The 288,358-nt window shown below is 50.3% G+C and overlaps 1 protein-coding gene and 2 long non-coding RNA genes across 15 annotated transcripts; 1 reads left to right on the forward strand and 2 right to left on the reverse strand.

Moving 5' to 3' along the window:
• Positions 1–13,227: 13,227 nt before the first annotated feature.
• Prkag2 (protein kinase AMP-activated non-catalytic subunit gamma 2) lies at positions 13,228–176,252 on the reverse strand. Of its 13 annotated transcripts, none has more exons than XM_032907154.1 (14): positions 147,315–147,408; positions 98,330–98,544; positions 58,614–58,683; positions 35,868–35,974; positions 30,449–30,530; positions 28,188–28,246; positions 26,419–26,464; positions 24,558–24,612; positions 23,271–23,397; positions 20,949–21,114; positions 20,711–20,748; positions 19,238–19,384; positions 16,194–16,287; positions 13,228–14,406 (listed from the first exon to the last, which is right to left on the reverse strand). In XM_032907154.1, exons 1-14 carry the CDS (start codon positions 147,406–147,408, stop codon positions 14,375–14,377), a joined length of 1,332 nt encoding a protein of 443 aa, XP_032763045.1. In that variant the 3' UTR covers positions 13,228–14,374. The 13 variants fall into 13 exon arrangements, with proteins under 13 accessions (XP_032763045.1, XP_032763043.1, XP_032763044.1 ...); XM_032907155.1 differs by having other exon boundaries at positions 13,244–14,406; positions 35,868–35,971; positions 147,315–147,423; XM_032907156.1 differs by lacking the exons at positions 13,228–14,406; positions 147,315–147,408 and adding an exon at positions 176,228–176,252 and having other exon boundaries at positions 15,981–16,287.
• Positions 176,253–176,302: 50 nt separating this feature from the next.
• LOC116904221 lies at positions 176,303–212,193 on the reverse strand. Its single transcript, XR_004388336.1, has 3 exons — positions 211,605–212,193; positions 182,217–182,288; positions 176,303–176,386 (listed from the first exon to the last, which is right to left on the reverse strand). It is a non-coding gene; the product is annotated as an uncharacterized LOC116904221 (long non-coding RNA).
• A 38,965-nt stretch (positions 212,194–251,158) lies between these two features.
• On the forward strand, positions 251,159–254,838 carry LOC116904220. Its single transcript, XR_004388335.1, has 2 exons — positions 251,159–251,329; positions 251,915–254,838. It is a non-coding gene; the product is annotated as an uncharacterized LOC116904220 (long non-coding RNA).
• The last annotated feature ends 33,520 nt before the right edge of the window (positions 254,839–288,358 follow it).

The raw sequence follows: 288,358 nt of genomic DNA on the forward strand, positions 1-288,358 counted from the left end.
AACAGTGTCTGTTAAGACTGAATGTATCCTTGCTTCCTATATTAAATTTAACTCCTGGGTGATAGTATTTGAAGGTAGAGCCTTTGCCAAGTCATCAGGTCATAAAAGTGGATCCTTGTTAAGTGAGATTAGCCAGGGGAGGGGAGAAAACTGGAATTTGCTGTCTTTCCCTCATGTAAGGATAAATGCAGTTGTCTCCAGTTTTAGCTGGACCAGGGAGCCCACCAAAACCAGGCACGCTGTATCCTGTTCTTGAATGTTTAGAAGAGACCATATATCTCAGCTGGGTGTGATGTGCATGTATCTGATTACACAATGAGTTCCAGAGCTTCAGAGACCCCATCTCAAAACAAACCAAAACCAACCAACCAACTGACCAAACAAACAAACAAACAAACAAAAAATACCTACAAGCCAACCAAAATCCAAAAACCAAACAAGAACAACAACCAGAGAGAGAGACCATACCTCTTTAAACTTCTGTTGTTTATAAGTGATCTAATCCATGCTGCTAGTGCCAGAAGTTAGTATCGCTAAAGTAGTTCTTTATTGATAGTGATAAAATACCATAACCAAAAGCAACTTAAGGAAGAAAATTTATTTTGGCTTCTGATTCTGTTGGAATCCATCATGGCAGGCACAGTGGCAGAACCAGGAAGCTGGGTTATCACATTTTCACCTACACACAGGAAGCAGAGCAAGGGAACAGGAAGTGGGCTGAGGCTATAAATCCTCAAACCCCACCCCAGTGAAATATTCCCTTTAGGTAGAAGGCCATGATTCTAAAGGTTCTATAACCACTCCATGTGGGGCAGATCCAAATATTCAAATACATAAGCCCCTGGGAGACATTTCTCATTGCAACCACAACAGAAGGTTTGAGACCTCTGGCTTTTCCCTGCCTGCCTTTGACTTCAGCTCAGCGTGATTTTGACATTTAGCAGAGTGACAAAGTAACAAAGTAGCAACAGCTCGTGGAGGCAAAGCAGCCTGAATGTAATGTACGAACTGTGGCTGAAACCAGGAGCATCACTTCTCACTCAACACAAAACTTGGTTGCCGGGAGGGGTAGTGCACACTTAGATCCTAGCACTTGGAGGCCGAGGCAGGAAGATGCTTCTCTTTCAAGGGCAGCTCTGGCTATCCTTGAGTTCCAGGCTAGCCTGTGGAGGGTTTTATTTGTTACAAGGCTAAAAAGCACAATCTGCTTAGTCTCATACTTTTGAAAAACAGGGCTGTGCCTTAATAATTATTCAAAGTTGACTGACAAGCCAGTTTATGGCAGAAATGGCCCGTCACCAAAGCAAGGAGGCTCAGAGGCTGCAGGCGCTTGCAGTGGATCTATCCGGGTGAGCTCCATTCCTGGAACCCACAGAGGACAGAGAAAACTGCCTCCCAAAAGTTGTCCATGACCTTCATTCAAACACACACACACACACACACACGCACACACACACACACACACGCCATATACAATATAATAAATGAAAAACATTAAGTTCCTTCTCTGTCACTAAAAGTTTGTACACTCTTGCACAAGCTTCTTCAATTTTCTCCATCTCAAAGGCTGCCCTGAGAACTTTCTGTCTCCCTTTCTCCTTTTCTGCCTTCTGCATGAAATGCTGGCCGTGTCCTCAGAGCGGCGCACAGCATATGACATAGTGCCACAGATGAGGTTTCTTCTGCACGCTCCCCTCAGCCTGTTCTGATGTTCATTCCCACCTCGCCCCCAACCTTTCACTTATTCTTCAACATGGCTTCAGCTGAAGCTTTCGTTCCTAGGGAGAGACCAACTTTCCTTTGATGGCACTGGGGTAGAGTAAGCCACCTCAGCCTTCCCACGGGAAAGAAAATGGAACAAGGCAATCTTGAAAGTCGCCAGTGCTACCCTGAATTAAAGGCTGACCTAGCCAGTGCCTACAAAGCTTGACCTTCAGGGAGGTGGCTCAAAAGAGGAGAGAACTAACTATAGTAAAGAGCCAAGAGAGAAATAGCCAACTGGAGGGGACCCAGTGGCAGCCATCAGAGCAGCTCTTGGCTGCGGGAAGAAGTTCAGTGGACTGCATGAAGTCTAGCAAAATTTGTGCAAACCTGGCTGCTTCATATTTCCATTGTTAGCTGGATGTGAGTATGACCCAGCCAGGGTCAAACAAAGATGTGTGTGTGTGTGTGTGTGTGTGTGTGTGTGTGTATTACTTTTTTTTTTTCAGAAAAGATCTCCCTGTGTAGTTGGAGGAAGTCTGGTACTCACTTTAGAGCCTAAACTGGTCTGGAATTTATGGTGACCTTCCTGCTTCTGCTTCCAGAGTGATAGGGTCACCACACCCTGTAAGGATAGCCAATTTCTAAGGTGACCTGTGGCCTACTCAACTCTGTTTCAGATGAGCTGTGTTGGCTGGTCCAGGCTCTCAGAGGAATTGAATGGTAGGAGTGAATCGTCAGCCATGGAAGCAGGGTGGGGGCTGGAGGACACCCAGGGAGATAGAAGCCAGGAGGTGCCAGCAGCCATTCAATAGAGACCATGGGGCCCTGCAATGAGTTGCAGAGGAGCAAAATTATGGGGTACACTGGCTACTTGCTGCTGTTCTGGGGGATCCAAGAACAAGGTAGAAGCACTGCGTGAAGGTTTTCAGCAACCTCCCTAGTCTATGTCCAAGGGACAAGTGTCTATTGCTAAAGATACCATGTCCGAGACAACTCTTGCAGAAGAAAGCATATAATTGGGGTTGACTTACAGTTTCAGAGGTTAGTCCATTATTATCATGGCAGGGAACAGAGCAGCTTGCTGGTAGGTGCTAGAGCAGTAACTGAGAGCTTTACATTCTGCTCTGCAAGCGGGGGGCGGGGGGGAGGGAGGGGGGAGGGAGGGAGAGAGAGAGCGAGAGAGAGAGCGAGAGAGAGAGAGAGAGAGAGAGAGAGAGAGAGCGCGCGCATCTGACATGCTCACCTCAAAGCCCACTCCCAGTGACATACTTCTTCCAGCAAGTCCACACCTCCTGATCCTTCTAATCCTTTCCAACAGTTCCACTCCCTGGTGAGTGAACATTTAAATCTATGAGCCTACAGGAGCCATTCTTAATCCCATCTGCACATCAGGCCAGTGCTGCAAAATGGGGCCTTTCGCTTCCTCGAGTTGCTGCTTCCTCTGGGTACAGACCTGCCACTAAGGCCACCAGCCTGCAGCTACCTCTTAGGAGTTAGGAGACCAGGTCTCCCTCTGCTTTCAAGATGGTTGGTTCCATTAGTCACTCTTGGAGTCCCTGATCAAGTGCTGGCCTTTGTCAGTGCTAGTGCTTTATCAGAGTCCATGCTGGGTGACAGGTGTGCAGGCCAGCTTGTAACAACCAGCACTGCTATGGGTGGGTAATTGTGTATATGACATTGGAGATGTCCTAGGAGCTATACGGATCCGTTAACTTTTGCACTTTTTCTAGTGTTGGGGGTGGAACCCAGGACCTCTCGTGTGCTGAGCTATACCTCCAGTCTTCTTACTACTTTTAAAATTTTGGATTGTAGAAGTTCATTGCTTGATTATGACAACTGCCAACATTTTTGCAACTTTTTTTTTTTTTTTTAAACTCACGAACCCTCCTCTTGCATTAAGTCATTTGGTTGCAAAAAGGGTGAAGTGTGAGGAAAGGCTGGTGCTGACTCATGGTCACAGGAGGCCTCTTCAAGCAAGGGCTGACCTCAGAGTTGGGCTTTCTCAAGGCGTTTACTGAAAAAAACATTTTTGAAAAATCGGTTTTTACCTATTTGTGCTAAAACATGGATTAAAAAACCTACCAAAAGCTTCTAAAATTCCAATACACAGCACTTTTATATTATTAGTGCTTTTGTCTAATGTATTTCTAGAATTTTTCTGTTGAGACAGGCTCTTGGGTAGCCTCGAACTCACTATTTCCCTGCTTCAGACCCCTAGTGTTGTGATTTCATGAGTGCACTGCACTTTTAATAACTTCTTTCATGATCATAACTGAGAACTCCATGGCTTCCAGAAGGTCAAATGCCAATCACTATTTTGTTGTATTTTGGAGGAAAGGTATCATGTACTTTAAGGTCAGCTGAGGCGTCTAGATTTTACGGAAAAAATTTGAGACGGTGATGGCGCAAGCTTTTAAACTCAGCACGGAGGAGGCAGAGGCAGGTGGATCTCTCTGTGAGTTTGAGGCCAGTTGACAGCAAATTCCAGGGCTTCACAGAGAAACCGTATCTCAAACAAAACAAAACAAAACAGTAACAAAGAAAAAAACAAACAAACGAACAAAAGCCCAAAACAAGAGCTTGAGAGTAAAGGGACAATAAAATCTACAGCCTCAGGCTGGAGAGAGGATGCCCAGCAGTTCAGAGCACAGGCTACTCTTTCAAAGGACCTGAGTTCTATTCCCAGCACCCACTCGCAACTGCCTATCCCATTCCAAGGGAACCAGCACACATACATGTGGGCAAAACACTAATGCACATAAGATAAAACAATTCCTCCTGCTATCACTTTAATAAACTTAACAGACAACTCCCATATATACTCTCCTGGGAGACGTCCGGTGAGAACGATGTCAGTCACACACACAGCTAGGAACCCTCCAAGGTCAAACTCTACCAAGCTAAGAGGTGATTTTTGGAATATCCATTGGAGTCCCTCACCTGTTGGCCCAGCCTGAAGGCAGAAAGGATTCAGGTCCTTGCCTGTCCTCTCTCCTTGCCCCCATCTTGTCCTAGGATTTCTGCCCACCCTCCCCACACAGTTTGGGAAGCCAGGACTTAATGAACATCTCTCCTTATTGCACACTCGTGAGGAATGCATCCACTTCCCACTCGCAGAAGAGTTCATCTTCTTGCTTAACAAAGGCTGTTTCTGGAAAACTCTCCCGAGCTGTAACTTGAACCAGTTACCATGCCTGTCCTGTGGAGAGTGGGCTTGGTAGAGGACCGGCCTTTGACACGGCTGGACCGCGATGATTCTGCAGATGTTTCCCAGTGTGATTACATCACTTCTGAAGAGCACTCATTTTACGCTGCATTTCCCAGGGTGCTGCTCCCCCAGGAAGGGTTGAACTGAAACTGCCTACTCCCCCGTAGTAGCCGTAAGACGCTAGACAGGACCAGTCTTCACGTGGTAACACCGGAGCCCCAAGGAGTGCGCAGAGGCATTCCAGCAGCGCAATGATGGAAAGACTCGACTTCTAGGTTTCCAGTTACCCGAATCTGTTCGCTCTGTCCTGGATGGTCCCACCTGGAAGTTCCCAAGTTTACTCTAGCTCTTTTCTCACCTTAGGAAGCATAGCAGATTTCTTCATAGCCTCTACATCCTCTCAGAGGTTACATTTTGTTCTGGGAGCGGAAAACTCCAAGCACCACCAGGAAGCTTGATTGACGGGAGTTGAACAGACCCTAGTGTTTCTGGGCTCTCCCTTTCTGTCCTCCTTTCTATCCACAGTTGAGTAAGCTTCAAGCCTAAGGGTGGGAACGAGCCTGCTCAGAGACTCCCCAACACTGAGTCTGGTCACCAGACTTTTTCAGAGCAGTAATTTTAACCTACATTCAGTTTTGAGAGAGAGTTCCACAGGAGCAAAGCCAAGAGAGTATTGGTAAGAAATTCTGGGCGGGGAGGTGGGGTGGGTGGTGGGTGGGGTGGGGTGGGGGCTGGAGAGATGGCTCAGCGGTTAAGAGCACTGACTGCTCTTCCAGAAATTCAATTCCCAGCAACCACATGGTGGCCCACAACCATCTGTAATGGGCATCCAATGCCCTCTTCTGTTGTGTCTGAAGTCAGTGACAGTGTACCCACATACACAAAATAAATTAATAAATCTTAAAAAAGAAACTTTGTACAGAAGACCTACTATCAGAACAGGTAACTATTAATTGAATGATGGTTTTAAAATTTACTTATTATTTTTAATTTTTATTTTTTTATGTGTATTGGTGTTTTAGCCTGTATATCTGTGTGAGGGTGTCAGAGCCTGGGGTCACAGGCAGTTGTGAGCTGCCATGTGGGTGCTTGGATTTGAACCTCGGTTCTCTAGAAGAGCAGTGAGTGCTCTTAACCACTGAGCCACCTTTCCAGCCGCAGACTGAATAGTGTTTAAAAATCGATAGGTGTAGGAAAGACACGAACAGTAAAGGTAAAACACAAAAGCAATTTTGCCTAATGGCCACCTAGAGAGGGCTGAACTCAACAAGTGATGGTGCATAGTCAAGTAGATATTAAAAATGCATGAAAATTGATATCATTCCGGGCCAGAAAGCAGGCCTCAGCAGATTTCCAAGAGTTCCTGCCATTGACTGTGTTCTCCACCACATGCAATTAAGTTAGAAACCAATAACAAAAGCAGAACGAGAAGCCTGACTTGTAGGAAGTAGAAGCTGTCTACATAATTCATGGGTGAAAAGGAATCATAAAGGAAGGGTAGGTTAGGGCTGGCCATGCTGCAGATGACCATGGGAAGTCAAAGCTGGTGAGGCACACTGAAAGGGAACGTCTGAACCTCAAGGCTAAAGGGTAGTGAGTTTCTTTAAGAGGTCAGCATGGACACAGACATACTCTGGGAAGAGGATGGGGAGGGAAAGAAGCTGAAATTACAAAGGCAGAGAAAAACCCATGCCAATAGTAGGTGTTTGCTCCTGTGGAGTTAGGGTCTTTGTGGTTATAGCTGAGGCCTGTCGTGAATTTGCAGTCCTTAGGCTCAGCTTGCTAGGTGTTAAGTTACAGGCCTACACCGCTATGCTGGCTTTAGTATTATTAATAAAGCATGATGCTAGTTTTGGCTTTTGTTTTGAAACCGAGATTCACGTTGACTTGGGTGGCCTAGAACTTGCTATATAGCTAAAGCTAGTCTTGGCTTAATCCTTCTGACAAGTACGTGGATTATGGGTGTACAGTGGTGGCTTTGGACCTCCTCAGTGAATAAGGCAAGGAGACACTGATGAAAATTCTTGACGTCAGCTTGAGGTCTCCATACACGAAAACCTATAGACACATGGGATAGTGTACATACACACATGTACACACAATACACACATGTACACATAATACACACATACACACAATATGCACATGTACATACAATGCACACATGTACAAACATGTACACATAATACACACATGTACACATGATACACACATGTATACATGATACACATGTAACAACACACACATGTATATACGATACACACATGTACACACAATACATGTACATTATAAAAAGAGAAGGAAGAAGATGACAGTTGCTTGATATTGAAATGGATATGAAGAGATTTGTCTCTTTTCTGTTTAGTTTTTATATTTGTTTTTGTTTTCAAGACAGGGTTTTCCTAGGTAGCCCTGGCTGCTCTGGAACTTGCTTTGTAGACCAGACTGGCCTCGGACTCATAGAAATCCACCTGTCTCTTCCTTCCAAGGGCTGGGATTAAAGGTGTGCATCACACTACCTGTCTCATGCCTCGTTTTACCGTTCACCTGTGCTTTTAAAACCAGATACATCTTAAATATAGTCCATTTATAAGAACAGAAAATTGTTTATTTTGATAAGGTTTTTTTTTGTAAATATTTTTGGGAGTTATCAAACATTTTAAAGGTATCCTAAGAGGGTGTGGCCCTTGGAGGTCCACCATGCTCAGGTGGCTGACTCCATCCCCACAGGGATATGGACAGCACAAACCAGACTTGGGTTACTTAAAAGAAAGAGGATGTGCATGTGGAATAGGGAGGGCCTGGGAGGAGTCTTAAAGAATAAATAACAATATTACACTTTTAATAAAGCATTCTTGGCACCTAGGGTGCTAGGCTAAAGGTGGGCCAATCTTCTTAAGCCTGTGACCTCTGTCATTCCCCAAGCCCTCCCTTCCTTAATCCTCCAGGTCCTGTTTGTATTTTTTGAGACAAGTTCTTCCTATGTTCCCAGGCAGACCTCAACAATTCTCCTGCCTCAGCCTCTTGAGTAACTAGGCCTTCCAGTGCATGCCAGTACATTCTATATCCACTTGAGGGACTGCAAAAGCAGCCCCAAGCATTTTGCTTCTTCTTTGATAAAAACTGCAGCATACTCAGTTATAAATGAAGGACACTATGAACAAAAACTTATCAGATGCTACCTTGAAGCATGGCCCTAGCTCAGTATGCAGCATTCTGTGATGTTTGCCCTGGTGATCACTAGCCTGGGAACAGATCTAGACTCGTAACTGTAAGTGTGGTTTGTAAGCATGGCTTATTCTAAGAGGGTAGGGCTCTTGTCTTAGATGTGTTCTATTGCTGTGAAGAGACACCATGACCACAGCAACTCTTATAAAAAGAAAGCATTTAATTGGCTGGCTTATAGGTTTAGTCCTTTATTATCATGGCAGGAAACATGGCAGCACTCAGACAGACATGCTGTTGGAAAAGTAGCTGAGAGATCTATATCCAGATCTGCTGCAGCAGGAAGAGGGGCACTGGGCCTGGCTTGGGCTACTAAACACTCAAAACCCAACCCCAGTTGTAGGGATGGATCTGATGCTAAGGTCCTGTTGTCCAATTGGTTCTTGATCTATCAGTAAAGATGCCATGGGCCAATTGCTGGGCAGAAGGAATAGGTGGGATTTCCGGGTCCTTGCAAGCAAGCTAGCAGATGCGGGGGAGAAGGGAGTTTTCACCAATGCTTTGGAAGGACAAAAGGTGACCAGCCATGTATGTTCACAGGAGAAGTGGCCATAGGCTGCTTTTCCAGGGGGGAGGATGGGGAGTTGAGCTGGGACTAAAGGTAACTGAAGAACTAAAGTTGAGAACAGTGATTTAGGGTGCTAAGTTAAGAGAATTGAGGAGGCATGCTAGCCATGGAAGATTAACAATGCTCAGCAATTAATTGAGCCAATAACACAAGTTGAAATTGAGCAGCATGTGCACATATGAGCATGTGCATGTGTGCATCTGTGCTTTTCATCCATGGATCCAATATTCTCTGGGCGGTGACTGGTAGCAAGGCCCATTCAAGAGTTAGGATGGGGTACCAAAAGCCAACACCCAGTGACACATTTCCTCCAACAAGGCTACACCTGCCCCAACAAAGTCACACCTCCTAATTCTTCTCAAGTAGTGCTACTGCCTGATTTCAATACATAAGCCCACGGGGCCATTCTTATTCAATCACCACAGCTTGTTTTTCACTTTGAGACAGAGTCTCCCTGGGTAGCCCTGGTTAGCCTGGAACTCTAGTAGTCCAGGCTGGCCTTGAACTCACAGAGATCTGCCTGCCTCTGCCTCCCAAGTGCTGAGACTTAAGGTATGCACCAGCACACCTGTTGGATTCCTTCCTTTCTTCCTTCCTTCTCTCTCTCTCTCTCTCTCTCTCTCTCTCTCTCTCTCTCTCTCTCTCTAGGTTAAGACAATTTGTAGGAGTCAGTTCTCGCCTTCTACCATGTGGGTGGGTCCTAGAGATCAAAACTGAGGTTGTCATATTTGGTGGGAAGTACTTTTGCCTGCTGAATCATGAAGTTTTTTTTTTTTTTGAACCATAAAAATAGTTAAAAATTAAAAAAAAATCACAAGTCAGGGGCTATCTGTACACAACCCTAGCAGATGAACATTTCGCTTTGACCCAAACCTTACCTACATACTATCAGATTATGTAAATCTCCTACATATTTCTTTAATGTCAGCCAGCCAGTCTGTATCTGTGAATTATTAAACCATTTGAAGGGTCTCAGTGAATTTGACTAATGTAATTTCACCGCCTGCCCCCGTACCCCCAGCTGTCGTTCACTTTGTTGAGGAGTGGGGTTGGCCTGTAATCAGTTCTCGGTCTTACTCAGAGTTACTATTACTGTGATGAAACACCATGACCGAAAGCAAGTTGGGAAGAAAAGGTTTATTTGACTTACATGTCCACATGTTCAACACTGTTCGTCTTGAAGGAGGCAAGGACAGGAACTCTAACAGGGCAGGAGCCTGGAGGCAGTATCTGATGCAGAAGCCATGGAAGAGTGCTGCTTACTGGCTTGGTTCCCATGCTTTGTTCAGCCAGCTATCTCAGAACCCAGGCCCACCAGCTCAGGGATGGCCCTACCCACAACGGCTGAGCCCTTCCCCACAACCACTAATAAAGAAGATGCCCTGCTGGCAGATCTTGCTGAGTCATTTAATTGAGGCTCCGTTCTTTCAGAAAGCTCTAGCTTGTGTCAAGTTGATAAGACTAGCTAGCTGTCTTCCTACTGGTTGGGTTCTTTCGCATCTCCTATAGTTATATCTAATGGCTTGATCAGATTCAGAATAGATGACAGATTTGATCATATTTTACCTAAGGTCTTCCTTCTTCCTTTAAAAAGGTAGGAGGGGCTGGGGATTAGCTCAGAGGTAGAGCGTTGCCTGAGGGAGGCCCTGGGTTAGATCCCAGCTCGAAAAAAAAAAAAAGAAACCAAAAAAAAAAAAAATTAAGGTAGGGGTTGGGGATTTGCTCAGTGGTAGGAGGCTTGCCTAGGGGAAGGCCCTGGGTTCGTCCCCAGCTCAAAAAAGAAACCAAAAAAAAAAAAAAAAATTAAGGTAGGGCATGGGTGAGGACTGTGTCATGGGACAAAGAAAGGAAGGAAGGAAGGAGGAAGAAAGGTGAGCATGCTTGTCAACTTTGCACTGCAGAAAAGAAAAGCAGCTAGTAGGCTATGGGAGATGTCTGTGTCAGCTTCGTGGGTTGCAGGGTGTGTGTGTGTGTGTGTGTGTGTGTGTGTGTGTGTGTGTGTGTGTGTCTCTGTGTCAGCTTCATGGATTGTGGATGTGTGTGTCAGCTTTGTGGGTTGTGGGGGGTCTCTGTGTTAGCTTTGTGGGTTGTGGGGTGTGTCTTTGTCAGCTTCCTGGGTTGCAGGGTGTGTGTGTTTGTGTCAGCTTTGTGGGTTGTGGGGGGTGTCTGTGTCAGTTTCGTGGGTTGCAGGGTTTGTGTGTCTGTGTCAGCTTTGTGGGTTGCAGGGTTTGTGTGTCTGTGTCAGCTTCGTGGGTAGTGGGGGGTGTCTGTGTCAGCTTCGTGGGTTGCAGGGTTTGTGTGTCTGTGTCAGCTTTGTGGGTTGTGAAGGATGTCTGTGTCAGTTTTGTGGGTTGTGGGGGGTGTGTCAGCTTCGTGGGTTGCAGGAGGTATCTGTGTCAGCTTTGTGGGTCTCAGGGTGTGTGTGTCTGTGTCACCTTCGTGGGTTGCTGCAATGCTGTAGCACAAGCTAGGAGACTCCCAGCAACAAAGCATCCTTACTCTGGAGGCTGCAGGCTGAACCCAGTGTCTGCAGATTCTTGGGGGGTGGGGTGGGGTGGGTGGATTCTGTCTTTCAAGCTTCTGGTACTGCCAAGGATCTGTGACTTTCCTTGGCACACTGGCTGCGTCACTCTGTTCTCTGTCAACTTCATCATTCCCTGCTTTCTCCCTGCATGTCAGTATCCAGATTTCCCTCTTACAACAAGGACATCAGTCCCATTGGACCAGTGCCACCGGCATGACCTCATCTTAACTTGATTCCTCCACAAAGACCCAGTTTCCAAATCAGGTCAGTGTTGCCAGGTAAGTCAGGTATGAGGATATCAGAGAGTCTTTGTGGGAGACAGTTCAACCCACTACAGCCATTTAAAAGGACAGGATGGCATGAACTCTACCAAACCATTATCATGCTATACAGTAAAGATGGCAGCAAGGACTACTTCAGGCAAACGTGGGGTGCAGCTCGGTATTAGGGCTACCCAGTATGTGTGAAGCCCTGGGCTTGGCTCCTGCACTGAAACAAAACAAAACAAAACAAAACAAAACCAAGAGGGGCTGGCATGTGTAGAAGACTGCTCACCTAGTATATTCAGAGTGAGCTCTGGGTTCAGTCCCAGGAGTGGCATGACCTGGGAGTTGTGGCATGTACCTTTTATCCCAGCACTCAGGTGTTAAGAGACAGGAGGATCAGGAGTTCGGTTATCTTGGGCTACATGAGTTTGAGGTCAACTTGGGCTACCCAAGAGCCTGTCTCAAGCAACAGAAAAGAAACAATGTACCCGTTAAGCTCTCCCCCAGGTGAGACTCACAGAGCTAGCAGAGTTATGAGGCCAGGATGGCATCACTCCCTTAGCCTCCTGCCCTGATCTGCTGGCTGCAATACTTCTAGAAACTCTTGTCATTTACTGTTTTACCAGCAGCTCTTGGGGGTGATTCCTAATCAAGTGCAAACAGGATCTGAGGGTCGAGGCAGCAGAGAGGGCAGGGAGGAAAAGGAGCAAAAAGCAGCAGCCCTTATGAAGTAGCTGCTGGTCCTGGGTGGCCAGGTGTTGCTTGACAAGCCGAGCCCAGGGCTGGGCCTAGGAGGAGGAGAACCACACCAACCCCAAGGGTGGCAGTCTAAGAGGAATCAGAAGCCTGGAGGTTTAGGTGTTTAGGTGTTTAGGCAAACAGCCTACGAACCAGCTCACCTAGGAGCTAGACACGTGTGAATGTTCATGAGTGTTTATTCCAGGACTCACGTTCATTTGCCTGCCATTCCAAAGCAGATGTACTGGACACAAGAGGCTCTGCCTCTGGCTGGATGCCTGTGTGGACATACACCCCTGAGGGGGGCGTGTCCTGGCACAAAGGATGAGTGTGGGGGTGGGGAGGGGCCCTGAAATGGGGGTGATGGACGGCTGGGCTTGGAGCTTTCCGATGTGTCTTATGGAGAGGGTCAGGTGAATTCTTGACAGTGCCAAGTAGGGACAAAGTTGGAGTACTGTCTTCCCTATAAAACTACATGGAAAAGTGATGTGGGGCGGGGCGGGCGGGGCGGGCGGGGCGGTGTCTTCCAGATGCCCACGCCCAGGGCCGGACTCTGAAGGAGTGAACTAGGTTAATGTACTGCAGGCTTGCAGTGTTTTGTAGCTTTCTCTGAGTATTAACTTCAGCCACCGCTGGTTCCGAGGACGGTGGGGGTAGGCTACATGTGTCCATTTATTTGTGCATCTTGTTGACAGGGCCTTGTTCTGCAGCCCAGGCTGGCCTTGCATTGAACGCAGGGGTTGGGGGAGGTCCTGAACTGGGAAGGTCTGCATTGTCAGGACTGTGCTGCTGCCCCTAGCCCATGTGACAGATCTCTTTATAAAATACTTATTTTTTGGGCTGGAGAGATGGCTCAGCGGTTAAGAGCACTGACTTTCAGAGGTCCTGAGTTCAATTCCCAGCAACCACATGGTGGCTCGCAATCATCTGTAATGGGATCTGATGCCCTCCTCTGGTGTGTCTGAAGACAGCTACAGTGACTCATATGCATAAAAACTTTAGCAAACTGGTAGATAGGATTTATTTTAATTTTCGATCTGGAAAACAAAACAAAACCCCCCAAACAAACCCCCAAACTCTGCTCATATATACACACAGATATAGTGTCAACATTTTCAGAGCACTGACACGAGGGGACAGTTTCCCTTCAATTGCATGACAATACTGCTTTATGTGTCACAATAAAAGTTACAAGCGTCTTGTCAGCGGTCACACAAACATCATGAGTTTACATTTCAACACACAATAAAAAAAAAACAACAACACACAGACGTCTTCTGGTACTTCATCCCTGCGACCTCGGCCTGTTTCCATAAACGTTTAAAAGACCCAACAGTGGCTGTTTCGTGTGAGCCTAGCCTTTAATGGCTGAGCCATCTCTCCAGCCCCAGTAGCTTGTTTTGGAAGGCATAGCCTTTCCAGATCCAAACTAAAATCTCTCGAGAGAGATTTTCCACTTAGGAGAATGATCAAGATTTTATTCGTAGGTATGGTGAAGTCCACTCACCAAAAGATGTGTAGAAAACCTGCATGAGAGAAAAAAATAAATAAAGCGCGGTTGCCAAGCCAGCCTCGCTGACACGGTAGCCAGAACAGGACACGTAGCACTTAGAAGCAGCACTTGGCGTTTTCGGTTGCCTCTGCTCAAATGAAAACTTTTCAACCCACTGGGTGCAAAGGAGGAGGCTGGGTAAAGGTTTGAAGATGCTCACACTTGGGCCGGGCGTCTCTTCAGCAGCACTTTGGGGCGTGCGGCAGCGGCGGTGACATATTGCGTTTGGACATAAGGCACCGTGATCTGGACGTGCCGTTCACTCACTTTCTGTCACCTGTTCCATCCCAATGACTTCTTTGAAATGAAAAGTAGTACTATTTCAGGACACAGTGCACTTTAATGACATACAGCATTGGAAATCCTTCAGACGGGTCTGAGGACAGTCTTTGAACGCAAGCCTGAATCTTCAAGCACATAAAATCTTTTCCTATACTTACAAATCACTGGAAAAATACCCATCGCTAAACCCTGATATACATTCTTAGCCATTTTATTCTCTTTCTATTGCAGCCAGTGTTCATGAGGCAAAACGTGACCCCGAGACTTTGTTCAAGTTCTCCTGTGAGGGCGTCTACACTTGCGGTGGTCATTCGGTCTCTGTCTCCTTCTGTTTGGCACCTGCCAGGGAGACGGAAAGTGGAAGTCTCAGAGCTTATGTCCACGGTAGGGTTCTGTGCACCGGCTGATCCCACCCAGAGAGAGGTAGGAGGAATAAGTGGTCACAAGAGCCCCGCCCCCTCCCATCACCACTTTGGCTTCGATAGCACATCTTCCCATTCTAAGTGTCAATTCTACTGCTAACGTAGTAAAAACAGGCAGAGTTCTTTCAGCTGCCATACTTAGAAGACTATTCCTTTCTTTTTTTTAAACAAAGCATTACAACATGTCTAAAGACGACTGTGTATAGCAGCTATGAGTACCCACTGGGTCTCCACAGGAGACGGCAGGCAAGCTACCATACTACCCAAGGCACCTCTCTCGCTTTCATCTGAATGAACCCTTTTTAAAAACAAATTCGTGTGAATGGGTGCTTTGCCTACACGCATCTCTGCACCAGGTAGGTGCAATGCCCAGGGGCGCCAGAGAGGGCGTCGATTCTCTGGGACCAGAGTTGCAGGAAGTTGTGAGCCACCAAGTGGGTGCTGGGAATCAAACCTGAGACCTCTGGAAGAGCAGCCAGTGCTCTTACCTTCTGAGCCATCTCTCCAGCCCCTGGCCTTTGTTTTCTGAGGCAGGATCTTGCTATGTAGCTCAGCCTGGCCTCTACCTTCTGAGGGCACACTGTGTCAGACATTAATAACATACTAGAGCAAAGGGCTGTCCTACAATCTACTCTAAAAACCAGGCTGGTCTTGTGAACTCACAGAGATCTGCCTGCCCCTGCCTCCCGAGTGCTGGGATTAAAGGCGTGTGCCACCACCATTGGACTCTTCTCTCATAATTTCTGCATGCTGCTGCCAGGATCCCTGTGAAGGTACCTTTCATGGGGTTGGCTCTGTGGATTCTGCATCTGAGGCAGGACTGTGGCAATGGCTGGGGACTCTTACGGTGAGCCAATGTAGGGATGAGGCTAATTACAACAGCCAGTCTCAGGGAGTCTGCTCACTGAACTAAAGAGATGTACCACCACCACAGTGTGCACATAATTTAATGATTAGCTACTGGAGTTCAGCACCTGTTGTCACCTCTGTCTTGGGTCTGTGACCCTGTGAAAAAAGGAGCTGGTTTCTGTGATGCCAATGGAGAGGTGGGGGAGGGGATGCAAAGAGAATGTAAAGGAGGGTGTGACAGTGTTCTAAGACCCATCAAACCACCGCTTACTGACACTCAGCCCGCTCCCACGGGCTCTCTACCCCTGCTCACCCAAGCAGACCATCAGAACTTCAAAGTGAGAAGGAAAGTCAGAAAAGTCTGCAGAGCAACGCGCACAAAGCGTGGGTGGTGGTGGGGAAGACTTCAGCACCTCAGGGCTTGTCCTGGAAATCTATGTATGTATGTATGTATGTATGTATGTATGTATGTATGTATGTATGTATGTATGTATCCATCCATTTATGTATCTATGTACCTATGTATCTATATATGTATGTATCTATGTATCCATCCATCCATCCATCCATCCATCCATCCATCCATCTTACCCACCCAGCCACCTCTCTATCTTTTTTTCTTTTTCTTTTTCTTTTTTTTCGGAGCTGGGGACCGAACCCAGGGCCTTGCGTTTGCTAGGCAAGCGCTCTACCACTGAGCTAAATCCCCAACCCCATCTCTCTATCTTTTAAGATAGGTTTTCTTTATGTACCCTGGCTGAACTGTAGCTCACAGAGATGTACCTGTCTCTGCTCCCCAAGTGCTAGGATCAAGCACATATGCTATTATGCTGGCCTGAAATCTCCATTTTTTACCTGCTGGTGTGAGGATCAGGGCTTGCAGGATGTCTGACAGGGAGATAATACCCACAATACTATCTGCTTCATTCACTACCACCAACCGATGGACCTGCAAGAAAAAAAAAAGTCCAAGTGTGAGTTTACTGTGTGTGTGTGTGTGTGTGTGTGTGTGTGTGTGTGTGTGTGTGTGTGTGGGGGTACATTTGCCCATGTACAGTACACAGGGGCCAGAGGGTTGTTTTAATTGCTCGTTTATTTTATTTATATTTTCTGTGTATGAGTATTTTGCCTGCATACATGTCTGTATACTACATGCATGCAGTGCCTGTGGAGGCCCGAAGAGGCCCTGGAGTTACAGATGGTTTTGAGCAGCCATGTGGGTGCTGGGAATCCAACTTGTGTCCACTGGAAGAGCAGTCAGTTTTGTTAGCTTCTGAACCATGTCTCCAGCCCCACTGAACAGAAATCTCCCACTGAACCCACAGCTTGCCACTTCTCTAGACTGGCTGGCCAGTGAGTCTAGGGGCCACCAACCTTTGCCCACCAGGGCTGGGGTTACAGGACCCAACTGCTGCCCTGTCTTAGGTGGGTGCTGGGATCCAAACTCAGGCCCTTAGGCTTGGACAGCAGGCAAGTTATCCACTCAGCCATCCTCCTAGCCCACATTTGAAAACTTTAAATTAAAAGATTTTGAAATGCATGTTGGGAAAAAAATGGCACTCGTGTGACCATAAGATGGATACAACTACGGAGCTGCGCAGTGGGCACTCTGCAGAAAGATCTGGAAAATGTAATAGCCAGAGCTTGACCACAGCAAGTGAAAACAGCCAGTTCTGCCTGCTGAGCTTTCAAACTTCAAAATATCTATAAAGAAATGACACAGACTCCAAATTAATAACCCCTCCGCTCTGTGCGCGCGAGCGCATGTGGTGGGCATGGAGGCCAAGAATTCTTCTCTAAGACTGGAGGTCACCCACTCAGCTACACGGAGGCTGGCAGGCCTCACATGTGCTCTTGGCTTTTACTGTAGATGGAATTTGGGGATTATCAACAGAGCTATTCCCTCACTCCACTACGGCCACAATTTTTAATATTCCGTCTCAGTTTCTTGTAGCCAGTAGGCAGCTGGTTTAGATGGCAAAGAAGTCTGGAGGGCTGTGGGAGATAATGGGGGGCTCTCTGCTCTTCTCCTCTCCCGCTGAGGCTTTTTTGTGACATCCAGGTATGTATCAGTGTTAATTTTCAGGATATGCTGTGGCAGAGCGAGGCAAGTACGGTCACCTCTGGTGCTCTTGTCTGGAAGGTGGAGCTCACAGTGTGGAGTAGTGTGCGATGGTTCGATGTCATAACTGGCTTTAGGGTTAAACACTGGGTGCTCTGGGAAGCTGGCTCCCTGTGGCCCTGGGAAGAGTCATCTAGTGAAGCAATTTTAATTAAGAGATGTGTAACTTGAGAGAACGACTTATTTACATTCCAATGGCTTCTTTCAAACTACAGAATTGCAAGAGTGCAGGCATTCTCCAGTTTCCTGCCCTTGGCGTGAACACCATATCCAGCAAGATTGCTGTTAGTTCTACTGTGTCCATGTGGTCCCTTCTCTATGCAAACACATGAGCAGCACCTCCCAGAATCCTACTGGCCTCAGTATCTGGCCTTTTCCCATCTGTAGCTCTCACAGTGGATTCCACTCACCACATAATGTCCACTGTCATCAAAGGGAAGGATACCTTTCCTGCTGCTTATGACCTATGGAGGGTGTATGATTCTAAGGACATTCATGAGACACTAGGATGCATTCGTAAATATGTGAGAACCTTCTAGAAAACAAGATGGATATAAAACAGCTTTTAAAAGGGAAAGATTCTCCATTAAAATGCTGTGCTAAAGAGCAATGGAAACAGCCGGGGAGAGGAAACACCGAGACAATGAACTCGGAAGCCACGTGGAGGTCAGACCCTGTAGGATGGAGCCCGGCTCTACAGGAAGGCAGCTGGAGTCTCTAGGGCAGACGCTGGACTCAACAGGACAGAGGCTGGACTGACTGCACGAGGCTCAGGGGAATTGTAACAGCAATGGCTCTCAAGGCAGCACAGGACTTGACGTGTACAGCTTTCACCGTGGAAGTTTATGGACGCTTCTTAGTGGTCTCAAAAGTCGTCAGGCACTTTGCCTCTTAGTTTGCATGTTTATATTTATAATGCCAAGACAGCCTTGCTATTGGGGGCTCGTTTTACATGGTAGGGAATGTTCTGGAGGGAATGAAACTGCATCCTTCAGACCTTGAGAGTGACTCTTGAGGGGAGGGCTGGAGGAGGGATAAGGGCACACAGGAGGCCACTCCCAGCCCTGTCTGAGAAGGAAGGAATGCTGTGGGATGAGAAGGTGTGCGGCAGGCACTACTGTGGCCCTCTCCTCCTTCCTGGGAACCTGTGCAGGTACACTTGAACATCCCACAAGCCCTGCAGTGCAGGGAGTTCAGGGCTCATCAAACAAACCCGAAGACAGGTGTTCAAACCCTGGAGCCCACATAAAGGGGGAAAGAGAGAAACGACCTACGTGGACACATGGGCAAACCCTCGAGAGTGCATGTGTGCATATGCAAGCTTGCGCGCGCGCGTGCACACACACACACACACACACACACACACACACACACACACAGAGTTTCGCTTTACCTTGTTACCATTCACTTTGTTAAAATAACCTTATATATATATTTTTTCTTTAAATTCACAGATATTCTGACAAGGTGTACTGACTAAAAGCTCCTGGGCAACTTTTGTTTTCTCAAGTGTTCATTTTGTTTTCATTCTATGAAAGTATCTTGCCAATATTTTCCACTCACAAAAATGCATCAAATTCACTCAACTCAGCAGGCCTTCCCATCGGAGTGTACTGAACACTGTTCTGGGGCTTAGAACGCCATGAACCCACGCTACAGAAACCTGTGGCCTGCCTCCCAGGGCAGGTCTCAGCCTCCCAAGGAGTCTACTCATTACTTGCTGTGTATGTGCTCAGCAGACACGAGGGAAGATGTGTGGCGGGCTTCGGTCCCTCACCTCGGCTCTCACTATTCTGTCCACAATGGTCTCCAGTGTTTCCAGCTTACTGCACTTGACCACACCCTCAAAATACTGTGAGCGGTGCTGCAGGGCCTGGGTCACCGTGATGTCTAGGTTATTGTACGTTTTCTCAGCAGCAAGATTCTGTAAGAGTCATAAGAAAAAAAAAATACATCCTTCATTTCCACTTGGATGAACGAGCAAGTTGATTCTTAAAAGACACTGACATGGGATCTGGCACAGGAGCTCTCTTCTCAGCTAGTGTCACACCGCCAGCATGGTTCCCTCGCTGAGCTCAGTCACACTCCTAGGCGTGCCTTGACTATGGAAATGTTCATTTGCTGTTGTGTTGTTAAAGTGGGGGTTCAATCTAGCACCTTGTGCAAACTAAGCAGGTGCTCTACCACTGAGCTACCCCTAGGCCTCTCCCCGCTCCCTTTCTAAATTCTCAGTCGTGTTTTCCTAAGTTTTTCAGGCTGGTCCTGAACTTACTCTGCAACCCAGGCATGTCTTAGGCTCCTTCAGAGCTGGAACAACAGGCTTGGGAGACAGACGCTGTGTGGTTCCCTTACAGAGATTTTCCTTATTTATGTGTGTGGCAATGCCTTCTGACAGTGTCCTCTGCCAGGCTCTCCCCACTCATGTCCACCAAGGCTCTACACCCCACATGAGCAGTGGGACCAACACGGGCCAACAGTGAGACGCCTCAGAGGGAGGGGTCTGCATCAGTGTCTCCCAGTGGGTTCTTAGGGAAGTGTGGGGCCCGTCAAGATCAAGAAGAGACTCAAGAAGCCCAGAAAGCCAGAGTCTCCCATGACTCCCACCGATTTTAGTGGGGCCGTTCATCCAAGGTTCTAAGGAAAAGATTTCTGGTTTAACGAGATGATTTTTGGTTGAACCAAAAGACAGCTGCAAAACCATAATTAGTGGCAGGGTCAAAACTGTAGCAAAATGTGTGTCTGGTTCAGCTGTCAAACCTGTTTCCCTTTCTTAGACACAGTGTGAAACTCAAAAATTACATTAAAGATGAGTGGGAAAGACTTGGCCAGCGTCACAGACGTGCTTTGCTTGAAGAACCCCAGGAAACTAGGCCCTAGATCTGTTTCGTGGCTGTTTCCTTAGAACAGTGTCTCCCAACCTGAGTGGGAGTTGCACTGACAGCTACCCAGCTCGTGTGAGCATTGAGTACCCCCAAAAGAAACACGGCCAGGTAAGGCTCGTGGGCTGTAGGGACGGAGGCAATGAGTTCCCATCAAATGGCCAAGGTCAGCAAAAGGTCAGCACACACTTAACACACAGCTCATTGGTAAAGCAACGGCTCTCTGAAATACCCCCCTCGGGAGGAGACTTTCACTCAAGAGGTCAGGAATTATTACATCATGGAATAAACGACTTAGTGCACTTTTAGTTTTCATTTGTTTTAAAATGCATGCTGAACGACAGGCTTAAAAAACATGAAAAAGTACTTACAATTACATCAAACTTGGAATAAATATCTACAACTTTTCCTAAAAACGAAAACATATGTTAGAAGAACATTTTAGGAACGGTAACTCATTTAAAAAAAAAAAGTCCTGATTGATAACTACGGGGCGCATTCTCGTCTTCCTGCCGGCTAACTACGGGAGCTGGAGCCTGGCATGCGTTTCTCTGCTGTCTGCCCACTTCCCACTCATCCTGGCCCAGGAGCAGGGATGGCCTCACAGACCTGACTCATCCACCACAGGCAGCGCAGATATCCGTCTCTCCACAAAGATGTTCAAGGCTTTGATGATGGGGGTATCCGGGTGAATGAAGGCAATATTGTGATATGTCCCTATTCCGAGCTCATCCAGGTTCTGCTTCATGAAGGCGGGCTTTGGCATGTCAGACATCTGAGCAAGGAGAGACATGAGAATGTTCTAGAACCCTAGCAGGCCCTTTCAGTGTACATACATCCAGATCTGAATGAAAAGCTATGTGCAACACATTAAAGGCGAGTCTTTCCTATCAGTCAGAACTGTTTCTCTCAAACCAGCTAACGGTTCCACATGTTATCTTTGTACAGAAAAACCAATTCTACATATTCATGGTTTCCCTTCTCTTCACACCAAAACAGTAGGAAGAAGATGAGATCGCTGGTCTGTCTAGGAAATTAAGGCCTGAGAGCAGCACCGATGGAACCCTGCATTCTTAGGCGATCTATATTCAGCCCTGGGATCTGAGGGGACACTGAGCTCTGTGTGTTTGCACATCCTGGGCCTGACTGGCTGCAACTAAGCTATTGCTGTCCCCACCTCCACTGACCGCTCGCTCCCCAGATGAATCCAGTGTCTCACTATTAACAACAAAGAATAAGCCAGCTGAACAAGGTAGGAAGAGCCTTTACAATTAGCTCTCCTTTTCTGACTGTTTCAGAGGAGGAGGGATAAACTGGAAGAAAGTCTAGGATCAGGCTGGACTACAACAGAGTAAGGTCTATGGTTTCAAAGATCCACCTTTTATAAAGGGCAGAGTTGACGCCATCTTCCTGGTGTACCTTATAATTATCAGGAAAAGATGAACAATTAGAAGAAACAAAATGTTCAAGTCAAAGAGTTCATCAATATTCAAATCATGAGACTCCTAGAAATTTAGAGAAAAAAAAAAAAGAGAGAGAGAAAGACCTATTAGGTCACCTAGTCCATCTCAGCACAGAATTCCTGCCTCACTGCCTACTTTTTGCATGCCTGGGAGGGTATCACTACCCTTCCCCAGAATGATCCTGATAACCAGTAGAAACTAGGCCCTGGTGTGGCTTTATTTGAAATATGTAGTTTTTTTAATCTGAGAACCCTTGGCTGAATAGTCTGGCTACAAGGCTCTATCTACCATATTTGTCCAAACTAAGGTAACTCCCTTCTTCTCTTCAGACTAGATGGGTGACGTCATGAATAGCTGTAACAGCACCAACCGGACAGGGCTGCGTAAAGACACCTCGTGCAAGGCTCCCAACATAGTGTCTGCCAGCGGCCAGCGTCACACACGGGCTCCAGTGGCTGAGCCTTGAGCACCTGCTCCTCTGCCCCAGCCCTGGGTTCCTATGCTATCTCAACAAGGAAGGTTTCCACACTCCCCATCACTGGCTGACGGACAGCACCCCCTGCTTGCTCTTCTTCAGCTGCCCAGGAAATGCCACAAACGCCATTTCAGCAAATGATTCTTCTCCCAAGTTAGTCAGGAAATGCGATTTGTCCTGGATGCTCTATTAAGCTATGTGACTAGTTGGACCACACAACACGTCTCCATCACTGAGCCCTGGACACCTCTGTAAAACCCTGGCCCTGCAAGGCTGCATCCGAAAGATCAACTCGGGCCCTTTTGTAGACTTGCATGCTCCCTTGGTCCCTGATGGGAAGCTGCAGACGCGAGCCTGGAAAAGCCCCTTGGAAGCAGCTTTCAAAAGTTTATTTCCTTTAGGAAGATCACTTCAGACGGCCTTTCTGAACGGTCCACACCTCGCTGCTCCTCCTGGCGATGACTCCATGTTTACACAGGGGAGGGGTGTGGATGAGGCCCTCCCAGCACACTCCTGCTCCACCATGGTGTAACCCTTGCTCACGTCTGTTCTGCCTTGGCAGTCTCTGGCCATTGCAGTTGAGAATGAGGTGACCCCTGGATGGTCCTTTTTTTTCTGCTCATGTTTCTAAAACCATGACCTCAGCAAACATACCACAAGCAACTTTTGCCCTAAATCCTGGCTCCCTCCATGGATGCCATAGGCCTCGGTGAGACTGACGTACAAACTGCTCAGGATCCCCCTGCACAAGACGGACACAATGCCGGCCTTTGGGGGGCATTCCCTGGTTTTACTATCTTAATACTAGGACTAAAAGATTTAGGACCAAAAGCATTTGAGCTGGCGTCAGCGTGGAGGGCACACAGTGCACACAGTAGTGAGTTGGGAAACGGAGACCTTGGAACTAACGGTTTCTTCTACTGCGAGCAACGGGAGCCCGTTTACTTGACGTAAGTGACAGTCAACGCAACTACATCTTTAGGGACTACTTACAAAAAGCTGGAGGAACTTGAGGATTCTTTTGTGGGTAAGTATATAAAGTGCATTCCCACTGATAGGGTCAATAACTGGCAATCTGTGGATTTTATTTTTGATCAACGAGTATACAGCATCGAAGAGGCTGCGGGAAAAGCCATTAGAGTCATTAGGAGGCTTTCAAGGAAAATCAGAAAACCTTCGGACCACCCCAGCTACAGTACTCTCACTGCTTTTACATTACCACAACAAGAGGTTCATTAGTTTAAAACAGTCACAGCAAAGTTTTACATGGGAGCTGTCCACTCATCTGCTGGCTCATCCCAGACTCAAGGGGGAAACACGGATCTCCAGTCCGGGGGGTGTTTAACAGTGCATCCGGGGATTTGTTTGAAGGAGGTGAGCTGTAAGCCTTCAGGAAGACCAGCAGTGACCTCAGCACTGAGGCCGGATGCCACACTCCCAGGGTGCCCGCCTGCCCTGCCAGCCCACCCTGGGGAACTGTCCTTCTGTGTTCTTTTTGCCTTCTGCCACCATTGCCAAGGAGCCTGTTGGGTATACCTTCTCCATCCATCTGGAAATGAGGTAACAAAACCAAGTGTCTTCTCTCTCTAGAGCTCTTGGGCTTAGACTGCCTCCTACTCTGTCCATCTTGTGCCGAGAGCCAGAGGCTGTGCCCAGCACCTGCTCTACCCCCAGGCTGTGCCTGGGTCCCGCTTCGCCCTTCCAGCTCCCTCAAGGCTGCCTTTGGTCTGGACTGCAATCACTGGGGATGTGTTTCACCGCTCTTCCCAGAGTCCAGCCACTGAATGTTGGGGTCAAGAGTGAAGCCCTGAGGATCAATAACTCTAACAGGATCCCTCTACTAATGTTGCCACAGGTGAGCTGGGTGTTCAAAACTGACCTGGATGACCAACCTCATGGCCAGTCACTTGGGTCCACATTAGTTGTTCCACCCCTTACTCTACTCCCCCTCCCTGTCTCAGGACTTGCTAAGTTGCCCAGGCTAGCCTTATAATTGCTAGGTATATAGCCCAGGTTGGCCTTGAAACTTGCAATCCTCTATGTCAGTCTTCCCCAAGGTTTAGGAGTCCAACTATGCGCCACCTATGTGCCTGGTGTCGCTGGGATTTCCAACATCTCTCGACTTCTGGCATACTATTTGGATTAAGGAAGCTGGCCCTAACTAGACTGGTCCTAACTAGTAGTACACTGTCTGCCTACTTCTACTTATCCATCACAGCAATCGAATATCTAAATTGCACAGAGTGTTTTCAAATGGGGGAGAAGAAGCTTCACGTTTACCTCGCATCTGGAGAGATATTCACCAAAGGCTTGAAGGTTTCATGTAAGTACAGTTCTGCATTTGGAGAAGGAAAACACAGGCAGTTACAGACTGGCTGTGTGCAATGCTACTATATATGCCAATACCCTCAGCTGACGGGAACAACTAGACAAACCAGAAACCCAAATAAAAGGTCATTTAATTTACCCCAAATACTGTTATAGTCACAATTCTTTAATGTGGCCTCGATTGTTTTCGGGACATTGTACTTGTAGAAAAAAAAAATCACATGTAGTGGGGAAAATCCCTCTATCTCCATAGATGCTGGCAGCATCAGGAAAAGCTCTGACGCAGAGCAAAGGCAGCGGAAGCCACTGGGTCCTATCAAGTTCACATTACTCTCAAGAAACGTTTACAGAATCCCTTAGAGCAGGTTTTCATAATGTGGGAGACAGCATCGCTCTAACCAGCGTTCTCCAAACGATCTCGCTGCATTTCACTACACTGACGCTCAGAACCCAGGGCATGTTCGGATCCTTGCCAGCCTATACTCGTTTCCTTTGTAAGGAAATCAACTGCACTTAATTTGGTTTGCTGAGGACTGGATGCAGAAGGACATCCTGACACTGTCAAACACCCTGTAGTGGAGGTGCAAGAACACCTAAACCACGGCCAATGGGATGCACACAGCACAGCTGGGTGAGACGTGCCTGTCTTGGTATTGACCATCATGTCACTGACAGGCCATCTGGATGACATGCTGACCTGATTCATTCAGTCTGCCTTGATAAAGCATGCTCAGTAAAACATCCCTTGACAAGCTCTCAAAATCACATGAAATTAAAAGGGCCCGCAGAGGCCAGGAGCATTCCATTTGAGGTTCTGACTTTTCAGCTACCTTGAAAGTTGGCCATCTGCCAAAGCACACGATGAGAGTCTAGCTAATGCCTAGCTAGAAAGTTTCCTGTGGGCGGCCCCTCCCTTTCCACTCAGGCTCTTCCCTGAGCACTGGGACAGGGTTCTTATGCTCTGATCAGTGGGGGGCGGCGGGGGGGGGTCCTCTACCATACCCCATGGGAGTCTGTCCTGCCCGCTGTTGAGTCTTCCAGATGACAACTTTCCCATAATGGAACAAGAGTTTAAAATCTGACCCCAGTGTAGGTAAAAACAACATGACTGCAAAGGGTAAATTCTGGCATGGCAAACAGTTCTTTTGTATGATTTATGTACTCTATCTGCGTGTGTGCACATCTGTTTGTGTGTGTACACCAGAGGACACTGCAAGCACTCTCCAGCCCGTGAGACAGTCTGTCACTCGCTCTGGCTGGCTAACCGGTGAGCCCCAGAGACTCGCCTGTCACTGCGTCTCCATTGCAGGACTGAGTGCACCCTGCCATACTTGGCTTCTTTACGGAGGGTTCCGGGGGCTGAGCTTCAGTTCCACGGCTTGCACAGCTATCTCCCTAGCCCGAGAGTTCCTGAGATGATTTCTTATTCTATCCGAACTGTCCAGTTAGAGCTTTTCTTGTCTCAGTTTTGCTGTATTTGTAGAAGAATAATTTATCTTAATCGCAGCTTGGTCTGCCCTAAACTTAGGCCATGGAGATCAATATCTGGGGGTGACGCTCTGCGGTCGGCTCCCTCAGGTCTACAGCTCCAGGTTTAGTGGAAGGCCACACACATGTGGCTACAGTCAACACGGTCTACCACAGAGGGACAGTGTGCACATTATATGGAAGTCCCTCAAGATGGAGAAGAAGCAAGCAGAGTGTTGTAGCCGATGAGCTGTAATTCAGTACAGGAAATGATCTGGGAGTAAATCACACTTTCACACAGCATCCTCCCCGTGTGCTGAAGAGGCCAAGACCTGGTAGAGCTTACCCCTCCACGTTTCAATCTTATGTTCCTCCAATTCATAAATCTGTACCTGCAAATAAGAAAAATTTGTGTCTACACATGTCACCTTCACACGGGCAAACAGCTCCCGTCTGTCACTCTCCTTGTAATTAGAAAATTAGGGGATACAAGGAGAACGTGATTTCGAAAGTACTAAAAAATGGCATTAGCCTTGCACGATACTTCCATTTCATTGATTTTCCCCCAATTTTTTTTTTTTTGGTTCTTTTTTTCAGAGCTGGGGACCGAACCCAGGGCCTTGCGCTTCCTAGGCAAGCGCCTACCGCTGAGAGCTAAATCCCCACCCCTTCCCCCAATTTTTAATTTACTAAATGACCACAGAGATTTGCTGTATGGTATCTGCTGTCCTTTATATAATACAGAGTATTCAAAGTCCGGTAAAACGTACTTAATTTTTCTCTAAGTAAGATATTTTTTAGTTAAATATTTTAAAGTAAGCAGATGAAAGTAACAGGTTTTATGGCGGCCCTTCTTGTTTTGTACGTATGCATCAGATACATCACCTTAGTCCCCTTTCATGTGCACCCCTCCCTGCAGCTCTTTCCTTCCTTCCCACAAGCTGCCCTTCCTCCTGTTCTGATGGCACACCCAGGCCTCTGCCATCTGACTCCTCATTCCTCCCCTGAGGTCCCCCACCCCTGTGCCCTCTCCCTTCTCAGGCTACTTTCTACCTTCCTGTCCTACATACAAAGATCTTCCTTCTGCAGGTTTCCTCATGAAGAAACACACTTTTGTATGTTATTTGGGAATTACAGGCATGTACCACCTGGTGACAGTTTGATCAAAGTCATAGGTTGCAACCGTGACTGCGAGAACCTGCCCAGGTTGTGGCCATCTCAGCCTGAGTAAAAACATTTTGCTGTGTTTCCTCGATGGGATCAACTGATGCCACGCTTCTTAGAACAAGCTTCCCCGTTAACAAATGCACATTAGCGGATAACTGACTGCCGCTTAGAAACTCGTAGAACTAGTTAAATAAAGCAGACAAGTGACCTCCCCACCACAGCAGACAAAATTAGAACTGAGCTGTGTTTAATACAGGGTAGACTGGCTTTCAGTTGAAATTGCCCTTCTAGAACATGCTGGGGTGCCTGCCAACAATGGCATCCAGAAGAGTCTCTTCTATTAGCAAGAAAGGGTCAGCACTGAATTCTTCCGTTTGGATTTCTATGTCCTCTTTCCTAGTTTCCTATAGCAGACATAAAGCCACGAACAAGGGGTCGGGGTGTAGTTCATGGTGGACGACTGCCTAGCAAGCCCAGTGCACCAGCTCCACCCCCACCCCCGGAACTGAGATAAATAAGATAACTAAATCCTGGATGGGTGCCCAGTGACTATCAAATGCCACTCAGAAGAGGCCTGCAAAAAAAAAAAGCCCTCGGCCACTTTATCTCCAGGCCCCCAGGCCAAGCACTAAGAGGAAGTGGGGAGGCAGCACCCTTCCTGTACACACCACCATGCTGCTGGTCATCAAGCAGCGGAACGTACACGCATCAGGGCAGTAAATTAGAAAGCGTAATTCTGCAAGCTGAAGAAAGCAGTTGTTACTTTGAAAAATTTTTTTTTAATTTTTTACTTTTGCTGGTGCCTTCTCCAGGCTTCAGATAAATGACGTAAGCCTGGGCTCACTGCTTACTTGGGCTGGAAGTCTCGTACTGAACTTCCCTATGTTATACGCACTGGAAAACCCATCCCACCCCGACCACATACACCGTGAGGTCCATGCCACTCACCATGGGGGATTTATAGTATCTGTGTAGTATGTTTATGAAATCTGTAATTGTGAGCATTCCTGAAACAGAGAATCAACAGTTAAAAACAAACTCAGGGGTGGGGAGATAGCTCAGTGGTTAAAGCACTTGCCACAGAAGCGTCAGGACAGGAGTCTGGATCCTCAGGAACACTGGTGGGGGTGGTGGCACATTGTAATCCCAGCCTTAGATGGCAGAGTCAAGGGATCCCCTGAATAACCTGGCTGTTTACTAGGCATATTGGCAAACTCTGGGTTTGATTGAGAGAGCCTGCCTCAAAGTTAGTAAAGTGAACAAGTGATGGAGGATGGCTCCCGATAATTAAGTCTAGGCCTCCATGTGCACGCAAACATGTGTGAGTGCACACACGCATACACCACACGCATACACCACACACCCACACACCCACACACACACACACACGACTATACATACACCTTCACTACACACACACACAAATGTGCATATTAACACACATACATACACGACTACATACACCTTCATATACACACAAGTGCACAACACATACACACCACACACGACTCCACACATTTACACACATACACATAGCCCACACACGTGTGTATATATGTTGATGCCTGTGCCATCATGATACTGAGAACTGGGTGTAGGCCTTCGAGGTTTAAGAACAAAAAATACAGACTTGGGTCACTCCTATTGAGAAAATGAATGCAGAAGCTTTTACTAGGTTCACAGGATCACAATAGAGAAACAAGTTTACATTCTCAGCAGGGAAACAGAAACTAAAACTAAAGCTGACACTAGGTGTTACCCCCCCATGGCCAAACAGAAAGGCCAGGATGTTCCTTCAGGAGAACAAAGGCTTTCACATGCAACCCGGAGGCTCAGCAGGGGGCAAACGCTGGGGGGGGCAGCGCCAGGGGGTCTGACACACATACATGACTACACGCTTGCAAGTGTGCATACACATGTACATATATACTACACACATATACACACACAGGTGAAAATGTGCACACACATATAAACGACTACACACACATTACAAACACGATTGCACATGCACACGTGCACAACACACACACACACACACACACCTATGGAAAGAGATAGATGAAAAGACATGCAGAAGCGAAGCTTCCAGTGGCTAGTGAACCTGCAACAATTACTAGAAAATATTAAAGAAAGAGCATACATTCCCTGCACTAACCTAAAAGTGCAAACTGAATCTAACAGGCGGTTAGATGGACGCGGAGTGTCTGCAGGTTAAGAGGGAAGAACCAGGCAGCACTCAAGGACTGCAAAGATCTGCAGCTGCATCTGAGTAGAGTGAACGCCTCACAGAGATACTGAGGTCCCCTAAGTGACATGGGACACCTGGAGAAACATTCTGAACACAATGGGGTTAGAAAACTCATTCATTGTGGACCTACTATGTGTTGGAAACTAGGATTATGAGGGTGAAAAAAAAAAGGATGTTTTCTGTAAGAGCATTATAGTCTAGAGGGAGAACAGATTTAAGTCGTTAATTTCAAACTAATGTCCTGAGAGCAGACCAACAGCACCCTTTGGCCACTGACTTTGACCAAATGTGACAGAGTCAACATAGTCGTAAGGCACACATTTTTTCCTCTTTCGGTACCAAGGTCCGAGTCAGGGCCCCGCACATCCTAAGTAAGCCCCACAACACTGAACCCCTAGTTTTTGTCTATACAAGAACTTGGCACCCCAAGGTCTTGCTATAGCTTAGGTGGGAACTTGAGATCCTCCTGCCTCTGCACCCCAAGTGCTGGGATTACAGGTATGTACCACCATATCAGGGCTCACCCAGCGTTCTGGCAGCTTAACGATTCAGCGGGCATTGATTACATTCCCATCCTGACGCTTGCTGTCACTGACAAGGTGACGAACAGAGCCAGCACACACGAGCAAGTGCCTTGAGCTCGCTTGACCACATCTGTAGCCATTCTGCTCTCTGAGTTGATAGAGACACAAAAGCTTCCTCAGTGAACTCAGAGACTAAGTTCAAAAAGCGACGTCCCCTCCCCAACCCCCTTGAAAAGCAGAAAAGACCGCAATAAGGCTCACAACGTTGTCTTAAATTCACTAGTGGTTTGGTCTGGTCCAGTATGCAAAAGACAGAAAGTTCTTCAGCTCTAAGAATGTCTATCAGGCTGACCCTGCAGGGACGGAATCCTGGAGCCCTCTGCTCTGCGGGAAAGGACCCTTCCCAGACAGCCTTCCCCAGCCACGGTACTCACCTACGAAGCTCTGCTTTTTACTTTCCCACAGCGGCGCTGCACGGACTCCGTTGGCTACCAAGGCAAAGAAGGCCTTTTTAACCTGAAAGAAACAAGAAATAAAACATCCTTTTAAAGCATACATTTCAAGAGGAAAATACTCTCAACTAAGGTTTCAACAGAATCTTAACCAGTAATTAGTGATGGGAGTGTTGCCATGTTTCCTGCACAGACATCATGACCAAGAAGCAAGTTGGGGAGGAAAGGGTTTATTCAGCTTACACTTCCACATTGCTGTTCATCAAAAGGAAGTCAGGACTGGAACTCAAGCAGGGCAGGAAGCAGAAGCTGATGCAGAGGCCATGGAGGGATGCTGCTTACTGGATTGCTTTCCCTGGCTTGCTCAGCTTGCTTTTTTATAGAACCAGACCAGGGATGGTACCACTCACAATGGGTCCCCCCCCCCCACTTGACCACTAGTTGAGAAAATGCCTTACAGCTGGGTCTCATGGAGGCATTTCCTCAAAGGAGGCGCCTTTCTCTGTGATGAGTCCAGCTTGTGTCAAGTTGACACACAAGAGCAGCCAGTACAATAGGCTACAAATAATATGTGTTAGCAAAATATTTTTGTGTAGCTTACTTAAAGATATTTAGATGTGTCTAACTTTGACATTGTAACATGACACTGTCATCTTTGGAAAGCTCAATCGAATTACAAAAAACCCACAAAAACCTCAAAATTATATTTTCCCTTTGCATGTGTGTGTGTGTAGGTATGCACGTATGTGGGCACATGTGTGGAGGTTACAGGACAACTTCAGGTGCTGGTCCCTGTCTTCTGCCTTGGTTTGGGACAGGGAGGTCTTTGTTGCTGGATGCTGTGTACACCCGGTTAGCTTGCTGACAGGTTTCCACAGACCCTCCTGTCTGCGCCTCCCACCATTACAGGAGCAACAGATTACAGACACATGCTATCAAGGTCAGCTTTTTACATGGGTCCTGGGGATTTAGGTCCTCACATTTGTGGCAAATGGTTTGAGCATGGGGACATCTCCCCAGTCCTCAAAAGACTTGAAGTAAGTTTACGATTTTGTGTTCAGCCACATTCAAAGCGACAGAACTATGAGTTGCATGTGGCCTATGGGCTACAGGTTGGCCACAGCTGGTAGAGAGAGTGGGGATTATATTTTTGAAACTGAAAGGTAATAATTAACTTCACTTTTCTCTTAACTGTAACTAAATATTCTTGTATATTCAAATAATTAAAATCATACAAAATAATTAAATAGCCTAATTTCCCCACGTGTGATGGGTAATTCAGATGAAACAGTTATAATGAATTATTTGCAATGATATGGATTGTTGTATTAAAAACCACAACAAATAATGCTTCCTCGTCCCCCACAAAGATGAGGAAGGCAAGCATACAGTTGTACTGGTACTTCTCAGCACTGCAGACAAACATGAGCTCTGGGGCTGTGACAGCACAGGCGCTGTTCAGTGTTAACACACAGCACTTTGTTCAACTGTAAGACACACCCTTAGGGATACTGTCAGGTGTCACACTTGATTTACTAAGGGCCAAAAGCTCAGGGCTGAAAGCAATCCTCTAAACAGCAAGTGCAAACAAGGAAAACACTCTGTAATCATTAATAATTCAAGATATGCAAATGAACATTAAAACATTATTCAGAGCTGCTGTAGTGTGGACCTGAGGATGGCGCTCAGATGCCTGTGTGGGAGGAAGTGAGGACGGTGGTGATGCCTGTGTGGGAGGAAGTGAGGACGGTGGTGATGCCTGTGTGGGAGGAAGTGAGGACGGTGGTCGGATGCCTGTGTGGGAGGAAGTGAGGATGGCGCTCGGATGCCTGTGTGGGAGGAAGTGAGGACTGCGCTCAGATGCCTGTGTGGGGAGGAAGTGAGGGACGGTGGTGATCCCTGTGTGGGAGGAAGTGAGGGGACGGTGGTCGGATGCCTGGGTGTGGGAGGCGCCAGAGTGGGGACGGTGGTGGTGGTGATGCCTGTGTGGGAGGAAGTGAGGACGGGGCTCGGATGACAGTGGGGGAGGCGGTGAGGGCGGTGACCGGAACACTGTGTGGGAGGAAGTGAGGAGGGTGGTCGGATGCCTGTGTGGGAGGAAGTGAGGGGCGGTGGTCAGATGCCTGTGTGGGAGGAAGTGAGGACGGTGCTCGGATGCCTCAGAGGAAGTGAGGTCTTTTTTTTCTTTTTTTTCGGAGCTGGGGACCGAACCCAGGGCCTTGCGCTTCCTAGGCAATCGCTCTACCACTGAGCTAAATCCCCAACCCCGTGAGGTCTTTTTTGAAATAGGGTCTCCCTCTGCAGCCTAAGCTGGTCTGGAACTTGTGATCCTTCTGCCTCAGCCTTTTCTGGGTTTTAGGGTTCTGGGTAATTCACCCCTCCTGGTGCTTCCATTTATTTTCTGTCTCTTTGCTCCCACCACCATGGGTGACTAGGCCTCCTCAGTCACCTGTTCTCACCAGCAAGTACCTAACTTCTGCCCTAACTCCTGCCTCCCGGTCCGGCCCCATGTGAATTCCTGCCCTCACTGCTTTCAGTGATGAGTGGTGACTATGGAACTGTGAGCATAACCAATCAACCCCGTCCTCCCAAGTTGCTTCTGGTCACGGTGTTTCATTGCAGCAATAGTGACCCTGATCCCTGCTTGGATTATTTTTGGGAATGGGATTCGTGTGTGTGTGTGAGTGTGTGTGTGTGTGTGTGTGTGTGCGCTGTGAATGCACAGGAAGCTCCATTTATGTTGCTGCAGGTCTGCCCTCCTTTTCCTTTCTTGGATGTCAGATTTGTCCCCCACAGCTCCTCTGCCACCACAGACAGCCGGGTAACGTCTACCATCTCCTACTGTATCAGGAGGTGATCCACTTGAGACATCGGACTTGGTTTTGTTCAGAGAGACAATATTCCATAATCTCTAAATGATCTTCTAATCATTAATTACTTCGCCCTTTCCAGCTCCTGACCATCGTCCTTGGCAATGAAAGCAGCACAGGGGAAGGGCTCCAGTTTCTCTGGCAATACCAGGGGACCACTCATGAGCAAGGGGACCAGCTCTTCCTTTCTTTTTTCTTTCTTGCCTTGAGACTAATGGATACCCAATCTTCCTTGAGCATCTTAATTCCCATCTCAGAGGAAGATGATAATAAACAGCTCTCTTCTCATTTTAGTCTTCTAGTTTACTTTTGATGATATGCACATATACATGTGTATGTATCTATTTAACTTTTTTTTTTCAGAGCTGGGGACCAAACCCAGGGCCTTGCGCTTGTTAGGCAAGCGCTCTACGGCTGAGCTAAATCCCCAACCCCGTGGCTTTGAACTCTTAATCCTCCTGCCTGTCTCACAAGTGCTAGGACTGCAGGCATGTAGTGCTACACCTATCTCTCTCTCTCTGTCTTTCTCTCTGTCTCTGTCCTGGAACTTGCTCTGTAGACCAGGCTCAAAGGTCAGACACAGAGATCTGCCTGCCTCTGCCTACCAAGTGCCAGGACCAAAGCTGTGCCCTGGCTTCTTTCCTTCTCAATGGCCGCATCAGGGTATTCTGTGATGTGTCCACTGCACAGGCTCTGGGTTCAGGCCTCCAGGTGGTCCTGTCCTTTTTGGTTCCTGCCTGCTGCTCTCTTAGCTCTCAGTGCCCAGGAGCAACAAGGCAGTTAATCTTCAAAGCTTCAAGCACATCTTTCCCTCTGCTCTACCCAAAGCCAACATGCCCTCTTTCCTTGTGCATAAATCAACTCCCTCCAAGCTCAGACTCACGGGATCCATGATTCTGGGATGGGCCGTGCACATGGCTTTGATTAAGTGTACAAGTGACAGAACGTGGTTGACCTTGGGCACCCGGAAAACACTGCATTCTTCACATATTACTCAGCCTGGCTAAATTCTTAATTCCAAAGAGAGTCAACCCCAGGACACAATAATATCTAGATAAACGGAGGATTGGTACTTGTGGCTGTTTACTTAAATGTGAAGGGTCAAGAGCAGCTGACTGCTTCTGAGAGGACTGGGGGAGGCAGGGTGAGGGTGCAGTTTATTTTGGGGACTCAGAATGTCTAGTTATTTACTGGAATTGGGAGCAACTGCTGTAGAGACATTTAGAATGACTTTCTAAGATCACCTTCCCTGCAGTAGTAGCCATGCATTTGCTCTCCGTCCTGTCCTATGTCAAAGGATCAGAGTCTTAGGGGCCTAATAGCACCCTGAGGGCTCCCTGTGGATCACCTGAGGGCCACCTGAAGGTTCCCTGGTTCAGGGAGCTCACAGGTCTTAAAGTCCATTAACAAAATCAACCGAATTTCCATAAATTTACAAAAAAAACCTGTTGGAAATGAAATTAAGCAAAAGCAAAAAACGACTTCCGTCTTCCTGTTGGTCTCTGGTGCCGGGGCCAAAAGGCAGGAAGAAGAGCTCCAAGGAGGGCCTGGTGTTTCCTCCAAAGTGGAGCAAAGGCAGTGGTGGGAGGTGGACAGCAGCGGGGTAGAGCTGGGGGAGCCTGGGAGGCCTCTCCCTGGTCAGCTCTGTATGAAGAACACAGGAGGCTGGGATGAATTTTTCTGGGTGCCCAGAGTCCCATTAGGGCTTAGGGTGAGGCTGCCCTCCACAGGCTGTTGTGGAAATCACACCCTTGCTGGCTTCTGGGGTCCTGTCTCTCTTCTTAAACCTTTTGGGGTCTCCACCCACTCCCAGAATCCAGCCTTCACAAGCCATGTGCCCACAGGTTCTTAGCTTAGTATCTACCCATTGGAGCACAAGTGAAGGCCATCTTATCTGGCGAGGTGGGATGTTGGTGTGCGCTCATTATTTGTACATAGAGATCTTACACACTGGATATAACTTGATTATTAAACTGAACACATAATTTAGAATTTTTCACATGCAATTATAAGTCATATTGATAAAATAAACTCCAACAAATACAATTTTAATAGCGAAATGATCAGGTTCAAATTTCCTGATTGGAAAAAAGAAACCAATAAAGTTCTTTTTCTAGAAATTACCCACCTTAATTTTTTTTCTAATATTTACCATATATTCACGGAATAACCAAGAGAGTAACCAAGTCAGGTCCCAGTGAGGGAGGCAGGGCAGTTTAGTACACTTAGGCTTAGGCTCCAACCCAAGCAGACAGACCTGGGTTCAACTTCCACACCTCACCGTACTAGTTGGAGGATGAGGAGTCTGTGGATTAAGCTTTGATTTATGTTAAACTAGAATCCAGTGTCTGTGTCGTAGAATTCACTCAGCAATAGTGAGTTCCTTATGAGGTTACCATGGGGATGTAGATAAAACCTTAGCCCAGGCCTGACTCACAGAAGAGCTCGGGAAAGGCCTGCTGTCATTGCTGGATTGAATTACCATGCACAAGGCCACCAGCAACAAGCTATCGGAAGCTAGGCATACTCACTTGCAACGTAGTGTCGAAGACAACGAGCTTTGAGCTGGTTGGAACGATGTCATAACACTTGTGTGACCTCATGAATCGCATATAAACGCCACTCTCTGAGTCTTCTGCTAAAAAGAAAAGGCAATGGGTTATGACAAACTGCTCTCACCTCAGTGGGCAGAAACTGGGTTCCAAAGACCCACTGCTTACTTGATAGGAAGAGGGCAGTCACTCCTGACAATTCAGGATTGTTCCGGAAGTCCTAGCTGGCATATCAGGAGAGGAGGTGGAGGTGTGGGAGAAAGGCCTACAAGTGGAAAAGGACCCGCCCCTCCCCGCAGACTATTTGCGTATGATATGCTTGACTACCAAATGCTGGTGGACAGGCAGGAAGTCTCATGCCGTCCTCTGAAGGCACTGGGCCTATTTTTCTTATCAACTTTCACTTTCTATCTTGTTATCACTGATTCTGCTTTCATTCTCAACTCTTATTTCCTTCCTGGGCAGTTTCTCTGAATGATCAGACACTTCCTCAAGTAATTAATCAGTTCAGCTGACAAATACCGACTGCATCCGGCTTAGTGTAGGTCCTTCCCAAAGCTACGCTTGAGACCAAGGGGTGAGCGAGGCAAGAGAACAGAGAAAACAAAACAAAACACCTCAAGATAAGGCTGCCCCGTAAGCAGGTTACAGTCTCATCTAAGTGGAGGCAAAGGAGTATGGGAGGGTGCTCCGACATCTTGGGTACAGAACTGTCTTCCAGCAGGAGACAGCACCCCTGCCCTCGGGGTCAGGGGTTATTCCTGGGGGTTACCTGTAGTTTTTCTGCCCTGAAGCATAACTACCAAATCCCCATGGGCAGAGATGGTGGGATGAGAGATCAGGGGGAAGACAACCCCCCTGCCATTTGTCCCTCACAGCTCCCAGTGAGTCAGGGGAGGAGACTGTGACACTTCACAGGAAACAATACAGACTGTGACTGCAGCGCTCACACTATCAAGCACACTGCCGAGGACAAGGTGTCGAGTATGAGGGCTGGGACCTGCTGACGGCTCGGGGTGAGTGTGGATAAGCGGGTGAAACTGAAGTCGGTATGCTGCTATCTTTTCTCGAACTATTTATCTACCAGAGAAACGGGGTCCTGCCCAGGAAGAACAGCAACTCTGAACGTGCTAGAATAGAAGCCAGGGAGGTTCTGATCCAATTCTGCCATCACCGATAGCGCTGGGTTCCTCATAAGCTGTTCTGTGGGCAACATCAGTTCAATTTACTATAGTTATCCAATACCCACGTTACCAGTCGCTTGCTCAATCAGAATTCAGATGAATGAACTCAAGACAGACACTAGCAACAATGGAATATGACCCCCGTGCACACTTTACAAGACATTCTGATTTAACTGAAATCAAGCCTTGTGGGTTAGAGTGTAAATCAGGACTGCAGTGTTTGCTTCGCACGCATTTGAGTGCCGGCATCCTCACCAGAGCCAAGCACACAAAACGGGCTTCTCATAAGACTGTGCACACTGTAGATGTCTGTATTTCTATCGATGTCTAAGATAACGATCTGAAAAAAACCTATGTAGTGGGATTATTCAAACTTGAGTCTTTTAAAAATATCTGTAAATTTTGTGTTAAACATATTTTGAGTGTACCCGTCTTATTTCCCTTTGATTAAAAGTATTTATGTGTGTGCGTGTTTACAGTGAGTGTGCCACACAAACGCAGGTGCTCACAGAAGTCAGAAGAGGGCATCAGATCTCCTAGAGTTGGGTACAAGCAGTTGTGAACACTAGTGCCTGAACTGGGGTCCCCTGGAAAAGCAGTCAGCACTAACCACTGGACCATCTGTCCGCCGGCCCTTCTTTCCTTCTTTATTCCACTGGCTTTTACACTCAGAATACGTCTATCCTCTTGGTTAATCCTCTGTAGAAATGCTCACACAGACACACTCAGAGGTGTGCTGCATTAATTTAGGTGCTTCACGGCCAGTGACGTGGACAAGATTAACAGTCATAGGGCCTGTGAGGGGGCTCAACAGGCAGGGATTTTTCACCAAAGCCCGGTGACCTGGGTTTAATGCCTGGAACCAACATAAAGACTGAAGAAGAGAACCAAATGCACATATGCAAACGTTACATGGTCCTCGCTCTACCTCATGCCCACACAATAAATAAAAATTACACTAAGAAAAATTATCCCAAGTCCATCTCTTGAGAACTTAACAGCTAAACACCCCTCTGGGTGCGATGTATAGAATCTCTCGTGTGTGACGTATAGAATCCTCGGCTGTCAATAAAATGCTGTTGGCCGATTAGCTTAGGCAGGAAACAGGGAGGTGGGAGTTCTGGTACAGAGAGAGATTTCTGGGATAGAGTCAGGAGACGGGGAGGAACTCGGAGGAAGACGGTTGCGTAAAACTTATGGAGAGGTAACCAGCTACATGGCATGGCTTAGACTAGTTTAAATGGGATCACTGAGTTATGAACCAAACTGGCCTACACATTTATCCATGTACAAGAAGTCGCGGGTTAAAAACAGCGAGCGGTCCCTGTGCCACAGATGAACACGGAACATGAATGGTCTTGAATCCAGTTCCGGCTGGCATTCTGAGCGCCTAGCACAATGGCCTAGTAAGCTCCAGTTTCCCAGCCTGCATCATCAAGATGTACATATTCCCTACACCTCTGTCCCGAAGCCTCATGAACCAGAGTCAGCAGCAGCAGCCCAGCTTCTCTGGTGCTGCCCTCAACGCTTATCCTTCCGTGAATGTGCGTATGTGTACAGTGCACTGCCTTCAGGCGAGGGTGGAACCCACTGCAGCTGAGTTACAGGTAATTGTGTGTGGCCTTGTGTGGGTGCAGGGGACTGAACCATGACCCTCTAGAGGAGTGGCCAGAGCTCATTACTTCCAAGGCAACTCTCCAGCCTCGGGTACTGGACAGACTGAATAACGGAGAGGACCAAGCGTGCATCCTAGCTTGGTTTGGGAGCTCAGGGTCCAGGGAAGGCTGCTGTGTGTTCTGTGATGCTGTGTACCTGTACCAAGGACAGCACTTTAGCAGGCAGAGAGCAAGCCTGTGCTACAGGCCACAACACTCAGGGCAATTTTTTTCTCCTCAATTAATTCTCTTCAGAAGTGACCTTGGACAAACCTGGATTGCTTTACCAATCTCCTAGGTGCCTCCCCAGACACAGGAGTAGGCAGCTGAGATCACATCCAGCTGCTTCATCACATGTCACAATAATAAACCAACTGTGATACCAGATAGTAGCTTCCACTTACTGGGGGGAGGGTCCTCATTAGCTCTAACTGCCCACGTGACCCAGCCTAGAGTCCCCGGACAGGAAAGTCTCAGTCAGGAACTGCCTAGCGAGACCGGCGTATGGACAGCCTGAGAAAGGTTGTCTTGATTGTTGATTGATGTAGGAGGACCCCATCCACTGTGGGCGGCCTGTGAATGCACCAGGAAGCAGTTTTCCTCCGTGGTTCCTGCTGAGTTTCTCTCCAGACTTTCCTCAATGACAGACTGTGGTCTGGAGGTGTAAGGCAAACAAACCCTTTACAGCCTCCCCATGCTGATCTGGTCATGGTGTTTGTCACAGAAATGGAAAGGAAAGGAGAACGTTAGGATTTCTGTATTTTTTCCCATGTGCTTTTTTTCTTGTTTAGGAGCCCAGCTACGACAGCCCATAATCATCATGCCTGCTTGCGGTCCTCCACTCGGACTTCCCTTCTGCTGGGCAACCTTGGTAGTTCTAAGGAGAGCAGGTAGATGATCTGGGGGTTCTGTCGACCTTGACTTGGTCGACGTCTCACACCAAGGGCATAACGGTGATGCTGCTGAATCATCAATCTTGTCGCCTGGCTGGGGATGTCCTCCTCAGGGTCCTTACTCCTCTTTCTGCGTTGTGGTCTCCTGAGCCCACACCCAGTAGGTGAAGGGTTGGGTTTATCTTCCTCAGGGCAGGGCATCTATGTAATCTGGCATAATTCTCTTGGGGACAGTTATTTATGTGTGTTCATGTATGAATGGACCAACATCAATCTGGACTCACAGGTATCTGTTCTCCTGAGTCGTGGCTGTCATATGTAGTGTTGTTCAGAGGCTTGCTTTAGCCACTCAGACACTCACTCTCTGTTTATACACCTGGGGGAGCCATGGAGCTCATGTCTGGCCTCACACAGCCCTGAGCTTGCTCTGGTTCTGCCTCCCAGGAATGTCCTTTTACTGCAGCCTTTACTCAGCCTGATGGGGAATGAGACCCTGTTAGAACTCTGTGCTTCCTGGATCAAAAGCAGGCGTGGGGAGCCTGATTCCCCCTGAAAAGACATCTTATGCAGCCTCTGGGCCACAGGGAGCCATGTTGCCCACTGTTAACATCTTCTATTAGTATGACACACTGCTTACACAATGAACCCAGAGTGAGCATGAACCAGCTACTAACCAAGGTCCACACTGCTCACACTGCCGTAGTTTCTGTCACGTCCTGTTGCCGTCACAGGCTCTTACCCAGGATTCTGCACTGCACTCAGGTGCCTCTGGCTGTGACAGCTCGCAAGGGCTTTTGGAATATGCCCCACAACTACGGTAAGTCTGAAGCTTTCTCATGAACAGACTGACTGTTGAGGAAGATCTATAACGTTTTTAAAAATGAAAAAAAAATTGCCTAAATTAAGCGAAACGGTAAACAGGTAAGGCAAATGCTGAATGTCAGTGGCGTGGATGGAGGAGAGATTTCCACTGGTACAGAGCACAGTCCACAACCAAATCAGGCAAAGTTTATCCCACTTTCTCATCCTCTGAGAAGCTACTTCCTTCATTTACATCATTGTTAAATTCAAAGTTGCATTTGAAAGCAGAGAAAAACAGGTTAATTTGGGGTTAAAGAGGAAAAGCAAAAACAAAGAACCCACCCCACCCAAAGCAGCTTGTTCAGGGAGGGACAAAGAGGTCTAGACTGAGGTCCTTCTGGGTCTGAGCCCCCAGGTCTCTCCTGTCCCTTGGACCAACACTGTCCCTTTTCACTTCCGCCTCTTGTGCATCACTGCAGGGACACTGACTGGTCCCTGAGGACCTGGCCCACCAGGTGGAGAGAGGTTACCTACTCTGAACTGTGTTAGCCCAGAACTGCTGTTCAAGGGAGCAGCCAAAAAGCACACTAGAAGGCAGCGAGTTCCCTACAGTGTGGTGTAAAATGAAGGTTAATAAGTCTGCAAGATGTAACATTTAAGCTTAAATAAAAACCATGGTATGGGGCTGGAGAGATGGCTCAGTGGTTAGGAGCACTGACTGCTCTCCCAGAGGTCCTGAGTTCAATTCCCAGCACCCACATGGTGGCTCACAACCATGTGTAATGGGACCCAATGCCCTCTTCTGGTGTGTCTGAAGATGGCTACAATGTTCTCATTAAATTAATTAAAAACAACAACATGGTAAACACTAAATGGAATATATGCAAATGAGATTTCTCTTTCTAAAATTGGATTTGATGACCTAACAACATGGACTCAATGACTGATGTCCTCCCCACTGCCCCCCATCTAGCCCCATGCAGCCAGAGTGGACTCAATTTAATTCAAGTTTCAGGAGTCTGGCTGGAACCCATCTGTCTGCCTGTGTGTGACACCCCCTGCACCCCTATAAATGCATCGGAATCATACTAGAATGTGCTTTGGGGAGTTGGCTTTGGGAAGGTGCTCCCAAGGAGACTCACTGTGCCTTTGCACACACTGGGTGCTCTTGTCTGTGGTCTACTGGGTCCTTTCAGTGTGGGCTGAACAGTGACACCCTGCACCCAGAATGGCCACTTAAAACATCTGGAGGCAAATGGTTTGTAGTCAGGGATTTTCAGATGTCAGACAAGGAGTCTGGGACCAGACCATCCTGGACTCAGGACAAATGTCTTCATACAAGAGAGAAGGGTTGAAAGAGATCCAGAGAGGAACATGGAGACAGTGTTGGATGACAAGGACTGCCAGCAATGAGCAGAAGCATAGAGAGGGGGAGGGGCGGGGACAGAAAAAGAAGAGGGGGCACAAACAGACAAAGAGCTAGACAGAGAGGGGTGCGCCTGGGAAACATTCTCCTCCAGCCTCTAGGGCTGCTGATAGCTTACATCAGACTTGTGGCCTTCAAAACTGTGGGAGAATAAATTTCTGTTGTTCACTAAAGATTGGTTACAGAGGCCTCAGGACACTAACATACCTTCAAAGATCAGTTCAAAGAGCACTTCCTCCCGCAACATCTTGCAATGGACTAAATTGCTACCGTTCTGACACGTCCATTAGTGCTTTATGAGCAGTTGCCTGGGAGCCCTCGCAAGCCCACTGATTTACAGGCCTGGGTCTTCCAAAGCCTGGAGACTGAAGGCAAGCAGGGCTCACACTTCTTTACATCCCGCACTCAGTGAGTTCCCGTATGTGTTGGACACAAGTCACCACTGGCCACTGAAAACACATAGATCACGTGTGACAGGGGCAAGAGGAGATCTGCCCACTCTGTCAGACACAGGCAAAAGCTTCCAGTACCCAAAAGGGGAGGCACAGGTGGACCCTGCCACAGGGGTCGACGGGGAAGCTAGACACAGTGGGAAATACACTTTCTTCACAGTATATGCCTCTAAAAATTAGGTTATGAGAGAGAGAGAGAGAGAGAGAGAGAGAGAGAGAGAGAGAGAGAGATTGATTGATTGATTGATTTTGAGAGATTGAGATGGGGGAGGTCACTGAAATAATGACCAAATGGAAATAGCCCTGTGATTTTTTTTTTTTAAAAAAAACAAACAACACTTTAATGTTCCAAAGCTTAATAAGTTGTAAGTATAGTTTATACTAAACCTATTTTCTAATTCTGGTAGGAAACATGGAATTAAGATTGCAGAAATAATTTAAATGGTCATCCTATCTATCTAATTATCATGTGTGTGTGTGTGTGTGTGTGTGTGTGTGTGTGTGTGTGTTCAGTGGTGTGCAAATGGAAGCCACATGAGGATGTGGAGTGTTTTCTCTTATGACTCTGCTTATCTGCCTCACTGCCTTGACGTGGGGAATCTTACTGAACCCAAAGCTCGCCATAACGGCTAGGCTAGACCTGCCTGTCTCCACCTCCTAGTCTGGGGTTACAAGCATGTACACTCAGTCATACCTGGCTTGTTGTGTGGGCGCTGGGGATTTGAACTCAGGCCCTCATGTTTGGACAGCAAGCCCTCTTACCTGCCGAGCTGTCTCCCCTGCACACTCACTATGTATTCTAAATATTCTAAAACCTCTGAATACAGCAGACTAGACAAATCCAAGCCTCAGTGGCACTCACTGTATCATATATTATTAATATTTTCCCCAAATCCACTTCCGTGGAACTTTAATTTAGAAAGCAATTGCAAAAATGTGTACACTGCTTCATCTTTTTGTTCTCATAAGATGAAGACGAGAACAAAAAGTGTTAAGTCAAGCAGAGGCATGAAGAGACGATCAGAACAGCAGACACCAGAGTGAGGGCTAACGGAATAATAGCTTCCTAGTGAGTGTTAATCAAACTTAAATGCAGGACGGCCGAGGAGACATGAGTCAGAAATGGGCTCCAGCATGTCTTCGCTGGAGATAATGCCTACTGATTAATTCACTACTGTGAGGGGTAACTCTGCCAGTGGACAGGATCTAGAATGTCATCGTAGACCAACATCTGGACATGTCCTCAGGGATTAGCTAGATCAGGTTAACTGGGGAGGGGGCACCCACCCTGCATGTGGGCAGCAGCAGTTTCTCTGCATCCTGACCCAGGATGCAACAGGACCATCTTCCTCACTCCCAACGCCACAATGGACTGTGTCTCTTTAAACTATGAACCCAGCAACCCTTTCCTCTGCTAATCTGCCCCTGTCAGGGTGGTGAGGAAATGAATACAGCTAATGACTACCAATTGGGCAGCACCATCAGGTAACACTGCTCTCAAGTCCGGGTGGCCATGACAGGCTGTGGTTCCAGGAAGCCTGTTCGGGTCCTGGCTGCCCTGCCCCAAATCCCACCAGGACAGTTCTAGGTCCCTCCCTGAAACTCCTGCATGGTCTAGGAGGGCTATCCTGTCACTCTTGGGAACAGGCACACATTGACTGTTACATGGTTGATCTCGACCCAAACGGGGAAATAAAAGATGGCCTAAGGCCACACCTGGCCTCCCCTCTGTAAGCTCCTCCAGGTCTCCAAGACGCAGACCACAGGACGGGTGAAGCACCAGGCAGCACATGCTGCTGTCCAGTTTCCCTTTCTGGGCAGGCTGTCGTATGACATCACCACGGGTGTGAATTACCCCAGCCTCACCCTTGAACAAAGTGCCAGTCAGAGGGACGGCTGCTCACGCCCTATCTGTGGACGCCTTAGCGCACTGCATCTCTGTTTCTGTGGCTGTCTGTCTGTTCTCTGTGTTTCAACTCAGTTCTCAGCCTGGCCACCGACACCCCTAGGAACTGATCGCTGACCGCTGACCAGTTGCTTTGTCTTGTCACCACCGGGGAGGGAACCCAGAGGCTCAAATGAGTGCTCTCTAACTGAGCCACACCAGCCCCGACACCCTCTGCTTTTATCCTTAAGATGTAAGACGGAGCTGAGAAAAGGGTGTCTAGAGGGTGGAGGCTACAGTGTGACAGGAAGTGAGGTCAGAGTCCTGGGGGTGGGAGGGACAGGGGCAGGAAGAAGGGAAGGGGAATGTGTAGATATCTGGAGGCTCAATTGGTTCCAGTTCTTAGGATGAGAAAGGTTTCCTGCAGTATCTTCCACATAATCTACATTTGCTGCGGGACATTACTATTTGAAACAGCAATGAGAAGCATGAGGATGTCTCCAGGAATAGCAGCACAGAGTAGCTAAATACCACAGTGTAAGTGACGACACTGGCACACTCTGCTGTCAGCACCAGCAGCGTTAAACCTCAAGCTGAGACTAAGTCCATAAGGAAGGGAAAGTTACCACCCAGCTCCTCAGATGAAGACACTGAGGCCCGGGGCTCGGATAACATCCTCCAGAGTAACATGACATTACTACTGTGAAGCCAGCTTTTCAGAAGTTCTAGACGGGACCAGAGCATGGCGACTGAGTATGGGTGACATCAATTCGACATTACACAGATTCAAGGCAGGAAAGAGAACAGAAAATCAGAGTGTATATGCCTGGTAGTCCTTGCAGTATGGGGCAAGGGAAGAAAGGACCTCAGGTGGGCCCCACAATTAAAAGGAATACAGGGGCACACAGACGAGCAGGTTATCTGTGGAGGAAGCCCATGGAGAACAGGGGCTCCAGCTTCCTCTCAGCCATAGCCTGTGCTTGTCCCCAGGGGGATGTTTGGTGAAACCTGAGCGGCTTTTGCTGCAGGCTGGGGTACAGCTTGCAGGCGCTCCTGGCATCTGGTGAGTAGAGGCTGTGTGTGCTCGCACACAGGGCAGCACTAGCCCAAGATGTCAGTGGAAGCCCTGCAGCAGCCTGGCTGGCTTTTTTAGCTCTTTTATCTGACTGCCTGCCTCTCCCATTGGCCTCTACTCCAGGAGTGCCCCCCAGCGCTGGCCTCATCCTCTGCGGGCGGGCATGGGGACATGCTGGGGGTCAGGCTGTCACAGAGCAAGGAGAAGTCAGTGCAGTGATGGCCTTACAAAATTTTCTAATGTGCTTTGATAGAATCGTGATTTTTTTCCCCCCTGTCTAAGCTTGGGTAACTGAGAAAATGCCCCTATCAGGCTGGTCCGTAGGGCACTTTCCTGATTAGTGATTTGATGTGGGAGATGTCATCTGCTGTGGGGGTTGCTTCCCCTGGGCAGGTGGCAAACTGAGCAAGCCATGAGGAGCAAGCCAGAAAGCAGCACTCACTCCTCCATGGCCTCTGCTTCAGTTCCTGCCTCCAGGTTCCTGCCATGCATGAGTTCCTGCCTTTGCTTCCCTTGAGAATAGACTGTGGTGTGGAAGTGGAAGCCAAAAAAAATCCTTTCTCCCCAAGTTGCTTTGGGTCATGGTGCGAAATACAGTAATAGGAAGCAAACAAAGCTAAACATTAATATAACCCCAGGGCTTAAAATTAGGATGAATCCCACTGGCATTTTATTCTCTTGCAAGTTTTTGGTTTTGCAAGCATGCATGTGTGCGTGCGTGCGTGTGCATGAGTATGTGCATTCTGTATATGCATGTAGGTGCTCTGCTCACGCATCTGTGTTCATACCCTTGTAGAAGTCTGAGGACAACTTTAAATGTCATTCCTCAGATGCTATGCATCTTGTTTACTGAGGCCCCTCCTCCCCCCAGCAACACCCACTCCTTCCCAGGACACAGAACCCAGACACTGAACTAAAGCAAGTGAGGGCCACAGTCATGGTCACAGTAAGCAGCAGTCGACACGGGGACCAGGGCATTAGCACAGCTTCCTCCAATCTCTACTGTATTGGGGATCTTGAAAGGGGATCCTGGTCAGCTCTCTCGGCATTTCTTGAGATGAAGGGAGACTCCTGTGTTGTCATGGACTTGTGTACGTCTTGGTAAACTGAGGGATTCTTACCTGTGCCTGGCTGGAGCACATGGGGCTTCTGATAGCTGACATTTCTTATGCTTGCAGAGTTCTGCCCGTGCCTTATGTGTAAGCTCGATTCTCTGCTGTCCTCTTAACTGCTGCCTTCTCTGGCCCTGACTTACGGATAAAGCAGGCCTCATAGAATGCCACTCTTCCTTTCCTGTGCCCAGGGCTGAGTACCAAGCTTCTATTGTTCAGGGAAAGTGGTAGAACGACTCACGGAGATTGGCCTGCCTCTGCCTCCCCAGCACTGGGATTCAAGATATGCATCACCACGCCTGGTCATATTTAAAAACAAAACAAACATGGCTTCTGGGGACCATTGTGTGACAAATACTTTACAAACTAAAGAATCTCCACAGCTTCTGCAGTTTCTTTCTTCGTTTTTGTTTTGGATGGGGTCTCATGTATCGAGGATCAGACTGGATATATATTAAAGATAATCGTAAACCTCTGATCCTCCTGCCTCCACCTCCCAGTTGCTGCGATTACAGGTTTGTGCCACCGTGCATGGATCATGTGGTGCTGGGAACAGAGCCATGGGTTTGTGCATGTGCGGCCATCCCTCTATCAACTGAGCTACACCCCCAGCCACAGACAGGCCACCGATTTCCATACGATTCAACTCAATTACTTTTTCTCTTGTGGTAATTGGCAGGAAACAAACCAGGGAAATACACGTTAGTGATAATTACTCAGGTAATAACGGAACAGTCTTAAAACTCATCAGTGCAGTCTCTGTCTTGGTTACTCTTCTATTGCTTTGATGAGACACCCCAACCAACCTATAAAAGAAAGCCTTTAATCTGGGGCTCATGGCTTCAGGGGGAGCATGGGAGCAGGCCTGGTGCTGAGAGCTTACATCTGACCCACAAGCCTAGCTAGGCATGACGGGGGGAGTCCTAACTGGAAATGATGAAAACTCAAACTCTACTCCAGTGACACGCCTCCTGTAACAAGTCCACACCTCCTGTCCTTCCCAAAAAGTTCCACCAGCTGGGGCCTATATATATGAGCCTCTGGGGACTGTTCTCATTAAAACCATCATGGTCCCATTTCTCTTTTTAAAAAATGTTTCTTACGCATACAAGAGTTTTGCCTGAATGTTTGTCTGTATACCACATGTGGGCAGTGCCTGTGGAGCCCCTGGATCTGAAGTTACAGATGGTTGTGAGCCACCATGTGGATTCTGAGAACCTAACTCTAGCACTCTGCAAAAGCCTCAAGCACTCTTTTTTTTTTTTTTAAATAATTATTTATTTACTTTTTATGAGTACACTGTTGTTGTCTTCAGACATGGTTGTCTTCAGAAGGTTGTGTCCTGGGAATTGAACTCAGGACCTCTGGAAGAGCAGTCAGTGCTCTTAACCACTGAGTCAACCCTCCAGCCCCCAGCCTCAAGCACTCTTAACTCCAGCTCTGTCCAGCTTCCTTTCCTGTATATTACTTTGAGAATCTGTTGACGGTTAAGAAGGCTCTCTAATTTCTGACACTTTGTGGTTTCACGCTCCTCTTGAACAGACCTGACAAAGGTCTGCTATCCATGCTACTGCTTTCCCCAGGAACACGCCTTCGTCTTTACCAAGCAGGGCTCCTTTTCTATGAGATCTCATTTCAGCAGATTGTAGATGGGAAGAAAAGATGAAAGGATCAATTCAGCAAACCACCAGAGGGTGAGAGATCAATTCTGTCAACCAGTGAAGGTGAATTCAAGATGACGAGAAAACACTATGAGCATTCTGCAGTTAGACGCTGATGAAAGGCTACCTCATTCTGGAAGCAGTACCATTCTCCCGAATCCCAGTGTTGGTCCACAATTACGTACACTGTTAGGGGCTAGCACTGAAGCTCCCATTGCAGATCCACAGGCTATCTCCATCGTGGCATGCCACCGTTCTAACGGCCAGAGGCACTCTGTCAGGAGTTGCCATTCCAAGCCATGATATATAAAAGCCATGCACAGAACCACAGCAAGGCACTGGCCACGGACACTGCTATCAGTTCACAGGCCTGGGATGACACCTTCCAGTCTGTTTAGGGACTCAGGTTGAGTGGGAGACATAGTAGAGGGGAGGGCAGGGCCCTCGGGGACTGAACCTATTGGGGGAACTGCAGCTACCTTTCCTGTGGCCTTCCATAGAGGAGAAGCTACTTTTCTTACTGCCCCTTTCTCTTTTCCTCTCCTCTCCTCTCCCCTCCACAGAATTCTGAGACCATGTGTATGGAATTCTGTGCCCACTGAACCCGATGCCCACAGGACCCCATTGCTGGATTCTCTCAGTTCTGATTCTCCACCTGGGGGGCCATGGGATCCATAGGTGTAGGGCTCAGACCAGGTCTGCCCACATCCCTGCCGTCCTGGGTGCAAATCCTCGTGCAAACCCCGTGGCTGATTGATTGACTATAAATGAAGGTCCCTGCGCCTCTCTCCCTGGGACCCATCAATTTTCTCGAGGGCAACAGTTAACGGTTTATCGAGACATACACGGGAATATTGTAAGGGGTGTGGGCAGATGCCCTGAGCTTTCACAGACCTCATGTATTCAGCTGTCTCGACGCTCTCTGGACTCTGTCTTTCACGGTTTTAATGGAAGTCTATTTAGTATGCATGACAATTAAAACGCAGGTCACTGCTGATCAACTTTAGAGCACTTTTTCTGCCCAGAGGCTAGAAATGGTTCTCAAAGTCCCAACCTTCAACCGTCTAACTCTGCCCTACTGTTTCCAGTCACTAACCTCCTCCAAGAGATGGCCCGACAGCAATCAATATTAGCAGACAAAAAAATGACTTTGAAGACTGAGAATTTTAGATGCTGTATACACCGGGAAACCAGCCATACCACCACTGGTTTGACCATATCAGAGCTTAAGCCTGAACTGTTATCATTATTACGTCTTCTTCTTCTTTTGCTTTTTACTTCTTTGAGATACAGGCTTCTCACCCAGGCTGCCTGAAACTCACTAGCTAGCTCAGACTGGATCTGAAATGTGGGACTCTCACTGCCTCCATCCACGAGTTCAGGGTTGCAGGCATACGCAGCCGCATCTGGCTCTTTATCTGGGGACGACAATGTCATCATTCTGCAGGGTACTCCAAGTAAAGAAGGTAAACACAATTGTGCTCACCATGGCTGCAAAGGGGCAGAGACATCCACCAGGCACCTGCTTTGCGACAGTCATTACAGCTACTGTGTATGGAAACGACCACACCCTCACGTTTGGCTGAACGCTGCCTGTGGTCATGTGACTCGATGCACATTTACTCACAGGAGCTCGGTGCTGGTATGGCCAAGCTACCTGTGAAAAACAAAGCTTTAAGTACTTTGCTTAAAGTCCCAGAACTACTGACCAGGGGGAATAGGTCCCTGATCTGGGTGTGACTCTTAGTTACTATGGCACTAATTATAGAGGCATTTAGAAACGGGTGGGTCATCTGTTTAGACTTCAAAGCTAGGATCACCAGTAAGACCAATGGCCACACAGCCAAGACACCGTGTGTGTGTGTGTGTGTGTGTGTGTCTGTCTGTCTGTCTGTCTGTCTGTCTGTATCTTGAGGTGGTCACAATGGATGGGAGAACATCCTACGACAGGAATGGCAGCAGCAGCAGCAGGATCTCCTCCACCTCCTCTTCTTTCCTTTCTCCTTTCTGAGGCAGGGTTGAGTAGCTTAGGCTGACCGACCTGGACACAGGGCCTGGACACACTATGTTTTGGAGGGGGATCTGAACTTGCAACGTACCTGCCTCCAACCCTGAGCTGGGACGACAGGCCTGCTTCAGCTCCACTCTGCCCGGCTTATGCAGCACTGGGGGATTAGGCCCAGGGTCTCCTGCGGGCTCTGCTTTCTCACCAGCCTCAAATATTCCATCCCAGCAAGTTCTTGTTAGCAGCTTATCTGTAAATGGCCAAAGTATCAGTCTGAAACTAAACTAAAAACGGGGTGGCTTGAGGCAAAGTGATGTGATGTTAAGTTCAGATCTACAGGAACTAGCTCCGGTGGGAGACAACAGCAGCACCCCTGGACAGATGGACAATAACTACAACTCAACCCAAAGGACCCCAAATTAGCTGCCTCCCCATGGATTTTTCCTTAACTATGGAAGACAAGTCAGACTCTTCTCTACCCTTAGCAGAACGCACCTTGTTCCCACAAAGTGAAAATCTGGAAGACCCTCCCTCACACAGATTTGGCGAGTAAACTGCCCATCCTTCCTGCTGGATTACCAATGACTCGCCCCATCGGCAGACACCGCACGCTTGGCCGGCATGGGTGGGTGGAGATGTGTCCTCATCGCAGAGAGACTCGGTACCTTCCACTGTCCTCCACCTCTCCACCTCATCCGCATTACCAAAGTCAGCTCTTCCTCACCTGCACGGTGCTTTCAACACAAATAGCTCTTTTTTTCCCATAGGAATCAACCGGCTGAAGTACTCCAGGCTCTGTGAGTGTGAGGGCTAAAGTTCCACTCCACGTGACAAATATTTATAGGAAATGAAGGCCCTTGGAGCCTGAGGTTTACTAACAAAGAAATGCAGTGACCCCATTAGGGCACTGAGATACTCAGTGACGTCCTGCCTGGCTCAGACTTGCAGGCCTGTCCTTTTCACTTTCTTCCTCCATGCAATGGAAACGATGAGGCTAACTGCTTCTTACAGCCATTTTAAAGATTAGGTTAGGTGTGCAGGGCTCAGCGAGAGGAGAGGGAAGAACCATCCAGAGAGAGGAGGGTGGGGTGGGGGGAGAGAATGAATAGTCCCTGAGAAGACAGAGGCCTGGTGGAGTTGGTGTGTGTGTGCTCCAGGCAGCAAAAGCTGGAAGTGCCGGAGGGAGGGAGGGAGGGAGGGAGGGAGGGAGGGGCGGACACCAAGGACAGGGAGGAAAGCTAGGCAGGACTGAAGGAGGCAGGGCGAGCTGTAGAGATCAGCTCCTAGTTCAACGGACGGATGGATGGAGAGGGCTGGGCTGGCAGGAAGAGAGGCGGTGCTTAGAAAGCAATCCTCAGGTGGGTGAGACAGTGGGGGATATCATCAAACCAAGCCGGCAGAGTGAAAGAAGGGGGTGGGGAAGAGGAAGAAGGAGAAAATGTGCTGGCTAGGGCTCCGGTTTGTCAATTTGACACAAGTTGACTCATGTGGGAAAAGGGAACCTTCAACTGAGAAAATGCCTCCATTAAGCCGGCCTATACGCAAGACTGCGAAACATTTTCTTGATTAATGACTGATGTGGGAGGGCCCAGTGCACTGTGGGTGATACCAATCTTGGGTGGGTGATCCTGGGTTGTCTAAAACGCAGGCTGGGTGAACCATGAGGAGCAAGGTCATTCCTCTATGGCCTCTGCCTTTAGGTTCCTTCCCTGACTTCGCTCAGTGGTGACATACTACCTTTTATTGTAAGATAAAATAAACCCTTTCCTCCACAGGCTGGCTTTTGGTCCCCAGAGAAGCTGATCTCTGCAGCTTGTTTTGCCTCCTTCGATCCCTCATAAGCTTCCATGACCAACTTCGCCTGTTCTTGGGGTCCGCTCCTGCTTCTTTCCATCCCTTCCTTCTTTATCAAATTAGGACAGAGGGGGGGAGGGAAGGGGAGGGAGGGAAAAACAGATCAGGAAATCGAGAAGACTATGGGGATCATGGCTGCTTTTGCTAGCTAGGCACCCGTGAAGGACAGAGGCCTGGCTGGAGAGGTGTACTGGACATTCTTAGACACTAAGTTTCATGGCAATGAAACCAAATGCTGGGCAGCATGAATACTGGTCAGAGCCAGGAGTGAGTGCTCTCTCAGGTGAGGACCAGTGTGAGGGTGAGTAGGCCTCAGATGGAGCCTCAGGAGCACTTGGCTTCTTCCCCTCGGTAAGAAGGGTGGCTGCATGGAGCTGTGAGTCACACCATGTTATACTGGCTGCAAAGGGAAGAGGAAGAACCACAGAGGGAATCACCAGCCAGCCATAGTGAGGAGCCCACCAGGCACCAAGCTGCTGCTCCAGCTGTGTGGTAGACATTAAGGATGAGCTCAGCGACGAGGACACAGGGCGACTGTGTGGACTGCAGGTCGAGAGGGGGTGAGGGCTGACTGCTGCCCACTGGATCTGGGGACGGTAAGCTTCTGCTGACCTTGGCAAGTTTGGATGCAGGGCAGAATTGGGGTAAAGAATAAAGAGGCAGCAACCATGGTAAGGGGGCTTCCTGAAAGGAAGATGGCCTCACATTGGCCTCCAACACGGGCTTGACTCTAGGTGAGTACCACACGTCTCCCGAATGTGCTGGGCCTGCCGTCTCAGAGAGGGCACTTCACCTCTTCCCTTCTTAGTTCCCTCTTCTGTGACTCGGGGGTGGGGCTGGGGTGGGGGTGGTAATGCTGGGTGCCTTGGGGTTATTTGAGATTCAGCATAGTGCTACAATACATGCCAGTGGTTATCAAAAGATCTCAGAGAAGAGGACATTAAAACATGCTTCCGATTTTTCTGGTGCTGCTGCTGCTGCTGCTGCACAGCGGACGCTGTTCCTGTTTATATCTGACTGGTGAAGGTGGAAGCCACTGAGGTCAAACCGCAGGCCCAGGACTCTGGTGAGTGGGGTGGAGTTCCACTTGGACAGTGATGGGATCTGGACCACCAGGCCCATACGATAGCAAGACAGTCTTCTGGAGGGAAGTTCACAAGTCCCTAGCAAAGTGACGGGAGGTGCTACCTTGGTTCCTGATGAGTTTCTAGTTGGTTCCATGCACTTGCGAAGCCTAGTGATAAGTCACATTTTTTGCTATCCAAACACTCGATGTTTAAACCAGTCAGGGATTTCCCCACCCCCCTTTTCGGCAGCATAACCTTTGCCTATCTGTCTGTCTTAGCCTGCTTTTTGCTACTTGGACAGAATACCATGCTCTGAGCAAAGTACAGATATTTACGTGGCTTATGATTTTGGTGACGGGAGAACCTAAGTAGCGTGGTGTTCGTGTGCACTGAGTTTCCTACGCGCTGCGTCGTAACGGGGAGAGTATCACAAGGCGGCTGGTACAAGAGGCTCTAAGGACAGAGAGAGGCCAGAGACTGCTGAGGCTAGCTTGATCCTTTCCAACCTGCCTTGGAAGAACCAACGTATACCTGGGAGACCAACGTTACTCCCTTCTAAGGGCGTGCTCATCTCTTAAAGACCCATCACCTTTCCAGGTTACATAAGGACTCAAATTTCATCCCAGAAACTTCTGGTGGGGGCAGACTCCCTCCCAAAGCACAGTCTACATGACGACCCCTGTACCTTCTTAAGCCTAGGATACCATTAAGATACATTAGACCCTGACTTTGGATGTCCTAAAACATGTGGCGATATGTGAATACGGCTAAAGCTAGGCAGGAAAATGTCTACTACAGATATTTCACACAACCTTAATTATTCTTGTGGTCAAGAATCAATATATCCCTTGCTTATAAGCCAAGCCTGCAAGAGAAGGTAAGAGCTGAGAGAGCGCAGAGAGACCTTCAGAACCTGTCGCTTTGACATGTCTACCACCAGAGGTCAGCACCCTTCTCATCGCAGGCAACAAACCTGCAGGCTGACTGCAGAGCCTGCTCTAAAAAGCTCTGAGTGCCTGGTGAGGAGGAAGGCTTCCTAGGTTGCCCCCCTACCAGCAGACGCAACCGGAGCCATTTATATTTTCCCTGAATTTCCTATCCTAGTGAAAATTTAATACCACATGGAAACTGTGTACTTGTTCATGTATGGTGACCCCATGGCTGCAATATCTGAGGTGTGCTGTCTCCAGAGAGAGCCCCCATCTTTGCTTACTTTAGGTCATTACATCCCATGAGGTAAGAACCGTGGGTTAGTGGGCAAGTTTTTTGTTAGTTCTCCCCCTCCTCCCCCCGCCTGTGTGTGTGTGTGTGTGTGTGTGTGTGTGTGTGTGTGTGTGTGTGTGTACACACTGGTTATTGGACGCCCTGCAGTCTGACTTCCAGGCAGGAATGGAAAGCAAGCAAGCAGTCACCAAGTGCCAGGCCTGTGTCTGCCAGACACAGCCCATAATAATAACAATGCTCAAACAAAGCTTCAGGAGGCTCTGTGGATTACCCCAGGAAAGATGGCCAAGTCCCTCACATGACAGGGCCTTAACTCTGAGGTGTTTTACTGGGAAATGAGGCTTACTCTCCCACAAAGTGGTCCCTGTTCTTTCTCGTGCCTGTGTGTCTGCGTGCATGCATTCATGTGTGCATGCGTGTATCTAAGTGTTTGGGTGCACGAGCGGGTAAGGGCCAGAGGTGGCTACTCGATGTCTTTTTCCATTGCTCTCCACTTTGGTTTTTGAGATAGGGTCTCACACTGAACCTGGACCTTGCCAATTCGCCTAGTCCGGTTGGCCAGCAGACTCCAGAGATCTGCCTGTCCGTACTTCCCCAGTGCGCAGGGATTACAAGCTGGTGTTATCGCGCCTTGCTTTTTCATATGTGGGTGCTGGGGATTGAGTTTAGGTCCTTGTATTTGCTGTTTAGCTTTCCTGTTTACCCGACACCAGCTAGAGTTACCTGGGAAGAACCTCGATTGTGAAAATGCCTCTATCTTGCTGGCCTTTCGGCATGTCTGTAGGGTACCTGTCAGTCAGTGATTGATGTGGGAGGGCCAGCCTACTCAGGGTGGTGCCTTCTCTGGGCACCTGTGTCCTTGTATCTTGGGTGACACAAAGAGTCATGGGTAGCAAGCCAGTAAACGACATCGTTCCATGGCCTCTGCTTCAGCTCCTGCATCATCCAGGTTCCTGCCCTGACTTTCCTTCGGGATGAACTACAAGCGATGGGGTAATAAATCCTTTCTTCCCTAAGTTGGTTTTGGTCATGGGGTTTGTCACAGCAGCAGAAGCAAACGACCACACCACAATGGAGCTATCGCCCAGCCCCTTCCTTATTTCTCATCACTCTGGACTCAATTAGCCTGGCTTCCCACAGCAAGACTGTGTGAGTGAGGTCTGGACCTGCCTGGTGAAGAACTGAGAGGTGGGATGGACAGACGATCAAGGTGAGGAGAAACCGATCAGCAAGGGCAGGCGGAGAACACCACTGCCGCAAGCCACCTCAAACCTGTCACTCTACAAGCCCCTAGACTGTGGGGACAACAAGACGGAAGCCAGGGATGGACCTAAAGTCTACGAGAATGGCCGAGCTGGTAAATAGGGCCAGGATTCTGGCCGACTGAACTGTGGGGCATGCAATATATGATCTTTAGAGCAGTCCAGGCTATGTTCAGGTTCAGACTTAGTCAGGAAATAAATTTAAAGCAGTTGGGATAGATAAACACAATGCTGAAATGAAGTGACAAGTCCCAGAGCTTAAAGAATTAAAAAAAAGCAAACCCATAAAGCGATGGCTCTGGAGACGTTCTGGTCTCAGGGTTTTGCAAGCATCAGATCAATGAATTCTCCCAGCATCACAAAGCAAGTGCAGACATTTCAGGTGGCTACTGGGATCCTTATGGCAGATACCAGCAGAGCGGAACAGGGGGACAAGGGAAAGGCACACAGATGGGCAGCTTCAGAGAGATGCGATTTGGGGTGCACCCCGGAGCTGTGGTAAGATAGGTGGCAGGCAGAAAGGGTGAGGGACGTGCTGAGTGCCAAGAGGAGCATGGCTTGCTGTGCTACATCTAGAAGCCAACACTGGCCCGTTTCATAAATCAATCTTCTTGGACCCCAGCCCTACTGTGTTTGGCCTTGGGCTGCAAAGGGGACAGACTGGGTGAATAACGCAAAGTCTGAGATGAGATAGCCCCTTCTGCTGTACCCGAAGGCCCATGACCTGGAGCCTCACTCTTTAAAGGGAAGCCTGTGAAACAACCGAGAGAAGGCAGACACACCAGGGCTGGGTAGCAGGAAGCGCCCGAGCCCAGCTGACGCATACAGGAGAGCAGTGAGCAGGACTACCTCCCTAATCAGAGCTTGGGCCTAGTCCCCTAGCTCAGACTAACAACGTCCCCAGCCTTGCTGTGCTGTCTGCCTTCCACCTCTTCTTTCCTCCAGCTTTACTAATACTTTAAACGCCTTCTGTCGGCTGCAACAGAGTTGACATTTATTAGGAAATAGAAAAACGGCTTTGGCACAACCCTTCCAGTTACCGTGTACCTGCCCGTATAACGAATGTGTCGTCAGGCCTCCAAATGCGTAACTGAGGACACTCACGGGGAAATGAGGAAGGCAGAAGAGTGAACGGGCAGATTCAGTCGGGACCCGCTCTGCGGACGGCTAGCATGGGTTCCCGGGATACTTAAAGGTGTGATGCCTCCCTGTTGCACCTCCTTTCTCCCCTTCAAACAAGCGGCTTTTCTGAATTTCAGATGAACGAACAATTTAAAGTTCCAGGGAAACGCTGGACTATTCCGCCAACACCATTCCCCATTCCAGCTCAGCCTCACAGCAATTGTTTGATAGTCTGCCTAAAATCTAGGAACATTTGACACGGTTATTTGTGGGGTTCAGCTTAAAAGCAACGACGGTGACACGGATAAAAATAGATGGGTGGAGAGGGGGCGCTCCTGTTTTTAATTTTAATTTTAATTTTTAACCCGCTTGCTTTCACACTGTACATTCACGACCCAGGCAATCCAGAGGCGAAAGCGTACACAGCTAACTGTGAGAAAGGCGCATAAAATAAATCTTGAGGAAAGAGAAAAGCCACGAAACCTATACTAAGCAGAACCCCCATGTTGAGATTCACTAATAAAGTCTGTGGGTTTTGGATAATGGCACTTAGCAAAAGTAACATTTACAAAGCACTGACCATGGGTTCTCACTGAACGCCACAGAGCGGATGATCTCACGGAACCCTCGAAGCGTTTCACCACTGGCTCTCTTACAGACAAGAGGAAACCAAGGCACGGAGAACGCAACACCACTTGCATGTGAGTCTGGGTCCTCCCACATAGAGCTCCACTCCGGCAAGCCTCACTTCAATCTCTACAGGCTTAGACATCCCAGACCACAAACCTGGCAGCCACTGGTCACTACCTGCTGTGCAGCATAGGAACACCAAGGGATCAGGAGGTGCGTCCAAATGAAGACACGGGCTTCTCTTTTGATAGGACAAAACACAAGCAAAGCTCAGGAAAATTCTGAAATGTACCGTTTGTTAATAACGAAGACATTTCTATAGAGACACATTATCTTTAGGCCAACATATTTTTTTTTGTGAAGTGCTACAGTGAAGCTACAACAGGCACTGGCCTAATGCTATCAGGATAGCACTCCCCAGCTGGTTGAGCATGCTTATTTAAGTAATTGTCTGAACATAAATGAACAGGGGTATTAAAGTAAAGTTGGCACAAGGGACAGCATCCACACAGCACATTCTTTGTTCCAGGCCCTTCATTTTGTCAGTACTCTCGGAAAAAGGAGCAGCCCCTAAATAAATCATGGAAGTACACGAGACTGCATAAGGCCTTTTATAGTCTGCAAATGGTCATGCATCTTATATAAAGTTCATTTTCGACTTCCCCGTTTAAATGTTAGCAGCCTCAAAATAAGAGCCAGGCTATTTACCTGTAAGAAGCTAGTATTTAAAAATAGGGCAGGAAGAATAACCAGGCGGCAGGAGAGGAGACAGGATGGTCAAGTGTGAGGGGGTCGACTGGTCTCAAACCAGATCTACGAAGCCACTTCGGGTTTGTCGATTCAACTTTACCCATTTGAGGGGGAGGAGGGGAGGCAGACACACCCTACTGGAGGTATTTCCACAAATACAGATAAGGGAACCGGTTTGTTATTTGAAGGTATGGGCTGTCCATATGATTCCGGGGGTGTCCTCGGGGCGCGCGGTGACATGCACAATTAGGGCTGCATGACACCTGGCTCTCTCTTGAGTTCGGGTGCGGAGGACAAAAGGGCCGTCCCTTGGAGCGCGCGGGCGGCCGCTCCCGGGATCGGGGCTGCGTCCCCCAGAACCCGGCTGCGTCCCTTGGAGCAGAGCTGCATTCCCGGGAGCCAGACTGATTCCCTGAGAACCGGACTGCATCCCCGGAGCAAGGCTGTGTCCCCGGGAACCGAGCTCCATCCCCGGAACCAGGCGCAACCCCAGAACAGGGCTGCATCCCCAGGAACCCGGCTGCTTCCCCGAGGCCGGGTGCTTTCCTCAGAGCCGGACTGCGTCCCCAGGAACCGGGCTGCATCCCGGGAGCCCGGTGCTTCCCCGGAGTGGGCTGCAGTCCCGGTGCTCGCCGCCGGCAGCGCAGGGCGCGGGTCGCGCACTCACCTTCCTCCTGGAACTCCAGCTTCTCCAGCATGCCGGCTTCCGCGGGTCCCGGGGCCGCCGCCAGCGCCGCCTGAGGGGGAGGAGGAGGAGGACACGGATCAGCATGGGCCGCGGCGCTCCGGCTTCTCTCGCATCGGGGGGGAGGGGCCTGCAGCGGCGGCGGGCGCGCGCCCCGGGCGCGCGCGGCAGGCCAGGGTGGAGCGCGTCCCCGCCCAGGCCCCGCAGCCGCAGGTGGGCCGCGATGGCTCGCTCCGCTCCCCCCTGCGCCTTTGGTACGGCCCGCGAGCAAGCGTGGGAAGGGGGAGCGGCGGCCCCAGCGCTTCGCCCGCCGCGCGCGCCTGCGGACACGCGCGTTCTCGCGCAGGTGTGGGCCCATGGGCATCCGCCGCACCCTAGGCGGGTGCGCGCCTCCCTCTCGGGGCCCCGCGCTGGCGGCGTACCGCTCCCTTAAAAGGCGAGGCCGCCTTCGGGGCCGCGCGTCGCCCGCGCTTTCGCGTGCTCTCCATCCCACCCCCTCTCCCCGCGGCGGATCTCTTAACTGGCTTCCTCCGCTCGCAGCTCGCTCTTTCCTCACCGCCGCAGCTTGCGGCCAAAAGTTCACACAATTTAAATCTGGCCCCGGGCACGCCCGTCACCCTGGACTTGGGTATCTGAGACTTCCCTATCGCCAACTCTGGTTGGCAGGCAGGCGAGGCTGGCAGCCGTCTGCTGCGGGTTAGGGCCCGAGGCTGCCGACGGCCAGCACCTGCCGGGCCACCGACCTGGGAGGGAACTTGTCAATTTTACAAGCCCAGAAGCAGGAAGTAGAGACCTCTTTTAACCTTAGATGGGTCAATTCCTAAATCTAAAGTGTCCCCTCTCAAAACAAAAACAAAAAAAAACAAAAACAAAAAAAAAAAAAAAAAAACAAAACAACCACAATAAAAACCCAAAACTGTTTTGTTAAGCTGTTTTGCGATTAAAAAAAAAAAAAGCAGTTTGTCTTGCTTTGTAGTGAAAAAACTGAACACTTCTTAAGTTCCGGAGCAGTTTCAGAGCTCTGTCTCATTTAGCCAAGTACCAGGAATAAAAGGCAAATTGGAAAAGGGGGTCTGAGGTTGGGAGGAGAAGGTGAGGAGGGGGCTGGAGGAGGAGTTGGAGCGGGAGAGGGAGGAATATGATCAAAGGACATTGTAAATTGGGGGTAGAGAGGTGGTTCAGTGGTTAGGAGCACTTGCTACCGACATGGCAGCCCACAACTGTAACTCCAGTTCCAGGGATCTGGTACCCTTTCTGGCTTTCGGAGGCACTGCGTGCAGATGTGCACACAGGCAAACACCCATAGACATACAATTTTTAAAAAGTCTTTAAAATATATTGTATGCATGTATGAAGTTCTCAAAGAAAAAAATTAAAAATATTAAAACACACTACGTAGGAAGAAAGAAATGAAACCATCCGAATTGTAGGCTGTCTGTGTATAAAACCCCAGACTCTGGAAACAAACCACACTTCTACAATCAGGAAGATGAGGGAGAGCGGAGGATCAACACACCGCATCTGGTATAATAAAAACAACTATGTGGGAGCTGGTATCAAATGCTGTTTACAGTCTCTGCTACGAAAGTTAATACGTAAAATAAACACAGGAACCACATACAGAGTTTCTATCTAAAGTGTGCACAGTAGGTGAGGTGGACACAGAGGTAACAGGCGGGGGGCGGGGGACACCCCACATTCAGGAAGACCCAGGATAAAAATGTCAGCCACCAAGGTCATCTCTGGGTTTCTTTCACTTCCTGTCAAAATCCCAGGAACTCTGTTTTGTAGACACAAATAAGCCGATTTTATACCTCACACAGGAAGGTGCAAGCTTTGGAACACCTAGACTGAAGTGGGAGGGGTCACGTTTCCCATTATTAAACCCTGCAGTGAGGACCGGAGAGAGGGCGCAGGGGCTGAGGACCCACCACTCTCCTTCAGCACCCACATCCATGGCCTACATCTGTCTGCAACACCAGGTCCAGGGGCTTCTGTGCACTCGCCTTCATTGCTCAAACCCACAGAGAGATACATAATGCACAGACATTACAAACCAATAAAAGCAGGCTGGGTGGGGTGGCCTTTAATCCCAGCACTAGGGATGCAGGGGCAGGCCAACCTCTGAGTTCAAGGGCAGCCTGGTCTATGGAGCTAGTTCCAGACAGTCAGTCTCAACCCTGTCTCAACACCCCCGCCCCCACCCCCGCCCCCAGAATAAGAAAAGGCGTTTGTCTCAGAAACCCAACAGACCAAAGCGAATCTCTTTTTAAAAAGCTTACAGTATAGCGGCAGTAATCGGGACTATGTGATATTAGAGAGAAACAGATAACTGCCAACAGCACACCAGCAATGCATCCAAGCTAATATGTGAACCATGCTTTGACAACTGCAGGAAGGCACACTCCTAACTACCAGTGGGCACTGGTTATCAATTGTCAGAACAAACGAACGAGGACAACCCAAACTATCCCAATGTTATCTGCAAGTTAGCGCAAATTGGGTCATGGTCCTAACATGTGAACCTTTGAGGAAAACAATTGAGAAAATCTCAGATGGAAAACATTCTCCATAAAAGGGAAAATTTGATAACTTAAATCTACAAAGTGGGAGAAAATATTTGCAAACCACACAGTTAACCAATGACTGGTGTCTCAAATATAAAAGGATGCTGAAAACTCAGAGAAAAGCAGACAGAAAGAATGGAGAGACAATTCACCAGGAGCGGGTGGGACAGAACCGGCGACAAGCACATCGAGGAGAGTCGTGTAAATCCAAGGCACGAGCTGTCGACACACACCCATCAGGATGAAGCGCACACTGATTGCATCCAGTGCAGGTGAGGACAGAACTAAACAGAACTGGTTTGCACTCTGGGATGGCTAGAAACAGAGAGTGGTGGAGACATGGCTTAGCAGTTAGGAATGCCTGCTGTTCTTCTCCAGAAGACCTGAGTTCCCCGCACTCTCAGGCAGCTTATGATTGCCTGTAATTCCAGCTCCAGGGGATCTGACACCTCTGGCCTGGGAGGGCTCCTGCACTCATGTGGGCAGACACAGAGAGACCTGCATACACATGCACATAATTAAATATAAATCTGAAAAGAAAAACCAGAATGAAAGAATGCCCTGAAAACACCTTGCCAGTTTCCTTTGAAGCTGTGCACAGTTACAAATCACACATCAGGTGTTTTCCTGAGTATTAATCACAGGGCGACAATGGACACATTGACAGGATACAAGGATGTTCCCAGCAGCTGCCTTCCTAAGAGCCTTAACTGGGAATTACAGATGCCATTCGATGGCTGATGGTTACAACATACAAATCATCTATGCCACCGCACATCACACCAAAACTTCTAAAGGTCCACCAATTATCTGTTCAAAAACTTGGAAAAACTGGGCATGGTAGTGCACATCTTTGATCTCAACATTCAGGAGGCAAAGGTAAGTGGATCTCTGTGAGTTCTAGACCAGCCTGGTCTATGGAGTGAGTCCCATGCCAGCCAGAGCTACATGGTGAGACCCTGTCTCAAATAAAATTTGGACAAGTCTCACAGGAATTACTCCGAGTCAAACTAAAGCCAGTTCTTTCTCTTTTTTTCCTTCTTTTTTCTTTTTTTCGGAGCTGGGGACCGAACCCAGGGCCTTGTGCTTGCTAGGCAAGCACTCTACCACTGAGCTAAATCCCCAACCCCTAAAGTAAAGCCATTTCTAAGGGTCATACATTGCTTTCACGTTACTAAAATGACACAATTATAGAAACCGGGGTCAAGTTAGTGTATGCCAGGGGTCAGAATGCAGGGGTGGACAAAAGTGACCATGACTTTTATGAAAGGTCACCTTGAGGGACCTTGATGGTGGGGGACCTGCTCTGAATCTTGCCTGTGCCGGAATCCACATCCTGCTTAAGATAGCACACTGCCTTCCCCCCAATGAGTCAAGCCAATTTTGTGGAAGAAATGACAATTGGGACTCATGAATGTATTTACTGGAAAAAATAGCTTACCCTGTAGTGCAGTGGCTTTCAGTGGATTAAGAGTCAGGCAACCAAGTTGACAATCTTTTCACTGTCCCAAAGGGAAACTGTGCACCCACTATCTTATTTCCTGCTGGCTGCTCACCCCCACCGTGGGGCTAATCCACTTTTGTCTCTATTGGTTCCAGATGTCATACACAAGGGGTCATCGTCCTGGTGTGGCCCTCCCTCAGCTGGTGAACATTTCATCTAGGAGGTTTCTACCTTTCGGCTGTTACAAACATTCATGTCCGTGTGGACATGCATTTCCATTTTGGGGGGTTAAATACCGAGGAGTAGAGTTGCTGGGTCATATTCTACTGGCTACTTCATGGCTAACATTTGAGGAACAGCCCCTCTGGGTTGCACCACCACGGTGTGGCACTTGCCAGCAGTACGTGAGGATCCAGCCTCCATTAAAGCCACGTGGCCACTCCACAGTGTGTCTGGCAAGTGTACCTACACCTTGTTATCTCGAAAGATCAAGGTTGGTGATGAATGCATAAGTGTTGCCCGCGTCTCACACCTCAGATTTTACCTTCTTGTCCTTGTGGTAATGTTGGTGATGTTTTTGAAAATCTCTTACTCTTTTTTAAAGCTTATTTTTATTTTATGAGTTTTGCCTTAAAATGTGTATGCTTAAAATGTGTATGCCTAAAGTGTATATGCCTAAAATGTGTATGCTAAAGTGTATATGCTTAAAATGAGTGGGCCTGGTGCCCATATCTGCAGGGGCCAGAAGACGGCTCTGGGTTTCTCAGAAAAGGATTTAAGGAAGGTTGTCAGCAACCACATGTGTGCTGGGAACTGAACCAGGGTCCTCTGAAAGAACAGTACACCCTTTTATCTTCTGAGCCACTTCCCCAGTCCCCCCTTTCCTGGGTCCTTCCTGGTTAGGAGCCCATCAATGTCACCTTACAAACTGAAGAGATGGTCTTGGAGACTAACATGGGCAGGAAACAGGCAGGGGCTGTGTTCTCTACAAAGTGGTCCTCAATAAGAGAATGGAAACCACACTTATCCAGCTCCCGGGCCCACTCCTCCCTCAACACTGGATGTACAGCAGCAGCCTGAAATGGAAGTATTTCTATGTAATAAGCTGGTGAAATCAAATTTATGTCATGGATTTTTTACTTGGCAAGAAAACACATTTCTCAGAAAGACAGCTATGGAGCAATAGGAAAGGGCGGATGAAATATTGTTCTATCATACGGCCCTTTGCAAGAAGTCAAGGGCCTTCAAAGCTCTTAGATACCTGCGTGAATACCTACAGGGTCCAAAGAAGGTCAATTCATGGGCAGGAACTATTTAAAGTTGGTGGTCCTCAGTTGCCCTTCTATGGCAATATTTTCTTAAGGTCTCGGCAGACTTTTTGTCAGACTTAATTTTAGCTGCTCTGGGCAGGGGGGAGGGGGAGCCAGGGCAAGGAAGAGGGGGAAGGAAGGGCTTGGTATTATCCCCATACAGAAGGAGGGGTGTGAGCTCATCCATCACAGTCGGTCAGGACCTGGGTTTGGAATTAGAAAAACCAGATAAACCGTGCACCTCAAATTTCCTGACAGCCCATCTGAGGCCAATCCCCCCAGGGGACCTGCATGGTTCTTCTGGCAACAGAGAGGCATGGTGGGTGTTCCCCTTGCTTCTGTGTGACCACAGGGCACCTTTCTACCTGTATGCCTTTGCCTCTTCAGCCAATCTGAGGCTCCAGGGCTCTAGTGTGGTGAGAGGAACAATTTGCTCTAAAGTGATGCCTGCAAAAAACGGAGCCCTTACAAACGTGGCGTCCTGGCTGGTGAGAAGTGCTGAATTATTAAGATCTGTTACATAACCGGCCTGGAGAATGAGAAATACAGTATTCTGAATAGCTTGGAAGGAAAAGCTTCACCCGGATGCACAATCACAAAACAACTGCCAAAAAGTACCCTTAATGCACCAAGGTTCTGCGAGGTTGCTCTGCCTTAAGAAACAAAGAGACATTAAATAGCTACTTATTGCCAAGAAAAAATTGACCGTAAATACAGGAAAAGGAGCCCCTCAATTATTTAGCGCACTGACCCGAAGTCATTGCTCGTCTCTGACTGTCTCTGAGTGACTCTGGCTGCCATGGCAGCCTCCCTGGGTGTAAAACGTGCTAGCATGGAGCTACCCTGGGCTACACCTGTTCCTGAAGCTGTGAATGCTGCCTAACACAAAACCCCAATCTACTTCAAACAGTACAAGATTTGTTGTTCTTGGAGAGAGACAGGGGATCAATACGTATCCCTGGCTGGCCTGGATTTGACATGTAGACCTTGAACTCATACAGATCTACCTGCCTCTGCCTCCTGCACAGTGGAATTAAAGATGTGCCACCAAGTGTGGCTTGCTTGTTTGTTTTGTACTCAATTGCTGGTAGATGATGGCATCTGATTCACTGGCAAGGTCGGACACTCCTGCTTGTTCCTTGGGTAGACCACTGCTCAGGCAGGGTAGCAATGACACAGGATTTGCTCCTCTTCCCCATTACTGGGGATGGGGCCCCCTCTGTCTTTACCAGGAATCCTCTTCTGAGTCTCCCCTCTTACCTTCCTGTGGCGATCTAAATGAGAATACCCAGAGGCTCATATGTTTGAATGCTGGTTTCTGGTTAGAGGAACTGTTTGAAAAGGATTAAGAGGCGTGGCCTGTTGGAGCAGGTGTGACCTGGTTGGAGGAAGTATGTCACTGGGCTTTGACGTTTCAAACACCCACATTAGGCCCAGCCCCTCCCACTCCCTCTCCCCTGCTGCCTACAGATCAGGATGTAAAGCCCCCGGCTACCACTTCAGCACCATGCCTGCTGCGATGACCATGGACTAACCCTCTAAAACTGCAAGGAAGTCCCTAATTCAACGAGTTCTTGTATCAGAGTTGCCCTGGTCATGGTGTCTTTTCACAGCAACAGAACAGTGACTATGACACTTCTCTTCTTCACAGTTTATCTGGTTGGTGGCTTCTTTTTGGTAATTTCTTTGTTTGCCTACAATCAAATGCCTTTGTTTCCAGTGCAGTATTTAAGAATTCTATATGAAGAGGACATGGCTCTGTCATCAAGAGCACTTTACTGCTTGTCTTAGTCAGTATCCTATTGCTGTGAACAGACACCACGACCATGGCAACTATTAAAAGGAAAACATTTAATTGGGGCTGGCTTACAGTTTCAGAGGTTCAGTCCACTATCACCATGGTAGGAAGCATGGCAGTATCCGGGCAGACATGGTGCTGGAGGAGCTGAGAGTTCTACCTTCAGATCTGCAGGCAGCAGAAAGCAAACTGGCTTGAGCTTCTGAGACCTCAAAGTCCACCCCTTAGTGACACACTTCCTCCAGCAAGGCCGCACCTGCTCCAAGATGGCGCAGGAGCAGCTAGAACTCCAGCTCCAGGGGATCTGACAGCTCTGGCCTCTGCAGGCATTGCACTCACATGTATAAACCCACACATAGACACGTAATGAAAATAATGAAATAAGATTAGAAATAACTCTACAGAGGCAGGCAGACAGCCAGGACTAGATAGAGAGACCTTGAGAGAGAGAGAGAGAGAGAGAGAGAGAGAGAGAGAGAGAGAGAGAGAGAATTCTATATAAATTACTGTACTTACATATATAGTCTCTCAAATTCAAGATATATAAAACCTAAAACGTTTCCCCTTTAGTGTGTGTGTGTGTGTGTGTGTGTGTGTGTGTGTGTGTGTGTGTGTGTTGTTTGTTTGTTTGTTTTGAGACAGGATTTCTCTGCGTAGCCCTGGTTGAACCCAAACTCACCCTGTAGACTAGGCTGACTTCCAACCTGTTTGCCTCTGTGTCTCAAGTGCTGAGATTAAAGATGTGCACCACCACCGCCTGGCTTTCCACCGTAGTGTTTGATACAATGAACCCAGACTAGCTGTCCAGTAAGCGCCAGGGACCTCCTGTCTCCAATTCTTCACCACGAGGATTACAGGAGCCACGTCCCACTATGCCCACCCGTTTATGGGAATTGGACTCAGGTCCTCATGAATGTGTAGCGAACACTTTACCAACGAGGCCATCTCCTCAGTCCCCTACGTTAAAGCTGGGCACCAAGGTGTGCACCTGCCATCTCTGCTTCTGGAGCTGGAGAAAGAGGATTAATTGCGTAGGCCCAGGAGTTTGAGGCCAGCCTGAACAACACAGTGTTCAACAAAACAAAGGATAAACTTGCATTCAGGATATAATCATCTGCCAGACACCTGGTTGGTGAATGCTTTCTCCGTTCTGTAGGCTACCTTTTCATGGTTCCCTAATCACGAGAGAGCAACCGTCTTCAGTTTGGATGAGGTTCGAGTGAACTTTTGTGATGAGCAATGCTGATTGTCACCTAACTGGGCTGAGAAGCACTGGGCTAGTGACGCACCTTGGCTATGCCACCACCTCTCTGTGAGAGCCGCCCCGCCCTCAGTGTGGGTGGCGCCATCCTATAGGCAGGGCCAGAAGGAATAAACTGGGCAAAGAGAAAACTGCCAGTAAGCTCAGCACCCCCACCCCCATATGATATGCTTCCACCATGTTCTCTGGCTTACCATGCTCTCAGAAACCAGACACCATTATTCAAACTAAGCCTTTCCTGTTTCAAACTGTTTCTCCCCGGCCAACACACCCTCTTATGGTTTGTGTTTTCTGTGTCTTTTCCTTCTCCCTCTCAGGGTGTGAAGATTTACTTCAGCAGCCTTCTAGAAGTTTAGTTTCTTTCTCTGTAGCTTCAATCCAGTTCTATGTCATCACACAAGCTTCCCCCACAGGACTGGAAGTTCTGGGAGGGGGAGACGGGTTTCCTTTTAACCACAGTATTACCAGGACTCTAGCATCTTCTGGCGGTAGGCGTTCCATACCTGCTGTTAGGCCTTCTGACAACTTGATAGAAGCTAGAGTTATCTGGGAAGAGAAAACGTCAATGGAGAAAATGCCACCATCAGATTGCCCGTAGATAAGTCTACAAGGCATTTTCTTGACTGAATGATGGATATGGGTGGGGCTAGCCCACTGTAGCTCACTGAAGAAGGACTTTCCTTCTCCATGGTCTTGTACTCTTTCCCTTTTCTTCCATTTATGATAGCTAGCACTGTCAGCCAACTTGAGAGTCTAGAATCAGCCAGCGGACAAACCTCTGGGCACATCTATGAGGAAGTTTCTAGACTGGATAAAGATTGGGATACCCACCCCAAAGTGGGCAGCACTATCCTGAGGGGAGAGATGCCGAGCCAAATCAAAAGGAGAAAGTGAGTTGAGCATTTACTCATTGCTTTCTACTTGATGGTGGATGCAATGTGACCACACGTTCCTGCCGCTAACACATACCCATTATGATGGACTGCACCCTCCAACCGTGAGCCCCTCCAACCGTGAGCCCCTCCAACCGTGAGCCCTTCCAACTGTGAGCCCTTCCAACCGTGAGCCCCTCCAACTGTGAACCAAAGCAAACCCTTCCATCCTCAGGTGGCCTTTGTCAGGCACTTGGCCACAGCAATGAGTAAAGCAATTAGTACACTGGTTTTCCCTTCTTCTTCCTTGGCTCCCCTTTCCCTGGGGCTTCTTTGTGTGGCTTTGTGTCCTGTACCATCCTGGAGCTCTAGTTTGCAAAGGCTAAGCAAGGGGAGAGTGCTCCTGAGTTCAGAGTGCATGCTGTAATTTGGCCATGGGTCCTCAGCCTCCTTCCCCTTGGCCTTGTGCTGTTTGCTTTCATATATTTGGATCGGTAGCCTGGCTACTCCACTAGAGAGCTAAGCACTCACAGTGCGTATTCTGAAAGCTCAGGACGCTCTCTGAATACAAAGGAGCAAGGTTTCTGGCCCTGGCTTTCCTCACCTGTGTCCCTGTCCCCAACCTCCTAGAAGTCTTAACTTTGGCTAGTCTATTTATCGCCGTGACCTGTTTTGATTCAGTTTTTTACTGTGACACATGATGACACACGGTTGCTGGGAGAAGTTTACTCTCCCTGTCAAGGTGACTTACCTTCTTTACTCACACTCAGTGGACTGAAGTGGGGCTCTACTTCTGAGCACCTTGCTTTGTTCGCTGATCTAAATGTATGATTTCATCACAACCACCCTGTGAGGCTGGAGCTCTAGGCTGTTGGACTCAAGCCTCGAGCCTCCGGGAGCCTTCCAACCCCACCTCCATCCCCACCCCTGGTTGTCTTTCTCTTTCTTACCTTTTTCCTTCCGCCCCCTCCTCCTTTCTCCTTCTTCTCTTTTAAAACAACTTTAAACATTTGTTTCGTATGTATGGGTGTTTTGCCTACATGCACCATGCACAAGCAAGAAGCTAGCAAAGGGCACAGGACAGCGCACAGGACAGAGTTACAGTTGTCGGCCATCCATGTGGGTGTTCTGACGTACACTTGGGCTCTCTGCAAGAATAACAAGTGCTCTTAACTGCTGAGCCCCCTTTCCTGCCTCTTCTCACTTCCCCTCTTCTTTCCTCCTCCTCCTCTCTTCTTCTTCCTGCTCTTCCTCCTTTCCCTCCCCCTCTACCCTACCCCACCATCTCCCTCTCTCTCTTTTTCTGAGTCAAGGGTCTTGCTATGTAACCCAGCCAGGCTAGCCTGAAACTCTCTGTGTAGCCCAGGCTTGCCTCATGCCCATAATCCTCTCGCCTCTGTCTCCCAAGCACTGAATTACAGGACAGCTTTGAAAAGTGTTTGTTAGCCAGGCAGTGATAGCCCATATTACGAGGCACAGGCAGGTGGATCTCTGTGGGTTTGAGACCAGCCTGGTCTATAGAGCTGGTTCCAGGACAGCCAGGGATGCATAGAAAAATCCAGTCTCAAACAAACAACAACAACAACAACAACAACAACAACAACAACAACACCACAAACAAGGAGTGTCTGATTATAGAGTCTTTGGGTTTTTCTACATGAGAAATGACAACCCTCACTGCCTTGTACCTGTAAGTCTTCAGTTTATAGTTCCTTGCTAACTGAATAAATTTACAAATTCTATGTGTTTAAAATGTGCATGTACATATTTATTCTGATTACAACACAACATAGTATTTGTACTTTATTCACACACACACACACACACACACACACACACAAGTGTATTACATTATCATATACCATACAGAACAGGAAAGAAAATGTCTTTCCTATTTTAAACTCAGTGCTATACAAGGTGATTTGCACACTGTACTGGGAGGTGGCCCCCCTGGATTCACACTGCTCTGTTGCAGAGGGACTCTCTTGGCTGCCTGCCCAGCATCCATTCCCTTCTGCTTCCCTTTCAGAATGTTGGGGTTCACATCCTCCCCACGCATGTGTTACATTGGCTTCCGTCGCTCTGGAGCGGCCCGGAGCGTCAGCTCCACATTACATGTTCATGACTCCGCCTATCAGTTCTTGTCAGGTAGGCATGCACTGAGAGCTTTGGGTGGCCAGCCGGGTGCCTTCAGATGAAACCACAGCAGACAGGGCTTGGGTGATGTCACTGAGCAGGCCTACCCATGTCTCACTTTGCCTGGGGCCTATTCTATCCCTGGACCTGCACACATGAGAAAATAGTGACTTTATCCTTGAGCCTGTTTGAGGAGATTCTGATGCCCTCCAGTTCAAACCATGCCAGGCAGGGTGCTGTGACAGAGACAGGCCACACCTTCAGGTGGCCAGGGTCTACCTAGGTGGAGATAACATTTAAAGTCTGGAAGCCAGAGTCCCCATGTGCTGAAGTACACGTCACCAAGAAGTTGAAATAAAAGAAGGTCCATCTGCTGAGAAGGTGCAGATGCTTAAGAACTCTCTCGAATGGGGCTTCCTTCAAAGTTGTATTGAGGTAGCTTTAAAAATCATATCTATTTATTTATTCTCCCTGTGTGCGTGCTTGGGGTACCCACGCATGTAGATAACTTGCAGGAGTCAATTCTCTCCTTTTACCATTACTCTGGGGACTGAATCCAGTTATCTTGGTAGCAAGATCCAGTACCGCTGAGCCGCGGGCCTGGGTGGGGTCTGAAGGAAGTCAAAGGGAGGACAAGCTTCAGATCTCCCTATAGGCAGAGAGCTCATGGTTGAGAGAGGAGTATGCTCAGAAAAGCCTCGGGCCTGCATACACATACACACAATAAATACATACGCAGGAGGAGTGAAGGAAAATAAAGTGTGGGCTCCATGACGTCGATGGCAACAGCAGAGGCTGGGCAGTAAGAAATCAAAGCCTGGTTTTAAAACTCTAAAGTATAACCTACTCATGGACCATGAAAGCCGCTTAATGTGCCAACCACGGTAAAACAATAGTTTATTTACTTTAAAAGAGAATGGTTTGCATCGCAGATGGCTAAGGATAAGGCTTGCACAGAGAAGCCACACACACACACACACGCACACGCACACGCACACGAATAGCAGACCAAGATTTCCCCTCACTCATTCCTTCTTTGGATCCCTGACACACGCTAAAGAAGGAAATGCATGTGTTGTGGCCTCTGCTTCCATAGACTGTTGTGTACACACAGGATGTGTTTTGGTGAGCTTGCTGCTAACTGTGTTCTCTTTCTTTCTTTACAATACACAGTAGCTTCTATAACAGAGAGCAATATGAAGCCCGGAGGTGGCGGGGGTTGGAGGGGAGAAAAATTTAAACTAGTTCCTTCTTAGTTGCAAGTCAGCAAGTAACCAGGTGAAATTAGTCCTCCACTTGTGAGTTTTTTAAGGACAAGATCTTATGTAGCTCAGGCTAGCTTTGAACTTTGTAGCTGGAGATGACTTTGAACTCCTGGTCTTCCTGCCTCTGCCTCCCAAGTATTGAGATGACAGGGCTGTACCACCATGTCCAGCTTGGCCAGTGCTTTTAGAGGCATCTGCTGGTGTAGAATTCTATCTCCCCTGGGGCGGGGCTGGGAAAACCCATGTATGCACACATGCACACATAATCATAGGAGTGGCAGAGAACAGTTAGTTGTATTTCCCCTGCTGAGAAGTGGCTGGTTACCAGATCTGTACCCTTGAGGGAATGTTCAAGAGAGGGACCATGGCAGGAGACAGGGTCACAGCCATAGTTGTGCTCCCTTTGTCCTTTGTACCCTGAAGATCTGTAGGTGACAGACACTTTACAGAGTGTGGTGGCTAATGTCAGCTGTCAACCTCACCCATCTGGGAAGAGAGAACCTCATTTCGATAATTGCTTCCATTTCCTTAATTGCTTATTGATGAGAGAGGGCTCAGCTCACAGTGCCATCCCTAGGTAGGTGGGCATGGGCTACATAAGTAAGGGAGCTTGAGTGTTTTCCTGTGGTCTCTGCTTCGGTTCCTGCCTCAGCTGCTCTTGATGATGGGCTGTAACCTGTATGCCAAATAAACGTTTTCCTCCTGGAACTGGTTTTGGTCAATGTTTTATCACAGAAACCGAGAAAGGAGCTAGAACACAACGGTAGTATGCACCTACAGACTGTGTGAGGAGATCTGAAGGTAGGGTCAGGACTCCTGCATGTCTTGGACATATTTGCAGGACACCAAGGTTCTGTGATGGTCAGTGGTAATTTCAACTTGGCGGAGTCTACAATCACTTGAGGGAAAGGCTTTTAGGCATGCCTAGGGAGAGAGGACTTGATTGTGTTAATTGAGATGGTAAGACTTGCTCACCGTGGGCGGCGCCATTCCCTGTGCAAAGGATGCTGGACTATATAAAATGGAGAAAGTGAGCTGAGTACGAGGAAGTGTTCATTACTTTCTTACGGACATACCAGTTGGTTCAAGATCCTGATACCTTGACTTCACCACAACAATTGCCTGCAGCCTGAATTGTGAGCTGAAACTAAACCCTTACGTTGCTTTTGTTTGAGCAACAAGAAACTAATACAGAAATTGGTATTAGGAGTGTGGCAACGTTGGTATTTTCTCCTCCATTGAAATTGTTTCATGGCTGGAGTGTAGAAAAGTTTAATTTGCAGTTAGAAAGAACAGTGCTAGCAGCAGAGCTCAACGAGGCACTCAAGTGGGAACTTAGAAGGGAAGGCTGAGAGGAACACAGTGGAGGCTCGGCTCATGAGGTGCCAGAGGGGCATAAAGACTCAGTCAGGGTTTGTGATAGAAGCTATTTCTATGATGCTTTAGCCAGGGACCTGGAGTCATTATTCTTGCACCCTGAGAGCACGAGAGACTTTGAATTTAAGAATGATGGATTCATTCGTTCTGCAGAAGACATTTCAGTCAGGAGAGCACTAAAGCTGGCAAAGAAAGACGCTCTAAGTGTTCAAGAGATCAGTCCTGCTGGAGAGAAGCCTCCCGAGCTGTATTGGGATGGTAGGGAAGGTGTGAAGAGGGGAAGAAGGACACTAGTAAAGGCTCCATCCCAGAAGGCAAAAAAAAAAACCCCACCCTTGAAGACTACATCTTGTTCTTACGGAATGAGAGCACAGGCTGAGGGGCTCACATCACAGACCATAGAAACTTCATCAGTGAGATTCAGACTCCAAACTCACAGAACGTTGAGCTGGGCTCACCCAGTGTACCGTGAGTGATACTGGCCCACGTGAAATAAGCCGTGGACATAGAGAGACAAAGCACTACAAAATTTCATGTCTGTGTGGATCTTACAAAGTCTAGCCTCTAGGACCAGTGTGTAGGACCACGGTCACCACACGCCGAGTGTGGAGCTGCGGGGTAGATGGCGTCTGTCCCTTAGGAGCAATAACTTCTAGTGGCCCATTCTACCACGTGGCGACTATCGTCAAGAGTAATGTGGAGTTCAAAAATTCTGGCAAAGATATAATGTTCTTACCACAAGAGACAATAAGAATTTGAGCTTGCGTGTGTGCTCACTGGGGGGATTTAATCACCCCACAGCGCAGGCAGGGATCACACTGGAGCTCATCGAGTATATACGCTTAGTTGTCAGTTGTTAATTAAAAGTTACAAAAACCCCGGAAACAAAACTGTCCTTTGTCAAGAAGGTGATCCACATTTATCGAACAAGGCTGCAGAATATAGTCCTCCCTTCTCCCAGGGCCTGTCTGTGTGAGGCTGGATTTCCTCACAAACTTCAACCACGGCATATGGAAACAGGTTTCAGTGGCAGTCCTGAGAACCGCACTGTATTCTCGTAACTAGACACTTCAAAAATTAACACCGATGTAAGAACGCGCCATTCTGTGATGGCTCACGGGGTAGAGATACTCGCTGCCAAGTCTGTTGACTCAAGTTTGAGTCCATCTGGAGAAGACGACCGGTTCCTCTAAGTTCCTCTGGTCTCTACACACATGGCATAGCCCACATGCATGCAGTTTTTTAAAAAGACAATTTATCTTTTATAGAACATATTTACCATTACGTATATGGGTGTATTCCTGGATTTAAGTTGATTTAACGGCTTTATATTGAAGCATATAGACATCCCTTCCCAGTTTTATTGACACTACTCTGACAATGAGCTGAGAAAGCTTTAGTCCGCGCACAGAGCCCAGCACGACTGCGCCCAGGCCCACACTGCTCCCACAGACCAAGCTCTGCTACCTTGCCTCACAGCACTGGTCTTTCTTAATGAGAAAAAAAAAATGACTGAAATTTGGCTGTTCAGAGAGAAGTTAATGTTTTGTGCTCACGTGCTTTTAAATTTAAATGTGAGAGGCGTTTAAAGCTATTCTAAGGCCAATGACAGACCTTGAATTGCTTTCAGTTCAAAGACAGGATGAAACTTGTTCCTCTAACGGGAGTTCTGGGTCGCACACATAATTAATTATCCCACTCAATGGCAGGACAGCCCTGCAGATCCTTGACCCACCAGATCTTGATCGCAGCTAGGGAGGTGTGATGTGTGGGCGGCAGGAGTGATCTGGTCATTCTTGTTACCTTTTTAAAAAACAGACCTGCTTTACTTTTATTCATGCATGGAGGTGTCCATGGAGGCCAGGGGAAAAAGGCGGGTCCTTTGTAGGAACAGCCGCACTCAGACCACGGAGCAATCTCTCCAGTAACATGGACTCACTATGTGGTGCTGCCTGGTCTGCAACTCACTCTGTCGACCAGGCTGGCCTGTCTCTGTCTCCCAAGTGCTGGGATTAAAGGTGTGCGCTATCTTGTCGGGCTCCCATCTTTCTTAAAGATTTAAATTTATAGGTGTATATGCGTCCCAGTATAGTTGAGTCCAGTCAGATCCTTTCAGCCACCAAATGACAGAAATCTGTTACTCTGAGAGGGAAAGAGAGGGAGAGGGAGAGAGAGGGAGAGAGAGGGAGAGAGAGGGAGAGAGAGGGAGAGAGAGAGGGAGAGAGGAAGTCTTTGATGGATGCCTTCATTATGTTTATCAGTTTGAAAGCTATTATTTTATCATTATTATTTTATCATCATTATTATTTTATCATCATCATTTTATTACTATTATATTAAACACTACCATGCTTCTGAAATGAGAACTTATTGGTATTTTATAAATCCTGGGGTTTTCTCTGTTTCTGGACAAACAAGCCAATTCTGCTGAAATAGTCACCCCTTGGCCACCAAGTGAAAACAGACACATCAGCCAAAGGCCTCCCTGTTTATCACCATCTTCAAAGCAAAGCTTCCCCATGGATATGAGGTTACAACAGTGAAGGTTACAGACAGCAGGGCTTACAGCAGAACTGTCCAAGGCCCCCTCTTCACCGTAGAACTGCTCATCATGTGACTCATTCTCCCTCTGATGTGGCTACACCACAGTGTTTCAGTTTCTTCCCACTTAGAGGTTTTTGGTCATTACTGTTTATAGTTTAGCTCTTCCTCAGAAAGTCAAGACTGACACTTTCTTTTTAAGATATGCACGTGTGTGTGTGTGTATGTGTGTGTGCAGGTATGTGTGCTGTGTACAAGTGTGTGTGTCGTGTGCAGGTATGTGTGATATGTGCAGATGTATGTGCAATGTGTGTGTGCATGCACATGTGCAGGAGTGTGTGGTATGTACGTGTGTGTGGTGTGCAAGTATATGTATTGTGTGCAGGTGTGTGTGGTGTGTGACATGTGCAAGCGTATGTAGTATGTGTGTGCAGGCACGTGTGTGTGTGTGTGTATGTGTGCAGGCCTCTGTGTGTGTGTGTGTTGTGTGAAGGTGTGTGTGGTGTGTGCAGACCTGGGTGGTGTATGTGGTGTGTGGTATGTACAGGTATGTGTGTTGTATGTGGTGTGTGCAGGTGTATGTGGTATGTGTGTGCAGGCACATGTGTGTGTGTGTGTGTGTGTGTATGTGTGTGTGCAGGCCTCTGTGTGTGTGTGTGTTGTGTGCAGGCCTGGGTGGTGTGTGCAGGCCTGGGTGGTGTATGTGGTGTGTGGTGTGTGCAGGTGTATGTGGTATGTGTGTTGTGTGCAGGTATGTGTGTGCTGTGTGCAGGTATGTGTGTGTGTGTGTGTGTGTGTGCAGGCCTGGGTGGTGTATGTGGTGTGTGGTGTGTGCAGGTGTGTGTGTGTTGTGTGCAGGTGTGTGTGTTGTGTGTAGGTGTGTGTGTGTTGTGTGCAGGTGTGTGTGTTGTGTGTGTGTGCAGGCCTGGGTGGTGTATGTGGTATGTGGTGTGTGCTGGTGTATGTGGTATGTGTGTTGTGTGCAGGTGTGTTGTGTGTGTGTGTGCAGGCCTGGGTGGTGTATGTGGTGTGTGGTGTGTGCTGGTGTATGTGGTATGTGTGTTGTGTGCAGGTGTGTGTGTGTTGTGTGCAGGTATGTGTGTGTTGTGTGCAGGTGTGTGTGTTGTGTGTGTGTGCAGGCCTGGGTGGTGTATGTGGTATGTGGTGTGTGCTGGTGTATGTGGTATGTGTGTTGTGTGCAGGTGTGTGTGTGTTGTGTGCAGGTGTGTGTGTTGTGTGTGTGTGCAGGCCTGGGTGGTGTATGTGGTGTGTGGTGTGTGCAGGTGGCCTATAGTTAATTCCGGTGTCCCCTTTCATTGTTTTCTCTTTCCTTTACACTGTCAGGGTCTTGCTGAACTCAGAGCCCACAGAGCCGGGCCTGTGTCTAGGCAGCTTGACCTGGGGATCTCCTGGCTCTGGCTCTGGAGTACTGGGCCTCACAATTGATGCTTTTCATGTGGCTTCTTCAAGCTCATTTTAAAAATCCCTCCTATTTAAACTTCTATGAGGCTGCTTCAGTATTGATCTTTCTTCTTTTCCTTTTCTTCTTGTTTTGCTCTGATTTGAGCTGTGATGGGAGATGCCTTCATTCCCCACCACCCCCGTCCCCCTCTCACCTTTGCTCATGACCCTCCTTGCTGGACTCATGGTAGTTTGATCTTCTCCCTTTCTTTTTAATTAAGTGTGTGCTTGTGCATGTGAAGGCTCACATGTGTGTGTGCATGCAGAGGTATGTATGTGCATGTGGAGGTGCACAAGTTGCACGTGCATGCGGAGGTGTGTATGTGCATGTGAAGGTGCACATGTGTGTATGTGCATGTGGAGATACACATGTTGCATGTGCATGTGGAGGCCAGAGGACAACCTCTAGTATCATCCTCAACAATGCCATCTGTCTCCTTTGACGCAGGGTCTCTCTTTGGCCTGGAGCTCACCAATTAGCCTAGACCAACTGTGTCAGCCTATGCAGGAATCCTGTGTCTCTGCCTTTCCTAGGCTGTGATGACAAACACATACCATCAAACTCAGTTTATGTTGAGCCCAGACTTGGGTCCCCATACCTGCACGGCAAGTGCTTTCCCTGCAGCGCCTCCCTGTCCTCAACTCCTTAGCTGATTGTTGCTATCTTTGTCTCTGGGATCTACTTTCCAGACGGCGTGCTCAGCTTCGCCTAACAATCTGATTTGGCTGCGTCCTGCTCTTGTCTCACAGAGGCAGTACCTCTTCACTACTGCTTTCTGTAATGGCGGCTTTCCTTCAATTCTTGATTCTTTAGCTTCATTTGATGGAGTGCCCTAGAGGAGGCTGGAGTTCTTCAGCAGGTAAACCATTGAGGGGTGGGCTTCACTCTAGTGTAATAAAGGTCAATTAATTCAGAACTTCGCCTCTAAAGGGAAACTAACTCCCCACTCTCTTTCACCAGAAGAGGGCATCAGATCCCATTACAGATGGTTGTGAGCCACCATGTGGTTGCTGGGAATTGAACTCAGGACCTCTGGAAGACCAGCCAGTGCTCTTAACTGCCGAGCCATCTCTCCAGCCCCACAAATGGTTTTTTACTTAATCTTTCATTTTATAGAAGATATTATTCCTTAAATTTTACGTTACTGACATGTTTAAAACAGTATGCAGTAATTTGACATATAACAGGGCACATGGGACTTTCCCTTTTTTGTGTGTGGCACTAGGGACTGAGCCCAGGGCCTTGTGTATGCAAGGAACCCAACTCTTAATCTTTGCTTTGGGAAGCGTCTTTCTGTATAGCCATTCAGACATCAAGTGCCAGGGTTTATTAACTGCCCCTTGCCTTCAAGGTAGCTGCTGCCTTCCAGCCTGAGTCACTATGGCCCCTTTCCATGGAGAGGGACGTTTACACGTATGAACAGCCAGGATTGTCACAGGAAGCCTCTAGATGCAGCAGTGAAGCCTTCATGAGGCAAAGGCAAGTGGTCAGGGTCACAGACAACCACAGAGAGAAGCTCCCACAAGTAGTCCATTACTGGGTCATTCTTTACCCGAGGTCTTTGGCCAATACATTCTTGTTTTCTTGGGCCCAAACACTGTGGCTCCATTTCGTAATTGTATTCCGTTTCATCACTATCCCAGTGAAAGTGCAACCTGCAATTTAAGTTTTGAGTAGTATTGTTTTCTTGCTGTTATCTCAAACAGTGGTTAAAACCCCCACCCCCACCCCATGTAGTCCCCAAATGAAATACAAGACATTGTGGAGGCAGAGCCAGGATTGGGGGTTGAGTCTGGACTGTCACGGGCTAAGCGAGCAGAGCTGTATCTCCAGCTCTATCTTAATTAAAAATTAAAAAAAAAAAAAAAGCCTGATACAGGCTCTCCTCAGGGTGCTCGGAACACGCATGACTCCACTCTGTAGCATAAGCTGCCTTCAACTAACACGCACTGTTTCTGTCTCGCAACGTAAGCTACGCCAATCAGGCCAGTCACAGTTTTCTTGAAAAACTTTACTGCCCCAGGCGATTTGGTTCTCTTTTCCTTTGCCTCTCCCCTCGACACGGTCAGCTCCCCAGCACTGTGTCAGGCTGTGAGCCTATGGGCGCTGGGTGCTGCACCAGGAGGCCTATGGCTCGGGAATTCTGGGGCAGCCGGGTCAACCAAGAGCACAGGAACATTTCCTAGAAATCCTGAGCTCTGCAGGTGCCAGATCACAAGTTCCAAGCAGATCAGAGACAAAGGGGTTCACTCGGGGGGATCCTCAGCCTGGACACAGATGCTGGTGCCTTATCGCGTCCCCCCAACTCTTTCTGTTCTCAGTCTGATAGGAGGAGAAAGGGCCAGAGGCAGGAGGCTGTGGCCAGATAAGAGAGGAGGAGACAAAGCAGCTTGGCACCCGACAGGGCCGAGTTTGGTCTTGAAAACGTGAGCTCCCCAGGCTCAACCCGAGGAGAGGCACTGTGTTGGCCGTCTGTGGACATAATTATGTCCTTACTTTTCCATGCATGTGTCTTTCATTTCCTGACATCCTTCTGAAGAGAGCAGCAGTAATTTATTTTATGCCTTTAAAGGACACCGAGTGAAACCCCAATGCCCCAGTCTGCATCTTAGGCCGGACCATCTTGAGCCTACTACATGTACGTTATAATATATCCACTTGCTAATCTGAGTTACGGAAACAGACGATGTCAAGCTCACCTTTATCATTTGACACGTCCCATAATGAGCTGCTCTTTAAACCCTGGCATTTTCATAGTGACCGAAAACTAAATCTGATTTTTTTTTTAAACCTGAACTTTTAGTAGGACACTACAGTGCTAATTGCTATTAAGATTTGTGCTGGGCAGATTTGGTGAACTTGACATAAACCTAGGCACATCTGGGAAGGCAGGGACCTCACCTGAGGAACTGCCCCCATCAGAGTGAGCTGTAGGGAGGTCTGTGTGGCATTTTCATTGATTAATGATTGATGGGGGGGGGGCGGATCTCTGTTGGCAATGTTACTCCTGGCCAAGGGGGTACTAGGGTCTGTAGGACGGAGCAAGCTCTGGAGAGGGAGCCAGCAAGCAACATTCCTCCATGGTCTCTGCTTCAGTTCTTGCCTTGAGGGCCTGCCCTGACTTCCCTTCATGATGGAATGCAAACTGAGAGATAAGCCTTTCCTTCCTGAGTTGTTTTTGGTTATGGTGTTCAGCACAGGGGCAGAAACCTAAAGAGGACAAGATCAAAACAAAACAGCCCTTATGAGACTCGGGAGATGATGTAGCAGTTAAGAACGCTTGTTACTCTTCCAGAGGACCTGGGTTTACTTCCCAAAGCCCACATGGTGGCTCACGGTCCCAGGGGATCCCATGCCGTCTTGTGACCTCCATGGCTCCTTGGCAGGCACGCGAAATCCAAACATGCATGCAAGCAAAACACTCCTCTCCATAAAATAAACGTAAGGAACATCTTTTTCTGAAGGGTTTAAACTTCTGAAAGTCCTTTATCACTACATAGGTGTGTGTGTGAATGTTGTCAGTGTGAGAGCAGGCACACGCTTGCCACCGCGTGTGGTCATGGAGGCCAGAGGGCAACTTCTGGCAGCTTTCCCTCCCATGATGTAGGCCCCAGGAACTGAATTCAGGTTGTCAGGCTTGAGTGGCAAGCACCTGTAAGGCACCCGACATCTTACTGGTCCTACCGTAAGATTTAAAAATGAATATGTGTATCATTTTTATTAGAATAGAGAGATACAGATGTGGAACCCGATGTGTTATCAAAAGACTGGATGCAATGTAACTAAAAACTGGTGAGGACAATATGAAGCAGGCTTCCTGGAGCTCGAGAGATGGCTCAGTGGTTAAGAGCGCTTGCCGGTCCTGCAGAGTAGTCCTAACACTCACACGGAGGCTCACTGTTACCTGTAACTCCAATCCCAGGGCCTCTGACCTCTGGCCTCTGAGAGCATCGCAAGCCTGTGGTTCACAGACACACATATAGACAAAAACACCGGCACACACACAATATAGCTTAATCCCATGTTACGTTTAGCCAAGTGTAAGTCTCTGAAGGATGGCTACTCTTGGGTAGCGTGGACAAAGTGAAAATTCTCAATGCCATTTCCTGCTGTAGGAGTCAGGCAGGGCTTACACGGGGCCTGCAGCTTCATTCAAGTAACAACACGGGACCTAAAGTGCAAAAGTTACCTCTCAAGAGGGCGATTACCCCACCCCCACAGCCCACTGCCGCTCTTAGTGAAGGTGAACGGAAGCAGGCAGATCGAATGGAGGCCTCTGTTTCCTCTGAACCCTAGTCATACACAGCCTTGGCAGCGATGGTGCCTGCAGCCACCTTGGCCCGGCACACAGATGGGTTGCATTCCTGGCAGAGTCCTCAGGGAGGCTCAGTTTGGCAAAATGGAAGGAATGTGGGTTTCATAGGTGGCTCTCTGCTCGCGTCAGGTCTCTGCCACTCGCTGCTCAGAAAACTGGGAGTGGATTCTGTTTTTCTGAAGTTTGGTTCTTTACCTGTCAGAGTAGAAATAATACTACCTTCCTGGCATCCCGGGATTAAAAGGAAGCAAAGGGACGATGCAGGCCTGGCTGCTGGCTCGAATGGACAGTTCTCATTCCATATCTAGAAGCCATGCAGGAGGGACCGGCTGCAGTGGCCTGCGGTGGGGATTGTGGAGGGAAGAAACTCAACGAGAGGAAAACGGACGAGAAGAAACTGGCACACAGGTCCTGATGCTGCACTGAGCCCCCCAGGACCCGTGGCTCTCTTAACTGGTAGGGATTTGTGTAGAATCTCCTCTCTCCACCTTTACTAGTGATGCTGCTTTACATCAACCCCGATCTAGTGAACTTGCTTAGATTTGATGTTTTCTTAATGAACTCGACAAAACAGAAATCTTTTAAAGACAAGGTCTCTCGCATCCCTGGCTGACTCTGAACTCCGCGTACAGCGGACAATGACCTTGGTCCTTTTCTAATATTTTACTTTTTGAGACAGGGTCTCACCATGCAGCTCTGGCTGTTTGGAACTCACCATGTAGACCACGCTGGCCTTGAACTCATGGGTATGCCACTGCCTCTGCCTCCCAAGTGTTGGGATTAAAGGCGTGCACCCCACATCTGTCGTGAACTTCAACTCCTGCCTCTACCCCAGCATTTTGGGGCAAGGATTACAGGTGCACATGGCCGTGCCCAGTTTACTGGTGCTGGGGACTCAAACCCAGAGCTTGTGCATGTCAGACAAGCACTCTGCCAACGGAGCTACGTGGCACATGCACTCTCGCAAATAAGAAATAAACGTAAAAAAGTATGCTCTTCAGCGTTTTAGGGAAAGATGGTGTCTCATTGCCCGCCCCCTCCCAATAACACATTCCCTGTTCACTGCAGTTTCTAGATCCTGCCTCTTCTTAGAAAAAAAAAAAAAAAAAAAAACAACAACAAACAAAAAAACTGAGAATGGACTTTGCCTCCTTCCGGGGAATCCATGGCCTGAACTCTCCCTCCCTCCCTTTCAGCCTGTCTCACCCACAAGCTACCTGCTGACTGGGCTCACACTCGCCCATGCTCACGGAGACTGAGCTCCGAGAGACACAAGTGCCAAAAGCCTTTTCTGTGTGCATTCCCGCCTCAGAGGAGGGCAGTGGATGGGGGGGGGGTTCTGCTGGTGCTTTTCTCCCACATCACGGATGTCCTCACACATGGGGCCTTTGCCTGGTCACATCGGCTGCCCTCGGACATTAATACATGGGTTGAACACGCTGCGTTTCACACCTGGTGGGAAACAACCCCTTTTCAGTTGCCCGTTTGAAAGGTTGAATAGGTAGGCGGGTGCTGTGCAAACAATCGCATCTACAGCCACGTGCCCAGGGAGTTAGGAGTGTGGTTTTCTTCAGCTACTGAGGCCAAGCCTCTACACTGGAGCTGACATTTCTGCTTGCTTCACTCTGGAGTGCCAGACGCGGCCTCCTGGGGTTACCACGGCTGTGCTCAAGCACATCAACACGGCTAATAAAGTTATTTCTGTGGGTCATGCTTCTGTTTTTAACAGGTAAGTTACACTAATACTTTGTGTCCCAACTGAGAATTGTGAGATACTGGCAGTGCCCCGAGCCAATATGGTTTGTTCCTTCCAGAGCTCACACTGGAGTTTGTGAGGTATTAAAAGGGCAGAGACTTAATCTAACTTCTAGTGGTGGGGCCTGGATTAGATAACCACGGGTGGAACCCCCTGATTAAATCCTGGTGGCTTTATATGACAGAAAGGCTCGGGCCAGGGATGTGCTACTGCTGGCACAGTGCTTGCCTAGCATGCACGAAGCCCAAGTTTTACGACCAGACATGGTGCGGGATTTATGTCCAACACTGCAGAGAAAGGGTGCGGTGGAATGCTTGGGTAACTCCAGCATTTGGATGGCGAAGGCAGGGGGATCCAGGCTATTTTTTTTTTAGCATTAGCTTGGAAAAATGAGACTGTAGGGAGAGAGAGAGAAATATAAAGATGAGAAAGGGAAAGAGAGGCAGCAGAGAGCACACCTGTGTCCTGTGGTTTGCCATGTGCCCTGCGCCTCCCCAAGGACTCCTGCAGTAAGAAGGCCACCATCGGATAGATGCAGTCCTAACCGTTCTGTACAACTCACCTGGTCTGTGGTATTGTGTCAGTAGCAACAGAAAAACACACTAGTAGGTGCTACAGTTCCTCAGACTGTGTCCGGGCCTTCCCAAGCTGAACTTTGATTGCTAGACACTAAGAAGGGGAGTGGTTGAATTCAGCTCTAGGAATTAGAGCGGGTAAGGAAACCCCATCTTCCTTCTGTCCTCCCTGACCCCTGAGCCTGGAGAAAACTGCCTTCCATGGCCCTCAGGTGCGGAACCGTCACATCCTCAGCCCTGCATCTGAATCCCATGGCTACTGTGCAACTCTAGGGAAGCGCATGCTCTCACACGAACAGCAGCTGGATCTCTGGGACGCCCTGCAGTGTGACGGTCAGGTTCCCCAAGTCAGCCTCACTGCTGGCTATACATACCTGTATATCCAAATCTCATTCTATCATCCACCCACCCATCCACCTACCCATCCACCCACCCATCCACCCACCCACCCACTACCCACCCACCTACCCACCCACTCATCCATCCACCTACCCATCCACCCACCCACCAATCCATCCACTGACCCACCCACCCACTTACCCACTCATCCATCCACTCACCGATCCAACCAATGACCCACCCTCCACCCACCCACCGATCCACTTACCCACCCACCCATCCACCAACTTACCCACCTATCCATCCACCCACTGATCCAACCAACGACCCACCCACCAATCCACCCACTGACCCACCCACCCATCCACCCATCTAATCTATTTATCTATCTCTATCTAATCTCTACCTACCTACCTACCCACCTACCTACCTACCTTTCTTACTATAAAAGAAAGTGAGGCTTTTAACAAAAACGTTTTCCCAACAACCAAGGAAGAATGGCTGCCTGACTAGAGTATTCGGTGTATGTAGCCTGGTTTGGTAACGACACACACCTGTTAACCGACACGTGGAGGCTGGGATGTGGGACTGTGAACCTGGAGCACACAGTAAACCTTTGCCTATCCATAAGTAAGTAGATAAGCATTGAGCATAAAGGAGATATGCCAGTGTCTAGGAGGCTGAACACCGCTATCTGTCTCTGTATCTGTGAGGAAGGGACAGTGTGGGCCGGGTGGCAGGACACCACGGCACAGCTTTGGACCTGTTTAGATGTTCTGGTTTTATTCTTTAAGCTCTCCTCTCTGCCAGCAAGGAGAATTGAAGCTTTTAAAAGCCGTGGTAAAATAGAGAATTAGATTTGCCATTAACCATTTCAAGGGCACAGCCAGTGGTGGTCACACTGTGTGTCAGTACCACCAGAGGAAAGAGGGATGCTAACACTGAAATGAGCCTCAAAGTACAGTCTGTACAAGAATGAGACTTTTATTTTATTTATGTAAGTTTTCTTGTTTGCTTGCTTTTTATTTATTTTGGTGTATATGAATGTTTGCCTGCATATGTCTGTGTGCCATGTGTGTGCAATGCTTGTGGAAGCCACTAGAGGGCACTGGATCCCCTGGAACTGGAGATAAAGATGGTTGTGAGCGGCCATGTGGGTGCTGGGACTAGAACCCAGCGTCCTCAGGGGCTTTTAACCATGGAGCCATCTCACCTCTCCAGTCCTCCTGTTTGTTTCCTCTCAAGGCAGAATCTTGCTCTGTAGCACAGGCTAACCTTGAACTCTTGATCCTCCTGTGTTAGCCACATAGTGCTGAGATTTTCAGGTGTGGGTTATTATGCTTTTTTTATTTTTAGTTCATTATACTTTTTAAAACATTTATCGTGTGGGTGTGTGCTTACGTGTGTATGTGCCATGGCATGCCTATGGCAGTCGAAGATAACTTGTGGGAGTTATTTCTCTCCTTCCACCATGTGGGCACAGGGATTGAACTCTGGTCATCTGGATCAGTGACAAGCACTTTTACCCACTGAAGCCCCCACCCTTGGACTACTATTTTTCATTATCTATCTGCCTGCCTGCCTGTCTGTCTGTCTATCTATCCCTTTCTCTCTATATCTAATCTATGTATCTGTTTAGATCTATTTATATCTGTCTGTCTGTCTGCCTGTCTGTCTATCTACCTATCTATCTCTAAGCTACATATCTATTTAGATATCTATCTATCTACCTATCAATTTGGGTGTTTGTCTGTTTGTTTGTTTGTTTGGTTTTGTGTTTTTTGAGACAGGGTTTCTCTGTGTAGCAGCCCTAGTTGTCCTGGAACCCACTCTGGAGTCCAGGCTGGCCCCTGATTTACAGAGCTCTGCCTGCCTCTGCCTCCCAAGTGCTGGGATTAAAGGCACGTGCTACCATGCCCAGCTCAGAATGTTATTTTTAAGAGAAATGAAACGTCTTTACAGAGGCTTGTGGTGTAAGGACGATTAAACAGAAAGAAAGCAAAGAAACAACTTCATCAGATCCAACCACGAGAACCGAGAAACCTCTCCAGTCTGTGAAAGAGCAAATGTGTGCACCGGGCTAATGCTACGCTGTGTGTCTAGGAAGCTGGAGAAGAGAAATCCCAGGTGGAGACATTCCTCAAGAGGCTCCCATAGAGCCCCCTGCATTCATTTTCGGTCTGCACAACTCTCTCTCCTGCAGGTATGCCTAAGGCAGTCCTGAGAACCTCACATGGCGATGTGGGGGTCCCCTGCCCAGGGCCAGAAAGAGGAAAATGTGGGTTACAGGGCCGTCTCTTGTAGCTGAGGAGAGGGGAGTGGGTGGCCACTCATTAACCAGGCATGCCCCAGTGCTCAGGGGACTGCAGAGAAGGCTTGTCCCAAACTTTTCCATCAGTGCCGTGGCTCATTTCCATAGCATCATTAAGGCAACACTATTAATACTGCTGTTATGGTTTGTGCCACTGTAGTACCAACGACAATTCGCCAGCTCCTGTTAATGCTTTCCTAAGTGCTGGGAGGGAGGCAAAAGACCTGCTTCTGAGCTGAAGGAATTCTCATCTAGATGCAAATTGAGGCAAGCCGGCTGTGGTGCATGAACGGTGCATGAGTACACGGCGGCAATTTTTCCACCGTTCAATGTTCAGTCCCAGCTCTCAACCCCAACCCGGTGCATTCTCACACAAATACGTTGGCAAAGCAGCCTCCCTTCTTAGCATTTAACTGTTTTCTTATCCATACCTGATATTTTGAGTCTTGATCCCTTTGATTTAATCTGAGGTAAATGCTTCTGGTTCCCCCCACTTCAGACTGAAAGATGTTAGCACCAGATATCTCAGATGTTCCAAAGGAATAATGATAACGACAACAACAACAACAACAACAACAACCACCACCACCATCACCAAACAGACCATTTCCTCCTCCAGTGAAAACATTCTGTTCTAGAGAGAGAAGAAAGGCTCTGGAACCTAGGAAAACCTACAAGGTTTAAGAAGTTCCTGAAAGTTACAAGATTCACAGAACCAGCTCCTAAGGTTATGTAAGAGGTAAAATTGCTTCTTCAGTTGCCTGTCCAGGGGTGCAGTTTTCTTGAGTCATTCTTGTGCTAGTGACCTTCCAGTGATGTGACTCCTTGAGTCACCCATGCTCCTATGCGTACCCTCAATAAACTCAATAGCTTACTAAGCTAGATGTGGGTGGAGTGGTTTCTTTGGTCTTTGATTGTTGCTGTCTGTGGTGAAGAAACGCTTGTTAATATTTCCTCAGGAAAAATCACTCAACAGCATCTAGTGGAGCTTGCCTTTCACCTACCGTACTGTCCTAGATAACCGAATGGCAGTGTTCCTCACTCTTTGATGCCTCAGACATGCAGCATCACCCCTCCCCCACATGACACATAACTGGGAAACACCTAGCCCAGACGACTTTACCACACAATGATTTTTAAGTCAGTACTTTCCTGTAAGGAGCTGTCGCCCTGCGGCCTCAGTGCCGTGTGGCTGTCTCATGGCTGTTGCTTTATTTGTTGGTTCCTTCCCCAGTTTCCTTCATGAACTCCACCCAACAGTCTGCTGCTAACGAAATCTTTTTAGAAAATTACTTTAATCTCTGCTGCATATGCCAGGGTGTATGGTATGCATGTGCATACATAGGTGTGTAAATGTGTGGACATGTGTGTGCATGTGTGGAGATCCAAGGCTGCTGACCCAGAGTCCTCTTAAATTGCTTCCCATGTTCTTTGAGGCAGGGTCTACCCACTGAACTCAAAGCTCGCCCACACAAGTAGTCTGGCTAGCCAGCTTGGCGTGGGGGACCCACCTCTGCCTTCTGAGTGCTGGGATTACCTGTGGCTCCCCACACCTATGAAGCATCTGTGTGGGTTCTGGGGATCCCAGTCTTGTCCTTACGTCTGCCTTTCAAGTGCTTCCCCACTGAATCGCATTCCCTGCCCCTAAAGGATCCTCTTTCTCTAGACGCAAGTGAGGCACACGCACTTGTGTTGGCCAGCTTTCTAGCCCTTCCAAAAAAAAAAAAAAATGCCTGAGATCATTAACTTCTGGCCGTTTTGGCTCACAGTTTGGGAGATTTCCGTGGCATTGCTTGGCTCGCGGCTCTGAGTCCCTGACAGCGTTTTAGACAGGAGAACGTGGCAAGTTGCACCATTCGCTCCCATTACGAGCCATGGGGAGAAGACAGAGGAACAGGCTGGGCCTGCTGTCTTCTTCATCCTCCCAGTGACCTGAGCACCTTCCCACAGGCCTTCGTCTCTTCGAGGATGTACCACCTACCAGCAGCACTATTCTGGGCGCCAAGCCTCTTACCACAGAGGCCCCTGAGTGACGCTCTCTCTCTAGACAGTAACATTTCTCTAAAAACCACAAGGGGAAGATAGTGACAAGCCTGTGATAACCTCTGCGACCCTGCCTCAGATGCAGCCCATGCTTACCCAAGGACACGCAGATCACTGCCATCGTCTCTAACCTTGTTGCCAAACCTCCTCTATCAGTTTTGAAGCGGTCTGCGTCATTTAATTAATCCTCTGAGGGGAGAAGAGTCACAGGCATCCAATCCTAATTGCACAGACTGTGCTGGGCCTGGTCTCACAGTCTCAGGGTAAAGCTCTCCTACTTGTCTCCTGTCCCTCTGGAGACCAGGTTCACTGTGCCCGCTGGACTTTCTCACAGTTAATTGCTCACTGGTAAAGGGAAGCTCTGACGCGGATTTGCCAGGGATTCGTAAACTTCTGAAGAAAAGCCACATGGGAATCCCTTGGGCTTCGCTGGGCTGTGACTCTAGCATGGGCTAACACAGGGAAGAGACGAGAGGATAAGCATGTGCCAATCAAACTTCATAAAATGAAGCAATAGGCTGGATGGGACTCTGGGGACAGGGCTGGCCAAGCCTGGAATTAGGCATCCGAACTAAGAGGCTGAGTCACCATGGGTGGAGAGTCAGGATTCCAGCACTTGTTTTCAGAGAGTGCAATACCGTGCTGCGAACATGGCTGGGGAGTCCAGCTGTCATGCTCACCTCTTGGCTTCCACACTTGCTAGCCGCTAACCCTTCAGTGAGCAATTGTGCACAGTTATCTTACTGGGTCCTCGTCACAGCCCGAGACAAGCTCTCTGTCTCCATCTTGCAGAAGCACAGGGTGAGGGGGTGAGGTACAGGATCGTTAAAACATTTCCTCAGCTCGTTAACAGGTCCAGCCACTCTCATCACTGCAGAAATATCCTTCCTCGCCGCCCTCCGGCATCCCTCACTTCTCTCTATACCAAACCTGGCAAGACAACAGCCCACATTCTCGGCCCAGGCTTAGCTATCCCACTCTCCCAGTGACCCTGCCACCTGGCTTCCACCCTGGCTGGGCCTGTGAGCCAGCCTGCCTGCCTTCCTGCCTGCCTGCCTGCCTGCCTGCCTGCCTTCCTGCCTGCCTGCCTGCCTGCCTGCCTGCCTTCCTTCCTTCCTTCCTTCCTTCCTTCCTTCCCTCCTTCCTTCTTCCTTCCTGTCTCCTTTCCTTTTCCTTCCCCTTCTCTTCCATTCCTTCCCATCTTCCCTCCACCCCTTTCTTCTTTCTTTCCTGTAATTAAAAAAAGTTAGTGCACAAGTAATGGGCTTCGTTATGGTATTTTCATACATATTTCTCCCTGACTCCCCAGGCTCTGTGTTTGCCTCCTGCTGGTCCCCATTCTCCTCCCTCTCTCACATCCCTTGAAGAGTCCTTTTTCCCCCTCTCCTGATTGTTCCATCCCCTACATACCACACATGTGCACACTCACACAGACACACAAACAATCACACACGTACACAAACACATGCACACACAACCAGCACACATCCATACACACAGACACACTCACAAATGCACAAAACACACACTTTATGCACACACCTACACACAGACATATACACAAAGACACATACACATGCATACACATACTCACATGCACACACAGAGACATATACAAACACACATTCACACACACACAAGAACATGTGCACAGACACACACACACACACACACACACACACACACACACACACACACACACACACACAAACACTCCAGGATCTGTACAGTAGAGTGAGTGGAGTTTTGTCTTTCTGAGTCTGCCTTATTCATTAGCACGTAACTCCCCATTCAGTCCATCTTCCTGCAAACACCGTGATTTCGTTTGTCTTCATGGCTGGATAAAATCCCACCGTGTTTACTTATAACACATTTCCTTATCCTTTTATCTATTGTGGAGACCCAGGTTGGTTCCACTCCCTTGCTATGGCGAACAATACAGCAAACACGGATGTAAAGTAGAAACGCATGCAGTTGAGATCTGAAGCAGAGGCAGGGGATACCAGCCCGAGACAGGGCAGGTAGCCATTCTCACTCTGCCCCACAGCAGTGAGAATGTTGGAAGATGGCTATAGGAAGCTGCAGGGAACACCCCATCATCTGCATCACCCCAATGTCCTAAACGTGGTCTCTCAGCCATGGGCAGGGCTGCTCAGTTATGATGAAAAATCTAAGGGAGACCCTAAAGTAGCTGTTGTCATGGTTAGAGGACATGGCTGAGACGGAGTTAACCATGAGCGTGTTGGTGCGTGGTGCCATAGAAGAGTAAAGTCATCCTCTTCAGAAGCCCCTCCCCCACCTGTGAGCTCTGTCATAAAGAGGAAAGGAGGAATACTCCTTAACTGACTTAGCTCTGGGGTTGGTTTCCTGGGAGACCCCTTCTTCCTGCTGGGGAGACTTTCAGGGCAGGGATTATCAAAATCACCTTTGAGTACTCAGTGCCTGGGACAGTGCCCCACAGGAAAGAGGGTTTTAGGGAAAAACAGCTGAGCAAATCATTTCCCTTGTGGGTTCCTAGTGACATAGGAGAAGCAGGCGGGAGGAAGCAGATGTCCAGGTGGTAGTGTGCTCATCTGTCACATACATGGTGCTGACTCAAGGAAGCTGGGGCAAGGGCACACACCTGTAATCCCACCATTCCCGGAGGGGGAGGGGGAGGGGGAGAAGGAAAAAGAGGAGGGGAAAGGGGGGAAAGGAGGGAAGGAGTGAGAGGGGAGGGAAAGAGAAGGGAGATAGAGAGAGAGGGAGGGAGGGAGGGGAGAGAGAGGGAGAGAGAGATCTAAGGTCTAGCACATCCTTGGCACTCAGCTACCCTGGAGACAGGAGCACACAGGATTCTTGAAGACCCGTTGTCGCTCAGAGAAATGTGTGGGCTCTGCCTTCTTTTCTGTTCCAGGACTGAGGACCCCACCATGCAGGGCCCATGGAGAGTGCAGCCTAAAGTGCTGGTAGCTATGAGAGCAGCTGCCCTCTGGCTGTCTTTTCTTGGTGACACGGTGACAGGAACGCTCCAGCTCTGTGGCCCTCATACCAACAAGCCCTCTTCGCAGCTCCTGCTCTGACACAATGTCAGTCCCCCCCCCCCCAGAGTCCCCCACAGACACAGACACAGTGTCAGTCCCCCCCACACAATGTCAGACCCCCCCACAGACACAAGTGTCAGTCCCTCCCCCAGACACACACAGACAAACACACAATGTCAGTCCCCCCCACACACAATGTCAGCCCCCCCCAGACACAAACACAATGTCAGCCCCCCCACACACACAATGTCAGACCCCCCCAGACACACACACAATGTCAGTCCCCCCACATACAATGTCAGACCCCCCAGACACACACAATGTCAGTCCCCCCCAGACACACACACAATGTCAGTCCCCCCCACACAGACAATGTCAGTCCCCCCAGACACACACACAATGTCAGTCCCCCCACACAGACAATGTCAGTCCCCCCAGACACACACACAATGTCAGTCCCCCCCAGACACAGACACAATGTCAGTCCCCCCCAGACACACGCACAATGTCAGTCCCCCCCCCCACACACACACACACACAATGTCAGTTCCCCCCAGACACACACACACAATGTCAGCCCCCCCAGACACACACACACACTATTTTTAAAATATCTAATCTGTAGTGAGCAGCACAGATAGAAACGTTAGCTTGCCATCTCTGGACAGGCACATTCCAAGGCAAATCCTTATTAGGCTGTCACTGGGTACTCGAAGTGGTGGACAGGAAGGTAAAACCAAGGTACTATACGCAAAAACTTCCTAATGCAATGTAATTTGAAATATTTATAGACTTCTAGAGTGCTCTTCCTTTAAAGCTAAAAAATGATGTCAGGTTGGGGATGTAGCTCGTTGGGTGGTGTATGTAGCATGCACAAAGCCTTGGGTTTCTCCTTAAGCACCACACAAAGCAGGCAGAGTGGTGTAGACCCCCGGCCCCAGCACTGCGGTAGTGACAGGAGGATCTGACGTCCAGGGTCAGCCTCAGCTACACAGTACGAGACCAGCCTAGGATATATGAGGCTTTGTCTGAAAAACATTTGTAATTGGTACATTCGCAGGTGTTTACAGGGACAGGATGATGGCTTCCCACAGGTATGTAGTATGTGACGAGCATAGAAGAGTAAAGAGCTTTTCTATCTCAAGAAGATTTACACAAAATACAAGTCTGTGCTGAGGAGACGGCACAGCCCATAATGTGCTAGTTATTAGCAAGAGGACTCAAGTTCAACCCCCAGCACCCACATAAAATACAGGCACTTTTTTTTTTTCTTTTTTTCGTAGCTGGGGACCGAACCCAGGGCCTTGCGCTTGCTAGGCAAGCGCTCTACCACTGAGCTAAATCCCCAACCCAGATACAGGCGCTTGTAATCCCAATGCTAGGGAACTAGAGCCAGGAGGGTTGTCAGGGAGTGGCCATCCACTGTAGTTGAATCAGTCAGCTGCAGATTTGGTGAGAAACCCTGTCTCAAAATACAAGGTGGAGAGTGATTGAGAAAGTACCTTCAGTCAGCCTCTGCCCCCACATGTATGCATACACACATGCACTAACACACATATATGTATACACACACACAGACTAGACACACAGAGACACAGACAAACAGACACACAGAGACACACACAGACGGACACAGACAGACAGACAGACACAGACACAGACACAGACACAGACACAGACACACACACACACACACACACACACACACTATTCATCTCAGTAACCCTGAAAAGCCGACTGACCAGAGATTCCCCCAGGATTCAGGTCACATAAACAAGAGATCTCGCCAATGCAGTCGGTTGACACAGTTTTTTAAAAGATTAACTTTTGCTCGGGTCACTTTCCCACAAGGAAACAAATGTGAGCTATCTATTATCACGTGGCAATTGCCCTGGTATCTCAGTGGCTTAAGACGGTAATTAATTATCCGGACTGAATTGTCTTTCTCTCACATTCACGTCGAAGCCTTTACCCTCCATTCCTGTGTTCTGTGAAGACAGAACCTTTAAAGTGGTGATTACAGCTAAGGAGGGACCAGGGGTGTAGTAGAATGATGTCATAGGGTAGTCCCAAAGCACTGGATCCTCACAAGGAGGGGAGGGGAAATCAGAGAACACAGAGAAGCACAGAGAGAAGGCTACAAGAGAACACAGTGAGAGCTCTGCAGGTCAACGGGCGAGGCCTCCAAGAGACCAAACTCCAGACGTTGGGCTGCATTAATCAGCGTTGTAGTATTACAACGGAACACGGGGCACACGCTATGTCTGAGGTAAAGAGAAGTTTATTTTGACTCACAGCTACGGAGATCCAAGTTCATGGGGGCAGAGCTTGATTTCTGCTAGGACTGTATCATGGCTTGGGGCCTTCCCTTGCCTCAGTCATTCTGGGATTGCTCCTGTAATGGTACTCAAGTACCAAGTCCCCCAGGAGACAATGACTCAAGACTATGTCAACCCTGAAATCCCAAGACCAGGGTGTATTTCAGTGATAGAGTGCTTGCTTAGCAGGAGCTGTGTGTGTGTGTGTGTGTGTGTGTGTGTGTGTGTGTGTGTGTGTGTACATGCACGCGTGTGTGAGCATGTGTGTACATGCACGCGTGTGTGAGCATGTGTGCACATGCGACACACACACATAGACTCACCTATATGTGACTCTATGCTAGTACGTATGGGCACATTTTAATGGTCAACTTAACATAACCTAGAGTCACCTGGGAAGAGAGTCTCATTAAGGAGTCTCATTAAGAAACCATCTACATTGGGTTGGCCTGGGCACATGTCTTTGCGGAATTGTCTTAATTAAGTTAATTGATGTGGGAAATGTACCCCATGGGGCGGCACCATTCCCTAGACAGTAAATCCGGATCTGTTTGAGTTGAGAAGTTGAGCTGACTACAAGGAAGCACATGAGCATCCCTGCAGCCCTTACACCAAACCTCTCGAAAGAGGCCATACTAGCTTTCACCTCTCCGGTGTGTGTCTTTGGCCCTTGGCCGTGCAGGGGTCCAAAGGCAGTCTTGCCGAGTTATGGTGAAACAGGGTGACATCATCCTTTGGCTTCGGTGTGGTCCCTGCCTTTCTGCCTGAACCCAGGCAGTTCGGAATCCCTTCCCCGTGTGTCCCTTAGCTGCCCACTCTCCTTGAGCCTCTCTTCACCAGCCCCATGCTTTCCACATCATTTCCTGCACCATCGCTGCCCCGATCAATGCTTTATGTTTACAATGATGCTTCGGTTCTGGGCTCACGTGCTCAATTCTATTTACACGCTTCCCCTGCAACACAGGAGCCACAGTGCCTTACTGTCCCGGGAACAGCTGACTCCCACTCACGGACATAGACCTCCACAGCCCTTTGGTCTCCCAATGCAACGAACCCACTCCATCTGGTCAAGGCAGTTTTTAGAATCATCCTTGACTCTTCTTTTCCTCCTCGAATTACTTATTCACCAGAAGCCAGCTGCATTCTGCTTCTTCCCGCTCAGAGCTCTCTGAGTTCCAGTGTACTCTCTCTTTTGCCAAGCCCAGGCCACTTCCCACTGTCTCTAGCATGGGCCTTTGCTCCTGCACATCCTACCTGATCTCGTACACCCTGAAATGCAAAGCTCAGTCACTGCTCCTCCTTACTGAGAAAGAGGTTGGGTCTGTCAGTCGCCAAGATAGATTATGCTCTCCCACAACAATGAAACAGGTTCTAGCAAGTTCTATTGTTCTCCCACCCCTATTTGCAGGCAAAGTGCCTTCCTTTGTTCAATTAGGGGATATTGTCCCATACACAGATGAGTGTTGCTCATGGCTCTCTCACCTCTCACCCAAGCTAGCACCGGATCCCGCACTTGTTCGTTTAAAGCAGGGTCTCAGGTATCACACAGCTTAGAGCATCTTTAGGTTACTAGGTAGTGGGATGACCTTGAACCTCTGATCCTCTTGTCTCCATCTTTCAAGTACTAGGATTATAAGAACCCTGTACCAGGCCTGTTTATGTGGTGCTGGAGACGCGCCCACCACTGGACTCCACGCTCTCTGGACGAGCACTGTACCAATCGAGTCATGTCGCCAGCCTGCGTTTATTTACTGAATAAATAAAGGGTCTCAGTAAGTGCTGTCACTACAGACTAATTATTCACCCCGTCCCTTTCCAACTTTAGAACAAAATTCATGGGAGCTGACTTTAGGAAAAATTATCTTCATGGTCCCCGTTTATGGAAAGAGTCTCTATTCTAAAGAGCAGAGATAAATTATGTTGAAATATTTCTAGGGCTCCAGAAATCTTCAAGCAGCTCATATCTCTCCATGAAGATTATGCCAGCAGCAAAGTTAACAAAATCAGCCAAGCTCTTAAGGAGCAGCACATAAATTAAAACATCCAACAAAATCCAATTACAAAGGGACACACTCTGTATGAACGTCAAATACCACCCCCTCCACTGTGGCTGCAGAGGCTGCAGACAGTGCCAGGGTGAGGGCAGCCCTCCCTGGATGACATTTACAGACGGTTAGGTCTGCTAACGGCAAGTGCCCAGCAGAAACATCCTTTTGTGATTCTTTTTGCGTGTGTGATATATGTATGCGTGTATATGGGTGTTATGATGTGTGTGTGTGTGTGTGTGTGTGTGTGTGTGCATGCACGTGGAGGCCAGAGTTGGACATCAGATGTATTCTTCTCTGACTTTCCACCTCCTTTTTTGGAACAGAGTCATCTCACGGACCTTGAGGCTTACCTCGAGTTGATTAATTCAGCTAGGTTTGAGGACAGCCATCTCCAAGAACCTATTCATCCCCTCTCTCCCCTCCCCAGAACTGAGGTTACAGATTCCTGCCACTGCACCAGCGTTTGTCTAGGTGCTGGGGATCCGAATCCAAGCCCTCAAGTTTGTGTGGCAGGCACTTAACCTGCTACACCTCCTTAGCTCTCTTTTCCAACTCCTTTCGAAGGAATTGGAACACGTCCTTTCGGAAGCGGGAAGCCCTGGTGGTCACCCTGGTTCCCTGCAGCTTTAGGTAGAGAAGCACCATGGAGAAGCTCATGGCTTTGCCATTGGGAGGCACACACGGTGCAGGTCTCAGCAGAGTGCCATTGTAAGCATGCAGTTCTGTGACCAATGTATCCACACTGTCATGGAGCCCTCAGACCCTCCACCTCCAAGGCCACCTCATCTTCCCAAAGGGAAGCACCCATCAAAACTCTCACCCAGGGCTGGTGGGATTGGCTCAGTGGGAAATGGCTATTGCTGCTAAATCGGAGGACCTGATTTTGATCCTCATTGTCACCTGACCTCTGCACAAGTGCTGTGACACACAAACCACACCCCACCCTCTGAATGAACAAAAGCCACTCTCTCCCCTTAGCCCCTGAGAAAGCATCACTCCACTCTCTGCTTCTACGGAGAGTGTGGGGACCTTATGTAAAGGAAGCCCTGGTGTGTGGCTTGTCTCCCTCAGCATGACAGCCTGGCACCCAGTTCCAGCCAGTCACAGTTCTCTTCTGTATCTCTGCTTAAACTCACGCCACTCGTGCAGGTTCAGCTCAGCTGGTACTGTGTCCAGTCTCTCTCTAATGCAGCCGCCAGCTTACCGCTCTGACTTAGCTTTTTGCCCAAGTACTACTTAATATATCGCCAGCAAGGAGGTGAGCTCTGGAGGACAGAGCAATGCTGGGCAGTTTAACCCTTGCCAGCAAATGACCACTGCCAAGCTTCCTTGAATGAAAAGAAGAGCAATCATGGTATGTTCTCTGCTTGGCAAATACATTTTCCCCCCTGAGATAGCCACTGCTATGGGTTGGATGGTGTCCCCCACAGAAGATATGCTGGCGTTTAACGGTAGTATCCTCCAGTGGCACTGTTAGAAATAAGGTCTTTGTGGATGTCACCAGGTTAAAATGAAGCCACTGAGGTGGACTCTGAACTAGGATGATTAGTGTCTTAAGAAAGGGGACATGGGGACACTAGCAGACATAGGCGGAAGGTGGCTTAGAAGGTGGAGTTCGGATCTAGAAAAACCCAGGCTGCTAGATGCTGGGCAGGAGAAGCTTGGAGCCCTGGAGAAACGCTCACTTTGGCTTTTTAGCTTCAGAACTGTGTGGAAATTCAGCGTGCTGGCTTAAGCCCGTGGTGTTTGGGGTGCTCGCCCTTCTTTTCCGCAGGAACAGAACCTGTTGGTTTCATAGACTGCAGGAAATATATGGAACAAGACTGCCTCTGATTGGACATGTGTGTCTCGTTTGGACTGTCTGAAGACATGACGGACCAGTGTTACACAGCGCTTACTTTGGGTTATCGATTGTGCTCTCCAAAGATGGTTTAACAGTCTACGGAGGAATGTGCCTAGGCACCGTGTCTACATCATGCCATTTTATAAAAGGGATGGAGAACACAGGGATCTCAGCGCTGTGACGGTCCTGGAACCAATTACTAGTGAGCCTGTGCTTTGTTCTCACGGCCCCAGGAAAAGAAGCCACCACGGCTGAATGACAGGGTTCCATCTCTGCTGGTGTGTCCTCGCTGGGCCCAGGATCACTCTGCGTCTCTGATAGCACTTAACTCAAAACCAAACAGGCTACTGCTTAGGGTCTCCATGCTCGGACAATGTTCAGGTGTAGGGGGAATCTGGCCCTTCCACCAACAACCCCAGACCTTCTCAGTTAATCCTCTGGCAGCCATGAAGACATGTTGTCCCACATCCTACCAAGTGACTAACTTTCCAAGGACCTACGTCAAGTCAGGTGATGTCAGACCTTAAAACTCTAGAACATAACCCCTTTCTTTCCCTCTCTCTTTCCTTTTCTTTCTTTTATAATTTTTATTTATATGAATACACAGTAGCTGTCATCAGATCTCATTACAGATGGTCGTGAGCCACCATGTCGTTGCTGGGATTTGAACTCAGGACCTCTGGAAGAACAGCCAGTGCTCTTAACCGCTGAGCCATCTCTCCAGCTCTTTCCCTTTCTTATCTCCCTCCCTCCCTCCCTCCCTCCCTCCCTCCCTCCGTCCCTCCCAGCTTACTCTGCTGTGTTGGTGATAGTTTAGCAGCCCAGTCAAGGCAAATCCAAATGGTGCTTCTAAAGCACGGGTTTAAGAAGTGGAGGGAACAGACTTTCTCCTGGCCATGCTCCAGGACGGCTTCTCTTTGATCCCTACAGTGTCACTCAGACCTGCTTGCTGCTCTCAGCCTGTGACTTCAGACAGCCCAATTTACAAATGCTAACCCTGGGCAGCCCTGGGCAGCCGAAGCTGGTGTGGGGAAGCATCCTCCTCCCTCCCAGAGTCTGGCCCAGCCCCACCCTGGGAGAAAGTGCAGACTTACGGTTCTCAAAGGAGCATGGTGTGTGGGGGATGCCAGAGGAGGCCGAACCGGGCTCTGGAAGGCCAGGCAGAAGCGCTGGCCGGTGTCCGGTGGGGATGAGGAAGCATAGATGCGGCTTTCTAGGCGTTCAGGCTCCTGCTTGTAGGACTCCAGGGGAAATGGGTGCTGTTTGGTCACTTGGGTGGGTGTTGATGGAGAGGAGGAGACGCTGGAGGCTGCAGGGAAGTGACAGAGCTCATTAGGGGTGTGGCCTTGGCAGAGAAGAGGGCTCTGCGCTTCTAAGAGCCCATCCTTTCCTCTGACCAACCCAACGAGCAAACACAAAAACCAACCCTGAAACAGTAAAGGTCGAAATCAAGGCAGAGTTTAATACACACGTGCATTCACAGCCTCTTTCGAGTTCAGAGTTCAGAAGTGCCCTCACCGTCCATGCTGAGGCATGAGCAGTGTTGGGGGCGTCGTACAGTCCTGACTGTTCATATAGTCAAGCCTGCCCTCCACATGGTCTCACTCTCCCCTTGGCCAATACTGCTTGCTTCCTCTCCCTCCCCATCGTGCGCGCCCACAGCAAACACTGTGGAGCCATATTGGTGGAGGTTGCTTATAGGGAGATGCAGAGAGAGTCCAGCAGAACCAAGATCTCTGCTGCAGAACACAAAGAGACAAGGATGGGCGCCAACACCAGAGGCCAGAAGAGAAGGGACAGACCCTGCCCTGCACACTATGGAGGAAAGGTGGCACTGCCCATGCCTCAATTTGGGACTTTTGTTTTTTTCCTTCAGTTAGGGTCTCATATACCCCAGGCTGGCCTTGAACCCACTCTGTAGCTGACCAAGTCTTCAGCAGGGTGTCAGCCTACCCCTCATAGTGAGGTCAGTCAGAGCAGGCTAGCTCCACTTGTATGTATCAAACAGTCTTACAGTCACCCTTACAGTTTCTGCCAGACGGAGTCCTGCCTTGGTGCTTCCCTTGTAGGCTCGCCTAACCCGCCGTGGGTATGGCATGGAGGCTGATGAGGTGTAACACAGCAGGGTAGGCCAGGTCAGTCAGGGGTTTCCATGTGTTCAGATAGGGGACAGTCCCCAGTGATTTCCAACTCCTCCTTGTCCCCCTTGACCCGCTATGACAGAAAGCACTGATATCCAGTGCCCACGGAGCATAGTCAAACTTCCCTTGGACTGTAACTCCATTTACATTAGGCTTTCTGGTCAAACCCACGTACACATTTTCAAGGACACAGAACCCTCTGTGTAGGTCATTTTTGCTGATCAAAATCACAGATGTGGAGTTCGGGAGTTGTCTCAGTCAGCAAAGTGTTTGATTTGCAAGAATTAAGATCAGAATTTGATCTCCAGAAACCACTTAAACGCAAAAACAATCAAACCCAGGCACGGTGGTGTGGGTTTGTGATCCCAGTTTTGGGAGGTAGAGACAGGGGGATTCCAGTGGCTCACCTAGCTTCCTTGGAAAATTCCAGGCCAAGGGCAAGACCTTATCTCAACAAACAAACATGCAACAAACTAACCCAAGAAGGATACCACCTGAGGAGTAAACCCCAGGGTGTCCTGTGAGCACACACGTGTGCACCTGCACACGCCTGCAGCCCTTTGAGCACGCACATGTGCACTCCACACATGCTTGCAGCTCCCTAGATGAACACACACCCAGGCTCACACAGGCAGGAATGTTAGTTTATTTCTCAGAGCTGCTTCCCCTCACCGAGTGTCTGGGGTTATTACAGTGCAGATTTTGAAGGCAGAGCTCACACACCCGACTGCTTATGGAGCGGTGGAGTGAGTCACAGCAGCAGAGTGCCTGACAGGAAGGAGTCGGCCTTGCCACCCTCCTCTCCATGTGAGGAAGCTGTAAGCAGAAGAGGCAGAGAACCCTTGGCATGGGTGGTGCCATCTGGAGTTCTTGAGAAGGGGGAAAGGGTTTGCTATGTGCAGTGTTCACAGCCTGCGATCTGCATGCGTCCGCAGCATCCCCGGAAGGATCCCCGGAAGGGAACAACAGAGGGAAAGCTGCTCAGCGACAGTTTTTCCTACTCCCAAGCTTTCTATGGTGGGTATAGTGATGTTTAACCTCCACTGTCAATTTGACTGCATTTAGAATCACCATGGGAACCTATCTCTGGGTGTGTCTATTAGGGTGTTTTCCAGAGAGGTTTAACTGTGGGTAGCATCATCCCAAGGGCTGGGTGTTGCAGACTGAATGACGGAGAAAGCTGTGCATCAACGTTCGTTCTATTCCCAGACTGCAGAAGCAATGTGACCGGCTGCCTTCCCCGCTGCTGCTCTGCCTTGCCCGTGAGCTGAGAGACCCTTCCTTCCAATTGTTCTTGTCAGGCATATTGTCATAGCAGCGAGAGAAGGAATTCTACAGGTATGTATTATGTACTTTGAAATTTACCCTTTTCTATCCATTGTTCTTTTATGAGCAGCTGGCCAGGTGTGTGTGTGAGCCCACACCCTGGGCTTCCCTCTAGTTCTGGGCAGGAGTGTGAGTAAGCACTCTGCCCTGGCCTTCCCTCTAGCTCTGGGCAGGAGTGTGAGTAAGCACATGCCCACCCTGCTTCCCTCTAGCTCTGGGCAGGAGTGTGAGTAAGCACATGCCCACCCTGCCCTGGCCTTCCCTCTAGCTCTGGGCAGCCTCTGCCAGAGCTGGAGACAGCCTTGTCATCCCGAGCTGCCGCAGAGTCAGGCTCCTTCCTTTCCTCTCTGTTTCCACACCTCAGTCTGTCTGCCCATCTTCACAGGAAGCTATCTACGCTCACCATTCTCCTGGAAGAGGTCCAGTCACCACTGGGTGAATGACCTCGCTGACAGGGCAAACTCCCGGCTGGTTCTTTGATTAGCTAACGATCACCATCCCAGTGCAAACCCCTGGAAGAGGAAGGCAGCTTACTTGAGAGGACTCACAGAGGCCTCAAGCTTCTTCTCCTGGACCCTGACTCTTGATCGGTTGTTTGTGCAAATGCTGGACGATCCTAACCACGGCCGAGGCCAGGAGAGAAGGCTGGAGGCCGAGGAGCACCGGGCCACAGCTCATGCTGGCTCAGCCTGCCTTTTCTGCTGGAATGGATACCGTCTGTGGCTGCACAACTCTCCAGTTGCCTCAAGAAAACTCTCTGCCCTCAGGTCATGGGGTGTTTCCATTTCCACCCAGCCTGCCTCACCTCTCTCCTGCTCTCCATCCTCAGTCAGGGCCTCCCATGGGGCCCAGGGACTGCACAGGCTTCGTCAAGCCGCTCTCTGTGACTGCAGTGTACACCCAGGACAAGCGACTTAATGAGAGAAGAGGGTCACGCTGGCTCGTCGTTTCAGTTCACGACAGGTCACAGGTCATCCTGCTGCACAGCAGGACAAAAGTGTGTGGCGACTGTCCACCTCAGGGCCAGCTCACAGGAGAGAAGGACGAGGATACTGAGACCCACGATTTCCTCCAAGGAAGCATCTCCAGTGACTGAAGAAGCCCCATCGGGCTCCACTGCTGAAACTTTCCACCAGCACCAAGTCGGGGACCCAGTCTTTAAAACGTGGGTCACTGGGGAATAGTCCAGATACAGACCATGGCAGAAGGGGAAGGGAATGTGGGCGGCGAAGGCGCAGGTGACACAGGGCAAGGCTCACAAGCAAATACAGAGCATGTGGTCAATGTAGGGGCACAGGGAGGACCTCACTAGAATAAAATAAATGCCCCTCTTCTCCCCGATGGGAGATCCGTTTCCCGGTGCCCTGCAGCACTTCCTGTTGCTTGCAGAGTCCTGCTTCACACTCTAATGAGTCCGCCAGCTCCTCAAGTACCTACACCTCAGATGGAGGGACGGGTGGTCAGAGGACGGTTAATTACTCACGCACCCCTTTGTGTCAAGTACACAGAACGAGTTCATATACCCCGACTTCAGCTTCCAGACTCCTTCATCTAAATCGAGATGTCACCAAGGGATAGGATCAAGGATGCAAAACCACAAAACGCCATGTGAACTTTCTCAGAAAGAGGGGCTCCACAGCACGCCTACGGGAAGAGAGTCTGGAGGTGTCAGGTGCCTGGAAAGGGCAGGAAGAGGAGCTGAGGAACAGTGAAGGGTGCGCAGAGGGGCACTGGGTCTGGTCTATATTGGGTGGCCTTGGGCAGGCAGCTTTTGACCCAAGCTGGCAGAAAGAGAGGGACAAAGATCAATTGTCACCACGTGGGTGCTGGCGTCTCAGTGGTTATTTGGGATGGCTGTTAGGCTGGTGAGGACATTCCTGGGTGATTTTCTGTTTGAATATTGGTGTCACCATTTGTAAATCAAGGGGCAAGAGGGACAGCATTGCTTCACGTCTCCATTTTACAACTCAAAGGCGCGGCGGGTCCAGCCTTTTGATGTTGGGACAGCACTGTCGTTTGTAAAGCTCCTGTTCAGTAACCACACCGTCAAAGTCACAAAATAAAATCATAAAAGAGTCCTGCAGTGTTTTAGGTGAGTTTATGACTGCGCTAAGCCACATTCATAGCTACCCCGGGGCGTGCGCTGTTTACTTAGATCCTTACTGCTTTCTTTCTGGACAGACTACAATTTGGCCATCTACATATGCAGGTGTCTGCTCTGCACATCAGTGTAGAGCTCCTGGACGCTTCTGGGACCCAGTTTGGCGCAGGGGGAAGGGGAAGCCAGAGGCCCACTTCAGATATGGTGGGGGAAAAGGGACAAAACCAAAGGGAAAAGCAAAACTGAGAGCATGCCCAGCACCCCTGAACCATCCTGTGTTAAGTGCATGTTCCCGAGGCAGGCGGGGCTCAGAGAGGAGCAGCCAGCCCATAGCCAGAGGTGGGCAGGTCCTCTTGTCGAAGACTGAGCCTTGACCTAGAGAGCAACGAGGATGGTCTCCAGGGCAGGTAACTTTCACACTGGGTGGGCAATGCCCATGGTAACCCCAGAAGGGGCCCAGATGGTTCCCTTGTTAGGTTTTCTCTGAGAAGGCGTCCCTCCCCTGCTTCTGAAGGTTTTTGCTGTGGGCAGTTGACAGCTCTGAGGGTGAACAATGGCTCTGATTTTTTCCTGGCTGGTGCCAAGCCCATGAATAAGCCCAGTGAGTGAACAGACACGGACCCTGGCAGCCACACAGAATGCCAGGCAAGTGTCTCCAGACACCAGGGAGCCATGAGCTGGTGACTTCACAGGGCCTGGCTGGCCATGCTGGTGGAACCGTGGCTGTGAGAGGGAGAGGGCAGGACAGAGACATCAATAAAGAGCACCAGCCTTTGAGACTGTTGGACAAGGCTGAAACAGAGGCCCGGACTTCAGAAGCTCTGGGCCTGGATTTACCCCCCAACTCATCAGAAATGCCCAACGAGTGCACTGGAAAGCCAGCAGGCGCCATTAATACAAGCTCCCAGAAAAGGAGCAGCCTGTCAGGAACCCAGGTCTGCCCAGCCGTCTCTGACCACCTGCCTGGCTCTGGCAGGGGTGCGACAGCCGAACTTTAAAGGAGCTCGCTTCTAGTCACCCTCAGACCTGGGCTCCCTCTGCCATGGCACCATGAGGGCAGCAGCCTTTCCTTCTTAACAGACAGGGGCCTTCCTTTTGGAAGTCCAGGTCACAGCCACTGCTCAGTACCCCTTAAGGCAGGGTCAGCCAAGACACAGTTGGGAAGCCCTTCTAAGGGGTACCAGGACAACGTGGCATTCCATCCACGGCAGATTAAGAAAGCCACAGATCATAAGCACTGCTTCCAAGCACCACACTTCTGAGATCTGGCTGTGCGGCTCAGTTGGTAGAATGCTTTCTAATGCACACGAGGTGATGATGGTTTTCATCTCCAGCACCCCGTAAACCTGGCATGGTGGTGCAGGCCTGTAGTCTCAGCATTGGAGAGGTGGAGGCAGGAGAATCAGAGGTTCAAGGTTGTCTTCAAATACAAAACCAGGTTTGAGGGCAGGTTGAGATACAGGAAACCGACGGACCAGCAACCTAACATAAAAACACAAGCCCACGCCTACACACTAGACCGCTCAGTCCCACGCGCTGGCAAGCCCTAGGCATTGGATCGCCCAGTTACATTGTCCCAAGGTGTTACGCCAAGGTGACTTTTGGGCTAGCAGATCCTCTTTTCTCCAGCGGTATTTTCTATGTGACGGTCCCACCCGTGGACTTCAGTCATTTTTCCCCTTTCTGTCTAACCCACAATTTGAGTTGCTAAGTCACTCTTCTAGGCCACTTCTCCATCACACCTGCCTCAGTGGACACATTCCAGAGGGATCTCAGCCCACTCCACCTGTCCTCGTCCTGCTCCAGACTCTGGGAGGAGCCTGAGCCTGTGCCTGCTACTTAAGGAAAACACATTGGTTTTCAGGATCCTTTACATTCTCTAGAAAGACGCCATGTACTTCAACAGTATTTTTGTCGTTTGTAAATGGATCGGTATTTCACAGGCCCTCAGGTTTAATTTTTAGATAATGGATAGAGATACTTATGACCACATAAACAAAAGTTCCTCAGCCCTCAGTCTTTAGAACTACAGATATTAACATTTTCTCACTAATAAGTATTTAAAATAAAACAAAAAGGGAATGGAATGGGATGTATTTTATGACATAAATATTCTTAATATATGGGCCAAGGAAAGATGCTAGATTCAAAAGTATCTGCTTTTCACTCAGCCTAATTAAACAGTAATAATATATCAGTAATAATATAATACATATAACATGGTATGAATCCATACTACTATATAATATGTATGTGCACTCCATATAAGATATGTTATATATATATTATAGATAATATGTAGCCCATCAGAATCTGTGAATTATCCTCAGTGACTGCAAGGGTCCGTGGACCTCATTATCAGGACCAGGGTTCTTCTATCCTGACTCTGCTGTGCCTTTTCTCCCTTGATGATGCTCATAGGCTGCCCTGTCCTTGTGAGAGTTCAAGTCCCTCATCTGGAACCACACAGTGAAACCCAGACCATACTATATGTATTTCATGGAATTCCCTCCTTCCCTTCGCTAACCACATCCCAACACTAGGAAGGACAAGGTCTATGGCTTGGATCTGGCTCCCTTTTGACATAGATTATCTGTGCATAATTGCTGTTCACTGCTCTATCCTGCCCCCTGGAGGTGTTCAAATGAAAACACAAGCCCAACGGCAGATGGCAGAATAGAACTCGCAGCTGCTTCAGGTGGGAATTTAAGACCTGGAACCCTGATAGATGGGTAGGCAGGCTTGAGAGGGCACTTTCAGAGTAGCAATCCCTGCACAGTAAAGGCCCCTGGTAGATGAGAAGCCCAAGGCAAGAGGCAAGAGAACTCACAGAGGTTGCCTAATGGGCTTTGCTCTTTAGGTCCATTTGCTGGCTACCACCGGTGACTTTCTCAGTGATATTAAAGGATGCTGGAGGCACCAGAACACTCTGGCACAGTGATTCATGGCTGTTGTGATGCCTGTGTCCTGTCAGCCCCCTTCAAGGGTTCCTCCAGGGCTCAAGATATGGCTCTCCATTGGTAGACTGTCTGCCCAGCACACATAGCATCCAGCAATGTTAAAGCTAGCTCTGCCAGTCAAGTGTCTACCATGTGAGCGTTAGGGCCTGAGTATGATCCCAGATCCCATGTCTAAAACTGGATGGACCTGGAAGTGCATGCTTGTGAACTTATCACTGCGAGACAGACTGGTCCTTGGAGCGAGCTTCCTTAGCCAGCCTGGTAACTCCCAGGACAGATAAAGAGATACTATCTCAAAACACATGTGTATGCGTGCTCGTGCACACGTACACTCACACACACACAGACACACACAGACACATACACTCACACACACACACACATACACACACACTACACACACACACTCACACAGACACATACACACACACATACACACACACACACACACACACACATACACACACTCACACAGACACACACACACATATACACACACACATACACACACACAAACACACACACACACACACACACACACACTCACACACACACACACACACACACACACACACACACACACACTCACACACTCACACACACACACACACACACACAGACACACACACATACACACACACACACTCACACACACAGACACACACATACACACTCACACACACTCAGACACATACATACACACAGACACACACACACACTCACACAGACACAGACACACACACACACTCACTCACACAGACACACACACACACACACACACACACACACAGACACAGACACACACACACACACACACACACACACACACACACACATCGTTACATATGAAATCCCCCAAGGCAGCCTGAGAGGTAAACCAGCTGTTGCGATGTGCACAATGTCCTGATGTGAAGAGTGGAGAGGAAAACTTAAGGCCTGGAGGGACAGGGCTAGAACCAAATCAGAAGGAAATGCTATCCAGAGTCTCTACCGTCTGCCCTGGAGTCAACTGTCCTTAACCTTGCTTTGTGTCTTCAGATGTGTTAGTAGCATTTGATGATTTATGATCTGAGTGAGGCTTGTTTATTAAATCTCAAAGACCCCCACTTGCATCCAACCTTGTGTGTTGCTGCTTTCAGAGAGCCTGGCTAGCACCTCGTTGACACCAACTCTCTGTCTGTTGTATATGTGTTTTGGAATAGATCAACTCCGACTGTACCACATCTTCTGTAACTTTTTTCTGACTAGTCAAATTGTGCTATGGGCAAAGGTACCCAAGTTGAAGACAATTTCTAGGGAACACAGGAAGCTCACAGAAGACTCATCCTGTCAGGCAAACAGGGTCCCATACTCTGCTGCATTGTAATAATGTACTGGAATAACTGTATTTATATCCTCCATCCCTGTCTTAGCTAGGTTTCTACTGCTGTGATAAAAACCACATCCCCATGGGATGGGTCTATCCTCATCAATCATGGAAATGTACCACAGGTTTGCCCACAGGTCAATCTGGTGGAGGCATTTTCTCAATCAAGGTTCCCTCTTCCTAAAAGATTCTAGCCTGTGTCAGGTTGACACAAAACTCAACCACACATGAAGTCTGTGGATCTTGGGCCCTTGAAGGGTCCATCCCGTTCAGCCCAATGCAGATATGTCCCCCCCCTGCTAAGTCCCTGAACAATACACTCTGCTCGCTTCCCAATGGAAGCCAGTGTCCCAGTGCTCTGAGCCCAGGTCAGTGAGCACAAAGGCTCAGACCTGGCATCCTAGGGCCCATCAGCAGACACCCGCTATGCGGCAGAGCTCTTCCCCATCTCCACCAGTTCGGGCGCATTTAGCAGGGAGGTGGCTGGACTGCAGCTAGGCTGTGTCCAGGTGACAAGCCTCAGATACACTTGTGCCTGGCACACTGACCGTCTGTCAGTGCTGGCCGAAGAGAAACTTCCCAGGGCCATGGGCAGGTTCAGTAGGGTGGATAATTCAAATGGAAATCCTGGAGGGAAACCCTTGCTTTCTTTCCTCCACTGCCCTCCAGAGGAGGTCAAGGTGGCCAGGAGCTCTAAGGTGGCCTTAGAGAATGGAAGCTCCATCATTAGGTCTGTGGGAAGACCCTGAGGCCCTGGTGGTGCCAGGCACAGGCCTGACCTTGAGGTCTGAGCTTTGCTAGTGGCTTTAAGTCTTCTCGATGTCTCCTAGATTAAACTCTCTTGGCCCTTATCTCAACTGGGGTAGAGTGAGGGTCCGTGGTCTCAGTGGTCAGAGATGTCACTGGGAGGGAACAGGATGCTCTTCTGCTCCTGAGGAAGGTCCGGCTGATCCGGCTCTGGCATGTGTGTGATCTAGGAGCACCCCAGGCTGGAGCTGATCTGTCTGTATGAGGGGAGCTCTAGGTCACAGACCTCTGATAAGCATTTGTGAGTTTCCCCACCGACCTTGGAAATTCTGCCTGTCTCCCATGGGAAGGCTTCACAAAAAAGTCATTGGTCTGGGCAGGCCTTGATGTCTGCCCTTGAGGAGTTCAATTTGATACACCGGGCAGAGGGTATTGTGGCTACCGGGACAGTTGAGATGTGTCCGTGTCTCTCCAGCACTGAGATCACAAGCACGAAGCATCGCACCTTGCTTTCTTAACGAGGATGTGGGAAGAGAAACTCAGAGCTTTACCAACTTTTCAGCTATCATCTGCCTTAAACATTACATTGATTTGTGTGTGCGTGCACATGTATATGTGTGTCGCAGGCATTAACAGAGGTCAGAGGACAACTTCAGGGACTGTCCGTCCACCACATGAATCTACTCCCAGGGACCGAATGCAGCCATTAGGCTTGACAGCAAGCGCCTTTATCCGGTGAGCCCATCCCTGTCACCTCTTTCTGCAATGGAGATCCAGGCTCTGAGAGGTGAAGCGTCACCTAGTGCCCATGCAAGTAATGTCTTAGGTCTTCAGATGGGGGTGTGTCCCTCCCGTGTCAGCAGTGCGTTCACACGCAGATGTTACATCGCTCATCGGTCCAAGCAACAAGAGGAAGGAGGTTCTCCAGAGATGTTGGGTTTATAGGGACCAGCAAAGCTTTACAACAAGAAAACATGGGCTATATTAAGTTATATGTACGTGCGAAGAGGCGGGGAGGGTTTTTTTTAAAGGCAAATTGAAGAGGACACCATAAGTAATGTTGTACCAGTATCCTAGATATCAGGGTCAGTAACAAGGGTGGTAGCAATCCAAGCTAAGCATAGGTGTTGCTGGGCAGATGTCTTTGCAGAAGCATGCACTGTGCAAGGCTGTGGGAGCCTTTGTGCAAGGCTGTGGCTCTGGCTGGGTCTTTTGTGGTCACTCTCAGAATCATAAATGCGTGACACTGATCTCCTTCAGATGTGTTCTTAGATGGAGACTGGCTGCCTACGCAGAGCCAGAAGAGTCACTGTAACCTTGATTTCTCTGAGATATCGGTTTACAAAAGCGTTACTTGGGAAGTGGCCACAGCAGGGCTGGCTGTGTAGTTCAGCCAGGCATCTCTAAGGCACAGAGAGGCAAAGCCTTGCTGTGACTGAGGAAGCAATTCTGCTGAGTGAGGCCCAAGGTCAAGGAAGGTCAAGTGGCCATCAGGTCGCCAAATAGGAACTTTCTAGCTTGGCCCTGGAGTAGGGGCGTGCATGTGATGCTCGTGCACCGTGCTGAGGACGGTGCTCCACCTTAAGCCTCTCTGGGAACTCCTTGTTCTGAACTAGCCTCATGGTCACTGCTTTAGCTGCTGGGATGGCCCAAGAAGCTGGAAAAAAGTCCTTCCTTCTCTCTGTGTCTGTGTGTGTGTGTGTGTGTGTGTGTGTGTGTGTGTGTGTGTGTGTGAGAGAGAGAGAGAGAGAGAGAGAGAGAGAGAGAGAGAGAGAGGGGATGATTTCATGCAGCTCAGAATAGCCTCTAAGTCTATGTGTATCTAAAGATGGCCTTGATAGTTCTGCGGTTGGGATGACAACCATGAACTACCACATCTAGTTCTATTCAGTGGTGAGGACAAACCCAGGACTTTGTGTAGACCAGGCAACCAATCATTCTATCAACCGAGACAAATCATTCTGTCAACCGAGGCATACCCCTCCCATCGCCACGAAGTGGTTCTCAATACTGCTGAGTGCCAGGACCCTCTGACCTGTACTGAGTCACACGGGAACCCCAGAATACACATTCCTTGTTTATTCTGCTTCTGAAGTAACTTCAGGATATTTCCACCCTTAAAGCTTGGCTTCCAGAATGTGTGTGCACAAGGGGTCACCAAACATGCCCATGGAACCTTTCCTACCAGTAGTTTGACTCCCACAGTTGCCAGCTCCTAGTGGGAGCTGTGCCCACTCTGCAAGTCTAAATAACCAAGCCTGAACCTTCTGAGGGACTTTGTTACTTTTCTCACCACTGTGAGGACATCCTTGGCGGAAGCAGTTTTAGGAAGGAGAGGTTTATTCTTCGCTCACAGTTTGGCGGGGAAAGCAGAGCTCTTGGGCCAGAAGGGCCGTACCACAGACCTGAAGGCCAGCCTCTAGTCGGTTACTTCTACCGGTCAGGCTATGTGTCCTACAGGACCCAAAAGTCTTCCTAAACCACACCTCCAGCTATGGACCTACTGGTCAGAGCCATGGGAGCCTTTTAATCTGTAACAGACACTTGTTAGCAGAACACAGGGCAGAAGTCAGTAGAAAACCAGAGTGCTATCTGTCTGGAGCCCATCACCAGAAGTCTCTAGAGCATGCCCTTTAAAATCCAAAATTATACCTATCTGAGTCGATTCAGAACCAGTGGTGGTGACTCCTCCCAGTGCAGCCCACAGGAGCTATAAGTGTGGCTTCCCCAGTTATCCCCACCTCTCTCATTAAATATTTATTTTTACTTTATGTGAGTATCTTACCTGTGTGCATGTCTGTGTACCACATGACTGCAGTGCCATGTAGTCCAACCCACAAATTGTGAGCCGTCCTGGGTGTGCTGGGAGACAGAGCTGGTTTCTCTGCAAGAGCAGCAACTGCTGAGCCACGTCTCCATGGCAACCTACCTCCTGGTGGTCCACCTTGCACCTCCTCCCAGCAGGAAGCTTTACCCTACAGGCATCCCTCGGACCACCCCATCCTCCAGGCTCTGGGCTCAGAGCGGGTGAGAGGGTGGTAGATGGCCAGATGGGTTTTGAACTACTGTTTTCCCGGGGTGTGTCTGTTTTCCCGGTGTGCAGCAACCTGGAGAAACCAGGGCTCACTTCCATGTGAGGACATACGGTATAGACCACGGTACTTAAACCTTTCCTGTGAGGACCATGCTCAGCCAGCAGGAGAAGGCCAGGGTTGGCATTAGGGACACTGTGCTGAATGTGCTTTTGCCTAGCTCCCCTGTGGTGTGCTCTCCCTGGGCAATGGCTGGTGGCCAGTGTGGGCATTCCCTTCCAGGAGGCTGGCCACAGCCAGATGCCATGGGACTCTGACCAAGGCTCTCCTGGGGCTCTGCTGACTTGAAACATCATCTGACATAGCCTGCCCGGCCCTTGGGGTGTGAGGTGCCAGTAAGACGGCTGGGTGTGGGGGCTGGGAAGGTGTCCAGACAGCTTCTTCAGAGCCATTCTGAGCATTCAGCTGCCCCCTTCTTCCCAGAATGAAGGGACTATGAATACTGGCCTCACGGGGTCAAGTCTCCCTGAAGAGACAGGGAAGGAAGGCCCACGCTTCAGGGAGGGAAAGGAGGATCTCCGGGTGGGGACATGGGTACTGCCTTTTCAGGATGGCCCAGATCTCAACCCTAGCATGCACTGCTGCCTCTCAATGCAGCAACAAGGTGAGAGTTCAAAGCCATTCAACATGGCAGCAGCCCACTGGGTCTTTTTTCCCCATGTTTTAAAAAGAGAGATAACACCTGAACTGGAAGAAACCCAGCCAGGGACCCTCTTCCCTGAGATCCTTGAGTTCCTGATGCTTCCAGTGTGTGATGTCCAATAACTGCCACTGTTAGATCATGGGTTCACAGGGAGTACTTGGTCCTTGACATGCAGGCCTTAAGGGTGCCAGAGTCCCTGTTCCCTGCCACACTTGTCTTCCCCCAGACCTGCTGCGTCCGTGAACCACTCTCCTTTCTATACATTGAAATACCTGGTTTAAACCTTGCTCAGCCTTACCGTCTGATGGAGGCTGGCCCTCATAACGTCACTGAGCACAGTCCACGAAAGGGAGGCAGCCACTCAAAAGCTACGGGGCTGAGGCAGGTCTCCGAGCTCGAGCGGACCTCTAACACGTGTGGCTGCTGTACCGCTTTCCCCTGTAGACTTCTAGGAGCAGAACACTTTGCTCACAGAAGTGGGACTGCCCAACGGTCTCGATCAGCTCCCATGTTCCTGCGTCTATTGCTGATCAAAGCTCCTGTGCTTTCTGGGGCCTGGCTCTTCCTTCCAGCTACTTCGCACATTCCGGCATCATAAAATTATAGTGCGTTGTGGGGCTACTGTTCCTGTGCTGGGGGTAAAGCCAAGGCCCTGGGGATTCTAGGCACGTGCTATACCAGCGACCTCCATCCTTAGCCTTTCTTTACTAAGGCAGGGCAGCTCAGCCTCGGGGTTCCAGCACTGCAGTTGGTTAAGTACGTCTGCTGTTTCTTCCACTGAACATGACGTGTGGGTCTCATTGATCACCACACCTCCCGCACAGCACGCTCCTGGCACACAGTTCCCACTCAAGTACTGGCAGTTCCTATAGGAGATCCCTTTGTTTAACAATGTTACCAAGGGGCATAGCTCGTGAAAGAACAAATGGATACATTATATGCCATCAGAATTTAAAACACAGACAAAGAAACTGGAAACCACAAGTGCAGTGGAAAAGATATTTGCAGACCAGGTGTGTCATAAAGGCGTATGTATCCACAATACATAAAGAATTATCAGAACTGGAGTGGTGGCTGTTTAAGAGGCAGCTGACCGGCTAAGCGCACGCTGCCCTTGCAGAGGACCAGAGCTCTGTTCCCAGCACCTACTTCAGGTGGCTCACAATTGCCTGTAACTACAGCTCCAGGAGTCCATTACCTCTGTCCCCTGCAGGCACCTGCACCCATGGGCATGCGTACACGCTCTATCTCTCGCACACACATACAACCAAAATTAAAAACAAAACACACCTAAAATAGTAACACAATGTATAAATTGTCATTTTAAACTGCACACACATGCATATACACCCATAATTTAAAAACAGAATAGATCTGGACCCCTGTGCACCACCCACACAGCACAGGCGAGGCACAAGACACCGAGAGGTCCAAAGACACTCAAGACACCCGGTGCCACTAGGATGATCAAGGACGTGGGGGATGGGAGAGAGAGAAGCGGAAGGATGTGAGGACAGTGGAGAGAGATGGAGCTGGAGACTCGAGGGTAGTGAGGACCAGCCTGGTGCGAGCAGCCTGCACAGTCACCTGAGGTCACGTGAGGTCCTGGCCTGTGCTGTCGCCAGGGACCACGTCTGGGTCTATGGCTCTGCAACAACAGGCTATCCAAGAGGAGTCATGGAGAGGATCCAGGATTGACAGTGCGTAAGCCAGGGGCCTCCAACCAGACAAGCGACTCGCTGCGGTGAGCATCTGCAAGTGAGCTGTTTGGGCAAAGGGTGTGCGCTAGGTGACACTTGGTGACACCCCACAGCTCCCAGGTCAGGATGTCTCTTCATCCTTCTTTTTAATTTAGTTTAACTTTTGTTTTCATTTGGGGGGAAGTGGCAGGGGTGGAGAATGGGTAAGGAGGGAGGGGGAGATGAGAGGGGTTGGAGCGCATGATATGAAATTCACAAAGAATCAATAGAAAGTTAAAAAATCTAAAATATATACGTATATCATTTTAAAGTGCGTGGTGCAGTGGTATGTCACACTCACATGGTGTGGGCGTCGCACTGTACATCCCCTAAACCCTTCATCTTCCCAAGCACAAAGCCCGCACTCATTTGTTTTGTCTCATTTTTTTATGACTGTTTTACTTTGCTTAGTTGGTGAAGATCTGTTCGTGCTGTCCTGCGTGTGTCCAAATCCCCATTCTGCTTCCGACTGGGTCACACACACGGCTACACAGAGGCTTTCACAACTCCCTGCTGATGCCGCCCTCCTGGTTGCCCCAGACCTAAACCTCCTATTTCCATGACCTCACGCCAAAGGCTTAATACGAGGAGAAAGCTCCTAAATGTTTTGCTGGCCTGGGTCCAGTCCCTCTTGGTCAGAACCTGTCTTAGCCTGTGTGATTGCTGGTCCTAACCCCCAGGGGTCTGGGTGTGTGTGTGCCCATCCCTGGTCATCGATCTGGGTATGGTCAGCAGGCCCAGGCAGGCAGGAAGCCCAGGCAACGTCAGACTTCCCTGTCCTTCCACAGCCAAGTTTCCGAGGTGGTATCTGAGAAGCCCTGCCAAGGGTAATGTGACATTTACATGACACCGGGTGGGGCTGCCCTGGTGACATAACAGGAGGGGGTGTGTCCCTGGGCACTGAGCCCACAGCTCGGCACAGTCTGATGACTTCGTGTTGTGTAAATTAAAGCAGTAGTCACCTGGTCCTCCAAGTCACGGCTGAAACCGGCACCTTCTGATGTGACAACAAACCACGGTGTCTGTCACCTCTACCCGAGGACTCAGCCGTCTTCCTTCCTAGCTCTTTCCTAAGCAGATCCACTTGATGGAGCTTCCTTGTTAACAGGATACTGTGCCGGGACTGCACTGGCAGAAGGCACAGACGTTTGCCCTCAAGGACTTCGGCAACCAGTTCTAAACCCCTCGCCGGCTCCTGCTGCTTACTTCAATTGGGCTTCTTGTCTGATCATCAGGGAACTGGACTTGTCAGACCCGCCAATGCCCTGGGGCATAGCTACTAGAAAGCAAGTGGCTTCAACCCCCAAAGTGTACACGAGGGTGTCTCTGGCCAGGTTGGAAAGCCTGGTGCTGGCCTGCTTCTCAGATGAGGAAATGGTCATCTCTGGCCTGAGTATCTTGGAACTAGGCCCTTTTCTGGGGTGCGGGGGATTCACTCCCTGAAGATAGGTACTGCTTTTACAGAATGATGACTGGCCTGGATACAGTCCGGGGCTGATGTGGGAGGAGCCCCACTCTGTGTCTCTAGGATTAGCTCTTCATGGACTGATGGCCACAGGGCCTGAGCTGCTGCCCAGCATGTCCACAATGGCTCTGGGCTTGATCCCAGAGGAGCCTCTTCTCTCATAGCTGCTCAGAGCTTGCAATCTCTGTTCTAGTTCACTCCGTTCTGTCTCCCCGTTCCCCTGACGTGGACTGTGATAGACTAGAAGCAGCCGTAGCTCACCCGGCTCACGAGCACCGTGAAGCTCTGCCGCCATCATCTGCACTGTCTGCATCAGGCTCAGGACAGCACCATGATGTGGCTGCTCTGTGGCCTGGAGCAGGGGAGACAAGGGGCTCTGGAGAAGCAAGAGCGGGCCTTGGCCTTTTCTGGAGACCCTGGTCTACTGAGTCATTCACCCCAATAAGCTCCAGTCCTTCCCTGGCCTCAGCTTGGAGGGGACTGCCCTGCATAAGCATGGACAGTGTGGCCCTCAGTTCAGCTCTCCCCATCACACCACACTTCCAGAAACATAGCGCCTTGCATCTCAAAGCCCAGGGTAGGAAGGTGGTTTGTAAGTTAGGGGAGCAAAGCTGGAGAGGTCTCTCTTTCCAGGTGAGGTCACCTCAAGAGCTGGCCAGAAAGGGCCAGGCGGGAGAGGAGCCAAAGAAGGTAGAGTAGCAGTGCTGGGCTCTCACGGGGTCATCAGGTTGGCGCTCTGCTTGGCTGGCAACAGACTTCAAAGCCCAGGGAAAGTCTGCTCACAGCTAGAGAATGCTACCCACTCCTCAGTTTCTCTTGTCTTGCTCAGTGACCCGATGTTTTCATGGGGGAGATGAAGGAACAGACCTCGGGAGGGGCAGGTGGCCACAGCCCTTGGCTGAGTGAGAGGAAGGTCAGGCAGGGTGGGGATAGGGAGGATGAAGACGGAATGAGGTAAGTGGAACACCTCCCTCCCCGCCCAGAGGAAGGGTACAGAACCAAGGCCAGTCAAATGGACAGCAACCTGGAGGACATTTGAGTGGGCTCTGCTGGGATGTGGTGGGATGGGGGTGGCTGGAAGAGTGCACAGCTGTTTGTCTGGGCGCCATGACTGGTGGGGAAGGAGGGGCGGGGCCAATGGTGTGCTGAGAGTTTGCAGCTGGGCATTATCCATCCAGAGGGCGTGCAAGTGACATGGCCAAGGGGTCACAGGAAGGGGCTGCTTGCTGTCTCCTGGAAGGCAGAGCAAGGTCCTGAGCTGAGGCGGTGTGGAGGAAGAATATGAAGGCCAGGGGGATTGGTCAGCTGGACAGATAATGATGTTAGCATTTATAGGTTTTCCAATGACACTGTGATGTCTGTCTGCTATGGACAGGGAGCTACCTCGCATGAGGGTAGAGTCGGAAGGGGACAGGAGGTGTTGGGAGCAGCCTCCCATGGAATGGAGCGTCAGAGTCCATGCCACACAGAAGGAGATGCCCTTCACCCAGCCTTATCACACCAACGATGGCTCGAGGTTACTGGGTGGAGAAGAACGGGCAAACGGTCAAAGCAAACAAGCCCCAAGATGTGTTTGGGGACCTCTTGCCATGAGAACAGAGGACCAAAGCCAGGGATCAGAGTGTCCCTATGGAAACCTGTCCCTGTGAGGTCTTGCAATCAGACCCCTCACGCTGCGATATAAATGACAGAGGAGTTGAAGCAGAGGCAGCAGCATTCAGTGAGAGTTGGAGGGCACCCTGCTAGTCAGCAGAGCTTTACAGAAACTTTGGGGAGTGGCTCTAAGTACCCATGAGGTCCGAGGTCACCTTCTCTGGCCTATAGTCCCTGCTCTAACAAGGGGCATCTCCCTATTGCCTGGTATAACCTGGAGAAGCAGTGACAGGAGAGGCTACAAAAACTGTGGGACAAGCCATGCTGAGTCTGCAGAGACTATCTTTGGGCAGGGGTCCCCAAGTCCACTGAGTGGCCTCAAAAGGGATACCATCTTCCCTGGGTGATGCTGATGTGGGCTGAGACCTCGAGGAAATGCCAACTGCTGGCCTGAGACCTTCGTGGTCATGTTCGGGTTTCAACCCCTGTCGGAAAAGACAGTCAAGGTTGCTGAAGGGCGCTGTGTAGGACTGGTGGTGGGGCTGAGGTAAAATGTCCCTCTCTGACTCCCTGCAATCTCCTAGAGCAGGTGTGGGGCTGGCACCCTCCCTCATGGGTGCCTTCAACGTTGATTAAGAATTTAGAATAATTTTGGTTTGAAATTCATTATTTAACCTATGGGATGCAGTACCAGTGGGCGCCTACAGTGCAGTTAGATACCAGGAAGCGGATGAGCCAGCCACATCACTCTCTTGACGGAGAAGGGTATTCAGACAAAAATGACCGTTAGGTGAGAGAAGGTTGCCAAGTCACAGACCATGAGCTAGAGAGAGGAGGCTGGTCTTGGAGAAGGATTAGGACTGAGATAAACTGGGAAGGACCGGAGTAGACAGGCCTGAGGTGGTAGGTGGTGCAAAGGTTTAGTGCACAGACAGTCACGCACGAGTCCCTGACCCAGACTACAGAAACTGGAAGCCTCCACAGGACACTTCTTGATCTACTGCGACTTTCCTCATACGAGATGAATGAAAATAGTCCCTCAGGACTCTCGGTGAGGTTCTGAGCAATGAGGCTTTTATCCCTCAACCTTCGGAGAAAACAAGCCTTTGGATAAGCCATTGCAACTGGTGCTTTCTCCTGCACAGACACCGTGAGGCAGCTCTTAGCTCCCTTTCTAGTCTCCAGTATTTTAAGTGGAGTGAAACTGGAAAGAGCTGTGTTAATAAGCTCTGGGCATAGAACAGTAGTGAAACAGAGAGGCCACGCTTGGCAGGACTTAGGCGTTTAGAGTTTGCTTCAGCATACAGGCTGAGGAGCAGCAAGTTGGGCTCTTGCTGTCAATGCTCAGGTTAGCTCAGGCCTGTAGAGTCCCCAGGTATCTTTTCCCAAGAGTCCCTGGTGACATATACACTGCACTGCAGCAGAGACAGGCTCTAGTCTGGGCTAGCATTTACTAGCATTAGTAAGGGTCATTTTTCTGGACCCTGTCCCAGAGGTTCAGATCCAGCAGTTGGGTGGGCGCCCTAGAACTAGCCTTTTCTAGTAAGTATTCAGGCTGCTGGCCTGAGGTTCACACTGAGGGCCATCTGCTCAAAGAGGTCACCTGAGTTCCTGGTGAAGTCATCTGCTTTGGGCATATGAACGCAAGTCGTCAGATACCCAGACAATAGTTACTGTGTGCGGCTTTACCCAGGGAGAGTCAGGGATCCACAGAGAGCCCGTGGGTCTACCTGGGGGCCAACCGAGTCACAGAGCATCCTCAAGGCCAGGGAACAAGCCAGGATGGTAGGCTTCACGCTCTAGCCTTCCTCGGGGGCGCTGGCTCAGGGCATCATCCTGAGGCAAGCCCGTGGCCCTGGCTAGAGTCCTGGGCCTGAAGGGTGGCTTGAAACAGACATGTTCTTCACTCCACTGTGAAGAGCACTGCTTTGCAGAACTCCGTCAGACAGTGCTCCCAACATGACTGTGAGAAGCCACGAGTGATGAGCAGGTTAGCCCACTCAGGTTAGCCCACTCTCAGTTCTATACTCCATTTTTCTTTGTTTATTTGTTCATGTATTGGGTTGGGCATGTGCATGTGCGTGTGCGTGTGCGCGTGTGCGTGTGTGTGTGTGTGTGTGTATGTGTGCATGTGTGCATGCACGCGTGTGTGTGTAGGCCAGAGGTCTTGGGTATCTTCCTTGATTAGTCTCCACTTTATTTTCGAGGCATAGCCTCTCTCTGAACTGATTTAGCTACACAGGCTGGCTACACAGAGAACCTCAGGGAACCCACGGACCCCATCTCCCTGTGCTGAGACTCCTGGTCCATGCTATGCCTGGCTTTTTAAAGTGTGTACTGGGGGTGAAATCAAGCCCTCAAGCTTTACCGACGGAGCCATCTTCCCAGCCCCCATTTTACGCTCTTCATATCCTTGGTCCTCGTTCTTCAAAAGACAAAGAAACCTTCCATGTCGGAGAGAAAAGAAGACCAAAAGGCATGTACCGACTTTTGTCCTTGACAGGAGAAGCAGAAGACCTGGCCAATCAGCACAGATTCCTCGTCAGTATCCACGGGACACGAGCTGGAAGGGAGCTCCACACTGAACCCAAGAACCTGATCTGGAAAGCGAGGCCCCTCCTGAGCCACGCCAGGTGGCTACCATCTTATCTCTCGTGATGCTCACCTCCCCTGTCCGTCTGCCAGGAAGCCCGTGAGCTCACTGCCACGGCCACACTCCGCTCGGGCACAGGGGACCTTGAAGTTTAATACTCACTTAATAATTCATTTCTACCCCTAACGGGCCTGCCTGGTTGGGCCTCTGTGGGAGAGGATGCGCGTAGTCTGGATGTCCCAGGGTGCGGTGCTACTTCAGAGAAGGGGGAGAAGTAAATGGAGGGAAGGATTTGTAAGGGTGGGACTGGGAGGACAGAGTGGGGGCATGATCAGGGTGTCAAATGAATAAACAAATTGATTTTTAAACAGTATAAAATAACCATCCCTAGGGGTGAAACATTCACCTACAGACCCAAGACCCCCAAGTTTAAGTGACCTGGAGAGAGCCCCATGTCACATGATTAGGTGATAGGTAATAGGACCTTATCATGACAACACCAGAGTAAAGTCCTGGGCACACAGCCCCCAAAGGAAGCAAAGTTTTGCTTTCGAGAGCGGGTGGAACAAGGAGGGGGAGGTTAAAAGTCCACTGGATCACACATCCCGAGTGTGAATGCCAGGTGCCCTTTGCATGCCCGTGAGAGATAAGCCTGCTCCCCTCTGAGAGACACCAAAGAAGCGCTGGCTTCTAAGCTCGGAAGCATCTACAGTGTAAAGGGAAGCGAGTCCAGACCCTTCGGTGCCACAGTTCTGTCTGGGGGCATCCTCACACAGACCATCCCTGCACCCCACAGAGGTCAACCCTCTCCTTAACGTGCACAGTACCCGCTGCCTCCCTTCCAGCCTCAGACTGCCTGCTGGCTGCGTGCTCTCATGGCGACTCACTCACCAATGAGTGTCAGGAATGGAGAGAGGGGGAGCAGACCCCTGCCATGTGCAGGGAACGTCCACAGCCCCGAGGGAACAAGTGAGAAGATTTGTACCAAGTGGGCACATCCGCAGAGAAGTGCACAGCCGCCTCCCTCAGGCATTCTGCCTCCTAAGATAAGCAGCCATGACTCTAATGCTGTGTGTGCCTCTCTTACGTGTGTCCTCTCTAGGCAAGGAGCCATGTGCTCTTCAACATCTGTGCTGTCTCTCTCTCAGGAACTGCAAACCTCCCGTCCCCTCAGAGCGCCCCACCGTGGGAACTAACACACGTATTGTTTCTACTGACGATGGGCATCTGAGTAGTTTCTACTTGGGCTACTATGAATGATGCTGGAGGGCTCTTATGTGCGTGCCAGAATTTCTGCCTGTTCTTGCTTTATTTACTCAACACAAAAGACATTACAGGGAGGGGAGGACAGGGGAGAGGGCTATCTGGGCATTTGTGCCATGGTGTGTGGGACCTACACAGTTATCATCGTGCACTCATGCCTGCTAGGTGTTTAGGATCCTCGGGGGAAACAGGATGAGGGAAGCTGGTAAGTAGATTTTGAATCTAAACGAGACAACTTCAAAGCAAAGTGAACAGAATCAAGAGTCAAGTGCAGATGCTTGTCTGTCTGTCCATCTCTCTCTCTCTCTCTCTCTCTCTCTCTCTCTCTCTCTCTCTCTCTCTCTCTCTCTCACACACACACACACACACACACACACACACACACACACACACACACCCGAATCATCAGCCAAACCGCACACATCCGTCATGACTGTCAGGCTGAGGACTTTGCAACTCTCTGAGAAAAAGTCAATGGCATCAGGCTAAGCTTCCCCTGTACAGAATGGGGCTGCTGGTGCCCAGAATCAATCACCTGAGGAATCCAAGTGATTAAGCCCTGAGTAGGAAACCCTTCGGCTATCAGAGCTGCAAGCCAATAAGAGATAACCCTGTTTCCTTTTGAGGAACACAAAAGAAACGAAGGGTTGTAAGCTTGTTACACACACACACACACACACACACACACACACACACGCACACACACACACATGCACACACACACAGTCTTAGACATCTACGAGAACTGGAAGTTAAGCCTGCTGGGACAGTTGTTTGGAGAGCGCTAACTGCTAGGCAGGATTATCCCTGTAGGTTAAACACATCCACATGTGCCCACAAACATCTGGCCAGCGCTAAACTGACCTTTGGAAAGCCAACGGTGACAGGCAGAATAGCTACCTGCCTTCCTCCTGAGTCCAGGCCTGGAGCTGAGCTCAGCACATTCCTGTCAGAAGACAATGTGAGCGTATGTACGCACGCATGCGAGACAGCCTGTGTTATCACTGTGGTGGGGCGTCTGCCGGGGAGGAGGGCTTTCGGGAGGCTGTGAGGACCCCACACTGGCTCCACGCGACTGACCTGGCAGGCCAGCTCTCAATTTTTTTTTTTTGACTGAGGGGTCTTGGTGTGGCTGTGCTTGTGCGAGCAGCTGTGACGATGGTGGATGAGGGGAATGTGGCTTGAGAGTGAAAGAGATGAGACAGCTGTGGGTAGATGCTTGTTTAAAGGTCCAGAGACAAACACTCTGCCTGCCTGGGCTCTGCCCACTGTGAGCCTCCTAGAGGAGCATTCTGGGTCTGAATGAATGGTTAGGTCTCCTCTGGGCTCAGGGTCTGGGGGTCCTAATCATGAAGGTGGACCAGGCTTTTCTCTCTGGTCACACTCAGGACCAGGGAGGGCTGGCTTCTGAGCCCCACCCCTGGTGCCTCGTCACCAGCTGCCTGGATGGACGGACGCCCCTGTGTACCAGTGACAAGCCTCCACCCCTCTAGCTCTCAGGTCAGTGTTCAGAGTGAAAGGGGAGAAGGTGGGGAGGGGTGGAGTGGAGCTGTGCTCATACGGCAGGGGGAGGGGGAGGGGCTGCCCGGACTCAGTTCAGCAGATGTCATCCCAGGGACTTGCCCTAGGCCACGCAGCTGGTGTCTAAGTTTCCTTCAGCCCTGGAGTCTGGCTTAGCATCTTCCAGCCTCCTCCCTGACCTTTGCCCTCAAACGTGGAAGAAGTGATGAAAGATTTCAAGCAAGGCTGCAGAGAAACCTGCTTAGTTCCGGAACTCAGCAAACTGGTTCCGGTCTTACCCTAGCTTAACCAGTCAGGTTCTCCAGAAGAACTGATCATGAAAGGATCGGAGCTCTCTCCATCAGGGCCAGCAACTCAACATGGAGACGGTCCCAGGAAACCCAGCTCTACCATGGGCAGAATGGAGCTGCAATCACCTGGACCTGCTGAGCTTCCAGAGGACGCTTGCTTGATCCACAATTTATGGCGCTAATAGATTCCCAACTGAGACCTTTCTTTTCTCCTTAGAGAAGGAATTCGGGGCCCGTGTGGGCTGCCTCTGGGTTGGGCAGTCCTAGCCAGAGCTCTACTGAATATCCTCTGGTTACTGCTTCCTCCTCTCAACCCTGTTCCTGAGGTCCTCATCCCCTTGGAGCTAGCTGTCTTGATAGGAAGTGAGAGGAAATGGTTGTTGTAATACATGTCCTTAAGGTGTCCAACCATGAGACAGGATTGTCTTTCTTTGATTCGGTCCCACACCAGCCTCAAAGGGACCTTAAGGCATCTGCAGCCCGAGGCTGCACAGACAGGAACTTCATTAGGGGCAGCCTGGAGTCTCTTGGAGGGGTCTTAAGCATCAGCAGCCTGAGGTCTTCACACTGACGGGGCCTTTGCTGGGGTCATGTGACTAAGCCCAAGTCTCTGCTCTGAGTCATCTAACTCAAGGTCAAACTGTGTGGGTCAGACAACCACTTTCTGCAAGAGAACTCCAGGTTGTGGTCTCTTCATTCGTCACTAGGCAGAGACCCCAGAAGGCCCACCCTGGTGTGTCACCACTGTGGAGTTACATGAGCAGTGTCACTGGGCGGCCACCGATGCGGTGCTACAGCTGGGACCGGCATTCTTATTCTGCCTTCCACCTGCATTTCAGCTCCTCAAAGGGAGCTCAGGGCCGCCCCTCCCTCCCCTGTGCGTGACTCTGGGAAGCTGCTGCCTGTGAGCTTCCCTTTATCTCAGCGGGCATTCCACAAGCAACGCAGTTCTCTGTGTTGAAGCGAGCACACTGTCTGATGCCACCATCCAACCACAGTCCTTCAGTGTCACTGACGGGGTCCCCAGGACCTGTGCTGGTCCTTGAGTTCTCACTCTCACTGTGGCATCAGATCAATAATCAAGTTAAACTGGGTGAGCTGGGGGGCTGGGCCCGGCTGGTTGGAACTCAGAGCGGCCATGCTGCAGGAAGGCCAAGTCCCTAAGGTGGCCACAGTGGCTAGTGCCAGCAGAGTCGGAAGCCGGCTCCGTGATGGAGATCAGAAAGGCTGACAGCACTCGGGTGGGCGCTGACTGGAAACTCCTGAGAGGCTCGAGAAAGCAGAGAGTGCAGGAGTCATTCCACCATGAAAGAGACAGCAAACGAGGACGCGGAGGCTTCTCTGAGGCCATCTGGGAGCACGAGGCTGAGCAGAATACACACCTAAGAGCCGTCAGGCCCTAAATCTCAAACCACTTCTCCCCTCCAGCTCTCCACAGAGCCAGGTGCTGCCAGAGACGTAGTGAACACCATCTTATTCTTGCCGGCCTCACAGGATCTGATTCAATAAAGTCAGTTTTGGTTAATGGCTTTCTGCCCTCAGCAAAACCTGTCCAGTGAGACATTTATTGTCCCCTGAAGCCCAGATACTCTTGCCACAGACCAGGGTAGAAGAAGTAGGGTGGCAACGGGGTACGTGCCCATGTCTCCTGAGGAACAGCCATGTGGCCCCACAACACAGGAACGAATTGCTTATGCTGGGTTTTGAGGAATTCAGCCAGCTGAGTAAAGGGCAGGGCTTGGCTAGCAGGTCTTCATGTAACCCTGGCATCCGCCTTCATTTAGAAGTGCTTTCTCTATAGAGCTGGTCCTGCTGGGGCCCAGCTACTGAGAAGGCATCACCCATGCTAAGCCTATGGCCCAGGTGACGCTGTAGTGACTGGAGTCTAATGAGACAGACACCATGCCTGGTGAATTACACAGGGAACTGAACACAGAAAAGTCGCCTCCGCCTCCTCACATACTTACACACACATGTGCACTGCATACATACGAACACTCGCCCTCCCCACCACTGCCACCATGCTGGGCAAGGACAAGATGACAAGTCCCTAGCAGTGCGGGCAGCTTGTAAGTTCCACGTAAGCAGCCCCTAACCTTCTTGGCCACACACTCTGTGCAGTGACTCTGACACAGGGAAGCTCAGGTACTGGACACACAGGTCTCACAGACCAGATCCATGCTGTTCACTTCCCATCAGCCTCAGCACCGCATTCCTATCACCTCTGTCCTCGATAGGAACCTGGAGTCTTCCGTGGTTGGCTGTCACAGCTATGCTCCCAGCTCAGGGGCTTTGTACTGAATGCTTTTCATTCCCCAAATATCCCCACCGTCTCTCGAATGTACACCTCTCACCCAAGTTCCCGTTTACCAAGGCCGGCCTCTGTGACCACAGGGCTCCCACCACACATGGACACATTTGGCTTCAGTTTTCTTAGTCCAACCAATGTATTAGAGGAGGACCTGTCATAATATCTAGCTTGATGCTCTTACTTGCAAACAGGCTCCAGGAGGCCTTAGAACGCTGGCAGTGCTAAGTATAGGGGCTGGCCACACTAGATGTTGAGTACTGACAGTCCCACGCAAGTAGTGCTGACGGTACCAGGCACAGGGTACTGACGGTACCAGGTACAGGGTACTGAGGTACCAGGCACAGAGTACTGAGGTACCAGGCACAGGGTACTGAGGTACCAGGAACAGGTACCAGGTATAGGGTACTGACAGTACCAGGCACAGAGTACTGAGGTACCAGGCACAGGGTACTGAGGTACCAGGCACAGGGTACTGAGGTACCAGGCACAGGGTACTGAGGTACCAGGCACAGGGTACTGAGGTACCAGGCACAGAGTATGAGGTACCAGTCACAGGGTACTGAGGTGGAACAGGTACCAGGTTTAGCTCAGTACCAGGCACAGAGTACTGAGGTGCCAGGCAAGGGTACCAAGGCCCAGGGTACTTTGGTCCAGGAACAGCTACCAAAAAAAGTAAAAAAAACAAAACTGAAAAACAAAAACAGGGTACTGAGGTACCAGGCACAGAGTACTGAGGTACCAGGCACAGGGTACTGAGGTACCAGGAACAGGTACCAGGTATAGGGTACTGACAGTACCAGGCACAGAGTACTGAGGTACCAGGCACAGGGTACTGAGGTACCAGGCACAGGGTACTGAGGTACCAGGCACAGGGTACTGAGGTACCAGGCACAGGGTACTGAGGTACCAGGCACAGGTACTGAGGTACCAGGCACAGAGTACTGAGGTACCAGGCACAGGGTACTGAGGTACCAGGCACAGGGAGACAGTACCAGGCACAGGGTACTGAGGTACCAGGCACAGGGTACTGAGGTACCAGGCACAGGGTACTGAGGTACCAGGCACAGGGTACTGAGGTAGCAGGCACAGGGTACTGAGGTACCAGGCACAGGGTGCTGAAGCACCAGAAGCCCCCTTCAGGGTAACCCAGGTCTGGCAGAAGTCTCATGTCCTCCTGGTGCTTCCCCTGAGGGGGATGTGCCCACCTCTCAGGTGACCGAGCAGCTGTGTGGATCCAGTGTCAGGGTGTGACTGCCGTGGCAGCTGAGCATCAGGTGCCACCGGGGACTCCGGGGACCTCTTCCAGAGCCCGTGTGCACGAGGTGTAACAAGACTAGGCTGCTCGGCAGGCTCCTCCCTCCCTTCCCTCCTGGCACCCACGCTGCTGCCTGACGCTCCCCAGCTCTTGGGGGTAGACTGCACAGGGCTCCCTCTTCTGGGAAGTGGCTTGGCCTGCTGAAGCCAGAGAGGACCAAGGCCCAAGTGCTTGAAGCCAGAACATTCCACGCACTTGATCTCTGTCTCCTTCCTGGACATGACTATTCTCAGGCTCTAGGTAGGTAGATGGTGACACACGGACATCTCCGTAACAGATGCTCTGGCCTTCGGGGAAAGAAGGCCTCCTTTTCCTGACAGACGACATGAAGCAAAACTGCCCACGAACCAACATTTATGCAGGAGCAGCAAGGGGCTGAGGGGGGCAGAAAACACTGCCTGATCTGAGACCTGGGCTGCTGGGCTCTGGTTAGGTTCCTGTGGTCAAAAAAGGGGCTAGAAACGGATCATGTTAATGAGTGTAAACCATGCTTGGTCACCGGGGACATGTTTCATGGAGGAACAGTGAAAAGCAGAGAAATCGCCTCCTGTCTCAGACCCCGTGGGAAGCATACAGTAGGATGCCGAGTCAGAAAAATTCACTGTCCACACTGGCGCCTCTCAATCACAGAGCACCCTGTATCTATGTGTGCAGACCGGGCCAGAGCAACTCGGGGCTGTGTGTGGGGTCCTCTCACTCCGGTTCCCTTTGACTTCTCTTGGAAGCTGTTGGGTAAAAGGATACAGAGAAGGGAGATGAGAGGGAACATTCCAGAAGGCCAGGGGCCAGTGAGAAGGGACTCAGAGCCAGACTTCTTAGGCCACAGGTATGCTGACCTTCGAACCCACATCCCTTCACGGCCTGTGGATACCCCTATCTGATGCTCCAATCTCCCCTGCCTTCAAGGCAGACAGGCCTTAAATTCTAGGTTTGCAGAAGTTTCCCTGGCCGGCAACCACTGTGAGTCAGCAGGTTTTAGGGACGGTGCTAGTTCGCTCTCGTGTCTGTAAAGATAGATTTCTTTCATTTTTAGTAGAAACTACCTAAGCACATAGAAGAGAGGAGAACACATATGTTTTCCTTTTGCTGAACTGCAACAGCTCTCTACTCGCTGTAGTTCAGTGGCAGAGTGCTTGCCTAGCATGTGTGAGGCCTGGGTCTAAAACAGTAAAAATAACTGAAAAAAGGAAGGAGGAAGGAGGGAAGGAACGAAGGAAGGAGGGAGGGAGGGGAGGATGGAAAGAAGGAAGGAGGAGGGAAGGAGGGAAGGAAAGAAGGAGGGAAGGAAGGAACTGCAAGCTCCCATACCTTCCTCACAACAAAAAAGATCACAATTTAGGTGCCCAAGAGTCCACACTGCCCGCCACTGCTTAAGGGTTCTGATAGAGTGAAGAGTGGGTATCCATGTGAGGGTTAAAGTCTGGGTGGGCTCCTGCCCTGCCCTTCCCCATCTGGGTCATGGAGCAGCTTTCCTTTGTCTTCTCAGTAATTGAAGGGTGAATGTTTCAGGGTTGCTGAGAGATAAGCAAGGCAGAACCACGAATCAAGGCTCCCCCAACATCTGGGGATATTGCTCACTTATGCACAGTTAGCAGCATAGACCCCTAGAGGAGCGCCTTCACCTCAGCCCATCATCGGCCTTCACACCTGACTGAGAGCCACCAACAGAGGAGAAAGATAACTTCGCATGAGTAAGAAAGTAAACATCACGGCAACTTTCACAAGCGGAATACTCCTGAAGAACGGCAATGTCAAATTCTACTCCGTTGAAAACAAACCTTGAAGTTGCAGGTGACTGAGCTGCAGACAACACTGACTAAGAAGAATGTGTGGTGCTCTTGCTGAGGGAACCAGGTTCAGTTCCCAGCACCTAAATCAGAGGGCTCACAACTGCCTGGAGCCCTTTTTCAGACGCTGAAGGAGCCTGCACATCCATGCACACACATGCACACACACCACATACATACACCCCCCCCACATACACACACACCTCATACACACACACACATCCCACATACATATACACACCCCACATACACACACACACCACATACATAAACATACCCCACATACTCACACACCACATACACACACACACCACATACATACACACACACACACCACATACATACACATACCCCACATACTCACACACCATATACACACACACACCACATACATATACACACACCACATATATATATATATACACACACAGACCACATACACACACCCCACATACACACACACCACATACATATACACACACCACATACATATACACATACACACACCACACACACACACACACACACACACACCACATACACACACACACCCCACATACATACACACACACACACACACACACACACACACACTTAAAGTTGACACAGTATAAGATAGAGGGTAGGACTAAATGATAAAGCTGGATGGAATGCAGGTGAAAGGGCGCAGGAGTCACTAAAGAGGGTAGAGAGTGAATTGTTTTCTAGTTCCAACTGTTGTTCCCTCCCTCCCTCCCTCCTTCATGGAGGAGAAGTGTGTAAAGATGCAATTGTTAGTGAGAGTGTAAGTCCAAAGCAAAGGCACACGGCTTCAGGATGAACATTCTTAAATTTCTAAAAACCTCCTACTTTGTTCATGTGCATGGGTGTTTGCCTGCATGTGTGTGTGTGCACCATGTGCATGCCCACATGTGTGTGTATGCGCCACGTGCATGCCCGCATGTGTGTGTGCACCGTGTGCATGCCTGCATGTATGTGTGTGCACCATGTGCATGCCTGGCCTGTTGGAAAAGGGGAAGAGGAAGAGGAAGAGGAAGGAGAGCAGGGAGGCCCGGTCACGACACTGTCACACGAGTTCTCCATGTTCCCAGGGTGGCATTCCCATCTGATGGCCTTCAAGGGTTTCATGCAGGATTCTTCTTTTTAAAGAAGGTGACAGTTGGCTTTATAGATAATGCAATATGTCTTGGATTTTGTTTCAAAATGATTCCTGGGGGCTGTTGAGGTGGCCCAGGAGCGCAAAGTGCTTCCCGCACTACCCTGAGGATCAGAGTTTAACCTCCTAACTCCACAGTGGAAGGAGAGAACTCATTCCCAGGACTGACCTCTGACCTCCACACACACCCTGAGGCACGTTTCTCCCCTAACCCTCGACCCCTCTCCCATACTAAAAAAAAAAAAAAAAAGATCCCCAGGCAGGGAGCTGGGCGTATGTGGGGAGGGAATGAGTTCACTGAGCTGCTGGCTACTTGCCAGCACCATGCGCCTTCTCTCTTACGCACCTTTGACTTCCTAGGAATACATACACAGAGAATTTCAACATCCATGATTATGCTCGCCCCAGGCGCTTGCTTGGGGGACACTGAGTCACCAGTCCTTGGTGAAACACAGGATGTCAAATGAAGGGTATTTCGTACTCTAACAAGTCAGCTAAGGTTTTGCCAAGTGAGTGTGGGGTAGGGCCACTTTGTCATTTCTATCCCCCTTTGTCACCCCTGGGCACCAGGGAGGAGGGTTCATGTGTAGACACCCAACCCAAGTGCGCCCATACTGGATTAACGCCAAACCTCTGGTCTCTGCAGTTGGAAGGCTCAAAAAAGTCATGCCTCTCCTGAGGTTCAACCCAGAGATCAACCTAGTCTTCATGCACAGGTGCTCCAGGATCACTTATGGGGAAAATAGGGAGACATCGTTTCCTCATTGTGTGGGTGTGTGTGGAAACTGAGGCTTAAATCCAATCAAGTAATAATGTGCCTTCCCATAAATTCATTTTGCAAAGCCTCAGGATCAATAAAATTATGCTGGCTAGTGGTCTGAACTCCTCCAAGAACAGTTCCTACAACAGAGTGCCCTGCAGAGAACACACAGTTCTGAGCCAAGCCACAGATGTGAGAGTTCAGAGAGGACTCACCCAGGCCACACCCAGAGCTCCTGTGACCTTTTAGGGAAGCGGGCGTGGCAGAAAGGGAGAGCAGCCGTGACCTTCCCAGAAGAGAGTGAGGCGGTGAAGCCAGGAAGAGGCTGCCCTTATAAAGCTACATTTTGAAAAGACAGAGGATGCCCTGAGCTATTTGTGAGTGTTCCCAAGAGATGGTCGCTGTGCAGCGTAAGAATCAGGGAACTCCCGACACACGCCACTCAGGGTGATGACTGACAGGTCATCTCCAGGAGCGAGCATAATATTTTATTTCAACCTTCTGGGAAATGTATGGGGAGTGATGTTCGACACTCAAGGGCACAAAATCTGAGTTCCAACTGTGCATCATGGGGAGGTTCCCTAGTCACCCAGCTCTCCTACACCGTACCAGTCAATCCTATTGTGGGGTGAACGGATCCTCTTGCTCCAGTGTGCCTACACCTGTGTGGGTGCCAACTGGGACAAGAACCAGACCTGGCACGAATCCACTCCCGCTGGGCCGAAGGCTCAGCGAGTAGAAGGGTTTTGAGTATACAAAGCTGGCCGACAGCTGGCCATCTGCTAAGGAAGTGTCCCCAGGGTGGGGTGGGTCTCTGGTCAACTGGTCTTGACCTTGCCGGGGCTCCTTCTCAAACTCCCTGCCTACACTGAACAGCTACTTCCCATTCTTTGTTACCGTGCGACAGTGCATGCACGTTTGTGGGGATGCACATGTGTTTGCAGTTGTGTGCATTTGGAGGTCAGAGGTCAACGCTGTTTTTATTACACCCCATCGGGATTTTTGAGGCAGAGTCTCACAGACTGTGGGATTCATTGATTCTTCTAGACTGGCTGGGCACTGAGCTCTTGGGGACAGCACTGGGGAGCTGCCCATCTCCGTCCATCACAGTACCATTACGGAGGGTACCAACATGCGGGTGCTGGGGACTTTACTGATAACACAGCCATCCCCTTAGACCAAACCTTGTTTTATATCTCTCGGTTGCTGGGGCTCTGGATGGGGAAGGGGGGCTGTGATGTGAGGGTTCCCCAGTGTAGGCTTCCACAGCAGCATGCAGCAATGGCACGCCACAGAGGGGCCTTACGCCCAACTGGTGGATGTCCTCAGCCAGGTGCAGCTTCTGCTGCATGGCACTGCTGCATGGGCATGGGTGCCCAGCAGGACTGCCTGGTTTCCTCACTTAGCTCGGTGTGTCTCAACAGAACACACAGACAAGGCAGCTTGTGTACTACATCATAGCCTCATTGTCCTGGGGCTGCAAGGCCCATCTTGGTCAGGTCTGGTGAGGGTCCTTGTCCTGGTTGGCAGATGGCCACCTTCAGGATGTATTCTCAGAAGCTCTCTCTTCCTCTTTGTTCCTAACCTCATGTGTCCTTAATTAAACCTCTCTGTCCTGTGAATTCTAGGAGACACGGTGCACCCTATAGCTTAGCAGAGGCCTGCCGTGTGTCCGAGGGCTCAGCCCTGTCTGTGAGGTCTCTGCTGTCCCTGCTTCAGAGGCCACTGTGGAGATTTCTCTGGAACACTCTTCACCTCCTGGGGACTCTGTATCCTTATATTTATTTTTTGATTTATTATAACTAGCTACAGCGAGCTGGTGACTGTGGGCTGGCATAGAACTGCATGGGACTCCCCTCCTGTGGACTAACGTCCAGTTTTCTGTCTGTGAGGAGGTCTGTACACTCCACCCTGCTCTGCTTTCACTCGCGGCCCTTAGCGGGTGGGAAGGGCCGTCACGAGACACTGGCCTGCTGTGTTCCTAAGCTGTATGTTCTTGCTCACACGTGTCCATCCACAAACATGAGCTCATGAAGACCCTGGGTAGCCGGCCCTGTGCCTAGGGAGGCGGAGGGAGTGAGGAAACATGCTGGCTCAGGCACTGCACGCTGGTTGCTCAGTCAGGAGACCATCTCTGCACGGCGCTCTGTGATGGAGGGAGCATTCACTGCAGGCAGTGAGAGATGGCCGTCCCTCAGCACTGGCAGCCCAAGCTCAATTTCTGGTCTAAGTCTAAGCTTGGACAGGAGGGATAGCAGGAAGGAAGGTGAAGGCCATGTCCTCCTCATTTCTCCTCCATGATGCTAACCCCCATGTTGAACAGCTCCCAGCCAACCACTGGGTACTAGGATCAGCCCTGGGAGGTGGGGGGCAATGGTATGTACCCCCTGCAGTGCCCAAAGCTTCTTTGAGCCTGCTTCCTTACCAACCTTGCCCCGGGAATCACTAATCCATCAAAGGCTTTGTCTCTTGTACTCACAGGACTTCAGCCTCACACAGGCAAGGTCTCAGGATGCTGGGTTAGAGCTCACTGTGTGCTCAGGCTGGCCTTGAACTTTCACCTACCCCTCCATCTGTATCTACTGAGTGTTGGGGTTACAGGCATGTACCCAACAACCTCTGTGTGAGGAATCTTGTGGGGTATCCCCAGCCTGCTGCTTTGTCCCCGCTGTCCTGATCTGGCTGTGCAGAGCATATAGGAGCCCAGGGCTCAGCCCTCGGGGCCTCCAGATCCTAGCTCAGACCTGCTGGACAGGGGGCCAGCTTTATTGCTTGAGGCCTTTTCCTGGCGCTGGGGCCCTACATGTCAGGTCACACCCTAGATTAGCTCCCAGCTCCTGAAGCCTGGCCAAAGTCCCCAGCCTCTCCCTCAGGCTTGCTTGAGATGACAAGAGGCCGGGGAAGTGGCCCCATGCCTACGGCTTGATGTTATCTATCAGAATGAAATTGTGTTCGCTCTTTGATCCATTGATTTTATACACGCGAACTTGTTCCACAGACAAAGTTACTTCTCCAAGAGATGCTGACTCTATTATTTAGCTACAGCCTTGCTGTGTGCCCCAGGCTTATCTCGCACCGCCACGTTCCAGTGATTCCCCTACCTCACCTTCCTGAGCAGCAGGAAGTCCCGTTGTGCCCTGCTGTGTCACAAATGTTCTTAAATCAAAGGGCTGAGATGCGGCCCATCTACAGATGGGTCAAAACCCAACACAGCAATAAATGAAGTAAAGGCTGGAGAACATGAAGGAAAAAGCCCTATGCTTAGGTCTGGGATTAGGACAACATCAAAGGCCACTGCGGCTTATCACAGAAAATACTTCATGGACAGCTGCCCGTTCAGAGTTACAGTGACACCACCCTTGCTATGATACTTGTGGGCAAAGGTCACTGTTTCAAAATAACAGATGCTCAGCGGTATGGCTCAGTGGGTAAAAGGCGTCTGCGGCAAAGCCTGACAGTGTGAGTTCGATCCCACAGACCGACATGGTAGGAGAGAACCAAGTCCTGCAAGCAGTGTTCTGACCACCACGCACGCAGCGACACGGACTCCCTGGCATAAACACACGCATAAATAAATGTAAAAAGCAAAGCAAGCAAAAACAAACCAAAAACCAAACCAAACCAAACAAACAAAAGAGAAGCAAACCCCCAAAACAACTGAGGCTGCCATCTTCATGTTGCCTTTGAATGTAGATTACTGGGGAATGTATTTCCCACAGTGTGGCTCCTTAGGCTAGGGTTCAAACCCAGGACAAGCGGCTGAGGTGCCCTCCCTGCCTTTCCCTTTTGTTTCTCTTTCTCACTCAGGGAGGGACTCTGCTGCTTAGGGAATGCATTCATCTCCGTCACTGGCAGAACAAAATGTATGATGTGCTATCATTTATATCGAATGATTATAAAAACAGTAAGCTCCCAGGTGCCTGCAGTGTCTCTGAAGGAGGAGCGTCTTGTTCCAGGAAGCCAGGGGACTGGGTTCTAGAAGGGAAGAATGTGATACGCGTGTACCTCATGGGGGTTTTTCAGGGGTGAGTGAATTTGTGGGTACATATACACCTGTCGGTGTGCACAGGTGTGTGTGTGTGTGTGTGTGTGTGTGTGTGTGTGTGTGTGTGCACGCGAGTGCGCCCATATGGGCGAGTAGGTAAGAGGTTGACTTTGGCTGTCACCTCACCTGCCTCTCACTGGTTGTAGCTCACTGATTAGACTATGCTGACCTGCCAACAAGCCCTGAGGTGTTCTGTGGCCAGCTCTTCAGCACAGATATTACATTACATATGGGTAGTTTGCATAGCCCTTGAGGACTGACCTAGGCTAGGAGTTTGGGGTAGGGAGTGGGGAATGCCAGGCGGGAGGGCTCTGTAACAGGTAGAGACCAAGGGATGCGCACTTCTGAAGCAAAATCTTTACAGACCGAGCCTTTGCCCCAGTCTGCAGGTCTCTCTGTTTACCAAACACTCTTTTGTCCCTTTTGAGTATTTTAATATCACCGTGTAATACCTACTTAACTCCATACATGTTTAGACAACCCCCAAACACTGGTGTGGGCTGACCTTCCTCTTCTCCGAACAGATGTGCCACCTGCACGCAGACCGACTCCGGCCTGGCAGAGTCCTGTTCGTGCGCTGCAAACTCCAGTCCCACCTAGCACAGTGGCTGCAGTTCCGCAGAAGGCTGCAGATCATTAAGACAGGGCTTTGGCTGGAGCCATTTTGGAGCAAGGCTACTCCCACGTGGCGCTGCAGAGCTGGAAGGCCTGCTGGCCAGCCCTGTGGTGAGAGGACTGTTTGGAACTTCCTCTCGCTCACACTCCCGGCCCCGCCGTCTGCTCTGCCTTCCTTCCCAGTCTCAAGGGCACACTGCCCTTGCCTCCCTCTCCTCCACTCTGCAGCAGAGCCCACACTCGAGGCTGGGCAAGCTAGGTGGTCAGCAGGCCTGCCGCCCTGGGCTTGATCCGCCACACTCGGAACCTCCATTCCAGAAGGGTCTGCACCACACGCCCATCCTTCCTCCTGCAGGCTCCTTTCTGGGGGTCCTTCCCTCACTGTGGAAAGTGAGGCTTTGCTCCAATAAAGAAGGGCTTAACTGCTATGGGGTCGGGGGCAGAATCACATCTGCTCAGAAATAGCACCAGGGCTCTGGTGGGGACAGAGACAGGCTTGTTGATTCAAGAGGTCCCTATGGTCTAAGGAGCACGGCGGCATATGCTGCGGCCTTCCCTCCGCCCGCCCGCCGTCAGCAGACAGCTCAACACTGTGGCTGTCACTGGCACTGTCCTATTCGGGGGTGCTGCTAACACATACCCAGACTGATTAGATAGACAGCACCCGGGGTCTGATTAAATGGCATTCCGCAGCCCTTTAACTGCCTGTCAACTCTCCAGCTGGCCCTGCAAGCCTGCATCTACAGTCCTGTGCCCTTCCCCTTCATTAAGGGCACCGGGAGAACTCTCCTTCTGTCTGTGCGTAACCTTTCCCCCCAATGCACAGTCACCCTGTGGAGAATTTGCTAGACGGAGGCTTTACAACATATCTGTTCACCGGAGTTGGGACTTTTCAGGGGAGACCCAGCTGCTCTTTTACTTGTGGGTTCTGACTGGAAACTGATTTAACAGCTAAACTCTAACTCTTCTCCCCTTCCCTTACTTCTGCCCCCTGCATGTGTATGATGATACATATGTGTGTTCATGTATGCCCGTGCCCATGGATTCCAGAGGTCAACCTTGGGGTGCATTCCTCTGGAGCTGTCCACCTTAGGTCTCCAGACAGCACTGGTGTAGAACTTGCTGTTTTGGCCAGTAGTAAGCTCTAGGAATCCTCCTGTCTCTGCTTTACCACAAGTATGTAGCCACATGCACTCCCAGCTCTTTAAACCGGGGATGGGGCTTGAATTCGGGTCCTTATGCACCCTGCTAACTGGGCCACCTCCCTGGCGGCCTTTATGACTTGAGTTACGTCTGCTCACCTGAACCCAACCTGACCTTAGATGGGTCACAGGATGCGCTTCCTCAAACTGCAGACTGTCCCAGGGCTCTGATGGCTGCTTTGACCCTGCTGTCTCTTACAGTAAACCAAGGGCCAGCTGCCTAGAACTTGTGGCTGGGAAGCTTGTGCACCCTTGGTGACTAGGGTTGGTCCTTGTCCCATGGTCCCTGTGACTTGCAGGGCTTCCCTCCTGGAGACTCTCCTGGGCTCCTTTTCTCTGGCGACCTTCTCCATGGTGTCTCCTGTACTGTAGACCCTGCATGAGCTTGGGTGTGTTCCTGGCTTGCTGACTTACACTTAGGTGCTAGAATCTCCAAGGATAACAGTGTGGCATGAGGCTGCAAAGCAGTGGCCATCGTGTGTAGGGGTGTTGTGGGTCCTAGAGTCTCAACACGTCACTCAGTGTGTGCCCCAGAACCTTCAGTTGGGCTGTCTAAGGTCAGGCACTTGAACCCGCAGTGGGTAGTTCTGGGCTGTGGTGTCTCTGGCTGGCTGGCTGGAGCGCAGCACTCCTGGCTTCATCCACTAGGGGGCGCTGAGTGGGTCTGCATGGGGATGTGGCGCCCACCATTAGCAGAGACCTAATGCTCTCACTGCAAGGAAGTGAGTACAGACTGAGAGGATGGAGACAAGAGCTGCTTCCTCACAACTGGAGAGAGGCTGGCATCTCCAGCAGGTATGACAACAATAGGAGACATGGGACACGGCTCAGACATTCTGTGACACGCGACTGAATGTACAAAAGGGGTCTCCGAATGGCAGAATATTCAAGCCTTTCAAGGATATGTGGAAGGTAGGATAGCACGGGGGAACCTGCCAAAGCATGGAAGAAGTCAAGCACACCACGAGGAGACCGGACACAGCACAGAGACGTACCACGGCTCACAAGGACCTAAGGGCATCGAACAGAAAAGACGGAGAGAAAAACACTGCTCAGTTTCATTCTGTGAGGGCCCCAGAATTATTAGTTCACAGGGATGGTAGACTGGGGGTGCCAGAGACCGGAGGGACCATTGTGTGATAAAGGCAGTGTGGGAGAATGAGTTCTGAGAGCAGGGGAGGGAATGGAGGGGTTTGGCTGCTGTGCACCTCAGTGAGAGTGTGCTTGGTACTGTCGAGCTGTCGAGCTCCAGTGATGAGGAAAATTCTTATCTGTTGCTCACAAAAAGGAAGTTAGAGGAGGGAGGAGAGCAGGATGGAGAGGGAAGGGACGGAGGGAGAAGAGGATGAAGGTCGGGGAGAGGGAGAGGAAGGAAAAGGGGAGGAGGAAAGGGAACAAGAGGAAGGAGGAGGAGAGAAGGCAGAGACGGAGAGAGGAGAAAAGGGAGAGGACGAGGACGAGGAAGAAGAAATGGGGGATGAGAGAAGAGGAGGAGGAGGCTGTTTCTCTACCGTTCCTGGCAGTGGTTGTTTCCCACAAAGGCCCAAATACAAGCCCCCTGGTGCCCCCGGCTGTCCCTGGCTCATGGGCAGAGGACCACGTCTATCATCCAAGTCACCACGTTCCAGTTGTTCAATACTCACAAATGTCCACCACTACGCCAGCCCCACATCTTCCATCACCTTAAAAACACCACCTCTGACAGCCAGGCAGGCTACAGTGCACCCACTGTGTGCAGACAGCTGTTCAGGGGGACCCAGACTCATTCCCCTGCAGGAAGCGCCCATCAACTGCGCTCTCATACAACAGGCAGACAGCCACAACTCGGACAGGTCCCACTTCTTTCCTGCACAGTCCCTTCCAGAGCAATCTTCGAGCGTGCTGAACTGCTTTCGCACTTTCGTGATTTGGACAAAGTGATCGAATCCACCGAGAACCACCGCATGTACTATCCTGAGACATTAGTTACCCGAGAGTGGTGAAGTCTGCCTTCCCACAGGACCTCAGAGAATGAACTAGTCCTTCCCCTCCAGGAGGACGGATGGCCCTTCAAGTATCTGAAGATTCTCCTTCTCCAGGGTCACTCCTGGGGGACAGTTGTGCCACAGTGCTCCGAGCCCTTCAGTACTTCAGATGCTATCGCTAGCTGCTCTCGTGCTGTCTGTCTGTCCTGCCTCCTCCTTCCTGCCTTCAAAAAGTCCAACCCATAGGAGAATTAAGACTGAAAGAGTGAACAAGCCAGGTGAAGGGTGCCCATCGGCAACCCCAGAACTCAGGAGACTGATGTGAGGGTCGGGCCAGCCTGGGGTACATGAGGAGGCTGTCTAGAACAGATGGCTGCACACGGCCCACCTTGGGTAAACTGTGCTTTACTGTTAAATGCTTTGCCTCAGACCAGGCAGAAGACAGTCAAGGCTCCCACATGGGGAAGAGCCAAGCCACAGCAGCTCCATCGTGTCCTCTCCATCCTGCTCTTTCCGCTCTTGGGTGGGCGCGTGCACACTGAGAGCCCAGCAGACACATCAGTGCTTCTCCAAGTCGATCTGGGTCCTAGGAACTGGATGGGGGAGGGTCCTGCCCACTTTCATTTTCGTTCATTTTTCTATATTAGGGACGGGATGATCTATTTTTAGTGTATGGCTGGTGTAAGTCAGGGGTTGCTATAGCGACAGTAAGTGGCTACAAACCCAGTGCTGCTCCGGTTCCTAGTCACAGAGAAATCCTGACCGAGATGCAGCCCTAGAGGGTGGAGCGGCCCTCTTCTTGGGGGCTCCCACTTCTGTCCTCATGGTGTACCCTGGGCAGGCTGGGCCTGAGTGTTGCATAGGCAGTGGAGACCGTACAAACCAGGGACTGAGAGAGCTGACTGGGAATGGATGCCAAGCTCAATTACAGGTGAGGAGAGTCTCACGTGGTGCCGATCCATCTTGGACAATAGGCAGAGGCGGGCTGGTGTGCAGTGCTGGGAAGCCCAGAGTAGCAGGCAGGGCGCAGGTGGCCAGTGAGGAAACCGGTATTTTGCTGAGACAGTGCATTATTTTGTTGATGTGTTGAGTCAAGGTCCCCTGTATGCTCAAACTCACCACGTAGCCAAGGATGACCTTGAAAGTCCCGATCTCCCTGTTTCTGCCTCTCGAGTGCTGGGATTACGGGCACGAGCAGTAATAATTATACAGTGCTGGGAATGGAATCCAAGGCCTTCTGCATGCTTTTTATCTACCTATTGGGCTACATCCCCAGCCCAGACTGCCTACCTTTTAAGGCTGCCTCTGTGTGCACCTACCGCCAGGGACCCTGGACTAAAGCCCAGGAGATGAGAATGAACCCGGAGGCTGCTTGTGCCATCCACAAGAGTTGGGTATATTTTCTGTGTTCTGTGCGGATTGTGGCCTGCTTGGTGTGTCCTGCTGAGCTCCTTGAGACAAGGCTGCACTCAAAGTGTAAGAAAAAGAAGCCAGGAAAATTAATGTCTAGCTTTACGGGCAGTGGGAGATGTGCTTTAAAATGTAGGTTTTCTGAGGACTTGGGGGTAGTGAGGCCAGGGGATGAGGAGGCAGCTTCCATTGGAAAGGCAGCATATGACAGTCCCCAAGAAGAGGTGTGTGTCACAGTCATGGAGGGGATGGGCATGACAGGGAGTGCCAGGCCTGCTCAGGAAGAGAGGAGAAAGGAGACCCTAGGCAGAACCTTGGTTTTTGTTTCCAAGGCAAAGAAAGGTGGAGCAGACAAAGGCAGGTTTCTGTGGATGTTTTGGTGGGCCTCAGGGGTCTTGGGTTGTCCGGCCTGCTTTCCCTGGTCTCTGTGACCAGAGCCCCATGGAATAGGTGTGTAGAGCCAGGGCTCCAATTAGGTACTGTGTATACAGATGGTAGGTTCCTGGGCAACCCTTGGTAAGAACTGGGTAACTCTTGGAGCGGCGGAGGGTCCTTCTTTGGTCAGGGAGGCCCATATGCAAGTCCATCAAAAGGGGCGGGAACTGGCTTCATTCCTAGCATCACAAAAACTAAACAAAAGATCCACAACTATCCTCAGTATTAGCTGTAGCACCCACTGGTCTCTGTTGTCTTTACCTTTAATTTCCAAGTGTTTTTGTCCCCACGGCACAGTCCCGAGAAAGCTCATTGGAGGGGAGTGGACTCTGCCTCCAGGAAGGGAGGGCTCCAGAGGAAGGGGTCTGAGGTTCCCAAGACTGGGGTCTTAAGGGCCTCACATGGCCCAGGTTGTGGTTTGCTACCCAGGGTGTTTCTCAGCCAGGAGGAAGCCAATTCATTCTCTCTAAATGTCACCATCTGTCCCATCCTGAGAATCAAGGTCAGGGCTGCCTCTTGCTGGTGGAACATTTTCACATCCTCCTCCACCAAGCTCAGAGCATCTTGTCTGAGTGTGAGAGATGAGAGTGTAGGGTCATTTTCTCCCATCCAGCCTCAGGACCGATTTCTCCACCAGTCTTGTCTAAGGGGCTCCACTGCCCTATCTTTTGCCTGGTGCCTAAGTGTGTGTATGTGTGAGTGTGTGTGTGTGAGTGTGTGTGTGTCTGTATGTCTGTCTGTCTGTCTGTCTACCTACCTACCTACCTATTATAAAGGCCCCTATAGGCTCATAGACCTGAATGCTTGGTCATCATGGAATGGCACTACTTAGAAGGATTTGGAGGTGTGGCCTTATTGGGGGAGGTGTGGCCTTTCTGAAGGAAGCATGTCATTTGGGGGTGGGCATTGAGGTTTCAGAAGTCCAAGCTAGGCCCAGCAGTTCTCTCTCCCTGCTGCCTGTGGATCCAGATTTAGAAGTCTCAGCTCTTTCTCCAGCATCATGTCTGCCTGTGTGCCACCATGCTCACTGCCATGATAATGGGCTAAACTTCTGAAACTGTAAGCCAGCCCCAATTAAATGCTTTTTTGTAGTAAGCGTTTCCTTGGCCATAGTGTCTTTTCACAGCAACAGAATACTAAGACACCATCCATCTGTCCACCCACCCAGCCCCCAATCTGCGGTTTGAATGAAAATGGCTCCCCATTGGCTCATATATTTGAATGCCTGGTCCTTATTTGGTAAAATTGTTTGGGAAAACTTCAGAGGTGTGTCACTGGTGATGGATGGGCTTTGAGGTTTCAAAAGCCCACACCATTCCTAGTTAGTGTGTTCCTCAGTCTCTCTCCTCCTCCCTCCCCATCCCTCTGCCTGGTGCTACAGGGCCAGATGTAAGTTCTAAGCTGTTTCTCCAGAACAAAACCTGCCTTAATGATGCCATGCTTCCTGCCAGGATGGTCGTGGACCCATCCCTGAAACTGTGAGCCAGCCGGCACTAAACACTGTAGTTCACAATTGCCTCAGCCTCAGCCATGATGTCTCTTCACGACAATGGAAAGGAAACCAAGACACCATCTACCATCTGTCTGTCTCCATGCTGCCCGCCTGTCTGTTCACTCTCTATACATACCTATCCATACATTTTACTATTGCACCGGCTAGTTCTTGTTTTTGTCAACTTGACACAAGCTAGAGTCATCTGGGAAGAAGAACTTCAGTTGAGAAAAACGTCTCCATCATATGGGCCCACGACAAGTCTGTGGGGCATTTTCTTGTTTAGTGATCACAGTGGGAGGGCCCAGGCCACTGTGGTTGGTGCTATCCCTGGGCAGGTGGTCCTCAGTTGTATAAGAAAGCAGACTCAGCAAGTCGTGATGAGCAAGTCAGTACACAGCACTCTTCCATGGCCTCTGCCTCAGTCCCGGCTCAAGGTTCCTGCCCTGAGTTCCCTCAGTAATGGACCGTGGTTAAGACACGTAAGTCAAATAAACCCTTTCCTGCTTTTGGTCATAGTGCTGACCACAGCAATAAAAACCACACTAGGACAGCTATCAGTGTCTATCATATCATAAAAGTCCATCCATCCATTTGTCCGTCCGTCCATCCATGATTCATTCATCTATATACCTGCCATCTACTTACATACATACATTCCATACACAATAAAATGCTGGGCGACAGAAATGCATCTGGGTGAGCGTGTGCTTATTTGTATTATTCTGAAGCTCCTGAGAGTCCCTCAAAGACCCCTCCCCGTCACTGAGATTGCCTCCGAGAACCTCTCTCACGGAAGCAGGAAGAAGAGCACTTCACTCCTGCCCACAGGAGCAGCAACTCTGAATTCCGCAGCCAAGGGCTCTTTCTGGCTTGACTCCCGGCAAACTGAAGGTTCCAGGGAAGAAGTGTGGATTAATTCTCTAAAGAGCCTGCCTTTGTGTAAGACCTTCTAGATGGTCTGCCATTTGCTGAGTGGGGGCATCACAGCCTTATGGAGAGATGGGTTCAAAAGAACAAGGTTCACTGTGTGGCTTGGCAAACACCTGTGATCTGAGTCCATCTGAGTGAGACAGGAATGAATCGGATAATGAGACCCTATCTGAAAGCAATCAATAAAAGGCCAAGGCTGTGTTGGGTGGTCTCTGGCCCCCAATGGCAGTCATCTATTACTAGCTTTTGCCTCTGACCTGGAATTTTTTTGACTGCTGGATAAGACCCTAAAATATATGCTGGGCTGTTGGACCTCTTGCTCACCCCTTCCAACCTGGAGGCTAGGAATGGGCGGGTACCTGCTTCCAACAGAAAGTGTCTCCACCCAGCTGAAGACTGCATTAAAGTCCTAGAGGAGAGATTCCCTACCTCTCTGTAGCCCAACTCCTGGACAGACCGGCCACCTTTCTTTTGGGACTGTAAAAGCCTCAGTCATCTCTCTGGGGACCAATGCCATTCTGGGGGTAACCTGCATCTGTGTTCCACACCATGATGTCTCCTGTTTGTGCTCAGAATAAACTATTCTCTTATTTGATAATTGTTATTTTCTAGTTCGCGTTGACAGAAAGAAGTAGATGTTATGTGAGTTATTTTAGGAAGGCCCTGGGAAGGCTGACTTATGCTCAGCCTTGTAAGTATTCTCTCTGACTTAGGAAATCAGCCTTTGTTTGTTTGTGTTATCCCTTCCTGTTCTATCTATCTATAATGGGGGGCCCTCAAGCACCTCAAGTCCCAAGTCACCAAAGCTTCCTTGAGAACTCACCTGCTTCCTGCTATAGCAGGACTCCCAGCCCTGTGCCCTGAGCCTGAGCCTGAGCCCATCCACTCACTACTTATAATGACCTTCTCCTGAGAAGCCGACTCCAAGCCGAGCCAATCATGACTGGGATCTTTGGGGAGGCTAGGACAGCACCCAGCGCTTGCCTAAGAAGTTAGGGGAAATCAGCAGTGCCCACAGAGGCTTGGAGCCAAGGATACAGGGTGGTGTGAGGAATCATCCAGGCCTCCGAGAACACTCAGTGTTGACTTGTTCTTTAGAGTATTCGGAATTCTCATGTTTTCCCTTCTCAATTCCTGGAGCACAGATGACCACAGAAGGATGGATCCCGCTTGCTCTCTGCGGGAACTGAGCTCTTGTGTTTTCCAAGGCACTGGGGACCGGGTGATCATCTTGGATACATGGCTCTCTGTTGGCCAGGTTTATCTCAAAGGTTGTAGTAACAGGATCAGGGATGGACTGTGGCTCGAGCCAGGTGTTAACCCAAGCTCTGAACCATGGAACCCTGAGAGGCAGGCATCTCCTGAACTCATACCGTTTCCTAACTCCAATATCCTCACCCCAATCCTCTATTCCTCCTCCTCCTCTTCCTACTCCTCCTCCTCTTCCTCCTCCTCCTCTTCCTCCTCCTCCTCTTCCTCCTCTTCCTCCTCCTCTTCCTCCTCCTCCTCCTCCTCCTCTTCCTCTTCCTCCTCCTCCTCTTCCTCCTCCTCCTCCTCCTCCTTCCCTCCTCCTCCTCCTCCTTCCTCCTCCTCCTCCTCTTCCTCCTCTTCCTCCCTCCTCCTCCTCCTCCTTCTCTGTGGGTCAGTTTCATCCTCCTGACCTGCACAATGCTCTGGACAGAGCGATGGCTTTGGGCACCTGGGATGGGAACAGGAACCAGAAAGACCACCCTGCCCTTGTCTCCTTTCCGCCTTTCCTTGGCTCTCTAGCCATCACTGCCCTGAGGTGCTCCGGCCGAATTGCCTGAGAGATGCCTCAGCTACTCTGCTCCTTGCCACTGACTGAGTGACTCAGCCTCTCGGGAAGAACTAAATCTGAGGTTGGGCCGTTCCACAACCAAGCTGCGTGTGGACTGGTTCTGCAGGGGAATGGGGCCCACATATGGCAAGCCAGAATGAGGTGGACGGGAGCTGGGCCTGGCCCCACTGGGTTCATAAACTAGAGATGGGCATGTCTGAGTGGGCAGGGGTGACTCCTGGTCCCAGACACAGCTCCACTGACCTGAAGTGTCGCTGCCCTCCTAGGGAGGTGCTCGTCCTAATAAATGCGCTCACTGTGTCTACAGTCTTCTGTGTGGTCCGGGCAGAGACAGGCTTGCAGGGCATGTGGCTCAGCCCTCTCCCCACTGCAGCTTTAGCCAGAATTCACAGCCTCAGTACCTCAGTCAGACACTCAGGGCACCTCACGTAGGTGCAGAGCCCTGCTTGAGGATTCGACATGGTGTTTGAGCCCTCTGCTTCCTTCTGCCCTGCTGCACTGGCCTGCACACGGTCCTAGGAACCCTGAGTCTTACTTCTGCACGGCCTGGATCTTTCCACTTGGCAGAAGGTTTGGACCACACGCTGGCTCCCCGCTGAGGTCACACTCCATGAGCCGATACTTCACCGTCCTTTCAGATGGCATTGAGACCCTGCCCTACAACAAAAACCCCACCCTTCTGTCAAAACAAGTCCTTCACACAGGGATGAACACTGCACGGTTCCACTGTTATGTGTGGTGAGGAAGGTCAGAGGCCAAAGGTCCTTCACCACCTTAGTTTCTGGGATAGGGTCTCTCCACAGAACCTGGAGCTCATGGATTTGGCTGGACTGAACACCATGGACCTGCCTGTCCCGTGCCCCGCCCCACCCCGTGCACCACACCTTGCTGTTATGCAGGTACTGAGGCTCTGAACACAGGCCCTCAGGTCTGACTGCAAGCACTTTATCTCACGGGGCGGTGCGTCCCACACAGGACTGGCTTTTGCTTCTTCTTCATCCTCTGAGGCAGCAGAGTGGATCCACTGGCAGGATGTGGGTGATGGTGGGGCCTGGAAGTGGCTTCCATTGTACAAGTGCTCCTGTGTGGGACTGAAACTGTGTTGGGGGTACTCATGGCAAATTCACTCAGTACACTGGAAGCCAGGGCCAGGTGGGAGCAGTGGTGGGGGGAAAGGGCTACAAAGACAGAGTGAGGACCAAGATGGAGTGGGTGTTGTGAGAAAAGGATAGAACAGGCTGACGGCAGACCTTCCTCCCCAGCCTTGGCCTCTGAGGCAGAGCTTTTGATGTTCTCGTGGGGCTGTATGCAGTCAAGGCGCTGTGCTGTGTGAATGGGACCCGACAGCTGGGCAGCAGGGCTCGCTGGTGTAGCGGGGAGCACCTGACAGGGAAGACTTGAATGATGCTTCTCACAGTCACGGCATGAGCCTGCTGGGCTCATGCCAATAACGCCTTATTAATTCTGCCCACAAGTGCAGAGGGTGAGACGAGGCTGCTTGACGTGTCCCTTGTCTGGTTAGTACCGTCCCTTCTGACCCCCTTTTACATTACCGATGTTCTCACCACATGCTCTTTGCTGACATAATCTGGGTCTCTCTCTACTGAAGAGAAAAGAGAGAGGAGAGTATGTGAGAATTTCCAGTCTGACCTGCACAGTGGGGAACTCCATGTGGGAGGTTTGCCTTGGCGCAGCCGTAGCCACAGCTCAGTTTCACAGTGGGCCCAGGGCTCAGAACTGCCCAGGAGGATTCCAATACTGGCCCAGGTGGCCAGCCTGCCAGTGACAGCCTCGAATGGCCTGAGGAAAGACCACCCACAGCCCAATCTGTGTCAGTGGCTCGGTGACCACGGGCAGACCCGAGTCCCCTGCTAATCCTCATCTGTGGTTCTGGAAAGCCTCGAGGCTCTCACGACAGCAGTGTGGAGGTGTGTGGCTTTGCGGCCGTGCATAGGTGCATATCTGAGTGTGGGGTGTGCCAGTGAGTCAGTGAACCTATGGATTCACACACATGTGGATGTATGCGTGTGTGTGTGCGTGTGTGCGTGTGCGTGTGTGTGTGTGTGAGAGATCAAAGTATGCCACCTGACTGGAGACAAAATGAAGCAATCCTGTCCTCACCGGGGAGCGCTCTGCGTGGGGTTAGACGACAATGGTTTCTGCAGAAGAGGGCTGTGCCTGGTACTTTTATGTTAACTTGACACAAACTGTAAAGTCATTTGAGAGTGGGGGAACCTCGGGAAGGTGCCCCCTGAAGATCAGGCTGTAGGGGTAGGCTTCCTCTATAATTCGTGGCCCTTCCCCTTCATTCAGGGGCCCAGGCCTGGCATGATGGAGGAGGTGCCCAGCTCTTACTCCAGTGCGATGCTAACTAATGGGGAAACCTGGACCCCAGGGCCCTGGCAACTGACCACAGCATAGCCTGAGAAGGGAGGTGGGTCTGCACTTACTCTGCAAGCTCCAGAGCTTCCTCTGGAGAAACCCCACGGCCCTGACCCAAGGGCAGAGCCGGCCTTTGCATGCAAGCTCTTATGCTACTTGGTGGAGTATTATTTCTGACCTCGACAGTTCAGGAGATGGGAAAACAGCCAGCTCACACACACCAGGGCAGAAACCACTGACTGGCACACACCGGGCATTTAATAACAGGTCTGCTAGACTGTCCCCACTAGCGAGGCTAGACTTTTTGTTCAATAACAGGGTCAGATTTAACTCTGTAGTAAATGAGTGTTTACATCTTTGCTATCTAAAATGAACATCTTGTTTTTAGACGAATCACTGACTCTGGTCCAGTCGTCCTTCCCTCCCCCACTGCTGGGTCAGGCGCCCCATCCCTCTATAATCCGCCCAGCACTAAATGGCATTCTCCTCTTCAGTTCATTTCGCAGACTTATTTTTTTTCTTCCAATGAGAACTGAAAAGCGCTTGACTCAGAAGCCCCCATCCCCATGCTGGCCCTCCTCAGACCTCGAGGCTCTCAGGGCTTCGACGCATCCGTTACAGTAGGAGGTACAGGCAGACAGAATCTCCTTTACTTTCACCTCACCTACCTTCCGTTCACTGCCTAGATGACCTGCTAAAGTCATGATGCTACTATACCGACAAATTAATTTCTACCACTTGAAATGTCACGTTCCACTTATTTTTGAGACAGGGTCTCATGCAGCTGGCCTTGAACTTGACATGTAACCAAGGATGACACCGACCTCTCGCCCTCCTGCCTCCAGTTGCCGAGTGCCGAGATTTCAGCTGTGTCCCCACACCCGGTTTTACTCAGAGCTGGGGATCAAACCCACGACTTACACATGCTAGGCAAGTACTCTAATAGTGGAGTCAACCTCCGACCCCAGCCTCAGATCCTTAAGACGTGACAGCTACCATTTGAGGTCGCGTGGTCAGGTAGCATCCAGGTCCCTATGAAGTAAAGAAACTTGCGTTCCACCTGTATAGCTCCAGCTGAACAGAACACACAAGCTGCCACCGTAGCAGGTCCCTGAGCTGAACCACAGATACGTGACCAGCAGCGCTGATCCCAGTCTCATGAACCTGAGGCAGCAGGTCCCAGAAGCCGCTTCTCCCCAAGGGAGAAGTCACCCTCGGTCCAGCAGGTCTCTTGTCTCCCCTCCTCTCTCTGCGCACGTTTCATTTGCAACAATGCAACCTCACAGTTCAGACTTGCCCTTGCTCTTTTGCAAGCTACTGTTTTCCCTAAGCCAGTAACAACCCCAACTGATCCCTAAACCACACGGTGCCAGGTGGGCTGGAGGAAGAATACAGCTTTAGAAAGAGTGGCTGGCCGGGCAGATCCTGGGAGCAGCATGGCCAGTAGTTAGCAGTCGCTCTTTCTCCTAACACCGCCTCAGGGCTATTCCCAGAGCAAGGAGCAGAGCTGGCCATGCTCACATGTAGTACACAGGCACATGTGTATGCATGCATACACATGCACATACACATCATGGGAGGTCATCAGAGAAACAGAAAGGACAGGATCCTACCAAAAAGGCCATGGGGTTCCGACTGGCGCCGCTGGGTGCTTCGGCTTTGGTCCTTGGGTTTCTTGTTGCCCCTCAGACTTCCAAAGCGCTTCATGAGTCACCGTGGCCACAGAAGCGGTGATAGGTGAGCATATCAGAACTTGAAGAACCAGTGTGAGCCTCGGCTGGCAGGTACAGGATACCTGGGAGCCACAGTTCACCACTGCTGAGAGGCAGTCAAACTCAGCCACGGCCTGTGGGTCCGCGGATCCCAGACAAAATCTCTCAGATTAGTATGAGATTCAGGTCACGCTCCGGGACCAGCCTAGCAGCCACACAGGGACTCCCTCTACAGTTCCTGCTCAGGTCCCCGAGACTCCTGAGCAAAGCCGTCCTGACTGGCCGCACCTCTCTCCCGGGAGTGTCAGTCTCGCCTGTCCGTAAGTAGGCAAGCAGCCACTGGAGGCCTGTACAGAACCTTGCAGGGGATCTGTTTATGTAGCTAAGGTCGCCGGCTCACTGACAAGCTCCGGGTTATTTACTCTCTTTAAACTTAAAGCGGGAGGAGAGCCCAAGTAGGCAGAACCGGCACTAGCCTGCGAGTCATGTGCAGATCTGCGTGATGTCTCTTTAAGAAGACTGTAAAAGGAAACCACCCTGTACAGACAATTCTTGGCACCAATTGGCCAGAACACATTCCATTATGACATGACATCACACAACTATTTTGATGCATGTGCGTCGGGACTCTGAGAGCTAGAAGCCCGGAGAGCACAAGGCTAGCCAGACACTGCTGGATCTTCTTTGGTCCTCTCTCCTCTAGGAAACACAGAAAGATTGAGCAGAGACAGGATCGCCCTAGGATTCAGCAGAAGCTCTCGAGCAAGCCTGGAGCCTGACTGCCAAGAACTGGGCAACAGAACTCAGATTTTGGAGGGCATCTCACTCAACTCCTCCTATTGCGGATGGGGAAACCGAGGCTCGGGATGGGGCTGGGACTCTTCCAAGCTCCTGCAGCCAACTATGGCAGAGAGGAGACTCCAACACTAATTTCATCCACCACAAGCCTAATGTGTGATCTGACAAAGCACAAACCCTTTAGTTCATCTGAGTAGCATAAGTAAGAGGGTGAAACACCAGAGAGGGAAATGAGCTTGGTTTGCTTCTCTCCTGATAGCTTTTCCTGAAGGAAAGTTACTTGCTCTGTTACTGATCAGCCTCCTGACCATGAGGAAGTCTCTTCCGTCTGTGTTCCACCTTTGCTAGCCAGGATGACACCAGGCAATGGCAGGGCCTCAGCTCTAACAGTCAGGGCAGAGAGATGGACGGCTCAGTGGTCGTGAGCACGCATTTCATGCACTGCTCGTTGACAGTACCTGAGCTCAGTTCTGGTGACAGGAAGATCACAGTTGTTACTACTCCAGCCCCAGGGGAATCAGACACCTTCTTTTGACCTCCATAGGCACCTGCACTCACAAGCACAATCCCACATGTGCACGTGCATGTGCGTGTACACACACACACACACACACAATTTTTGAAATCAAATTCCAATAACCAGAACTAGTGGCAATAATATTTGTGTGGCTTCTCCCCCAAATAACCACTTACACCAAAATTAGTTAAATGGACCTCAGCCTGAGGCTGATTAACTTGGATCTTCTCAGCTCCCCGATTAGATGGTGTCACCTTGAAAAACAACTGATGCCTGTGTGATTTTTGTTATCTAATAGGGCAGCAGTAAGTGAGGGGACAGAGGGAGATGGAAGAAGGATCAACTTGTGAGGAGGGCCCAAGCCCACAGAAGCCACCATGAGCTCAGGCCTGCCCGCTCTTTGTGGGTTTGTCACTCTGGCAGTTTGGCTCTCCTCTGCTCACTGTGAAGACAAGAGAACAATGGACCCCTAGCTAGAGCCACAGGCTGCAGTGCAAGCTTGAGGGAGTTTGTTAAGAGGCCATGATGAGGGGAGTCCAGGATGTCACGGTAAGGGTGCTAAGGTTTGAATGTGGCTGCCCCTCACACTTGGTCTCCAGCTAGCAGGACTGTTTGGGGAAGTTGAGGCCCCTCTGGGTTTTGGGGTTTAGCTGGTGGAATTAAGTCACTAGGGGTGAGCCTTTGTTCTGGTTCGGATCCACTTTGTCTGTTGCTGGCCCATGTCACGTGAACCAAGCCTCACATCCCCACCGTGTGCTCTCCCCACCATGATGAACTGAAATCCTTCCCTCCAGTAGTCACGGCCAGGAGAGGACCACGGAATCTCGGCTCCTGCCCCAGATCTGCTGTTCCCAGGGCCTGCCTTTGGCTGAGTGCAGAGCAGACGGGGGCACACACTTGCTGTCTCAACCCACAGGACCCTCAGGCTGTGGAGTGGAGTGGCTGCCTCTTTTCTTGGGTCTGCCCCTCACCATACTACCTCTGCCCGTCTCTGTCCATGGTGGCCTATCCAGCCATTGACAATGGATCAGGAGGCTGTGGTGTCAGCTTCTCTCCTGTTGTCTCTACTCAGAGTGGGGAGGGCTTCCATCCTCAACTGCTTTCCTGCAATTATATTAGCCAGCCTGGGAGGTTGTCAGTGTCCCACCTCCTTGGTGTGGGGACACTGAGCATGGGACTGGGTCCAGCTTTGGATATTCGTTCTGGGGATCCAGACTGAGGTCCCTATGCCTCTGGGAAAACAGTTCTGTGACTGAGCCATCTTCTTCCACTAGAAGATTCTTAAGCTAGAAGAGAAGCAGAGTATGTGGGGAGAGCAAGAGAGTTTCAGTCCACGAGGAGAAGATCAGTCACGGGAGGCGGGCATGGATGGCAGAGGCAGGCCAGATGGACTTGGGTTATCTGGACATTCACTCTGCGCGTGGTGATTAAAGTAGGGGAATGTTCTAGGCAGCTGCTGATTGAGGGGATTTGGGTGCTGTAAGCCACTCAAAGACACTCCTGTTCTCCAAGAATGGCATTTTCATTATCAAAAGAATAACTACCATTTACCGAGAGTCTCTCTTAAGCCAAGCAAGGCACCGGGCAACTTGGCAGTTATTTGGTTTGCCCCTATAAAGGCTGAAGGGCAGCTGTCAATAGTGTGTCCTTTAAAGCCAAATAGCGGAGCGTCACAGGGGCAGCCTGGTGGGGTCACACAGCTGACAAGTCAGGACAGAGGCATGGACTTGGACCCAACTCAGGGGAGTCCGAATGTGCATGCATGTACACAATACAACATCAGGGCCCAAGGTCAATGTCCCCCAGGCGCTGCCTCAGAGAGTTCCTTGGAAGGAAGAGAATAGGCAAGAGTCTACATTCTTACGTTCACCTTTGACCTTCAAGCCTGAAAGTTTAAAGGCATAAGAGCCAACCTTGAAAACCTTGATTTGCGTCCTTACCGGACTAAATATCCTTACTAGAGCCTGTGACAAGGCACGGGTTGCTGACCTGGCTTTCAGGTGAACTGTGAAATCCCAAGAAGAACAGTACTTGGGGGTGTCTAGGTGGCTGAGCACAGGCGAGGAGTGCACATTTCCTCTGTTCACTGGGACCAGAACTCACTGAGGCAGCCTAGCTCTGGGCTTCACTCTGAATTTACTCCACAGGGACATGTGGAGTCTTTGTTGAGGAATTTAAGAATGCAACCAATCAGGTGAAGGAAAAAAAGAATTCCTTGTCCTTCAGGGTCACTGGCTGCCACTGAGGGGGTTGAAGAGGAACCGACAAGGTTCAGCCTGAGCTGTTTTGGCCTGGCATGGATGCCTACACAAGGCAGTTTTAGGAGAGAGAAGCATTGCACAGAAAGATGGGCGAGCTTACAGGATAAAGCTGTATTCTACAATGGCCCAAGTCTTTAGAGATCATGCCTTAAAAACTGTAGGAAGCCAGCAACAGGAGTCAGGTTGGGGACAACAGACCCCTCGGAATACCAACCTTAACACCAGTTCTGTAGGATCTGTACAGAGGTGTAATGCTAAGTGGTTCTACTGTGTGTGTGTGTGTGTGTGTGTGTGTCTGAGTGCATGCATATTTTGCATGTTTGTGGGTGCACGTGTGTCAAAGTGTGTGCTCGTGTGTATAGATGTAAAAGCACCAGGTTGGGGTTGGCAGTCATACTCAATAGCTCTTCCACCTTCTCTGAGGGGGAAGGGTGGTCTCACAATCAAACCCAGAGCTCACCCATAAAGCTAGTCTCATTACCCAGCTTGCTCTGGGGTCCTGTCTCTGCCTTCTGAGGCTGGAATTACAGGCAGGCCACCACAGCACCCCCCATTTACACAAATCTTGGGGATCCAAACTCTGCTTGCACAGGAGGTGCCTTAACCACTGGGTCCCCTTCCCAGCCCATAATGGTAAGGTTTAATTTTATATGTATTCTTTAAAAAATTAACACATTTTAATTAAAATAGGATCATATCACTACCCTGATTCCCCTTACTACTCCAGCCACTCCCAGGCATCCTCCCCTCTAACCCTTCCCATGTCCTCCTCCCCTTAAATTGTTAAACACACACACACACACACACACACACACACACACACACACACACACACACACACACTGTGCACACACACACACACACACACACACACACACACACACACACACAGAGGTAAATGCAACCTGCTGAGTCCATGTTGGTTTGCATGTATGTGGTTCTGGTCTGACCGCTTGCTATTACATAGCCATAAAGGGGGCTCATTACTGGGAGAGGCTGCGCTCCTCTCCCAGCAGTCATCAGTGCTCTGTGGTTCTTTGTCTAGGGTGTGGGACCCTGTGGAACTGTCTGCCTCCCACAGAATCGAGGCCTTCAGTGCTGCTTTTGCTCCTCTCTTGTTTCTGCTGCAGCCCATTCTAGGAGAGACTGCTTCACAGCAGACCTCCTGGATTTTCTACCTTCTCTTTCAACCATGTCCCCTAAGCCATACATCATACTCCATAGATACTTCCTAGCAATGTTCATTGCTACCCTAGTCACGATAGCCAGGAAATGAAAACAAAGAGTCCCTAAAAGTGAAATGTCTTTCAATGGGTGTTGGGATAATGAAAATGTGGTGCATATTCACAATGGAATACCAGTCAGCTGTAAAGAAGAATGAAACATGAAGTTTGCAGGTAAATGAATGAACCAAGCAAACACACACACATGTACACACACAAACACACTTGAGTGCACACACACACACACACACACACACACACACACACACACACACACACACTAGCACACATTTCTTTGCTGCAAAGCTTCAGAAATAACTGCAACTCTCACTCCTCAGCCAGGAAGCTTCCCTTTATAAATGGAGCCCACCATCACAGAAATGCTCAAATGAACACACGAACGCAGGGTGAGTGGACCGTAGTGCCCAGCCCAGTGGGTACATCCATATGCATTCTCACCATTGCTGCTGGCTTTGATTCCCAGCTAGACAGTATCAAGAAGGATTACCGAGCACTGAAGTCCTCAACCCTGGAGTATCTCTTACTTGCAGGTCATACCGTCGTTTTATGTCGTGTATGCTGATTTTCTCTCTAGCTGGCCTGAAAGTGTGGTGCTCACAGGATCCCACCGCATACGAGAAACAGAACAAGTACCCACTGGTGGAGACCTTTCGGATGGCTCAGCAGCAGCCAAGTGGGCCAGGGAAACAGGTGGAGCTTCCTGGGAATAGCATGGCCTGTCCCTGGGGAAGGCACAGGCTCACTGTGCTGGAGCCCAGAAAGGGACGGTGGCAGCTCTCTGCAGTCAAATACTCACTGCAGTGGGCCACAGGGTGCCACGGTGGTCCTCCTCCTCCTCCTCCTCCTCTTCCTCGATTTTTCATGACAGGTTTCCCTGTATCCCTGGCTGTCCTGGAACTCACTCTGTAGACCAGGTTGGCCTTGAACCAAGAGACCGGCCTGCCTCTGCCTCTGTCTCTGCCTCTGTGTCTGAGTGCTGGGATTAAAGGGCTGTGCCACTGCCCGGATACCAGCACTTACTCTTTCCTGTCTGTTCTATCTGTTTCTCTGCGTGTGAAGCACAGCACTTGACCTTAGGTTTTGGTAGAGGCTCTTTCTTGAACCCGGAGCTCACTTTAGCCATCCAGTAAGCTCCAAGGGTTCTCCTGTCTCTGTTTATTCAGTACTAGGATACAGGCACGCCCAGGCTCAGGTCTTCTTAACCAGAACGTGCAGGTTTTATAGGTGTGATGAATGCCACTAGGTCTATTACTGCTTCCTGGGGACAGCATGGCCTGTCCCTAGGGAATGCATAGGCTGACTGTCCTGGAGCCACACCGTCTAGTGCAGCAAAACAGTTGAAAGGTTGTCAATAGACAGTGAAGGAGCAGTCCTAGTTCACAGACGGCAGTCGAAGGAACTGTAGACAGGAGAGGGGCTCAGTACTGTACTCCAGTGTACATAGGAGGGGTGTTCTCATGCCCGGGGGGCAGCTCAGACCACAGGCCACACCTCTGCACTGTGGGTCTAGTGAATGCATTGATCTAGTCCCGAATGCCCCCCCCTCCGTGACTCTGTGTGTAAATCATGTGAATTCGATCCTTAGAGAGTCCCTGATGGTGACTATGTTCCCACACACGGGACACATGCTAAGACCTATATAGAGACACTTGCTTGTCCATTAAGCTAGGCTTATTTTAGACTCCAGGTTGGGGGTCTATCCAGAACTGGCCAATACTATAGTGGCTTCTCAATCTCCACTACACGAAGGGACTCCCTCCACACGTGACTGTAGCTGGGACACTAAGATCCTCATCATGTCAGATGGTCAGGGACAGTTTCATCCCTTTGCTGTCTGGAGGTCTGTGGAACATCCACAGAGACGGTCCTTGGATTAAAATTACATTTCGGAAAAGCCCTTAAGCCCTCAGGACCACTGAAACACTCTGGACGACACCACAGACGTAACTAAAACTGTGAGGACCTAGAGGGGAGAGAAGCATTTGAGACTCGAGGTGCACCATCTCTCCATGGGCACCTTAATCCATTCCTGACAAGGGTGTCTCTCCTGCTACTATACCACTGCTGAGGCCTGGGACCCACAAGTCCCAGGGCCAGCCCAACCACCAAGAGGTGACAGCTTGCCCGGGAGGTGACACTGTCCATGCGTCCTGTGTGGAGAGAATGCCCCAAAGCACTTTCCTATGGTTTCAGGAGGAGGAGGAGGCCAGCTGCTACCGTTCAATTAGGGACATCTAGGGACAGAGGTTCACTGGAGCCTCCAGAACTCCGGAGAGACCGGGGAGAGAGCTGGAATCCTTGGCCTGTGTCACTGTCCAAGTACAGTCAGGACCCAGCGGCGGCTTCTCTGCAGTGGGGAAGGCAACTGAGGACACACCAACAGAAATCTCACTCTCAGCCCTGTGAGGGCTGTGACCCTCACAGGGCCTGAAAACCACCCAGGTCCCTGAGAGGCTGCTGCCAATCACAACCTTGGGGTGTGAGTTTCAGATTCCCTTGGAGCAGGGTGCAGTATGCACACTGGCGAGAACACTCCTGCTGGTTGCGAAATAGTGCGTGTGTGTCATGTTTCGCCGAGAGTTATAAAGGTCGAGTTGCTGCTGCTTAGCTCTGAGTGAACTCGCCCTTGGAGCTCCCCTTATTCCTCCGTCAGGGGCTGTGTCTGAGTCACACCTCTGATGGCCTTCCCCACCTGACCCAAGCCACCATGTGGCACCCAGTCACCCCAGCACACTCAGGATCGGTCACACCTACCCTCGTGGCGCCTGGGGTGGCGCCTGGGGGGACAGACGAGAGTGGGGGAATGTGAGTGACAAGAGAGTGTTTGTGTTGGCAAAGATGAGCCACTTCGGCTCACCCAGCTCTGCTCACAGCAGTGACATCTAAGCCCACTAAGATCTGATAGTGGCCACAGGGAATCCTACCATTAAAAACACAGAGAGGCGCTGAGGGCTTGCTGTGTAAGCGTAAAGGGTCTGGGACAGGATCCCCGGGCTGCATAAAACGCCAGCCATGTGACAAGGGCCAAGGCAGGAGGATTGCGGGGATTGGCTGGTGGCCAGTCTAGCTGAACCAACACTGAGAGGAAGCTTGGTTCAGTGAGGTATCCTCTCTCAGGGAAATAGAGCAGGCAGACACAGAGGACGACGGCTGTATTGACCTCTGGCCTCTGCACACACACCAGTGGAGTGTGCACTCTCACACAAACGTAAAGAGAAGCGAAAGCTTATGCCGCAATCACTTTCAGTTAAAATGTAGGAGCCAGAAATCACGAAATCTCTTGAGTCCTGAAGGGGTATCCTGCACCCATGCAGGCCCTCGGGGGCCTCATTCAGTTCTTTCTTGTGGCCCTTCCTTGTATTCTGGAGTTGACGGGTCCCTGCTCATCAAGAGCTCTGTAAAAGTCTATCAGGTCCAAGGCTCCAAAAGTCCCAAAGATAAGCAGTAAGGAAGGACAAAGATCAGCTGTTCATGGCCCACAGGACAGATCCTGGGGGCAGAGGGCCTTGGAGCAGCAGATCTAAAGGCCAAACATCAGATATTCTGATTAAAGCGGCAAAGTGTGCTAGGAACAGGCCCCTGTTGTAGCGTGGAGAAGAGCTCCAAGTTCCAGGCTCTGGCTGGCCCAGCCTCACCTGGGCAGGGATGCCTTTTTCTAGGGCCTGGCGTTCACCCGAAGGACCCCAACTGCTGCTGCCCCCGTCCACTTGGGAATACAATGAACTGGAGGTCAGAATGTGAGGTCTGAACTGAGGGCTGCCTTGGATTGGTTTCTTCTCGACGTGAAATGCGGGCTCGAATGAGGCGACTGGGGAACAGTTTAGCCTTCAGATCAGCTACAACCCAAGAGAAATCTGGGTCCACGCACAAGCCTGCCACCTTGAGTGATTTCCTACACTTCCGTGTAACATGCTGATTACACAGCGGGCTCAGCCCATCCGGGTCTTAAAGGGATCACGAAAGACAATGTGGCACAAACATCCCGTAAGCTGCAGGGCATGAAGCTGATGCTGACAGCAACTGCTGTCCCCACTGCCCATGCCCTGACCTCACTGTGCCACCTGCCCCTCCGTCGCCATCTTAGGGTCATACCTTCGAGAACTGTAATCACCGGCACCCACCTCCTCCATCCTCCCCACATCCTTCACTTTAACGAGTTTACATGACAACATGGAGGGAGCGCCAAGCACAACACGTTCAGCCAAACTTTTGTGAGAGTCAAAGGGTTTCATCAAGAAAGTAAAGGCGACTCACAGAGGAGAAAATAAATATTTGCGAGATATTCATCTCCAAAGTGTTCACTCTTTGGAATTCCCGCAAACTAGGCAGAAAAAAGACAACACATTTTAAAACGGGCAGGAGGGGCTGGAGATGGCTCAGTGGTTAAGAACGCTAGCTGCTCTTTCAGAGGTCCTGAGTTCTGTTCCCAGCATCACCCCAGGTGGCTCATGACTCCCTCTAACTGCAGTTTGGGGGAATCCGAAGCCCTTTTCTGGCCTTGCATGCATGTGGCACGTATAAACACATACTGTCCCCCTCCCCTTCCCCTCTCTCAATGAATCTTGAATGGGAAAAGGGGAGGAAGCTTCATCAGACACTTCCCCTAAAGAAGAGCAACAGGGCCACACACATGCTTGAGAAAATACTCATGGGCAGCACAAATCCTAAGCACAAGTGTGAACAGCTTCTATTGACAGAGATGGAGAAGACAGAGCCGTAACACTCCTGAGAATGTGGAAATACCACTTCTGTCATGGAAACAATTTGGTTTGGCCCTTCCTCAGCAAGTTACGTTAAATATGAGAGTCCTGTGTAACCTACTCCTGGCTATCAACCCGAAAGAACTGAAGGCAGAGATTAGAGCAGCCTGCACACAAATGTTCACAGAGCACTAGTCACTAAACTAGTCCAAGGGGGAGAAACAGCCTCAACCTTCACCACCGGATGAGTGGGTGAAAAAATGTGGTATATCTATGCAGGGGAATATTATTCAACCAGGAAGAGCATGAAGTCATGGAAAAATGTTATGGTGTGCAATTTCCAAACGAAAGGTAAAGTATGAGGAGCCGGTTGCATTACGATTCCATTTTTTATAAAAACCCCCAGACAGGCAAAGCCAGAGACAAAAGGAGATTGAACTTGCCAGATTCTGGGAGTAGAGGGATGGAGAGTGGATGAGGTTTGGGGTGATTACTGGGTCATCAGTGTTCCCTGGGGGTTTATTGCTGTGATACCATTGGGAAGTGGGGGCTGAGGTCACTGGTGGTGTGCCCTTGAAGGGAACACGGAGACCCAGCTCTTCTCTGCTTCCTTCCTGAACATCACAGAGTGAGAAGTCTCCACCATCACGTGCCCAGCACATCCTCTCCAGAAACTGTCTGGTCCTTCCTCAGCAAGTTCACTTTAAAGTCACTATGTGTGTCGCCACAGGCCTGAAGCAGCCACAGACAGGCACCTCTGCAATCATTGACCTTAGTTACCCACGCCAGGCGCTCTGTCACGGCAACACTGGTGAGACAGCCCTCAGACTGAGTGCTGACTACAGTGCTGGGAATGTATTTCGTGTCCTCTACTGTGTACTCTAAACCTGCATAAGCACTGTGTTACACAAAGGTAAGTTAAATCCACACCTTCTGGGAGAAACAAGTCTAAGTTCTCCTGTATCTGTATCTCTCACAGCGGTAAATACGTTTGTGCTAGATGTCGGTCTCCATCTCTTTGACTATCTTATTTCGATAGTCCACTTTTCACCATGATGTAGCGTCTTGCTGTGTAGACAGACCATCATTGTTCGACTCCTCCCCCATTCACAAGGATTGAATTGTCTGCAATCGATCTGTTGAGAGGCCCTAGAAGCAATGGCAGCCCAGCGGCTGGCAGCATTGGCAGGGCCAAGGCCTTCTTTCTAAGTGTTGTTTGCCACCATCAGTAATGAAGTGGCTAACACTGTGATGCCACTCGACAGTCACGAGATGGCCAAAACATTACTTGGAGAAGAGACTCACTCCAGGGCAGGAAGTGTGTAAGATAAGGCAAAAATTCTAGCAGTGTTTACAACATTGTGGGGACAGTCAAGAGACCCAGGAGCCATGTGATGGGGCTCCCGCTGGACAAGTCTCAGACAGTGTGAGCATCAGAATAGGCTAATGGAACATTTTAACTCATTTCCTAAAAAACAAATCTCCAAGTCCAGACATACACGCATACACATAAAAACATACATACATAAGCATGCATGAGCACATATGTACACATGCATATACACACCGGCACCCATTCATGCATGCACATGCATACACATACATATGTTTGTACATACATGGGTACCACATATACATATATACATAACACATATATCCATGCATGCATACATATATATAAGCATGCACACACATATATATTCGCATGCATACGCACACAGACACACATGTATGCGTGCACATATACACATATATTCACACAGGAAAGATGGTAGATCTTTTCCTGAGAAGGACTCCCTTTCCAACCAGCTAATGGGGAATTAGTGATGAATTAGAATATTACTCTTTGGCGGCCATCACAGCCATAATTCAGGCAAGAGACACTGATGGCCGCTAAAAGTAACAGGTGAGAGTTGTATGAGAATGAGGCTGTTTACATAACATTCTAAGTGCACCCTCCCCCGCTCCCCGGAACGCTGACTCATCACAGCGAGAAACCAACCCTTTATTAAAAGGAGAGAGAGCCTCACTGTGGACAGCCCCAGCCCCACATCAGGGATCCTATGACCAGGAAGGTGCTGGAACAGCCACCGGCTGCCTGCTGTGAGGCCCTAGCTCAAGCAAGCAGCCTGTGGCTTGCCTGCCAACAGCTAACCCAGCATCTGATCATGAGGAAGTGCTGGGCACACCCAGGGTGAGGGCAGCCACACAATAGCTGGCCTGTGGCCTGGACACACTGGGCAAGCGCTGAGGTAATGGAAGCTGTGGGAAGCCGTGGGACAGAAGAGAAAAGGCCACAGACTGGGTCATGTCTGGGGTGCTTCCAACAAGGATGTCATTAAGACAACTTGCTGAATGCGAACAGAGCCTGAAGTGGGGCTAATCTCTGTGTTGACATTAGTTTCTGGACTTGATAGTTACACTGTGGCGATCCACCTTGTTGTCACAAAGCCAGCGGGGTTAGGCAGCAGTTCTCAACCTGTGGGTGCTGACCCCTTTGGGGTCATACATCAGACATCCTGAATATCAGATATTTACGTTATCATTCATAACAGTAGCACAATGGCATTTATGAAGGAGCAACAAGAAGAATTTTGTGGTTGGGGTCACCGCAGCATTACGAAGGTTGAGAACCACTGGATTAGGGGGTGTTGTATCTGTAATTTACTCTCAATCATTGGGAGTCTACACAGACAAGCAGTACATGAGCGGAGGTGGGGGTGGGGGTAGACAGAAGACAGACGGACAGCTATCAGAGCTAAGAAAACTTGGAGAGATGTTAGTTTTGTGAGTTGAGTGAAGAGCACAAGAGAGCCCTTTAGATTGTCCGACAGTGTTTTAATGTGCATGTAGTGTGTGTGTGTGTGAACACACACGTGTGTTTCGTGTGGGGGTGCATGTACACATGCATGAGGAGGCCAGAAGTGGATGTCAGGGGTCTTCCTCTACCTCTCTCCACCCTATTATTACCTTTTGTGAGAGTTTGAAGTTGTCAAAATGGAATGCTACTTTTAAAAAGGAAGTGAAAGAGACTAGGGGCATAGCATGCTTGTGTAAAGTGAATAGAGCCTGGACCTCAACCCTCAGCACCATGTACAGCATCTATAGTCCAGTACTCGGGAGATGGAGGTAGAAGGGTTGGAAGTTCAAGGCCATCCTCAGCTCTGAAGTGGAGGGTTGCGTGACAACCTTGCTTCAAAATGGGGGGTGGGGACTTTAGCAGTAATGAGGTGAGGACAAAGACAGACACTATGCATACGGCCAGCAGCTGTAATTGTCTCCAGGGCAGCTGGAGTGTCCCTCAGGCAGGCTGTGTAGGACTGGAAGACTCTCGGGATTCATTCGCCAGCAGCTGTAATTGTCTCCAGGGCAGCTGGAGTGTCCCTCAGGCAGGCTGTGTAGGACTGGAAGACTCTCGGGATTCATTCCCGACACCCACACAGCCCAGTCTGGGCTGACAGGGACAGAGCGCCTTCTCAGGACAGGTGCGTGGTGGCCACCAGAGGGCGCCTTCCCAGAACTGCACTAGGTGCCAGGCCACATAGCTGTGCCATGCGATGGCTGCACTTTTCAGGAAACCCGGATGCCACACATACTTTCCCTTTCTTTGTGGACAGGCCGGATGAGTCACGTTTTTCAGAGGGCTGCAGACCTGCCAGCTGCCGGGATCTGGAAAGCTCCTGCTGTAGCCAGTGAGCACAGGGCCCAGGGAGGCTGGCTGGCCCAGGGTGGATGAGCTGTGGCCTCTGAGGAGGGAGCTGTGTCTGGAGGATGGGCCAGCCAGAGTAAACCTTGTTTTGCTGGGCATTGAGCAAACTCATGCTAAGCTAAATTCTGGCGTCTGAAGACACACTCAGATGGTTGGTCCAAGCCCCCTGAACAGTGTACACACGTTTCCTGTTTGCATAACCCCGTGTACCCGCCTGCAGACCTGCCCTTTCCCAGGTGGCACATGCAGCCTCCTCCCCTCACTCATCCAGTCCCGACCCGTGTTTAAGCCCTGCCTCAATCTGTCTTACTGTCCCCTCTTCCTGTGTACATACTGGCATTGAGTCACTGGATCTGAGACCTCATGAAGCAGCCCTCTGGCTGCTGGGAGGGTCCTTCTAGAAGCAGCCAAGAAGGCTGCAGGAGGAGAGGTGGCCTGCCTCCCAGTTAGTGGTGGCATGACACATTCTGTTCACTGCACGCTGACTTCTTGGAGAAGCACCACATTTCCCCCAAAGACGTCTCCATGAAGGGAAGAAGTGTGCCAGGGTCCCCTCCTATCACCCTGTCACAAGCTTCCTCTCCCGGGTTCTTTCTCTGGTAATACTTCAGGGAGGCTAGTGATGCCCATTCTCTGTCTCTCCAGCATCTAAACCAATGTCCAGGCCCCATGGAGTCCTCTGAAAGCTAACAGCGAAAGTGCACCATCCGAGACCCACAGAGATGTCCCCGGTACACACCAAACACATGACATGGAGAAAGCACGCCAGGCGTGCCCGAGACTTGGGCTTCTGTCAGTGAAGGGTGGGTGTGCAATTCTCCATTACCGACGTACTGCTGCTACTGCACTGCAGGACGAGGCTCCTGTCTCAGGTGCTGGGAGGAACTCAATGGATCTATCACCAAGACCCAGTGACATGGCCCCCGTGACGTGGCCCTGCGGCCATTTGATGTCCTCTATATACCGTGTGTTCTCTCATCTACTCCTTGCTCTTCTGTTTCCCAGAGGGGGTGGGGCTTTGTTTCTAACCTCTGGGTCAACTCCCAGGTTCCTGTGGCTATATCTCAGCTTTCTTCACCTCACGGCCGTAAGGCCACATGACTGTAGCCATCTAAGTCTGGACTGAGCCCGTCTGTTCTCAGTACACACCAGTTCCACTTTCCCTCGGGACCCTGACTGGCAGGAGGTGAGAAAGGAAGGTGTTTTTAGGAGGTGCCAGAGGGCAGTCTGCAGAGCTACCAGCCGAGCCGCTAGACCTCGGGGCTGAAGGAGCAAACTCCTGCAGTTTAGACCTAGCCCTTTGGTTCCTGCTCTGCACTTGTGGACAATGGCCCATTGATCCACATAGGCTGCCCCACTGCCCCGGGGTTTGTTCTGCAGGGCAAGCCGGGGCAGGGCCGCCTCAGCCCAGGGGAAGCCCTTGGCATGTAAATTGTAGACTTGGAGACTCCAAATTGAAGCCTTGAAAGCTGGGGTGCATTCCTCCCTGCGCTGCACAAAACCTTCAGCGTTTTATGGGAAAACAGACTTTTATTTGAAAAATAAACTCCCAGTTGCTGGGTTATAAAAGAAGGGCTGTCTGGGAACCAATGCCCCAGTGGTGTGAAAGGGGCCGAAGTCTTAAGTTAAATAAACTCCTCTGCAGGCTCATTTGAATTTCAAAGGTAAAGATCCACACTCAGCACGGGGGTGGGGTAGGGGTGGGGGAACGGCAGTTTCTCTACCTAGGAAGACACAGGACCCTCAGTCTTCCCGGCAGGACTGGAACATCTAACCACACACAGAGAGTAGAATTCCTGAGGAGGTCTGTATGCATGGCCTCGGTCAAGACTGAGCTAAGCTAGTCTTGGAAGCCCGAGCTAGAAAGATACCGTCTACATTTCTGGCCAGGATGCATCTTGCCAGTCCCTCCATCCAGCTGACTCTTACACCCTAGCCAGACCCACTGGCCGGCATTCCAAACTCATCGCAACTTCCCTGACCATCTAGGGTGGCATTTTCCAGACTGCGTGCGATCGCTCCCTCTGCCCAGATCATAAAATCAGCTGTGCTATCTGATAAAGCTAAAATAATAGAAGACATTCCGAGGGAGATCCTGTGTCATGAGAAGGGCATTCTGTACTTGATGACAACATCGTGTGCATGTGTGTCTGCGCACGTACACTCAAGGGGGCAGGGCATGTTACACGTGTGACTGTGGTATCTGGAGGCCGGCGGCCCTCTCAGCTGTCCTTGAGGCACCTTTTGAGACAGCAGTCTCTCCCTGAACCTAGATCTTACCAATTAGCTTAGGCTCGCTGGCCAGCAAGCCTCAGGGGGTCCTCTAGCTTCTTCCTTCCTGCACCGAGGGGCTGTGACCACGCCCACCTGGAGTCTTTACACTGCCTCTGGGGTTTGAACTCAGGTTCTCCTGCGGCAGAACTGAAACACCTCCCAAAGATCTCAAACACGTGTCTTACTGCAAATGGAAGGCCACAGCATGGCTTCATTTGCATACTTTATGCTCAGATTTTCTACAGCCAGACAGATGCAAATGGCCCAGGGGCCAGGGTGTGTTTCCCCGCCTTTTGATTTCCACCTGTCTAGCCCTGGGCTGTGTCTTCACCAGGAACAGCCTTTGTGTAATCAGAAGGTCACGGAATGTTTTTATTCCTCTTTTTCCTGGTGGGGCACAGATAAGGCCCCAAAACTCAGTGGGGCCAGTTCCATCATAGCATCAGCGGGCGTGGACCACTGCTTATTAGACGGGATTCTATGGATTGCTCAGTGGGGGCTGAGGAGCAGACCCAGTGCCAAGTCCCAATACCACGGCCGCATGATCACGGGGGCCAGCCTCAGGCTGGCATTTGCACTCAGGCTAGCTGTAAAGTCCATCTCAGTCTAAATATCGATGTCAGGACTGTTCTGATCTGCAGAAGGGGAAAGAAATGAGGAGTTGAGTTCTCGGACTCAGCCCAGAGGGCAGAGGTTGCTCTGGCCAGCTTTTCCTTCCAGGTTACGGTGCCCTCTACTGTCAGCCCTGAGGCCAGAGCTCTGCTGTGGGTAGCCCTCCAATGTACTGACTGGGACTGGCTGGATAGTGGCGGTGGTAGAGTGGGTAGGCCTGGGAGAGCTGGGAGAATTGTCAAGGCCAGCATGTGGTTTTCAAAAAGGTGAGCAAGAGAAGCCAGTCAGGGGGCAACAGACTGCAGAGGTATGTGTGGTAACAGTTCAGCTCACACACGGGAGGGCTGCTCAAGCCAAGCATAGTTAGGCAAGGATTTCTAGAGGAAAACAAGCCCTCTGTCAGGTCTGTCAGTCCTTCTTAGATGGTCCTCAGTCCCGCGGCAGCAGCCACACGAGCTTCTGCAAAAGGCACGCCCTTCCTCTGGCCGACATCCTAGACGCCTTCCTTAATCATTCATTTAAAGAGCCCTGGGCTCCACCAGCGAGGCCCCACCCTCCTGACCTCACCTGCAGCTAGCCCTTCTCCTCGGGTCGGATGGAAGAAATGTCCTACACTCTCCTGCCTTGCACGCCATCTTTGGGCGACCCATCATAACCCTCTCTGCCTCATTTCCAACCCAGACCAAAGTCTTCCCATCAGAGAGGCTGCTCCTGACTTCCCTCCGTGGATGAGCACCCCTGCACCCCCTTGATTTTCTTCACAGCACTTGACACAGCGCGTCCCGCCTGCTTCCAGGATGTCAGGGACGAGCTTGTTTGCTGTGGCCTGCCCAGGGTCTAGCAGTTAGCAGGGCCTTGTGAGGCATGGGCTGAATGTCAGAGGTGTGCATCTTCTTTGTAGCCTCCTGATTCTGTTAGGACAAGACAGGAGCGGGGTGGATCGGTTCAGCCTTCTTTCCTCTGTGCAGCGCAGGGAGGGCCACAGCAGCTCCTGCTCAAGATTCAGCATGTGAGGCTGTAGCACCCCCTAGTGGCCACAGTGCCAAAGAGCCAGGAAATAAAAGCCGGTAAGCAACGGACGGGGTCTGCACGCCCTGGACAGCCGGACCCCAGCCTTGCTCTCATCTTACACACTCCCACACTGCGTGAGTGAAGTCAGATGTAAGAAAGGGCTCAGAAAATAAAGGTGGTGCAGTGGCTGTCCCACGTGGTTAATGTAGCATAAGGCATCTCGTAGAGGCCTCAGTTCATCTCAGACGGCGTGATGAACTTTTTAGGGCTTGGTAGACAACCGGCTCAGTGAAGTGCTTGCTGTGCACATAAGAGACCCTGAGATTGATACCCAAAACGCATTCTTTAAAACAGCCACATTTAGGGTGCACTGGACTCTCAGCTCAGAGGGAGGAGATGGGGATTCCCGGGTCTCACTGGCTAACCAGAAACACCTGCGGATGAGCTTCAGGTCTATGAGACCCCCATCTCAAAAAATGAGGTGGGCATTAACTGAAAAATAATATCTAAAGTTAACCTTGGGCAGCCACAAGTATGCACACACACAGACACAGGCATGTACACACGTACACACACAAGTACACATGCACACACACATGTCATATATACATGTCACACAAACACATACACAGTCACTCTCACACACATACACACAGGTATACACATATGTCAAAGATGCATGTTACACAAACATGTCATACACAAATCTCTCATATGTAACACTCTACACATCACACGTGTCACAGAGACACACATGTACATGCATGCATATGCACACACAGACACATCTCTCTCTCTCACACTCACACACACACACAGACACACACACACACACACACACAGGTGAACTTTGTAAAATATAAACTAAGGTGGGAGGGAAGCACAGAGAACCCAGAAGTCTGTGAGACAAGACCTGGGCCTAAAGCCTTCCCCTCCACAAGTCTGCCTGCCGAGTTTGCCTGGCTAGTCCAAGGGACTTTGCCCAGCTGGCTGACACACTTACTAAGGTGTCCATCAAGTGTCTTTGGTCCGTTCCTAGCCTCCTGCCCTCTGCCTGGATACCTCTCTGTGTAAGAGAGCACAGCCTCCATGTCAGGGCCTATTTTTCGACCTGCTGTGTTTCTGATGAGGGAATTAAAAGTTTGTGTTCCTATGTTCCTCTCCACCCCTCCAACCTGTTTTTGGAAGGTCACCATTTGGGAGAAGAGCATGCCTTGTCCACAGCTCACCTGATGGGAGAGTGCATTCTGATGCTTTGATGGTATGTACACAGGTTCTGGCCCATGACAGATGGACTGGATCAGGTCGGCTCTACCTCACGCTGCCCTGGTGCCTTGATAAAATCAAGATATGTGGAAGAGGGGCGCAGCTGTCCGTGGGCTGTCAGGGTCTGTCCCCACCTGTGCTACAGCACATACTGTGCACATGGTGGACTTCGGGTAACAAAGGGCCTACGGAGGGTGGGGAGAAGGCAAGGGGAATGTCTTACGTAGCAGAGGGCAGCATGGCCAGTGCTCAGGTGCTGTGTTGGAAATGACTCGGGGTGTCACGCAGTAAGAAGGCTTAACGCCCTGACAGCCGTGACACGTATACCACACGGCGGCACTTACAGGCTGGGCACAGGGAAGGTGTGTGTGTGTGTAGCCCTCTGGGGCCCCATAAAAGAGACACCACCAAGGACAGAGAGTTACTTAAATCAGGTCAGCAGTATGAAGGCTAGGACAAGCAGTTCACTGCTTCCCAAGAGCAAATTCCAGGGGCTGTGGGAGAGAGGCTGACTTTGCTGGGCCCACGTTTATCTAGTTCACGAGCACCTGCTGCCACCACCGAGCTTTGTGTGACGGTGTGATGTTAGCAACACTAGGAGGTGAGGTGGCATGCCTTGGGTATCTCTTGGCTTTCGAGAGAGGATTAACTCTCTCTCTCTCTCTCTCTCTCTCTCTCTCTCTCTCTCTGGGGGGGGTACTGTCACATGTACTGTCTGGCAGAAGTAATTGACACACTTTGTGCACGCCAGTCCTTCTGTGTGGAGTGCTGCTGAGGTCAGAATGAGCTGGCGCTCCCCTGGGAGCTTGGGCTAATGGGTGATGTGCGAACATGACCGCTATGTGAAGGACAATCATTCCCAACCGCAAATTGGACAGACATGTGCATACAAAACAGGCAAATCTCTAAACGGCTCAGAGGGGACTCAGTGGCTGGCTCCAGGAAAACTAGTGACCTAGTTAGGTTAGGATCATGAGGTCAAGCAAGATATATGCCCCAAATCAACACCGTGTAAGCCAGCAGAACATTCACGCTTACCAAACCAATGAAAAGCATCTACCCACTTGCTACCTGTTGCCCCCTTTGTGCCCCGTGGAGAGCAAGTCCTAAGACTCAGTACTCAGTTTACAATGCCACCTATTTCTCTCATACTCCTGTCAGCCAGCTATGATGGGCCACAAGTGCTCTCTCCCTGGCCCACCTCCCGCCTGACAGGAGCTCAAGGCTCTAGGTCTCCACTCCAAACGTCTTTCTTCCTCGTCTGTGAAGCATGGGCGCACTCTTGAGAGCCTGAGGTCAGCTCTCCTCCTTCTCAGCCTACACTGCAAGTCAGTGGGAGACCCACACTACCTAGACTCAGGGGCCTAGTGACGCCAGTACAGCCCTTTACTGCGCATGGTCACCACTTAGAGGCCCAGGGCTGTAGAGAAGAAGAACCGGAAACTGGGTAGCCTACGACAATGGGAACTCATTCCCTCTCCCTGCAGAGGTCAGGAGTGGGCAGGGCATGCTTCCCGGGAACTCCACGGCACAGCACTACCTTGTCTTCAGACTCTGACACTGCGGCCATCTTTGCATTCACTGTCTCAGAGTGGTGTCACTGAGTCCTTCCTGTGTCACAGGACTTGCCCTTCACTGGTATCAGCCGCACTGCACTAGGGGTCGCCCTTAGTGACGTCATCAGAACTACTGACATCTGCAGTGATCCTATTTCCAAACCAGGCTGTGTTTTGAGGTACCAAGGGATGTCAACACATTATTTGAGGGGTGGGGGGTGGCACTCAACCCTTAACCGTTGCTGTGAGGATGAAACTGAGCCTGAAATAAATTTAGTTTGTCCAGTTCCTCACTGGCTTTAGCCCTGTAACTTGACTTTTGTTGTCTCCCCCGTCCCTTGCAGCCCTGACCCCACTGGTCACTAACTATATGACTGCGCTAGGTGACTCCTAATGGTGGTGGGTGAGTCAGCCCACAGGATTACAGAGTCCTGCCAGGAACCATTAAACAGGAATTTCAGACTCATTTTCATCTCCTCTCTTGGCAATACTGCGTAAGTAGGAACACAATAGACCACCAAGAAAGGAAAGCATGTAGTCCACACCAGCATGGCACTGCTCTACCCTGGCATCAAGGTAGAGGGTGGCAGAATGGAGGTCTGAACCTGTCCTGTCCAGCTCCAATTACGGCAATGGAAAACCGCTTAGAGAATCCAGTTTCCTGGCAGGAGTGGGAGGGGCACGGGTGGGTTGGAGAAAGAAATTTCTGGAAGATTTGTCTAAAGGAGTTTCTGAGACAATAATGGTGGCTGGGCACAGAGGTTGGGAAGTGAGACTGAGGGAAATTCATCCAGCAGTCTGCCCACGAGACAACTCTGTCTTATTTAAAAGGGGCCAAGGGAGCTGGGGAGATGATGGTTCAGTTAGTAACGTGCTCTCCTCACAGCCATGAGATCCTGAAAATAAAGAAAGAAGACAGGTGCAGTGGCTGTAATTCCAGCAGCGAGACAGAGGATCCCCGAGAAGCTTGCTGGCCAGCCAGCATAGTCAAATTGTCAACCCCAGGCTCAGTGAGAAACCTAGTCTCAAAAACAAACGAATGAATGAATGAACTAACAATCAAATTTGGCCTCTGGTGTCCGCATGCACACAGAGGGTCTCACAGGCAGAAACTGAAAGTTCAATAAAGAAGGTAAGAAATCGGATCTCAGACAAGCTCTTCAGGGAGTGCTTGGGCCACACCGGAAAGGCAGCCTTGGGGCAACCTGCTTCCCCCTGGCACAAGGAATGGTCCAGACAGAATGTCAAAGGATTCTAAGTTCCCAGACAGCCAAGACTGGCTTCCTCCTGGAAGGAGCCCTCCTGTTTGTTCTTCAAGATGCAGCTAGAGTGCCTGCATTTCTCAGAACTCACACAAGAGCTCCACGGGAAGGGCGGGGCCATGGAGAAAGAGTCATGTGACTTGGAGAAGCACATGACCCGGAGAAGGAAGCACCCGGAGAAGGAAACACATGATGTAGAAGATGAAGGTCTGAGGCTGGACACTTGGCCACCTGGCTGGGCTGACAGTGGAAAGGGCTGATCCCTGATCTGTGCTTACCCTGTGTTTACTTCCAGGAGAAGCTGGGTCCTGGAGAAGACTCCCCTGTAAGGCGCATGTCCTGCTCTGATAGCCCAGCCCCTTCAGCCTTGGCTGTGGAAGAGTGGGAAGACCCCCTTCCCAGGGGTCACAGCATGAGAATATGTGGAGGGCCTGAACCCCCTACCTCCTCGGTCAGGACGTTAAAACTCCAAAACATAATGCACTGTCTATGTGGGCTGGCTGCTGGTGTTGTCTTTTGTTTAAAAAGGCATGCATGAGTGTGCCTGTGCCTGTGTGTGCGCGTGCGTGCATGCCTTCCTGTGTGTGTGGTGTGTGTGTGTGTGTGGGGTGTGTGTGTGTGTGTGTGTGTGTGTGTGTGTGTGTGTGTGTGTGTGTGTGTGTGTGTTTGCCATGTGTATACAGGTGCCCCTAGAGACCAGCAAGGGTTGTCAAAGACCCTGGTCCTGGAGCTATGGAGGAGTGTAAGCTGCCCCATGTGTGCTGAAAAGCCGAGCTCGGGTCCTATGGGAGAGCAGCAAGCACTTTGACTGCTGAGCCATCTCCTCATCGCACTGTTGGCGAGCCATCAGCAATGGCTGCTTCTCTAGGCCGTCCTGTTAACCAAGGGGCTGGCACCTGTGACAGGCCTCGCTCACACTGGTGGACAGCCTGTGCCATGAGAACCTTGACCTCCCCGCCATCTTCTTCCCACCAGTTCTGGGCTTTGGCTTGAGGCTCTCATCCAGTTCCAGTCCAGTCCCACCTGAGAGCCCCACCTGCCCCTGACCTGGAGTTCTAGCCCACCCTGTGCCTGTCTCCGCAAGGCCGTCAAAGCTCTGTGGATGGGCTGCCCCGCTCAGTGGTCCTGCCCACGGCCTATGCTGAGGCTGGGTGACGAGCCTTCCACTGGCTTCGCTCATTTTGTTTTCCCTTCACCTTTTAACAGAAACAGGAGTCGCACATGGGAGCACACGCCTGTCATTTCAGCACTCAGGAGGCTGAGGCAGGAGGACCATGAGTTGCTACGATAGGATACACACTGTTGCAAAGCCAAAACAAATGACAACACCAAAAAACAAAGAAGACATTTCTCCTGGTAGGAGAAGACAGATCCAGTCACACAAAGGAGACAAAACTATTTGGAACCCAAATTTATGTCTTTCTCAGAACCTCAGATGTGGCCTTGTTTGGATTTAGTCATTGTTAAGCATTCGGTCTAAGCTCCACCCCCACAGTTACCTGGCAACAGCCAGGTATGCCTGACACTGTAAAAGGGGCTGCTTGCCCTCCTCACTCTCTTGCTCCCTCTTGCTCTCACCCTCTTTCCCCTTTGTCCCTTCTCTCCCCATTCCCTTCCTCCCTTCTCTCTACATGCTCATGGCGCTCATGCCCGACCTCTATTCCTTTACTCTTCTACACCTCTCCCTCTCCTCTCCTCTCCTCTCCTCTCCTCCCCTCCCTTCCCTTCCCTCCCCATCCTCCCTCTCCCTCCCTCCCCTCTCTCTCTTTCTCTCTTTCTCTCTCTCCCTCTCCCCCTCCCTCCCTCCCCTCCCCCCCCTTCCCCTACTACCCCTCTCCCCTCCCCTCCCTCCCCCCTCCTTCCCTCCCCCCTCCCTCCTCCCCCCCCCCCATGCTCATGACTCGCCTCTCCTCCTCCACCCCCTCCCCTTCTCTCTTCTTCCTTTCTCTCTCTCTCTCTCTCTCTCTCTCTCTCTCTCTCTCTCTCTCTCTCTCCTTCCCTCCCTCTCTGCCTTTCTCTGCCTCTACTACCCTCTCAACTCCCCTCCCCATGCCCCGAATAAACTCTATTCTATACTACACTGTCCTGTGGCTGGCTGGTCCCTCAGGGAGAAGGGATGTCTCGGCATGGGCCTGCCCCGAGGCACCCCCTTTCCTTAGACCGCCATAGAACATATCCCCTCTCTTTATCTTTTCATAAACACAACATTGGTGCTGAAACCCGGAACATATCCTTTCTTTATCCTTTTATATGTACAACGGTCCCTGCGGATGTGATTACTTGAGGTGGGATTATTTTAGGGTAGGGCAGCCCTTCCCCTCGTGAGACCACTGCTCTTTTAAGGAAGGAAGGCACACTTTCAGGGGAGAGGGGCTGCACCGCAATGGAGATGGCGTGTTAGTTACACACGGGACGCTGTGCCACAGCTCAGGGCAGAACAACGAAAGGTGGGAAATCTTACTTCAGCTCATGGTTTCAAAGGTTCCAGTCAGCCGTGTTGGGGAGGGCCTGAGGTCAAGTTCTTGGAACAGGAGCAGGGAGTGGTGGCTCCTCGCATGAGTCTGGAGGGCATCTAGAACCAGGGCTGGGTTATCATATTCAGAGGCCTGGCCCCAGAGGCCGACTTCTCTCAGCTGAACCCGAAGGGCCCACAGCCACCCAAGCTACGCTGCCAGCGAGGAAGCAAGTGCCCAGAGCATGAGCCTGCGGGGACATTTCAGATCCAAACTGTCACAGAGATTGAGGTACGGGGGTCTCGGAAGTCAGCCGCAGGCCTGGGACACATCTTCCCCTAGCAGACACATCTATGCATGTTTCGGCCAGCACCTTGATGGCAGCTCTAGATGGCGCGGGTTTGTGTCTGCCCACGGGGTCTATCACCGAGCTTTAGGCATCCTCACTTTGCTACTCAGGTACACCATGGAAGGAGTCAAGGACACAACCCAGGGGGGTTCTTGATTGAATCAAACAAGCAAACAAGCCATACATTCACCCGGGAGCTGCGGTATCCCCTCTCTTCCTGAATCCTGAGCTGCGCTGAGTCCTTTTTAAAATCTAGATATGCCAACGCCACCTCCCTCAATAAACTGTCTTTCCTGTTTAAAAATCCAGAAGTGACGCTATAGGCAATGGTGCTTGCCCATGATCCCAGCATGTAGACAGCAGGGGCATTTAGATTATGCTGAGGCTACCCTGGGCTACATAGCAATTTAGAGGCCAACCTGGGCAACATAGGAAGACCTACTTTCAAAAACAAAGCCACAGTAGGGTGACAGCACAAGAATGGGGACCAAAAACAGCTTCGGAAACAAGGCCCGACACACCCCAAGGTCCTTTTGTACCGATGTGGGTCAAAGACAACTGGCAGGCAGTACAGGCAGGAAAACTGGGCCATTTCATGATTACTGTCCACTCCAGACAAAAGTGGGGCAGCTGATCCGACGCACAGCTATTCTTGGTAAAGAGACCAGACAGGAAAGCCCTCTCAGGACTCTGGGTAATGAGCAATGCCCTTCTGGCACACCTGCACTGGACACAAGGTGCCATGGGACTGTCCCCAGAAAGCCCCTGTGAACAGGGGGATGAATTCCCGGGCAGTGAGTGAGGAGCAATGATGCTTAGGTACTTTAATCCACGAAAGGGTGTCCAAGCCTCAGGGAAAGTTCGTCTATGTAGCCTCAAAGCCAGCCTCACGCCCGGCCAACTGAAACTGTTCCTTTGGGTGTCCTCTCCAGACCTGCACATTGGTACCTGATGGGTTTAGGGGCTTGACGGTTCACAGGTAACAACAGCAACTGCTCTGGAGAAAGACTTGATCTGTGAAGTCTCCCCTCATCCCAGAGGCTTCCCCGACGAAGCCAAGCCCCGCCCCCCCCCGGTTCGACCCAATCAATTTTCATCTTTTTGTGAAGTCAGGGACATTGTATAACCCTTCCTAGGCCCAATCCACAGCTGCCTAGGAAGATGTGGGGAAGCAGCTTCTTCAGCCACCTGGCCTGAGCCTTGTGGAACCTTCTAGAGGACAAAAGTGGAAGAGGTGCCATGCACTTCTGCACAGAGAGCTAGAAGAGCGGTCTGTGACCAGTGTCTGTGATCCTATCCGATGCTCCTCCAATGGTGGGGAGCTGTGTACCCAGTTTTGGACACACCCTGTAGGGTGCATGTGATTCCAGCTCCATGCTGCCCACAGCTGTCTGTTTTGCTGACTTGGGACAAACCGGTACCCAGGCTTACAGAGCTCATACACTGTGTGGGGTTCGGCTCAGTACGGGCTGCAGGAGTTGGACATAGCACATGGACTGTGACTCACACAGGGCTTCTCAGAGCATGAGAAGGAGCTGAGGTGTCAGCCTCTGTCCCTGTGCCTGGGGCTAGACATCTCAGGAGTGGTTGCTGGAGGGTGAGGTTCTATGCCCCAGTCTGTAACTAGAACTTTCCATCTGTGAAGTTTGACAGTGCCCCATTCTGGCTATTCCACGTCTCTGCCTTGCCCAGGACCCTAACAAAGGGTGTTGGGGCTCTGAGGAAGTCTCCATGGGAACATAGACCCTCATGTCAGTATTTGGCATGAGATGAGACCTGGTCCTTCATAATAGCAGTCTTCATGTGGCATTGGGCCGGTCAGCCCAGGTCAGAGCGTGCACTTCTGTGCTTACTGCAACTGCTCCTACACCAATTATGTATGCTCCTGCACAGAGTACACAACTGAGTGCACCAAGTTTACACCGTCGTCCCCGAGTACACACCCAACTGCACCAAGTTCACACCGTCATGCCCTAAGTACACATCACATGTCTGACTTGTGCTAACTCTTCCTGGGTCTCCTAGGTCTGACCTAAGTCGCCTCACAGTCAGGGAACCTCATTCTTCGGGCGTTCTCCTAGCTCTGCTCACACCAAACATCCTGACGCTGCCTTTGACCCTGAATGCTAGCCTGAGCTGCCTCTGCTCGGACCTCTCTCCCCTGCTTCCTGACAACACCTACCGCCAAGCTCACTTTAAAACAAGCATTTATTTTTTAAGCCAGGCCTCGTGGCCCAGGCCTGTAATCAACTCCCGGGGAAGGAGAGTCAGGACTGCTGAAAGCCTGTGTGGGCTACACAGTGGGTTCAAGGCCAGCTTTGAGACCCTATCTCAAAATGAAAAAGTCAAACAGGGGAGGGGATGGAGCTCAATGGGGGACATTGCTGAGCACAAACAAGGCTCTGGGCTCCAGCTTTGGGACACAACTATTAACACACACACACACACACACACACACACACACACACACACACACACACACACACCAGGAATGCCTCAGATCATGTAAAAATTTCCTTCAGCCAGTCCTTTCTAGAATGTTCAGAGGGACTGGGCCTATCTATCACACCTCCCTTTTGGGCTTTGGCTCTGGGACTGCATTTCAGGAGGACACGCCACGCAGACCGTGGGACTCTGTCACTGCAGTACTAGAGGCAAACACAGCCTTACTGTGAGTGACCCAGACATGAGGCCGCTCTGCTGAGGTCTGGTCTGCTGGTCCTCCATTTAGAGGGGCCACGTAGGGAGTACATCTGGCCCTCTCCGTCTGGAGGTGCAGCCATCCACCTACACAGAATGTGCACAGGTTCTTTCTGAGGTTATCGTCACTGTTGAATGTGTGTGTGATGGGGTGGGGAGCGTGCCAGGGAAGTCAGAGGACACTGTGGAGCCCGTTCCCCCTCCCCACATTTATTCAAGTTATCAGGCTGACGGCAAGAATCCAGTGTGTTTTCCTGCTGAGCCACTCGCAGCTCTTTCCCTAGACTACAGCATAATACATTTCAGGTGCAACTGTTCATGTGCCGTGCACATTGCGTTGGGCGTTACAAACAGTCCAGAGTGTTCCTAAGTATATGGACACGCGCTGGAGAGAGGGTTCAGGAGTGAAGAGTACCAGTTGTCCTTCCAGCGGATTTGAGGTAGGGAGCAGCCACATGACAGAAGGCAATTGCCTGGGACTCCAGTCCTAGGGGGACCTTGTTCCGGCCTCCTCAGGCACTGCACATACATGGTAGGTAGGCTGGCATGGCATGCAGGCAAAACGGTCATACCCGCTAAAAAGATTATAGATGCTTTTAAAAGTATATGAAAGGATTACACAGTCTCATGCAAATGCTACGTTATTTCTATATAAGGCATTTGGGCATCTTTGGCTGTTTGGTGTCCATAGTGGATCCTGGAGCCAGCCCTTTACGGAATAGCGAGGGCCAACTGTACGTGAGAGTCGTGGGGTGTGGTCCAGCAACTGCAAGAAGTTCTCTAGGACATTCCAACAGCGGTGCTCACACCTCCTTCTCCTGACTGAGCTATGTGGCTGCAAAGCTACCTCCCGGGGAACGATGGGCGTGAGAAGCGCTGCCTCAGTCACCGTGTAGTTTGTGTTTCACAGGCTTTCCGAAGGGCGGAAGAGCTGCCATTGCTGGGACACGGCTTTGGGCGACTAGGAACAATGTCCCACAGACCACTCGTGCGTACAAAGCAATAAAGAAAGGGAACCCCCATAATAACTCCTAATTCGGAAAGGCTGAAGTGTCTGCATAGCAGGTCTCGCAAGACAAGAAATGCAAATGCTACTCATGCGACTCTTGCAGTGGGAAGTTGCTTTCTGCGCTACAGGCAAACATTCTCAGAAAACTGGGGAAAAGATACGGGCAGGGAGCAAACTAGCTGTCTGTGGTAGTTTCAGTGTGGAATGTCCCTCTCAGGCTCCTGTTTGACCATATGACCCCCGGCTGTGGGGCTGTCTGGGGAAGGTGTAGCATCTTTAAGAGGTAGAGCTTCACTGGAGGAAGTGAGTCACTGGGGATATTGGGGGGTGGTTGAGCCTTTCTTTTTCTTTTTTGTTTTTTGTTTTTGTGTTTTTTTTAAAGCTTGGCACTACTTGCTGTTTGCTCCCGGCTTCCTGTGTATGGACCCAATGTCCCCAGCAGCCTCCTGCTTCTCCTCCATGCCTTCCTCACCAGGATAGATATCTCTATAGAACTGTTAGCCAAGCAAACCCTTTCTCCCTTAAATTGCTTCTGCCGGGATACTTCACCACAGCACTGGGAAAGACCTACTTCACAGCTGTCCCTGGCCTTTCTTATGATCAACAGTTGCTCAAGTAACAATATCCATCCTCGGACCTCAAGTAACTTATGAGACGCTCTCGCTCCAACGCTCACACACACTTCCTTCATGTTTCTCCTCCGATCTATCCCGCCCACGTTTCCAGGCACCCAGAGCACCAGAGAAAAGAACCCAGGACCTTCCATAAACAGCGTCAAAGGCCGGGATCCCAAGCAGAGGGCCATACCAGGTAGCCCGCTGGCCTCAGGTGCAGACCCACCCTGAGCACTGAAGTGAACATTTATCCTCCCAAAATCAGACTATGAACCTTAGAAAGCTTCCAGTTCATGCCACCGAGATCACCAGGCGTACCACGTGGGACGACTAGTACAGGTGGTAAGCAGCAGGCAGAAACGGACGTCACCGAAAATGAAGACTTGGCTCAGCACCAAGACACCAGGAGCTACCCTGTGGCTCTGGTGTCACTTGACCGAGCAGCTATAGGGGAAAGTCTCCCACAGCCCAGCACCCACCTGAAACCATAGCATCAAAGTCTTACTTTTTCTGGACCTCGAGAAGAACCTGATGCCTCCGGGAGAGGTAGACGGGTTGGAGTTGGGCGAAGACTCTTTGGATGAGGAGCGGAAGATCCCACTGAAGCTCATCCGGCGTGGAGAGCGTGGAGGGGACTCCTGGTAGGAGAACGGGAACACAGTTTTGGGAGAGCCAGGGCTCATCTTGGGCCTCACAGGAGCAGACACAGGGCTGGAGGGCCGGGGCTGGGGGCCCCTGGAGAAGAGTCCTCTGGAAGGGCTGCCTGAGCTAAAGGGACTGTCCACCTGCAGAAAGACAGACAGACGGGTGAGGCCACAATGTGCCAGGCACTCTGAACTCTGCTAGAGCAGACCTATGGTTACTGTCTTTTCTTATGCTCGCTAAGCAGACAGAGAAACAACCCTGTGCCCTTCCACAGAGGTGACAAAGAAATGTTCCAATTGTCAGGCCATGGACGTCCGACCCTGGGCTGGTCAGCTCTGTCCTGGAGCCCCTGGACACCCCGATTGGCCGTCTGACAGAGCCCTCTAGGGCACTCGAAGGTGAGGGAAGGGTGCCTAGCACCACTCCTGCCTCACTTGATCACTCTGCAGGTATCTGTGGACTGTTCCCATAATAGCTTTTGTTCCTGAAGCCCCGCCCTTGTCTCTTTCCAGGTCTGATGACTCTTGGTGGCTCTTTGCACCCCTCCCTACACTAGGAGAAAAAGCATGAGCCTCCATGATCCAGAATGCACACGTGGGCTCGTTGGTGAGGATGCTGGTTGAGGAGGTAGCAGGTTTTACTCTACCCTACCGTGGCAGGTGAGTGGCCGAGGTCACTGACAGAAGTCGGGAAAGACATGAGCAAGACCCCAAACTCCACTGATGACTCGAAGCCCCAGCTACAGTCTGAAAGAACTACCAGGCCCCACAGCATTAAGTTATGGCTCCAGCTCATAGCCGTCCAGTATCTGCTGTGTGAATGTATTCGGGAGCTTGCTTCCTGAAGTCTGGGCTCTGACCTCAGCTCTGCCCCTTACTGTGTCAGCGTGGTCCCTGGTCTTACTGTCTCTCTTTCCTTCTCTGTGACAGAAGGACAGTCCTACCCTCAGCTTGTAGGTCTAGCTGGGAGTTCACAGGGACTGATTTGCAGCATTGATATGGTGTGTGGTGACCCCTGGGGTCTGACTACTTAGTTCATTTGTGACACTGGGACCCAAGGGACCTAAGGAGACCCCAAGTCAGCAACAGAAAAGAAAGTAACTGTCATAGGTTCAGAGGACAGTGATCAAACCCTGAAATGATGAGTGGTGGTAACCAGGGCCCTGTCCCAGAGTGGATGTGTGGATCCACCAGTAGAGGGCGCCCCTGAGAGCCAATATCAGGCATCTCAAAGACTGTTATGCTCGCCAGTGTGGGGATGACCCTTCAGTGACCACCAATTTCCTCTGTGATTGCCTACCTGACCCCCAAGGAAGTGTTACATGGAGGTTCGGGACTCTCTGGATAACAACTCCTTCCTCGATGGCTTCTGACAATGGGACCAGGGTTTTGTAACTGAGTCACCGCCCTAGAAAGAAGTTCAAACCAACTCCCCTCCCACTTACAATGAAGGTCAGTTAGATTCCTTGCCTCTCTCTCCCATTTAGCCACCATCCCGTTTGCCTAGGAGACTTGGGATGACTTCTGAAAATAACTCTTAAGGAAAAAGGTTCTTCAGGTGATAGGCAGACTGCCACCAGGTAAGGAATGGGGAGCCAAGAGACCCTCACCTGCTGTCGAAACCACACATACCAGAAACAGGATTCCCCTAAAGCCAGTGGTAAAACGAGCAAGGGTTTGGACCTGAGTTTAAGCCCAGCACCATCAGTGTGGATGGATGAGTGACCGGGGCCCCCTGCATCTGTCTCTCCTCTCCTCACTAGGGTTGCTAGACTGCTTCATGGGCTACACAGATGTTGGGCTATGCCACACACAGGAGGGATGTCTAGCATGGTTCGTATACCATGGTGGTATACATGTCGGCCCAGCAGCATCATTGAGTTCTTGATAGAGGAGAGGAGGAAGGGTGAGTTTTGGGAATGTCTCAGTTATGAGAGCTGTACATGGTACCAGGACATGGCCCCTGGCTGTGGGGGAACAAGGTGGCTCCAGAGGTAGGCAGGCACTGGCTGTCAGGTGAATGTGTGGTCCACCATTCTTCAGCTCTAGATGCCACCATGTCTGACGGCTTTGCCGCTGGCCGGGGGCAGGATGGACATCACAGAGCTGGTGAGTGCTCTAACCTCAAGGCCTGCAGCTTTGCATCACACACCTTAGAACCATCGCGGCAGTGTCCGTGGACTCAAAGGGTCAAGGCCAGGCAGAGGCCCCCGAAGACGAGCCCAGGGCACTCCTCTACGCTGTAGCTATGAGGAGGTGGTGTGCCGGTGTGCGAGAGAAGACAGAGGTAGACAGGGAAGCCGTGGTCCCCAGGAGGACACAGAACAAGGTGAAGCAGTGCAGGAGGCAGATGAAGGGTCGACAGGACAACGAGCCCACCTCTCACAGGGCCCCAGATTGGAGAAGACTCATGTCTGATGGACAGGTGGTGGGCAAGGTAGATGAGGCATTCTGGAGCGGGGCTGGAGAAGGAGGCAGGCCTGAGATACAGAGGGCTAATTCATGGTCTACCCAGGAGCTCATACGAGGACTAGAGCTAAACGCCATAAAGGACTTGACTCTTTTGGGATTGACAAGGAGACCTCACTGACTAGAGAAGCCATTCTATATGCAGAATTGCAAGCCCCAGGAGTTAGAAAAGGAAACTTCAGAAAACTTTCTTCTTTCTTCCCCTAAAGATGGCCAAAGAAGGGAGGATGCTGGGTCCTGCGTGGACTCTCCTACAGAGACCTGCTGCCCCTGAAGACGGAACCCTTCCCTGACTGTTCTGGATAAGGCTGGCAGGAAACAGCAGACCATGGGCGCCTCTAGAGCCACCAGGGATGGAAGCACAGGCTATTAGGCTAGCTGTGGTAAATTGATACTCTGATCAACATAACTGGATGACTGTCTGAGTACAGGTGAGCCTCCCCAGTGTGTGCCCGCTTCTCGGGACCTAATGGAGAATAGGCACTGGGCTCCTGAAGGCAGAGTTTCCCACACGGGGAAAATTCCATGCTTGTCAGGAAACTGAGGCTAGGGACTGCCCCTGCTCTGGTCCTATCTGAGCTTTTCTCTTTACAAAACAGAAGAGGAAGCAGTGGGAGAGAAGCTGAGGAGGGAGCCCAGTGGGGGCTAACTTCAGGACTGACCATGAGGTTTAGCAAGACAGGGTAGCCATGCTCTTGAAGACGGAGGCAGAGACCATAGGTCAGAGGAGCCAGGGAGGAAGCTGGAGAGATCCAGGGATGAGTCCAGCTCCTCAGGCTGGAAGAGAGGAAGGCGGGAGCACTAAGTTCCCAGGACTCCTCTGTGTGCTGATCTCCAGAAGATCTAAGATCAGCCCTCAGCCAGCAATGGGCAGAGATCACGCCATGTCTGCAGCCTCGCCCAGGGGACACTCCTTGGGAACAATCGAACAGTAGATGGGCGCTCACTTCTCTTCTCAGTGTTGGTCCTGATTGTGCTGACCTCCCCTCTCTCACTGCCGGGCTGCAGGCGCCCTCTGCACCTGTTCCTCAGTGATGTCATCTAATCCTCGAGCCTTCTGGCAAGCACAATTCCTGGCCCTGGTTGGTATGTGAGGAGACATGTTCAGAGAGAGACTGTCTATCTAAGGTCACATGGAGACCGCTAGGCAGGAATCGCAGGGTCAACGCATGGAGAGGAAGCCCTGTCGCTTGCTGGGTGTTTGCTGGGCCATGTCGCAGACCCCTCTGATTAGCCCTGGCAGTGTGGCTGGCCACCCCAAGGCGACAGGCTAGTTCTGACTTACTAGCTGTATGCCAGAGTCATGCAGTCAGCTGACCAGAGTGCTAGGCAGAGATGGTTACTACGACAAAGAACCACTACCTCTTGAGGACAGGTGACAGTGTGTAGAGAGGAGACACGGGAGTCCCATTTTCCCATTTATGATGTTCTCAGACAGCCCCTTAGGCAGTCAAGAGCACCGGTGTGGGATGTGTCCTGCTCGGGATACTTCCTTGACTGGCCGTGCCCCCAGCCTGAAGTGCAGGACATTAAGGTCCAGAGGGGAGCATACTAGACCAGCACCAGGCAACCTGCGCGCAGGCCCAGCTCAGCCGCAAATCAGTCACGAGCGAGGCAGCGTTTTGTTTTTGTTTGTTTGTCTTTATCATCGCGATGAAGTTTCTGCAGCTAAAGGCAGTGTGTGCAAGTATGGCGCCTTGGGACAAGCTGAGGAGCAGAGATGGCGGCGAAGAACATTTCCCATCAGCCCATGGGGCGATGAGACAGCTTATATTTAAACCAACTTAGGGAAACGTGTCTTGAACCCCGAGTTCTCAGCTCAGCTCCACAGGTGTCCACACTTAAACAAGCGGACGTGGCTGCTGACCCTCACACGGATCACCTCACTCATCCGATGTGCTTCCTGAGGGCAGACCCCACCGTGCCCACTGCCCTGTCCTTTTCTGGTCTACCTGGTTCTCTCACTCATGCCCTTCTGCCAGGAAAGCCCAGTAGTGTCCCTAACTCAACTTGGGCCTTTTCCATCACGTCCTCAGAAAGGTCCAGACGTACGTAGAAATCTAACTGAAGCTCCCTCAGGTGTTTCTATTTTGAAAAAGATCCACGTCGTGAAGAACTGAGCAGGGTCAGAGGTGTGCCCTTCTGGGGCAAAGGAGAAATTGCCTGTCGCTGCCCTGACTCCTCCTTGCTGTTGCCCACAGTAGAGCTTCCTGACAGCTGAGAGACAGCACTGCACTAGTGCCAGGCCCAGAGCAGGGGCTCCCTGGGGTGGGCTCTAGGTTGTAACACCCATGGGAACTACTAGCTCCTGGCCCCAGCACCCCTCCCCATCACACAGAGCTGCTCAGGTGAGGCCCTGTCCCCCAAGCTGTATCTAGAGATTGCTAATGTGGGAGTGGAGTAGTGTACTACGTCCTACGGTTCCTGGTCTTCTACAGTGTCTGACGCTGCACTGCCACTGTACATTGACCCTCCTGCACAAGGCACTGCCATTGACCCTCCTGCACAAGGCACAGAGGATGGGTTAGGCCATTTCCGAGCAAGTGTTGTAGGAAGACAAGATTACCTCGGCGATCTTTCCCTCTCAGCTGACTCTCAGTGCTCACCACAGCCTCTCTGGACTTCTGGGGCCAGGGAGATCCCCGGCTCCCTTGGAGCACCTTGGCCTTGGTTCCCAATAGGTTTTCCATGCAGGAAAGGGTATGTGAAACACAGCAGGGCAGAGGACCAGAGGACTCTGCCTGGCTACACTACAGGCTCTGAGCTTGATGGCGCCTGCCAGCCCAGGCCCCAGGCCATTTTCTGACAGCTTTTCTGGCTGGGTCACAATAACTGCTAATAAGGTTGGGTAGGGCAGGGCGGGGCAGGGGACTGACTGCCAGGAGAGCCTCATGGGCCTAAACCAATTGGTTGATTCAATTGTATGTGATTCAAATGCTCAGAGAATAAACTCCCCTTTTCCAGGATGGGAACTCCCACCCTAATCTAGGCTGGGGAGCACTGGGCAGCCTCTCAGAGATGCTGCAGCCCCTCCCTGCCCCTGTACTTGTACTGGGGTTAGTGGCTGCCACTTGCCAACTGCAGGGGGAACCTGTGGGCTCCCTTGACATCCTCTTTGATGGCCACTGTGACCCCCTCACCTGCCACACCCTGGCTCTGTATGGCTAATAACCTTGAAGCAGCCAGCAACGCAAGAGGCATTGCCCTGTGAGGGGAGCTGGCTCAAGCTGGCTCAGCTACAGCCACCACACATGTGAGTCCCACACAAGTAAACTCAGAAGGAGGTCTCAGACTCTGCCTGCTTTGCGGGTTTCTCAGGGGAGGTGATGAGAAGCTTTGACAAGGGAGGTCTTACCTTCCGAGAAGAATGCTTCTCTGAGTTCTCCACATCTCCATCCAGGAGGGGCATGGCAAAGGAACTCAGGTCCTGGGGGGATGAGAGAGTACAAAGTCAAGGCCATGGACCTTTGGGCTCTGGGAGTGTACCACCCCCCTCTCCACCAGGCCTCCTAAGGTCCAGTCAGTAGTGAGACAGTCATAGGGACACTAGTAGGAATGAAGTAGTCTACAGACACACCGTGTCCTTCCCTTTGGCTGCCAGACTACGGAAACAATGGGGGTGAGAAACTGGTGTTTCTTCAGGAATCTCAGCTTCCTGAGGAAAAGGCTTTGGGCCAGCTCTGTCTCCATCAAAGAGTTGTCAACATCATTCTGACGAGCTGTCAGACTGCCTCGCAAAACTCGCAGGGGCTGAGACAGTGCTGGGTTAATGCTGGGTGGACTACACCTCAGTCAGTGTGACTCAAACCTCTGGCCCTCCATTCAAAATTTGAGTCTGAGAAGATGGCCTTCCAGGGTAAGGGGCGGCGTCACTGGGCCCCTCTGCTCCTCTTTGTAACGCGGCGCATTGAATGAGGACTTCCTGGCTTTCCGACACTGCTTGTCTATTCAGCTGGTATACAGACAGTGTGAGCCTAGGCCAGGCTCAGCTGCTCGCCCTGCTGCGCCCGCAGCACGGGGAACGCTTGCTTGTATCTCCATTCTCAAATGTCCAGCGGCAGCCACTCACACCCCCAGCAAGGAAGAAGGAAGACAAAGCCACAGGGATAAAAAGAGTCAGGGCAGGCAGGCTGAAAGAGCAGTGATTCTGGGGGTGACTTGGCAAAGGCTGACCGATGGGACTTTCTCTGCTGACACGAAACCTGAGGCCTCTTTGAATGGTCCGAGGAAGTGTGTCTTCCATGGAGGGCGGTGCTGGAGCGATAGATAAAGACAGAGATGGAGACGAAGGGGTGGGAGTTACATTAGCTTCTTTTCCTATGGCTGTGATTAAGTTTCCAGACCAAGGCTGTATGGAGAACGAGTTTCTTTTGGCTCACAATTTGGGTACAGCCCACCAGGGAGGCTGAGACAGTGGGAGCTTGAAGCAGCTGGGCCCACACACCGGTAATCAGGAATGGAGGAGGGTCGTTGGATGCAGGTTTCTGCTCAACCTGCTTTCATAATTTTATGCACAGTTCAGAGTACCCACCCAGGGAATGGTCTGCACATAGTAAAGATGGGTCCTTAATTAATCTAATCAAGATCCAATCAAGTAGACCATTAACACCAATCGTCACAGGACTTTGAAATAGAATGGGAAGGAGTGGGTAGCTGGTGTCACTGTGCCAGAAATAAGGCGGCTGCATGGCTCTGACTCTCCAGAGCAGCTCTTCCTGTGCCCCGAAATTGGCCTTGGAAAATGCCTGCCCACCACCTCAAGTCTATAAAAGCCATCTGTAACACACCATTTTTGTTTATTAAAAAAATAATTGGAGTAAAATATATACAATAAAAATTATCATCTTGTCTGTGTGTGCGTGTGTGTGCATGTATGTGCATGTGTGTGTACATGTGTGTGTGCATGTATGTGCATGTGTGTGTACGTGTGTGTGTGTGTGTGTGTGTGTGTGTGTGTGTGTTGTGCTGGAATGAACCCAGGGTTTTATATGTGCTAAGTAAGCATTGTACCACAGGCCATCCCCACCCTTCAGCTAACCCTCTGTAAATACACAAGTCAGTGGCCGGTAAGTTACTCACATGATTTCACTCCACCACTGTAACTGTCATGACTGTGCTCTGTCAGAAACAGGCAGACACGATCATGTTTTCCTATGAAGTCCACATTTCTGAATAACAATTCATTCACTGGCTATATCAGTTTGTCGAGTAGTCCCCATTTTCCTTCATAGCTGGCTGAGGCAAACACGCAAAGGTTCTTTTATTTTGATCTTAACTGCTAATGTTAGCTCTCAGCTCACACATTCTGTATCACACAGTAAATATATCTGCGTGTACATACAGTGTCGGTTCAGGAGGCCAAGAGAGTTCAAGGAGTTTCGAAGAGGCCGTGCTGACAGGCAGGAGGAGGCTGACAAGCATGCAGAGGGGCAGCAGAGAAAGAAGCTAGAGCAGAGGCGAACCCAGTCAGAACCCAGTGTTTGCAATCCCAGCCAGGCTACAGAGTCAGAGCTGAACCAAGCTGCAGAAGCGAGGTGTGAGATACTGGTCATGGGACGATGGAGGCAAAATAAAGAACTAGTTCTAGACAGACAGATGGGTAGACTGATGGACGAAGATTTGAGTTGAATTTATCGGAGCTGAGACCACGTTAAGCTGAAGTCTCAGACGGTTGGGAGTTCTCTGCCCATTATTCACACACACACACACACACACACACACACACACACACACACACACACACACACACACACACACACACACACACACACACACCACACACACCACACACACACACCTCACACTCACACCACACACACACACACCACACACACACACCACCCACACACACACACCACACACACACACACACACACTCACACACACCACACACACACACACACACACACACACACACACACACACACACACACACACACACACACACACACACACACACACACGAATGACTCACACAAATGCCCATGGGCTCCACACATTTGAACACACACACAGTGCTAAGGTGTTGGTGCACTTTGGGACACACACACACACACACACACAGGATATTGGGGAACACATTTTGAGAGAATGAAATGGCTGCCTGCCATTTCTGCTTCCTGCTTGGGAGAGAGGCCGCTCCTTGTTGTCAGGCTTTGAGGAGTTTAAGGCTGCCCTGCCTCTGCTCCTGCCTCCTCCCTCATGAACATGTGCTCTCTCTCTCTCTCTCTCTCTCTCTCTCTCTCTCTCTCTCTCTCTCTCTCACACACACACACACACACACACACACACACACACACACACACTCACATATGTGCACACACACACACTGCACACACACTCACATATGTGCACACACACTCACACATGTGCACACACATTCACACACATACAGGTATGCACGCATGCACTTGTGAGCCTGACCTGGTCAAATGACAGTCAGAGGGAACATACCCCTCTCAGGGGCTGACTGAGGAGGTTACAGCCTTCCTTCAGTCTAATGTGTTGGGTAAGTTCTTATGCCTGGTTTTCCTGATAGGGTTTTAATACCTCATGTGCTAAAGTGGACTCAATTTACTTCGATCCATCGATAGGGTGGCTATCTTTTTTTACTTTAGGAATATGTCATTTAACAGTCTGCCGTGGGTGGTGCCAGGCAGATGGTGTTGTTTACAGGCCCACCAAGTTGCAGAGTCATTTTCAACCCTCAAAATGGAGTCAATAGCAGCTTGTAAAATGGAGTCTCTCTGGGTGAGGCACCGCCTGAAAACCACTGTTCTGCACAATATGGAGTAACTGAGGGCAGGACACAGACTGATCAAAGCAGAATCTATTTCTAGAACTTTTCATCTAAGAAGAAGAAACTCTTCATCTTCCCTCCCAGACCCTGGCAGCATCCTCCTATGTTATCCCTCTGAGTCTGACGACTCTGGGGTCTGCAGGAGGGAGGTGGACACTGTCTGTGGCTGGCTTACTGCGGTTAGCGCAGGTCCTCCAGGGTCAGGTGTCAGGCTTTAAGCAGAGCACATCAGACGCGTTGGAATCTCTGCTCTTTACAGCCAAATGCTCTCCAGTGCGTGGCAGAACACAGTTTGCTTGTTTACTTATTTGCTTCTTTATTAAGTTGCTGGGCACTTGGGGCTCCCCAGCCCTTGGCTCACTCCCGATCCACAAATTGAAATCCGGACCCCCAAGACCTCAGAAAGGATCCGTGCTTGGAAGCTGGCTCTTTGCGGATGTAATTAAGTTGAGGCAAGGTGATTAGTATCCAACGGGACAGGTATACAAGAAGACGTCAGGAGATGGACACACACAGGGACGACCACAGGAAGACACAGGCAGAAGGCTCTAGCTAGGAACCGAGAGGGGAGAGTGTGAGAGGAAGAGGCCTACGCCTTGACCTTAGACTGACCTCCAGATCTGTGGGTAAATGAGTTACACGTTGTTGGGACAGACCGACAAACTCAGAGACCAGCCCGAGGTCTCTGCGTGGACTTGTTTTGGTTCTGTCTTGGTGTATGCAGAGAAGCAGAATCGCTGGGCCCTAGGTGGGTCCATGCTGCTACAGCACACCAGTGTGTCGTTTGCTACAGCGCTGGGAGCGGTGTACTCTCCCATCAACTGTGCACAAATTTCAATTTCCCCACATTTCCTTCATCCATGTATGTGTGTAGGTCTGTGTGCATGCATGTGTTTATCATCTATCATCTATCCATCCATCTGCCTGTCCGTCCATTCCATCCATCCATCCACCCACCCATCCATCCATCCATCCATCCATCCACCCATCCATCCATCCATCCACCCCCATCCATCCACCCACCCACCCACCCCACCCACCCACCCCATCCCCCCACCCATCCACCCACCCCCCCCTCCACCCACCCCCCCCCCCCCCCCCATCCCCCCCCCCTCCACCCACCCATCCTCCCACCCACCCACCCACCCACCCATCCACCCACCCACCCACCCACCCACCCACCCCCCACCCACCCACCCACCCCCCCACCCCCACCCACCCACCCACCCACCCATCTGTCCATCCATCCACCCACCCGCCCGCCAACCCATCCCTCCCTCCCTCCCTCCCTCCCTCCCCCCTCCCTCCCTCCCCTGTCTATCTCACAGTACTGGGGCTGAGTCCTCAGCCTTGTGTATCCACCCTGAGTTCTGTCCCCACATCCTGACCACTCTATGTAACCTTCTATTGTCTTGTTCATAGCAGCCATCCCACGAGGCGTGAGGCTCTCTGTACCACTCGTTTGCACTTCCCTGGAACCTTGCAGCTTTGGCTTGCTGCTGGGTCATTTGCTAGTCTCGGGGAAGAGGTCTCTTCGGGTCCTTTGCCCATGCTTACAATTGGGTTATCTGTTGTTGGGCTATAGGAATCCTTTATACATCCTGGACCTTAACCCACAGGCTGTGCCCGGGGATGCAGAGACGTCTTTAATCTGATTTAGTTGCTTTAGCGACTTTCCCTTCGGCCTCCTCTCCTTACAGTGTTGTATCCAAGAAGTCACAGTCAAATCGGGAACCCTGAGGCTCTTCCCAGGCACTGTTCATATTAAAGTTCATTTAGGCTTCTGGTTCTTTTTGAATTATTTTTAATATTGTATCAAGTAACTGTGCCACTTTGTCCTTTTGCAAGTGGGCGCCCGGTCTCTCCAGTTGTTTGATGAAAATATGGCCCTTTCCTCGTTGAAATGTCTTGGCACACTTGCCGAAGTCTACTGCAGGGTAATGGGAGGGCTCAGTGGGTAAAGGAGCTTGTGGCAAAGCCCGGTGGTCTGGTTTGATCCCTGGAACCCAATAGTAAGGGAGAGATCTGATTCCTGCAAATTAGCCTCTGGCCTTCACATGTGCCCTGTGGTATTGCACACAAACACACAAAGTAAATAAATGAACGCGGTGCAAGAAATGTGAACTGATCACGTCTTAGGGTTCTAATGCCGTGATGAACCACCATGACCAAAAGGACTTGCGTATGAAAGGGTTTGCTCATCTTAAGGTTATTCCCATCACCAGGAAAGTCAGGACAGGAACTCACACAGAGCAGGGCCCTGGAGGCAGGAGCTGAGGCAGAGGCCGTGGAGGGGTGCTGCCTGCTGGATTGCTCCACATGGCTTGCCCAGCCTGCTTTCTCATAGAACGCAGAACCACCAGCTCAGGGGTGGCACCATTCACAATGGGCTGGGCCCTCCAGAACCAATCAGAATAATCAAGAAAATGCCTTACAGGCTTGCCTACAGCCAGGCCTTGTGACAGAATTTTCTCAGTTAAGGGTTCCATCCTCTCAGACCACTCTAGCTTGTGTTGACATAAACCGGTCAGCACAGATCATAAACATGAGAATTTATTCCTGGGTTCTCTCTTTAGCTCCGTCCGTCCATATGTCTGGATTCTGGCTGTTTTGTTTAGTCTTGTTACTTTATGCTAGGATCACACGTTTTAGACACCCTCACCTTTGTGTACTGAGTTTGATACCTGACAACGAGAAGCCTCTAACTTCGTCCACGTGTGAACTCATCGTTGCTTCGGATTCATTGAGATCCCATGTTTATTTCAACACTGATTTTCATATTTTTGGGAAAGTTGGGAGCGTTGTTGAGATACGGACATGGGCTGTATCGGATCTGTAGGCTGCTCTCAAGTGGTCTGGCCGCAGGCCAGCCCATGGGCGTGGGTGGACTCCTAGTTAGTTGTCTTGTATTTCCTTCCGTACCAGCTTGTAGTTGTCTGCATAACCCTCCCTTCCTCCCTCCCTCCTCAATGCATTTTCTCCTCTTCCTGCAGCTGGGGTCCAGTCTGCACCTTCCATCACCCAGCCCTCCCCTGGTGAGTTAACTGCCCTCACATTTCCACCTCCCATCTCAACCCACCTCCCAGGCCCTGCTTTTGGGAAAAGCACTTCTGAGGTTGTGAGTGAGCCCTGCCTCAGGCACAAGAGGCTCTGCCCGGGGACTGCAACATCACCTGACAGCCTGGGTCCTTCCAGGGGCATCACTGGATGGTTGTAGAGTACAGTGGAAGCATTGACCAGCCCGTGCCTTGTGGGCTCCCCAGCTCCCTGCTGTGGCTGTCTGAGGCAGCCATGGGAAAGGAGCTGTCACCCCCACCCTGAGGTTCCCATCCAGGCTGCACAGATCCACTTCTTAGGCCACATGTGCTCTTCATCCTGACCCTTCCTCAGCCATGGCCAGCGTGGGCATTTGTGATTTCCCCAACCCCAACAAAGTGCTGTACGCATCATGCCTGGAGTGTGTTTCACCGCCTCAGACTCCAGCCAAGGTCACTCTGCCGCAGCCTCCCAAGCATGCCCAGGACACTGGTTGGAGTTTATTTCAGCTATTAGGAATAGAGCTGCTCCACCTCCCCAGCCCTCAGCACAGGCCTGGGCATAGCGTAAATGGCCGAGGCCTGCTGCCCCCTTCCAGTGCAGCTGCCCTTTTCCATCCTCTGGGCCGGCTCTGCTTTTCCTGTCTACCCCACCCTTAAATACTGATTCTGCACAATGAACTCCTCCTACGTATCAGCAAAGCCTCATTTGTATTCCCTCCCTGGCCTGTTCTCTGAAACAGAGCTAACTCCTCTCTTATCTGTGTCTCTGATGCTTCAGATGGGTCTTAATTATGGGACACAATGGCTCTGAACTGAAGTCACCAGTTTATTTCTAGAACTTTGAGTCTGTCAAGGACAAGGGGAAAGCCACTCACTTTGTTACTGTCTGTGTCACGCTGTGGCAGGCAGCTGGCTCCTAATGTGTTTGAATTAAGTCCTGACCCAGCACCCCACCAGTGTGTTTCTCCACACCCAGCACAGCCAGTGTGGACAGGCTCTTGTGCTTGTAGGTCACGTGTGTGTGTGTGTGTGTGTGTGTCTGTGTGTATGTGTATATGTGAGTGTGTGTCTGTGAGTATGTGACTGTATGTGTGTGTGAGTATGTGACTGTGTGTGTGTGTGAGTATGTGACTGTGTGTGTGAGTGTGTATGTGTGAGTGTGTGACTGTGTGTGTATGTGTGTGTGCATGTGTATGTGTGTCTGTGTGTGTGAGTGTATGACTATGTGTATGTGTATGTGTATGTGTCTGTGTGTGAGACTATGTGTGTATGTGTGTAAGCATGTGTATGAGTATCTGTGTGTGTGAGTATATGACTATGTATATGTGTGAGTGTGTGTCTGTGTGTGTGACTATTTGTATGTGAGTGTGTGAGTGTGTATATGTGAGTGTGTGTGTGACTGTGTGTGTGTCTGTGTGTGTGTGTGTGTGTGTGTCTGTGTGTGTGTGTGTGTCTGTGTGTGTCTCTGTGTGTGTGTGTGTGTGTGTGTGTGTGTGTGTGTCTGTGTGTGTGTGTGTGTGTGTCGTTGTGTGTGTGTGTGTGGTTGTGTGTGTGAGTGTGTTTGCATGAGAGAGTGTGTGTGTGTGTGTGTGTGTGTGTGCTGACTCTCTCCTTGCTGTTTTCAATGAGCAATAGTCATTTATGGCTTCTATTATTTTCTCAGTAGCTGCTGTTTCCCAGGAAAAAGCCTGCCCCAAACTACGCTTGTTCCTTGAATGACCATCCTAAGAAGCTGAATGCTTTAGCGTCAGAGGCAAAGAGGCTTGGGTCCTGACAAGATGTTCTGTACACAATCAAGTGTTGCTTGCAGTAGTATGAGCTCATGTTAGAATCTGATCAAGCCAACCATAGCTCCTTGGCTGCTTGGTCAAGCCACCCACCAGGGAAGTCCCCTGGCACTGGTGACTGACTGGCTTTTCTGGAAGACTCCCATGTTCCACATTCCAAGACACTAATCTGGGCTTTCATCTCAGTGTTCATCAAGATACTGTGCACCTTAGGGGACTTAGTGGAAAAATCTTTCTCTGCAACTATGGAAATGGGCCCATCAGCTCCTAGAACAATGAGGCCCTGGCTTCTCCATTCAGCCAACCTTGCAGGCATCTAGGGTTCCTAGAGCTTGCCCTGTGCACACAGTGTGAGTTCTAGCTCCTACCTGAGGCCTCAAGTTGTCTGTCTGCCACTGACCCCAAACTTTCTGCTGCAAAGGCAGCGTCCTGCTGCATAGAGACAGTAAAGTGTGGGAAGGGAGATGTTAGCTAGAGACAGCCTTGGCAATGGGGCATGCACCAGCCACATGGAATGTATTAGACCGAGACTACCTGGTCTGGTGATGGCCATCTGGGTCTCTGGAGAAACTCAACTTCCAGGATTTGGATGGCTAAGTAGGAAGTCACCTATTAGGAACCAGGAAACCCCTGAAATGTAAACCAGCTTTAAAATCAGGTCACTGGATTTCCCAGCCTCAGCTGTCTTTAGAAAATACAGACAGAGCCAAGCCTACCACGAAAAAGTGAGGCTTAAAAGACAGTGCTGGGGTTGGGGATTTGGCTCAGTGGTAGAGCGCTTGCCTAGGAAGCGCAAGGCCCTGGGTTCAGTCCCCAGCTCCAAAAAAAAGAACCAAAAAATAAAAAAAATAAAAAAAAAAGACAGTGCCATTTAAAAAGGTGGTGTGTGTGTGTGTGTGTGTGTGTATGTGTATACATGTATGTGCGCATGTGTAAACATGTGCATATGCTCACATACCTGTACACACGCTTGTAGAGGTCAGAGAACAACTCTGCGTGTCATTCCTCAGATGCCTCTACCTTGCTTTTTGGGACTGGTCTCTCAGTGGGATGGAGCTCACTGAGTAGGCTAGGCTGACTAGCCTGAGAGCCCCAGAGGCATAGATGTGTCTCTGCCTGTGGCGCTGCGGTCATACCTCACTTTCACAGCGCTTACCTATGTTATTGAGCTGGTGCCTGACCAGAAACCTCATCCCCAGTGACGAGAGTCAATGGCATGAGAAGGTTCTGCTACTGCACGCTGCTGAAGGAGACATCAGTATCTACCAGCTACAAATCCCGTGCCCGCCGGCAACTGCCTGCAGGAGTAACAATGGCACAGCTGTTGTGTTAGTTCCAACTACTTTTAGAATGGACTTAAGGGCCACGCTGTGAGAGGCCTGACACTGCTAAAGCAGCCAAGAACCTGAGGCCAGATCAGTCACGGGCTTCAGAGAAAACCTAACTAACACTCTTGCTCTGCTTAAGGAACAGAGCAGTGAGATGACTCCCAACGCCATACTCCTCTATCCGGGACCGGTGCCTTGCCCAGCCCTCATCAGAGAAGCTGCTTCTTGAGATAGACGAGGACGGACACAGAGACTCGCGGCTGGACAGGGTGAGCGGCGCGAGAGGCTTTGGTTCACTCAGTCCTAAGCGGGATGGATGCCTCCCTCAGAGCGCTGCCCTCAGGCTTCAGAGATGACTGCAGAGGCAGAGGGGGCAGAAAGATTCTGAGAGCAGAGGTGGCGATGACTACAGAATATATTGTGTGAAAAACAGATTAAAAATAAATAAGTAAATTAAATAAGTAAATAAAATCCACAGAGTGGGCAGTAAGTAAAAGCAATAAGCTATAAGGATAAAATATAAATTAATAAATTAATAAAGATAAATAATAAACCATAAACAGCTCCTCACTGCACTGGCTTTTACACGGATTCTGGGGATCCCTGAGCTTGTTTGGCAAATATGCTATCAACAGACCAAGTGTCTGTTGTTTTTTGAATCCGAGTCTTGAGTATGTCAGGCTCTCCTCAAACTTATGTACCGAACACTAGCCTGGACCTCCTCATCCTCCTCACGCTACCCCCAGATTCTAGGATTACAGGTGTGTATGGCTACACCCAGCTGCATGCTAAGTCTCTCAGCTGTCCCTCAGCAAGTCCGTACAGCAACAACACAAGTAGGAAGGCCGGTGGCATTGTCCCAGTCTACAGATCAAAATGCGGAAAGTGAGAGAGGTTTAAGCCACCTGCCCAACACTAGATACAGGACAGCAGCCGGTTCTTCCACAGAACTCCACCTGCTTATAGTTCAGAGACCCTTACAATAGACTCACGCACCTCCTTGGGCGAATGTTCCAGAAACAGAGGCTGACAAAAGGTCAGAGGCTTTGAGGACATGGAGTTCTCACCCAGGATACCTTACCCTCAGAAGAGAGGGCACAAAGATTTGTGCAACACTGGAGATTTGCTCCTAAAGGGGGTTGTGAGACAGACTTTCTTTTAAGCTCTTCTTTGTAACTAAAAGTAACAGAATCTGTTTCAAAGTACAGAAAGATACAAACACCCCAGCCCAGCCGAAGCCATCACTCCACACTTCAGTACTGTTTTGCATAATTCTCCACCTGGAGACCCTTACCTCAGCCTCCCGATCTTTTATCTCAGTATTTCCCCACGAGATAAACTGCCTTGGAAATGCTTACTCATGGATTCTTACAGGCTGGGGTGGGCTGCTCTCCCAATTCGGCTCTGGCCATAGATGCTGGGGAAGAGACCTGATCTGACTTGCATGCCTGCCTTTACAGGATTCCACTGTTGTTGCAGCTGGGACACCCCAGAAAGAGAGCTGACAAAGCTGCAGACACAGGACCAACAGAACAGCTGCCAGGGTCCCCTGCCTCCAAAGGCCACAGGGTTGGAGATGTCAGGGTCACGGTACAAAACTCAGGTTAGAATCCGACAGGGTTGGGAATACATTTGGGATCACTTTTATTCTCCACCCTGCTGAGCAGACCTAAGGACCCAAGCACCCGGTGAGGCTACCCTGGGCTATGAGCCAAGGATCCCATGCAGCCCCAGGGGCAGAGAGGAAAGGCTCTGCTCCCTATTTACTCCCTGGGGATCCTGGACATACCCCCACTGTGGTTTTCCTTTCCGTCTGACAAATGAAAGGGTTTAAGAAGATAATTTCGGCTTTCATGGTCTGTTTTCAACTGGACAACGAGAGGGTTCAGGAGCCCTGCAAGATTCCGAACACAGCCACAGAGTATCTGAGCCACAGAACTTGTTTCCTATACCAGACTGCACCGTCAGGCTTTTCGTACCTGCCCTCTGAGCACAGGGTGAAGGTGCTGCTTCCCGGATGCTCCACAATGGATGCGTTTGCATTGGTGTTAGCATAGTTACGCTCCTGGCTTCCCAGCTCTCTATGCCTTTGGATCCACGTCTTATTCAAGCCCTGATTTTCTTGACTGACCTAAGGCCCCCATCCTAAGGACCTGGGTGCCAGTGCAGACCCAGCACAGTGCTAGGGGATGCTTGCTATGACCCTTACCGTGGCCTCCTGGGGATTCCATCTAGACTTCCTCTTCCTAGACACCTTTCCTACCCAGAGTCATGGAATCTCTTACCGCAAACAAATCCAAGATGCCATTATGGTTTGAGCCTCCCTCTACCGGCCCTGGCCCTGGCAAACCCTTCAGGTGGGAGGCTGCACTCGGGCCAGTCTTAGGCAACCCCTAAAAATCACCAAATGGTGGTTCTTGGTACTGATGGGTGGAGGGTGAAGGCCAGAGCCATGGTCAGTTGGAGTCTTTGAAAAACTCTGTTATATAACTGCTCTCAGAAGGACAAGGAACAAATGTGGAGTTACTTGGACTTGGTAACGGAGGGACAGTAGCAAACAAGGGAGAGAGCTTGACCAAGGGTGTTGGATTGGGACCGTTCTGATGGTAGTCCAAGGATCTCATGATGCCAAACCCATACCAACCCACTCACCTGCACGCAGTTTCCTTCCCCATCACCAGACCTGATGGACACCTGGATGTAAGGACTCGTTGCCCTGATATCCCCAGTTCCTTAGTGGCTTCTCTAATATGACAGCTGGACCAAACAATAAACTCCTTTTGTTTGTTTCTTTCTTTGAGAAAGACTCTTGCTAGACAGCCCAGACTGATCCCCCTGCATCAGCTCCTGAGTGCTGGAAGTTCAGACATGCGTCACCGTAGCTGGCTTCCCCTCCCAGTGCTCACTCCCTTTCTTGTGTTAGTTACTTCTCTTGACATGTCACCAAGTTCCTTACAGAAGGAAGGGTTTGCTCTGCCTCGCAGTCCGAGGACACAGTCCATCCTAGTGGGGAAGCAGCGGGGTCAGGTGCTTGAGGCAACTGGTCACACATCCAGGGTCAGAAAGCAGGAGAGATGGGCAGCACGGTTAGGGGGCATCTTCCTATCTCAGTTAACCTATCTAGAAGATGGCCGCATAGACAAGCCTAGAGGTTCGTCTCCGAGGTCGTGTTAAGAAGATACTCATGGGGTTGGGGATTTAGCTCAGTGATAGAGCGCTTGCCTAGCAAGTGCAAGGTCCTGGGTTCGGCCCCCAGCTCCAAAAAAAAAAGAAAAAAAAAAAAAAAAAAAAAAGAAGACACTCATGATTGGTCATCACAATCCTGAAATGACCGATCGGTCACAGTCCTGAAGCCTCACTGCTGGGATTTCCCATCTTCTCCCTCATAACCAACCCCCATCCCCTGCTAACACTCCACACGCAGGAAGCCATTTTACTCCCCAAGAGCCTCCGCTTTCAAGGCTTCAAATCCTCTACACAAGGTGGTCGCTGTGAAAATGGCATAGGCCGTGGCAGAGGCCACAAGCATCCTTATAATCCTTATAATGCAAGGCTAGCCTGGTGACCAAGGCTGCACAGTGCAAAGGGGACTATCAGGTCAAACGGGTTGTGGAAGCCAGAACGGTCTCTCCTCTCCGTCTGAGCCTGTAGGCTGCTGTAAAAATAGGATGATGTAAAATATTATCTTTCCTCCTCCCTTCCAAGCACCCAGAAGGTTCACATTGAACCCTTTGAATAAAAGGCTATTGTTATATACTGTATAAGCAATATATTACTATGTGATTACATACTCCTTAATATAAGTATAAAACAGCCTTTAATACGGAAGGCATGTTCGATATATATCTAACTCCTTTCTATGTATCTCTGTCTATCCACTCATCCTTCTGTCCTTCTTCTTTTGGAGGTCTTGCCTCTGCAGCGTTAAAGAAGGTGTAATGGAGTACACCTTCCTTCCTCCATACGCCACAACAGTCAGTGGGCAACAAGGGCTACCACTTCCTCCTCACCTCAGGCCTGTCCACACTTCCAGACACAGGAAGGACGGCCTGAAAGGACAGTCTTCTTATTTGACAAATGGGTGCTTGGACCATGCTAATATGAGTTCATGTAAGAGGAAGACGAGAAGGCAGACAACAGCTCAAGACACCCTGTTAAGGGAATTGTGTCCTAATGGGTGTCTCAGTCCTCTGCAGCAGTTACAGGCAGGCAAGCCAGTGGCAAGATGGTCTTTAATTGCCAGGGCCCTTTTCAGCTCTGACATTCCATGATTTCACTAAGATCAGGTTTTGTTTGTTTCGTTTTGTTTTGTTTTAAGGCCAGAGCTGGGACTCTTGAAAGGACTTACTCACTTTCAAAAAGCCAGCAGCCAGCCAAGGCTGTGCCCACTTTAGATTGAGACCTTTGTGGGCACCATGAGTGCCCCTCCAGAAGCTGGCACTTCATGCTACAGTCTGCAGGCTGTCCCTGGCTTTAAAGGAGAACCTCAGTGGTGGACACGACATGCTGCCAGGCCTGCCCCTGTGTACAAATCCAGCAGGGCCTGGGGGAGAATGAAGCTCTGCAAACCTCTTCTCTGCCCGTCCTGGGGCTCCCACAAGTTAAACCCAGCTCATTCCGGAAGGTGAGTCAGACGAAAACTGTGCCTGAGAAGATTTTAATAAGGTCCTGTATAACTCCAAGACACATACTTCTATACAGGAGAGGATCCCCTGCAGGAGAAGACACTCCTAAACAGGAGTCTGGGGAGCCCCCTCACCTCTTCTCCCCTGAAATGAATGATGTGGGGCTCTGAGACACGGCCTCAAAATTCAAGTCCAGTGCGTTTCCAACTCCACCTTTCAGGACAGAAGTGTCCGTCATACGGAACTGGGAGATTCTTGTCAAATACTCCCCAAGCCCGAGGATACGCCCACCCTTCCGGATTCTCCCTCCAGCCCTAGGCCCGGCACACAACATATTCCTAAAAGTACAAAGAAGTTCCTGGGAAAGAGAAGGTACTTAGAGGAGAAGGAGGGGGCTTCTCTCCATGAGCCAGGGCAGAAGTGCCTTCGTTTACTCGCTCTCTCTTTCGCCCAGGGGATGGGGTGGAAGTGAGAGGCTAGTCCAGGCATTTCAGACTGACAATCCCGAACTGTCAGTGGACCATGAAGTCGATTTAGCGACAGTGCAGTCACCAAGCTCTGAATGCGGACAAATCTCAAGCTGGAGAAATGCTTGGTTAGTTACAAAAGCTCGAGAACCCAGGTTCAGATCCCCAGAACCCATGTGAAAGCTGTGCATGGCTACACACACCTCTACCTCCAGCACAGGGGAAGCAGAGAAAAGCAGATGCTTGGGGTTCACTGGCAGTCAGCCTAGCCAAGGGGATGAGCTCCAGGTTCAGTGAGAAATCCCATCTCAGAAAGTTAGGGAGAAGTGACTGAGACAGACACAGGCATCAACCTCTAACTCCACAGCAGAGCACACATGTACATGTGTATCGGTACATACACATGGGAACCTAAATGAACATGCACGGATCTATCACACACACACACACACACACACACACACACACACACAGAGAGAGAGAGAGAGAGAGAGAGAGAGAGAGAGAGAGAGAGAGAGAGATTGAGAGAGAAAGGCATCTCCTAGTTATATAAGGCTTGTATCTTGGCCATTCATACAAACATAAGAGCATCAAACCCTCCATTTCTCAGTGTTATTATAGACAAGAAGGTCAGAATGACTCTGCCTTAGAAGAATTTGGGAATAGTGCACTCAGTTTCAAGGAGCAGAGAAAAGCAGATCTTCTGTCTCCAAGATCTCATGAGAGCACAGAGCAGATTTTGGTTTTCTTCCCTGGATCCCCCTTATGCATTGTGCTCAGAAATAAGCACACAGGAAGACTGAAGACTTGCATCTTTTGCCCACCCCAGACAGGAATGGGTTCCTTGCTCCTCACCTCCCAGCCACCTTCTGTGGCCCCTCCCCTGGCCTATTGTCTCAGTCACTGTTCCATTGCTGTGAAGAGACAAGCAAGTCTTATAAAAATTCAGAGGTTCAGTCCATTCTCATCATGGGAGGGAGCATGGCATCACACAGTAGTAACTGAAAGTTACATCCTGTTCCTCAGGCAGAGAGAAGGGGAGGCCAGGCTTGTCCGATGTGGGTTTTTGAAACCTCAAAACCCACCCCAAGTGACACACTTCCTCTAACAAGACTACACCCCCAATCCTTCTCAAATAGCACCACTCCCCGGTGACTAGGCATCCAACTATGAAAGTCTATGGGACCGTTCCTATTCAAACCACCACGCCTGTGACTAGAGGCTCAACTGTTCTGAACATCAGTTGTATACCTATATTCTCCGAACTTAAACATTCCTTCCTGGAGGAAAGTCCCTCAAGAGTCAGAAAAATAAATGAAACTTACAAGGTTCAAAAAGTAAACAGAACTCACATGTCTCAGGAAGTTCATGAAACTTAGAACACTCACAAAGGTCAGAGAGATAGCTCAGAGGGTAAGAGTTTTTGCTGCCAAGAGTGAAAGCCAGAGTTTGGATCTCCTGAATGTGGGTTATGCTCTGACCTCCAAGTGTGCCATGACACATACATATACACGAACACCCTCCCTCCACACACACACACCATAAATAAAAAAAAATTCAAGGGTTTAATATAAGGAAAATAACTGCAGAGAAGAAAAGACTTTCGGACCTGGAGCGGCAGGGATGCAGCTTGCATGAGACAATGCTTATGTTGGGTAGAGTGGCCTTTTCAGTGAGGCAGCTGTCTTGGGACCACCCACACTCCTTCACGTAACCCCAGTGAACTTCCTGCTTCACTAAACTATACTAGAGTGGAAGTGTTGGTCTGGCCTGCTGTCGGTGCCCTATCTGGGGGTTACCTGGGCATTCATTCACATCTCCCCAGGAAAGTCACACAATGTCTGCCACCAGCAGTTTAGTTACTACCAATCACAGCATCCCTAGATCACGTCCCAAGAGTGGTCCACATAGGTGGTGTCTGTCACCTCTGTGCCAACCTGACTTGAGCTCCATGTTCCCCCACTCCCCCCATGCCATGTTCTGATGCCTAACTCAGAGAGTCAGGCAAGTAGCGGATGTTGCAGCTGGAAAGGGTCTCAGATCCTCTCATCACTGTGCTATAGGACCAGGTACTCAGAGAGGGTCCAGCAAGTTGCTCCAAGCCACATGGCAAAGCAGCATCCTGTCTGAGACAACCCTGGTCTTGTTATTTCTGGTTCCTTTCCATCACAGCTGCTCTTTCCACACAAGTAGCTTTCTCCCTGGTGCATCCTCTGCCCCGGATGACATATCAAGGCCCTTACAGAGTTACAGCCATAGGTGGAGTAACCAGCACATGTACTGGGCTCATGTGAGTGTCAGCCATGGCGACTCCCCAAGGCAGTCTCTTCTCATGTAAGTCCTGTTGTCACCTTTGCACCACCTTCTCCAGCAGCAGGAAAAGCCCTTGTTCAAAGTCACCTTCTGGAAATTTGTCATTTGGTGAACTGGCCACTTCCGAGGGACCGGTGACTGTGGTCACTGGGAACCTTCCAGGCACCACAGAACCAGCCCGCTGTCCTCTATATGGCAGTGTCTTAGGGTTCACTGCTGTCAGCAGACACTGTGACCAAGGCAACTCTTATAAAGGACAACATTTAATTGGGGCTGGCTTACAGGTTCAGAGGTTCAGTCCATTATCATCAAGGCGGGAGCATGGCAGCATCCAGGCAAGCATGGTGCAGGCCAAACTGAGAGTTCTGCGTCTTCATCTGAAGGCCACACTAGTGGAAGACTAACTTCCAGGCAGCTATGGTGAGGGTCTTGTAGCCCACACCCACAGTGACACACCTACTCCAACAGGGCCACACCTTCTAATAGTGCCACTCCCTGGGCCCAGCATATACAAACCAACACAGTAGGTTAGTACACACTAGCCAGAGGAGCAGAAGGGCTCAAGGTGAGCGTCTAGACAGCAGCAGGTATGTTGGGACTGACAGGAGCCTGGAGATGGTGGCTGCAGGTTCCCTTCCAGAAGTTCCCGGAGGGTCGTGCATGCTGGCATCAGCTCTCAGTGATATATGACCCTGTGTCCACTGACAGGGCAAGGAACTCCAGGCTGACACTCCAAATGACTGCTGCTAGCTCCTGAGAAAACTATTTGGGGTTTATTATTATTATTATTATTATTATTATTATTATTATTATTCAGTACCTATTGCTTAAAAAGTCTCTGTTCCAGCTTCCCCACCACGTCAGGTAGAGGAACCTCACTTCCTATTTCTGTCCTGAGGTCACCATTACTGCTTATACGACTCTGAGAAGGCGCCTTATGAACCCTGTAAGCTCGCTGAGACTTCCCTCAGAAGGGTGTTTAGTCCCCATCTCCCTTCCCCCACTCCCAGCTTCCAGGAACGCAGCTCACATTTAGGGTAGGCCCCAGAAGTGTGGCAGGTATAACCTGACACAGACAGTTCTGGGGACAGAGGGGCAGATGCCAGTGAGACATGACAACAACCAGGGCTGGGCACCGGGAGGAAGGAATGTGTGGGTCCAGCACTGGATTTAGGGGCAATGGGACCGTTCCATATGCCACCACATGGGTGGTCAGGTGACGTTATACATACATCAAAACCCACAGAACACATGAACCTGAGGGTGAGCCCTCATGGGAACAATGGGCTTGGGGTGCTAATGTATCAGCACTGAGAACAAATGTAGCCCAGGAAGGGAGAAAGGGGAGAACAGCATTGGCCGACACTTTGTACTTTCTGTTCCAGTTTTCTATAAGGCTAAAACTGCACCCTCCAGTTTTTAGAATTTAAAATAATTTTAAGACAAAGCAAACATCTAAAGATGGCCTTGTGTGCCCTGTCAGTCAATCACTGGGTCTGGGCAGCTCACTGTCGCTCACTACTGCTGACAACAGCAGAGAGACTGTGACCTAGCCAGGAGCCTGCCTGGAGCACCTCAGAAGTAACCGAGACCATTGCTTTATGTGGAGACAGGAGCCTGGAGGCCAGTCCTCAGCCTGGCTCCTTGCAGAAGGCGGAGGACCAGAATGGGCGCCTTCTTGGAAGGTTGGTGGGCTGTGGATTCTTTGCAGGACACTCTTGGACATACAGGATCAACAAGGCAAGTGGGGTTTGTGGACTGGCTCTATGGGGAGAGGTCTGAAGAGCAGGTTCACCATTCTCAGGCTCCTGCCTTCACACTTGTGGAGAGGCCAACAGCAGGTGGTGTCCTCAGGAGCCCTCGCACGATATGGGATGGAACACAAACCTGAGGCCCCTGCAAGGCAGTTGGGCTAACGATGGGGACCGACTGGGACAGCGGAATGCATGATGCTCGCTTCCTGGTAGGAGACACACAGCTGCTGCTGAATCTAAACAAGGACATCGCTAGGTCTTTGTTTTTTGTCTCTTCTGCCAACAAACCCATTCCACGGTGGAGGGGCTTGTTATATAAAGAAGAGGGAGGAAAATGCTGGGGTGTGCAGCCAAAGTCACCAGACAAGATCAGCTGTGGCTCCAGCGGGGAGTCAGGTACAAAAAACATGGGCTTATTTATGGCTTTGCTTTTTTTTTTTCAAGAAAGAAAAAAATGCCTGCTTCTCACATCCCAAGTCATCTCTTCAGACTGAGTTTGGATGCTTCTGGAAGGAGCACCTTGCCTTTACAAAGTTCTTGTCACTCCTTCCTTGTGTGCAGGACCCCGTCCCCGTGGAACTAAGAAGAAACCTCTCTGAGTGTGCATTTAGTGGCTAATATGCTCCCCAAGGTGGGGCATCCTTAATTCCAACTGAAGTCACCCCAGAACTCCATGAGGGCATTGCATGTGGTGGCTCTAGGGTCAGGAAACTCTGTTTGGTTTGTCCCCTGCAGAGTCAGGAAGAAAGCCATTCAAAGGACTCAAAAGCGTACAAGCCCCTTCCTCTCCAGGACTCTAGCCTCCATGATGATCACTTGTGTCCGGCTGGGCCGGGGATCCCTGAGTCATTTCTATTCCCGCAAGTGTCCCCAAGAAACTCCTCGTTCACAGATTTGGACTTAGGTGGTACCCCGACTTTGGTCTGTTGTCAGTCAGTTCCCTGTTTGGGGTAAGGAAACGTTTGTTTGTGTCCTCCTGAAAAGAGTGTCACACAACACCTTACGATGTTCATATATTGGAAATATGACCCCAAATTCATATGTTAATGATAGTAGAGGTACGATCTTTGGGAGGTGATTAGGATTATATGACCTGGCCAGGGGTGTGTGTGTGTGTGTGTGTGTGTGTGTGTGTGTGTGTGTGTGTCCTACAGTGGATGGTATAAGTGGCTTTTTAAAAAAGATTGATTTATTTATTATATATGAGTACACTGTAGCTGTTGTCCTCAGACACACCAGAAGAGGGCATCAGATCCTATTACAGACGGTTGTGAGCCACCATGTGGTTGCTGGGATTCAAACTCAGGACCTCTGGAAGAGCAGTCAGTGCTCTTAACCACTGAACCATCTCTGCAGCCCATGAAGAGAGAGCTCAGCCAGCATGCTGCTCCTGTCTCATGAGAGACTCTTCTAGCTAGTGATGCAGCAGGGAGACATCATGGTATCCCCAGATGCTGATACCATTTCCCGGACAAGACTGAAATAAACCTTCATTCTCTATAAATGACCCAGCCTGGGGCATTTGTTATAGCCATGGATACCAATAAAAAAAAATAATAATAATAATAAATAAAGACCATATGCTCATGTCCCTTTGCCCTTTACAACTACACTGTTTGGGGACACCCCTCTCCAACTGTATAACATGAGTGCTTTGTGTAGGAAGACCTTGTACCCATGGTGATTCAACCCTACCTTAGTCAATAAGGTGGAAGGGTGATGGGGGATGACACTGACCTTAGTCTTGGGTCTCAACATGTACATATACCCCCCCAACCATGTATGTAACACAAGCATGTCAGTACACATGCAATGCCCCCGTAAACACACGCAGACTCGCCACATGCACACACTCAGGTGACACGGAACCTTGAGCTTCCTGTGGGTCTGGATCTGGACCTTTCTCTGCACTTGCACTGGGAGAAGCTGGCCACTGTGTGAGTGGTGTCACCACCGAGCTACGTACAGCATTATGGGGAAGCTCGTGCCAGCAACATGGACAGGGCTACACAGAGAGGGAGCTGTGCAGCCAGCTGAGCATCAGATGTGAGAGGGAAGGGGCCTTTAAGACGTCCCAGCCTCAGCCTCTATCTGACAGAAAATGCAAGTGAATCCCAGTGAGCGCAGCTCTGCTGAGCCAGTCCGCCCAGCCCTGAGAGGCGGTTCAGGCCAAGCCTGTGAGGGTAGGGGTGCTGCTCAGCACATGGCCCCGGTATGCACTGCCCTGTCAAAGTCACTGCAGCTTCTGTTTCTAGTTCAAACACCTAGACTCAAAGGCATTCCTGTCACAAAGTGCATTCGCACACGAAGGATGCGCTAACGCACGGAGATTACTGTGCTGCGTGGGAATCATTTGAAAAATGCCAGTCATTGCTTTAAAATACTTGGCTGCTTTTAGGGGGCAAGAAGCTATTATTATGCGGCCCAGTGGGTAAGAGATGGACTCTTTTTTTCTCAGAGCTTTGATTAGAGGAAAGGGGGTGGGGGGACTCAACCCATCACTCAGAAACACAGTGAGAGGACAGTGTGGGCGGAATGAGGGGACACGCTGAACCCACTGCTGACCACGTCAGGGACACAAAATTTCCCAGCTGGAAACATCTTGGTGTGCTCTAGAGTGAGCTCCAAAATTGTTCAAAAAAGAAAGGGCGGAGGAGGGCAGGCAGACAAGGGGAAGGGGGGGAGGAAACAGAGAAGGATGGGGGGGAGGGAGGGAGGGAGGGATTCATGAGAGAGGGAGGAGGGAGTCAGGCGGGCAGGCTGGCCGGCAATGATGGTGTGGTGTGATGTAGTGTGGGAGAGAACAAGAAGGGAGACCACCAGTGGCTCGGGCAGTCTTCCCGAAGAGGTGAAGAGGAAGCTTTTCCCCGTGAGCGCTTAGGAGTCCAAGAACGGTTAAGTCTCTGAACTCAGCTGGACCCTTAGCAACCATGGCCACACTGACTGTCTAAGGCTGAACAGGAGGGCCGATATCAGGAATAACTACATGAAATTATTAATTAGCAAACGCTTCCTCTGCAGTCTCTCAAAACTGAGGATGGTGAAGGAGCAGAAGTCCTGGGGGATCTAAAATTACATTTCAACAGCCAACCGTTCTGGTCAAGCCTACAATCCTAACACTCAACACTCGAGAGACAGAGGCAGGAGGACTGCTCACAAGTTCAGGGCCAGCCTGGTCTACATAATTAGCTCCTGGCCAGTGAGGGATACATAATGAGACCCTGTCTTACAACAGCAACAGCAGCAGCAGCAGCAGCAGCAGCAGCAGCAGCAGCAACAACAACAGCAGCAGCAGCAGCAATAACAGCACACTGCAATCCTGTATAGTGGCACCCATCTGTAACCCCAGCACTCAGGAGGTAGAGGCAGGAAGATCAGGAATGAATTCAAGGCCAGCCTGGGCTACACGAGGTACCATCTTTGAAAAGTAGATTGCAGCTATCAGCATGTGTACTCGTTGTCACATCCATTTGAGGATCTGTGCTGGGTCTGGAATGTAGGGGTTTACGGGACAGAGAAACACGGACATGAGACTCATGAAACAATCTCATGATGGTGACAGGGACTGACTATAATGGGACACTACGACCTGTGTGGGGTGATTGGAGTATCTGTGCTATGATGTGGCTGTTCCTTATGTAGGGCACAGGACTTACCACAACCCAGCCAACTGTGCTTACAACTGATGGGGTACACTGTGTGCAAATAACACCCCAGTCAAAGTGGACCTACGCTGGACCAGCCATCTGCAGAGTGTGGGAAATGCCTACCCTCTGCATCCTGGGACGCAGAGCCAACGTTTCCAGGCTATGGGGGGGAGGGGAGGGGCACAATCTTTAGGAAGCTGCTGGGCTTCGGATGATGGCTATACATCATCACAGCCCATGGGTCTGTCAGACCTTCCTCTCCTCCACGATGAGGGGAACGGCCGCATTACACATTCCAGAGCCTGGCGTACTGTCTTAGAAGTTCTCCCAGGTATGTGCCTGACATCATGAGATGTCGCAAATGTGCACAGGGCTGATGCTGCCCGTAGCCAGACCCCCTTCTTTAGGTCCAGGCAGTATTTCAAGATGTCTCAGAACTCAACAGGCCCAACCCTTGCCTGAGCTGGTAGTCGCTAGATTATCCAGTCTCAGAAAATGATCCTATAAACTGAGGAGTGAGAAGAGGTGACTCTGCGTGGGATAGAGATTACCAGAGAAGCATGACACCTGCGGAAGGCCACTGTGATGTCAGTGCTGTCAGATGCACAGACCGTCCCCGGAGGTGGGCCTGTGGCAGGTCTGTGGGAGAGCACCCTGACTGTGTTAACTGAGGCAGGAAGACCTACTCACTCTTCATCCCCGGAGGATCCTGGATGCCACAGGCAGAGAGGGGAGCTGAGCACCAGCAGCACCAGCACTCTCTGCGTCCGGTTATGGATGTGATGTGACCAGCTCCCTCCAGATGGAGCTGCCTCGGCTTCCCTGGCACAACGCACCGCACCCTTGGTCTCTGGGCTGAAACGAACCTCGTCCCCCTTGACTTGCTTTTGTTGGAGTATTTAATCACAGGAAAGGAAAAGAAACTAAGGCAGCGACTTTTGGAGGCACAGCGGTAAGGATGCCCAGACATGGAATGACCTAGGATTGAGGAAGCCTGAAGATATGGCTGCCCCAGGACCGTGTCTCTGTAACCGCTCCCATTTCCCTCTAGGCTGGTAAGGCACACAGGGCTTCCAAGACCCCAGAAGATGGTGGCTATAGAGACATGAGTCCTGGATGGGTATACTGTGTTTGGTCCACCTGGACTTGGGAGGTGTTCTTCCAGACCTTGTCCAAGTGGCCCCTGCTGAGACCCCATTACCGAAGTGCCACAGACTGGCGTGTGATGCTTGGCTTGGCTTTACCGTTGCATCTGGAGGCACTGAACTGTATTTTGTGACAGTTAAGGCATGGCTGGAAGCTCCGGGACTCTGGATTAGAAGCACAATGTGGAAGCGTTTGGAATTAATTTTTTTAAAAAAGCACCTCAGAGTTCTGTTTTGGTTACGATCGCATGCCGGCATATCTCTCACCAAAAGTACGGCTGAAGAATGTGGCACAGCTTTGTGCGAAGCTGCCGGGTTCAGGGATTGGCCAGAGTTTGGGCAGGAGGACCTGGGGGTGTGAGCAGGAGAGAAAGAGAAGCTGGTCCTTAGGGCACACGAGGTCTGCCTGAGAGCCCGGGGGAAGCCAGGACATGTGTCTTATGGGACACAGAAGGTGGGCTGTGATGGGACATACACTTGAGGTCTGGTCCACAGGGAAGAGCTGATGGTTTAAGGCAGAAGAAAGAGAAACAGTTCTCATAAAGCAAGGAGAGCTTTGGAAAGGAAGACACGAGGCGAAGGAGAAAATAGAAGCTTCAGACTCCTCCTCACAATCCTTTCTTCAGAGGTGGTCCTTGTAAACACAGCGTCCCTATGGTAATGTGGCCCCATGTCTTGGTTCCAGGAGGCTTGGGAAGCTTCTGGGTGGGCCTGAAGGAGCACCTAGGAGTATCCCAAGGGACCTGAGTGCAACCGAGGGCCTGGGTAGGTCAAGGCTCTCCCAAGAGTTCTCCCCCCTTCCAGGTTGATCTTCCTCCCAGTTCTCCCCCATTCCAGGGTGTGCTGGAGACTGACTGGGAGCACATTCCAAGGCTCTGGGTCTGAGCAGATAAGTGTAGGGTGACTCAGAGAGAGTGGGTGGTGACAGATGCCCACAGCCAGCTCTGAGCCAGGCCTGGCCAGGCTTTTGGAGCTGATACCTGACATTTAAGGACAAATCCCACCAGCCCTCAAGGACTCTGTTCCAAATGAATGACTCTGACCCACAGCAGCCCCTTCCCACGTGCTCTGCAGATGGTGCAGTTGGTGGCAGGGTCACAGAGAAGCCCTCCTGCCGTGTGGCAGGAGCCCATCAGTTCTCATTCCCACGCCCGTGTGTGCTTGGAGGGCTTCTGTGCCAGCTGCCAGCTGCCTGCCACCGGCCACTTTCTAAGCATCGGAATCTCGGAATCCATTTGCCAAGCTGGATAGAAATGGCTCGGGGTCCCAGGAACTCTGGGGAAAAGCAACACAGGCCTGCAATTCACTTGCCTTTTGCATAGGCAGAAACCACCCATCTGCTGTTTACAGGGGAATATATTTCTCCCTGCTTTGGTAAGGCGGGAGGAATGGTCTATGGGTTGTGCACCAGAGCTTCTACCTCAGAGCCAAGCAAGGCAGAACTTCCCCTGCCTGAAAGAGGAGCAGAGCCCCACACTGGTTTTGGGGACCCTGGTCAGCTGGAGGCACTGGCCGGTCCCTGTGACAACAACATTCTGGTCAGTTTTCTTGACACCTTTCCTGAGCACGAGGCATCCCATTCCGCGTGTCCACCTGGGCATCTCCAGGAAGCCTGAGAACACCGAAGCCTGACAGGTTTGCTCTTCGGTTTCATGTCCAGCCTACAGACATGATTCCATATGTGACTTGGCCAACACAGCTTGCAAGTCACAGGGACTGGCGATTGCAACATCAGCCGTTTGCCTGCTGGGAAAGCGAGGATTGGGGCTTCCTGCCTCCTCAGCTCTTCTCAGCTCCTGATTCTCAGACTGCTTCTCCCCAGCAAAAGCAGTGAAATGGAATTTCAGGAGCCCTCAACTTTCAGGAGTCCTTGACCAGCAAGAGAAAGGAAAGCCAGGTCTGGTGGTTCCGGCTCGTAACCCCAGCTACTCAGGAAGCTGAGGCAAGAGGATCATAAATTTATAGCCAGCCTGCCTTGGGTTCAATCCCAATGAAAGGGGAGGAGAGGGTAGGAGAGCAGAGAGGGGAGGGGAGAGCTGGGTTAAGGAGGAGTAGGAACCCCTGGGTCCCAGGCTCTCTGCTGGGGACCCACTTGGGGTGCTGGACTCCCACCTCCGCAGGTGTCTGGTAAACAGCACCTCAGACTATGGATGGCCCTGTCCCCACCTCCTTTTCCTGCTCACTGGAATCAGCTCAGCGGGCCCTCACTCACTGGTGACTAACCAGCTGAAGCCATGACTGTGGCAGATGGCTGCCTCCAGTAAAAGCAGTCAGACCGTAAATGCCACCACACACCTCTCTGGCAAAGCACAATCAAAACAAAAACCGAGACTGGCTTTGTTTTCCTGCAGTTTTCTCCCTGTTCCCTGGGATACCACTTGGAGACGTACAAAAGAAGATGGAGAAGTGAATCCACAATTCTAGAAAGATCACGACACAACCATGATTTCAGGGGAAAGTCTCAGCCTGCAGAATCACAATAGGGTACCTCAGGACCGAAGGGAGAAAATCACTTCCATTCAGCCTTGTATGACGGGCAGGACAGGAGGAGAGGAATGGGACTCCATTCCTGTCAGCAAGGACAGCGAGGACTCACAACTGAGGCTAGAAAACTCCATGGCCCCAAAGCTCATTCCCCTGACCGTCTTGCTGGGTAACTGGAGCGGTAAAACCCCACTGGGGCTAATGACTCAACTCTGTTTACTTGCTGGCTGGTTTGCGGCAGAGTCTTACTATGTGGCGCTGGTCTAAGAACTGCCCGTAGCCTAGACCGGATGCCTCTTCATGGCTACCTAGGATTAAGCATCTGTGCTAACATGCTGGACTTCAATGAGTACTTCTTCTCCCCTTCCTCTTTACAGACATTTTCTTTAGTGTGTATATGCATGTGCCTAAGTGTTGCACGCGCACCACGTGTGTGCAGGTGCCCGCAGCGGCCAGAGGGTATTGGGTCCTGAGAGCTGGAGTTGCAGGTAGGTGTTGGGGACTGAGCCCAGGCTCAGTGCGAGTGCTGCTAACTAGGCAGCCATCTCTCAGCCTGCGCCTCACGCAGCCCAGCCTGGCTTCAGACTCTCTTTGTACCTAAAGATGACTTTCTCCTCTCCTGCCTCCGCCTCTCAAGTGCTGGCATTCATACCACACCAAGCCTCAACCATACTTTAAACTCAAGTTTCTGTAATTAACATTAGAGCCCATCGGAGCCCCTTTAGAGTTCTTGTATGTGAGTCATGCTTGTGACAAGGACATTTAGTCCAGACTGGCACATGACTGGCTGGAAAGCACACAGATTTCATGTTGGCACTCTCCAGTACTGCTGTCAAACCATCAAAAACTGGGGACAAGCCTACACACACCTTGGGGGCTGAGGAGGTAGAATCACAGCCCCTCGCTCCCATGTCCTGCCTGTACCGTCTTCACGGGGCCTCAGTTCCTGTGTGCGAGACACGGAAAACCTCCCAGGATCATCCTGGGAATTGACAGAGGGGACCCACAGAAACAGACAAGCCCGGAGCCTGTACCTAGCGTGCCCTCGGTACACGTGAGCTGCAGCGGCCGATCACTACTTAAGAGACAATAAGGAGACAGACAGGGAGAGGAATTAAGACCTCGGCTGACTGCTGGGAGTCATCGGTTGGCTGGTACGAGCCAGCAAAACACAGCTCAGTACTCAGTAATGCCCAGAAGCAGCAGTGGCAGGGGCTACCTCACAGGCGGAGTTAGAGCAACAGAAGGCTCTGTGCGAAGGAGGTGCGCAGGATGGCGCTCTCTCCACAGCATCTGGTGAGACAAAAGACTTGATGTATGATTATATGAGAAGGGGCTGTTAGGTACCCTTAGATTTAAACAACAACCCAAATCAAAGTGGGCCAGGAGGTAAAAGTGCTCGATGGTTAAGTGTAGTGACCTGAGTCCAACCCTGGAACCCCATATGGTACAAGAAGAAAACAGCCTCCCCAGCTCGCCCTCTGAACGCACGAACGCACGAACGCACGAACGCACGAACGCACGAACGCACGCACGCACCCTACAAAACCTCCAAGAACCCAAACCAAGTACCTGCGTTCCCAGGACACCCTGGCCAGACAACACCCCGGGTGGATGAGGTCTCTCTGAATGCTTGGTGACTGTCCCACAGGGCTCAAAACTCTGTTTCGCTCAAGTGATGATTTTAACTCCATCCTGAGGACAGGATCCAGGGAGGTGCGGGGCACGGCAGCGGATGACAAAGCCCCAGCCCAGGGATCTGGTCCACTAGAGCCTGCCCATCCCCCTATCCCCCCATTCCCCCCACCACCACTCTGTTCCCTGCTCCCTAGTGGAAAGACGACTTTAGAAAAACAGAAGTACCCTCCATGTCCCGCACTCCCTCTCAGTTCACAGGGGAATTTGACCTTCTAACCTCAATTTCTCCTCCTCTGAGTCTGCGCCTGCCTCAAGGCCCACTGTCAGGCCAAAATATTCCAACATCCAAATGGACCCCAACCAAAACCTCACCTCAGGTTTGTCTTGTACTTGGATGTTTCCCATGCCCATTGGAGAAGCAGCCAGAAAGGAAAAGAGCCCCTAGACCTATGGGGCCACCCTGTCAGGCTTCTGTTCTGGGTCAGCAAAGCAAATGTCATGTGCCAGGCAGGGGAGCCATGGGCCCCGGGTACCAGTCCCTAGGACAGCCTTGGCTGGCTGAACCCCTGCTCAGAGGCTCCCCTCACAGGGCCCTTCCTCTTCACATGGAGTGACACCTGAAACCCTCTTAATGAGTTTGCAGACCTAAGTCCTGTGTGTCTCCAGGTCTGATGATGCTTGCCCAGGACCCTCCAGAAGTCTACAGTGAGCTGAGCACAGGGTTAGATGTGGTCACAGTTCTTGAGTTATTTAATGCCACTTTTTTTCTCCCTGACCTTGGGCTGTGACTGAGAAATAGCATTGTGAATTGCTCCTAACCACGGGGGTTAAGGAGCAGGCAGTGAGGATCCTAGGCTGAAGTTTTCTCTGGGCGTAACTGCTCCAGCATGTGGAAGGAAGTCATAAGCAACAAACAAAAACCTAAACAAGACTGCAGTAGCTCACTGCCAAGCAGCGGCTTCAGGGGAGGGTGGGTGGGGCAGGGCACCTGCAGCTTCAGGCCTAGCCCTGCTAGCCTCAGCTCAGCTAGGCCATGCTGCAGGCTCCCTGGAGCTAGGTCTCCGTGCCAGTCTGTGTTCTGTTCCTGCTGCAGCATCGAGGGCCCCACCTTCCCTTCTCTGCTCTCTCTCCCTCTGCCTTCCCCAGCCACATCTTCCTCCTCAACTCAAGACAGCAACCCCCTCCTTCCTTCCGGCAGGAGACTGGCCAACTCTCCTGATGTGCCCGTGGTCTAGATAGCCCCAGGGCCAGACTCAAAGTCCCCCTGCAGCCATCCTGGTCCTTTCCACTTAGGTCAAACTGAATGAATGACTCAGGAGAGAGTGTCTGCTTCACTAAGACATCAACTTTGGGAGGGAACTCTACGGCAGGGGAGGGAGGGAGGGAGAAGACCCTCAAAGCAGCAGAACTTGTAGACGGCCCAGGTTTTGTTCCAGTCTCTGCAGTGACGACTGCACAGCCCACACGCATCCCACCTTCTAAGGTATTCTCTTTAAGTCACGGAGAAAAAGTTATGTAAGGAGCAGACATACAGCTCCAGCAGAGCGAAGGAGCATTTTGCTCAGCCTTGAGGTGTTTAATTGAATAAGAGCCTCTGGGAGAACAAAGCACCAGCCAACAGCAGTCGTGCACAGAGGCGACAAGATGCACCACAGAAGGAAACGCAGGGAGCGTGCAGCCACCATGCATTAGGAATCCAGCCAGGGAGGTGTGCTTACTCAGCCTGGAGGGGTCCCAAGGTCACCTCTTCCGGATGCTGGGCTGTGAGATGCTGGCTGGTGGGATGGGTAGCGGCGACAAGCTGCTCTCTCCGCTCTAACAAATCCTGCTTTCACCTTCCAAAGGCCAATCCAAGAAGGGGTTTCCTGACCCCTTCAGCTCAGGCCGTTTCTAAGGTTCGGATGCTCCCAGGAGCTCCGGTGATCTTCATGCCTGCAACAGATGGGGACTGGGGCTGGGCGTGTTCCCAGTCCCCAGAGCAGCGCAACAAGCAGCTGGCAGACAGCACGAGCTGGCCTGACACAGCACAGGCGACAATCCTGCTGGTTAGAGCTGGTTTGCTGCTCGAGATGATGGCAGAGCTCGGGCAGATACCCTCGCTGTCTGCCAGGGCTGCAGGAGACTGTCATTAGCACCTGTGTCGGGGGCTGCCTGCCGGGGAGGCAACTGTGCCACACAGGCAGCCAGCAGGAGGGAGGGCAGGGCTGAGCCTTGGAAATCCAGGCAGCGGGAAGAAGAGAGGAAGGAACAGGCTGGGCTGCAGCAGCTCCTGGTCTTGCAGAAGGTCTCTGGGGTCCTTTGGCCAGCACCTTCTCCCCATTATAGAACTTCAGGCAAAGGCTAGTTTAACCTCATACGGAAGCAGCAGCCTGCCTTCTGATCTGAGACTTAATCAGGGCTTGCCCTCGGAGGACAGAGCATGTAGATCTTCTCTTTTGCAAGAATGACAGCTCCAGTCTCAAACACATTCTGCTAGTGAAACCCTCACTGCACCACCCCCCAACTCTCATCAGACAACCTGCGATCCCACGCCCCCTGCACGTGACACGAGACCTTCCTCTTCTGGCTTCTGATGCACAGGTACCTGGAGCCTTTGCGCCTGTTGGGTAGCGCATTCCTAGAGGGAGAAAATGACTCACCTGCTTGAGATTACCACCCCTTTACAAACCAAGCTTTCTCGCCTCACCGCCTCTGTCACACCCTGGGCCACTGTGCCCTGCCCCGTTAGGTCACTGCAACTGCTCGAATCAGACAACCCTGAGCCTGTCTGCCCCCTCAGAGGCACCTTTCCCTGGACTCGCTCCACCTGCCCAAGACTGGCACTTTCCTGAGTGGTCTGTCCCACTGAGCTCGACCTGATGAATTCAGGGGGACTGTGAGCACAGCACATCTGTTCCTTCACAACACACGCCCCTGTGTCTGTGCGTCCCACTACGCCTGCTTAAACAAAGTCCTGGGACCTTTCAAGACCCTCTCTAGGCCCAAAGGCATGACTAACAGCCTCCCAAGGGCCACAAGTGACCAAAGATTCCTATGGATGTGGCTCAAGACAACCTTGGCAACTTAAGATTATGAGATGTGTGTGCATGGTCATGTATGTGTGGAGACCAGAGGACAGCCTATGGTGTTGCTCCTCAGGAGCCAACCGCCTTGTGTTTTTGAGTGTCTCTCACAGGACCTGTGGGTCACAGACTGGGCTAGGCCGTGAGTTCAGAAGCCCCCATCTCCACCTTCCCAGCAAATGCAGGCCACTCCTTCCAGTTTTTAATGTGAATGCTGGGGGGTCAATCTCAGACCAACATGCTTGCGTGGCGAGCACCTTACTGACAGAGCTATGCAAAGCTGTGGCTTTCTTGGAGTCCCTTTCAGCCTAGGAAGGGAACTGGCAGCCACCGTTCACCTGATGATGCCAGCTATCATAAACACCTAAGTGTCCCTTGAAGCTGAAACTGTTTTCTCTTCCATAGCCTGAGCAATGTTACACGATATACTTTCCAGACCTAAACTGCACAGCTCTGTGACCACGACCCAGGTCTGTGTCACAGCTCGGTCACTTCCCTGGGCCTCCTCGGTCCTGCCTCTTAGAAAACCATCAGTGTGGAAATACTGGCTCTGAGCATCTCCCGGGGCCGCCGTTGGGATAACGGATGGACAAGCATTTAGGCAAAGTGAGCATCAAAGCTTATGTGCACGATTATTCTGGAATAATATTCTGGTAGGCAGCACCAGAATAAACACAGAGCTTAGCAAAACCCACTCTGCACACCACTGAGCGGAGGGCTGACATCCTGAAACCAGCCCCCTGGGCATGACACAAGTGGCCCTGCCAGAGACCTGGCCAACCTCAATATTTTCTCCTGCTGGCTCTCCAACTAGCTCTCTGGGTGAGCTGGACCTGTTTTATTTGCTTTGTGCTTTGTCCCAAAGCATAGGACAAGCCTGGGTTAGGGGGGAGCGAGTTTGTTTTGCCTGGAAAAGCTGGAAATGTCAGGGAAATGGGTAGGTGAGCTTCACTTGGGGGCGGGCACCTGAGAATGACTTGTGGAGTCCGTGGCTTTCTCCAGCTCGGGCTGCCTGTCAGGGTCAGGGTATCGCTGAAGAGGCCGAGGGGCAAAGACAGGGGCTGTGTCCGAAGCTTCTGACACACCTGGCCTGGCCGGCCTTCACCTGTGTGAAGTCTTCCTCCTTCAGCCTCCATGTAGTGCTTAGGTGGCCCATGCTTCCCCTTGGGGATACGGGCTCGTCTGCCTTAGAAGGCAGAAGGCAGTTCTCTTGGAAGACAAATGCCACTGGACAGAAGGTTCTGGCAGAACCTGAACACCATTGCTGGTGTCCCAGCCTCAGAAGGAGTCATGGCGGGATGCTCCCTGACGCAAACCCCAGGTCCCCTGCCTCCCTTCTCCAAGTGTCACTCTCAGTTCACTTTGCAGAGGCCAGTCCAGCTCACCTAGCAGGGAAGGACATTATCACATTATTTTCTCCTCTCTGTGTGTCTCTATGTCTCTCTCTCTCTCTCTGTGTGTGTGTGTGTGTGTGTGTGTGTGTGTCTGCAGACCTATGTGTGCACTGTGTGTATACATATGTGTGCATATGTATGTGGAGTCCCGGAGGTTGATACCAGGCACCTTCCTTACTCATTCTCCTCCATGCTTTTTTTGGGGCTCCCCTCGATGAAGCTGGAGCCCACAGGTTCAGCCGGAATCTGGAGAGCCACCTTGAGCCCTCCAGACTCCACCTCCCCAGCACCTTACAGTATAGTAAGCGCTGCCCCACCCCCACCCCCACCCCCACCAGTTCCTTTCTTTTTTTTCTCTAATGTGGGTTCTGGAGCTGAAGCTCAGGCTTCCACAGCAAACACTTCACTGAGCCGTTTCCCCACCCGACTCCCTCAGATGCGTCCTCAAGAAAAAGGAAAACAGGGGTTTGAGAAGCTGGGTTGCCATGGTCACTGTGATGGGCAGTCTCGGTCGTCAACCTGACACACCTGGGAAGAGGGAGCCTCAGCTGGAGCAAGGGAGTAAGCGGCCTTCCTCCACAGCGTCTGCTTCAGTTCCTGCCATGGTGTTGCCTCAGCGAAGGGCTGTGATCTGTCAGCTGAAATAAACCTTCCCCTCCCTCAGGCTGCCTTTGGTTGTGCTCATCACAGCAACAGAAAGCAAAGGAGAAGGGTTATGAAATGGAGACCTTCATGTTGCCGACTGACTCCGTCACAGCCTGACTCTGCACGCACACAGCGCCCTTCGCTGTTCGGAGAGGGTCAGCCTTTTATCTGCCCGCTTTCACTCCTTTGAATCTTTTGGGGTTTTTCCTCCTGTGGTCTGCGCTTACTATTTCTGTAAGGAGGCTATGGGCTTTCGAGATAGCTCTGTGGGTAATAGGTGCTTGCAGTAGAAGCCCTGCAGAGCCGGATGGCCTGGTTCAATCCCTGGAACCCGCATACGGGTGGACTGGACGGCACGCAGACTCCACCCAGCTGGATAATGATAATAATAAAATAAATTTATAAATACAATTGCAGCCATAGTCTCTGGGGCACATGACGTTCACACTAAACTGTCCAGCCAGTTCTGACTAAGCACAGATATTAAGAAGTCACGTTTAAAAATTCAGCGACTTCAAAGACACGAAACACAGTAAATAGTAAATGTGGCAAAAAACAAACAAACAAACAAAAACCCTCAAACCATGCACAATATTTCCTGAGCCATACTAGCGACACACAAGACCAGAAATCCAGAGCACACACATAAAAATCTTGTGCCTTTTACGCCTGTCCGTGGATAACAACCTGGGTGGATTTCTTAGTATCCTAGGACCTATCATAAACCCGGGCCTGCTGGCCATCTTTAATGTGCCTGTAAGATCTGTACAGAGCCGCTGCTCAGTGAATCTCTCTCCTCCCTCCCCAGTGTCAGCGTTACTACCCCTGTCTTACAGCCTGCAGTCTCAGGTCAGAGGCCAGGGCAGCGGAGTTAGTGAGTCACTGAGGCAAGAGTAGCCTCCACCCAGGCACTGACCCAGCACTCAGCTGCCCCGTTCTACGCAGAGTGGCTTAGCAGCTTCCAAAAGCTGACTGGACACCATCCCTCAGGAGTGGCCCACGGCACTTGTAGGAATCCTCAGGAGCCTGCAATGGGTGGCTTACTAGGCAGCTCAGGGTAGGCTAGAACCCCTGCACAGCCGGGCCTTTTCCCCCCCAAGCTGGCTGCCCTTGGACTCAGATATCACTGACCCGAACCCTTAACCTCCAATGACCCCCGCTGTGAAGCTTTGCCATTAAAAACAACAGCAAAAACCTTTGGGCTTTCACTGTTGCTGGGTAGGAACATGAAGGATACAGCTCTGGGGTTGATCTCTGCAAAACCGAAACAAAAACAAAGGCAGAGCTCAGCGTGAATCTGCCAGACGGCCACAACAGGGAGGACGAGCTGTCACCTAAAATCACCATAGGAACCCGAAGAAGACTCTAAAGTTTCCTTCCTCTGTATCAGACCACTCTGTCCCTAGCCATCAGGCCTGCCTGTCTCTCAATATAGAGTGCACTCCAAGGTAGAGTGGCCCAGTCGTATGCATGGAGCTGGGGCATAAGACAGTCTCTTGAACTGCAAAGACATTCAGCATCGCTCCAAACCTAGGCCAGGGCTTCCACAGAACAGTTCTTCATCTGCCAAAACCATCTCTTAATGCCCCCAAGTCTTAAAGAACCTTGAGCTACTGCCTGGAAGCCCACGGCATGTGGGAGCGTACGGATCAGCCTGACCCTGCATTCGAAGCCTGCTGTGTGTGCCAAGAGCTCATGTGTGGACCGTACCACTCATTACTGTTTGAAGAGTCACCGGTTAACACACAGACTTACCACTCACACACAAAAACCCTTAGTCCCACAAGACCACTAGGCCAGCGACTTGCCCATGATACCACGGCTGACTGCTGTGGGACAAGGCAAGAACCCAGACACTCCTGATGCCTACCCTCTATGCCTGAGGATGAAGACAGCCCCGTCCACTTTGCGCATGGCTGGACAAGTCTGGCATGCACTGTCCAAAGATCAGAAGCCACATGTGACAGGGTTTCATGTTTGCTGCAGTAGAGACCTTTATAATAAGATGTTGCATGGAGAAGCATGTAAGGATGTGAGGCAAATCTCTCTCTCTCTCTCTCCCTCTCTCTCTCTCTCCACCCCCTCTTTCTGGGTCCAGCGGTCCAGGCCCCACATCCTCTGCCCCCGTCCTGGTGGCTGACTCTGGCTTGCATCTAATACAGGCCCTTCCTTCCTCACACAGGGCTCCACTCCTAAACAACCCCATCATCCCTGACTGAACGTGACATTCTCGTGCAAGCTCATCTGCCAATCCAGGGTAAAGCTCCTCAAACCTGAGGAGTGGGAGCTGTTGTCTGGGAGAGGAGTCTACTCCCAGCACGGGCTCGGGGAAGAAGGTATTTATACCTGTTAAGACAGGTTAAGACAGGTTGTTCCTGCTCTGTCTCTTAGGTCCCCTCCCAGACTCAAGCTGGTGCACAAGAAAAAGAAGACAGGGAGGACCCCAGCCCAGCACTGTGGACCCCAGAAAGGGAGTCACTCTCAGAGATAAGGAACAAGCAGGCTGGAGTTGAAAGCAGCCACCAAAGAAGTTTCCAGAAGGAAAAAGCTGCATTCGAAGCAATTCTTAAATAGAAGGTTCTGGAACTAGGTCTCCCTTGCAGCTGCAAGTCAGGGCTGGGAGTTGGGTCATCTGTAGTCAATGGCTGATAGGCTGGCTCATCTCAGGTGCTCCAGCTCTGAAGGTCTGTGACCTGAATCACGCCCCGCCCTTATGGCTGAGCAGGAGGACTGGGCTGCTATTTAGAAAGCTCAGGCTTCAGCTTAATCAAAACCACAGGAACACAATGGGCACCTAACGGTTTTCCACACTTGCCCGCAACAAGGCCACCCTGTGTTAGGCCCTGTGGGCTCGTCTTCCCAAGTGCCCTGTGAAGGGTGGAGCTTCTCTGTGGGTTTTCATCCTACCAATGTCCTTTAGCGGCAGCACGGCGTTGGGAAGTCATTTTTTTTTTTTTTTTCGGAGCTGGGGACTGAACCCAGGGCCTTGCGCATGCTAGGCAAGCGCTCTACCACTGAGCTAAATCCCCAACCCCGTTGGGAAGTCATTTAACCAAGTAGGCCTCATTTTTTCTCCACCGTACAATGAAGTTGCCAGACACTTCACGGCGCGGTAAAGGTTAAATCCACAGTGCTGGAGAGATGGCTCAGAGTTTAAGAGCTTTGCTGTTCTGGCAGAGAACTGGACACACCCACACACATAAACAAATATAGAAATAAAACCTTTTTAAAAATGTAATCATATACACACATGCATTTGCAAAATTGCATACACACGCACATCAAGTTTTGCCGAGCAATTCGGTCCATTTTGGTGACCTGTGTGTTAGATTTTAAACAGACCCCATTTGGAGGTGTTGCTATGCTCCAATTGAAAATGGAGAGAACCACAGAGATGCCAAACTTTAAACACGGTAGGAAATGACAGAAAGTTCTGCTACCTCTCTTTTGCTTATGTCTTGACTTCGATATCCAAATCTTACCAAGCCCGGACAGGCAGGCACCAGAGCCTGAGCATGCACAGCCCGGAAAATGAAATCCTCTACCTTGTGATGGTATGGTCTCCATGCACCAGGGCACTGCTTCAGTGCTTCGCTGCTGCCTCAGTCCCCCCTGCTCAGCTCACTGACCACAGCTGGTGAGCTCTGATTAGGCCAGGCTCTGCCCTACCCTGAAGGAGCTTTGGAGTCCAGCATGGGATCAAAGTTCAGACGTGCTCCTGTTATCAGAGGGGAAGGGGCTCCACCGGGCTAGGTGGAGACTAGGTCCGGCTAGGAGGGGCTGAGCAGGGCAGGTCCAGGCTGGGGAGGGTGCTGCAGGCTTGGGCAGAACATCAAAGCAGGGTGGAGTTCAGGGAAATTAGGAGCAAGGCTCAGCTGCACTCGGGCAAGGTGGACAGGATGGGAGTAAGGTGAAGGTTCAGCACAACAGTCTGGTGGCCCTGTGCTCTCAGCCCGGAGGGAGGCTTCCACCCGCAGCCCTGCAAGTCAGTCAGATCCTGTCCTTTGTGCAAATCACTCTGGGAGGGAAGAGGGCACCATGCATTCATAACTGGAGACGTTAGGCTGTGATACAAAGAACAAACAGGCAAACTGGCCTTCTAGCAATCTCTCAGCTCAGGGAGGTGGTGCCCCCAAATATCTAGGCCTCCCAAGTCCTGCCAGGAGCTGGCTCTCAGCCTGACACTCAGGAAACCCAGCTTGTGCTGTCAGACTGGCCCCTGACCTCAGCTTGTCACAAATGGGCAAAGTGACCAGGGCACAGGGCCACTTTCCTTCCAGCCAGGCGTGACCCTTTTGCAGCCACCCAGGGATAAGAGCAGGAAGCTGGGAAGAGCAGGAAAAACCTGTAGCCGGTTTTCTTAGCTAAGAGATTCCATTGTGATTCTTTTTTTCCAAAAACTGAATAAACATTAATCATGGACTGATATTTGAAAACCAGTTTAGCCGTTTTATAAAGAAGCTTCTCCCGGCTGCATGCCACCCCCCAAGAAACCATCTCTACAGGAGGCTGTCATCGCACGTTCACCTGCAGAGGTGGCAGTGGCCAGCTGTGGGGGGTGTGGGGATTTGTGTGCAGAGGTGGAGAAACTGGCGGCCTCAGGCTGTTCCTAGAACCTGTCTTAGCCTGGTCCTAGGATCCCTCCCCAGGGCTAAGCCCTGAGATAGGAGCCCAGAGCAGCTCTGGAGGCGACCAACTTGAAGGAGTTCAAACCTCCCCTTAGCGGCTTAACCGGATGTGAACATGTTCAAAACCTTGATCCCACTGTGACAACTCACTAAATCAAACTTACTTCTAGGGCTCTGCTACATCCCGAAGTCCCACTGATTCAACTTAACCACCTCACTTACAACGAGATGCAGAGAAGGGTCAGAAGGGGTTCTGGGAAGGAGAGAGGAAGTCAGAAGTCTGTGCTCTCCTTTAAGGAGTGGCAGGGATTACCTTACTGGGGGACTTTATAATACTCCATGGCTGGAAGTTTCATAGTTGGCTCCAGTCAAAGACCCCAGTTCAGGCTGTCTTTTGTTCTCCTTGTGTTTCTACTCTCTGTCATCCTAAGTCCCAACATTTCTCGACTGTTCAAAATGGGAGCTCCAGTGGTCCAGGATGGCGCCCAGCTCCCTATATAACCAAGGATGACCTTGAAGGCCTGATCCTCTGGCCTCTTCCTTAAGAATGCTTGGGTGAAGGTGTATGCCACTGGCTTATTCAGTGCTGGGGACAGAACCCAGGGCTTTACATGCTGGGCAAGCACCTATTAACTGAGCTGCATCTTCAGCTACTGACATTCCCCCTTCTGAGGAGACACTTGTGACTGGTTCATCATATCTGGGTTCCCAGCATTGCTTGGGAAAGATACAATATGAGGTCATCAGATCGGTTGATGGTAAGAACAGAAAATTCCTACACAGTGGCTACAGTGCTTTAAGCCAGGATGGGCCATGGTCTCCTTCCTATCCCCCAGCCCCCATGAAGAGTGACCATGCAACTAGCCTGGCCCAGAGAGCCATAAGAATTGTCTTGGCGGGGTTGGGGATTTAGCTCAGTGGTACAGCGCTTGCCTAGCAAGCGCAAGGCCCTGGGTTCGGTCCCCAGCTCCGAAAAAAAGAAAGAAAAAAAAAAAAAGAATTGTCTTGGAACTGGAGAGATGACCCATTGCTTAAGATCACTAGCTGTTCTTCCAAAGGACCTAGGTTCAACTCCCAGCACCCACACAGTGGCCCACAACTGTCTATTGCTCCCATCCCAGAGAATTCTGCGCTCTTTCTTGGCCTCCTCAGGCACTGCACGCATGCACGCACGCACACACACACACACACACACACACACACACACACAAACACACTTAAGCAAAATACCCATACATATGAAATAAAATTAAAGTAAAAGAGTTTTTCAAAATAACTGTCACGTGCCTGATACCTTTTTCTTATCTCTGTCATGCACAGATCCAAGCAGAGAGTGACCCTTCAGTCTGGGGGGTTCCAAAGAACACAGGGTCTGGGGCAGGGCCATTAACACAAGAGAGAAGTCTGTGGCTCCTGACTGTAACTCCCGCACTTGGGAACTAGAAGCAGAAGGATCAAGAGGTCAAGGTCATCCTGGGGTAGATCAAGGCCAGCCTGAGCTAGCAGAGACACTGTCACAGACAGCTGAAGTCTGTCCACTGCGTCCCACTGAGCTCTGAGCTCTGGTTTCCCAGGTGCTCAGTTCATACTTACTATTTCTCCCCTGTCTTTATTTGAGACCTCATGAACCCGAGGGGGCCTGCTATGAGGGAGAGCCATGGACCGGGGTCACCGCTGTTGTATCCTCAGTGATACCTTTCTTTTAATTTTTAATTTTGTTTTGGAGACAGGGTCCTGCTCTGTAAATGGCACTAGTCTGGAAATCAAGGACGCTCCCATCTCAGAACCGCGGGTGCCGTAATCACAGGTGTGTGCCACCCCACGTGGTGGCCGGCTCCCCAACTACCCAAGATCTTAAAAACAAGGTGACAAAGGTGACCTTTGCATAAACACGAATTACCCTTCACTCCTAGGGCCACAAAACTGCAGTGTGCTTCCTCTCAGCTGGAGGGAACTCACAAGTCCATCAGGGACAGTGAGAGGGACAATGGCTTTGCCTCTGCAGGGGCACACAGATCACTGAGCAGGCCACAGTCTAGAAATGCAGGAAGCTCCCTACACGTTGGTTCCACAGCGTGGAACCTCGGTCACCTCCCCACTCGGAGCCTGGTGTTTGTTCAGTGTGTCCTTTCCACTGGAACAAACACTTAGGTGAGGGCCTTTCCAGCATCACAGATAAGGTGTTTCGAGCTCTTGTCAGCAGCAGCAGCAGCAAGGTCACCCTTCCTTCCTGCCCTAAGACCCCTGTACTCCCTTTCCTGTCCCAAAGTGAGTCCGAAACCCAGCAATCGAGAGAACAGCAGCTCAGCATGGACAGCGCTCAGCACGGCCAGCGAGGGTGGTTTGTTCTGGACAGTCCCGGGATAACACAAAAGGCCGAATATCCCAGTAAACCCTTCATCCTTGAGAGCTCAGGCAGCTGGTTACCCTGGTAGGAAGAGGATCCAAGCAGTCCATCCCCCAGTCTCAGCCCTCATTTTCACATGGCATCGCCTTATGTGAGGGTCTGTGCCCAGATCCCTGTGAGTGTGTTATATATGTGTATGATATATGTAATCGTGTTTGGGTGCCCTTACAGAGGCCAGAGGAGGGCATGAGTGTCCTGCTCTGTCACAGTCTCTGTCTTACTCTCTTGAGATAGAGTCCTTAATAAACACTGGGACCCCAGGAAAATGCAGAAGTCCTCTTATTTCCACCCTCCTCAGCACTGGGATTAGTACACGTCCATGCCCAGCTTTTTTAAAATTATTATTTTATGTGCATGTATGTTTTTCCTACATATATGTATATATGTGTGCCACGGTCAAGCCTGGTGCCTACAGAGACCAGATGAGGGGATCAGATCCCCTTACACTGGAGTTACAGACTGTTGTGAACGGGATGTTGGGAATCGGGCCTCTGGGACAGCAGTCAGTGCTCTAACTGGTAAGTTATCTTTGTAGTCCCTTGCCTAACTTTGTAAGTAGGTGCCGGGATTCCAACTCAGGTCCAGGAGCTTGCAAGGCAAGTGGTGGCTGGAGTAGGAATGGCCGCTGTAGACTTGAGTCTGAATGCTTGGCTATAGGGAGTGGCTCTATTAGGAGGTGTGGCCTTGTAAGAGGAAGTGTGTCACTGTGGGTGTGGGCTTTGAGGTCTTACAGAAGTGGGGCATGCAGCCCTCCTTCTGCTGACTGCAGATCAAGGTGTGGAGCCTCAGCTCCTTCCCCAGCGCCATGCCTGCCTTGCTTCCCACCATAACAATAATGGACTTGTGAACCGGTAAGCCAGCCCCAATTAAATGTCGCCCTTTACTGTGGGAATAGTGTTCCTCCACAACAATAAAAACCCTAACACATGCTCCTCCCCACAGAACTGCTCCTTTTATGAGGACAGCAGTCTGGCTGGATTGGGGTGATGTACTTACCTAGTTACATCACTTTCAAGTAAGGTCACATTCAGGGTACTGAGGGCAAGACTGAGATCTTGGTTTGGACAGGGGACGGTGGTTTAATCTGATCCCCCCCCTTAGAAAGTTTCTAACAAATCAGACCCTGCTCCCTCTCTTTCTTCTACCCTGTAGCCCAGGTAGGACTTGAACTCACTAAGTAGCTGAGAATCTCCTGCCCATGCCTTCCAGTGCTGGGATTACAAACATGAATCACCAGGTCTGGGTTACACCACGCCGGCGATAGACCTGGAGCTTTGTGTGTGCTGGTGGGAGCGCTGTACCAACAAAATGACACCCCCAGCTCCCTCCTTCCTTCCCTTCTACATCACCCTCATCTCTGTCCACAGCTGCTCAAAAATACCCAAATTAGGGTCTGTGGTGTGTGCGCTCACTGTTTCATGGATCTGCCCGCTCTGAGGTCCAGCCGCCCCAGCTGCAGGACACAAACCCAAGGCAGGTTTTTGCTCAGCCCCTCCTACCGCAGCAGCAGCCACTGTTGCATATAATTTGGTAGCACCGTGGTCCAGGAGCACTGCTTCTCTTTAAAGTCAAGATGCAATGTGTGGCTGATCCTGTGACCCACTTACCCTCCTCCAATCCAAATGCAATTTTAAATCGCCTCGGCCTACTGGTCAAAGAAAAGACAATGTACAAACACGCTCACAGCTCAAGAGTCTGAATCCTACTGCAGGGATCATCCCCCACCCCCACCCCATTTTCTGGTCTGGGTTGGGACACTTTTGGTGTTTGCGGGCTCCCTGGGTAGCGTGGCTCTCCTAGCCTGGGAGCATTGCCAGGGATGGCTGGCAACAGCGTGAGGCAGGACAGTCAGGCATGCTCCATGATGAAAACAGAGCCTGCCCATGAAGGGCCACCTTGTCACTTTTACGCTGGGTACAACCAAGAAAGGAGACATCCCACAATGGGGCTCTGCCAAACGGAAGCCACAAGCATGTTTCCAAGGACCAGTGTACCCAAGCCGAAATACCTACGAACAAGTCTAATTTTGGAAAGACACAGGACCCAAAGCACATCTGGCTAACTCACTTAGAACTCTATGGTTTGTTTGCATGTGTGCGTGCACATGTGTGTTTGTGTGTATATGTGTTATGTGTGCTTCTATGCATTCTAAAACTGCATAGAAGCCAGAGGTCGTGTTGGTACCTTTCAATCAATCTCTCCATGCGTGTGTGTGTGTGTGTGTGTGTGTGTGTGTGTGTGTGTGTGTGTGTGTGTGTGTGTGTGTGTGTGTGTGTGTGTGTGAGAGAGAGAGAGAGATGTGTGTGTGTGTGTGAGAGAGAGTGTGTGTGTGTGTGTGTGTGTGTGTGAGGGGATGTGTGTGTGTGAGTGTGTGTGTGAGTGAGTGTGTGTGTGAGAGAGAGTATGTGTGTGAGTGTGTGTGTATGTGTGTGTGAGTGTGTGTGTGTGTGTGTGTGTGTGTGTGTGTGTGTGTGTGTGTATGTGTGTGTGTGTGTGTGTGTGTGTGTGTGTGTGTGTGTGTGTGTGTGTGTGTGTGTGTGTGTGTGTGTGTGTGTGTGTGTGTGTGTGTGTGTGTGTATGTGTGGTACCTGTATGTGTGTGTGTGTGAATATGTGTGTGTGTGAGTGTGTGAGAGTGTGTGTGTGCTGTGTGGTACATGCATGTGAGTGTGCAAGTACAGGAACTAATGTGAGCACAGTAGCACCCCCAACCCAAGCTCTGGCCTCCTGTCTGGATGTAGCTCCAGCTGGGCACAGAAGGGAGTGTGTGTACGGGGTCTTCTAGCCTGTTCAGTTGGTATGACTGAAGATCAATGTGGGGTTCAGTACCTAGTCTTGGGGGTACCCCACCCTCTTCTACTGGCCGACTTTCTGTTAAACAAAACCTAGCTTGAGGAAGCCTCTGTGTCTTGAGTCCTCCCATAAATTGCCAGTGCCTGAGAGTCTGTCTCCCAGAATTCTAGTTTTAGAAACTTGATACTCCAAAGCTACCCTGTGTTCCTGGAATTCGGAGGCAGGATCTTTGAAGGGAGTTCTAATTAGGGCTTCTACAGAAAAAAAAAAAAATGAAGCAAGTTGAGAAAAGGCTTTATTTTTTGGCTTACACTTCTACATCACTGTTCATCACTGAAGGAAGACAGGGCAGGAACTCACACAGGGCAGGAACCTGAGGCAGGAGCTGATGCAGAGCGCATGGAGGAGTGCTGCTTACTGGCTTGCTCCCTATGGCTTGCTCAGCCTGCTTTCTTATAGAACCCAGAACCATTGGCCCAGGGATGGCACCTCCCACAAAGGGCGGGGCCCTCTTCCATCAATCACTAATTTTAAAAAAATGCTCTACAGTTTCGCCTTCCGCCCTATCTTCTGGAGGCACTTTCTCATTCGAGGTCCCTTCTTTTCAGAGGACTCTACCTTCTATCAAGTTGACATAAAAGTGGCCAGGACAAAGGGGATTATGAAGAGAAGGATCTGCTCCCGGGAATGCTTTAACGTACTCTGTGGGTGAATGTTTGCAGTGGGAGGGTAGGTATGGCTCTTTGGAGTTTTTTGCCAGCACCACATGTCCCCAGTGTACCCATCTGTAACAAGGCCATCCCTAGATGCACTTGCTGGGCCTTGGAACTTCCCAACTCCCAAGAGAGTGAGAAAGTTCCTGTATGGTCAATGGTAATTTTGCAATTAGTAAGTAATCCATCTCAGGCATTCTGTTACCCCAGCAGAACAGAAGACGGTATGGAGACATGGGGAAAGCTTAGCTGAAGTACGTGATTTTAAGGACAGGTTGACTAAGTAGCAGCCAATGGTGAGGTCATACTCAGACGGGGTCCACAAAGCCAAGATCCACCAAAGCCCTCTCCAGCTCTGTCTGCCTGAATCTCTGTCGCCTCCTGAAGTCCTGCCGGCTACCTGACTGGCACGCGCTGATGCCCCTTCAATCAAACCCTAAGTTCTGTGCATCTACAGCTGTCACCCAACAACTGAGGTTTCACTTAACACAAGTCCATTCAGAGATACAGAGGTGGAAGGTAAGTGGAGGTTACTACCAAAGGGTTCAGCTCAGGCAAGTTGGCCAAAACACCCGCATGGAGGCCCTGCAGCCAAATGGCTAGCGTTTTCCTGTGTGTTCTGTGCCTCAGGGCTATGAAACACTTTGGGGCCCCATGGCTGAGGCAGGAGGATTACAGGTTCAAGACTAGCCTGGGCTCCAGACATTCATGAAAAAACATAAGACTACATGGAAACTCTCTTCATGTATCTCTCCTTGTTACAGACATCACAGCTTGGGGGGAGTGTCACAGCAGGGCAGAGTGAGTCAAACCCACAGCACCAGTCTACCCAGATGCACCACAGTGAAAGGAAATTGGTTAGATTTGGCATTTTTAACTAAGAGAAAGTTCAGTTCCTTAAAATAAAATCCCATATTTGGAGATGACTAATTTCATGGGGACAGAGGAGAGACTCCCAGGCGTGGGGGATCACCAAGGCTATGTGGGGACAGAAGGAACAGGGGATGGGTGTTCTAGTCTAGTCTCACCCGCACTCCTGGTGGTCCCTCTGCTTCTAAAGGCAATGACAGTAACACCAGAGGCACAGCCAGCAGGGGCTGGCAACAGCCCCCTTGCCTGAATCAATTCTGTGATCACAGGGGGCTTGTCACAAAGACCTCGAGTTGGGCCTGGGCAGGCAGCAGCCCTGTCGGCCTTAATCCTCTGCCTCCCTCGGTCCTCTTAGCACGCTGGCTGAGTAGCCTGACCCTGTCACCCTCATTTCAAGTTTCCTGGGTGTGTCCTACCTGGCTTACTAGCCATGGTGCCCCAGGAAGAGCAAGGCCCTCTTGCAGGAGCCAGTCTTTCCTAATCTAGAAGGGAACACACTGTGCCTTCGCTGCTCCCAAATCTCAGCTTGCTGGCTTCAAGTCTGCATAAGAAAACACATTTTTGAGAATTCGAAAGTGCTATTTCAGTCACGAGCCAATTACAGAGATTAACCGGAAGATGGGGAGGGGGGACACCCAGAGGATGAAGACATCAAACAATGATGGAGAGCAAGTCAGGGTGGCTGTGGCAAGCACCTCAGGAGCCATCCATGGTCCCTGTCATCCATCCCTGCCCCAGGCTCCCCCTAGGCTATGATGGTTGTCCATGAGCCTAGTTCTCGATTCTTACTTGGAGAACCCATATTCGGTTCCATCTGCTTGCCCTCCTGCAACCTGCTTACACAGCGCTCCATATTCTCTATTAATATGGTCAGAAGCTTGCTACGGCTTCCCCTAAAAGATCTACTCCCTCAGCAGGGTGTCAGGAAACGCTGCCTTGTCTTGCGGTCCACCAGAGCGAGAAGGCTCTATCCCATCTGATTCTTATTTGGGATCCAGAACTCCAGCCTGGCACCCGGTCTGTGCTCACCTGCAATGTCACGGACCCACTAAGAGCAAGCCTTCAAGGAGCCTAAAGGGGACCTGGCCTGACAGCTCAACGTAGCAAGGGCCCCCTTCCTTTGACACCACAGGAAGCCACGGCAGAGGAAAGTAAGGCAGCTCCAGGCAGCAGGGCTGCACCTCCGTCCCCGGGATTTTGAGAGAATCAAGTAGGGCTCGGCAGAAGACCTGACTTCCCCCAGAGAGGCCTGTGCCGGTTGAGCAGCTAAGCTGGAACACTGACAGGGGAGAACCGGACCCGGAACTGGAGCCCGAGGGCCAGGCCCTGCAAGCCTCACATTTTGCACTACATTTGTAACTACAGAGAAAGTTCTAAGAAGACATTATTTGGGTTGCTAGCAGAGGCGGGTCCAGGTCTCGGCCACTGAGAGCCATGGTAGGGCGGCGGCTGATGAGGCAGCTGTCTCAGTCACTGTTCTAAGGCAGCTCTCATAGGAGCATTGCTTAGAGTTCAGAGGTGAGCTGATCTCATCATGTGGTGAGCATGGTGGCACACAGGCAGACATGGTGCTGGAGAAATAGCTGTGAGTTCTACACCGAGACAGAGAGAGACAGACTGACCGACTGACTGACTGACTCAAGGTCTCAAAACCCACCCCCAGGGACATACTTCCTCTAAGGCTGCACCTCCGGATTCAAACACAAGAGCCTGTGGAGGCCATTCTCATCCAACCAGTACAGCGGCTGAGCAGCGGCCCTGGGGATGACGGGTTCTGGGACCCCAGAATGTGCTACCAGCCCTGCTGAGCTACCTTGGAGGGGGTCTCCAGGGAGTGGTGGTAAGTACGGATGATGGTGATAGTGGTGATGGCCGGGATGGTGAATGGTGATGGTGGGTAATGATAACTGTGGTGAAAATGCACGAAGGTGGGTGACGCTGGTGACAGCTGGTAATGACGGTGATCACAGTGACAAATGTGGTGATGACGGTGGTGAATGTGGGTGAACGTGGGTGATGACAATGGCGATGGTCAGTAGTGATGATGATGGGTGATGACATCGGTAATGGCAGACAGAAATGGTGGTGGCAGTGAGACCAAGGCCCTGTGGCTACGGGTGTTACAGTCAGGGAAGGGAGGAGAAGGCATCCCTCAATGATTTAAACCATGCTTTGATACACCTCATCTGTCAAACTCTCTCCAAGCGACTCTGGCCTTCAGCGTGCAGGTAGGCACAGGTAAACAATGGCCTTCCCTTCATGGACCAGTTCTCCATCCTAGAGGATGCTCCACACTGAGTGGGCATATTTGGGGTCTGGGGATGTAGCTTACAGTCGGTTCACAAGCATTTAAAAACAATGGGCAAGCTCTTTGGGCTTCAGACCAACACACAGGTATCCACACCTCCAGGAGCGCACAGCCCTCTGGCATGGATACACACATGTATGGCAATCACGGGAAGATTCTGGGCCCACATGTGATAGCTCAGAGAGCTGGTGCACAGTAGGGCTGTTTCATTCTGCAAGGTCCCAAGGCTTCTACCCATCAGAAGCCCCCTTTGAGCTCTAGGGTTTCTGCAGAATCTGGATGGACCCAACATTCCCAAGGAACATGTCCCAGGGCCGTTGCCAGACTGGCTCAGCTATCCCACAGCCACGGCCATTGCTATGCTTTCCAAGCTGTTACTCTGTTAGTTCCCCCAAGTCTAATAAATCTTTCACCCCCTCTTAAAAAAAAAGCGAACTTGTGGAGGAAAGTTGAGCCACTACCTTCCTGGGGACCTTTGCCTGAGGCTTTTGCTCCCAAAGCTGTAGGCTTGAAATGCTGGTCCCGTCTCGCTAGCCCTCTCTAGTCACACTAGTAAGAGGCGGCGAGGAGACTCCCACGGAAATTTAAGCTGGAACTGGAACCACTTCATTAGATTAATTAATTCTTAACTAAATGAAGAAAATAAATTAATGTGGAATCAGCTGTCTGGAGAATCAGGCCCAACTAAAACATCTCGAACCAGCTGCTCTCTGGTCGTGGTTGACAACAGGTGAAAAGCTTGTGTCCCTTTCTTGCCCACCCAGGGACAGAGAACAGAAGGCTCCATCATCCTCAGGCAGACACAAGTCCCTGGCCCTCAGGCCTCAGAGCCACTAAAGGGAGAAGGCAAGCGAGGGCGCTACCTGCCAGCCCTGAAGTGCCTTGGCTACAATGTGCAAAGCCCAAGCCTGCAGGGACGATGCTCGATGCAACCAGGTCGAAATGTTCTTGTGGTCTCCCAGTGAAGACACCAGGACACTGAAGACAGTGACCTTAACTCAAGCCCAGTTTCTGGAAACGTAGTGTCTTTGTGGGCGCACACCGGCAGTCACGCCGCTGGTGCCAGCCATACCCTGCAGCTGAGCGGGCGCTGACAGCTGAGTGGGTGCCGGCAGCAATACTCCTCCAGGTCAGGCGAGCAAAAGAAGCCCCTGAGCTGCTGGCTTTTCCCTGGGGTGCTGAGCTGAGCTGGGCCTGACAGGATTAAAAACCCAAGTTAGGAGGGAAAAACCACCTAAGGCTGACATCCCCCAAGAGCAGTTCTGTTCCTCATTTCAAGTCACCTCCAGCTGTCTCCAGACTCCCAATCCAAGGGTCTACTCTCCTCATGGGCTCCTGGAGCCTGAGAGCCCCTCGAAGCACTCAACTAAGGCTGTCTCCTTGATGTTCCTTGTCCCCTCTTGATCTTGTCCTGGGGTCCTCTCCTGGGACTTGGCTCACTCTCTGAAAATATGGCTCCAATGTGAGAATGGGCCAGTCTGAGAATCCAAGTCCTTTAGTACCGGGGATTGGCCAGTCACACCCCAGGCCTGCTCTCCTACCTAGGCACGGCCTCGCCTTGTTCTCACACAATAAGCTTCATGCCTCAGTAGTATAAAGCCAAGAGGTCACACCTCGGGTTGACTCCTGGCAGGGAGCCTATCAGGCTGGGGGAGCCAACGCAGGCTTCTGGGATCCAAATCCTCTCTTTCTGGCCCCACGAACCGGCATCGAGCTGCAGTCTGACACAGAGATTCACAGCACAGCAAGCAGCAAGCCTACACATCAGAGCCACCCTTCAGTGGAGCTGGTTAAACACCTGCACCCCAGCGCCCACAGATGGGCACCCTCACACACGCAGTGTAGGAACTGGTCAAATGCAACCACGAGAGGGAAGTGCACACCTTCGCCTAATGCTCGGGTTCTGGGGAAGAAGAGGGAGCAGAATGATGCTAAGAGGCCAGGCTGGCCTGGTGTGAAACAATGTCTTCTGGACTTACAGAGCCTCCCTTGTCTGTGCAAGCCCTTCCCACGACCAGCAGGACCAACACTCCAGCTCGGAGCAGGCATAGGGATAAGGAGCCTCCATTGCAGGAGAGGAGCGATAGGTAGCTGATGGCTTTGGGGGGAGGGAGAACCAGAATTCTTTAAGGCTATGGTCATGTTTGGTCAGCCATGCCAGTGGATGGCCCGACACCCATGATTATATGGGCAACGCAATGGGGCTTGGTGGGTTATTGAAGAGTGCCTGAAGGGCTACACAAAGTTGTGAGGGGTGGAGGGCTTGAGGGCTGGGGGTGAATCGAAGGTTCCAGAATTTGAGGAATAAATGTATTTATTTATTTGCATTTTATCCAACTTTGAGCATTCTTGTTACAGGAGCACAGACAGACTAATTCTAAATGTCTCTGGGTGTATCCGGAACGAGAAAACACAGCCAAGTATAACAGCGAACTTTAAAAATTAAGACTGGACTTAGTTAACACGCCCCATCTCATTTGACCTTCACAACTCAAGTAGCCAACAGTGCCACCCCTGTGCCCTGCTCCAGATTGGGCCAATCTGGAGGTAGAGGTAGCTGTTGTGCACAGAGTGGGTCCAAGCAAGGCTGCTGGCCTGGACTTGTGGCTCCCACGGCTCCTGTCTGTATTCTGCATGAAGGAAAAGTATGGTTCTGGTAGTCTCAGGCGACCCTGGAGTTAGGGAAGGGAAGGAGTGGGTACCCCCTCTGCCTTGGCACACTGAAGAGACGAGGTGGCCAGGAGCAGGTTTCAGGGCTGACAACGCCCTCCACCTCCCTGATACGAAGCCCCTCCCTTCTGTGAGAGTCTGAGATACTCGGCTGACTACAGGGAAACCTGTAGCGGAGAGTTTCCATCTCTCACCTTCTCCAGGTCTCTGCTGGTCTCTGCGTCTGGGGACCTAGGAACGCAGCCTTGCAAAGTGGCAGACCCACTGCACTCGTGACATACAGCTGTTGGAGGAGGATCCCACAATAGGGACAGGGCTTAAAGCCACGTCGCCTGGAGGCCTGGAGGTCTGCACAGAGTGGGCTCCCTCTGAATCCTGTAGGGAGGCTTCGTTGGGCTTCTCCTAGCTCCTGGCAACCCCTGGCTCTCAGTTGCAAGTGCAGGTGCCTCTCTGCCTCACACAGGTGCTCCTGAGCTTCTGTCTCTGGTGTCCCTCTCTTCCTCTCAGAGACATCGTCTCACCGCATCTGAAATGACCCTGCCTTCTAAGACTACATACTGAGGAATCTGAGGCTAGGACGCCCACGTATCTTTTAGGGGGACACATTCTGCAAACATTTGCCATTGCTGAGTGGGTTCTGTGAACAAAGGTTCCCAGAAAGAAGCCATGCCTTCCACTGAACCTTCTGCCAGGCAGATGAACGGATCGGTCCTTGGGTGATGGTAGAAACTTGAAACACTGAAGGCACAGAGCCAAACTACAGTTGATCTTTGGTGATCTGGAGCCCCTGTGTCTGAACTAACGCCCCTGTGATGAACAGGCGAACGTCCTTGGAGTGCACTGACTTTTCAGACCACTAATTCCTTAAGTAAGGCTGAGCGTGTTGTGGGGCAGCATCTGAAGCCTACAGCAGAGCTTCTCCCGCCTTGTGGGAACCACCTGCCTGCTGTCCCCACCAACGCACTGGAAAAGTGCCTTGTTATGTGACCTTTGCTCTACTACTATGAAAACTGCATCAAACTGTCACAACACGGGAACGCGGAATCCGGGGTGTCCTGAATCTGTGTTCTCGGGCCGTGTTGACTCATGTTTGGCTCTAGAATTAACTACCTCGAGCTGGAGAGATGACTCAGTGGTTAAGAGCAGTGACTGCTCTTGCAGAGGTCCCAAGTTCAAATCCCAGCCACCACATGGTGGCTCACGACCATCTGTAATGAGATCTGATGCTCTCTTCTGGTGTGTCTGAAGACAGCTACAGTGTACTCATACATAAATAAATAAATCTTTTTTAAAAAATTAACTACCTCATCACCTTGGAGGTGAGAATCGTGTTTCTACCTTGACAGCTGTAGCCTGAGGAACCTCACTCCTGCTGTTTCCCGCTAGTCTGTTGTCTGTCCGTTTCCAGAATATGCTGGGGCTATGCAGCCCCCTTGTCGGACTCTGGGGCTCCCGTATAGAAAACCTGAGTGCTGCAGTGCTCACGAGATAGTGACCCTGAGGAGGCTGGAGCTGGTGAAGGGTCTGTAGGACGAGTCAGGACAGAGGCAGGAAGCCGTGCCAGTCCATATCTATTTCTAGGCACTCTGACAGCCATGGGAGACCTCGGCTGAAGGTTTACCTTAACTTGTTAGTTCAACATTCCAGAAACTTCCTGGGAAGGGAAACATACCCACAGGGGCACCCTTTACCGAAAGATGGAGTCAAAATGCTCTCTTATTGAGGCTAAAAGAAACTGGCCAGTAGATGCAATGGGGGGAGAAGAGCGCATCAGGCAAATGGGAACTTGTTCTAGGCTCTGTCTCAGAATAGCCCACGTTGGTGGTGCTCCGTCCTGTAGGAAGCCGGGAACCGCAGCTCAAGAGAAGCCACCAGCCCTCCTGGATCAACGGGCCGAGGCTCGCACCAAGCAGTGGAATCCCGAGCCTGGGTTCGAGTCAGTTAGGCAGACTCTAGAGTCCTGCTCTCCCTCCCGCCTCCACTGTCACTGGTCAAGGGAAAGATGCTCCCTCAACTGGCTCTGCTGCTGTCCCACCTCACCCAAAACCGGGTGCTGGGGAAGAGCACAGAGGTCAGACGATGCTGTGGTAAATCAGTTCAAGTCACTGAGGTGTCTTGTGTGGGGGCAGGGCAGGGACAGGTGGGGTGGTCGGGGATGGGTGTTCATACGTGTGTGTGTGTGTGTGTGTGTGTGTTATGCATGTGTGTGTGTGTGGAGACCAGAGGTCGATTTCAAGTGTAGTTCCCCGGGAGCTTTCTGCATGGTTTTAGAGACAGGGTCTTCCACTGGGGCCCACGGTTCACTGATTAGGCTAGACTGGCAAACACTTTACCCACTGAGCCCTCTTCCCAACTCCGTGTCACTGAGTTTAATTCTGTCTGATGCCAGGGAGACGAAGGATGACATTGAAGACCAGTTTTCTCCTCTTGATCTCTGACAATCCTGCTGGAAGCAAGATCTGTCGATACAGAGGAGAAACCCTCGGTGAGCAGCCACGTGGTGGGTGATCAGGTCTCTCTCCTCCAGCAGTGTGTTCAGTACCCTGCCTTCTCGGCGGCTGACGAATGTCAACCGAAAGGGGGCCGTCTGTACCCTCACCGCCGAGACATCTGGCATGGAAGGTTTCATTTTCAGGCGGAGGGGTGGAAATATGGAAAACCAAAGAAACCCAGAGCCGGGGAGATAAGGCCTGTGGCCCACGTCAGAGGGAATTCAGTCAGGTTACTGTAATAGAGCCAGGCCTCTTCCAATGGCTGTCTGGACGGAACACGGCCTTCCAGAACCGAAGCAAGTTCTGGTGCTGCCGCCGGGTGCCTGCTCAGAGCGCGTTCTCTTCTGAAGCCCTTGGGCTTGTTGTCTGGCATACAGCAGCTTCTGCTTTTGCTAAACTACTTCCCCTTCTAGAACCTGCTCCCTCAGTATGCAGAGCCTCATCCACCTCACGGCCACTCCCTGTACTGAGCCTCTGCCAGCGACAGCTACGGCAGTGACACCCGGTGTGATGCTGGGCATCAGGGCAGGGATCGGCTATGCACAGCACATCGGGGCGGTCCTCACGCTCCTGTCATGGATGCCTGGCTTCTCTCCAGAGGTGACTGCCAGGAACATCCCCACATTCCCAGCTCAGCAAAACCTGCCAGCTTTTGGGTTCCTCCTCATTGTTTAACCCTTAACCCTTGATGTCCAAGGAGATCATTCCTACTTACTGGAGAAGACTGATGGGCCAGAAGGGCCATGGTGGATGCTTCTAGAAACAAAAGCTCAGGACATTTTCCTCACCCACAGATCCCTCTGAATCTCATATCACAAACATCTTAATCTTCCATTTGCTTCCACCTATTGTCCAAACACGGACTGCACACCTCCCTACCTGCGTGGGTTAGTAAGAGGGAAGCTAGGCCCTCCTGCTCATCCAGGGGAGGGGCATCTGGTAAGATAGCTACCAGTGAGCCCTGAGCAGAGCTAAATGAGGAGAGCTCTTGGCTTTCCACTCCACTCCACAGTCTACTCCCAGATTCCAGAAGGCTGCTTGCTCTGAAGCAAGTTGCTAATGACCACAGCTTTATCAATGAACACGGGTGCAGGGCAACAGCCCAGTCTGAGACACCATTAGCTAGGAATAAAGCGAATCCCCAGACTGTGGCCCTTGGAAGAGCAGGACACTCGTTTGTTGTCTGGAGGAGGACATTCCTCGGGTACGCCTCCAGATTACGAACTGCAGCAAGGGACGCTCAGGGCCCTGAGAAGCTACAAGATACCCAGGGTCACTCAGGAACATAGCTGCATTATGAATGCTTTTGTCCCGTCGGACTCCTAGGAGGAGGTCTGGGAAAGAAATGGTTGTAGGTGTTGCCGTCTGCCTGGATCTCTGAGGAAGTGCGGAGACCTTGACCCCTCCCTCATCAGTCCTCTGGCTATTTCAGAGCAGCAAAGAGGTGCAGGGAGAGCAGTGTAGCCTCCACTGGGCCTTCACTCCAGCGCTGACAAAACTTTAACAACCTTAACAACCTCCCACAAAATGGAGTCCCAGGAGCTCTCTGTGAAATCTCGGGTCTTTGGAGATTCATTCTCATTCTCTCTCTCTCTCTCCCTCTCTCTCTCTCTCTCTCTCTCTCTCTCCCTCCCCCTCTCCCTCTCTCCCTCTCTCGCTCTCCCCTCCCCCTCCCCCCTCAGCCCTTCCCTGCTGGAGTTGTTGGGGGTACCTTTTTTCTGCTTGAACTTTTTTAAAAACAGGTGGTGATCATGACAACCAAGGGCTGGCCTGCCATGTGCTACCCTTAGGCGTGGCCTTCGGAAGAGGAAAGACAGACCCAATGCTGGATGAGTGAGTGTAGCAAGAGCCTGGAGCAGGAAGTGAAATCGGCAGACTAGGCGAGGAGGAGCCTGCAAGATGACAGGGTTGCCAATGCCGGATTTTCTCTTTCAAAGCTCAGCTGTTTAAAATTGCTCTAGCAAGTCATACGGTGGGTGAGCCACATACTTGGTTAACCCTGCAAGGTTATCTATCGTTCTGCAGTTTAAAAACAGTCACCGGTTGGACACGCCCCACTTTAATCTGCTAGCGTCCACTGCTCTCCACTGCTCAGCAGACAGTGGCTCACGCCAGGGCCTCTGACCCCAACTCCGACCCTTCCTATCAGACCACACTGCTCCCTTCCAGTTTCCACAGCGGAACCTAAACCTCTCGCTTCATAGGTGAGGAAGCTGGGACCTCCATGCTAGGTCTCCCCACCCCCACCTCCTGCAAGAGACACTTGGATGCCTAGCCAAGAACCCAAAGACAAAACCCTAACCCACTCTTGTTCAGCGTGGTCACTAGCACTGTGCCTGTTAGCTCCCACCTCACAGAGCAGAGCTGACCCTGAGCTGGTTTAAAACCAAGTAGATTTGTATTTGGAGTCTGGGTCATACTATAATGTGCATGTATGTCTTTTTATACGGTCTCCCTACAAATACATGTATAAACACACACGTGCACATGCACCTGTGAATACAAATACTTGTACACGTACACATATGACCCTTCAGTACCTCAAAACACGTCATGTTTTAGCTCGAGGGAATGGATTTGTCATGGCTGCATGTGAGGCCCAAGGCCACAGTGTCCCTGAATGCTTCTGGGCAACCCTTCTGTTGTGTCACAAGTACTTGGAGGCAGATCATCAGTGCCTAGGGACAAGAGCTATGTAACCTCCCCGTCAAAAAGCCAGGCAATGGGAATCTAGCTACCAAGGAGCATGGACTAACATTTGGGGTCTGAGGAGTACAAGGGATCTCAAGACCACTTACAGCCAAGGCCCTGGGGCCCTCAGACAACGCCTCATTTACAGAGCCAAATAAGGACAATTCAGTACTTCTGGTCCCAAGGTCAGAACTCAGGGCATGGGGACAGCCTGGAATCAGGACGCCCAGCTCATAGGCCACATTGGGGATTCTCACCCTGCCTGAGGGAGAGTGGACAGCAAGAGTGGTCTCAAGCCAGGATCATACCCAAGGTCCCAGCAGGAGAAAGAAAGTCAGAGGAAGGGGACAGCCTCACTGCCCAGCCTCATATGACTATGATAGCACTGCTCACATATGCACGGGGGACGCTGGATTAGTGGCCCCCACTCACCAACCTGCAGGAGTCCACAGGCCACTGAGCAGGCAGACGACAGCCTCCGGCATGCTTTTGCTCAGTCGAAGCAGGCAGACAGGTGCTCTCAACTGCACCATAAGGAGAAAGTGGGTGGGCAGAACAGGGAGAGAAGCCTGTGGGCAGAAACCAGAGAGGGGAACAGGCCCAGAGCCATGCCCACATCTCTACCATATGGATCCTGAAGAGATGGCCTGTTTGCTTGCTTAAATCAAAGTTACCTAATTCCAGAGACAGTTACTACCATTGTCTTCACTACCTAAAGAATGCTACAATATGGTAGGATGAGAAAGCCCAAGGGAAAAAAAACAGCCGGGACGGGGAGAAACAACAACAACAACAACAACACACACACACACACACACACACACACACACACACACACACACACACCCTCTGCTCTTCCCAGATTTGGAACACATTTGACCCTTATTTACATTTTATTTATATATAGTTTTTGAAGCATGGTCTTGTGTAGCTCAGGCTGGCCTTGAACTTACTATGTAGCTGAGGCTAACTTAGACGTTCCAATCCTCCACCTCCCACCTGCTGAGCACACCATCGGCTCGGTTTATGCAGTTCTGGGGATAACCATGGCTTTGTGCCAGTTCGGGCACCAACTAAGCAAGAAAGGTGATTTTTATTTATTTTGAAGTCCTAATTTGTTCAAGTTTGCTTCTGGCTAGCCTCTTGCATTAGTTTAGATAGGCGGAGGAGCCTATCGCCCAGCTAGTTAGAGGGGCAGCAGGAGAGAAGCTCGATCTGCAAAGCCTCTAATCCTAATTAACCCAGGACCTACGATGACACCAAGGAAACCAGAGCAAGCAATGGATGTGTACCAAGTCACATCCATTCATGGAAAGCCTTTCTTGTGGCACTGGGAGATTCTGGGAAGGTATTTTTGCGTTCTTTATCTCCCCCAAGTAGGATGTGGAAGGAAGCAAGAAGAAATCTCACTGGGGAAAAAAAAAAAAACAGTAGATTTAGCAGACAACCCACTGGATACAAACGTCAGCCCTGCCCTCACCAGCTGTGTCCCTTGGGCAAATGACTCATCCCATCTGAGCCTCCCTTTCCATGATTATAGAATTGGGCAACAAGCAGAACCAGGTCAGGCTGTGATTGGCTAAGTGACAGAACGCTTGAAAGAGGCTGGTGTGATGCCAAGTGTCGAATGGTGTCCAGCAAAGACTAGTGGGGAAGACTCCTTCAAAGACGGCCTGGGGGCCCAAGACGCAGTCCCACTGAGCACACTGCACTGTCCCAGCGGAGCTGGCCCGCCCAGGGTTGGCTGTTGCAGCCACACTAGGACCTAGAACTGGGTCAGAAGGCAGGTTTTTCCAGCCTGGTGAAATTTGGCTCTTAGGAGACTAAATAAAGGAAGGACAGGGAGAGTGGCAGACAGACAGCAGAGAAAGAAAGAAGATTCCCATAGGGGAAGGTAAGAAGGTAGCAAAAGGTACCAGCAGATTGTAGCCCCAAGTCTTAGTACAGAAGGAAGCGTTCTCCAGGGCTCCAAACAGCAAACCAAGACGGCAAACCAGTATAGTTGTGGAAAGCAGCATTTGAGGGAAAACGTTCTAAGCCTCACACCTACTCGCAGGGAGCGAGGCATGGGTCACTCCCATAAAACATGCCCACGGGAGAGCCAAGTGTTCTTAGGGAGCAGGGGATTCAAACACCAGTTAAACAAGGAGCCTTTCGTAGCAGAGAAAGTAGTGAAAAAAACACGGCGTCACGTGGAAGATGCCAGGGTAGATCAGAGCTAAAAAATGTCATTGTTTTTCACCGGGTGACATTCAGGACCTTCCTTTCTGCTAGCTCCCAGACTCCTGAGTGCTGAGACTTACAGAGCCCCAAGAAAACAAGGAACGGGGCAAATACAGAGGTTCACCTGGCTCCAGGCTGCAGACCCAGCAACAGGGGGTGGGGGGTGGGGGAGGGGGAGGCATACGACACGACACGGACTGGTGAGGTACAAGGGTTGAGGACATCCATAAATCAGTCTATGAAAACTGCTGGAGACAAACACCTTGCCCCCTCTACGCATTTTTCTCAGGTTGCACATCGCCTCCAGCACCATCTGCCCGTTCAGCCTAGTGGTTCAGCGTGTGGGCTCAGGCGCCAGACGGCTCCGGCTAGCTGTCTGGCCGCGCTGCCCCTAACTCGTAGCCTGTTTGCAGGTTTTTTCCCACCTGTGTAATGGGAACGGTAGCTCCTCTCACGTGGCAAGGGTGGGGTGGAACAGGCCGTGCAGAGAAGCAGGAGTGGGTGCAGTAACCCAGGGGTGCTCCCTCTCTGCAGAATGACCTTTGTCTGACCTTGACAATCAATGGAACCAGCTACCACATTGATCACTCCCCATCCAAAAGCCAACCTGGGAGATCTGTTAAGACATCACTTGAAGCTTCTCGCGCTTCAGCAAAGTGGAGACTCTTAAACTTGTATGCCTGCACACCCTGGCGTCTTCTATCCCACTTCGGTCTCCAGGTACATGGCGATATTTGTCCAAGATTGGTGAGCACTTCAACACGTATAGCTCCCACAAGCTTCAACTCTGTACTGCTTTTCCTTGTATCCGATCTTCTCCTCCCGACTGAGCCTGAACCACGCCATGCCCGACATACAATTCACCACGGCTACGTCCAAGCGTCCGTGATTTGAGTGCTCTAAGGCTGACATGTATTTGACACGCGATGCCTCTGCAGGCACTGAGGCGCATTGAGGCGCACTGAGGCGATGTCCACGGTGAGCTGCGCTGTCAGGGGCTATGGACACATGGACAGTGGGTCCCCAGATCAGAAGAAAGCACGTGGTGGTGAACTCGAGCCAGTACAGACAGACCTCTCTGACGTGTCAACAAACCCTGGACACAAACAGCTCTGTGAAGCTGGTGGGCCCGACGCTGTGCCTCTGTAAAGCTGACAGAGCAAGGAGCTGGGAGAAGCCGAGGCCGGAAGCTGCCTGGAGGCCTAGGGCAGGGGGCCAGGGAGCAGACACTGAAGACTCCAGGCCACACCTGCTGCCGGGGCCCAGGGTCACACAACCTACTCATCCTCTAGATTCCCAGGAGACACTGCTGTGTTATATGCCCTACTCTCCATCCGGGGCGAAGCCTGTCCCCTCTTCACTGACTTCACACAGACTGATGTGACAAGGGAATGCCCCTGTACTCATTGAGACAGAAGCCATATTATGGTGTCAGGCAGGAACTTGAACCTCCAGAACTTTCTCGAGCCATGGTAGAATGAAGATTCTACCCATGTTCTCTCCCTAAGCCCGTGTTCTCATAGTCTTCTCCAGGCCGGTGAGTCCCCAGGGGGTACCCACAATTTCCCAGTGCATCGAATCACTCCAACTCCTACAACAGCACCCCTGATATGGCTCTCAAGTTCCTAGTGTGTGACACTAGGGCTCAGTAGTTCAGCCATACCTCAAGGTAGCTTTCTCTCTGGGCCCCGGGCCTGTCTCAGCGTGAGTAAGGGGAGCTGATAAACCTGGAAACGGACTTAGCCAAACCCCAAACACCAGGAACCAAAGGGAGAGGCCGAGGGGACAGTGATTGAAGATGGCAGTTTTGTCCCTGTTCCCAAATGTCTGCTCCCTCAGCCACATCTTCCTTTTGTGGAGTGGCTGAGCACAACCCACTTCCCTGCTCATGCCAAGACTCTGTTCTTAAGGATCTGCCATGAGTGACAGCCAAGTCCCCATGCTGGAGCCCGGCAGGCGGCAGCTCCCTCCTCCTACAGCACCAGGAACTAGAGTTTCCTGGAGCTTGTGAGGCACAAGGGCTGGGGCTTGGCTCTTGGCCCGAGGAGGTGCCAGACCAGCTTCCAATCAAAGGATAGTCCCCCGGGCAGAGTAGGGGTGCTGTTTCTGGTCAGTTAGCTTGAGCAAAAGACCCAAACAACTTCCCCAGGTAGGAGGTGAAAGAGAAAAGATAGAGGCACAATAAGATACATCATCTCATTAAATCAGCAAGATGCAAAGTCGCTGAAATCTCTCTCTCTCTCTCTCTCTCTCTCTCTCTCTCTCTCTCTCTCTGTGTGTGTGTGTGTGTGTGTGTGTGTGTGTGTGCGTGCGCGCGCGTACATCTCTTTTAAGATGGGCTTTCCATAAGACTGGTAAATAATGGATTCACTCAGCTTTTGAGACATTAGTTCTTAAAGGCAGCTAGACATTTTGATTCTCAAAGACTGTCTTGGTTTTGTCATTCCGCATTTCAGCTGGCCTGGGCATCTCTGCACTCTCTAGCACCGTGATCATCTGAGGCGTTTCCTCTGGATTGACCTGGGCATCCGTAATTGTCATCTCTGAAGGGGCTTGGGGTCTAAGTAAGGAGAGCAGCAGACATATCAGAAAGTACCTAGGCTTGCAGAGGTGGCTGCTAACATGGCCCAAGCTTCTCTCCTCTTCCCAGGGACCATGATCGCAAAGGCTCACCCTCATTTCTCTATTTGGAGGCAACTCCAAAGGGCATCCCACCTCCAGAAGGTCCCTGGGGGGTGGCTGGGACATTTGTTGTGACTGCTTCATAGCCTGCCTGTCCATGTGACTCAGCTTGCTCTCCACTCCCACCTCTGCAGGGCCGAGCTGAGGTACAGAATCAATGGGTCAAAAAAACCTTTAAAGAAAGGAACCCACTTCACTGAAGAGTCGTCATCATTTAGCAAGAAAGGAGACAAGGGTCCTTCTTGACGTCACAGCGGCTAATCTGGAAGCAGGAAGGCACCGGTAGCGGGAGCCACAGAACTCTGCCTTGGTCCTTCCTGGGTACCAGTATCTGGGCATGACCACAAAAGACAAAACACGCCAGGCCAGCCCGCAGCCTGGTCTGTGCTCACCTCTGCCTCAACTGCTGCTCTGAGCTAGCACAAAACAGAAATGTTTTATGGTCATGGTGTGAGGCAGTCTACCGGCCTCTAGTCAGGAAGCAGAGGATGTATGTGGGCCAGGCATGGGCCTCACCTGTAGACTTGAGAAATTTTCTTCTCCTTCAACTTGGTTATAATAGAAGACCTGAGTCTGAGCCGCTGGTTTACCACTAGCAAGCCAAGGGCCCATGGTGGGTCATAGCAAAAGGCAGACTGGTCCAGAGAGAAGTTTCTGTCCTCCCTAGGGGGGAGCACCACAAGCCCTCTGGGCTGCTTCTTCCCTCAGCAACCAACGGAAGGCCACCTGGCCAAGTTCTTCTCTTTGATACCACTGTTCACTGCTTCTCTGTCCCATAGCTGAGAATATTTTATCACCTGAGCCCCGAGGTCATTGAAGAAATCTCAAACTACATTTAACAAGCAAGAATGGTGCAAAGACAAATAACCTCTCTATTCTCCTGATCCTGGCTTCCCTCCCGGGCCAAAATATCACCTTGGACACCCATTCATCCTTGCTGATAGAAACAGGATGCTATCAAATGCCTACCTGTGGGAGAACCAGCTCCCCTCACGCCTCTCCTCAGACCACCCTGGACTCAGGGAAGGCATGGGCAGCTGGAGAACCAATCTGAATGTCCTTACTTCTTAGACTCTGTGGTAAGGAGGAGGCACGGACCGCCATGACACAGAGTACATACAAACACAAGGATGCCCTGGCCCCATCCACGGAGTTTCCCAGGTCGCATGCCCTTGGGACTGGTGGTCCATCTGTCCTTGCCTGGTGAGCAGTGTGAACAACTGAAGAAGTATAGTGTTACTCTCACCTAGCTCCCTGTCCTATTCCTGCCCAGACCTGGTCCCTGTTGGTAGAAACAGGTTGTAATCACTGGAGAGAAGCCTGGTGATCAAGGCAGATACTTGAGTCCTGGAGTCTTCTTCTACCTAAGGACTCGCCATCTGGCACTGAGCTAGCAGCTGGCAGTCCGGCCGGCACAGCTGATCTCTTATCTTCCACGGTCGCCTGTCTTGTTCAGGTTTGCTGTGCTGTGTGGATACCTTTCTCTATTTTCTTCAAACAACACCTAGAAAAAGGTGTTATGGTTGGCAGTGCCCACTGAGAGCTAACCAGCTAACCCTAGACTGACCGGGGAGGGAAGTGGAAACCCTCTGCCCTTGCCTTTTTCCCAGCCCACACTTCATTTGGGCAGCGTTATAACCAGCTTATAGCCTGGAAAACTTCCTGAAAAATCAACGGGCTCTGAGGTGAGGTTTCTCCACAGTCGTTCTCTCTCCCACTTCCCAGACCCTCCCTCTGATGCACACAGCTCCCTGCCGGGGATGTTTGACTGTGGCACATTTGCTCTCGTGGGCACTTGGACACTTGGAGAGCCTATCAAAGGGTCTTGCTCTCCCTGAGTCAGGCTCCCCATGTCTGTGTTCAGCTCCTTTAACCGAAAACGTCAAGCACAAACTCAACCACCCAGGAAACACCCCGCCTGCCCATTTCTCCCTTAGTCACCCGCCAATCTCGAGAGTCAGCATCTGTTGGAACGTGGCACACAGGCTGATAAGAAGTGCTGAGCGTGGAGGTTAGAACAGGCCTTTACTTGCTTGGTTAATCAGCTGTGACCTCATTCGGAGATCAGTGGAGGAGCCACGTGAAAGTGGGCTAAACCACAGGGAGCTCTCAGAGGACTCCCCCCTGTGGTGTGCCTCTGTAGTCGGAGCAGAGGAAATGGTTAAACTTTAGCCCCACCAGCGGGGAAGCACCTCTAGTCAGACTGCTTGCCCACTCAAACTGTACCCTTCCTCTACCTACTTAGAAAATAACTAAATCTCCATCCTTCACTTCCTGTTGACAGGAAGCCTGCCAATTCATGGCTTGCCACAGACCAATGGGATAGCATCTGGTCCACAGGCTCTTGCCAGGGCCCTGGTGTTTTGGTGTTCTCCAGCTGGGCAGTGAAGTTGTTGATGAATGCTCAACAGAGACCGATGGGCTCTCGGTGGAACCGGGTTCCCATCTGCTTTTCTGACAGGCAGAATGCCATTCCTTCTCACTGTGGGAAGCTTGCCCAGCGCTCCCGAGGCGATGAAGTCCTCAGGAAGGGTGGTCTTATAGTGACCTCCTCTTGTGCCAGGAAGGCTAAGTGGAGGGATACCAAGGGTGAGGACTGAAATTCTATGAAGAGAGAAACGTCCTGCAGGATGTGTAGACGAAGAACTACACATCTGCTGCCAGGGAGGGCGGCTGCAGATCCTTTCAAGTCTGTGCTCTGGATCCCGTGCCAGGTAGGAGGTGCAGAAATGGCAGATCAATGAGCTACACTCCCCACAGCCCGGGAAGCCAGAACGCACTGTTAAAGTCCTAGGCCACGGAACCCGTGTATGTGAACTTGTTTGAAATGGGAGCTGCACTAGGATGATGCCATCAGGATAGACCCTAATCCTTCATGGCTAACGTTCTTAGGAGGAATACATGTTAGCACAGCCACCCTGAAGGGAAAGGCCGTTTAAGACAGAGGCAATGTTGAAGCGATACTGACACAAGCCAAGAGATATGGAGTGGGGGTGGGGTGGGGGTGGGGGGTCCTAGGCAGTGCAAGCAAGGGGGAGTCCTCCTCTGAAGACAGCACAGAGAACACAGTCCTGCTAATGGGACTGGATGAACCCGCGTGCATGGTGAAGGCTGTGGAGCAGCCAGCCTTCAGGGGAACGAGGGGCATCTACCTCCTCCCAGTCTCCACTCTGCCCTCTTCCCTAAGGCCTCCTCTGGGTCGTATACCCCCTAGTCATTCTGTACCTCAGGTCACGGAACATCAGCACGAACACTAAGCTACAAGGATCCTGGACTGCACTTCTGTCTGGTAACTGGGGTGTTGCTTTATTTATGTCCAGCCATATGTAGCAGGCACAGTGCAAGGCCTGGGGGCTTAGCTGGCACCAAGGTGTCCATGGCTCCTAACTCCCTACAAGGGTAGCCACAGGCACCTGCCCGCCAATAGATTCTGCCACTGCTTTCTGCTTTCAAATATGGCAGATTGTGGAGATTTAAAGCAGCAGGCTTTGGTGGTCGGTTGGTCTGTGTGTGTGTGTGTGTGTGTGTGTGTGTGTGTCAGCTCTCCACATCTGCTGGAGAGTTCTCTCAGTCCGGGTTGGTCTCTGAGGTCAGTTCGTAGCTCAGCTGGGGTGGGGGTCCCAACAGCGCATGTGCCCAGCTGACTTCACAATGGCCAGGATATAGAGGACAATGTGGCTGTGTCTAGCAGACAGTTCAGGTGACCTCACATCCAGTGGTTTCTCCAGTCTGTTGGTCACAACAGGACTCAGGACATGGAGCCATAGGCTACTTGCAGGAAAGATGGCCACAGGCCACAGAGGGAGGAACTTGAGTACAGTTAATAAACCAGTAACTAAATCCCTAGATCTAACTAGTGTCTAATACACATTATAATTCTATTATATCCTGCTTAAATTATAAGAATTTTAGTGTATATACACACCATGTCATATATATTTATAATATATAACATATACATATGCAATATATGTACACACACACACACACACACGCATGCACGCACACACACACACGGACACGTGTGTGCGCGCGTGTGCATGTATTACAAACAAGGTAGGACTACAGTCTCCATCTGGCTCCAGAGCACTAACTGTACGCGCTGTGCCCTGCTGACATTCAGTCGGCATGCTGTGCCCACCTTGAAGCAGCCCAGGTACTGGCCAGACTCAACATGCAGACTCGAGACTCAAGCTTTGTTAATGAACCTGGAGGCACAAGAGTCCTGGGCCTGCACTGAGCTGCTGCAGCGTCTGACGTCTGGGTCCTGTAAGAGGACACCCCAAGGTGCCAAACCACAGAAGCAGGGCCCAAACCAAGAGGCTGAATCACATCACACCGGGCTACTCCGGTCGCTGGACAATCTTAACTGGGTAGTCAGAAATATCCTGTCACTGTCACACAATCAGTAGTAAAGGGTAGTTCTTCTCAAAGATGGATGGGAAACTGTGATGGTTTATGAAAGACAGAGGATGTATGGATAGACAGAGATAGATGGGCATGCTCACACACACACACACACACACACACACACACACACAGACGCGCACGCGCACACACACGCATAAAACACACAGGCATATACGCACACGCACACGAGATGCATGCATACTTGACTATTATTTGGACAGGTTTAGATGACATAAGTGGATGTATGGATAGAGATGGTAAATAAATGGACAATTGTTACATGGATATTCTAATAGATTAGATAGATGGTCGGTGACTGTCTTAGGGTTTTTATTGCTATGATGAAACACCATGACCAAAAGCAAGTTGGGAGGAAAGGGTTTATTTAACCTACACTTCCATAGCAGAAAGAGGCTAACACAGGAACTTAGACAGGGATGGAGCTTGAAGGCAGGAGTTGATGCAGAGGCCATGGAGGGGTGCTGCCTACTGGCTTGCCCCTCATGGCTTGGTCAGTCTGCTTTCTCATAGAAGCCAGGGCCACAGAAGTCTGTGTTCTCCCCCACTGACCACCGATTAAGAAATGCCTTACAGCTGGGTCTTACAGAGGCGCAGTCTCAACTGAGGCTCCTCCTCTATGATGACTCTAGCTTTGTCAAGCTGGAATAAAACCAGCCAAGACAGTGATGGATGGTCAATAGATGGAAGGAAGGATGGATGGACAGAAAAACAGATGACAGGCGGAACGGATGACATGAGGACAGAAGAAATGGAAACTAGACACCGGTTCCTTTCAAACCCAGGAGGCATAAAAATCCCACGAAGAACTTGATGAATAACAAAATTAGGGGTCTTGTCTCAGAAATTCCAGATCAGTAGGTTCAGACTGACGCCTAGGATTTGATATTTTAAAAGCATTTAAGATAATGCTATTATACCAAAACCAATCCAAGAACCATACCTTGCCATCAAAGAGCATGTACAAAATGTTCAAACCAGTCTCTGTCAAGGTCGAAGCTGAATGTCACCCCCCAGCCTCCAGCTCAGGGTGCTTCAGTGGTGAGAGGGACAGAGCATGCTGTCATTTGGTCCTCCAGCTCCAGGCTCAGAGGACAATTCCTATCCCCATGCTCTGCAGAGAGTGTGGTCACAGGCCCATCACCGGCACAGAGGGCCCTGTGGCCTCAAGCTGGGTGAGACTCCCCTGCTAGCCACACAGAGCAGGTTGCAGGCAGTATCTTGAGCAATGGGCTCTCACTCAAGCCCAGTTGTGCCACCACAACCTTCTGACTGGCCAGCGGCCCTGGGCTCTATTTTTAGTCTGTCTCCAGTGACAGTGAAGGATTTCAGGAGCTCCTCTCCCAAGAGGGCTGGGGACATGTGCGCTGTCACCAGTGCCTACTAGGTCAAGAACTCAACCTCCCTGGCAGCTTCGGTGTCACACAAGATCCTGCTCTGGTCCTTCTAGCCCTCCTCGGGCATCCCCCAACCACCTTCCCTCACTGAGGGGTGCTCAGGCTCTGACCCCTGGAAGTCTACCAAAGCGCTTCATCTTGCGTCCACGGCTGGTTAGCTCTCATGAGTTTTTGTTCCTCGTATTTTAATAGCTTCTCAGTTTAGAACCCCGAAGGAGGCTCCAAGACAAGAACTTCGGTCATGGTGAATTGTTTAAGTTATTAAATGGCATTAGCAAAGGAGTAAGGAAGAAGTTTCTAGAAGCCAGACAGGTCATGAGAATATGCTAACACGTGAGGCAACAGCCCCGCTGCTGGGTTCTCCTGAAATGTTTCTGTGCAGCCGTATGTCTACCCAATGACACCTTACTGGGTGGAAGTCTGTCCTTTCTGCACTGTGGTGGTTCAGATGATAAGGGCCCTCATGGGCTTAAATATCTAAATGTCAAAATTTCCCAGTTAGTGAAACTATTTAGGAAAGGTCAGAAGGTGACTTTATGGAGAAGATGTATCGCTGGGGATGAGCTTTGAGGTTTCAAAAGTCCAAGCCATTCCCAGTTAGCATCCCCTCGCTCCTCCAGCCCTTGCCTTGTGCATGTAGATCAGATACAAGGTCTCAGCTACTGTATCAGAGCCAATGTAACCAAAAGAGGGCCCATCCCAGTACCTGAGGTGTCCCCACATTCAGCTGAGCCAGCTGCCAGAGCTGGGAAGAATCTTTCAGACAGGCAGAAAGACGTAAGCCCCAAGCTCCCCTCGAGGCTATGGCGGACCTGGGACGGCTTGCACATAGGGAACAGGTCTTTGCTGCAACTCCTCTGTCTCTGAGAGCAATTCCTGAGTTTTGGTTGCCCTGAAATTAATTCACTAAGGAAAACTTACAGAATTCTCTCTGCCTCTGACTCCAGAGCACTGGGATGAAAGTACTAGAAATTATTGTGCCTGGCAGGGTCTGGCCTTCAAGCACAGGGGAAAGCACAGGATACCCAGTTAAGCAGCAATAGACCAGTTACAGTGTGAGTGCGTTCCAAACAGAGCATGGGACATACTTAAGAAAGAAAATCGTATGTTGCTTGAAATCCAATTCCTTCAAAGTCCTGCTGATCTGGTCTGAGGACATTCCCTTCCCTCCATGAGACACTGCCTTCTATTGGAGCCAGAAGCACCACTCTCTCTGCACCGGAAATGGTTCTCCCATGGTTATCACTCTGGTCTCCACAGCCTTTTGTGGAACTGACCTGTCATGTTACATCCTAGGCTCGGCTGTTAAGCCCTGAGCCTTAAGTGCCCATTTTCACAGCCTCTCCTGGCACAGTAATCAATAGGTCAGCATTAGTGGGTAGATGACAGGACCCTCTGGGCCCACCCACAAACACATGCACAAGAGAGAAGGAGAACACAGGCCCAGGTCACATGGGTGAGCAGCTGTGTGTCAGTGAGTGGAAATTGCTTTCAGGAAAGGCCGGGTCATGCCAAGAATACACTTGAGTGTCCTAGTTTGGACACTGGCTTTCAGCATCCAGAGTGGCCTGTTGGTCCCTCAGCTGCTGCTGGACTTTGCCCTATACTGCCCCGCTGACAAGCACATACATACGGGTCGGGGTCAGCTGCTCTATTTGGCCTCCATTCACGGTGGCTTCTTCAGTGGGCACTATTTTCCCTCCCCTGCCATCCCAGCCCTGCTGACGTTTGTTTGTCTGTTTATATTGAGACCCATTTGTTCTCTAGCCCAGGCTAGTCTTAAATTCACAGCAATCACCATGCCTCAACCTCCTAAGTGCTGGGATCTCTTCATACTCTGACATACATGTAATAACCACATGAGTGTACAGCACTTTACACTGTAAGGAGCTTTCTTCCCCATTTACTGTTTTACTCCAACCTCCCCACAGGGTGGACAAATCGGCACCATTTTTTGAGACAAACAGTGGTTAAAGGGCCAGCTCGAAAGGTCACTGTTAAACAGATCTTAGCAGCAATGTCTAGCTTTCTATTTCAATATTTATTATTTATTTATTTATTTATTTATTTATTTATTTATTTATTATATATGCATACACTGTCACTGACTTCAGACACACCAGAAGAGGGCATAGGATGCCATTATAGATGGTTGTGAGCCACCATGTGGTTGCTGTGTTTGAACTCAGGACCTCTGGAAGAGCAGTCAGTGCTCTTAACCACTGAGCCATCTCTCCAGCCGCCCCCCCACCCCGCCTTCCATTTAAATAGTTTTAAAATGTCTTATATAGGCAATGTGATGAGGAGTATTGTCTCAAGTAATATCCACACCCTTATATGTTCAGGTCACGTGGGACTCCTGACTCCCCCAGATGCCCACCTTTAAATAGCTCCCCAAAGTACACCTATTATCTGTGTGGGGCTTCAAGCCCCAAGATTCCACTCAGTATCACATTCCTGGACTGGAATAAAAAGATAGGGGCCCACATCTGAAAGGAAGGCTTGGGGCCAACAATAGGAAAAGCCCACTACTCATTCTTCAGGGTGAAATTGAGTGGGTAGCGCTGGAAAGCGGGCTCTGGGATCAGTGTGGATGGATCAGCGTGGATGCTGTCAGGTAGCACAGGACGGAGGTGGGACTCACTGAGCTGTCCCACACTGCTTAGCATGTGCCTTTGTAAAAACCTTTGCTTGCTTGGTCACTGCCAGGATGTAGCCAAGTGGGGTTCCCCTTTGGGTAAAGTTAACGGCTAGGATACACCTCCTGATCCTCCTCTACAGAGAGGAGAACAAGTGCCCTTGGGCTACCAGCTAGGGCAGGCCAGACTGATGCTCAGTGCTGTGAGCAAGCTATTCTGCATGCTGCTCCCTCTGGCTGTTTAAATCAATGTCACCAAAGTCCAACCAAGGTGGCAGGGTGATCTGGGCTGAAGTTAGCAACAGCCCTGTATAATATGATAGGGACACCTCAAGCCCCCAGATTCCACGAGGCCCAAAATGTTTCTGGATCCAAACCAAGGGAATCATTGCAAAGGGCCCCCGCCGCGACTCACATGCATCCTGAGGAAATTGGTGTGGAGAGAGAGCCTTTTGGGGGTGCTGCCACACCGTGGCCCCTGCTATATTCCCACCCACCACTCTTTTCCTCAGTTCTCGGCGCTGACGCGCAGTTCCTCCACTCACATTTCCCCACACTTCACAAGGTCGTTTTTCAACAAAACAACACAACTCACTACCCCCTCCCCAGCACCCGCACCGGCGGGATCCGGGGCTACGCCCAGTCCGCCGCCAGGCTTTGCGCACCCGGGAGCGCGCTTCTCTTACTCGCTTCCCAGCAGACACCCCTGCCTCTGTCCCAGACAGTCCCATAGCTCCACTGGAGTACGGACCAAGATCCAATCTCGGGCTCTGCGGCCCAGCTTGGGCCTTGCCCCTCCCCCTCCCCAGCCTCCCGAAGGGACAGGAGGGACAGGACGGCGCGCGCGGGTTGTCCCGTGTTAACCGCCTAGGCGCCGCCGGAGTCTGGAGCTCCAGGGATCGGACTCACCGGAATGTGCACTCGCAGTGACCGCCTCTTCAGGCTAGGGTTCTTTTTGCCACTGCTCCCGCCAGGGCTGGAAACCTCTTTCTTCTTCTTGGTGTCCATGGCTGCGCTTCCCATAACTTTAGCTAGAAGTTAATTCCGGTGCCTTGTTCCCGGGGTTCGGGCCCCTCGCTGCCCCCCAGGGCTGCTGCCGTTACACTGGAGCCACGCGCTTTTTATGACTGTCCTCCCACCCTGAAAACACCTCGTGGGGACTTCCGCGGGGAGGGCGGGTGGCGCAGGTAACACGCGGGGCTCCACCCGAGGGGCTGGCGGTCCGCGGAATGCCGGGTTGGAGCGTCCTCTTTCTCCTATAGAATCATCGGGTGCAGCGTCGCGGCCAGTGCTGCTTTTGGTTACGCGTGGCAGAAGTCTCGTGCTGGGTGATAAAGTTTTCCTCCTGCTGCAAAGCGAAGCAACATTTTCCACCTCTCGGCTCCTCCCACAGATTCCCAGAGGTAATCGGCCAGGCAGGTGCAATTAACAACAGCAATTTGGAAAACAGCCTACCCTTGTCTCTGCCTCGTTGGAAACAGTGGCCAGAGACACTTAGTGGAGAAATGCATAACCCTGGGCCGCACAATAAAGCGGTAGGGAGCCTGGGACCCGGAGGGCCTCCTCTTTGGGCAAGAGGGAGGGCAGAGGGGGAAGAGGAGGTGCAAAGGCGAAGACTCGTCGCAATTGGGCTGGCGCGTGGCCGCAGGGATAAACTGTGGCGGCGGCTGGCTGGGTTCTGCGGGCCGAAGGGCGCGCCCCAACCCCTAGGGGAGAATAGGGCAGGGCGCCCGCCCGGGGCGGCCTCTGAGTCGCGTACCCCGGCACCCTTGGGACTGTGGGGGCCGGGCCTGGCACCAACGCAGGCTCCGGGAGCGCTGGGCGGTGGCAGGCGGCGCGCGCGTTGAACAGGAAGTGCGCGGCGTGCGGCGCCACTGTCCCACTCCACGCGGCCCACGCTGCCCCCGGGTGGTCGCCGTGCGCTCTCTGTCTCAAGGTAAGCGGGCTCCGGACTCGCCAGGAGCTGATTCTGATCCATGGTTTTGCAGTGTCTCTGTTTAGGTCCAACCCCCGGAAACACACCCGCAGCCCAACCACGCCACGATTGAAACCCCGGGTCGAAGTGGCTCGGATGACCGCACTCGCTTCGCGCAACGCTGCCGCCCTGCTGCCTGTGGACCCTCATTCCTGTTCAGAGTGGCCCGTGGCGGGGTGAGTACAGGCTTTTCTCCACGACTTGGTTCTTTTCAAATTCATCAAAGATTGCGCAGCAAACCTTGATCTTCTGCAAAGGCGCTCTCATCTCTGTAAATGCTGAAGTCCCAAGACCACAGGAGGAAATGGGTGCGTCGGAGCCTGAAAGCAGGGCGAACACGCCACGTGCTCCCGGATCTTCAGAGCCACTGGCTGCAGATCTGCCACTGAGGGCTGCTCAGGGCCCTGTTGTACCTCCCGGGCAGCACGACCTTGGCTTCTGGTCTGAGAGAGGGGCATGCTCCCGCTCCTGCTTAGAATTGAAGACCGGATGAGCCCAAAGATTACTCCATCACTCTGAAGCTAACGTCAGCCCATCTGCTCCCATCTGTAAACAGTAATATACAGACATTACTGTATATTACATCTGCAGAGTAAACGTGACAGGGGTCGCTTTGACGAAGACATGATGAGGGTGGTGATGGTAAGGAGGTGGTAGCCTTTACTCCTCTTCCTGCCCCTCTTCCTGCTCTCCCACTGTAGAGGATGTGGTTACCACTTTAAGACCATGATTTAGTAAAGGACCTATCCGTCCCATCAGAAACAACCTGGGTTTAGTTATCGCCTGGGTTTTCATGTTACCAGCCTAGTTCCTGCAAATTAGGTAAAACCCTACGGTTGTGGGGCAGAGGGGCCAGGTTCCTTGGTTCATTTACATCCCGCTGCCACACTTTCAAACCAAGAACGAAGTCACCTCCTCCCCAGAGCCCCCCAACCAGTATCCCTGAGCAGCTTCTGGAGAGTCCTCTGAAGGAAACTGCCTAGGATCAAAACTCAAGCCCGGTGTTGCCACCCTCCTCCCCAACCTGGCTCCTCACTAAAGAGTCCCCAGAGACCCCCAAGACATCATTCTACTGAGTGTTCAGATTGATTCTTAGAAGCAGAAGTGAGGAGTTTGTAGGGGTGCAGTATCAATGTCCAAGGAGGCCACCCTGAGCCCTAAAAAAAAAATCACTCCAGCATTGTCAACTGTCAAGTGTTCTCTCTCTGTAGTTTGAGACGTTCATCTCTTCATGATGGTGCCAGGGTGATGAGGAAGCTGTGGCTTTGTAAGAGAGAAGCAGCCATCAGAAGAAACAAGCAGGCAGAGGGAAAGACTCGGAGGCGGGAAGCACATGTTCCTTATATCAGCACCTTCCCGTGTGTGTGTGTGTGTGTGTGTGTGTGTGTGTGTGTGTGTGTGTGTGTGTGTACACATGCATTGCTAGAATTATAAGCCTGTGCCAGCACACCACCTACGCCATCTCCCAACCTCACGAACCAGCATTTTGATCGTGGCCTCCATGCCCAGCACTGCAGTAGACTTCAAGTTAATGATCTAATGTCTGTTTATCAAAGTCTTCTGAAAGAGCCATTTCAAGCACTGTGTGGACCAGGGTGGCCAAAGCCTGGCTGCTGGCTCGTGGTTTGTGCTCCTTTAACATCTGTGGGTTGTCACTGCTGTGTCCTTTCAGACAACAGCAAAAAAAGGTGGCCTCTTCTGTTTTAAAACCTTTATACATACACAAAACAAAAACAAAAGCCACCTTTCCACCAGATTACAAAACTCTAGGAAATGTCTCAAGGGTGACCTTGAGCAAACTGCTGCCATGTCCTCCTGGCCTGTGACACAGTTGGTGAGGACAAGTGCCTGTGTGGTTTAGAACACAGTGATTTGATTCTGAGCAAAAGGCAGCCCTTGGAGACTGAAGTAACTAACTCAGGCCCTCTGTGAACGCTGTGGCAGCGTACAGCTCACCCTACCAAGGTGTCATTATCTAATGACAACCAAGGCAGAGATGCTTCTCTGTGTAATCTCACTATGGCTTCTGCTCTCAGGATCTACGGGAGGTGGTGAGTCTCGACAGACATGAATGAAGGAAGGGCCCGGGAGGAGTGGAAACTCTGCCTTGGAGTACTCTATCTCTTGAACGCCTCTCTGAGCCTGCTTTATTTTCCTGTGCCAGCCACCTCTATTCTGTAAAGCAGACCTCCCTCTAAAGTCACTTAACCACAGGGGACCCCAACAGTGGAATCCAGGAGACCCGCATTAAGGTTCCGATGAGCTCTGTGGCCAGTCCTGTCTTCTCTTCAGAGAACAGCCAGGATGCTGACAGCTCAGTGTCCTAAGTCCACACTCAGCACTTCTCCAGTGACAGAGTCAGCAAGCGGGGCTCATGTGGCCTGAAATGTGCCTGTCTGCTAAATGGAAGCAGAGAATACCCCAGCAATCTGTCACACCACCCAGTCCCCCAGCATCTGCCCTCCGGACTCTGCTCAGGAGTGAGATGTTTGCTTTAGGGTGTTTATGTTGTTTGCTTGTTTTCATCTTTATTTGGGGTGGGGTGGTATCACAGGAATAGGGTAGAGGTCAGAGGACAGCGCTGGAGAATCAGTTCTCTCCTTCCACCTTCACATGGGTTCTGAGACTGGACGCATGCTGCTAGCCAGTGCGGCTCCATGTGTCTTTACCCACTGAGCCATCTTGCTGGTCCATTCTAGCAATCCAGCCTTGCCTCCCATCGGGCAGAAAGACCTGGACTCAGGTAGTCAGCGTGTGTTCATCCTCCGTTTAGCTGTGAGCTTCGAGTATGCAGTAAGACGAACCCTGAGAGGTTGTGATTCTCGCTGTTCCCTGAATGGGTCTGTGACTGATTTCCGACCTTTCACTCGTCTGCCTGATGGTACACGGTGAAAGAATACATACTAACCACCATAATAAAGTTGCCTTGGAGATTAACCTGGGTGGGTTGAAGTTCCTGTGCTGCTCCACACAAATCTGACCCATCTTATATGTCAGCAGCTCTGGGTTGCAGCTGGCATCCAGCCATTGGCTCTAGAACTTGGGTGAAGCCTTTTCCAATGAGACTCCAGGGGAGGAAATGAATTTTACATGCTGTCACTGTCCTTGGTGTGGCAGGAATGAGGTGAATGGAGTGACCATGCACAGGACTTAGAACCCTTGACCTCCAAGCCTCCCAGGAAAGGACAAGTACCATCTGGCCCTCGGGGAGAATGTTCCTCCAAGAAGGGCTGGACCAAACCCCGAGTCCAACCCATGCCCAAGCTTGCCAGAGTCCACGCCTGCCCTTGTCCCTTAGTACTTGATAACATAATCAATCAGTATGCATTTGCCAAGCAGAAAGATCTCACAGAGATACTCAGTCCAAGGACTCCTGGGGTACAGGGCACCTTGAGGACTTGGTGGGTGTGGCCACCCTCCTTATGCCATGTGGGTCAAAAGCTATTTTATGAAATGTACCTAAATAGACCTCTGGAGAATCTTACGAGGTCTTGGGAGAGACTGGACAAGAGGAACTTTCCAAGCACGGGGCTTGGAAGAGTTTCCTGAAAGTATCTGTCACACCTGGAGGCCACAGGCCTTTCAGTCAAGGCCTTGTTTCTAGCCTGGCTTATCACAGCCTTTTACCTTCTAGGTTAAAAAAAAAAAAGCATAACTGTTAGTATTTCTTCTAGGCTCCGCCCCACTGTTGCCTGGCAACAGCCAGGTGTGCCTGACTCACTATAAAAGGGGCTGCTTGCCCCCTCCTCTCTCTCTTGCTACTCTGTCTCCCCATTCCCCTCCCCCTCTTTTTCCATGTATTCATGGCCAGCCTCTACTCTCTGTCTCTCTGTCTCTGTCTGTCTGTCTGTCTCCACTCCCTCCTCAATTTCCCTCCCCATACCCTAAATAAACTATTTCATACTATATCCGTGGTATGGCTGGTACCTCGGGAAGGGATGCCTCAGCATGGGCCTGCAGAGTCACCTCCTTCCCAACACCGTACTGTGCTTCTATTAAACATATCCCTCCCTTCTCTTTTCTTTTTTATAAAACACAACAACGGCAAAGCTCTGGTCTGGGCCACTTGTACGCAAGGACATTTTCTTCTCACTGTGGAACAACTTATCCATCCATGACTCAAAGGCTTCCCCGAATTTTAGATGGGTGGGTAAAGATGCTACAGCTGGGGGAAGGGTGCATGTGTGTGTGTGTGTGTGTGTGTGTGTGTGTGTGTGTGGCCATGGGGTTCACTGCCAACACACAACACATGAGAGGGGATAGTGGCCTCATTGTGGGTAGCTCTGAGTCCAGGAAGATTCATGGTGACTTGTGTACCTGGCAAGTCACATAACTAAATATGAAGTGAGAAGCCGTAGTAGTAGTAATAGTAGTAGTAGTCAAATAATAATAATAATAATAATAATAATAATAATAATAATAAAGTAACAACAATCTGGCAACAGTAAAACGTTCTTGGAATTGTAATGAGCAAAACTGAGCTCATTCAAAACTCAAATGCAGAATGAACTGGAACTGTCTCTGGTGGCACTCGTCGCCACCTCACTGTCTGTCTGGTTCAGCCCTCACAGTGTGAGCATGTGTGAGCCTAGCTATGCAAAGCCACCTAAGCTGTGTGAGACACCTCAGGACAGATTGGAGACTGTGAATCCACAGCGTCTTCACTGTGCGTTGTCCCCCGTAATGAGAGAAGCTGGTTTACCTGCAGATAACAGGGACTGTGTTCCTATCACCGCTCTTCAGTCTGCAGCGCACCAGCCTGCGCTCGGACTGTACCGTGTTGAAGTGTTGGATCTTTTCAACGGCTGTTTGGGTTGCAGACTTGACGTTTATAAAAATTCACGAGCCGAGTTTTGGCTTGGGATGAGGACAGAATTTCTAACAATTTCTCTAAACATACTCCTGGTATTTTACACTAAATATTTATGTACACGAAGCAGTTCTCAGCATTGAATATAAAATCAACACATCATCCCAGTTAGCCCAGGAAAGTTAAGGGAAGAATTGCTTCTCAGAGACTCCGTAGGACCCTCAGCCCTGGAAAATCTGAATGGTCACTTAACATTTCTGGAGAACAGTGTCCTAGGGAACTGATGGGTGTGTACAGTGGGGATGCAGTGGACTTCCTGTGGCCTCGGCTCCTAGACCTGTTCCCTATGCTGCTCAGCTCTCTATCAGGATCTTTGGGGTCGACCAGAGGGAGACAGGTGAGCAGACAGCAGTGTGGGAGGAGTCAGGTCAGAAGGGCTTCACCTCTAGGATTCAGGAGTTGGAAGTTGGTGAGAGACTACAGAAGCAGTAGGAGATTAGACGCTGGCTGCCTTCTGAGTGGGATGAGACGGGAAAGGCCACCCTGGAAAGCAGAACAGTGTGTAAGCACTGGCTTCAGGGGACTTACAGGCCACGGAGAACAGAGGACACCATGGTAGATACCTGCTCTTATGCTTTGTTGAACAAGACAGCAGGACAGTGAGGAGAGCTCTGGCTTCGCCATGCCGATGCCATGATTCCAGAAAGGGCCAGGTAACAATGATGTGGGAGCCAAGCCCTCCAAGGGAGCAGGCTGGGCTATCGCAAGTGAACGAACGGAAGCTATTCATTCAGTCCATGTCCAGGCAGCCTTCCCTGAGCGATTGTCTTCCTCCAGAGAAGAAGCCATACCACCTGCTGCCATGAGGAAGGTGCTTAGGAGAGAAGTGGCAAGGAAAGCACTCGCTACAGACTGCCTGCCACATAAGGACCCATCGTCGACTCTGTGTCGTTTATTACATGATATCTTTGAAAGCGATGCCCTACTGATAAGGATGGAGGGGCCGCCCATGCTGCACAGCAGCACACTCCACATATACAGTATGGAGTAATGGGCAGGCAGAAGCTTAGCTCAATTTTGGAGGCTGTTGGCCTACGGTCACCCGATGAGCAGCACTTTTGCCAGCATGGTCCACTTCCAGCCTGATACCCACTTGCTAAGAGAAAAACCACACCTCATGCTTCCAGCGAGAATCTTACCTCCTGTGAAGGAGGGTGAGACTTGTATTTTCTTTGCCACTAGCTTCCTGTGAGTGGTCCGTGGTCTCTTTGTTTAGTGTCCTTCAGACTGCCTGGTCTTTCTCTTTACCTTACAGTGCCTTGGGCTGCTGAGCTCAGGTAGAGGGCTTGTCACAACCAAGCCCCAGGATCCCTAGGTGGGAGGGAGAAGAGAACCCAAGGCCATCCTTTGATCTGTAAATGCAAGGCAAGAGCTGCCCCACTCCCTTCAAGTAAATGTTCAGGGACCGCCTAGGCTGTTTGCTGTCAGTCACACTCTTTTCCTTTCTTACAGTGTCACTTTAGGGTATGGAGATTTTCTGCATGATTTACAAGCATACTTCGCACTTCAAAATTATTCCTAAAAATTCTCTTTTAACTACTTTTGAATTTTTTATGGTTTCATTTCCTTTATTTTGACCTTTTCTTTTTTTTTTTTTTAAAGATTTGTTTATTTATTATATATAAGTACACTGTCACTGTCTTCAGACACACCAGAAGAGGGCGTCAGATCTCATTACAGATGGTTGTGAGCCACCCTGTGGTTGCTGGGATTTGAACTCAGGACCTCTGGAAGCACAGTCAGTGCTCTTAACCACTGAGCCATCTCTCCAGCCTTGACCTTTTCCTTTTAGACAAATTCTCACTATATAGTCCTGGCTGTCCTGGAACTCACAGAAATACACCTGCCTCTGCTTCCTGAGTGCTGGGAGTAAAGGTATGCACCATCGCACCCAGCTTATTTTTTATTTGTGTCGGGGAGGAAACAAAGAAGGAAGAGAGGGAAAGACAGGGAGGGAGGAGATGGGGGGGAGGGAGCAGTGAGTTTATGTCCCATGCATGTGGGTGCCCACAGAAGCCAGAAGAGGGCATCAGGTCCTCTGAACCTGAGTTACAGATGGTTATGAGCTGCCTGATGTGGGTGCTGGGAATCAAACCCAGGTCCTGGAAAAGCAGCAGAGCTCCTAACTGCTGAGCCATCTCTCCAACCCTGGTGCCTCCTCCCTCCCCCTCCTCTCTCCCTCCCTCCTCCCTCCCTCCCTCTCTCCCTTCAGATATGCACCATTGCTCAGTTTGCTTCTTTTTTAACCTTACTGACTTTTGATTGTATGTTATGGTTCCCAACTTTTATGGATTTGTGTATGTGTCAGCATGGATAAGTGTTTCTTGTGCTTTTCTCTCATTTAAAAAGTTGTTCTTGCCTGTTGGTTTGAGGGGGGCACAGAGATGGAGTTGGGTAGGTGGGAAGTAGGAAAGACCTGCGGAGGAGAAACCATGGTCAGAGTATATTGTATGAAAAAGTATCTTCACACACACACACACACACACACACACACACACACACACACACACACACACACACCAAGTTAAGCCACAGGGCTTGCCAATCACCTGGCCAGATCATCCCTCAAGAGCGATGACTCACTAAAGCCCTGTGAGCGAGATGAGAGGAAGAATTATCTCCTTAATGTGATAACATATTTTCCTTCCCAGAAGGCCTTCTTAGTTCAGACTTCTGTTTTGTAACACTGTAGTCTGCCAGCATTTCTGAGATATCCCAGGAAGCTCACCTTCCCTTTCCTCCCTGTCTTTTCCTTCATGCCTAGCATGTTTTGTTCCCTGGTGCTGTGGGCTTTTCCCTTACTCGGAAACGTCTGCCCTCTGCTCTTCAGCCACTGCAGACCTCTCCTGACAAGGCTTTCTCTCTTGCTCTTCTCTGACTCCTTCATCAGGAAGCTTGCCTGTCTATCTCTTAACCTCAAGTAAAGCTACTCTCAAACGTAAAAGATTTAAAAAAAAAATGCGAGTTACGCCAGCCAGGAGGGAGCCTGCTTCCTAGTGGTGAGTGGACCTACGGCTGGTCCAGCCTGGTCTCTGAGCCTCAGTGTCTGCTGGGCAGGCTGATGGCTGGGGCCTTGTCCACTAGAGAGTCACTGACTTCTTTTCCTCTTTCTCTGTATGTCCTTGTGGAGTGAGGTGGATGCTGAGGGGGGGAGAGAGAGAGAGAGAGAGAGAGAGAGAGAGAGAGAGAGAGAGAGAGAGAGAGAGAGAGAAAGAGAGAGAGGAGAGAGAGAGAGAGAGAGAGAGAGAGAGAGAGAGAGAGTGTGTGTGTGTGTGTGTGTGTGTGTGTGTGTGGTTGGTGCAGGGAACCATTGCCCATTGCTCCTTCCTGCACCCAGACATTAATTCGCTCCTCATTCAGTGCACGTTAGGCAAGCAAACAGAAACCTGTCTCAAACTGTAGAACGTCAAAGGCTCATCCTACTGATGGCACGTCACTGCCGCTGCCCTCAGAGGAACTTGTAATGAGTGCATCAGACATACAATGAACTCAGACACTGATGAACTCATTGTCACAAAGTAAGGGACAGGCACATGGTACCTTGTGTTTCAGAGAGTCAGAGATGGAACCATTTAATTCCTACAGCGACTGTTGTCTCCCTCTCCCTCTCTCTCCAGGTTCAGGAGGCTGACTGAGTTACAGAGAATCTACATCTTCCCAAGATCACCAATTTCTTGATGCACCCATGGATTCTTTGGGATATTGGCTGTGTATGTCAACCTGGCCAGCCTCTGGTGCCCACAGACTGGTCAAATGCCATGCAGATGTCGTTGCAAAGGTTTTTGAAGAAGAGTTACGTCGTCTCGACATGGGTATTGTAAAGCAGACCACTGTACAAACTATGGTGGACCCCACCTCATTGGTCGAAAGCCTTAAGAGAAAAAGCTAGCACTCTCCCAAGAAGGAAGGAAGTCTCCTTGAGAAATCCTCAAGGTCAAACCTACAACTCTAGTCCTTGCCTAAGCTCCCAGCTCTCCTGTCTTGCAGATTTCAGACTTTCTAGGCCCCACAAGGAGCCAACTCTTTAAAGTCAATCTCTCTCTTGAACCCACCTCACCTTCTCTCTAAAAGCTACCTGGAAAGCTCTAAGCCCCACACTAGGTGGCTCCTTGACCATCCGCAGAAGTCAAGGAGGACAGCGCTGAGAAAGGCCTAAGTGCCTGGGGCAAGGGCAGCAGACTCCCTGTGTGCACAACAGGGCCACTTCACCGGCCTTGTTCCTGAGGAGATCCTGTGAGAAACTGTGAAACTCAGTGCTTAGATCCCTCCAGGAAAAAACAGCTTCCTCTGCAGCGAAGAAAGCCCAGCTCACACTCACTAATGACTGGGCTTAGCCCCGCCCATTACCGGGCTGTTTTCGCTTTACCTGAAAAAGAAAGAAGTAATTACAGAAGCCAGGTCTCAGAGCCGCCTAGAGTATGTATGTTGTCATTACCATAGCAGGCAGAGTCCCCTGGCACCTGACCATATAAGCATGACAGTGGGAGGACGGATGAGCACTGAGAAAGAAGACACCCTTAATGTCTCTTCCGGATTCACAAAATGGTTGGTTTTAGAATTACAGACATGGTCAAGCTCCCTGGCTTGTGTTCCTTTCTGTATTTCACTTGCATTGAAGGCGTGTGTGTGTGTGTGTGTGTGTGTGTGTGTGTGTGTGTGTGTGAATCAGAGGTCAACCCAAATGTCATTCCTCAGGTGCTGTCTACGTTTTTAACCAGGGTCTTTCAATTGGCCTGGAGCTCGCACACTGACTCGTCCCTCAGGGTCCCTCTGTTACCACCTCTAGGACTGAGATGACAGGCTTGGGACACCATATCCAGCCTATATGGCTTTCTATATGGGTTCTGGGTATTGAGTTCAGGCCCTCATGATTGTGTGGTGAGAACTTTACTGACTGAGTGATACCCCCAGCATCATCTATGGTGACTGTCATGACCGCCCCATTGTGAAGGAAGCTAGTGAAGCCACCCAGGCTCATAAATGGCCCACCTGAAAGTTCTCCCAGAGGCCGGAATGAAGTTCCACAGCCACGGTCTCAATCCACACGTGCAGCCTGCAGGTCCTGCTCTGGCCTGCTTCAGCCTGAGTCCTTGCCACATCTCTCTCCTTTCCCATCCAAACTGATGACTCCCTGCTTCCCAACCAGTGTTTGTCAGCCGGGATCCCTGGAGACGCGATGCCACAAGATGAGACATTTAAGGGAGGTGATGGGGAGATGCCCAGGAGAAAAATGGAAGACAGAGTTGGATGGAATGGGTTTAGAGATCTGTCCCGATACCTGGGGAAGAGTAGTGGCAAGAAGGGTAGGCAGGAAATGGCTCCCAGTGTTGCACAGACCACAGAGATGTAACCGTAAGGCTCTCAGCAAAGAGGAGTTACATCCCCTCTGCAGGCCCCTGTTTTAGTTAGGGGAGGGTGGAGGCTAAGGCAAGGCTCTGGGCTATGTGCTGAGGACCCCTGCTCTGTGGACTCCTTGGAAGTGAGCTTAGCAGTATGCTCATGCCCCCCAGTCCCCGTGCCACACAGCCATGTACCAAGGCCCCCTCAGCTTTTCATTCTAGAAGAAACTTAGAAGAGAAAGGAAACGTCTCACACACACACACACACACACACACACACACACACACACACACACGCAGAGCTGATCACTTTCCTTTTTGTTCCCATAGCACTCACGCTCAGTGTGGTGCTTCAGGGTTATGCGGAACCTTGCTCCTGAGAACCTAAGCCATGATGAGAAACCCTTCTCAGACAGATTGCTGCACGCGATTGAGGGAAGAGCAGCTACACAGACGCCCCCTGGACCACTGTGCAAAGGCTATACCAAGGTGACTCTACAGAGCCGACCCTTACAGACTAGGGTCGAAGTGTCCTGGTGGCAGCTGTGGCTTGTGGTTCAGTGGGATCCTTGCTGGATGCCTTGGAGCGGGCCCTTGTGGGTCCACGGTCCCATTCAGGCCTGTGACAGACAGGCTACTGCACATTCGCCATGGCCCCCTCAGTAAGACTGCCTACCCATCAGGTGTAGTCTGTAGGCTAGCTGCACAAGGACACTGGAGACACGTGGGAGACCAGGCTCAGGGACATCTTCTCAGCCTTCTGTATCCTCAGGCTCCTCGTCTATGCACTCATCCCATCTTCTGATGCTGCGGTCATACTAACAGTGATTTACAGGTCTCCCAGGACCTGGATCACGGGGCGTCCCAAGGACAAGTGTTGCCTCTGTTTTTGCATCAGCTGCTGATGCTGTGGCTTCTGTTCTGTCCTGGGTATGACCATGTGTGTCACCTCCTATTACCGTCAGCAACACAGCAGGTCCTCTAGGAGGGACCCAGTGGCCCCCTCTAGGCTCTGACAACATCACATCCCTCTATGACACCTACATCTTTTTGACCACAGCTCTTCTCTGGCCTCATCTCCAACTCCTCTCAGTGCTGTCTCTCCAGGAGCAGAAGCCTGATGTTTGGCCCGTATATGTCCTCTCGGTCGCTACACTCTGCCCTTTAAGAGGGAGTGCGGACCTGTATTACGAACCTGCCTGGCGGTGCGTGCTCACTGGTGCAGTAATAGCAGGCTTGGTATTAGTTTGCTCTCTGATCGGAATCAAGGTTCATTTCACAGAAACCAATCCACATCTAGTACTGACAACCTGGTCAAAAGCCCACGCTGGGAAATCGTAGGTTCTGGTAGATTGTTTACAGATGTCGTCGTTCTGCTAAATAGACATTGCATGCTCATCAAATCGCTTTCTTAAATGTGTTTATGCCCACAGATGAGCCAAAGAAGCTTCTTTTTACATCAGGTAATAGTTACCGCAGAGACTCTCGTAACTGGTCACGATGCTGAGAACAAATGACTACTGAATGTTGAATCATAAAAATCTATATTATGAAAAACCATAAATCTATATTGCCCTTCCAAAGCTTGTGGAACATCGCAGAAGAGAAGACAGAGGATTTAGGAGCTGGTGAGAGGGACAGAACAGTGTGCATGGCTTGATCACTGCACTCTTTTTTAAAAGTTATCTTTATTTTCGATCGTGTGTATCCGTGCATAGGCAGGTGCCTGTAAGTGCAGGTGGAGAGAAGAGAGCCATTGCAGATGCCCGGGAGCTGGAGTTATTAGGCAGTTGTGAACCACACGATATGGATGCTGGGAATCAAACTTGGGTTCTGTGCCAGAGCATTATGAGCCCTTAGTCATAGATGCTTCTCTCCAGCCTGGCTACTGCAGCCTTCTGCTCACGGCGGCGAAAGCCTGCATAAAGCCTGCCAAAGGCCTGGCCCATCCACACCCTGACACGGAAAACAGTCCTCCCCAGCAAGCACGGACTCACCTAGTTATTGTGGTGTCTACAAAGACCCTCCTTCCAAATAAGTGGGGCTGGCAGTATAGCTCAGTGGTAGAGAACATGCTTAGCAAGCTCCAGGCTCTGGGTTTGATGCCAGAAACAACCAGCCCATCTGCAAACCCTGCCACCAAATAAGTCATACCCACAGTACGGGGAAGAATGTCTGTTGATGCATGTGTGTGTGTGTGTGTGTGTGTGTGTGTGGGCACACATGTGTGGGTCTGCTTGCTTGCATGTGACCATGGAGGCACCGTCTGTGGTCTCGGCACTAACCGCACAGCCATGCCTTGAATTATGTCATATCTCACCTTGCTCCGTACAAAGACCCCAGGTAATGGCTGCTTCCACCATCTGCCAGGAGGTTTGTTTCTGTTAGACTGTTTTGGGACTGGCTCGATTGTTCACATTAGGAGCCAATTGAGCCTGGGCCTCAGACCTCGGAGTCTGGAATACAACAGGCCCCAACACGAGATGTCTGGGGCCTGAAGGGTGTGGCACCTGAGCTTCATTCATGGGTGCAAGCCTGCTCTCTAACGACTTCCAAATATCGCAGGAGACTCCAGGAGTCCCTGAGTCTCAGCACCTGACCAGGCAGTTTCACAGCTCTGAGAAGACTAGGGAGTAGAACGGCCATAGGGGCGAGGAGGGTGTGTCTCCACATTCAAACACATCCAGGCCCCAGATGCCGCAAGTCCCTTAGCAGCTCTCAGTGACAAAACAAATGGAGCAGAAGGTCTCGCCACGTGACAGCCACACACAGAAGGGAGCCACAAGGACCTATGCAACCATCAATCAAAGGCGATTTACAGCCAATGTTTCAACAGCACCTTTGGTGAGGCGAGCGTCAAGAGTGAGTTTTAATTAGGGCAGAGTGGCTCATCTCCAAGCTAGGCCTGGGAATTACCAGGTTCTCACAGCACTTCATGTAATTTGGCAGAGTGGCTTTCCGGGGAGCTGCTGGAGTGATGGAGCCGTCTAAGACCAGCTGTGCTCAGCACTGTCCCTCTGCCCTGTCCCTGGGGGCCTCTGGAGGTTTGTTCTGACCTGGGATGCAGAAGGTGGGGTTGGGGGTGGGGGAATGACATACACACACACACACACACACACACACACACACACACACACACACACACACACTTCTTTCTTTTTTTCTTTTTGCTTCCCTCTCCTCCTTATTCCTTCCCCTCACTTTTCTTTTTTCTACCTGTTATAGCTTGGGCTTCCTGAGAACTCCTTACGCAACCCAGACCAATCTAGAACTTGGCAATCCTGCCTCAGGAAAAAAATATCTTTTGAAACAAGGTCTCGTGTAGCCCAGGCTAGGCTGGGACTCGTGATCCCCCTGCCTCCAGTGAGGAAGACACCGAGTCCAGAGATCAGGAAGCACTCGTTATAGGCCGCCCGGGTAAGCATTCAGAACGGCCGCAGAGGCTGCTGCCCGTGTCTGGAGAAAGCACTGTGTCTCCTGCCTCCCAGGTTAGATGGCTCTGGTCACCTCCCAGCCCAGCACGATTCACATCCTTACCCAGTGTGCATCTACTGTGTGGTTATTTAAGCTTGAGTGCAGACGTGCAGGAACCCATGGCTGTAGGAGTATAGCCTTCTATAAGCATGAAGGGTTCACTACTACAGTGACAGCCTTAAGAACAAGTAACCTCTGTATCTGGGAAGTTGTGTGTTTGCCGTTCTGTCTGGTCGGTCTGTCTCTGTGCCACAGTGGTGAGGCACTGCACTGCCTGGGAGCCACACAGTCACCCATAACAGGAATCTTTTCAGTTCACTACTTTTGTGTGAGAGATTCTCTTGGATCTGCCTATGAACAATCTCACATATTTCTTTTGTAAATTGCACTTTATTTCTAACTCTGCAGTTAGGGCCAGGATCTGTGTTTAAGGTAAGAGGATCATGGGAAAGATCTGGAGAAACAGCTTACTCCAAGACAAGGAAGGGCTCACCAAGTGGCTGATCACCCGGCAGCTGATTCAATTGGCTATTTCTATCCTATGTGTACCACATTCTCTGGTAGATTAAGAAAAACGTTTCAGACCCCACCCATGCTAGTTTTCTGTCACTGTGCAAACATCTGAGGTAATCAAATCAGAAAGCGATCACCTTAGCTCAGTTTCTGAAGCTCAGTCTTAGTGCCTCACGTAGAGGGAAGATGGGGCTTTTGCTAGGGCACAGCCTTCCCAAGGCTGTCATCGCAATGAAGCCAACGTCACTGCGTCTTTCTCATCATGTGACAAAACACCCTAAAAGCAGCTTAAGGAGGGGAAGGTTTATTCAAGCTCACAGTTTAAAGGCACAGGATAGGGAAGGCTAGAGGCAGGGGCTTGAGGTGGCTGCTCACAGAGCATCTGAAGTCAGGAAGGGGGGCCAGGTTGGTGTGCAGCTGAGACCCCAGCCCACAGAATGGCTCTGCCCACACGTAGGTTGCATATTCCCACCTCAATTTACCTAATCTAGAAAACCCCTGTCTCCAAGGTGAGTCCCAAGCCTGCCAGGGTGGCAGTGGGTGTGAACCGTTACCCTATTGTATTTGTTTGTTTATTATATGTAAGTACACTGTCACTGTCTTCAGACACACCAGAAGAGGGTATTGGATTACATTACAGATGGTTGTGAGTCACCATGTGGTTGCTGGGATTTGAACTCAGGACCTCTGGGAGAGTAGTCAGTGCTCTTAACTGCTGAGCCGTCTCTCCAGCCCACCCTATTGTGTCTTATATTACTAGATTGACGCTGTGCTGGGATTGTCTGATCACCAATGTGTTTGTCACTCGTAACTGGCATGACATCACAAAGGAAGGAACCTGGGCTCTCAAGACTGAGCACGGTGACGGCCATCACTCAGGAAGGAGGCAGAGTCACAGTGTCAGGCCAGAGCACAGCAACAGCACCGTCAGCTCAGGGTCCTGTCTTAGAACTTTTGATTCTAAAGCCAAGTGGCCTGTGTTCCTTGTGACCACCATAAACTCCCCAGTCCTGCTCCCATGGTGACTTTTACAAGCCCCTCCCTCCCTCGTAACCTCCTATTTCTCTAACTACTGAGACAATCAGGAGTGACATTTTTTTTCTGGTTCTACCTCACACAGCCCCTGTGCAAAAAAATGACCTTACCTTTTGGCTCAGCAAAGCACTCAGGTGGCCTTGTGGGACACTCTTCTTATCTTAGATGCCTTGTTGTTCTACCACACAAGCCATTGCTCCTGCCCTTTAAGCAGAACACACGTGTCCCTCTCTCACATGTGATGCCTTCTACCCGAGCTGAGCATTGGAAGCCCCTGCGGGCTTTAGGAAGTTCAGGTGGGAAACCTAAAGAACTGGCAAGTTGGTCTCTCCATTGTCCCGCTGCCTCCCGACATTGCCTCTTCCCACCGTCCTGACTCCGCACCCCTTGGCTCCCATTCCCCTCTCTGCTCCCCTTCACAGCAAAGTGTGTCTAGCCTGCCTGCCTCTCACTTCCTTCCTGCTTTTCCTCGTCAGTGCCTACTCCAGGAGGACTTCCTGCCCATGCAACAGAACTCCATGCTGCTTGTGGCTAAGCCAACCTTCCAGCACGCCCTGGTTGGCTGGACCCCAGCAGCACCGACAGCTGGTCTCACCCACAGTCCTATTCTTTGCATGGACTCCTGCCGCCCACATTTAGGGCTCCAACCTGGGCCACTTTCCCTCCCTCCCGAGCTGCTGCTCCTGGGTGTAAACGTCTTGCCAGCTCCCGCGGGCTTAAAATCCTGATCAGGCTCTTCTGCCTGGGTTCTGTCTTGTTGTCCAGGTCTGGCCAGTCTTTCTGTTGCTCAGGTCCAATCCGAGTTGCCCCAAGTGTTTCTTTCCCCCCTTCGTGTTCATGCCTACCAACCAGCTGGTTCCCATGTCCTACTAACCAAGGACCTCCAGGTCTACACCCCCACCCTCCTGCTGTGCCTGTTGGAACTGGATCAGCTGCTGTCTAGTAACCGTTTTCCATCCCCACACTGCCTCGGCATGATCAACCCACACCATTTAGAGTGATCCCTTGCCAATCTCTGCTTATAGGCTGCTCTCCCCACTCATAAAACTGGGGTCTCCACAGGATTGAACAGTCCCTCGTGCTTGTACCACACTTTGCAAAGTGAGCCATCTCCCCAGCCTTCCACAGTGGCCCTCATGACCCCCCCACCCCCACTACTATGACATCCTTTCCCCTGGGAAGTCCTCCTAGACTGTCATTTAAAAAGAGAAAGCCCCTTTCCTGGAATCTCCATCCGCCTTTCTTGACGTCCTTTCCCCATAGCGTCTCTCATCTCCTAACACACTATGTAACTTTCCTACATAGTACACTGTCTGTCTGCTCCAAGAAAGGTCTCAAGCCCTATGAGGACAGAGTTGTCTGCTCTGTCTAATGCTCACCATAGCCTGCTGCAGGTTGGGATGTCTGCTAGATGAACGAAGGTGGCACATTCTCAGAGTAAGTGCTCCTGTAAGGGCACTGTGAAGGTCACAGCCGCCATCGCAACACTGCATGGAAAAGCTCTGAGACTGAAATCTCAGGGACAGTGTCAGGCAGACTGGTGGACAAGCTCTGAAGAACTCAAGTCAGGGCAGGAAGCTGGGGTACGAAGCCGACAGCTCTTGCAGCTGGGTTGGAGATGGCGTTCAGCAGGGCCAGCGGGGCTCCAGAATCTGGCTTCTGGCTTCTTGGTGCTGTTACAGAGAGGCCCTAAGATCCAGAGGTGATGGACACCTACAGGGAAACAGGATTCACTGTGCATTACAACTGCACACACGAGTTCACACCAACTGGGATTGCATGCACAGGACCGCACAGAATCGAGCTAGCCAAAATCCCACCCCGGATGGGGAAGGGCTCTTGAAGTACCACCCTAGCCAAGAAGTTACTGGCGACGAATGGCTGGTAGGGGAGGGAGAATTTTCTTCAAGTTGCAGCCCCTGAGAGGCTACTGTGTTCCAGTGGATATTTCTACACTGTATACATACAGGCGGCAATAAGTGTCCCCCGTATATTAAAAAAAATTAACAGGAAGTAGGTAAGGAAGGGGGGATAGGGAAGGAGTTGAAGGGAGTGAATTGGAGGGTAGATTTGATTTAAAAACACATTAAAGTATATATGAAGTTCTCAATAAAAATTTAAAAACCAAAACTAAAAACAAACCTTTTGTTCAATAAAACCACCCATTCGTCTGCTGGCTTAGAGTGAGTATAAAGTCACGTCACCTGCCAGGGTCTTTGCTTACTAGGAGAAATCGTTTGGTAGCTGGGGGTGGGTGTGAGGTGGGTGTGGAGAAAGCCCACTCATCAGCTCATCAGTAGTACCAGGTCCCAGCAGATCCCTGGTGATCATGCGTCACCATGACGACAGCGACAGCGCCAGTCCAGACAGAGAGGATTTGAGTCCCTGAGATGCAGACCTGCCGTTAGCACTTTTCAACCTCAGTCTGAATTGTGGAAACCACAGCCTTTGCTCTCGGAATCCCAAGGTAAAAAAGCCATAGAGGTGTCAGGAAAGGTGAGGCCGGGGAGCCTGTTCAGCAGCTCAAACTCTCTCTGAAACAGCTCCCCCACCCTGCTTTCAGCTCCCTCCCCCACACCCCTGCTTTCAGTCCCCCCACACCCCTGCTTTCATCGTCCTCAAATATGCTTCTACCTTTTAAAGCCAAATTCTCACACAGAATTTTATAAATGCCTCAGGAATACCAGCATATAAGCCAAGAAGCCAGAGGGTGAAATAGCACGAAATGTTGTATGAACCGAAGCCGGTTTGTTTGGCGTGGCATGCATTTGTGGGTGAGTGTAGGAAGTGAGGCTAGCTCTCATAGCCACACAGCAGGAGGTGCTGGACAAGTTCCTTAGTCCCCTCAATCTGCCAAATCGAGAAAGTGACACTGCACACCTGCGATCTCGGCACCTGTGAAGTAGAGGCAGGAGGATCAGAGTTCAAGGCCAGCCTGAGATACATGAAATTCTATCTCAAAGAAGCCCAAGCAAAATAAACCAAGGGAAGCAGCATAGCCTTGCAATCCCTGGGGAGAGGTGATTAAAGTCAAGGGCAACTTTGCGGTTAGTGTGACAGCCGGAGGTGCTGCAGACAGAGCTGCTGCCGGTGATGAGGGAAGCAGGTCTCTGTAACCTGATACAGGGCATCATAGGGCTGGAGAGAAGCTGCTCTCACAGAGGACCGGAATTCTGTTTCTAGCACCCCTATCGGGTCAACTTGACACAAACCTAGACTTATCTGGAAGAGGGAATCTTAAGTGGAAAAGAAACAAGGCTTCGGAAGCCTTTAGGGCTTTTCTCGATTGTTTATGTGGAAAGGCCTGCCTGCCATAGGTGGCACAGCCTCTGGACTTGGTCCTGGAGTGTGTAAGAAAGCAGGCTCAGTGGCCATGGGGATAGGGTCTCTCCAGGTTCCTGCGTTGAGCTCCTTCAGCGATGGAGTGTGATGTGAGTACAAATGAAAGAAAGCCATTCTTCCTCGAGGTATTTTGGCCTCAGTGTTTTTACCACAGCAATAGAAACCCTAAGACAGATGTCTTTCCATTTTCCTGTGCCGTCTTCAAGTTCTCATTGTAGTCCTTCATGTCCTTGGTCGGGTTAGGCCCAGGAATTACGTGTGTGGAGTGGGGTGCCACTCTGAATGGGTTGTTTCCTGGCTTCTTTCTTAATATGTCTTTCATTTTTATATAGGAAACCTGCTACAAAATTTTGTGTGTTCACTTCATATTTTGTCTTTTTCCTGAAAGTATTGGTTCTAAGAAGTCTAGAATCCTTGGGGACACTGGTTCTCAATCTTTTGGAATTGAATGGCCCTCTCACAGGGGATGCCTAGGACCATCCTGCATATCAGATGTTTGCACTACAATTCATAACAATAACAAAATTACGGTTCTGAAGTAGCAGCGGAGATAGCTTTATGGTTGGGGTCGCTGTGACTGAGGAATTGATTTAAAGGGCCGTGGCATTGGAAAGGCTGAGAACCACCACAGCAGGATCCTATGAGTGGAATCATATCAACAGCAGAATCATGCAAACAGAGTACTTCAGTGTCCATCTCACGGCCGCTCTGGTCTCACTGCTCTGGCTGAGACTTCAAGCACTGCTCTTAATAGACATGAGAGGGTGCACACTTTGTCTTCTTTCTGAAAAACTAGGCGTGTGCTGAGTTTTTCTTCACTGGGTACGATGTTGGCTACAGATTTCTTGGACATAGTCTTTATTATTTTGAGGTAGGTCCTGCCATTCCTAACCTCTCTGTGACTTTTACCATGAGGGACATTGGGTTTCGTCCAGCCAGAGTCTTTTTCTTCATCTAAAGAGAAGACCATGTGGTCTCTGTCTTTGGGGATAACATTTCTTGATTTACAAATGTTGAACCATCCCTGCATCTCTCGAATAAACCAGCTCAGTCATGACAATGATCTTTTCAATATGATTTTTGAATTGATATTTTATTAAGATTTTTTGCATCTATGTTCACCAAGGAGACGGGTCTGTAATTTCCACTTTGTTGCTGTTATGACCTGATCTGAGGCTTGTTCTACTGGGGATTCACACCTGGTTCTGTAAACATGGCTAAAAGCCCTGGTTTATCTGTTTATAAATGCAGACGTGTGCTCTGTTTATATCTGCAGACGTGTGCTCTCTCAGTGGTGGTCAGAAGAGCTTCTTACCGCAGAGGGGATTGGTGAATCCAGAGACTCATTATTGTTTCAAGCACTGAGAATGAGTGACTTTGCGTGCTTAGCCTTAGATGGAAAACCACACACCCCACACATAAGGATCTGGAACATTGCAGAAGCGGGGGCAGAAAGAACACAAGAACCAGAGGCTGGGGAAAGGGCTGTGAAATGTCTGTTGGATGTGACATGGCTGTAACATACATGGACTCACAGTGGTTGTGGTTACCTAAACAAGGTCTTCATGAGATCAAACCAGTTAAAAGTTCCAGTGTGGAGAAGGGAGTAATTCAGAACCCCACGCCTAGCTCAGGATGTATTAATGGTTGATGGCTGTTGGGGAAGGAAGACTTACTTTCTTTGAGGAGTGGCCATTGGCAGGGTCCCCAGTCCCCAAAGAATGGCTTCATACCCATGTGCACATAGGCAGTACTAATTAGACTTGGTGGGTTACATAAATATATTAATAGTTGTTTATATAATAAATAGTTTTAAAGGGAGAACATGACACGGGAGGGGTTTGTGATGGGAGGGGTCCTGCGGTGGATAAGAGGGAGTCAACAGTGAATATGTTGAAGATATAATACACACACAATGAAAATTTCAAAGAATGTTTTAAAATTTCATTTAAAATTTTCAGATTTGGCTGCAGTCATTGTGGACCTTGGGTGACATCTGTCATCTGCAGGGCTGCTTGAGTCAGCCTAATGTGCTGCAGGAACGTTGTAAGGGAAGGAGGAGGGCACGGGAGGTGTTTCCCACTTCACTGGGGCTTCTCTGTGTCCCACAGTAGTATTTATTTTCTGAAAGTCTTTCTTTTTTCTCAGAGAGAGAGAGAGAGAGAGAGAGAGAGAGAGAGAGAGAGAGAGAGAACACACAAGCACTTGGAGGCCAGAAGTGTTTCATCTTTTTGGAACTGTAAGTACTGGGAGTTGTGAGCTGCTGGACACGAGTGCTGAGAATGGAACTCAGAGGCCTGGCTCTGAGTATCAGGAGCACTCTAATGAATCCGAAAAATCCACTACTCTCCAGAATTTAAGATACACTATCCTTACAGATTGCCTTGGCTTCAGCTCTGCTCTGTGACACTGACTGTGACAGCTTTGAGTGGTTCCCATCTCTCCTGAACACCCTCTGAAGCCTGACAGACAACTCTGGTCTCAATATTTAACCATTTAAATGCTGTGATGCTGACTCCTTCCCTCTCCCACAAAATTGCTGGCTACAGAACTTGGCAGTGAGGTCAGCTGTGATGGGTGAGGCCTTTGCCTTAAGAAGGACAGAATGAGAGACACTCAGGCAAACCTGGAGGCTCCCTGTAAAAGGCAGAGTCAAGGCAGCTGCTCTGAGAGTAAGATGAATTGTTATTGCTGTTTGTCCTAATGGGAGTCTTTGTCCATTGTTTGGTTGGTTGGTTGGTTGGTTGGTTGGATGGTTGGTTGGTTGGTTGGTTGGTTGGATGGTTGGTTGGATGGTTGGATGGTTGGATGGATGGTTGGATGGTTGGATGGTTGGATGGATGGATGGTTAGTTGGTTGGTTTGTTGGTTGGATGGATGGATGGTTGGTTGGTTGGTTGGGTTGGTTGGATGGATGGTTGGTTGGTTGGATGGTTGGATGTTTGGTTGGTTGGTTGGTTGGTTGGTTGGTTGGTTGGTTGGATGGTTTGGATGGTTGGTTGGTTGGATGGTTGGTTGGTTGGTTGGATGGTTGGTTGGTTGGATGGTTGGTTGGTTGGTTGGTTGGTTGGTTGGTTGGTTGGTTGGTTGGTTGGTTGGTTGGATGGTTGGTTGGTTGGTTGGTTGGTTGGATGGTTGGTTGGTTGGTTGGTTGGTTGGATGGTTGGTTGGTTGGTTGGTTGGTTGGTTGGTTGGTTGGTTGGTTGGTTGGTTGGTTGGATGGTTGGTTGGTTGGTTGGATGGTTGGTTGGTTGGTTGGTTGGTTGGATGGATGGTTGGTTGGATGGTTGGTTGGTTGGTTGGTTGGTTGGTTGGTTGGATTGGTTGGTTGGTTGGTTTGGTTGGATGGTTGGTTGGTTGGTTAGTTGGATGGTTGGTTGGTTGGTTGGTTGGATGGTTGGTTGGTTGGTTGGTTGGATGGTTGGATGGTTGGATGGATGGATGGTTGGATGGTTGGTTGGTTGGATGGTTGGTTGGTTGGATGGTTGGTTGGGGTTGGTTGGTTGGTTGGTTGGATGGTTGGTTGGTTGGTTGGTTGGTTGGTTGGTTGGTTGGTTGGTTGGTTGGTTGGTTGGTTGGTTTGTTGGTTGGTTGGATGGTTGGTTGGTTGGTTGGTTTGTTGGTTGGTTGGTTGGTTGGTTGGTTGGTTGGTTGGTTGGTTGGTTGGTTGGTTGGTTGGTTGGTTGGTTGGTTGGTTGGTTGGTTGGTTGGTTGGTTGGTTGGTTGGTTGGTTGGTTGGTTGGTTGGTTGGTTGGTTGGTTGGTTGGTTGGTTGGATGGTTGGTTGGTTGGTTGGATGGTTGGTTGGTTGGTTGGTTGGTTGGTTGGTTGGTTGGTTGGTTGGTTGGTTGGTTGGTTGGATGGATGATTGATTGGTTGGTTGGACGGTTGGATGGTTGTTTGGTTTTGATTTTTTTGAGATAGGGTCTGTCTGTTGTAGATTTAACTACCCTGAAACTCCCTCTGTGAAACTGGCAGAGATCTGCCTGCCTCTGCTTTTGCAGTGCTGGGATTAAAGCCACTACCCTGCTTTGTTTTATTTTGAAACATTGTTTCACACAGTGTTTCTGTCTATCTAATGAAGAAGACCAGGAACTCCTGCTCCCACTTCCTAGTGGTGGGATTAGAAGCTTCTGCCATGGTGTCCAGTTCAACTCTCAGCTCTGTTGACTACTTATTTACTTGATTATGATAGCTTGTGTGCAATCATGACTCCTCCCTGCAATTAAAACCAAACCAAACCCAGCAGAAGCTAAGCAACTGATGACTTTTGGTGTTTTATTTTTGCACCTCTCAGCTTCCACCTGGAAGGCCTCTGTGGGTTTGTGGCCCAATAGCAGCAGTAACAGACCCTTGACTTTTTTATCCTGGACCCTCTACTGACCATAGTAGTGTGGGACTCCAGGCTGAGGGATGGCTGGGTGGTCACCAAGGATGGAGGTCTTTACTGTGATAATTCAGTATTGACTGGGCTCAGAAAGCCAAAGGTTTTCACCACAGTGATAGGCAGAATTAGCAACTGAACCTTCGTAGAATTCTGATGCTGGGGTTAGTGGTCAGGGGCTAGTCAACTGCTTAGGTGAGGGTATCACTGTGCTATGGTGTGCTGTGATCTGGTTTACTTGGTTTGGGTTTTAGGCTAGACCTCTGAGCCCCTAAAACTTCATTATGCGGCAGTCAAGGCCCTATTTCCTACCTAAGAAACCACATTTGAGGAAAACACAATTAGAACCCTCCAGCCCCTCATTTTACTATCTCAAGCTCAGTCCTGTAAATGGCTTTCAAAGAGACACACACTCATCTTGCCACACGATGCTCACATGGCCTAGGGATGCTGCCAGCAAGACAGCCATCCCCAGATGCGGCACTCCGGCCTTGGACTAGAACCGTGAGCCAACATAAACTTATTTTCTTTAAAGCTCTCCAGGCTGTAGTGTCGCCTTCTTAGCCACAGAAAACAGACCAGCACAATCATCCAGTTGTATCTTGAGTTCACAGAGAACAGTGGGGTTTTATTTAATATTTCTGTATTCCACTGAGTCTTTTTTTCTTCTACCCCAGGAAAAGGGGGAGAGACGAGAGGGAAGTAAAGCATCCCAAATGGTTCATTCATTTTACTCAGTCTCTCAGGCTAACTTGACTCCACACACAAGTTAAATATGAAGACTGAAACACTCAGCAAGGGCTTTGGGTGTAGCTCAGCGGTTGAGCCCTACCTGGTTGCCTCCCCTAACCACTGAGTAATTTCCCAGGCTCCCTTGCACACCTGTGTGTTCTGCCTTCTTTACACTCAGACCGTATCGTGGAATCACAGCCTCTCCTTTCGAGTACCCCCACCTCTGCCCCTTAGTTTTACAACTGATCATATGCTTCTCAGCTTTAATCCACATGTTCAGACTCATTTGTCTGAAGCCTGTTCTCCAGTAGATTCCTTAGAGACAGGAAGGGAACACTACTTCTCAAGTTTGCCCATGTTAATAATATGTACGCTCTTGTTTTAGATAAAGTACTTCAGCATGCATAAGGTCTGGCTTCCATCCCAGACCAAAACAAACAAACAAACCAAGTATGAGTGAGAAATGTCCCCCAGGGTCTCTTGTGTTTGAACTCTTGGTCTCCAGCTGGTGACACGGAGAGGTTTAGGAGGTGCAGCCTTGCTGGAGGAAGGACATCACTGGGGCAGGCTTTGAGAGTCTAAAACCTTCCTCTATAGGTAGGCAGCTGTCTCTACAACTTGTCTCAGTTCTGGAAACTGGGTTAGGGTTCCTACATTTTCAGATAATATTGGTCCTTCTCAGATTTCTGACAGGGTCGAAAGACTAGTTATAGTCTCATAGCCAACCCGGGCTATTTAGCATTGAGAGGACATATTTAATAGGATAGTTTTCAGATAGTCTACAAGCTAAACCAGGACATAAGAGATATGGAATTATAAGCCTTTTCAAGTTAGGATAAATAACAGTGTTCTATGTATTTGACAAAAATAGTGGACTGATGTTAGGTGTATCTTGTGCTTTGTAAATTACAGAATGGTAATAGTTGTGCTCAATTTATATCTGAGAGGAAAGAGCCTTTTAATTGGACAAAAAGGGGGAAATGTGGATTGCTGTCTGCGCGAGGGTGAAGGCGGGCACAAGATCAGACAAGGGCTGTGATTGGGCAGTGGAAAAGGAAGGCGGGCTGAGAATTTCAAGACGAGTACAGAGGGACAGAGAGACAGACAGAGATGGAACCTATAGGAGAGGCGGAGGACCCAGAACCACACAGGCCTGGGAGCCAAAAGCACTGGGGATTCCTTAGCAGATGAGGAAATAATAAGTAGGGTGCGTTTGCCCCACCTAGGTGTGCAGTTTGTGTTTATATCAACTGAGTTTTGAGTTCTTTGTGCAGGCGTTTTATGGGTTGAGGGTTTACTAATATAAACCTGACTGATAAATTATAAGCGTCTAGAGTTTTGATTTTATGGGGGTTGTGGGATTTCTAACCACAGAGGGTGAATGGCTGTGAATGGAGGAGAATCCAGAGTAAGAGAACCACAAGATGGGTGGTCACTGCACCGTAGGGCCAGAGAGTTGCCGACGTTAGCATGGGATGGCATTTTAAAAAAATATTTCCCATTACTCCTGTCTTCCAGTTTGCTCTCTCTGCTTCATGCTTGTGGTTGAAGATGAGTTCTCAGCTTCCTGCTCTCTGCCATACCAGAGACGTGAGGCCATGCCTTGCCACTATGATGGGACCTCACAGAACCATTAGCCCAAACATTGGTCAGGGTGTTTATCACAGAAGCAGAAAAGCAACCAAGACTTTGAACATGTTCCTTACGTGGAAAGGATATTTTAAATTCTGTATGAAACCCTTGGAGTGGGGGGTAGCAGTGCAGATCTGTAAGCCCAGGCCTTAGGAGGCTAAGGTGTGAGGATCCTTACCAGTTCAAGGCCTGGGCTACATAGCAAGTTCTAGGTCACACAAGACTACAGAGGAGGACTCTGTCTCAATAGAGGAGGAGCAGGAAGAGGAGGAGGAGGGGGAGGAGAAAGGAGAGGAGGAAGAGGAAGAGAAGGAGGAAGAGATGATCCTTCTTTTTTATCTCCACCAAGTGCCGTAACCCTACTATCTAATGTACCAAGTATTGCTGTTAAGAACTCTGATAATGGACTCTTTTTCTTTTCAATTTGTATAATCAATTTCTGGTGTTGATCTTTATAGCTCAGTATTACCATGTGTTCTTTTGCAGAGTGTTCGTTTAAATGTTTTGGGAGTGTGCCCACACCGTGGGTGACACTGCCACGGGCTGTCCAGGTGCTGCGGCAGGTGTCCAGCTGTCCCAGCCATGACTCAGCCGGACTCTCTGGCCTCTCAGCGTATGTGCTGGCTCCCTGTGCGATCTCTGCTCCAGTCTCCTGCAGCTCCTGACCCCTGCACACTGAAGGAGGCAAAGCCTCTGCTAACGTCTTGACTGATGGAATTAAGGAAGACAGGAAAATCTGGGAGCATAAATCCTTCCCAAGATGTCTGGGGATTGAGAGCTGGAAGTGAGTGGCATAGAGGCAAAACTATTAGGCGGAATTGTCGGAGGAAAGATCCCTGTTGCTCTCAGCATTGCCAATGGCATCCCTCCAACATTTGGTGGTGAGGCAGAGCCCTCACGGGGCAGAAGGCAGAACTGTCTCAAGTCCCAACTTTGTGGTAGAAGCTACAGAGTGATGGCAAGAAGACTGGTTTTTCAGTGCCACCATCCTGATGAGATCAGACAAGAAGAGGAGGCTGAGAGTGATGTTTCCTCCATCACGGAAGCTAGCTGTCAGGCCACCAGTGACTCTGGATGGAAGTATAATAACTAGACATGGAGATTCCCAGTTTTGTTTGCCCTCAAGATGGAAGAAACCGGACAGAAGTTCACTGATGCGGGGGTCCAGACCAGTTTTATTGAGTCACCTGGGGATGCAAGACTACAGGAAGACACCTATTGGAACCCCTCCTTCTCTTGGAACTTGATCACAGTAAAAAGGAATTACCCTTCTGAGGGACCCTATTGGGAGACCAAGGGTATTAGGACACCCCTGTGCAAATGCTACCTGTAACCCAATAATAATCAGATTCATTCAGAAAGGCAAAGAAGCAACAAGATGGCTAAAGAGAAAAACTTGAGGACTCAGGTTGTACAAATTGGGGTATGATAATGACCAAGGTAAGAGAAGGGCTAGCCAAACAGAAGAGAGAGAACAGAGTCAGGGCTGGTTCGAATCTTGGTTTAACTCATCTCCTTGGCTAAACACCCTCATATCCACCTTGTTAAGACCACTAATTGTTTTGCTATCGTTGACCTTTGGACCCTGCATATTGGACAAGCTTATAGCCTTCATAAAAGAGAGAATAGGTGCAGTACAGCTGACGGTCCTGAGCCAACAATATGAGACCCTGAGGACAGGACCTGAAGAATATGAGTTAGTCACTAGAAACCCCCAAGTGTAGCTCTAAGATTGGCACTTGTACAAGAAAAGGGAGGGAATGAAGGACCCTAGGGGCTTTCACCAGCCTTACACCCACCGCCTCAGGTCAAGGCTAGGCTTCCCATCTTGGGACAAGGCTAGGCCAAGTTCCATTCTCCACCCACAGTTTTCAGGAGGAGCAGGAGCATGATTAAAAGACCACAGAATGTACTGACTGATAGTCACCCGACCCTCTGTCCCAGGTAGAGTTTGAATGCATGTGTGTCATATGCTTGCTAGCCAATAGATTCAAAGGTCAATATGCTTAGCCAATAAGTCTAAACTATAACCTTGCTAATGTAACCTGTACTCCTAAAAAGTATAAAAACTGCTTGTTATAGCCTTCTGGGGTTGCCTTCTAGTCACTTGCCTGAGGGGCTGATTGAGGGTCCACCCTGACGTGCTGGGAAAATAAACCTTTTGCATTTGCATCAAACTCTGTTCTTGTATCTCACTTGGGGGGTATCCTAGTAGTTAAGACTCACTTCAAGCCTTATAATGGCAAGAAGATTTGTTTTGCAGTGCCACCATCCTGATGAGATCAGACAAGAAGAGGAGGCTGAGAGTGATGTTTCCTCCATCACGGAAGGTAGCTGTCAGGCCACCAGTGACTCCAGATGGAAGGATAACTAGACACTCAACACAGACTCCCAAGACTGGACCTCCTATGACCACCTAATGGATTTCTTCTTGGACCAAGGGATACACAACACTTTTGAGGATAAGTCACTAGAGCTCAGCACAGTCCTAGAACATCAAGAACTTTTGCCAAGAACCAGTAGAACTGTTAGAGGCTGAAGGCCTTAATTTTAATGGCAGTTTTGGCTAAAGGACAAAAGCTACTGTGACATCAGAATCATGCTTTGAAATGGCTGTCTTGTGTGTTGGGAGGAAAAAGCAAGCTCCACCTACTGTTCCTTTGAACTTACTTTAAGTCACACGGCCAGGGATGAGTGAAGCTGACATCTGAACCCCTCCTGATGCCAGAGCCCCCATTTTTTCCCTACCTTAAGTAACTGATCTTGAGGTTGCAGTTTCCAGCTTTAAGAGCAAAATCTGTTTCTCTCATTAAACCAACGTGTGTGAACACTGTTGTGAGGGCCTATCGACTTAAGAACGACTCAAGCTCACCTGAGCAAACAAACTTCTAGGACTCCCCGGGAACACATTTTTATTAGATATTTTATGTATGTACATTTCAAATGTTATCCCCTTTCCTGGTCCCCCCCTCCTGTCCTCCCTCTCCCTGCTTCTATGAGGATGTTCTCCCTCCCACCCAACCCCAAGTGGCACTTTTAATTCATGATTTGAACAGGGAATCTCTAGGTCCCACTCCCAACTTTTCTATACATGCTAAAACTCCCAACTGGAGACTGATAACAGAGAGACATTGTGCCACAGAGGAGAAAGCTGGAACTCCAACACTGAGATGAGCCTTCTCATCCCTCCTAGATTCCCGAAACTGCCAGGAGTCCTTGTTGTTCTTGGCATGTAGCCTTGTCCCACCAATCCCTCATCTTCACAGGTGTTCTCCCTGTGTGTCTGTGTCGTCCCCTGGCCATCTTCTTCTAAGGACACTGGTCATACTGGGTCATGATGTTCCAGAATGACCTCTTCTGAACTGATCACAGCTGCTCATTTCCCTTAGAGAGTCACATTCTTGAGTACTGGGCAAGGAATTTCCAGTGCATTTTTTAGGGGATATGAGGGACCCCATTATACTTTCTTCCCACATTAGCAGGCAATCTTTTTGCCCTTTTGCTTTATAGAAAGAATGGGAGAGCAGAAAGCCCTCATCACATCTGTGTTTCCTAGAAGCCTTAGGACAACTGGATGTAGACATAATGCTGTGGTCTAAAGCAGGAGCAAGAGGAGGCTTCCTTGAAGGTGGAGGTAGCAGGGTTCCAAAGTACAGCAGCTGCTCTGCCCATGACTGTTCATGACTCTGTCCTCTGCTCCCTCAGATCCCTGTTTCCCGAGCAGCCAGGAAGCCATGAGTACCACTGAGTTTGGAGGGCCACTGATCCACAAGGGAGACTATTATTACTTATATCCTACTATCTCTGTCCTTGGATATAGTGTATGTGATTAGAAGTTAAGAGGAAGGCAAGGACACTGGAGGAGTCAGCATACCAGCAGATGGCCATGGATCTGCCTCATGCAAATTAGGGGAAGAGTCTCCCACGGGCCCTCAGCATCTTCCACTAGGCCACAGCGATGACTAGACAACAGGAGGTGTCTAGCAGTTCAACACTGTGAGGGTCATAAGCCAGGACAGCACCAGCTTCCTGGTCTGTTGAGTGGAGTGACAGTGCTATCATGCAGTGTTGTTCAAGATTGAGAGGTAGGTCTGTCTGTACCTCAGTTGGCAAAGTGCTTGCTAACATGCACAGTACATAAAATCGGGCCTGTTAGCACCAATCCTCAGGAAAATCAGTTCAATGTTGCGTGTGGCTTTTGCTATCCTGCCTAAGCTCCTAAGCTTGGGAAATGGACCACGAGCTACCAACCCCAGCCCAGAGAATACTGGATCTACAGATGAAAATACACACCTTGCCTTATTGGCTCAATTGCTAGGTGCCTCCAATCTACTTGCTTCCCTGGTAGTGGCCTGCTAGAGAGCCCTTCCCAGTGCTCCCAGCTCAGCACCCTAAATCCACACTCAACTTCAATTGCTCAGCCACCTTCGGTCCCAGCTCAGCACCCCAATCTCCCGCCTGTAGAAGCAGCCTGTGGCTGCTCAGCCCAAGATCTCATGTGGCTGGTCGGCTTTTCTCCCTCTGAAGCATGGAGAAGAAAACTCTCCCCTCTCTCCTGCATTTGCCAGCTTCCCTGCTGGAACCCAGGAGTCCTGCCTATTCTGTCCGCCCAGCAATTGGCCCATGGCATCTTTACTGATAGAACAAGAACAGGGGAACAGGACCTTAGCATCAGAATCACCCCTACAGTTCACCACCATCTTTGGCTTTGCAGTGAATTGAGACTATCCTGAAATACATGAGATGGAGGGGATTTGGTTTTGCTTTGCTTTAGTGCATGTGAAAATAATCTGCAAAACGGCTATAAAACAGCTGTTCTTGGCTATAGATGCCCAGTGAGATGTACTAGGACACACCCTGGAAACCCTCAGGCCACTACCAGGGAAGCAAGTAGGCCGTGTAGCTCCTAACTTCTCCCTCAGCTCCCCCAAATCTAACCCCTAAGTCTTACCTCTAAGTGACCTGTAGCAGATTACCTGCTACAACTTCCCCCTCCTTTTTTCCCCTCTCCCTTTCCTCCTCCTCCTCCTCCTCCTCCTCCTCCTCCTCCTCTTCCTCCTCCTCCTATCTCTGCCTACACCTCCATGCAGATCATGCAGATAAGTCTTCTCCAACCTTCATCCTGTGATCCCAGCTCCCAACTCCAGCAGGCATTCCCTAGGAACCAATCGGTCAAGTCTGTCAGAGAAGCAAGTAGGCCAGTGAAGCACTTACTGTGGCTTCTGGTCTTCGCTCTCCCTCCTCTCCTCCAAAGCCAATCCCCAGTTTCAGCTCCACCTCTGCAGTAGACAACCTGTTGTGTCCTCTTCTTGCTCTCTTCCCCTGTCCTCAGGGGATCCTGATGGAACACCCTGCTTTCCTCCCTCCCATGGACCCTCTCAGTCCCCCACCACTGCCTTGGCCCTTCTTAGGGTCAGCTCCCAATACCTAGAAAAACACTTGACACTGAAACACTTGACACTGAAACACTTGACACACACACACACACACACACACACACACACACACACACACAGAGAGAGAGAGAGAGAGAGAGAAAGAGAAACAGAGACAGAGACAGACAGACAGACAGACACACACACACACACACACACACACACACCCCACTACCACCATCACCACCACCACCAGTAGCTCAATAACAACAAAATAACAAGAATCAGCAAACACTGTTCACTTTTTAAAAAGATTTACTATTTATTTCATGTACGTGAGTATACTGTCACTGTCTTTGGACAGACCAGAAAGAAGAAAGTATCAGATCCCACTTCAGATGTTTGCGAGCCACCACGTGTTGCTGGGAATTGCACTCAGGACCTCTGCAAGACTGAGTCATCTCTCCAGCCGAATACTGCTCACTTTTATCTTTTAACATCAGTAGTCTCAAGTCCCCAACAAGAAGACATGGATGCAAAACAAACAAACAAAGCAACAACAACAACAACAACTCAGGATCCATCTTTCTGGTGAATCCAGTAAATACACATTGATATCATGGACAGAAATAACCTCAAGGTAAAAAAGATGGGAAAAGGGTACTCCAAGCACACCTAAGAAGCAAGCTGGTACAACCATTCTAGTACACGAGAAAATAGTCTTCATACCAAAACTAATCAGAAGGGATAGGGAAGAACAGTACTTAACTCTTTAAATGAAAACGTTATCAAGAGGACATTGCTGTGCTTAACATCTATGCACCAAACACAAGGACACCCGAGGTTGTAAAAGAAACACACTACTACAGTTAAAATCACATGTCCTGCATACACCGATAGTGGGAGGTTTCTCTTTCTGCATTCTGGTTAATTTGGATAAGGGTTTGTTAATCCTATTAATTCCTTTTCAAAGAATCAACTCCGTCTGAAAGAAAGGTCGTCCAAACAAAACCTAGACAGTTGGCTGGTGCTAACAGACATTATGAACCAAACAGACCTAACAGGTATTTAAGAAATTTCACACTAACACAAAAAGTATTACACAAAGAGTCACACAAAAGTATTCATAATACCTCATGACACTTGTTCTGAAACTGACCACAGACTCATACACAAAGCAAATCTAAGCAGATAAAAGAAAATTAAAGTAATCCTCTGCATCCCATCTGACCACTGTAGATTAAAGCGGGGTAGCGACAACAGAAAGCCTACATACTCATGGAAACTGAACAACAGAAAATGGGTCAAGAGAGAAATAAGACTTTCTAGAATTGAATGAAAATTACAGTGCAACATACCCAAACTTATATTATACAATGAAGGAAGTTCTAAGAGGCAAGTCCCTAGCACATTGGAGAGAGTGCACACTAGTAATTTAACAGCTTACCCAAAAGCTCTAGAACAAAAAGAAGAAATAGCATTTAGAGGAGCGAATGGCAAGACATAATCAAATTCAGGGCTTAATTAATAAACGGAAACAAAAAACCAAAAATGATTCAAATAATCAATGAAATGGTTGGTTCTTTGAAAAAATTAATAAGATTGACAAACCCTTATCCAAATTAACCAGAATGCAAGGAAAGAATATCCAAATTAACAAAATTAGAGAGTTTGAAAAGGGTCTATAACAGGAAATTCAGTGAGTCAAAAGAACATACTTTAAAGCCATACTTTAAACCTCCACCAGGTTGAATGTCTAAAAGAAATCTGTGGGTCAGTGGACCGTGGGAGGAAGCCTGATCCTGAGCTAAAGGCTTGAAGGCTCGAAGACCATGAAGGGGCGGTAGGAGCTTCGCCTGTTCCCAGCACCAGGCCCCTGTCACATAGTTGCAGCTCCCCCATCCCCCAGAGGTTTGTGTCCATCAGGCACATAAGGGAAATGCCCCAAGCCCTTCCATATCCCCAACATCTCAGACCAAGCCAATAGGAAAAGAGATGTGATCTGTGGTCATGTAGGCTCAAAACAGAGATTCCCCCTGCAAATGAGGTACCTAGAGGCCCAGAGGGCATTGCCAATAAGATTCCCTTCCCAGACATTCCTCTCTGCAAAAGGTATTAATCTCAGGCCCACCCTGAGAAGTGGGGTATGGTTTTATACATACACTTTCCGCCATGACAATAAACCATGAAGAAGGCTTTCATCTACAGAGCTACAGTCTGATCTCCTGTAGAAGGCCTCTCTGCACTCCCAGCCACTGGCTAGAGTTCCCCCTTTACCCCTGCCCTGGACTAGACACAGCTCACAGACCCCAACTTCACTCTCTGCTCTTCTGTGTTTCCAAGAGGTGCCTGGATGTCCAAAAGCCTGAGAACTCCACGTCCCCAGCTTCATCTCAGGCCCTGGGGCCCTCAAACCAGCTCTGGCTTTCCTACATCTCAAACAATGCTTTCCCATGTCCTGAGCGGTGCCTCAGCGTTACCCTACAGCACAACCCGCCCTGTGAGATGTGGGATAAGAGCAGTCAAACTCCCAGAGTTCCATCTCCTCAATCAGCTGTGCGCAGTGGCAGAGCAGACATGGGCCCACAACCCTATAGAAATGGGTAATTTTCTCCATACCTACCACTCACCAAAGTTATGTAAAGATCATATAAGCGACTTAAACAAATTTGTAACTCCTGCTGAAATAGAAGCAGTCCTTAAGTTTCATAACCAAAACAAAACAAAACAAAAAAGCCCGGTCCAGATGGTTTTAGTACAGATTTCTCCCAGGCTTTCAAAGAAGAGTTAATGCCAATACTCCTCAAATTATTCTACAAAATAGAAAATGGAACATTGTCCCATTTATTTTGTGAGGCCACAAGTACCCTGATATACAAACCACATAAAAACCCAACAACGAGAATTACATACCAAAATCCCTTATGAATATAGATGTAAAATACTCAATAAAATGGCTGCAAACCAAATCTTCAAGAAGATGTATACCATGATCAAGAAGGCTTGATATACGTTAAAATTTCAAAAGACTAGATATTAAGAAAACAAATAACCCAATTAAAAATGGGATACAGATCCAAAGAGAGAATTCTCAAAATAGGAAACCTAAATTGCTGAGAAACATTTAAAGAAATGTTCAACATCCTTAGCCATCTGGGAAATGCAAACCAAAACTACTTTGAAATGTCATCTTATACCCATGAGAATGGCCAAGATCTAGTAAACATTTCATGATGGTAAGGATGTAGAGGAAGGGTTCTGTAACTTCTATTTGCCAGATATAATTATTGTCTTGAGGCTTACTTTTGAATAATTCCACTCTTTCAAGTTCTTTCTGAACTCTGACTAGTTAGTTCAACTCAACTATTCTGACACAAATGCCTCTCTAAACTGGTTGATTAAAGAGGATTATGGCTTCTCCAGCTTCTGATTGAATGGCTCTGCTTGGCTTCAAACTAACTCTGGCAATCCGTTCTAATCTTCCGGCTCTTTCTGTCTTACTTGCAACCTGTCTCTGTCAAACTTCTCTTCTCTTTCTCTACCTCTCCCTCTTCCTGCTCTCGCTTATGTTTCCCATCCTCATCTCGGTGTTGCTTGCTTTCTTAAATAGCGTCTTTCCTGTCTGCTGTCCTAAGAGTTGGGTGTATACTATCCCTGACTCATTCTGTCAAATCTTTTTCTGATTCATCGCTTTGTCTGCCTCTCAATTAGATGTCAGTTTCAAACATGGCTGCTTCCTTCTACAAACTAACGTTACCTTCACTGTTTGGATTAAATGTGTGTACTAAGAGCATGTCTGTGTCAGTCCAGCTGGATCATATAGACATAGAAGACCTTTAGGTGTGATCCTTTGTCACGGCAGTTATGTTGTCACAGCAGTTATGTTGTTGGATTAAAATTCCTCTGCAGGTTCTCTCGTCCATTGCTAATGAGAGTGCAAACTTACGTGGCTACTATGGAAATTAGTGTGCAGGTTCCTCAGGAAGATGGGAATCAATTTACCACAAGATCCAGCTATACCACTATTGGGCAAATACTCAAGGGATGTTTCAACTTACTAGACACCTCACACCATATTCATTGCTTCTCTATTCATAAGTCAGAAATTGGAAATAACTCAGATGTCCCTCAACAGATGAATAGATAAAGAAAATGTGGTACATTTATACAATGAAGTATTACACACACACACACACACACACACACACACACACACAGATGAAAACACGAAATTCACAGGTAGATGAAGGGAACTAAAAGAAAATCATCCTGAATGACCCAGAAAGATAAATATGGTATATATTTACTTCATGTGGATATTAGCTGTTAAGTCAATGTTAACTAAGTTACAATCCATAGAACCACAGAGCTTAGGTAGAGGGTGAGGGAATGGGGTCAGTATAGATCTCAGTAGAAAAGGGGAATAGAATAGATAATTATGGATGGACGAGGAAGGGGGCTGGAATGGGAGGATCGGGTGGATAGAGAAGAAAGGGACAAGAGAGAGAATACAGGACAGAAAAGTAAAATTAGGACTATTTGAGAGGTAGTGTAGAAACATAATAGAGAAGAAGCTTCCTAAAATATATAAATATATAAGGGTGGTCTAAACAAAAATGTCAAATAAGTAGGGGAGCAGAGTCCCAGCTGGCCATCTCTTCTCACCAAATGAAGTTTCCAGTATAGGGTTGGTTTACATCTAATTGGGATGTTGGCCAAAGGGGTCCTCTGGGAACACCCAAACAACCTAGACTGCTGCCAAGATTGCAGTTACTCTCCACAAACTGACAGCAAGGCCCCAGTGAAGACAACACGTACACAGCTCAATGAATATGGAGACGCTGAGCTGGCGACTACCTAGAGCCTTTGCCATCTCGACTAGCATCTTTAATGCTACCAAAGGAGAGATGCTCAACCAACCCAGCTGCAAACGCTTTAACCTGCAATGCTGTCCTGCCTTCAAGATCTGCTAATGCAATGGTGGCACAAAGCTTGCGGGAGTGACCAAACTATATCTGATGTGACTTCAGGGCCACTGCACCAGATGGAGCCGACACTCAATACTGTGTAGGCAACCAAGAACGTGAGCTCAGTGGCAGGGACCTAGAGTCAAACTAAACACTTCTTTTAAAAAATAGTAATAAAATTACTCCTAAAGCAGTTCCACTCTACTCATAGATAGAGGAGCCTTGCTCCTCAGTCATCAGACTTCCTCCTACAACCGATGGGAACAAATGCCGAGACCCATGGCCAGACCTTGGGACCCTCAACCCTAAAAGGGCTGTCTCCATCAAACCTCTGCCCTCAAGGTTCAGGGAACCCTGTAAAAGAGGAGTCAGAAAGAGTGGAAGATCCAGCAGGGAGGAAAGACACCAAGAAAACAAGACCCACTAAGTCAGTCATGACCCCTTTGGCAAACTTCTGTCTCCAAAGCTATTTATGTTATGATTTATAACCGTAGCAAAATTACACTTATGATGTAGTAACGAAAATGTTTCACGGCTGGGGTCACCACAACATGAGGAATTATGTTAAATGGTCACGACATTAGGAAGGTTGGAAACCACTGCTCTAAATCAACATGATCCATGTACGTGTGAGCTTGCAGAGACTGAAGCAGCGTGCACAGAGCCTGCACGGGTCTGCACCGGATGGGGTCCTAGAGCTCAAAGGAGAAGTAGACACATAACCCCATCCCTAACCCGGAAGCAATGTCCAATTGATAACCACTTGCAAATGAATAATGTGAGGGGAAAAAATCTA

Source organism: Rattus rattus, chromosome 6 (assembly GCF_011064425.1).
Source record: "Rattus rattus isolate New Zealand chromosome 6, Rrattus_CSIRO_v1, whole genome shotgun sequence".
In the NCBI taxonomy this organism is placed as follows: Eukaryota; Metazoa; Chordata; class Mammalia; order Rodentia; family Muridae; genus Rattus; species Rattus rattus.

Bases quoted from the DNA above. Each gene is read 5' to 3' on its own strand.
- Prkag2 (XM_032907148.1), bottom strand. From the start codon at position 58,995: ATGCCCATGGGCCCACACCTGCGCGAGAACGCGCGTGTCCGCAGGCGC. The intron at 35,975-58,613 runs GTGAGTGCGCGA...TTTTCTTTTTAG, and splicing joins GCTGGAGTTCCAGGAGGAAG to CAGAAGACTCAGAGAGTGGC. The intron at 19,385-20,710 runs GTAAGTACTTTT...TGACTCTTACAG, and splicing joins ATTCCAAGTTTGATGTAATT to AATCTTGCTGCTGAGAAAAC.